Raw genomic sequence first — 276,302 nt, forward strand, 5'->3', positions numbered from 1 at the left:
AGGCCACTGAGGCCGTGGTCAAGGTCACTCTGTGCTGAGGGAACTGAGGGAGCACAGCTGCCGCAGCAATCTGTTCCCAAAACATTGGGGTGTGGGGGGCAGGTAGAGGATCAGGCAGCACCAGCTCCAGCACCTGAGGTCAGGAAGGCTGCTTCCCACCAGTCTCCCCCTGCTGTCCCTCACTGAGTGGCTCAGGCAGCCCACTTCTCTCTGAGCCTCAGTTTCCCCATATATGAAATGCACATCATTGTCACCACCTCAAGTGCCCACACCACCTCCACAACATTCTGCAGGTCCCTAAGTTGCTGAAGTCACAAGTGGAGGCCATAGCAGGGTCACCAAGCTGCTCCTGATCCTGTGTGGCCCGTTGGGGTGGCCTCAGAGCCTCCTGCCAATATCTCATATTCCCTTCCCCCTCTCATAGCTCCAGACCTGCTGTGCCTTTCCCAGAAGGCTCTTGGTTGCCATGGGAACCAGCCATTGCTGCTGTGACCACACACACACACACACTCAGATGTCTGAGCCTCTCCCACTGGACAGGGAGAGGCCCTGCCAGCTCAAGGACAGACATGGACCTTGGACTGGGTCACCCCACCCTTCTCCACACTTAGGGGATGGACGCCCCAGGATATAGGTGAAGGGTCTCCTGGTCCCATACTACCCAGACTGGATGACCTGGTGTCTGGGTCAGTGGCGTGTGTGACCATGGGCAGGCTTCAAACCCTGCTCCTCAGTCACGGGGGAGTGCTCCTGGGACACTTGCAGACACCCAAGGGGCTGGCCCTGACCCCACCACTCTGCCAGGCTGCTCCTGTCCTCCCTTCGCCCTCTACTCCTAACCAAATTGCACCTGACCCTCCACAGACCACCCCGCCCACCAGTCCCCTCCCAGCATCTTGCTGCCTCTGCAGCCACCGTGGTGTTCAGTTGTTGCTGTTTTGTGCTCTATATTTGTTTATGAGGATGTGTGTTGGGGGCATGGAGGCCAGAAGAGGGCATTTAATCTCCTGAGCTGGAGAAACAGACAATCGGTTAGCTCTAAGGCGCAGAGGTCACCCTGCCTGCAGCCTTACACGTTGGTCTCTGCCACAGTATTGTCCCCCAAGGAGCCCCAGCCTCCACTGAATGTCACCTGAATAAACCAGGCCTCACACAGCAGAGCAGAGGCCAGGAGTCCACGCTCAGCCCCAGCAGCCTCCGCTGGGCCAGCTCCACAGGGCACTCTGCCTGCTGCTCTGTAGAGCGGGGAGCAGGCTGGGCCATCTGCACCGGGCCACCTCAGGCCTGTCACCTCCGCAGCCTCTGTTAGATGTGTCACAGCCTCAGCCCCCAGTGACTCCTAACTGAGGATGTCCCTCACAAGGTGTCCCCTCCTCTGAGGAAGGTCCCTTCTGCTCCTTAACTCTTTGGCGTCCTTCTTAATAACTTGGAGAGATGAGCTGACGGGGAATCTACCACAAGAGCCTGCGTGCCCAAGTGTCTGGCCTGGTTCCACTGTGTGTTCTTGGAGAATTGGACTGACTTCTCTGAGTCTCAAAGGATGAGTGGCATCACCTCTCTCAGTCTGGATTCAGAGACACCCTGACTGTGTTCAGGGTGCCTGCAGCCAGAGATCCACTTAGAGTCCCGAGAATAGAATAGCACCGACAAGTGTGTGTAGTTTTATTTTATATTTCTTTGTATATTGAGTCAGAGTCTAACCATGTTGTTGAAGTTATATTGATAAAACTGTATTTGTTTCTCTTAGCTTATTTCTTAACTTGGCTGTCACACAAATAATTGAGACTCGTGTGTGTGTGTGTGTGTGTGTGTGTGTGTGTGTGTGTGTGTGTGTGTATGTGTGTATACATATATATTTTGAGAAAAGCTTTTTACAACGCAATCTTGAGTGGTTTAACTCTCATCTTAACCTTCTATGTTATTTGTCTGACTCCCCCCAAACATCCGAGGGACACTTGCACTTTGTAGCTTTCCTCAGCTCCAGTTCCTTCCTCCTGATCTTTTGTTTGTTTTTTCAGATGGGGTTTCTCTGTGTAGCCTTGGCTGCCCTGGAACTCTCTCTCTCTGTAGACCAGGCTGGCCTCGAACTCACAGAGATCTGCCTGCCTCTGCCTCCCAAGTGTTCCCACAACTGCCTGGCTTTTCCTCCTGATCTTTCCTGCACCTCCCCTCATGGCTGAATCCCCTCCTTCCTCTAGCTCCCCCCCACCCCGTCCACCCCCAACCCCCCCCCCAGGAAGTCCAGCCCTATTCTCTCCCCTGCTCAGCGATTGGAGCGCCAGGGAACAGTGTTTACATAACATTGAAACAGAAATCAGAATTTAAACTGCACAATAACCTTCTGTAGCCCTGTAGCCGGGAACTTACTATGTAGACCAAGATAGCCCAAACCCACAGATCCACCTGCCTCTACCTCCTAAGTGCTGGGATTAAAGGTGTCGGCCAGACTTTTTTTTTTTGAGACAAGGTCTGCCATATAGCAGGGAATGGCCCTGAGCTGCTGATCTCCTGCCTTTGCCTCCCCCACCACACTCTGCCATTAACACCAGAACCATGAACCCCGTTTTCTAGAGGAGACAGACTCACACCCATTGCGAAGACCACACTGCGCCGAGGCCCTGGGACCCCCACCTGGCCCACCCTCTTTTTTGCCAAGTTTGCCTTCCCTAGTCTTGGACAGGTGACACTTTGGCTTTAGTTGCTCTTGGGCCCAGGCCAAGAGTGGACTGAAGACATGCCCCCTGGGATTCTCAGAGGGTGAGGAAACAGGCGAAGGAGAGACACTGTCTTGCCTGGGGCCAGGCGTGCAGAGAGGCTGTGATCCCTGCCAAGTGCTCTCCAACGTGGGGCTACAATGGAGTGTCAGCTACTGCTGCTGCCAAGCTCAGGCACTGGCAGAGACAGCTTAGCGCTGGACCACTGCCTGACCCTTGCCTCAGTTGGCACTGTCGGTAGGGAGCCATGAGGCCTTCCGGGAGCTGGCTTTCTTTCTTTCCTTCTCCCCTCCCTCCCGTCCCAAAGCCTGGCAGGACCACAGTGAGGCTCTCCTTCTCTGGATAGGGACACTGTCCTCTTTGCTCGGCCATCTGACCTTACTATTGCTGGAGCTGTTAGTTGGAACCTGGACTCTGGGAGCCCTAACAAGTCAGGCTGAGCTGCTCACCCCGGTGGTCCAATTAAAGTACAAGTAGTCTCGGGCTGGGGCTCTGTTGGAACAGTGCCCACCTAGCGTGCATGAGGTCCTGGGTTCCATCCCCAGCACTGTATAAACCAGACATAGTGGCATAGACTTGTCATCCCAGTACCCAGGAGGCAGAGGCAGGAGAATCATGAAGTCAAGGTCATCCTTGGCTACAAAGCAAGTTTGAATCTAGTATAGGCTACATGAGACCCTGCATCAAAGATTAAACACAGAAAGCATGGCATGGCAGCACAGGCTTTTATAGCTCAGCACTGGGGAGGCAGAGGCAGGTGAGTCTCTGTGAATTTCTGACAAACCTGGTTTCCATGGTGAGCTCCAGGCCAGCCAGGGCTACTTAGAGACACCCTGACCCATCAAATACTGTGTGAGCTGAGAAAGATGGTTTGTCAGCTAAGGACAGTTTGCTATGCTGTGCAATCTTTTCGTTTGTTTGTTTGTTTTTTGTTTTTCGAGAGAGGGTCTCTTTGTGTAGCCTTGACTGTCCTGGTCTCTCTTTGTAGACCAGGCTGGCCTCAAACTCACAAAGATCCACCTGCCTCTGCCTCCCGAGTGCTAGGATTAAAGGCATGTGTCACTACTGCCTGTCTGCTGTGAAATCTTAAGGCTTGGGTTTTTTGTTTGTTTGTTTTGGTTGTTTTGTTTTTTTAAGGCCGGGTTTCTCTGTGTAGCCCTGGCTGTCGTGGACTCCCTTTATAGACCAGGCTGGCCTCGAACTCACAGAGATCCTCCTGCCTTTGCCTCTCTGAGTATTGGGATTAAAGGCGTGTACCACCATGCCTGGCACAATCATAGGGCGTGGAATCCTAGCTCCAGCACCCACAGGGCAAGCTGAGTATGTGCTGGACAGTGGTGGCTCACGCTTTTAATCCCAGTGCTTGGGAGGCAAAGGCGGGTGGATCTGAGTTCAAGGTCAACCTAGGCAACAGGGCTAGTTCCAAGACAGCCAGGGCTACAGAGAGAAACCCTGTCTTGAGAAAAAGAGAACATGAAAAAGCTGGGCATGGCTGCACATGGTTGGCACCGCAAGGCTTGGTCTGGGTGAGTAGAAATAGGAGGATGGCTGGGGCTTGCAGGCTGTCAGCCCAGCCATGAGATGCAGACTCGGAGGGAGGTGGGGAGCTGAACAGCAGGACATTAGTCATCTCTGGCCTGTACACAGGAGTGCACAGGTTCACAGACAGGCAGTAGTGAAGGGCCACACTATGAAGAAGCAAGAGAAGAGGTCGGGGGTGGGGGGAGTCCCCAAGTCTAGTGTTAGAGTCCTAATACAAAGTTCAGGATTAATTTTTATTACAATTTATTATGAGTATACACCTCACATGTCATAGTTCATATATGGAGATCAGAGGACAACCGTCCGGGAATCAGTTCTCTCCATCCACCATGTGGGGCCCCAAATTGAACTCAGGTTGTCCGTCTTTGGGGCAAGCCCCTTTACCGGCTGAGCTATCTTCTCACAAGATCAAGGCTCATGGTTAAATAGAAGGCAGGAGGTGTGCATAGCTGAGTGGTTCCGGGTCAGGCAATAGTCCTTTGCCTGTCATCGACCCGTAGCTGTTTCAGCTCTAGTCTCTCTTGCAAGGTAGTCTGACGGGATGTGGAACTGTGTGGAGTCTTTGCCAGAGGTGATTAAGTTCCCACTTTGGCTGCACCAGGCTTCAGTCTTCTTGCAGCATGGGGCTCCTGGGGGGAGATTCTAGCGTCTTGGGGTCCCTTGTTTAAATATTCTGATAGGCAAGGGAGGGGCACAAGTGCCTCCCTTATGTGCGCGTGCATGCCCACATGAATGTATGTGCGCCTTGTGTGTGCAGGTGTCTGTGAAGTCCAGAAGAGGGCACCAAATCCCCGGGAATTGGCGTTACCTGGGTGCTGGGAACTGAACCCAGGTCCTCTGCGGGAGTGTAGTGCTCTTAACCTCTGAGTCATCCCTCCAGCCCTACAAGGGGCTCCTTAGAATATTTTCATTCCTGCCAGGAAGGGAACGGTGAGTGACTCTGGGGAGTCCCACGGCTGGGGAGTCCCACGGCTGGGGAGTCCCACGGCAGCCTGCAGATAGCGGCTTCCACACCGTGATCCTGCCCATTTGAACTTTGGCGATGAAGAATTTGGGGCTTTATACATCCCTGAAACTTGAGTCCTTAATACTAAGCTTAGACTGGCTTCCTCCCAAAATCCTCTGGTGCTGAACTCGATCTCCACCAGCCCTGCCCAAACATGTGGGGAAAAAGCGTTTATTTCTGTCTTCTCTATGTCTGGACCATTAAAGAAATGCTATTGAGGTGCAGTGGGGGTGCTCAAGAGATGACTCAGCAGTTAAGAGCACCGACTACTCTTCCAGGGGACCCATGTTCAATTCCCAACACCCACTTGGCAGCTCACAACTGTCTGAAACTCCAAGATCTGACATCTTCACTTAGACGCATGCATATAGGCAAAAACACCAATGCACACAAAATGAAAATAAATATTTTTTAAAAAGAAATGCTATTGGGAAGTCAGAGTGGGCTTACAGATGCTTCTGGGGACAGGGAGCATAGGATGGTATATGTCCCTCAGCTGTGGGCACCTGCAAAGCCTGCTTGTGGTCCTCTGCTTCACCGAGAGGCACGGCCGTGGGCATGTACGTGCCATGGCACAGGTGTGTGGAGATCAAAAGACAACTTTTGGGAATCTGTTCTTTCCACCATATGGGTCAGGAAACTAGATTGAGGTGTTGGGCCTGGTGGCCAGGCCAGAGCCTTTATGAAGAACTAGTCTGCTCCATCTTGGACTTGAAAGCCATTTCAGGCCTGGACAAACTAGGCTCATTCCTGTTTATAATTAAATCTCTATTTCTCAAGGATTGGGCTCTGTCCTATCTGTAATTTTAACTACAAATGCTTCGTTTTGTACTCTGTTCCAGTACACCCATGTCTTTATTTGAAAAGGTTGTTGTGACCACCTTGCCACCTTGACTTTGTTCCAGGAGGGTGTTATGACCAACTTGTTACTTTATGTCCAGCTTTCATAACCCTGACTATTTGCCTGTCAAATTCCCCATCTGGAAACCCTCTTTCACTGAGCTATAAAAAACCTTGTCTTTTAGCCGGGTGTGAGGCCGAGGCAGAGGCAGAGGCAGGTAGGTCTCTGTGTGTTTGAGGCCATCCTGGTCCACATAGTGAGTTCCAGGACAGCCAGTGAGACCCTGTCTTGAAAAAATAAAACAACCTCCCCAAAGCAAAATAACAAAATAAAAAAACCTTATGTTCCCCATGTCCAATACTGATCTCTTAAACCCCGCCTTTAAAGGGATAGACAGCCCATGTGTACACACACACACACAGCTTGATTTAACTAATTGCTTGCTTTAATTAATTTGGCTATGATTTGGGTCGGTGGTCTTTCTCCTCGAATCTGTGGGATTAATATTAACATTTATTAACCACCCAGACAGCTTGCTGGTTCCTTGTTCTGTTTCCATACTGGGGTTGGAGCGGGGGAGGGGGGGGGACGGGGCCTTGGGATTGCTTCGCTCAAGGTTTGAGCAGGCTGAGTAACTCAGGTCACCCCATTTTCCGCTACCTTACTATCCTTCCCGAGGAACTCAGAACTTCACATACAAATTGAACAGCTTGACCTCTCTGTGGTAGTTTCTGTGTTCCCTTTGACCTGTGATTGTATTTACCGTTCAGTTAATTCACCAACCGGTTAGCAGGGACAATTCCCACAGGGATGTCATAAGATTTTGTGAAGAATAAAGCTTGGACTCCCGAGAAGTCATTTTCAGAAAAGCCAGATAGGTCGCGTCTGCAGGATTCCACTTTTGATTTCCACATTTGCACACGAGCTCCAGTTGCGGAGGGAGGAGGGTGAGTGATCTGGAGTTTCTGCCCTTTGTGCAGATGCATGGGAGCAGTGAGGGTGGGAGGGACTGAGAATTAACCAGGAGTCCTTCAACTGTCAAGGTCCAAGTTCAGGAAGGAGTAAGGCTTCTGCGCTCTGCGGGAACCTGAGAAGCCTGTGCTGAGCCTTCCAGACCAACCCGGGCAGAGCAGATGGCTAATGTCTGCACCTGGCGCTCTCCATCCCTGCGGCGGCTGCGATTGGTTACGGCACGTGCACATCTTTGGTGTTGCAGCCAATCATCGTCGCCCTCCGGGCGACACCCACCGTTCCTCGAGCCTCGCCCTCGCCCGGCGCGCCAGCTTATTCAGAGTCCCGACCTCGCTCTTCATAGATTGGCGGAGAACACTGCCCGTTTGATGCCAGGCTTCAGTCCTCGCGCGCCTCCAGGCCCCGCCTCTTCCTTCAACTATTGGTCAAAAGCGTTGCCCATCTTCTGCAGACTCCAATCCTCGCTTCCGTCTCCCTGTGCTGCAAACTCTTCGGAGAACAAGAGCCGCCTCTCCGTGTAGCTCCGCCTATGCCCCTTGGCAATTGGTCAACAGCTCTGCCCGTTTCCTGCGGGTTCCAATTCTCGCACGCTTCCCCGCCGGGCTTCCCGCCTCGCAACCCGGTGTGGAACGCTCCGGAGAACCAGAGCCACCCCTCCGCGTAGCCACGCCCCTTCCATCAGCGATTGGTCAGCAACAACGTCCGTCTGCGGCAGGCACGCCGATTCTCGCCGTCTCGGGCGCTGATTGGCCAGGGCGTGACCAATGGCGGCCCGGCCTGGGCCCCGCCCCGGGCCTCGAGCTTCGGGCCGCGCGAGGCGGGGCTGCGGCGGCTCAGGCGGCTGTGGCGGCGGTGGCGGCGTGTCCGGGCAGGTGAGCGCGACCCGAGGAGCGCAGGCGCCACGGGGCGACGCGGGGTGGCGGGGTTCTCGCGGCCCGATCCGGGAGGAAGCGCGGCACGGGGCCGTTGCGTTGTGACAGCAGTGTCGCGAGCTGGGAGAGGTGACAGATCCCCTCACTCACTGCGTCGCGCGTCCTGGGGGGTCCCCACAGCCAGGCCGAACCCTGATCCCACACCGAGCTGCCCTGCGGGTGACAACCCCTCTGAGGCGGACTTACGCACCCCACACCCGTGCCTCGGTGACCCATCCCCTCGCCGATCTTCCTCAGCCCCGCTGCGTGTCCCTCCTTCGGAACCCGGGTGGAAGCTTTGGGTGCAAGCTTCGGGTGCCACCCGGCTGCGGCTGCCCTCTGCTGCACACGTGCACCTGCGTGCCGCTTCCCATCCCCATCTCGCAACCTTCGCTTCACTCCCCACGCCCGTCCAACTTTTCCCTTATGGCTTAAAAAAATTTTTTTCCCCTCTTCTACCCCTGTGTAGTTGTGTGGGGGTTTTATTTTTGATGACAGGGTTCACTGTGTAGAGCCAGCTGGCCTGGAGAGCGCCCTGCCTCTGCCTAGCCAGCGCTAGGATTAAAGGTGCACACTACCGCACCTGGCTCCGTTATTGCTCTAGTGGTGCTTTTTTAATTTATTTCCACTTTTTTCTTCTATTGTATTTATTTGTTGGTTACTTTTGAAGTTAAGGTCTCCCTCGGCAGCCCAGGCTGGCCTTGAAGTCTTCTTATGAAGCGTGCTTGAGGACAGGTGAGAGGGCTCGGCAATCTGTTTTGGGGGACTGACTCGCAAAAGCTGCCCTCGGACCTGTACATGAGCTCTGGTGTGTGTGTGTGTGTGTGTGTGTGTGTGTGTGTGTGTGTGTGTGTGTGTGTGTGTGTATGTGTGTGTGTACGCATGCACGCGCGGGCGCGCGCGCGCGCACACACACACACACAATTAATATAATACATTTAAAAAAAAAGACTGTTTGGCACAGCATGTTGGTATTTATTTCATCCCAGCATTGGACAGGTAGGAGGATCAGTTCAGAGTTACCATGACTATACACACAGTGAATCTAAGCCAGCTTAGACTCTTTGAGACCTTGTTTCAAAAAAGAAAGGAAGGAAGGAAGGAAGAAAGATGGAGAGAAATGAGCAAACAGTGCATAGTCTCGAGCTGAGTTGGTGGGGTGATTGAAGCCCAGGGTTCCATCCCTAGCACCACAGAAACCAGGTATAGGGGTACACATTTGTCATCTCAGCATTTGGCAGTGAAGTCGGGAGTTCATGTCCAGCCTGGGCTACACGGAGACCTTGTCTCAAAAGACCAACAACAAACAAACAAAAACGCAGGGCTTGACAGCTTTCGAGTCATTTCTGGCATTAGAATAATCCCATCAGTCTGGTGCTCAGAGTGGGTCTCTGCTTTACCAGCCGCGAGTCTGAAGCCTCAGCTGCTGCTGGAGCCCTGTCTGGGAGCCCCCTCCAGTCAATGGCTGGGTGATTGTGTTTATCTCTCTGGAGCTGGAGGAGGGGGTGGGGGAACCCCACCATACTCCACCCAGTTCCCAGGCATTTCTCCCAAGTCGTGACTGATTGGATCCGGAAATGCTTAGCTGGAAGGGACAGCCCCTAGGTGCCTGCCGGAGCTCTCCGGAGCTCTCCGTCCCGTGTGGAGGCGTGCGTGCGGGGGTGGGAGTCGGGTGGGGCTGTTGAACATCTGGGGCTCTGTTGCTTGCGGTCAGACAGGGTCCTCTCCGTGACCTGCCCAAGCGCCCCGCCGCTGTTCAACAGTAAGGAAATAGTTTTCAGAGTTGGGAGGGCTAATGTTTCAACCACTTAAAGCTTCAATGCGAGAAGGTGGGGGCCTGGATCGGGGAAGAAAGATTTTTCTGGAATTTTTTTTTAGTTCCTCTGAGTCCAGTTTACACGTCTGCAGCCTAGAAGGAGGATGGTGTTTTGTTGTGGAAAATCGATAAAGGTCTTATTTCCTGTGAGGCTGGCCCGGTGCTGTCCCTCTCAGTGGCCTCTCCCTTCACTGAGGACCGTGCCAGAACGTTCCTCCTGGTCGTATCACCTTCAGCTTCTCCTGTGGAAACTGTAGCCTTTGGGACTTTCCGTTTGACTTCAGGCAAGGTCATGGGGTACAGCTCAGTAGTAGAATACTTCCTTAGTATTTTCAAGGCCTTGGGTTTCACCCCAGCCTTGAAAAAAAAATGTATATATAAAGTGTGTGTGGTGTATGTGCTTGCGTATGTGGTTATGTTTATATGAGTTGTGTGCATGTCTGTGTTCAAATGTTCTTTTTGTGTATGAGTGTGGTATATGTGAGATGTTTGCACAAAAACACACAAAGATCAGGGGAGCATATCTAGCACTGCTCCCTGCCTAGCTTATTATATGGTGGCTGGGGATTTGAACTTGGGTCGTCACTCTTGTCTTCAGTACTTACCTGTGGAACCATCTGCTCAGCCCCTCTGTACACAGTCTTTTGTACATACATATACAGCATATGTATATAAAATCAAAGTTTGGTGATATAAGTGATATATGTAGTTTAAAATTTTCAGTGCATGCTAGCTTCTGGAAGGCAGAGGCAGGCAGATTTTTGTGAGTTTCAGGCCAGCCTGGTTTCCTTGGTGAGTTTTGAATAGCCAAGGCAACATAGTGAAGCCATTTTCAATAAACCAGGATTGTCAGGCGTGCTGTGCATGCCTATATCCTAGTACCAGGGAGACTGAGGCTGGAGAGTAATGAGTTCAAGGCCAGCCTGTGATACATAGCAAGGCCCTATCTGAACAAAACAACATAAAAAGTTAATGGTGAAGGTTTGTAGTTCCAGCATGAGGGAAGTTGAGACAATACTGAGGTGAGTTTGTTTCAACAAAATAAAACAAAACAAAACAAAAAAAAGTACCCATAACCACCATCACAGCATTTATTTATTTATTTACTTACTTACTTATTTATTTTGGGTTTTCAAGACAGGCTTTCTCTGTGTAGCTTTGGCTGTCCTGGACTCCAGGCTGGCTTTGAACTCATGGAGATCCACCTGCCTCTGCCTCCCGAGTGCTGGGGCTAAGGGAGCCCGCCACCACGCCAGGCTTATCCCAGAATTTATAAGGTAGTATCAGTTCAGGTCATCTTTAGCTGCCAAGTTCAAGGTTTATTTGGATTACTTTGAGACCCTGTGTCAAGCAAAGCAAGAAACCATATATCAAAATAGCTAGAACATAGCTGACTGTGGGATCTACCCTTGCTCACAGGGTCCAGGCAAGCCACAGGTCCCTCCCTGCCTGGTGGAGGGGGCCAGCGGAAACAAGCACGGATGGGTGAGGCCCTGGGCAGCCTCTCAGAGCAACGCCTGTCTTCATGTGAAGGTGCAGCGCCAGCACCAGGCTCAGGGCACTAGCTGGCCACGGAAGGCTTGCTTCCTCCAGTGGCCGTCTGGGACAGGATCCAGGGCTCAGGCCTGCCCCTGTGCAGGTTAGCAGCCGCGCTAGAGAGCCTTTGATCTGTCCCCTTCAACTCTCTGGCTCAGAAAGCAGGTGCCACAACACAGTGAGGTGAAAGGTCAGGGCACCTCACAGTCCCTCTCCGCAGTGTGCCCAGAGCAATGTTGGAATGGAGACAAGGTGACAAGGTATGACCTGTGGTCCTGGGGTAGGCCTGCTGGGGATGTGTTTTTGCTAAGTGCTCTGATCCTGAGCAGCACCCCAACTGGGCTCTTGATACTTTAGGATAGAGTACCCCAAGAAAAACAGTAGCGTGCCTGGGAGGATAACCCATTGTACCTATCTAAGAGAAAAGTCTGGAACTCCAGGGTGGGGAGGTGAGGACCAGGGAATCCCTGGGGTGTGTTGGCGTGCCAGCCTAGCTTGACATGCGGAGCCCCATGCCAGTGAGGGAAACAAGGCTCAAGAAATAACGCTAGAGCAGTGGTTTTCAGTCTTAGCGCTGTGACCCTTTAACACAGTTCCTCCTGTTGTGGTGACCCCCACCCATAAAATTGTTCCATTGTTACTTCCTAACTATAAAATTGCTACTCTTATGAATCATAATGTAAATTTCTGATATGCAAAAAATACCTGATGTGCAGGATATCTGATACGTGACCCCCCCCACAGAGTGGTCCCGCCCCCCCCACCCTGCCCCCCCCCCCCCCCCCCGCGGTAGGGACCTCTGGGTCAGACAGATAGCTGAGCTGTTAAGAGTGCCCGTTGCGGGGCTGGAGAGGTGGCTCAGAGGTTAAGAGCACTGGCTGCTCTTCCAAAGGTCCTGAGTTCAATTCCCAGCAACCACATGGTGGCTCATAACCATTTACAGTGAGATCCGGTGCATGTAGTTGTACATGTAGATAGAGCACTCATCTATAGAAAATAAATAAACCTTTAAAAAATATATTTAAAAAGAGTGCTCGTTGCTCTCCCGGAGGACTCAGATTCAACCCCTAGCATCCAGATGGTGGCTCACAACTCTCTGTAACTCCAGGTCTGTGGCGATCTGGAGCTGTGTCCTGGCCGCCTCAGGTGCCACATACAGGTGCTTACACAAACATACGTTGCATGCAGTGCACCCATACACATAAAACAACAAGATAAATTTAAAAACTAAAGACAGAAAGAGAGATGGGGGTCAGCAAGATGTCTTAGCAGGTACGGGTGCTGGCTGGCAAGCCTGGAGACCTGAGTTCAATCCTGCAAGAACCCACATAGTGGGAAACTGCAAGCTGTCCTCTGCTCCTACCCGCACTGTGTGGCATGCACACACATACAGTAAGTAAGGTGGAGAGTGATGGACAGAGGCACCTGATACGGACACACATGTGTAAATGAATGCGTGTATGCACCCAGACACACCACACAAGCACGTACGCATACTCAAGCACAAGCGCACACACACACACACACACACACACACACACACACACACACACGCTGTTCATTTGTTGTTTTGGTGCGGGAATGAAGGCCAGGGACTGATGTTTTACCAGGGAGCTGTGCTCCCATACCCCATTGTTATGTGTTTGTGAGACAGGGCCTTTCTACATAGCCTTGCCTGGAATGCACTCACCAGTCTAGCCTAGAATTCAGGGAGACCCGCCTGCCTCTGCCTGCCAAGTGCTGGGATGAAAGGTGTGCGCTACCACTGCCTGGCTATCAAATATTCATTTATTTGAAAGCTGGTGAAGTGACTTAGTGATGGAGGCGCCTGCAGCCATCCTGATGACCTCCGTGCCATCCTCAGGACCCACATGGTGCCACAAGTGTCCTCTGACCTTCACATGTTCCCTCCCTAAATAAATGGCATTTTAAAACAATGCATTTGCAGAGGGCTGGAAAGCTGGCTCAGTCGTTAAGAGACCTGGCAGCAGCTGGGTGAGGTAGCACTGTAATCCCAGCACTTGGGAGGCAGAGGCAGGCAGCTCTCTGTGAGTTCCTGGCCTCTAATTCAGAGATCTGCCTGCCTCTGCCTCCCAGGTACTGGGATTAAAGGCTTGCACAATCACCACCTGGTGAAAAATAACCATATTCTTTTGGCTTGGGGCATGGCACGGGTGTAGGGTGACTGCCTACCCCTATGAAGCCATAGTTCATTCTTAGTGTCACATGAAAACATGCATTTTATTTACTTATTTTTCTTTATTGTTTCTGTATGTGAGTGTGCATACACAGTTCACGGTGTATGTCTGGAGGTCAGAGGACACCCTGGCTGTTCCTCTCGGCTCCCACCTACTCTGAGACAGGGCCCCTCGCTCTCAGCTGGGCAGGCCAGGATAACTGTCGCTTGACTTCTAGAACTCTTTTGTCTACACCTCCCATCTCACATCTGGGGTCACAGATGCGCACCTACCATTCTACCTGACTTCCTGTGGGTCCTCAGTGATGAAGCTCAGGCTGTCAGGCTTGCATGGCTAACACTTCCTCCACTGAGCCAGCTCTCCCGCCCCAGAAATGCATTTATGTTTGTAGAGTGGTGGTGGATGTGGATGTACACATGGGCATGCATGCGCCTGCGCGTGGTACACGGCACAGGATGCTAGACCTCTTCTCCCGTCATGTTCCACCCTGTTCCCTTGAGACAGGGTCTCTCACTGAACCTGAAGTGTGCATTTTGACTAGGCTAGCTAGGTGGCCTGCAGGCTCCTGGGCTATTCCCGTCTTTGCGACCTGACATTGGAGCTACATACATACAGGGTCATGCCTAGATTTTCTTGTGGGTGCTTCGGATTTGAACTCAGGTCTTCTTTGAAAAGTCTTAAATTACCTTCATTTATTTATTTATGGGAGGATGGGGTCGATGTGTGAGTGGGGTGCATGCAACACGGAGCAGGTGTTGATGAAGATCAGAGGACTTATGGGAATTGGTTCTTTCCGCCATGTGGGCCCTGGAGGTGGAACTCAGGGGATCAGAGTTGGCAGCAACCCCTCTCCCCTTACCATCTGAGCTCTCTATTTACCTAGAACTCCGGTCATTTTGCTTTTCCAACAAGCACGGTACCCACTGAACCATCTCCCCGGACTCAGAAATGCAGTCAACAGTTTTTTATTATTTTATTTTTATTTTATGTCAATAATTTTTTTTCCTGCTTGTGTTTATACACCACATGTTTGCCCAGTGCTAGAAGAGACCAGAAGAAGATCTCAGCTTCCTTATAACTGGAGTTACAGATGGTTTAGAATAGCCGTGTGAGTGCTGGGAATGGAACCTATGTCCGCTAAAAGAGCAGCCAGTGCTCTTAACTGCTGAGTCAGCTCTCCAGACCCCCAAAATGCATATTTAATTTCAAGTGTTAAATGCCTGTGAGGTAAGAGTCTCTGGTGGTGGTGGTGCTTGCCTGCAATTCCAGAATGCTGTGGCAGGAGGATAGAGCATTCCAGGCCAGCCTGAGAGACACAGGAAGATCCTGTCTCACAAAAACAAAGACCGGGTGTGGTGACGTACACCTTTAATCCCAGCACTCTGGAGGCGGAGGCAGGAGGTTCTCTATAGTTTGAGGCCAGCCTGGTATACTGAGTAAGTTTCAGGACAGCCAGGGCTACACAGAGAAATCTTGTCTCAAATAAATAAATAAATAAGCCGGGCGGTGGTGGCCCACGCCTTTAATCCTAGCACTCGGGAGGCAGAGGCAGGCGGATCGCTGTGAGGTCGAGGCCAGCCTGGTCTACAAAGTGAGTCCAGGACGGCCAAGGCTACACAGAGAAACCCTGTCTCAAAAAACCAAAAAAAATAAATAAATAAAAAATAAAAAATAAATAGGTCTTTTCTCAAAAATAGATAGAAGATAGATAAAATAAAAAGGAAGAACAGTGTCCTGTGGTATGCAAAGTACTTATAAAAAAGTAACAAGAAGTTGGGCGTGGTGGCGCACGCCTTTAATCCCAGCACTCAGGAGGCAGAGGCAGGTGGATCACTATGAGTTCGAGGCCAGCCTGGTCTATGAAGCGAGTCCAGGACAGCCAGGGCTACACAGAGAAACCCTGTCTCGAAAAAACAAAACAAACAAACAAACAAAACAACAACAAACAGCAAGCAACAGGGTGGAGAAGTAGAATGTTGTCCCCTGATTATCTCCTGGTCATTATGCTATTTTTAAACGTGTCTGTTGGACATCTGTTTTCTCACTGAGGCACCTTTTGCTGTGACCATCTTGTCACAGGGGCTTTTGTTCTGTGGAAGGAGCTGGAAAGTACACACAGCTTTTACTTCAGTCCACTGTTTTGTTCTTTCATTATCGGCTTTCGTTAAGCCTCCTGCGAGCCAGTGCTGTGCCACAAGCTAGCACTCAGGAGGCTGAGGCTAGCGGATCCCTGAGTTCAAGTCCAGCCTGAGCTATATATGGAGACCTTGTGTCTAAAGACACAAAGGAAAAGTCTACTTTTGCTGACTTACAAGTGAGAGTTTATGTGCATAAAGGAAAGATGTAAGTGCTGTGGATCTGCATCACCGGCAGGCACCCGCAGGGGCGCAGTGTGTGTCCGGGCATGGCCAGAGCCTCACACCTGGCATCCTCATGAGGAGAGACGGCCTGTGAGGGAAGCTCTGGGAGTGATGGGGCCGCACACCAAAACCCTCCCGGGCTGTTGGCAGCCACCAGAGTCATGGTGGTTCCTGATGGCAGCTACAGGGAGCGAATACAGGAGTTGTGTGGACAGTGCTGCCTGGTGCTGCTTGTTGCAGAGGTGTGGTAGCTGCTCTTCTCACAAGCCGTCCGAAGCACTGGGGGGACACACAAGGAGGGACAAACATCCATGACTCCAGCACTGGGGAGGGGAAGGCAGGAGGAGGCCAGAGATTCCAGGTCAGCTTGTCCCACGTGGCGAGACCCCATTTAAAAACTATCAAAAGCAGCTGGGCACAAGGCTCCGACACTCAGCTTCTCCACGCTAGGATTTACTGTCCTCCTATGGACTTGGCTGGAGGCCAGCCTGGGCTACTTGAGATCCTGTCTCAGAACAAGCAAACGCACAGAGAGAATGAGCTAGTGGCGTCATGCTGAAGGGTTCCAGAATCCCACGCCATCCCTACGTCCTCAGCTCTCTGTCTCTCTCCCTCCTTTCCCCTCTCTCCCTCTGTTCCTTTCTGACAAGGATTCCACCATGTAGACCAGGCTAGCCTTGAATTTGTTATCCTCCTGCCTCAGCCTTCCCAATGCTGGGATCACCGCTGTGTGCCGCCCAGCCTCTCTTCTCAGACATCTTCTGTTTGTTTCTGTGGTTCAAGGGGAGGGACCCAGAGCATGTTAGGCAAGTGCTCCCCCACTTGCCTGAACTGGCTATGAACTAGACCCCAAGCCATTTTTTTGGTAATCTTTTCTTTTGATACAGGGTCTCACACTGTAGCCCGGGCGGCCCTGGAACTCTATTTTTTGTATATGGATGTTCTGCTTACATGCATGTTTGCGTGACCCCCACCCCCCCATGCCTGCTGCCAGCAGAGGTCAGAACATGGCATTAGATCTCCTGGAACCGCAGGTACAGGTGGCTGTTAGGTGCCATGTGGGTGCTGCGAGCCAAACCCCTGACTGCGAAGACAATCAGTGCTCTCAACATCAGCGCTGTCTCTCCAGCCCCTGGCCTTGTGTTCAGTCCTCCTGGCCGAAATCATCTGAGTAGCTGCTATATCAGGCCCCATCTCACTAGGACTAGAGCACAGGTCATCTTAGGTCATTTAGAAGCCAAGCCAGTGTAAGTGCTGTGCGCACAGTCTTAACACGGTATTGTTTAGGGACCTAGGACAAGAAAAACAGCACAGACTGCCACTCATGTTTGCTCAGGTGTGGCTCTCTTTTCTGCAGAGTGGGTGGGTGTAGTTCTCAGCAGCAAGTCTAGACTTGTATTAGGAAACCTACACAGAGGGTCCCTAGATCCTGTGGCCCCTGGCCTGGGAAATGCTCAGCAGCGCAGTGCAGGGGTGGACCACAGAGGCCCCAGCCCTCAACCATGCATCCTCCTCAGCAGTGCAGTGCAGGGGTGGACCACAGAGGCCCCGGCCCTCAGCCATGCATCCTCCTCAGCAGTGCAGTGCAGGGGTGGACCACAGAGGCCCCGGCCCTCAGCCATGCATCCTCCTCAGCAGTGCAGTGCAGGGGTGGACCACAGAGGCCCCAGCCCTCAGCCATGCAGCCTCCTCAGCAGTGCAGTGCAGGGGTGGACCACAGAGGCCCCGGCCCTCAACCATGCATCCTCCTCAGCAGTGCAGTGCAGGGGTGGACCACAGAGGCCCCAGCCCTCAGCCATGCATCCTCCTCAGCAGTGCAGTGCAGGGGTGGACAATAGAGGCCCCGGCCTTCAGCCACTGCATCCTCCTCAGCAGTGCAGTGCAGGGATGGACCACAGAGGCCCCGACCCTCAGCCACTGTATCCTCCTCTGCAGTGTAGGGTCCCCTAGTCCCATCCTGGGGGAAACAGTCCTAGTGCCCAGCTCCCAGCATAGTGGGAAGACTATCTGCTGCCTCCCAGGACTCAGGATGTGGAGGCAGGAGGATGAGGAGTTCAAGGCCATCCTCTTTCTCAAATTTCTCTTTCTCACATACAGAGGTCAGGCTTAGTGGTGCACTCCCTTAGTCCCACTGTTGGGGAGGCAGAGGCGGGAGAATCCCTGAGTTCAAGGCAAGCCAGGGCTACACATATGACCTATCTGACAAACAAACAGGAAGTTGATAGGACCAATGGCCCACGTGGTCCACTGGCTGTAAAGGGTCTGTCAGTGCTGCTGCTTCCTTGGGAAGCACACATCACTCGCCCAGATATATAGTGACAGATGGGATACAGGTATAGATACAGTGTCATCTGCCCCATCTGGGAAGGCTCAGCGTGACGAAGCGCTGCATCAGGCAGCAATGGACACATGCACAAGGGCAGGAACAGAGATGGAAAGGCTAACGCACACCCAGGTGTTGCACATCTGGGCCCTTGCTGGGCCCTGACCTTCCAAGAACCCTAAGTGGGAATCAAGTGGAAAGGGTAGGGGAGCCACTTCGTAAATACTCGGGTAATGCCAGGAACAGTGGGAATGGGAGTTTCAGGATAAGCTTCAGAGCATAAAAATGTGGAGTTCAGCTGGGTGCGGTGGCGCACGCCTTTAACACTAGCACTTGCGAGGCAGAGGCAGGCGATTCACTGTGAGTTCGAGGCCAGCCTGGTCTACAAAGTGAGTCTAAACAGAGAAATCCAGTCTTGAAAAACAAGAAAAAATGTGGAGTTCAAAATGTCTAGGAATTTACCTACCTCGTGGTAAATAGCTGTTGAGTGAGCAGGTGCATAGCGCTGTACTGCTCCTGACATGGAAAGGCCTAGGCTCTTGGAGGTGAGGAGCAACAGCGAAGGGGCCCAGCATCAGGCTGTACCATAGCTGACCCAAAGGCCGCTGTTGCTGGAGTGGGCAAGAGCAGAGGACAGTGAGCTTTTGTGCAAGTGTTTATTTATTGTGGGGGAGGGTGCGTGTGCTACAGCATGTGTGTGGAGGTCAGAGGCCAACTGACAGGAGTCCGTTCTCTCAGCTTACCAAGAGCGTTCCAGAGAGCGACCTGATTATCCAGCAAGGCTCGCGCTGGCCTTTCTTTGACTTTTTCTTTTTTTCCTCTCAGTGCTGGAGATGGGCCCAGAGACAAGCAATGTGAGACAGGCAGCCGCGCACCAAGCGACATGTATCCCCACTTTTCTCATCTTTGAGCAGAGTCTTGCTAGGTTGTCCAGGCTGGCCTGGACCTTGCTGTGTGTCCCTCCAAGGCTGGCCTGGACCTTGCTGTGTGTCCCTCCAGGCTGGCCTGGACCTTGCTGTGTGTCCCTCCAGGCTGGCCTGAAGTTTGTACCTTAGATCCCAAGCGCTGTGTTGGCAGTATCCTGTGGCCAGTGCTGTCTGAGCATTTCAAGACCTGAGTGACTGTGAGGTATGCATAGAGCTCCCAGCCAGGGTGACAGTCACAGTCCCCAGAGCACAGAGTGAGGGGCTCTGTATGTCTTTGAGGCAGACAGGCAGTCAGGGTTAGCAGGCAACAGCCACCATGCCAGATGTACCAAACTCTATGTTCTAGAAAAGAAAAACGCCCTTATCATTGGCAGACAGATGGTAATTGGCTTCTGATGGCCGTCGCCATAGGACCCACTTTACATTTGGAAGCCCTGTCACTGAGAAGGTGCCCCACATGGACGGGGTGGGAGTGGCTGCGCAGGAGGCAGGGTCTCAGGGTGCTGAGGATGGAACGCAGGGCCTGCCATGGGCTAAGTGTGTGCTCCTTACTGGTGCAGCCCCAGCCCTGGTCTTGTGAGTTGGTGCTGCAGCACTCCTCGCCGCCTTGTTTATTTAAGCAATGGATGGATGGCCAGAGTGAAAGGTGGCAAAGAGTGAGGCAGCTAAGAGCTGGAGAGCTTGCTGCATCCATGGGGGCCTGGGTTCCGTCCCCAGTACTGAAGAGAAGTTAGTTTGAGCCAGGTGTGGTGGTGTGGTGCATCCCTGTGACCCCTGCACTCAGGAGGTTACCCAGCATGTTTCTGGCCAACCTCAAGGAATTGCACAAGACCCTGTTTGAAAGAGAGAGAGAAAAAAATGAGTAGAGGAGGGCTGTGTGTACACGTCAGTGATTCAGCAGTTTCCCTGTACCCAGGAAGCTGCGTTCACCTCTCAGGACTGACGAGCAGAATCGGCTTTGAGCCAGGCATGGTGCAGGGTCTGTGCCTCATTGCGGCCAGAGTGGTCATTATTACTATGTAAAGCCCTAGCCTTGAACTTGACCCAGTTCAAGGCATCAGGCTGTTTGGCAGCACAGGAGAGCGAGGCCAGCACGTGGCATAGGCCAGGAATTGCCTCTCCACTAAGTGCCACTGCCTGCCCCAAGATTTTCAAAATCACCCAAGCTTAGTTTCTCATCCTCCCTCAGACATGGTTTCCTCTGGCTTTTTCCAGGCTTGTGAAAGCCAACAGGCTGGGGTAGCCTCGTACCAAGGACAGAGATCCTGGCTGCAGTCCCTCAAGTGTGGTTTCCCCCTTTCCTCTACAGCCTGTGGCATCAGCCCACAGCAAGGGCGCGTTAACTGGTCCTCCGCCTGGTGGTCCAGACATGGACTACTGTCCCCATCCCTGGACATGAGCTGGGCTCTTGTCCAAGTGCTGGAGCCAGCATCCACGGCGCTGAGCTGCTTAAAGCACTGCCTGGGACAGGTTGTGTTCTGTCTGTGTGAGAATTGAAGTCTATCCACGCCCCCCTCCACCCCACAGCTGCTCAGCTGGCATAAGTGAAGGCTTAATTAAGGAACACACGATTTTCTAGGGCAGGGCTGGGCTCCCTAGGCAAGAGATCTTCTGCAGCTTTGGAGTCCTGTACTAGGCTTGGCTGAGCTCTGAAAAGTAAGGGGGGATGCCTCAGTAGCAGGCAAATGAGCAACCATGTACCCCAGGAAACACCTGGAGTCACTGTCATTGTTGTCCTCCCCCTAACAGGCCAAGGCCTCCTCATGTTGAGAACTTTTTTGTAGATTTTAGAGTGCTTGCAGTAGGGTGGGGGAGCCTAGGATGTTACCCCACCCCATACCCCTGCCCTTCACTGGAGAATTCTAGGCAGAGGCTCCACCCCTGAGCCATGACCCCACTCCTGATAGGCGCCTGCTCTATCAGAGTTTTATCCCCAACTCCCCATCTGTAAAACAGACCTGGATGCCTTCAGCTAAGGCAGAGGAGATAAGGGCGGGCCTGGCAGTTGGCAGGCAGCTCTTGCGTCCTGTCTCTGATATATGTCTTGACCCCTGTCCTCACCCTCAGCATGGAGGCCATGGGTAACCTTTCACCAAAGGCCTCACAAACCCAAGTTGACGAGAGGGGTTGGTGAAGGTAAGTGTGCGCCTTGCCAAGAAGGTCTCCTAGGAAACCAGCCAGCACAAAGCCCTGCAGAAGGGTGTCTCCCTCTGTATATACCTGGTCTGCTCATACTGCCCCAAAGACAGGCCTGGCAGCATGCTACAAGAGGAGCCAGGTCACTAGGCCAGATGCTCAGCACCACGACATGACTCGGCCTGTGATGTTTCATCACTTAGCATGGTTTTTTAGCCTTTATTTCTCCCATTCATTTGCATTTTAGTCTCTTTACATCACTCTATGCTGCTTACTTACAGTAATTTTGTTTTTATTTTTACGCCTATGGGTGTTTTGCCTGCATTGGTGTCTATGCGTCACATGTGTGTAGTGTCTGCTGAAGACAGAAATGGGTATCCAGTCCCCTAGAATTGCAGTTAGAGATGTTTGTGAGCCAACATGTGAGCCTAGAAATCAAACCTGGGTCTTCCGCAGGAGCAGCCAGTACTCTCACCTCTGAGCCATCTCTCCAGCCCCTTGGTACAGCTCCCCATCCTCGTGGGACCCCATCTCAGCCCCACCACGGCTCCTCACACAGCCCTCTTTGTATGTTGGTCCACAAGAATGGCTTCCTGTACAAAGCGGGGCTCCCTGGGAGGTAGCTCAGCTCTGTAGTGACTCCAGGAACAAACAGTTGAGCTTAGAGGGCAACTGTTCTGGAATGAGCCCAGGTCACTGTGCTGTGCTGGGCTTGGGCCTGGCCATTCCCGGGGTAAATATTGACAGAAATAGCCTTTTCGCTTGTTTTGTTCTTCTGCTTTTGAGACAGTCTCACCGTGCAGCGCAGGCTTGCCTGGAGCGTGTGATCCCCCTGCCTTGTCCTCTAGAGTGCATCAGAAGTAACTCTTGGGCCGCTGTCACTCCTCCTGGGATGCCCATGGGCTGAGGACAGATACTGGGCCCTGACAGGGAATGCTGGTGTCCTGAGGGGTTTGGGCCCCAGGATGTGCAGACAGATAAGTGCCCAGGCTGCAGGGTGGGTGATGTCACCACCACATGGGGCTGGTAGTGTCGGTGAGACCCAGGTGGGTTTTCAGGACCCTCCTGGCTTTATAAGTGGCATAACTTTCTAACCTATCAGCTATGACAAGTAACATCCTGTAGTGGGCTCATCTGGACTCAGGGGCCTGACTCGGAGCAGAGCTGTCCTTGGGGTGTCAAAGATAGCGCCTGATCTATGTCTGCCACCTGACCCTATTTCCTATCCATCTGTCACCCATCTACTGTTATCATCTATCTACTACCTATAAATCAGTCATCTATCACCTATGTGATGTATTGTCTGTCAATCTATCATTCCTGGGGATGGGGCCTTACACACGAAAGGCTCTGCCGCAGAGTTATCACAATGCACACGTGAAGGTCAGAGGACAACTGGTGATCCAAGGAGCTGCACGCGTTCCCAGGGCTCTGCCAGGAGAGGCCTCTCTCCTCCCCACCGTCCCGCTCATCGTCTGCTCACGTCGGTGTGGGTCCTGGAGACACATGCGCTAGGTCATCACTCAGGACATCCTTATTCCACTTTCCAGCTGCGCCCTGTTTCTGGTCCTGTGGTCCCCCCTTGAACACCTCAGGGTACTGCTTGAGAATTCACGTTCATGTTTCCTGTCCCATCCTCAGGCTTCTTTCTTTCTAATGTTTATTTATTTATATATATAAGCACTATATTGCATGTATGCCTGCATGACAGAAGAGAGCATCAGACAGAAGAGGGCATCAGATCACATTACAGATGGTCGTGAGCCACCGTGTGGTTGCTGGGAATGGGACTCAGGACCTTTGTATGAGCAGCCAGAGCTCTTAACGGCTGAGCCATCTCTGCAGCCCAGCCTGCTTTCTTTCTTTCTTTCGTCTATTTATTTATTTATTTACATACTTCTCTGTCTGTCTGTCTGTCTTTTTTGGTTTGCTCAAGACAGGATGTCACTATGAAGCTCTGGCTGTCCTGGAACTCACTTTGTAGACCACACCGCTCTCTCTCAAATTCACAGAGACACTTTCCTCTACCTCCTGAGTGCTGGGACTCAGGGTGTGCACCACTATGCTGCTTTTGAAGGAGAGATAAACATGTTTTTTTGTTTAGATCACAAGTGGGGGATGAGAAAAAGGCTTGTGAGAGAGCAGGTGATGTTCATCCCTTGAGAACTGGAACCACTGTGTGGGGGAGATTGGTTGTTAACCAGCTGAAAAACATCCTTGAACAAGTTCTGAGAGGAGGTGTAAATGTGAGCCAAAAACAGGAGGCGGGGCCTTTGGAGACTTGGGGTAGTTTTGTCTGTTCATCCCTCCACTTCGAGACCCTCTTAGAGAAAACAGCTCGAGGGAAGGCTTCAGGTCTTCGGGCTCTGGCTCCTGCTGAGGTTTCGGGTTCGGTTGCTCCAGGTTCCAGCAGAAGAAACCCTGCTGATTACGCCAGGAGAATCTTTCCTTGGAACTGATATCCTTACGGTTTCATTATTGTGTTCTTTAATCCTCTTTTCCTATTGTTTAGGTTAGTCAGGTTATAAGTGAGGTGCTCTCGGTTAATAAGTTCATAATAAAATATATTTGTTAAGAAAATTGAGCCTGGGCTGGAGAGATGGCTCAGAGGTTAAGAGTACTGGCTGCTCTCCCAAAGATCCTGAGTTCGATTCCCAGCAACCATATGGTGGATCACAACCATCAGTAATGAGATCTGGTGCCCTCTGCTCACATGCAGGCTGAACACTGTATAAATAAATTAATAAATCTTAAAAAAAGAAAGAAAGAAAGAAAGAAAGAAAATTGAGCCTACATGCTTTCTTCTAACACCCAGGACCACCTGCCCAGGGATGGCTTTCAACAGTGGGCTGAGCTCTCTGTTTGTGCTGGACTCAGGCTAAGTCCCATACGGAGGGCTAAGTAGGAAGCATGCCGCTTAACAGGCAGTGCTGCTGTCCTTACTGCTAAGGTCTGCTCGGCAGCTGCTGCTCATCACACTGTACTGTGTATTGATTTGTCACATTATTTCATTCATTTGTACTTTTATTTGCTGGTCTTGAAATGGCACCCCAGACCTCCTGCTTGCCAGGCACTCACAAGCTCTGTCTCTGAGCCACACCCCCATCCTATTTCATTGGATATTTTGTTTTGTTTTGTTCCACAATGGAGATTAAGCATTGAGCTCTAGGATGCGAGGCCAGTGATGGCCCACTGAGTGATCTAGGCAGAACCGCAGCCCCTCACTGATGGGTCCTAGGCCACTGCCCTCCACCTGAGCCACCCATAGCCTTTTTTTACTTTTCATGGTCACCTAGGCTGACCTTAAGCTCACTGGCCTAGGACTCAGGTCCTCAGCCTCAGCCTCCCACACTGGCAGGCGACAGGCCTGCACCACCAAGTCTGCTGATGGGATCATGCAAAAACCATGAAAAGCAAAGCATCAGAAAACAGTGGTGCACAGTGGCATTTCCTGTCCCTTTGTCCCTGCTCCTCTGAGGTCCTATGGCCTGAGAAGGTGGGGCCTGAGCACAGGTGGCTGTGCTGGGCTCCGTCATCAGGGAGAAGGGAGGGAGCAAGGCTTAACATGACTTCTTTCTACAGAGAACAGGCGGCTGGCATAGGAGAGAAATAGTCACGTTCTCAATGTCACCATGGGATGGAGCCCTTGGGACTGCTGGTGGGGCTGGCGGCACTCGGTGGCTCTGAGCTCTGGGTCCCCTGTCCTGCATTCCCCGCCATGCTGCCATTGCTGTGATAGTCAGAAGCGTGTCCTGTCTTTCTCCACCCTGCTGTGTGACCTCAGCCAGCCTCTTGCCCTCTCTGATCTGTTTGTGATGGTCATGTGCAAGTGACAGAAAAGAAAGATGTTTGTTATGATGGAGCCATCAGGCCAGGGCACAGTGGCCTCAGCATCTTTGCCCTCTTGGGGATGGCACAAACTGAGAGTCAAGTAAGGTAAAGGTCATCAGAGGAGGCCGAGATGAGCCTCCGAGCTGGACGGTCACCGTCTTGCTGTCCAGCTCCTCTCACAGCACTTCTCGTTCCTCAGGACTGAGCCTCCCGCTGTCCAGCACGCCTGGGATGGGTAATGGTGTGCAGGAAGGCTCGGTGCGCCTGCGCGAGGATGCCGAAGCCGTCCTGTCCGGGGCCATCTCCTCACAGGCAAGTAGTGCACTTTCCGGGGACAGTGGTTCTCAGCCTTCTTATCGCTGTGACCCTTTAACACAGCTTCTCTTTGTGGTGACCCCGACCATAACATTACTTCATTTCTACTTCATAACTGTAATTTTACTACTGCTGTGAATTGCAATGTGAATATCTAATTTTTAAAAAAATGTTTATTTATTTATGTATACAGTGATCTGCCTGCTTATACCTTTGCAGGCCAGAAGAAGGCATGAGATCACATTGTAGATGGTTGTGAGCCACCGTGTGGTTGCTGGGAATTGAACTCAGGACCTCTGGAAGAGCAGTCAGTGCCCTTAACCTCTGAGCCATCTCTCCAGCCCTGTAAATATCTGATTTGCAGGATGTCTGATATGTGATCCCATGAAAAAATCATTTGACACCCCCACCCCAGGGTTCACGACCTCCATGTTGAGAGCCGCGGCTGTAGATGATGGCTGGGGTCCCCGCTGGGTCGGCATAATATAGACCAGTCCCTGCTCATGGCAGCCACCCATTCCTGTCACTTCGAGCAAGGGCCATGAGGCAGCACTGCTGCCTGAGGTGTCATCCAAAGCCTACCCAGGCCCAGAATTTGGCAAGAGGCCAAGTCCTCACCTGTAGTTGGGGAAGGCACTTAGAGAGCTCATAAATGCGAAGTGGGGTGGCAGGCCCGCCCCTCGTCCCTCAGGCCCTTGCTGCCTTTGAAGGAGAGAATCCCTCAAAAAGTGAGAGGGGTACATCTGGCCCCTAGCACTCAGGAGTCTGAGGTCAGAGGTCACGAGTTCCAAGCCAGCCTGCAGCACTGTAAACAAGACCTATCTCCAAACTTGAACAACAGCAGGACAGTCAACTAGGCTAGGCTTACCCTTGTTCCCTGTGGACGTCTGCTACCAATGGATGTCCTGCTGGACCCAAAACAGGCTGGTGCAGCCACAGGCCTCCTCAGGGTCTGGCAGGTGCCTCACCACAGTCTCAAAGTCCATGGTGTCAGTGGCTGAGCTGGCAGCACCCTGTGGTCCTCTTGACCTTTTCCTGCGTTACAGGAAGCACCTGGGATAGCCAAGGGGACAAGAGGATGCACTCACTGGGGCCAGCTGGAGGTCACTAATGGTGTTCTTAGGCATAGTCCTTTAGGGGCCTGACAGGGTTCAAAGGATTTGTACACAGCCATCTGCACTCCAGAGGCCCCCCAGGACAGGCCCCCCAGGACAGGCCCCCCGGGACAGAGCCTGCCACTGAAGGCACCACTACCAGTGAACTCCCCCTCAGTCACCACTACCTCCTGCCACTGGGTCCCCCAGCCCCCCATCTTTATCCTTACCCCACCCCTGATGGCCACTGGATCCCCGGCACTGTCTGCTGGCCATTGCTGGTCTGATGCTCTGCCCTATGGTGGCCCCATGGAGGGGACACAGTGTGCACACCTGTGATCTCAGCTCCAAAATCTCAGCCAGCAGTGGTGGCGCACACCTTTAATCCCAGCACTTGGGAGGCAGAGGTAGGTGGATCTTTATGAGTTCAAGGCCAACCTGGTCTCATAGTGAGTTCTAAGACAGCCAGGGCTACACAGAGAAGCCCCTGCCCTCCCAACAAAAAAAAGAAAAAGAAATTTGGCTCCAAAGTGCCACACTGCAGTTATATAAAAAAGGGTAGGGATGGGGAGCCAGGGATTGCACCCAGAGATCATAAAAACCAGGAAGTTGGAAGAAAGGCTCAGGACAAGTTGCAGGGGTAATTGTCACCCTCCCTGCAAGAGGCTACGTGCACAGAGCCAAGCAGGTTTCCAGCAACACTGAGGCTGATAAGAGCACACATGTTGTCTTAGCACTTGGTTGGTTGAGACAGAAGGATTGCAAGATTGAGGACAGTCTGAACTATGTCTCTCAAGGGGGAAATGGTGGTTACATGGCCAGATCCAGCCAGCTGGTCTGCATAAGTAGGTTCCAGGCCAGCCATGATTACACAGAGGGACCCTGTCTCAAAAATAAACAAAAAAGAAGAAAGAGGAGGAGGAAGAGGAGGAGGAAGAAGAAGAAGGGCCAGGGAAATGGTTCCGTCAGTAAAAAGAGTGTTTGTCAAGCATGAGGACCTAGGCTCAGACCCCAGGACCCACATGGAACTGTGAGGGCACATGGCTGTGAGGCCCCGCCAGGGCAGGGAGGCAGGGAGTCGGGATCCCGGAGCCTGTGGGCCCTGCGGTCCAGCTGACGCAGTACACTCCAGGTTCACCAAGAAAAGGAAAATTGTGATAGAGGGGAACGCCTGGTGCACGCGGCTGCATGTGGGAACACAGACGTTAAAGGCTCTCAGTGCTCCTCTGGGACTTGGTCCTCTCGTGAGCAGCCCTCCGCCCCCAGCCTCTTGCGACCTTGACCTGGTGTTCTGTTGCAGAGAGACCACAGGCAAGTGCTCAGCTCCCTGCTGTCCGGAGCCCTGGCTGGTGCGCTCGCCAAGACAGCAGTAGCCCCCCTGGACCGGACCAAGATCATCTTCCAAGGTAACAGCCATGGGCCTGCCCTTGCGCAGTGTGGAGGCTGCGGGCACTGCCTCCCCTTCCTCCCACAGCCCCAGACAGTCTCGTACTATAGCCTAGGCTGGCTTCAGATTCACTTTGTAGTCCAGGTTGGCCTTGAACTGCAGCAATCCTCCTGCCTCAGCCTTCTAGGTGTTGGGATCACTTGCATGGGCTAGCACACCCAGTCCTGTGTTCTTAGAGGCACCAGTCACTGCTCTAGGGTCACCTGCCTCTGTGGCTTTCAGAGACTTGGTTTTTAAACCCAGTCACCTTCCAGAGACCTGGCTGAGGGTAGGGATGTAATTTTGGGGGGACACAGCCCAGAGCTCATGTGTCTCCCTGGGTGCTAAATTGTGTCAGGGCCAGCCAGGCCTGCGCAAGGCTGAGCCTCCTGCTGATGGTCAAATGGTGGCAGCCTCCTTCAGCTGTTGGGAGAGGGGGCTGTCCACCACTGCTGCACCTCAGTGTGCTTTAAAATGAGGGTGCTGATACTATGTCCCCTGCCAGGTCAGTAGATGGCTGGGATGGGCAGAGAATGGGGCAAGCCCTCTGTTTCCCTGTCACCTGCCCTCTGCACGGGTGTGGCACCAGGTCCTAGGTGGCCGTTTCCTCCTGAGGGATGGAGATGTGCTCAGATCTCACACAGGCACTGGGGTGGGGGTGCCCACCAGAGCCTCTCCTCACCCCAAGTCCTCTGGCCCATACAGCTCAGCCCCTGCCCCACATGTGACTGAAGACTGCATGCAGGGTGGAGCGAGGCAGCTGTGTGCCATGGCCGTGAAGCTCCTGTCCCTCTGCTGGGTCAGGGCATGCAGAGCAGAGTGGGCAGCCAGGCAGCCGTGGGATGTGTTCTGAGGTGGTTCAGGGCTGGCATTAGGGCCAGTGAGCGCCCAGTGTGAGCACCTAGGCAGGAGCGCGAGCCAGTGCATTTCTGTCCACCACCCACGGCATCCCCAAGGGACGGTCCAGCCCCGGCCCCGGGTGTGGGGGTGCAGACCTAGGAGCCTGGCAGCCACATCTCATGGCCTCTTGTGCTTTTGTCTCTTCCAGTGTCTTCAAAAAGGTTTTCTGCCAAGGTGAGCTGCTGTGGGGACTCAGTAGGTGGGTAGTCTGGGAGAACAGGCTTCCAAGGAGACGACTGTCGTGCACAGGTCCCGAAGGAGTCTCGGCCACTGTCGTGCCACCTTAACACCCCTCTGGGGTGGGGCATCAAAGCCTATCTTTCTGCGTGCTTTACCTTTGAACAGCCAATGCCACTAGAATGCTTTTGAAAGGGACATTGTCAGACCTAAAGCCATGCAGGATATGCTGGGCCCCCAGCCAACCTTGCAACCCTTGCCTCTGTCAGTCACCCCCATTTGAAGGGGACTGAAAAAGGGGAGGCAGCTTAGGTTGCTACAGAGCAGCAGGCCCAGTGCGGGGTGCCACCACCCGCCCTCTGCGTTTGAGGGCACTGCCTGCATAGTGTGCTCAGGGTCCGTGGTGGCAAAGAGGTGCTGCTGACTCCCTTGTCTCCCTCAGGAGGCTTTCCGGCTCCTCTACTTCACCTACCTCAATGAGGGCTTCCTCAGCCTATGGCGTGGGAACTCGGCCACCATGGTGCGAGTGATTCCTTACGCTGCCATCCAGTTCAGCGCGCACGAGGAATACAAGCGCATCCTGGGCCACTACTATGGCTTCCGTGGAGAGTGAGGCTCACTGGTCCCCTGTCCCCCACCCCACCCCCCCTCCGTGCTCTGCCCCGCCCCCCGCACTCTGCCCCGCCCCCCGCACTCTGCCCCGCCCACCCTCTATCCCCTCCTCCTGGAGGGACCGCAGCCCCCCCCCATCCCTCAGCTCCACTCCTCCCCCTCTGTCACTGCCCTGTGCCATCTTCTCAACTCTCATTCGCTTATCCCTCTGCCGAGATCTGAGGCCCAAGGGTGCAGGGCACCATGTGGCCCCAACCTTGGGGAACTCATGTCACTCATGCAGTCGGGAGGAGACAAGATGTTGCATTGATGCTGGCCTGAGCAGCCCACAAGCTGCTTGGAGCCCTCCTGGGTCTTGCATTCCTCCACGCCCCCAGGCTGAGGGGTGGGCTTCAGCTGCCCCTACCCAGGTCTCAGCTTATTCTGCCTGTCCACAGAGCTCTGCCCCCGTGGCCCCGCCTTCTGGCTGGTGCCCTGGCGGGAACCACCGCAGCTTCCCTCACATACCCCCTGGACCTGGTGAGAGCAAGGATGGCTGTGACACCCAAGGAGATGTGAGTCCTGCCCGGGGTCCATGTTAGTGCTGCTGTGGGTGGCGGTGCTCACCGGGTGCGATTATGCAAGATTCCAGAAAGACCATTTGTTCTAAAAAAAATACCTATGGGTAGCCAGGTGTGGTGGCCCACACCTTTAATCAAAGGCAAAGGCAGAGGGGTCTCTGTCAGCCTGGTGCACTTGGCAGCTCAGGGTAGGACACCTGCCTGGCACATGCATAAGGTCCTGGTCCAGCCAGTGACTGCAGTGTGGGAGGCAGTGCAGGCAGTGCAGTCTCCATGGAGCCCGCCTCTGTCCTAGACAGAAGCCGTGATGGGTGCAGTGCAGGCAGTGCAGTCTCCATGGAGCCCGCCTCTGTCCTAGACAGAAGCCGTGATGGGTGCAGTGCAGGCAGTGCAGTCTCCATGGAGCCCGCCTCTGTCCTAGACAGAAGCCATGATGGGTGCAGGCTCTGAGCTCTGTTACGGGTCCCGGCAGGTACAGCAACATCTTTCACGTCTTCATCCGCATCTCAAGAGAGGAAGGGCTGAAGACCCTCTACTTCGGCTTCACACCCACTGTGCTGGGCGTCATTCCCTACGCGGGACTCAGCTTCTTTACTTATGAGACCCTGAAGAGCCTGCACCGAGGTAAGGAGAGATGGGGAGGAGACGGATCAGGGAGCTGACCCTGTGGACCCCATATCATCCAGAGCCATACAGAGCATCAGGCAGGGACCCGGAGCCCAGGAGTGGGGCTGATAACGTGTCCATTCGTTTTTATTCAGTTATTCACTCTCACTAGGTAACACAGGCTGGCCTCGGGTTTGCCTCCTCCTCCTTCCTCCACTCCGCAGCACTGGTGTCTCAGGCCTGCGTCCTCACACGCTTAGGCGCTGGGGATAACACCCAGGGCTCCTGCGCCGGAGAGAAGCACCTTGCAATCAGGCAGCAGCCCAGATCGTCCCCTCCAGTGTTTTGTTAAATAGTAAATATCTGGGGAAGCTGAGGCTTCTCACTGGGACTGTGGTCTCCACTCTAGAAATGGCTTCAGAATCCAGGAGTGGTGGGGGCACCTGTGATCTGACTGTTCAGGAGAGTGAGGCAGGAGCATTGCTGCAAGCTCAAGGCCCGCCCTGTGCTGCATCACAACACCCTGTGTCAAAACCTCAGTCTGTTAGCCTAGCTGTGGGGATGGTCCACGGACCCTCCAGGACCCCGAGTCCTTGTGCCTGCGTCCGTCCTGTGCAGCAGTACAGTGCTTGCACAGAGTCTGCACCCTTCCCACAGCTCACCCTCGGCAGCGGAGCAGCCCGCCTGGTGCCGAGATGCTGTGCACACAGCTGCCACACTGTTCGGCTGGCAACCAGCACAAATGTTCCGTGTTGAACCCTTTCAGTCTAGCTGGGTGTGGGGCTGCATGCCAGAGGCCGAGGCAGGATGGGCACGAGGTGGAGGCCAGCCTGGGCTATCCAGTGAGACTCTGTCATAGAGCACCAACTGAAAATAGAACCTGTCCACCAGCAGTTACTGTGGTTGTGACCCCTGGCCGCCATGATCTGAGAACCCACAGCAGCATGCTTGTCTGTCCTTTTGTCCTTTTCCTGTGCTGTGGGCTGTGCTAGGCACTGGCTCTTGATGGTGTGGTCAATGCCCCACAGCCCCCTCCCTGCAGGACACTAGGCTGGAGACTACATTCACACAGCTGTCCCTACACATCCACCACCTCAGCCCTCATTAGCTCCCTGAAGTCAGGCAGGGCACGAGGAGGAAGCTGTCTGTAGAGCCCTGTACTCTGCGGGTTCAGCCATCCATGCAGAATCTTGGCACTCACCACCCATATGATGGGGCACTGAGGCTGCAGGAAGGAGGCCTGCACCCCATAGATGAGGGGGAACTACTGCACATGCGGCTTGGGGGACCTTGCAAGTCTCACTTGCAAAATGTGTCTTACATTAGACTGGGGTGTGGCTCAGTGCTCAGAGCAGTGACCTGGCATGCATGAGCCCCTGGGTCCCAATCCCAGCAGCAAAACTAAGAAAGGGTGGCCAGGAAGTGGGGCCCCAGGTCATACAAGTGTGGCACTCATGTGCCCTCTGCCCTGCAGAGTACAGTGGCCGCCCGCAGCCCTACCCCTTTGAGCGCATGGTCTTCGGGGCCTGTGCTGGCCTTATCGGGCAGTCCGCCTCCTACCCTCTGGACGTGGTGCGGAGGCGTATGCAGACAGCAGGTGTCACAGGCCACCAGCACGGCTCCATCCTGAGCACACTGCGCTCCATCGTGCGTGAGGAGGGCGCAGTGCGCGGCCTCTACAAGGGCCTGAGTATGAACTGGCTGAAGGGCCCGATCGCCGTGGGAATCAGCTTCACCACTTTTGACCTCATGCAGATCCTGCTGCGCCGGCTGCAGAGCTAGGCCCCCTCAACAGTGGACGGTGAGCTGGTGGATCAAGGGCATGCAGCCACGGGCTGGCAGCCCTGGTGGTGCCTTGAGGACAGGCAGGAGGGCGGGGCCTGGCTTGGGGCTGCAGGGCCCATAGCAAAGTGCTGGCCCTCAGGGTGTGACCTTGTGAGGGTGGATCTTGGCTGTGCTCCTCCCTTCAGCTCCTTGCTAGTGGCTGGTGAGTCTCCTAGGCTGTTACCCAAAGGCCCCTAAGGGGTCGACTGCACTTCCTGCCCTGTGTCCTCTGACCTGCTGCTGATTCTAGTGCCCACCGGCACACGGGGCTCAGAGCCCATCCCTTCTTGCTGTGGCCATGCCTGGCCTGCAGATGTGGTGGCCTTTCCTTTAAAGCCACACTCTGGAGGGTCACAGCTTGCTTAGTGGTGGCCATGCCTGTGTCCCTCAGTCCTCCACCATGCCTGCCCATCCTCCCCAGGTGACAGATGGCCTCTCTTGCCCACACAGCTGTCTCCCAGAGCACTGTGCCCATCTCATTGCTGAGGGCTGCACCTGCCCTTTGCCAACCACCTGGCCTGTAACCTTTCCAGGAGGCCCTGTGGCCACCAGGCAGGGGCGTCAGGCACAGACCCCACTGGAAATGCCCATGTGGGTGTCACTTACCTGGGGTGCTTCCCAAAGGTTCTCGTGTGCACGACACCCATGGAGGCGGAGCTCAAGCTCCTGAAACTGCCCAGCCAGGTTTTGGGCCTGCTGTGGGCCCTGGTCTGCACCGAGGCTGCCATAGGCCTAAGATGGGTGGCTTTTCCTGTGTGAGTGAGTGCAGAGGTGTCTGTGGCCTGGGAAGTAAGGAAAGGCCAGGGCACTGGGCACGACCAGCAGCCAGCTGACCTCAAGGAGAAGCCCCTGTGCCGCCCTAGGTGTCCCAGGGACCTAATGCCTTTCCTGATGTCTGGAGTGCTTGATTTAGGGTCTTTGAGACAGTCCTAGTCAGAAGCCCTGGCTAGCCTGCTCCTCAGTGTTATCTGGGCTAGCCTCTAACTTGCAGCAGTCCTCCTGCCTCTAGTTTCTAGTTCTCAACTTATCCTGCCCAAGGTCTGCACACACAAAACCCCTACCCTGTGCAATTCGGTTCTGGCTCAGGTGAGCTAAGTGTCAGTTGCACAGCTGGACGGCAGCCATCTCACACGAAGGACCTAAGCAGGGTGGCTTGACCCCCGCAGCTGTCCTCAGCCCTCACTGCAGCCCTTGCTCCTTGTGCCTGTGATGCTCGGCCATCCCCCTGCCTCCTTTGCAGATGGTGACGAGCCATTCCCACCACGTCCCCAGGCATCCCTGCGTCCTGTGGTGGCTGGGAGGGGAGGTACTGTACTGCCCGCTCAGTTCCTTGTCTGCCCCCCTCCTGGGATGGAGAGGCTGTCCACCCCACACCAGGAGGCTGGAGGGGACAGAGGCTCTTGGGCCACCCCAGCAGGATGTGCCATGTAGATGGCTGGGCCGAGCTCTGCTTCAGGCAACTGGCCAGGCAGCAGCGGTGAGGGTGTCGTGGGTCCCTGACCTTGCTTTCCCACCTGCTCCCCGGTAGCTTTGGCCTGGGAGCCTCTCAGCCTGTGGTTGCCCTCTTCCATGGTCACTGTCCAGTCTGGAGTTCTATTTTCATGCCATGAAGACACTTTGTTTATATATAATGTTTATATATTTTAAAGATTTGTGCCAAGAGAGTATATTTAATAAAAATTTAAATAAGGTCTGCTTCTCACTTCTTCAACATTGGCTCCTCCCCACAAGCTGTAACTACTGGCTTGAAACTATTAAGTACTTTTGTTGTTTGTTTTTTGAGGCAGGGTTTCTCTTAAGTGCTGGGATTACAAGTGCACACCACCACTGCCTGGCCACTGTTTGGCACTTTAAAGAATATTTGTGGGAGCCCGGCGTGGTGGCGCACGACTTTGATCCCAGCACTTGGGAGGCAGAGGCGGGAGGATCTCTGTGAGTTCGAGGCTAGCCTGGTCTACAAAGTGAGTCCAGGACAGCCAAGGCTACACAGAGAAACCATGTCTCAAAGAAGGGGGAAAAAAGGATTTTGTGTGTGGGGCTTTGCCTGCATGAATGAGTGCCTGTGAACACCTGGTGCCCGAGGAGGCCAGAAGATGACAACAGATCCTCTGAGCTGGAGGCACAGGTGCTCATGAGGCACCATGTGGGTGCTCAGAACTGAGCCTGGGTTCTCTGCCAGACTAGCCAGTACTCTTCACCGTGGAGCCATGTCTCCAGCCCTTTGGTTATCCTTGTCCAAGCCCTGTGTGCATCTTTCTATTCATAGATGTCAGTGTGACCCAGGCTACCAGGAATGAAACTGATAGCCAAAGATGGAGAGCTGGCCTGGACAGTAGAGCATTTAGACACCCCACCCCACCCCATGAGGGCTGGGGCATGGCCCAGGGGTAGAGCACTTACTTATCACACAAAAGGCCCCAAAAGACAAAGACCCAGGAATAGAGTAACCGTGCAGCTAAATCTGCCAATAACAACATGTCTTGTAGATTTTTTTTTTTTTTTTTTACATATCTGAGACATACGATCCAGGTTGGCTTCTAATTCATGCAAAACGCTGGCCTGCCTCTGGAGTCATTAGCTGTGCCCCACCATGCTCGGCCACAAGCCTAGGAACCTCTGCTTGGAAACAGCCCTGGCCCCAGGCGGCCCTCAGTGGGGTGTCTGGGGTGGGCCCCAGGGGGCAGTTCCAGTCCTGGTGGGCACAGATCAGTGTGTGCCCTACACTCTGGAATCCCAAAGAGCAGGCCTTCATTTCCTGGCACTGTCTGCTCTTCTGTGCCCCTGTGGGCATCATGTTTTTCTTGCCCATCCCTGATTGCCATGGACCATCCATAAGCTCCTACGGCCCCTTGTTAGGGTCAGTTTGGGATGCAGAGAAACTACAGAAAGACCGTCAAGGAAATCTCGTGGATTCATACCACACACACAAGTCAGCCATACCTGTTGTAACAAAGACCTGAGTTCAAGTCTCCAGAGCCCACATAAAGTCTGTAATCCCAGCACTCCTGTGGCAGGTTGGGGCCACAGACTCCCTGAAGCTGTTGGACAGCTAACCTGAGCGACTTGGGGTGAACAAGAGGTGCTGTCTCAAGGCAGAAGGCTAGGACCTGAGTGATGCTGCTCTGTGCACCCGCGCTCACATGCACATAGGCAGTCACACTCGTGGATGGAGACCAGGTGCCTTCTCCCCAGGATGAGACTTGAAGGCTCAAGGCTATGGCTGTTCTCCAGACAGCTGGGGCAGGTCACACAGGTCCCCACAGACAGTGTGGCGAGGCATTACTGGAGCCCTACATTTTTTCATTTATTCTCAGTACACATTTTGCATATGTGAGAGGGTCACACAGCCCATGCAAGTCTCATAAACACACCCATGCACGCACACACTGAGTCACAGCAACAGGACAACCCTGGGGTTGGGGGTGACCCTCAGGTACCAAGGCCTTGAAATACGTGACAGCAGCTATCCTCACAGCTTTGCAGGCACATAGGCAGTCACACTCAAGAGTCATGGTCTTGTTACTAGTCTAGGCTAATCCTCCTGCCTCAGCCTCCCTCCTGGTGAGGGCTGTGTGGGTGCTGGGCTGGCGCCCCACCCCTACCTCTCTCCTCCTCCTCTGACCTCCAACTTCCTACTGCTTCCTAGTACTGCTCTCCCCGGCCACTCTTACCATCCATGTCTCCCCTGCTTATTTCTCCGGCCTCTGGAATATTTCTGTAAAAAGTGCCCCCTCCCTTTTATTGAGAGCAGCCACCCCCCCCATGAAATCCTGCACCCGCGCATGTGCACGCGCATGCACACACACTGGGCCCATGGCCTCCAGGCCCAGGGGAGACTGATTCCAGGAGTCCATGATCTAGGCACTGAGGTGAGAGAGATGGTAGGGAGTTCCAACCCCTACCAGGGTCATCACACAGGGGGCAGTTCCAGTCCTGGTGGGCACGGATCAGATGCCAGCACCCCAGAAAGTGTCATGCTATGAGGCTGCCAGGTGCCGGTGGAAATAGAGGCCGAAGAGGCTGGAGAGCAGCTGGCAGGCAGCAGTCCACCAGATGAGATAGGCCAGCACGCCACGGAGGAAAGGGGGTGTGAGCAGGCCACCCAGGACCTTTGCGACCTGGGCCGCAGTCTGCTGGGCCTCATCTCCTGTGTCTACAGAGATCAAAGTGTCTGAGGGCTGGGATGAGGCCAATGGGGGAGAAGCTGGGCCCAGGGTCCAAGAATAGCCACCTGCAAGGGGGGTGTGAGTGAGACAGAACGGTGGGAGTCAGGAGGCTTTCACACCCGCAGTTACAGTCTGTTGGCCCCGCCCACACTACCTGCTGACCCCGCCTCCAACCTTCCTGTCTCAAGGTCTTGCCTGTAGCCTTCCCCAAACCCTGTCCACACTTCCATCTGCCGGCCCCACCCTTAACAGGCCACGCCCCCACCTCTAACAGCCTGCCTTGCCCTCACTCAGAGACCCCACCCTCAGCTTTTATTGGAAGGTCCCACCCTTACCAGATCTGTCCCCACCCTCTATTTGCTGGCCCCGCCCCCGCCCCGCCTCCTCTCTCCCCCAAGCCCCCCACCCCCGCCAGCCCCGCACCCAGGGTCTTGAGCAGCAGTGTGCAGTGCAGAGTGAGGATGAGCGGCGTCAGGTACTGCAGGCTCACCACCGTGACGTAACAGTAGACCCGGATCACCTGCCGGGGGAGATAACGGAGGCTGCAGAGGGGTGGTCTTCCCAGGGACGGGACCCCCCACGACCAGGCCACCCGGGGTGCAAACCCGCTGCTGGATTTCGCGGGCCTCGATACGGCCCGCCTCCTTGCGCAGCTGCTCCACCCGAGTCTTGACCAGGCACAGGTAGGCCTGCAGGTGGGGCCGGGTCACCGCCAGCCGCAGCAGACACAGCACCACCAGCACCCAGAGGCGCAGGGAGTCGAAGGCCCCTTCTGACGGCCTGCAACAAGAGCCAAGCAGATAGGGAAGCTGGGGGAGCCCTCTTTCCCCAGGCTGCCATCTTCCCAGCTCATGGCCTCAGGCACCCCAGGGCTCTCAGGGTCCCCCAACACGCACAGAGAGAAGGTCACGTTCTTCATGGGAGCCTGATACAAGAAGTCCCGGGCGACGGGCTTCGTCCAGAGCCACAAGGTGCACAGGGGCGACAGGAAGCTGGTGTGCAGGAGCAGCCTGAGGGCGAGCAGCACGGTGGGACCGGGCTCCTGACACCAGCTTCTACCACAACCTCCATCCCACCCCGGGGGCGAGACCCGCCTAACTGCAGCAGCGGCCGGTCCTCAGACAGGGTCAGCGCGTCCTGGTGAGTCTGGGCCAGCCTCAGGCCCGGGAAAATGAGGAAGGCGCCCAGCAAAGAGCCTAGCACTGCCAGGCCAAGGCGGATGGTCAGCTTGACCACAGGGAGTCTGGGGAGGAGAGATGGTGTCAGAAAAGCTCACTGCTGGTCAGCATTCAGCCCGCGGGCAAGAGCGGGCTATGGATGCTCCCCTCCCCGCGCCCACCCCAGGACTCACGCCCAGTCCCAATCCTGCTTCTTCAGAACAGGCTCCAGGGTCTGGGTCACGCTGGCCAGGCCTGAGGGAAGGAGAGAACCAAGTGGTGTCCACTGCTTTGGTTTCTGGAAAGGTAGGCTGCCTTGCCTTCCCGTTTGCAGATCCGCCTGCCTCTGCCTCCCAGTGCTGGACTTCACAGGTGTGGGCAGCCAATTCCTACCGTTTACGTGGGTGCAAACTCAGGCCGCCCTGCTCGCAGAGCTCCGCAGGCCCGACCCCAGGACAGACAGCTACTTTAATTGTACCTCTATTTGCATCCTATGGCGCAAGTGCCCTGCCCCTGAGCTGCATGGAGCCCTGCTGGGATCAGACTCTTCAAAAACAGAACCCAGGCCTAGGGAGAGTGCTCAGAGAAGGCGCTGGCCAAGAGGACGCCATGGTTCCCAAGACCCATGTAGGGATGGTTCACAACCGTCTGTAACTGTTGCTCTGGGGTATCCAGCTTTTAAGTTGTTTAGTTTACCCTCTTTTAGGCTCGAATGGCACCTGCACTCTCGAGCACACACACAAACACACACATACACAGAACAGCAATTTTAAATAAATCTTAAAAACAAAACAAAACCAAAAATACCATGAGGGGCTGGAGAGATGGCTCAACAACTGAAAAAACACTGAGGTCCGGAGTTCAATTCCCAGCATCCACATGGTGGCTCACAGCCATCTGTAGTGGGATCTGATGCCCTCTTCTGGTGTGCATGGAAACACAGCACTCGCATACATAAAATAAATGATTAAATAATAACAAAACCAGACAAAGAAAACAGAGGCCAGGGAGCCGGCTCAGCAGTTAAGAGCTCTGCTGCTCTATCACAGAACCCACATGCATGTCCCAGCACCCACACTACGGCCTGCCAGCCTCTGGAACTCCAGTGCCCTCTTCTGGCCTTGGCAGGTACTGCACAACCTGGCACATAGACACATCATGGCAAAACATCCACACGTATTGAATAAAAATAAATCTTTATAGTAATAACAGCTACATCTTAAAGCCAGCACTCTGTGACAGAGGCAGGAGGATCTCTGTGAGTTCGAGGCCAGCCAGGGGCACACCTACCTGGCTCCAGGCCCAGCTCCAGCGTCTCCTCCCGCACCACCTGAACCAGCATGGCCAGGAGGAGAAAGAGGAAGCCGAAGGCGAGACACACCGAGCGCTCTCCGCCTTCCTTGGCGCTGAAGTACAGCCGGGTCATCATGAGGAACACTTTGCTGGGGATGGGGTTAAGAAAGCCAGGGACAATCTGGGGCCCTTCCTTGACCCCCATCTCAAGGGCACAGACAACACTGCAGGAACTGGCCTTGGGTGCCTGGAGTTTAAACTTGGGGTGTGGGATCAGGGGAGCTGGAGGTGTGTGGCTGGAGGTGGCCTAAGGGCCTGTGGCCAATCAGAAACCACGGTGGCTGCACCTAGGGAGGGACGGGCAGTGAAAAGGCCATGCAGAGGTAGCATTTGAAAAGTCAGAAGCCATTTTTTTTTTAAAGAGAGACAACGCTTGGGATGAGCTGTGCCTGGTGGCACTTGGAAAGCAGTGGCCAGGCAGATCGCTGTGAGTTCAAGGCCAGCCTGGGCTACAAAGTGAGTCCAGGACAGCCAAGGCTAAACAGAGAAAGCCTGTCTCAAAACAAGAACAAAAACAAACAAACAAGAAACCCAAAAACAATACTTGGGATAGAGCCCCGGCCTCTATGTGTGAACCCAGGGGCCTGGAGGGAAAGGAACTCGCCCAGTTGGGGCCAATCCAAGAGAACCAGACTGCGTGACCAGTGCAGTGATGCGCACCTGTCGCCTGGTGATGGAGGGTGAGACCAGGATGTCCTGCATGCCCTGACTCTGAGGCAGGTTTATGGCACAGTGGCTGACTCATGGACAGCAAGCTGGAGAGTCGGGGAAGCTGGGGGCCTGAGATCCATGGGCTGAGACCCACGGGCTGAGGAGCCCCAGGGAAGGATACAAAGAGAAGGCCAGCGTGAGCAGGCACCAGAACACAGCGATGTTGGTCTCCTGGACTGGGCCCAGCACAAAATAGTAGGCCTCCGTGAAGAGGTACACACCAACGGAGTACACAGCGAAGTCCACGAACCACTGGTATTCCAGAAAGAAGCGCAGGACTGTGGGGACAGCAGCTCAGCAGCCTGCTCCAGGCTTGGGGGGCCCCACAGCCCTCCTGGACAGGCTAACCCCAGCATGGGGAAGGGGAGTAGGCACCGAGCTGGGTGTTACCTAGGGCATCCACAGCCGTGAGGGGTCGGGTCTCCAGCTGGAAATGGGCGTCTCGAGGCACTGACAGTGGCTTCTCATCGAGAGGGCCATTTGTCCACCTGAGCACATGGGGACAGTGAGAGGTGAGGGACAGCGATCTCCCTCGGGCCTCCTAGAGAGCTTGGATGGTGCTGGCCCAGAAACACCTCAGTCACTTTAGGTATGAGACTCAGGGCCAGCACACAGCAAACAGCAAGGAATACAAGATGCTAACTGTAGCCACCGTGCCCAGCAGCACCATAAACTGGAGGGCAGGCCATGTCCCCTACTGGAGCTGCCATGTCCTCCGGCAGAGGTGAGGCCTGTCACCGGACGAGAGGGCATAGCCCTGCCTGGGCTCCATGGGGCCACTCACCGATCCTTCCTGCCCCTGGGCCTCGGTTTCCCTGCAAGTGCACGCAGTTCCTCCTCTGAGGGGTGTATGTACCGGAACAGACTGAGGGTAAAAGAAAGTCAGGAAAGTTTGGCCTGGAGTCCCCAGGCAAAGAACTTGATTCTGGTCTTGAGACTTGAGCAGTGGGCTTTGTCTGAGCTGGGGCAGGGGCAGCCCTGCGGGAAGGTGAACCATGGTGCCTGTGTGTGGCCATAGCTAGGGGAATTCTGGGAAGATGGGATGGGGGCCCTGATCCCGCCACAAGGAGCCCAGGAATCTAAGACACCCTTAAATCTGTAAGCTGACTATCTGGGGCCCAGGTATTATTTGGGGGTGGGTGGTGGGGGAGAAATCACTCTTGAGGTATTCTCAGACGGGGCCAGACACCAAAACAGGAAGAACAGTAAAAAGCCAGATTATAAAAGGCCAGAAGAGGAGTAGGGTTGGGGAGGCTCTTTTGTCAAGACAGATCTGAGGTGTGCTTTAAAGACACCAAAGGCCGGCGGCAGCGGCGAGTGCAGGCGTGTGGAGGCAGGTGGATCTCTGTGAGTTCAAGGCCAGCCTGGTCTAGAGAAGTGAGTTCCAAGGCAGCCAGGACTATGTAGAGATGCCATGCCCCAAAGAATAATAAACAAACAAATACTTCAAAGGAGCAAGGAGACGGCACAGCACACAGCAGGTAAGGCACTTTCCACCGACGCCGACTTAAAGTGGAAACAACCAACTTTACAGCCTGGCTCACACGAGGGCCAGGGCAGCACTAAACATTACATGAAATAAGAAGAAGAAGGAGGAGGAGGAGGAGGAGGAAGAGGAGGAGGAGGAGGAGGAGGAGGAGGAGGAAGAAGAAGAAGAAGAAGAAGAAGAAGAAGGAGAAGAAGAAGAAGAAGAAAGTTTTAAAAAGTGTTGGTGGCTGGAAGGTGGCCCAGTGCTTAGTTAAAAAGCTCTTGCTCGGGGCATGGAGAGATGGCTCAGTGGTTAAGAGCACTGCCTGCTCTTCCAAAGGACCCGGGTTCAATTCCCAGCACCCATATGGCAGTTCACAATTGTCTGTAACTCTAAGATCTGACAGCCTCACACCAATGCACATAAATTAAAATTAAATAAAATATTTTTTAAAAAGCTTGAGTTCCTAGCCGGGCGTGGTGGCGTATGCCTTTAATCCCAGCACTTTGGAGGCAGAGGCAGGCGGACTGTTGTGAGTTCGAGGCTAGCCTGGTCTACAAAGAGAGTCCAGGACAGCCAACAGCCAAGGCTACACAGAGAAACCCTGTCTCGCAAAAACATAAACAAACAAACAAACAAAAAACCAAAACAAAACAAAAAAAAGCTTGAGTTCCTGGTTATGGTAATTTGTTATAATCAATAAAAACAAGACTTTGTAAAAAAAAAAAAATTTAAAAAGTTCCTGCTCCTCGCAGATGACCCTAGATTGGCTCCCAGCACCAAGCTATGTGGCCCACACCCATCTATAACTGACAGTTCTCACTTAGGAAAGGCACAATCCGGGCTAGAGCGATGGCTCAGAGGTTAAGAGCACTGACTCCTCTTCCGGAGGTCCTGAGTTCAATTCCCAGCACCCCACATGGTGGCTCACAACCATCTACAACCCAATCTGATGCCCTCTTCTGGCCTGCAGGTGTATATGCAGGCAGAGCACTGTATACACAATAAATAAATAAATCTTTAATTTAAAAAAAAAAAGGAAAGGCAAAAACCACACACAGACATACAGGTGACACACACAATTCAAAAGAAATCTGTCTTTAAAAGGGAGGTTCTGGAAAGATGGCTCGGAGGTTAGGAACACTGTTCTTCCAAAGGTCCTGAGTTCAATTCCCAGCAACCACATGGTGGCTCACAGCCATCTACAATGAGACTGCCCTCTTCTGGCCTGCAGGCTGGAAAGAATACTGTATAAATAAATAAATAAATAAATAAATAAATAAATAAATAAATAAATCTTTAAAAAATAAAGCCAGGCCTGGTGGTGCATGTCTGTAATCCCAGCACTCAGGAGGCAGAGGCAGATAATCCTGCTGTGAGTTTGAGCACAACCTGGTCTACAAAGCGAGTCTAGGATAGCCAGGGCTAGCACAGAGAAACCCTGTCTTGAAAAACCAGATAATAAAATAAAATAAAATAAAATGTGGATGGGAGGCTGAGGTAGAGGGACTGCCACACTTCCACAGGAAGCCTGAGGTAGTCTGAGACTCTGTCTAAAAACAACAAAACTAGCAATTAAGTGCACCTGGGGCTCCTCCAGAGGACCCAGGCTGCGTTCTCAGCCCCACATCAGGCAGCTCACAACTGCCTGTAAGTCCAACCCTGATGCCTCTGGCCTCTCCCAGGGGCCTGCATTCACCACTCACATGCACAACCCCACATGTGGGGACACACACCCACACAGAATCAGGACCTCAGGGGCGGGGGGGGGGGGGGGGGGGAGTGGAACAGCATTGTACCTTCCGTTGCAGAGCAGCCAGCGGGCAAAGGAGCAGTGTGGGGCCAGCCTGTGCATGAGGGTGGCGGCGAACAGCGTCACCACCAGTTGCACTCCGAGGACCGCCTGAGGGAGCAGCTCCAGTCAGAAACTCTCAAGCTCCCTGAAGTAACTCCAGTCCTGACCTCTGCTCCCTTTATAAGAGTCCCCAAACCCTTTCCCTGCACATTTTTTTGGGTGTGGCCCTGGTTGCCCTATGTAAATTAGGCTGGCCTTGAACCTGCAGAAATCTGCCTGCCTCTGGCTCCCCAGTGTTGGGATTAAAGGTCAGACTCACCACATCAAACTATTTTTTTTTAAAGATTTATTTATTATGTATACAGTACTCTGCCTGCTTGTACGCCTGCAGGCCAGAAGAGGGCATCAGGTCACATTATAGATGGTTGTGAGCCACCATGAGGTTGCTGGGAATTGAATTGAGGACCTCTGGAAGAGCAGCCAGTGCTCTTAACCTCTGAGCCATCTCTCTGGTGCTAACTATTTGTTTAAAGGATGTTTCCTGTCAGGCATGACGGTACCTTTAACCCCAGCACTCAGGAGGCAGAGGCAGGCAGATCTCTGAGTCGGAGGCCAGCCTGGTCTAGAGTGAGTTTCAGGACACCCAGGCTACACAGAGAAACCCTGTGTCAACAAACAAACAAACAAGAGGGGGTGTTCTAAAGCCCAGGGTGGTCAGGAACTCAGTGTGCACCTTGAATTGCTGCCCAGCTCTCCACTACACCCTAAGCAACAATTCCACACGCAGCTTCACAAGGCTTTTCAGTCGGCAGCTGAGCCAGGCTCCCTGCTTGACACAGCACTAATTTCTGTAATTATCTAATTACACAAACTATGTGCCATGAGGGCTGTCTGCTAGTGTTCTGGCGTTATAACCAATTAACATGAAATGCAGATTAATATTAAAAACCAACTGGTCATTAAAAATATTCTGTAAGCCAGGTGTGTTGGGGTACACTTTAGTTTTGATTTTTAGAGACAGTGTTTCAGTGTGTAGCCCTGGGATGTCCTGGAACTCAAGAGATACACCTGCCTCTACCTCCTGAGTGCTGAGATTAATGTGGGGACACCATGCCCAGCTCCACCCGTAAGACCCTTTGTAAATAACAATTTTTTTTTAACTGGCAAAAACAAAAATAAAAGGAGGAGGATACTGGGGAGACGGCTCAGTGGTTAAGAGTGCAGGCCACACCATTCCCGGCACCGATCTGGCAGCTCATAACCCTCTCTAACTCCAGTCCCCGGGAGGCTCCATGTCTTCTCTGGCCTCTAAGATCAGCCGACACACACGTGGTGCCCAGACGGCCTTACAAAACATTCACACTTAATAAATAAATATAGTAAAGGAATAAATAAAATACTTAAAGAGAAAACACAAAGCCGTGTATAGTGGTACACACTTGTCACCCCAGCACTCTGGAGGCAGGAGATTCAGAAGCTCGAGGTCACCCTAGGCTACGGCGACGTTCTGGGACAACCTGCGCTACACGAGACGCTGTCAGAAAGCAAAACCTGCTGCAAGCCGGGCTCCCCCATTCCTGACCAGAGAGCCCGGGCTTCACCCGCCACCGCGTCCCGCACCACCGACTGCACCCCACTTCCAGTCGCCCTCCAAGCCTTCGGGGGGTCCCTTTCAGCTCCGCTAGGCCCTCCTCCACCCCCGCGGTCCCTGTGCCTCCCTCCGCCCGGCCGGACCCCGCACGTCTCCCACGAGGGGCCCCACGGGGCCTGCTCACCATGTCCGCGCCTGGGGCTCACCCACGCACAAGGCTGGAGGCGGGAAAGACCGGGAGATCTCGGCCAGTTAGAGTCCGGATCCTGTTGACGAGCATCCTGAGAAGCCAGTCGTCGGGATAAGAGCAGTGGGTGTGCGCAATGCGTGCCGGGAATTGTAGTTCTTAGCGAGAGCAGGCGCTTTTCTGTCAGCTGTCTCTCTTTTCTTCCTTATCTTCCTTTCTTCCCCCTCCCCCGCCACCCCCCCCCCCCGCTTCCCCCGCCTTGCGTGTGTGGGTGTGGTGTGTGGGTGTCGGTGTGTGACTGAGTCCCTATGTAATCTCATCTGGGCTGTCCTGGAACTCCCTATGAAGACTAGGCTGGCCTAAACTCATGGGAGTCGCACGCTACCACATGGGACCCATAAATAAACAAACAAATACGTACTTACTTCCAGCAGATCGCTGTGAGTTCGAGGCCAGCCTGGTCTACAAAGTGAGTCCAGGACAGCCAAGGTTACACAGAGAAATCCTGTCTCGAAAAACAAACAAGCTTCCTTTCATAGCTGGGCCAGGAGGTGGACCTCTGTGAGTTAGAGGCCAGCCTTGTCTACAAAAGGAGTTCAGAGGCAGTGAATGCTACACAGAGAAAAGTGAAAAAGAGGAGGGGGTGGGAAAGGGTTCTTTTGTTGTTTTGTTTGTTTATTTGCCTTTGTTTTTCTTTTGGGGCTTTGGTTTTTCTTTTCTTTTTTGTTTTTGTTTTTTTGAGATAGGGTCTCTCTGTGTAGCCTTGGCTATGCTGTCCTGGACTCTCTCTGTAGACCAGGCTGGCCTCGAACTCACAAAGATGCACTTGCCTCTGCCTCCTGAGTGCTGGAATTAAAGGCATGTGGCACCACGTCCAGCCTTGGTTTTGTGCATTCCTGAGTGTCCTGGAACTCACCCTGTAGACCAAGCTGGCCTTGAACTCAGAGATCTGACTGCCTCTGCCTCCCTAGTGCTGGGAGCACCACAGCTAGTATGGCCCTGTATTGTGTGGGTGTGCGCAGGGGGCGGGGCAAGGGGTGCCAGTCCAGAGGAGAGCCTGATCCTTTGAACCTGAAGGTGCATGTGGTTGCTCTCAGGCTGAGGAGAGGGCTGGGACTGAACCTGGGTCTCTGTGACAGCGGTACTTACTCCTAACCAACCACCTAACTTTCTGCCCTGTTTTGTTTTGCTCGGGGCTGAGGGCTTCTTACTACGTTTATTTATTTGTGAGTGTGTGGAGGACGGAGGACGTCTTTGTCAGTTTTTCCTTCTATCATGTGTCCCCAGGGGATCAAATGCAGGTCCCACAGGAAAGGCCTCAACCCCCTGAACAGGCTTTCTGGCTCTGTTTGCTTTTAGTGGCCTTGAAGTTCTGATCCCCCCAGCCTCCACCTCTAAAATGCTCAAGCGACAGGTATCTGTCACCATGCCTGGTCTGTGTTCTCGTTGCTGGGGATGGAACCCAGATGTGCACAGACAAGCCCTGTACTGTGTGAGCGCCCTCCCCAGCTCACTGCACCACCCGACCACCCCTAGCACCCCATCCAGAACTTAGCCGGGACATCTGTGTATGGCTGACTTTTCTAAAAAGTAGCCACTAGCCAGGCAGGTGTGGTGGATCACATGATTGTCTGCTTCCCCCCCCCCCCCACAAGACAGGGTATCTCTATGTAGCCTTGGCTGTCCTGGACTCACTTTGTAGACCAGGCTGGCCTCGAACTCACAGCGATCCGCCTGCCTCTGCCTCCCGAGTGCTGGGATTAAAGGGGTGTGCCACCACGCTCGGCCGTTCTCAATGTTTTTTATTCTGCGACCCTTGAATACAGCTCTTCATGTTGTGGTGACCCCCTAACCATAAAATTATTTCCCTTGCCACCTCGTAACTGTAATTTTGCTGTTATAAAGAGTAATTGTAAATATCTGTGTTTTTCAATGACCTCAGGCAACCCCTAGGTTGAGAACCACTGACTTATGTGCTTGGGGAAGGAGACATGATGATGCCACACACGGAGGACAACTCGGAGGGTCAGTTTTCTCCTTCTTCAGTGTGAGTTTCCTCCTCGGACTGAACGCAGAGAGGCAAGCGCCTTTTCCCACTGGCGGAGCCCTCTCACCTGCCCTAGGGGACCTCAGCCCCTTAAAAACTAAAAAGTGTTTGGGTATAGTAATAATGTAGGTAAGTGTGTGTGAGGTCCCAGGGATACTTGCTTGTCCCCTCCCAGAAGCCATAAGAGTGTCCCCTTTGAGCCAGGGACTCTGCCTGAACCCGAGGCTGAGTTTTCTAGGCTAGCCTAACAGCCAGCAAACCTCCACTTGAGCTCGGGTTATCAGCATGTGCATAGAGGACCCGAGCTCTACCAGGACGTTGCGGAGAGGGGTGGGGGAGGAACTCTAGTCACCTGATCGTGTAATCATCATCTTGCCCTCTTTAGCCCAAGACGCACTTGAAGGAGGGAGTCCTCGAAAGAGCCCCGCTTTTCTCTTTGTTTTTACATGCTTTATGTCTGCCTACTTGTGGGACAGTGCCAACATAGCCTCGGAGGCCAGAGGGAGGCGGGGGTGGGGGGTGGGGGCAGGTATCTTACTCTCTTCAGACAGGGGCTGTTACTAAAAACCCAGAGCTGGACCACTAAGCCCCAGTGATCCTGTCTCCACCTCACCCCGTGGCACTAGGTTACAGCACCCAGATCACATCTGGCTTCTTATACGGGTGTCGGAGATTTGAACCCAGATCTTACTGCTTGCGCAGCAAGGTCGCCTGCCGTTGACTCTTCTCCCTCCCGCTCACCTTTTATATATTTATTCATTCATTTTGAGAGTGTGTCTGTCGGGGGGGGGGGCGGGGGGTCCCTCCACGCGGAGGTCAATGGATAACTTGCAGACAGGCAGCTGGTTCTTTCCTTCCACCAATAGAACTGGGATGGACAAGGTTGGCAGCGAGTGCCTTTACCCCCTGGGCCATCTTGGGTGGCGTCATGTTTACTTTTATGAAGCCGTGTCATTTCTGTGTCAGACTGGCCTAGAACCTACTGGTCCCCACAGACTGTTACTCCCACTTGCACCACCAATGGTGACATGGCTGTGAGCCACACTCCCAGGAGCAGCTCAGACCTTCTGGCATTCCCTATTGGCTCCTTCTTGATTTAAATCCCCACCCTCCACCTGGCCTTCCTCTCGGAATCTGTTTCTTCGGCGTGTACCCCCAAACCAGTGTAGGCATAAAGGAGGCCTTTGGGGAGACTGGGTGTGACTATCCCGGGCTCGCGGGGTGGGCTGCCCAGCGCCCTCCCGGATCCCTTGGGCTTTATTGATGCAGCGGCCCTTCCAGGAAGGGACAGGGCCTCACAGGTGGTGCACATCGTCTGTCCTCGCCCTCCGGGCTGTGCAAAGAACCCGAAACTGGGGGGTCTCTGTGGAGGAGCCTCCTGGAGCGCTACCGCGACCAGCCGTCAGGGGTCAAGCGGCGCAGGGAGGCCGCGGGCCGCAGTGGCTCTGCCAGGGGCCTGGCAAGGAGCAGCGGGTAGGGAAACGACCTGGAGAAGTCGCCCGAGGCCCCAGTGGCTGGAGACAGACGCTCCGACTTGATGCTCACAGGAGGCGTCGGAGGGGACGCCACTCTGCTGGGGGGACCCTCCTCACATAGGCTGCGGGCACTGCTGGAGAGACGAGGGAAGGAAGGCAGGGAAGGAAGAGATCCACAAGAAAGGTAAGTAGGCTTGCGGGCCTTGGGGTTCTGGGACACCCCCCACCCCTAAATCTCATGGCCCCACCCCACAGCCCGGTCCAGGCGAGGCTCATTTCTGGCCGCCAGGGGGAGCCCAACTCACGCTGGCCGGACGGGATCCACCGCGTCCCTCGTTGGTGGCCAGGGCGAAGGCTGCAACGGAAGCTGAGAGGCGTCTCCCGGGCTGCAATCTGCCGGCAGAGGTTGGCTGAGCCGGCGGGGCTCTTGTCAGTACCCCAACCCTCCCACGCCTGGACCCCAAGGGCAGACAAGTCAGACGGGGTGCGCGCACCTGCGGAGCCTGTTGGCAGGAAGGCAAAGCTACCCAGAGCGGGGCCCGGGGTGGTGCCCGGGCTCTGCAGACCGCTGTACAGGCTCCTCTGCTGGGACAGCAAGGAAGGAAACTGAGGCCTGGGTGTGACCACCTGCCTCCTCCCTTTTCTTTCCTCCCTCCTTCTCCTCTTCCTCCTCCATCCTCCCTTAACTCCCTCCCCCCCCTCACCGAGGTGCCCAGTCCCCCTCGGGCCCCAACCAGGCCCGGGGGCAGGTCTGGCCTCCGCCCGTCAGTCGCTAGGTACAGGGGTGGGGGCGTCTTGCCCGCGAGGTGGCTCGGAGAGAAGATGGGGTGTCCCAGACCTGGGGGGAGAGACCCAGGGAGAGAGAGGTGGTCGTGTCACCCAGCGAGACCAGAGTCCGGGTTCCTTGTGCCCTTCTGCCCACACAACCCTGGCTGCTCCTAAAGCTCACCCGGGGGTCGAAAGTGAGGCTGGCGGCTGTGTGCAGACGGGGCCTCCCCTAGCCCGCCAGGGTCACAGCCCGGAGTGGCGGGTGGGACCCGGTATGACAGCTCTGAGACCGACATCGCAGGGGCCACCGGCTGTGGGCAGAGAGACGGGACAGTCAGTCTCTGAGGGTCACTCTCCACTCAGGCCTAGACTTGGGCTGGAGTTGCCGGGTGGGTTCGGTCTCTGCAAAATAGCGTCTCTCTGCAGATCTGCAGATCATTGGCTGTGGCACGAAGACTAGGTTATTGAACTGTCACTGTCCCTTCGAAGCCCAGGTCATAAGGGGCATTCCTCAGGGACCGGTGCCTCACCCACCTGGGACAAGACTTAGCTTTCCACACAGGCGGCTCCCCCGTCTGGCCCTTTATCAAACTCACTCCTCCCTGAAACTCAGCCTCAAACTCTGGATTGGAAGTGTGTCTGGGGGTGGGGGAATTCGAAGAAGGAACCGGCAAGTCCTCTTACATAGATCCGAGGCAGGGGCGAGGCCGAGCTTCTGTCGCCTCCCAGCGTCCTCAGCAGCTTCTCTCCCGGACCCTCAGGTCCTTCCTCCACTTCCAGCTCAGGCCCATCGAGGCCCACGCCCCTCCTCTTCAGTGTCTGCGGGAACAGCAGATGACAGGGCGGGGGGTCGGGGGGGGCTCCGATCTTACCCGACTCCTGGAACCCGACTTCTGGAACTTGGTTCTCTGGAGTCCCTGGAGGGGAGACCTTCCCTAGCCAGTCTGCCCTGAGGGATGCGGATGGGCGTGGCCTGCTCCAGCTGGACCCCAGGGACTAACACCACAGCGAGTTTCCCACCGCCTTAGAGCAGCGCCCGGGGTCTGCTGGCGGCCTCAGGTACCTGCAGAATATCCGCGTTCGTGCGGCTCTCGTGCGGCTCGCTGTACTCGGTGTATTTGAGCAGCACCCGGTCCATGTCACTGCTCGCGTACTGGAAGAGCCGCTGCGCGCTGTTGAAGATGATGAGCGCGATGTCGCAGTCGCAAAGCACGCTCAGCTCGTAAGCCTTCTTCATCAGCCCGAACTTGCGCTTAGTGAAGGTCACCTGCGCCACAGCCCCGGAGTCAGGGTGAGGAGGGGATGTTAAAGGAGGGACCGCAAGTGAGTTTCTCTGCCTCAGTTTTTATCTGAACCTCGGAAACTTCTCTGAGTGCCCAGTTCCCTTCTAAGGAGAAGACTGGGCCCCAGAAAGACTAAGACTTCCCAAGGTGGCCTCAGGATTCAGACTTCTCTGTGAGGCCAGTTGACTTTGACCTGTGTGCCCCTGGCCGGAGTGCCACTCCCCCTAATGGCGGATGAGGCCACCTGGGAACTCACCTGCCTGTTCCTTTGGTCTAGAATTCGCGAGATCTGGATTTTTTTCCTCCCCATTGTGCACGGCTGTGCAGAGTGGCTGTTCTGTAAGAGAGGGCCGAGGGAGGGGGTAAAAGGAACAAGGCGGACAGTACCCAGCTTCTGTCCTGCCCACTCAGATGACAGGGGGCAGGGAGGCAGCCCACACTGGGGACCAGCCTGGTGTACTACTACATGCTCAATAACGCAGTGCAACGTGGAGGTCCACGCACCTGCCCATCCCTGCACTCAGGAGGCCAGGGCAGGAGGAGGCTGGGACCCAGGCCAGCGTCAGCTCCACGGAGAAGGTGGAGGACAGTCGTACAGCACTTAACTCAAATGGAAAGGACCATTGGGGTGTGCCCTGGGCAGTGGACAGATATGGAGGCTTTTCGCTCACTACTGTGTGCGTGCATGTGTGCATGGGCACAGCCGAGAGCGTAAGTGGAGGCACAGGACAGCCCTCAGGTGCCCTCTGTCCCCACACTGACTGTGCAGAGGGAACCCACACACTCCAGGCTAGGCTTCGCATTCATTCTCTTTTGTTTGTTTGTTTATTTTGTTAAGATAGGATCTCTCAGCCGGGTATGGTGGCGCAGGCCTTTAATCCCAGCACTCGGGAGGCAGAGGCAGGTGGATCGCTGTGAGTTCGAGGCCAGCCTGGTCTACAGAGTGAGTCCAGGACAGCAAAGGCTACACAGAGAAACTCTGTCTTGAAAAACAACAACAATATGTAGCCCTGGCTGTCCTAGAACTTGCTATATAGACCAGGCTGGCCCCAAACTCACAGTGGTGTCCCCCCCATCTCCGCCTACAGAACACTGGAGTCACGCACCACCACGCCTGGATCTTTTCTTTTTCTAATTTAGTGAATTTTGCATAAACATCACTGTTAAAGTGCACAGTTATATGGCATTTGGTGTGGTTTTCTTTCCGGTTGTCGTCATTACCTGGGTCTAACTCCAAGACACTCCCTGGTCTTCAAGGCAGTTGTTGCTCCTGCTCCCTTCCCCCCTCCCCCTTCCCCCTCCTCCTTCCCCCTCCCCCCTTCCCCTCCCCTTTTCCTTCTGTTTCCTGGCTCTGTGGGGTTCCCTGGTCTGGACATTTCCACACATGGGGTCACACACCATATGGGCCTGGGGACTCCCCCACATGTTCCTTATGGGACCTGGATGGACAGTGTTCTGAGACATGGTTGTGCTAAGTAGTCTAGGCTGACCCAGAACTCAAAATTGCCCCGTCTCACCCTCGGGAGTGCCAGCATAACAGGTGTGGACCCCACATCCCCTCAGGAAAAACGCTCTGCTGTAGTTCTGTGTGGGCTTGAGGGAAAGGGCTGGTGTGTGGATCACAGAAAACTCACCCCGGCTTGGCTCAGGCTGGGGGACTGAGGGTCTCCACCAAAGGGTCCACGTGGGGCTTGAGAAGCCCGTGGCCTCCCAGGTCTTGGGTTTCCCTGGTGGGGTTTTAAGGACTTTTTAGGCTAGCCTGGGCTATGGTGAGAACTCATGCCAAACAAAGAAAACAAGATAAAGTTTCTGAGGTGCACATGGGTGACACGGCATAGTGCCAGTACTTGGGGGCTAAGACTGGAGTCTAGGAGCTCTAGGTTAGCCTGGGCTACATTGTGGGATTGTCTCAGGAGCAGGGAGGTTAGGGAGATGGCTCAGCTGTTAAGCAGCTGTGAGGACTGCCGAGAGCACACGCCTGCAGTCTCTGCACTGGGAGGCAGAGTCAGGTAGACGCCCAAGCTCCAGGCCAGCCAGCCTGGCCAGAGGACCAAGCTCCAGGCTGAGTGAAAGCCTCACAATCACGAAGTGGGGTCTAGGGACACGGTTCCAGGGGTAAGAGCGCTGCCTTCACAAGAATGAGCGCCTGAGTTTGAGCCCCACAACCCACGTGAAAATCTGGGTGCTCCTGTCTAACGCCTGAGTGAGAGTAGGGGACACAGGAGGAACTCTAGGGCTTGTTGGCCATCAGCCTAGATCCAGGTTCAGTGAGAGACCCTGTCTGACAAGGAGTAAGGTGCAGCGTGATAGAGCAGGACACCCAGTGTCCTCTGCACACGCACACAGGCACACACACACAGTCATACTCACTGACACACACACAGTACAAACATACACACACACAAACATAGACTCATGCAGACACACTCATACACATAACAATAACACACATACACATACAAACATACACTCACTTACACAGACATACACACACTCAAACGAAACCACACATACACACATACAAACATTCACTCACACAGACACACTCACACACATACAAACATATGCATGGTCTCTCTCTCTCTCTCTCTCTCTCACACACACACACACACACACACACACACACTCACACATACAGATACACAAATAGCACAGACAGCAATGGACAATGACAGCCTACACCAACCTCTGGTGTCCAGACACCCACACACACAGAAAAAGAGAAGAGGGTAGGGGCGCCCAACTGCTGAGGGCACTGCCTGCCGCATGAATGCCTGGGCTCACAGGGACCCAGGCCAGAGAGGCTACAGTTGGGCCTAGGACACAGTTTAGAGAATTAGCTGATGATCTTTCTGTCTGTTTGCCTCTCTTTCTCTCTCTCTCTCATTTTTTGTTTGTTTGTTGTTTTTGTTGTTTTTGTTTTGTTTGGTTTTTTCGAGACAGAGTTTCTCTGTGTAGCCTTGGCTGTCCTGGACTCGCTTTGTAGACCAGGCTGGCCTCGAACTCACAGTGATCCACCTGCCTCTGCCTCCCTAGTGCTGGGATTAAAGGCGTGCGCCACCATGCCTGGCACTCTTTTCATTCTTTAAACTTTATAAGAGACAGGTTCTCCTGTAGCCCAGGCTTGCCCCAAACTCACTGTGTAGCAGAAGCTGGCCCCTGTGTTGGGGATCGAATAGCTCCAGAAGCCTTTCATAACTCAAAGAGTACGAGATGGACACTGAAGCCCTAGCCCTCTTGGGGACAGTTCCCTCAGTCTCTGGAGCCATACGACCTCTCTTGCCTCACAACTGGCTGAGGCTTCCAGTCAGTGGCCCCCTCAGGGCCACACGGGCCTGCCTGCACCCATCTCTGTAGGAGGTGCCTCTTCCTCAGCCACCGCCTGCTGTCTGGAGCACTGGGTAGGTAACATGTCCAGGTAGACATGGAAGTGCCCCAGTGTCACCCCTGGCCAGTAATAAGCCCCTAAGAATGTGAGAGCTGGAGGCCTCAGGCGGTGGCTCACACCAGTGACACTAGCACTCTGGAGGTTGCGACAGGGGGCTTCCTTGAGCTCTGCAGCTCCTGGCCAGCCAGACATACAAGTGGGGCTCTGTCTAAAAACAAAAAACAAAAAACAAAAAAAACAAAAACAAAAACAGATATCGTGACACACACAGCACTAGGGAAGTGAAGGCAGAGGAGCAGGATTCAGGGCCAGCCTCAGCTAAACAGTGAAGCTAGCTTGGACTACATGAGACCCTGTTTCTCTCCGCATACATAAAAGGAAGCAGGAAGCCAGATCCACTGAGCTGGGCCATAGTTGCTTCCTAGTCCCGAACCCAAGTGGCCTGGCTGTGGCTCCCTGCATCTAGGAACCCTGCTTACCCAGCAGTGTGAGATGTTTCAGCTGGCATTGGTGAGATGCTGTGGGCTAGCCTCCACCCTCTCTGAAATGGGGGTCTCTGAGTCAGGGCCATCAGGGCCCCAGCTCCAACTTCCCTTACTAAATTTAACTTGCTCGCTAATTTTAACCCTTAGCCAGAAGCAGGCCTTTCCCAGGCCTGGGGTGAGTTGTCAGAACCCAGGCAGGTCCCTGGAGGCTGAACAGGGACCGGAGGTTCCCCAGCCAAGATGACTCTGGCATTGCCTCCCACTTCGGGTCCCGTGAGAGCCAGGCCAGGCTTGGACCTGAGTCACTGGGTCCTAGAAGACCTTTAAGGGTGGGGTACAGAGAGAAAGGAAGTGGGGCTCTCTAAACCCAGAGCTGAGAGGCAGAGACAGGTAGTACGTTCCTAGCACAAGGAATATCATCAGCCGCCAGGGCCCTGACACGGGAGGGCGGCTGGAGGCCGGCCCTGCTTCAAGCAGATGAGGTAACTTGGGTTTGCCATTGAGGGCAGAGAGAAAGTTGTGGGAAAAGGGTGGCTTCTTATTTTTGTTTTCTGAGAAAGGGTCTGTCATAGCCCTAGCTGTCCTGGAGCTCACTATACAGACAGGCGGGCCCCAAACTCACAGACTGCTCCTACCTCTGCCTCCTGAGCGCTGGAATTGAAGACATGCATCACCGCACCCAGCAACATAGACTTTTTTTTAGGAATTATTTTTGTTTCTTATTTTAGTTTGAGACAGTGTCTCATGCGGCCCAGGCTGGTCTTACGCAGCTGAGGGTACCATTGAACTCATCTTCCTGCCTCCATTTCCTGAGTGTTTTGTGGGGTACCACGCATGGAGCCCAGCTCTTCATGTGTGCCAGCAGGTGCGCTACCAATGGAGCGTTAGCCCCAACCCAACCTCACCTGGCCGGATTTATTTACTTGTTTTCTCTGTGATAAAAATTAACTTATTAGGGCCTTAAGAAATGGCTCAGAGGTTAAGAGCACTGTCTGCTCTTCCAGAGGTCCTGAGCTCAATCCCCAGCAACGACATGGTGGCTCACAACCATCTATAATGGGATGATTCCTTCTTCTGTTATACATGCAAATAGAACACCCAGACAAATAAATACTTAAAAAATTAACTTATTATTTTATGGCATGTGCTTTACCTGCATGTATGTCTGTGTAACATGTGCCTGCCTGCCTGGTGTCCAAGGAGGCCAGATGTTAAACACAGTTACGTGCTGCCACATGGGTGTTGGGAATTGAACCCAAGTCCTCTGGAAAAGCAGCCAGCGCTCTTAACCCTGAGAAATCTCTTCAACTTTATATTTAAATTTTTCATGTGTATGAGTGATTTGGGGGTTTGTTTTGTTTTATGGTTAATAGGGTAACACTATGTAGACCAGGCTGTCTTTGAACTCACAGACATCTGCCTGCCTCTGTCTCCCCAGTGCTGGGATTAAAGATATGTACTGCCAACTAGGTGTGGTGGCACATGCCTTTAATCTCAGCACTCAGGGAGGCAGAGGCAGGGGGATCTCTGGGAGTTTGAGGCTTAGCCTGGTCTAGAGAGTCCAGGACAGCCAAGGCTACACAGAGAAACCCCATCAAAACCAACCAAACCAAACAAAAACCAAAGTCATCACAAGCAGAGAACCTAGGCCCCGGAGGCCCCCTGTTCAGACGTAACGGATAGATAGCTCATTCTGCACGTGTGGAAGTGGGGGAGCAGGGGAGATCAGGGGACTGACTGCCTCTGACACAAACTCTGGTGTCTGCCCCTTCCTTGGTGGAGAGCCTGTGGGAACACAGAGGAAGGGATGCAGGCTGTCCAGGTGACACCTGATAGGCTGTGGTCAGACGGTGGGGGAGAAGGACTCCACCTGTCAGAGGTCATGGGGAGGGAACAGGTGGGAGAGGGAGGGAGGGTGGAACCGGAAGGTAAGAGCGAGGGGGTAAATTATAATAAAAAAGAAGAGCTGTGCGCCACCAAGCCTAGGGTGTGCACGTCTCTGTACTAGGAGCACACGTGTGGCTGTGCTCTCAGGGCTAGAAATGGGAGTCAGAGCCCTTTGAACAGCTGTTACAGATGGTAGTGGGCTGCCAAGTGGGTGCCACGAACGAAGTCTAGAGCCTCCATTAGAACAGCCAGGGTTCTGCCGGGCGCTGGTGGCCCACGCCTTTAATCCCAGCACTCGGGAGGCAGAGGCAGGCAGATCGCTGTGAGTTTGAGGCCAGCCTGGTCTACAACATGAGTCCAGGAAGGCCAAGGCTACACAGAGAAACCCTGTCTCAAAAAAAAATAAAAATAAAATAAAATAAAAAGAGCCAGGGCTCTTAATTGCCCTGTTCTCTCCCTCCAGTCCCTAATGTTTAGAACCTTATTTATTTTGTGGAGCGATTCGTGCACAGAACGTGTTGAGGTCAGAGGTCAACCCGCAGGGGTCGGGTCTCTTTCTACCATGTGGGTCCCAGGGTTTGAACTCAGGTCTTCAGGATGATGACGAACATTTTTACCCACTGAATTATCTCACCAGCCCAACATTAATTAATTCATTTAGTTTTGGGTCAGGATCTCATTAGGTAGCCTTGGCTGGCCTCCAATTCCAAGAGATCAGCCTGCCTCTGTCTCCCCAGTGCTGGGACTAAGGGCACGATCACTGCTCCTGACATTTATTTATTTATTTATAAAGGGTTTAATATAGTCTAGGTTGGCTCGATCTCCTGATGCTCCTGCCTCAGGCTCCAGAGTGCTGGGTGACACTCAAACTTTCATGTGGAGCAGGAGGTTGGGGTCAGGGGGTAGGTGACTAGGGGGGTGGGCAGGAGGCCAGGGCTCAGTCCTTCTGAGTGGCTGACCAAGCATGAGGATCCACGTAATGGGCTGAGCGTGCACCCCATCTTCCCTGGGGAGTCGGTGGTGGAGCTTACCAGCCAGCCAGCCAGGCTGAATGGCGGCACTGCAGATTCAATAGAGTCGGACCTCTAATTCTAGCCCTTGGAAGGCAGAGGCAGGAGGATCTCTGTGAGTCCCAGACTGGACAGGGCTGCCTAGTGAGAGCCTGTCTAAAAAAAAAAAAAGTATGTAGAGACACCCCATGGTGACCTCTGACCTCCACACAACACACATGAAAGAAGGCCGAGGCTCTGACACCCGCCCCCCCCCCCGCCCGCCTCCTCCCCAACTTCCCTGCACACTTCCTCTTAGGCTTCCCCAGCAGACACCCTGCCCAGAAATACACGAGAGAATGCAAATCTCCGCTCACTAAGCACGGGCTGGAGACCTGTGCTGCCCAGGTGTGAGGGGCTGAGAGGTTGCGGAGGCGGCCTCCGCGCCTGCCTCGACCTATTTGTACTTGGATGCAAATCACCCGGCCGCAGACTGGACCCCAGTGCCTCGGCTCCAGATGTAGTGATCGGAATGTGGGGAGGAGGGGGCAGCGTGTTATGACTAGGTCAGACATAAGGAGGAAGCCTTCCACACCCACGTACCCTCCCCGCAGTGCCGTCCAGCCAGGAAGGGAGTGCCCAGCTGGGCACAGTGACAGGCGCCGGTCATCCAATATTGGTGAGGTGGATTATCAGGAGGTCAGGGCAGCCAAGGCTATGTAGGCAGTTGGGAGCCAGCCTGGGCTACAGGAGACCCTGCCTCAAAAATAAAGCCAAACCGGGTGGTGGTGGCACACACCTTTAATCCCAGCACTTGGGAGGCAGAGACAGGCAGATTGTTTTGAGTTTCAGGCCAGCCTGGTTTACAAAGTGAGGCCAGGACAGCCAAGGCTACACTGAAACCCTGTCTCGAAAAAAATAATAAACAAATAAATAAATAAATAAGCCAGACTGTGATGCACACCCATAATCCCAGCACTAGGGGAGGCAGAGGCAGGCAGATCTCTGTGAGTTCAAGGCCAGTCTTGTCTACAAAACAAGTCCATGGGCTGGAGAGTTGGCTCAGTGGTTAAGAGCACTATCTGCTCTTCCAAAGGTCCCAGGTTCAATTCCCACCACCCACATGGCAGCTCACAACTGTCTGTAACTCCAAGATCTGACACCCTCACACCAAATGCACATAAATTAAAATTAAATAAAAATATTTTTAAAAAAGCAAGTCCGAGTCCAGGACAGCCAAGGCTAACACAGAGAGACCCTGTCTTGAAAAACAAAAAAACAAAACAAAACAAAACAAAACAAAAAAAATAAAAAAAAGCAAGTCCATGATAGCCAAGGCTACACAGAGAAACCCTGTTTTGAAAATAATTAATTAAAAAAAGAAATGAAATTTCTTTTAAAAAAAGAAGTGAAATTTAAACTGGGCATGGTGGTGCACGCCTTTAATCCCAGCACTTGGGGGGCAGAGGCAGGCAGATCGCTGTGAGTTCGAGGCCAGCCTGGTCTATAAAGGGGGTCCAGGACAGCCAAGACTAACACAGAGAAAGAGAAACCCTGTCACAAGAAACAAACAAACAAAAAAGGTCTAATATGCTTCTACTGGCTCATGGCTGCCACAGTGACTGTGTCCATCCTGGCCAGAGATGTGACGGAGAGGTGGGGCCGGGCCCTGGAGGTAAGAGGAGGGTCCACAGTGGTACAGAGGAAAACATGGGGTCAACAGGGGTCAGCTGACCCAAGCATTCGCAGGGTGAGGTGCTGGGGAAACCACAGATTGTCTAGGACAGACAGGGCAAGGGGCAGTAGGTCCATCTGCTGTCCCAGAGGAGCCAGGAGGACCCCACTTGCAGGGCAGAGGACTTTGTCACCCTCAACATAGTTAATCAGACAAGAGCAAACCTGTCAGGCTGAGTGTGAGACCCACACGGGGGAAGAACACAGGTTAAATCACAGACTATTAAATTTTTGTTTTAAAGGCAGGGTCTCCCTGTGTAGCTCTTGGGTCTCATTATGTAGACCAGGCTGGTCTAAACCCAGAGATCTACCTGCCTCTGCTTCCTGGGATTAAAGGGGTACGCCACCACCCTGGATATGGATGTAAAGGTTTTTTTGTTTTTGTTTTTTTTTTTGTTTTGTTTTGTTTTGTTTTGTTTGAGACATGGTTTCTCTGTGTAGTTTTTTTTTTTTTTTTTTTTTTTTTGTTATTTCGAGACAGGGTTTCTCTGTGTAGCCTTGGCTGTCCTAGACTCACTTTGTAGACCAGGCTGGCCTCAAACTCACAGCGATCCGCCTGCCTCTGCCTCCTGAGTGCTGGGATTAAAGGCGTGCGCCACCACGCCCGGCTCTCTCTGTGTAGCCTTGGTTGCCCTGGACTTGCTTTGTAGGCCAGGCTGGCCTCGAACTCACAGCAATGCACCTGCCTCTGCCCCCCCCCCCAAGTGCTAGGACTAAAGGCATACACCACCACACTAGGCTGTGAATGTAATTTTTTTTTCATTATAATAAAATAAAACGTGGCCTCTCTGTGAGTTCCAGGCCAGCCTGGTCTACAAAGTGAGTCCAGGACAGGCAAGGCTACACAGAAAAATCCTGTCTTGAAAAAGAAAACAAAGAAACCAAAAAAAGATCTCTCCCTCTTTGCCTGCCCCTCTCTCTCCCTCTCTCTCCCTCTCTCTCTCTCTCTCTCTCTCTCTCTCTCTCTCTCTCTCACACACACACACACACACACACACACACACACACACACTCTTCTGTCAGGTGGGATTTATGGTTAGTAAGTCAACCAACAACCTACAAACTCCCCTGAAGGTCTTACCTGTCCTTGGTGAGGCCCCTACACCCCAGGTGATAGCAATGAGGGTGACCTTTGGCTTCTTACCCCAATGAGGCCCAGGTCACCCCACCTGCAAATGGAAGCTGGTTACAAATGCTGTCTCCCCGGTCCACCCACCCACGACGCCGAGGGCTCTGAATTTGTCTTTCCTTACCAGAAGCCAACTTTGGATCAGGGCGCTGACTGCCAGGCCATGTCCAGCTTTTGACTCCTTCCCCCGCAATGGGGCACCGGGCTGCACAGGGACCCACAGCCCAGCCCAAGCGGAGAAAGCAGAAGTGAGAGGCAGGTGGGGAGCCAGGCCCGCGGGACACGCGGCCTCACGCAACTCGCGCTGCGGTTTCATCACCTGTTCCCAGGACTCCTCATTACGACGACAGGAAGCGCCCCCTGGAAAGCCGGGACCCCTCCTCGCCCTCTCTTGGGGGACCTGAGCCACCAAGAGCGACCCCAGCTGCCGGTCTCCCCGCAGCCGGCGACAGGGCCCTCCGTGCTAGGCGGGACCTGGTGGCAGGGGGCGGGGCCCGGCTGAGCAGGTGCCGGTGCCCAGCTCTCCCCACACCTCCCCCTGCCCCACTCCCCTTAGTGATGAAGCTAGCTACATCATTAAAACCCGATCAATCTGGGGCATCCAGGCTTGTCTGGCTGCCTAATGCTTTCAGCCATGGCTTCGGGAAGGTCACCTCTCCTCAGCCTGGGTAGTCCCATGCTGGGTGCTCGCTGGGTTGCTTGGGGAGCTGGGGAAACAGAGGGAATGTGGACAGAATGGGGGAAGACTGCACCCACACTTGGGGGACACCTCCGTCCACTGGCATATAACATTATGGGTCATCAAACACTCCGGATCCCTGCCTACAAAAGTCTTCAAAGGATTTGGCCTCACGTGACACCTGTCGTCCTGGAGCACAGGAGGATTGCTTTCAGTTCGAAGCCAACTTGGCTAAGTAGTGAGTTCCAGGATAGCCTGGGCTACGGTGAAATCCCATCTCACAAAACAAAAACACAGACATGTCCGTAATCCGCACTGCTCTCCAAACACTAGCCCCAACATGAGACCCACTACAGAATCTCCACGGAGTGACAATCACACAGACTGTCACACCCCGAGCCAGTCCCTAACACAGATAAGGTGACCCCAAACTCTTTTGTATTCTTCAAAGGTACATGGGTCTTCCTTGGCAGCTCTCATCTCCCGAGACACATGCAGACCTCCAGATCTGGGCTGGTCCCCTGACACGCATACACTCCCAGATACCGGGGGTCTTGTCCCCGTGGGGCTCCATTTTCTCTATCGAGGTGAGTATGAAGCATTTAGCATGAGGTGCTGAGAGATCTGAGGGGTGAGGCAAAGCTCATCTCCAGAATTTTAGGGAGGCCCCCAGGGCCCTGCGTACATAGGTTCCTTTGGTATTGCTGAGGAAACAGGCTCATTTGGGAACCCTTTGATGATCCCCCCTGGTCTGCTGAAGGTGGGGACAGATGTTGAATTCAGTGGGACAGACACTGTGTCAGGAGCTATGGTGGCCATTGACTGACTGTCCAGAGCTGGGTGGAAGGCCCATAAGTGCTGTTCCGATTTGCTTTTTTTTTTTTCTTTCTGGGCTGAAGATATGTTGACAGGCAAGGCCTCGTGTGTGTTAGGCGAGCCCTGGGCTGCCAAGTTCCAGGTCTCCTTTTAAGGACCTCACGACATATAACATAAACCTAAGGCCACAGATGGCCTGTGGGCAACAGCGTGGGACCCTGCTCTGGAAGATGCTCTTACCCAGTTAACAGTGTTTGCCTGGCACGCATGAATACGGGCTCCATCCACACTGCCTCATGAAAACAGGCACGGTGTTGCATGCCCTTAATCCTAGCACTGGGGAGCAGGGGCAGGCAGATTTCTGAGTTCAAGGTCAGCCTGGTCTGCATAGTGAGTTCCAGACCAGCGAAGGACACATAGTAAGATCCTGACTCAAAACAACCGCAACAACAAAAATGAAAAAACAAAAAACAAAAAAACAAAAACAAAAACCCCTACACCTAAAATAAAATTCAATTTTAGCAGAGAGAGAAGACAGGGGGGGAGGTTGGAGGTGGGGTAGCTGAGGAGAAGGGTCAGTGGGTGTGGACCTCACTTTGATCCCCAGAAGCCACATACAAGCCAGGCAGATCACGAGGACTTGATGGTTGGCCACTCTTGCAAAAACGGCCAACTCCAGGTTAGTGAGAGACTGTCTCAAAAGATAAGGAGGAGTGCGTGTGAGCCCGTCTGGTCAAGACCACTGCCCCAAAGAGCAGGGACAGACCCATGCTCTGAGCCTGATCCTGCTGCCCCATATCAGGGGCAGGCACCCAAGGCCCTCAAGCCATGCCCCGTGAGCATCCGCAGTGGCTGCAGGGACAGCCCAAGATTTCCCTCTTTGTTCCACAGAAAGATCTACCCGTGGGGAGCTGGTCCTTAGAGGCCCAGGCCTCCCTGCTCGGGAAATTAACACATCTGTCAGCACTGGGCGGAAGGGACTCTACCCATGGCCTCAAAAATCCCAAGACATACAAGATGGAAACCAGAGGTGAAGTGTGGGGCATCCTGTGTCCTCTCCGTACCCCCAGAAGTATCAGGGACGCTCAGACAAGGGGGTGGACAGCGGTCTCCCCTCTGGTCAATGGCAGACATGTCACGGTGTCTGAGGAAGGTCTGTGTGAAAGGAACGGAAATGGCAGCTTGGTCTGGTGGCTCATGCCTGCCAGCCAGCCAGCTGGACGGTGGAGCTGCAGAAGGCCAGCCTCGGCTGCATAGCGAGTTTGAGGGGGGCTCAGAAACAGAGAAAAGAAAAACATCAGAGGATTAAAGCAAGAAAGTGTGAGTGGTTTTGGCAGAGGGCGCAGGGTCCAGGCAAACCTGCCTGAGGAAGGGTCTTGGGGAGAGGAGGACGCCGTCCAGGTAGGGACAAAGGGCAAGCCTGCCTGGTGGACAGCAGAGCCAGTGCAAAGGTCCTGAGGAGCGAGGCCGATGCTGACCCTGACGCTGAGGCGCTGCTGTCTTGCCATCTGCCCTGGGGGAACGCACACTCCCTCAGCCAGGTTGGACAGGGTGAGTGAGGGCAGCAGATAGTGGAGAGCAGGAGCAAGGCACTGTGGGAAGGGTTGTGTTGATTCAGGGTTCTTGGATTTAGCGGCTGTGGTGGGCAGAGAGGCTCTGGGGACAGGGAAGCCAGGACAGCACACGTCAGGAGGAGCTGTGGCCTGGACAGCCAGGGTTGCAGGTTGGGAAAGAAGGTGAGAGCAGCGTGAGTCCACTGCTGTGGGGACGCCGTGTCTTAGCCACCATTACTGCTCCCTTCTTAGGCCTCGTCTTGACCTGGGGGAACTAATACCTAAGGAAGGAAAGAGCGAGTCAGGGACAGGGGGGCCCTCCCCAGCCCCTCCGCCTGGAAACTGCTCACTGTATCTGCTTCAACTGAGCACCTACTGTTTACCCACACCATCAACACACGACCTGCCTCACAGAAACAGCCCAGCTACCAAGAGACAGGGGTCCTCGTATACAGAGGGAGTGGGCTTTGCCCTAGGGCCAGATGGCAAGTCTCCTAGGTTCCCAGTTAGGAAGAGGCGTGGGACCCAGCATCAGCCTGCCATACTCCAAACTTTTTTTTTTTTGAGACAGGGTTTCTCTGTGTAGCCTTGACTGTCCTGGACGCACTATGTAGACCAGGCTGGCCTCGAACTCACAGCGATCCGCCTGCCTCTGCCTCCCAAGTGCTGGGATTAAAGGCGTGCACCACCAGGCCCAGCTACACACTCCAAACTTATTGCTGGTGGCCAGCTGGGCCTGATAGTGTCATCCTGGGATCGCAATCCAGGTCTCAGACTAGGTATGTGAAGACACACAGACAAATAGACAGACACACACACACACACACACGTGTCACATCACTGGCAAACATCTGGGTATGGTGACACATGTCTGTCATCCCTGCTCTGAGAAGCAGAGGGTCCAATAGTTCAAGGTCATCCTCAGCTGCATAGCAACCCTGAGGACAGCCTGAGATACACAAGACCCATCTCAAACCAACAACAACAACAAAAAAACCCAAGGAAGCCAAGGTTAGGCTCACTGTCTGGCTGTGGTCACAAAGGCAGACAGCTCACTCAGAGAAGCAGAAGGCGGGTGGCAGAGGCTACGTCCTTCAGCCATAGCACAGCATCTGTTCTCTCGGGGGCCTGGGAGTGGCCTTCAGCCCCTTCTACAAGGGGGGGGGGCTGGGCGTCCCCACTCATCCTTAGTACAGTCTCCTCTAAAATCCGGTATTGTAAGCCGGGCCTGCTGGTTCACATCTGTCATCCCAGGTGAGGATCAGGAGTTCAAGGCCAGCCTGGGCAACTTGACACCCTGGCTAAAAAAGACAAAATTCTTGGGCTGGAGAGATGATGGCTCAGTGGTCAAGTGTGCTCGCTAATTCTTGCAGAGTTTAGTTCCCAGCACTCACAGTGAGCGGCTCAAAACTTCAGCTCCAGGGAATCCAATCCAACTGTTCATAGGTACCTTTCCCTGACCCATACATATAATTAAAAATAATAAAAAATAAAAAGAGTCGGCACTCTGGAGGCAGAGGCAGGTGGATCTCCATGAGTTTGGGGCCAGCCTGGTCTACAGAACAAGTTCTAGGACAGCCAGGGGCTACACAGAGAAACTCTGTCTTGAAAAACCAAAAATAAAGTCTGGTGCGGTGGCACATGCCTGTAATCCCAGCACTGGGGGAGACAGAGGCAGGCAGATCTGTAAGTCTGAGGCTAGCCTGGTCTACATAGCAAGTCCAGAACAGGCAAGGCAACCTGTCTCAATAAATATATATAAAAACTAAGTAGAGAAAATCCCAAATCAGCTTTCAGATGGTCCCCAGGCCTCAAGTGGCCCAATATTCTGTCCCCTTCAGGACAAGTTTTTCTCTGTTCTTCAGGTAGGGAGGGACAGATCCATCTGGAGGGAGCAAGTCCACCTCTTCAGAGGCCCCTGCAACCTTAGCAACCAAACACTGAGCCTTCTAAATTGAAGTAGGCGCCCCCGCCCTTATCGCCAGTGCCTGGGATGGAACGTGGGAACTTGCACACGTTCATGAGTGCTCTCCCCGGATTCTTTCTGGTGGATTCTAGTCAAGCATTCTCCAAAGCCCCTGCCCACTGACGGCGCCTCTGAACCCAGGTTTGTTCACACAATCAGAATTCCTGTCCCGGGTCCCGTAGGACCACCATCCTTAACTTTGCCCAGTAAGGAGCTCCAGGCAAGCAGGTGGAGGCCTAGGCTGTGTGTGACCTCTGTCTACATCTAGGGCTGGGGCCAGGCAAGGATGGGGGTGCGGGGTGTCACTACATCCACCACTCTGGAGACTGGGGTTGGGGGGAGAGCAGGTCAGGACTATGAAAGGGGTACTGCCTCAGGGGTCTGTAAGTTGTTCTGGGGCAAAGGGTGGCCCCTCCATCCTGTGTTCTGTGCCCATGAAGAAAAACATGGGCAGTAGATGTTAAGTCGTGTGCACCCTAAAGTGGGGGGGGCTCAGTTCAGAGACACACATCTCAGAACCAACCCCCACCAAAACTCCAAACACAGCCTCAAGTAGGGACATATCTGTGATCCCACATGTTGGAAACTGAGGCAGGATTGATGAAAGCTCAATGCCAGCTTGAACTACATATACACAGAGACCCTGTCTCAACCTCTTGGTCCCCCACTAACACCCCCCCCCCCCCGCCAAGGAAACCACAAACAGAGCTACCAGTGGATATACATCTGTGATCTTGGCACTCGGGAGACCAAAGACGGACTACCATGAGTTCTAGGCTAGCCTGAGCTATAGAGCTTTTTGTATTTTTTGTTTTGACAAGGTCTCAGGATACAGCCCTGGCTGGCTTAGGGCTCACTATGTAGACCAGGTTGGCCTGTTAAGATCTGCCTGACTGGGATTAAATGCATGCAGCACCAAGCACGGCCACAAAGACTGCTAGGCCAACCTGGGCTATAGAGTAAGACCTTCTCTCAAATTCCCAAAAGAAATGTCAAACAGTGGAATGTGGTCACACACTTGAGATCCCAGCACTTGAAAGGTGGAGGCAGGAGGGTTTCTGGGAGTCTGAGGCTGGCTTGAACTACATAGTGAAGCCTGTCTCAGACGCCCTCCTCTCAAGACGAAGAAGAAACCTCCAACAGTTAGTTGAGTATGGCCATAGGCTTGTGGTCCCAGCATTCTGGACACTGTGGCTGGACTGAGCTGTATAGTAACTTCCAGAGTAGCTCGGGCTGGACCGAGACTCAGCAAGTACTCCTGAAACTCAGGTCTTCTACCACTCAGACACTGCAGACACACCGCCCTCTGCACCCCATGCACCCCCTCACCTCCTCCAGAGTCCGGTCCCTGCCGGCCGCACCTGCTGTGCACTGCGTGTCCAGGCTCCTTCAAGCTGCGGCTGCACTGAGCTCGGCTCAGGCCTAGCCGCAGGTGCCTGCCCGCGCAGCCACGCCCCCGAGAGCTGATTGGATGGAAGTGAAGCTCATTTGCATAGGGGCGGATACTTGGTAGTGTCCTGGCTCCCAGGCTCTCTCTGTATTTGGTCCAAAGATGATGCTGGGATCCAAAAATATGAGAAGCATAGCTTGGAGGGGCACACTCGGGAGGCTGAGGCAGGAGGACTGGGCGAGACCCTACTCACAAAACAAACAAGCTAAACAGAGCTAGGTGTGGTGACACACTAATCCCACAGGCTGATCGCTGAAGCCAGCCCAGTCTATAGGATATCCAGGATATCCAGGGCTACATAGAGAAACTGTGTCTGGAAAAAGACAACTAAAAGACAAACAAACAAACAAACAAACAAACCATCACTACCACTACCAAAAATCAAAAAGGGGGGGGGGGAAGCTGGGCGTGGTGGTACATGCCTGTGATCAGCACTCAGGCTCTCAGGGAGGCGAAGGCCGGCAGATCTTTGCGTTCGAGGCAACAAGCAAACAAACAAAAAGCAGGGTCGTGCAGCAAAATGGTTCAGTGGGTAAAGGGGCTAAGCATGCTGACCAGAGTTCAATCCTGGTGTGAAAATAGTGGAAGGAGAATCCGAGCCAACAAGTTGTGCAACAGGGGCACAGGTGCTGCTCCCACCTACACACACAAATAAATATGAATTAAAAAAAATACAGGGCTGGAGAGTTGGCTCAGAGGTTAAGAGCACTGACTGCTCTTCCAAAGGTCCTGAGTTCAGTTCCCAGCAACCATATGGTGGCTCAGGACCATCTATTAAAAAAAAAAAAAAATACAGGGCAAGGCCGCATGCAAACAGCCAGATTTTTCTGAGGATTCAGTGCCCCTGGACCTCACCGTGACCCTGACCTTACTTTGGACCTTACATCTTAACAGGGGTGAAGTGCAGTTACCAGCTGCTTTGGCGACACCGCCTGTCCTCCCTGCTACTCCAGCTGGCGGCAATGTGCTAAGTTTCTGGCCAGTCTGAGATTCACAGAGAGTTCAAGGGTATCCTGAGCAATTTTGAAACTGTCTCTAAGTAAATGAACTGGGCCTGGTGGCTCGCGTCTGTAATCCCAGGTCGTCAAGAGGCTGAGACAGGTGATGAACGGTATCCAATAAGGAAATAAAAGAATTCGAACCACCACATGGAGGGCCTCTTTCCCAGCGCCCTCACACGCTTCCACTGGACCCTGCTGAACCTGTGAGCCTACCTGCCCTCCCTCTGCTCTTCCATCAAGTCCCTGTCTCGGTCACGTCTGCCTCCCTTACAAGGAAAGTCGCCATGTAGGGCTCCCATCCACCCCTCAGCCTGGAGTCCCTGCACCATCCCGCACGGAGCGAGAGCGCATGAGGTGAGCATCAAAGCAGAAAGTTACAGGGTAAGACGTTAGGGACAAAGCGGGGCTGTGGTGGAACAAAGCCCCCCTGCCCCCCAGTATTAGGAAAGTGGCATTTCCACGCGTCCCCCTCCCCAGCTCTTGGCAGGAGGTAGTGTTGGGCACGGGGGACAACGGGAGGTCAGATCAGAATTGTGGAGAAGGGCAACCCCAGAGGGACGGGGAAGCGTGTCCCAGGGGGCTTTCCAATCTGAGTAGTTTGCCCCTGGGTGAAGGACTTTGGAGCGCGGGGCAGAAGCACAGGTGACTGGGTGGCCTCTGCCTTGTTCCACACCTGTGTGATTGGAACTCTGTATGTAGTCTCTGCACAACTCCCCGGCCGTCAACCGTGTTTCGCTCTTGTAACCCAGGCTCGGGGCAATCTCCTTGCCTCGCCCTCAGAGCGTTGGAGGACAGCAGAGAACCACTTCCACAGCAACAAACTTTCTCTTCAGACTCAAAAAAAGAAGGTTCGTGCTGCGCTATAGGTAGGTCCCCTGCCCTCGCCCAGTTGCTCACTACACACACACACACACACACACACACACACACACACACACACACACACACACACACACACACAGGTGTCTCCAGGACACAACCAAACAACCAAGATCCGGGCCAAGCCTGGGGGCTTCTGCCTGGGCTCCGAGTTGACGAACGAGGCTCCGGTAGACGAAAGGAGCCTGGGGAGTCCTGGCCCCCCGGGGCCCCGCTGTTTACCTGGCCACCTCCCCCTGGCTCTGATGCAACCCGCAGGCTCCGGTTACGTGAGGGAGGCAGCTGCCACAGGGCCCCCGCGCTGGGGTGGGGGTGGGGGCGGGGGCAGGGATGGGGACTGCATTGACCTTACCTCGCTCAAGAAAAGCCACGGCCCCTGTACCCACGGAGGCCCGTGTGGCTGCCCGTACCCTCTTGATCCCATCACTTTGACTCATGGAGGGACAGTCAGGTGACTCACTACGTCTGGCTATTGAGGCGAGGGCTCTTTCAAGCACTTGTGTGGCTTAGGGGATAGGGGCGTGAAAGGACGTGAGGAGGTCTGAAAGCGAAGGATCTTCGTTTCCTGGGCGTGCGTTCTCTTTTTTTTTGTCCGTATGTACTAATAACAACCCCAAGCCAACCAACACCTTTAATCCCAGCACGCAGGAGGCAGAGGCAGGAGGAGCTCTGAGTTCCAGGCCAGGGTCCTCCATCCCACGCAGTCTCAAACAAAACAAACACAACAAAGAGATACTGAACTTCTGATCCTCCTGCCTCCTCCTCCCATGCGCTGGGCTGTTTGCCAGGCTGTTTTGAGACAGGGTCCCACTCTGCAGGTCTGTTTGGCTTCAAACCTAGCAGCAGTGCTGTGAGGAGGAAGGGCACGAGCCCCCACCTGCAGCAGGGAAGAGTTGAAGGCTTTTCCACGGCCCACCTAGCCTAGCGTTAGAAAAGCCTGCTTTGCTGGGTGTGCTGGGTGACCTCTGTCTGGTCATTTCACCTCTCTGCTGGTGGAAAAAGTAGAGACCAAAGCCACAGGTCCGGGGGACCACTTCTGGTGCCCTCTACACTATTTTTGAGAACCTCCATCCTATACTTGCCCCTCCCCAGTGTTGGGGTGTATACATCAGATCTTCCACTGGGCCTTGGGGAACCAGATTGCTGCCATAGGTCAGAGACAGTCTGCAGAAGGGAGGCAGAGCTGTATCTGGGGCACACAGAGCTCTGTTCTCGGATAAGGAGGGCAGAGAAAGCGGGAAAGCAACAATGGACTTGGGCTAGGGAGGAGAGCAGACACAAAGCCAGAGGGGCTGGAGAGCTGGCTCTGCGCACGTCCCATTCCTGTAGGGGATGTGAGTTCGATACTCAGCTCCAACAATGGGCCGCTCACAACCAACTCTAATTCCGGCTCCAGAGGATCCAGGGCCCTCTTCTGGCCTGTGTGGACGCCTGCATTGACACATACCCACACACATATACCTAACTAAAAATAAAGTGAATCTTTTTAAAAAGTAAAAAAGCCTTATTTGGGCCGGGTACAGTGGTGCTCGCCTGTCATCCCAACACTACGGGAGGCAGAGGCAGGCAGATCTCTGTGAGCCCAGGACAGCCAAGGCTACACAGAGTCTTCCTGACTTGAAGGGAAAACAAAGCTTTATTTGTACTTTAGAGTTGACACCCTGCCCCCACCCCCACAAAGACATGGTTTATCTACATAGCTTCGGCTGGCCTGGACTCGATTTGTAGACCAGGCTGGCCTTGAGTTCATATCAATTCACCTGCCTCTGCCTCCTGAACTTAAGTATATATTTTTTAAAGATTTATTTTTTTATTATGTATACGGTGCTCTGCCTGCATGTATGCCGCCTGACACAGATCATTAGATCACATTATTATAGATGGTTGCGAGCCACCATGTGGTTGCTGGGAATTGAACTCAGGACCTCTGAAAGAGCAGTCAGTGCTCTTAACCTCTGAGCCATCTCTCCAGCCCAAACTTAAGTATTTTTAAAAAGCTGTCAGCGCTTGGCCTGGTGCTGCTGGCTGTGACCAGAGCAGTAAGGCAGCTGAGGCAGAGGATAAGTTCATGGCCAACTTGAGCTATGTAGCCAGAATTTGTCTAAAAGAAAAGAAATTCAAGGTCTATGAGATATCTCAGTGGGTAAGGGTGCTGGCTGCCAAGCCAGATGACCTGACCTTGACTTTGATCTCCATGGTGGCCTCCCCGAGTTGTCCTCTGACCTCCTCTGTGTAGAGGCATCACAATACTAATGTACCTCCCCCCAATAAAAGATTCTAAAAAGCCCTAAGCAAAGGGCACTGACACAGATCTGGAGGGGCCTATGTGTCATTTAGGTGGGCACCAGGCTCCTCCGTGGACGCCCCATGGCATGGGAAGGTCACTGCCTGGCTCCAGGTTACTGAGTTGGGTCGGCAGGGGAGGCTGTGAGCTTTGCCTGGGGGCAGTGTGGGGACAAATGACATTGCCCCTTGGAGGCTCAGGTCATCTCAAAGGACCAGGAGCCTCTGCAGGGTTGGTGCAGGGAGGCAGGACTGCACCGGGACCAAAGCTTTGCTCTTGTGGGGGAATACAAATGAAATGTAAATTAACCATGGGCCTAGGAGGCTTGGACAACAGGTGCTGAGGTTGGAGACAGACTGTTCTGAAACCTCTGAAAAGTGACAGCTGCCAGCTGAGGAGAGCACCCAGGGGCTGTGGGTGTTAGGGGGCCCTGGTAGGACCTTAGGTGCCCCAGGACTGCCCCCTAACGCTCAGAGCACCCAGTTGTTTCAGTGGCTGCTTTTCACATGTACTATTTATGTATTTGTATGTATCACTGTAGACATACTTATGTGGGTGCTGGGGCTACACGCTTTGGCCACCTTGCTTGCTTCTTTTAATGTGGGTTTGGACTCAGGTCGTCACACTAGTGAGGCAAGCACATTGCTGAGCGGGCCGTCTCGCCTGCTGCTAGCATGTCTGACTGGCACAGTCTTCTGTGTGGCAAACACTGGCTCTGGTGGACACCTCCTGTACCCAGGCTTGGCTGGTGGACACCTCCCATACCCAGCTCAGCTGGTGGACACCTCCCGTACCCAGGCTCAGCTGGTGGACACCTCCCGTACCCAGGCTTAGCTGGTGGACACCTCCCGTACCCAGGCTCAGCTGGTGGACACCTCCTGTACCCAGGCTTAGCTGGTGGACACCTCCCGTACCCAGGCTCAGCTGGGTTGTAAGCAGAGCTGTGGTTTGGCTCTCCAGTAGTCAACTGCTCTTAACAGTGGCAACATTTTTGGTTGTTGGAGTTTGATGTGTGTATGCATGTGCACCTGCGCTGGAGATGGAGCCCAGGGCACAGTATAGGCTGCCAGGCAAGCACCCTGCCCCACCATGACCCAGGAGATGGAAGTTAGTGCCCTGGATAAAGTGAGAGACGACTGTCCAGTGGCTCCAATGTGTTCACTGAAACTCAGAGAAGGCCAGCACTAGCCTTGCACCACACATGTCAAAGCCAGGGTCAGGTCTTCAGCTATGTGGCATGATGTAGGTCATGTGACCCCAGCACTGAAGGAGACAAGGTGTGGACATTCGGCGTATATGCACCAGCAGTCATGGGGTGCTACTGGAACCCTAGTTCCCAGCTACAAGGAGCACTTAAGGTTGGGCCAGGAGGCACCAGCCACCCTGCTAGGTGTCCAGTTCTTGCTGAGTTCTCAATGTGGTGTCCAGGCAACTGCTTCTGCCAGGACTGGAAGGGGGGGGGGCGGCTAGGGTCAGAAGGCCAGAATGTGACCCAGGCGCTTGCAGGTGGCAGCAGTGCCTGGGGCTGGCTGTCTTACCACCAAGCCAGTGCCCTCTTATGTAAAATGGGATGGTGCTGAGGGTCTTGGGACTAGACAGTCAAAGAGGATCCCACCCCATGAAGGTCAGTGGTACCTCCGACGAGCGTAGTTTTCAGGGACGGAGGGGTGGCAATCCCAGGGAGGTAAAGAAGTCTGCAGAGAGGAAACAGGAATCGGGAGGAGGCCGGGATCCCACAGGGAGAGCAGTGCAGGAGACAGCCACTGAGGCAGGGGACCCTTGAGGATGTCTCGGTAGGGGCTGGGCTGGGAGCAGCAGTACATACACCTGGGAGCCCTTCTAGCTTAGGGTCCCCCAAGGGAAGTAGGACTCACTCCTATGGTGGGGTGACAAGCAATGAGTGCTCAGAAACCTGCTGAGCTGAGGCCCTCAGTAAAGGTCCACTGGCTGGTGCCCAGTAAGTGCCTGCCACCCAAGGAGCTTGAGGAACACGTACTGTACAAGTGAGGTGCTTAATTAATGCCCGCTGACCCTGCCACCCCATAATCGCTCTCTATACAGTCCAGGGAGTGCACCCTGCCGCCTCTGGGGCTGTGAGCCCGTCTCCACCCAACCCCTGGGCCTCAGCAGCAAAGGATGCTGTGCACCAGCGGAACCCTCTGCTTGCAGGGGTGAGAAGACCCTGCCCCCCCACGTGCCCGCAGGCCACAGCAAGGGGCAAAGCGCAGAGGAAGCAGCACAGGGGGCTGCTCGCTCTACTGTACTGAAAGGCCGTAGGGTTTTGTCTCACACGGATACACAGCCATCACTGAGCACATGGCCTCAGCTGGATGAGCCATGTTTATGTGAGGAAAAAGCTGAAGCCCAGAGCAGTGAGGGTGCAGCCTCGAGGTCACACGGCAGGTGCGTGGTTGGGCACAGTGGGCAGCAGGCCTCAGCCTAGGGGAAGAAGATGAGGCGACAGAGGTCGGAACCACAGCAACTGAGTGAGACCCTGCAAGCCAATCCCTCGGGGAACCATCCCAGAAGAGCAGGGAACCCAACAGTTAGACAGCAGGTCCCTGCAGGGACACAGATGTGGGTTAGTTCAGCAGAGTGGTGGCTTCTGCACTGACCTGGGAAAGCCGGTGGCCCTGGGCCTTCAGGGGTCAGAGTCAGGCCAAGGAAGGAGGGGACGGGTTTTCCTGGCTGGAACAAAACATGCGGACTGCATGAGCCTGATGCCACAGGCTAGGAGGCTGCTCAGCTGAGCTGCCGAGATGTTGGAGTCACAGCCTGGTCACCAGGACCCATGGCCTGAGCTCTTGGGTCTACTGTCAGGGTGAGGCCAGCACTCTCTTCCGAGGCCAGGCCAGACTGCCTGGGTGGGCTGAGGGCTGAGGGGGAGGGGTCTGTAGCACTCTGGACTGCAGTTCCTCCCCTTCCAGCCACAGGCCGCAGTTGGGGAAGCCCAGATCAAAGGCTGGCGGAGGCTCGTACAGGTCAGCTGTGTTTATTGAGTTAAAGCCAACACAAAAGAGGCGGGGACCGCAGGTGCTTTTCAGTGTCCTGGGCCTCAGCCGGAGAAATCCCAGCGGTGCAGGGGAGAGCCCAGCTCCCCACCCAACCTCAGCTTCCCACTAAATCACTCCTCTTGCTCCTCCTACGGGCCAGAGTGCCAGCCTCAGGGCCCTTGCTCTGGTCACACTGACGGGGATGCCAGAAGGCTGCTCCTTGTCACCCACACTTCCTCTGATCTGTGTCTCTCAGTCACTGTCCCTGTGAGCTTGGCACCACTGCGTTCCTATACAGCTGGTGGTGACAAGGGCTGGGGTGAGGGCAGTGGCCAGGGCTACCTGTGGCCCTGGGCGCTGGTGTTCATGTGGTCCCGGATACTGATGGCTTGCTTGAGCAGGCCTTCCACGCTGCGGAAGTACACGCTGCTGTCCACCAGGCTCTTCACAGCACTGAAACAGAAGGGAGCGAGGATCAGCCTCAGGGCGGCCAGCTATGTCCCCACCATGGCCACAGCAGCAGCCTAGGACCCCTCAGTTCGGGGCTGGGGAGGTGCGCTCAGACTTTCAACACTGTAACTACTAATAATTAAAAAGAGGCTTCAAGCCGGGCATGGTGGCGCACGCCTTTAATCCCAGCACTTGGGACGCAAAGGCAGGCGGATCACTGTGAGTTTGAGGCCAGCCTGGTCTACAAAGTGAGTCTAAGATGGCTAAGATAACATAAAGAAACCTTGTCTCAAAAAATAAAAACAAACAAAATTAAAAAAAAAAAAGAGGTTTCATGTCTGTAAAGAAAACAGTCTGTCCAGTCTGTCGCCTGAGAGACACTTCCACCCTGCTCAGGGGAAGCCGGCTCCTGGCCCAGCAGCTGTGTGGTGCTTATGAGGCGGCTGCCTGCGTAGCTGGTTTTCTGGTTTGAAGTATAGCACGGCTGTGCTTGCCTGCTTTCCCAGGACTGGGAGGCGGAAGGAGGGCGGAAGATGCCCGAATCTGGAGCCAGCACGGGTTGTACACTAAGACTCTGACTCAAAATTACACACAGCCCTTCAACAACTACACCAACCACGACATTTATGGAGGGGACGCATCTGCGGCGCTGTCCTGTGGAGGTTGGAGGAGGCTGCAGGATCAGTTCTGGCGAATGTACACAGGCTATCAGGCCCCTTTACCCCACCCCACGCCACTCCATCTTGTAAGCAGCAGAGGCGAGCTGTGTTAAGGGGTTTATTACTCTTATGTCTAGAGCCGCCCCCAGAATTGTGCAAATGAGGGGATCAAATCCTTATTAGAAGCCTGTGAGAGGCTCAGACAATCAAGGGTGTGTGGATTAAAAGCAACCAGCTGTTTGAATCTGCACTTTAAGCAAGACTTAAGTGCTTGAAAAGGCAGGAGATGCCGGGGTGAGTGAGTGTGCCCAGACCAGACAGTAGGGCTGGACATGGGGCTGCGGCTCAGAAGGAGAGCTGACCTTCTGCCTCAGCCTAAGAGTACAGAGAAGAGGCAGGCGTGGGGCACACTCCTTCAACCCCAGCACTTGGGAGGCAGAGGCAAGAGGATCTCTGAGTTTGAGGCCAGCCTGGTAGACAGAGTAAGTTCCATGACAGGCAGGGAGGGCCACATAGTGAGACCCTGTTTCAAAGACAAAGACAAAAACAAAACAAACAAGCAAACAAAAAAGCTCGGCGGAGAGAAAAATGGAGTGCTATGGGCTCCACAGGCTTAGGCTCTGGGACAAAGCCCGATGGGCACAAGGGACGCAAGGCCACACTCACAGAGTCAAATACAGGCTCCCAGGACCTGGACAGAGAAGGACCTCGATGAAGAGAACAGGAGGGGGCAAAGGTGAGGTCAAGGGGCAAAGGTAAGGTCAAGGGGCAAAGGCCACCAAGGCTAGAGGCCTGAGCTCAAAGCCTGGGATTCATACAGTGGAAGGAGAGAACTGATTCTTGTGAGTTGTCATCTGACCTGCACACACGCGCCATGACACGTGTGTGCTTATACACACATTCACACAAACTCACACTCATAAACACTCACAGACACACACACATTCACACATTCTCACACACAGACACATGAACACACACTCACATATACTTTCACACACCCACTCTAACATACCAACACCCTTCCACACACTCACGTTCACACGCACACATACATACACACTCATACACAGTCACAGACACACACACCTCTTGTGTAAGCGAGATCGTGTGAACAATGGTCTCAGCTCCTTGGCAGGTTGAGGCAGGAGCACTGTGTAAGTCTGGGTATTCAAGGTCATCACCTGGGGCACACAGAACTCAGAAACAGCAGAACAGGCAGTGGTTGGCAGGTGCAGCACCCGCTGCCTGGGCTCCGCACTGCAGGGCACAGCCCTAGGCAGCAGGCAGCTCTCACCCTCCTTGGCTGCGCTCTGGCCTAAGGCTCTGTGCCACTGCTCAGCTGAAGCTTTGTATCTATGTGGCGTGTGTGTGAGTACGTGTTCGTGGGTGTTTGCATGTGTGTGGGCACCTGCAAGGCATGTGTGTAGAAGCCAGAGGCCAGCGCTGGGCATGTCCATCAATTGTCACCAGATTGTTCAGGACAGCATTCTATCAGCTGAGCCCTAGCCCCTAATTTGAGACAAGAACTAGGTCCTGACCGATGGGACTAGCTATCCAGGAGAGCTCCAGGCATGCCCCTGCCTCCACCTCCTCAGAGCTGGGACTACAGGTGCACATCAACTGCCAGCATGGGTGCTACAGGTGGATCTGTACAGCAGGCACCTTATCCATCACCGTAGCCAGAGGCAAGCAGTCAAGTCCCCAGGCCCCCAAGGACAACTGCAGGGGACCCAACACGGCTGTCACGGCTGTGCTGCTGTGGGGGGCGGGGACTGGGAGTCTGTGCCACTCTGTCCTGTGTGAGGGCTGTGGTGGGCATCTCACCTGCAGGCGTACTCCACGGTGTATATGGCACCCTGGCTCTGCTCCTCCCACCTTTGCATATCAGCCTGCAGGGTTGTGGGGGGCCGTTAGGAGCGAAGGTCTATGGAAGCCGGCAACATATGACAGATCTCCCCAGTCCCCCCTACCCCCCCACCAGGTTCCCCACCCTCCCCTAGATGTCTTGGTTGGGGCCTCCTTACTCCTTGCTTAGACCACCCCTGCAGCCCTCTCCCTCCCGACCTCTACACTGGCTACTCCTTCTGCCTGGCCCACCCTTCCCTGGGCTCTTCACTCACCTTGCTAGTCACCAACATAAACCATCTGTCTCCTTCAGAAGCCACCTGAGGGCTGTCCCCACAGGCCACCTCACCCGGAGCTCTGCTTTGACGTCAGCCCCTCCACATGCAGCACCCCACTCCTGCTCAGGGGCTGTGAGAAGACCTGGGGGGAGATCCTCCACAGGGCTGGCAGAACTCACCTTGTGCTGGGCCAGCTCTGGCAGCGAGCGGCGCACATGTTCCTGTAGCCGGTACAGGGCCACTGATGGCTCGTTGGCCAGGACATAGACGCTCTCAGTGAACTTGTCTGTGACTGGGTTTGACACGGTGGGGGTGGGGATAAGGGACAAGTATTAGACCCTTATATTTATTTTATTTCAAATTAAGTGCATCAGAGTGTATGTGCAGTGCCAGTGGAGGTCAGAGGAGCCAGAGTTGCAGGAGGCTATGACCTATACAATGCTGACACTGGAACCAAGCTCCATTCATTTGTAAGATCACTAATGGCTCTTAACACTGCGACAGCTCTCTAGGTTTTTTTTTGTTTTTTTGTTTTTTGTTTTAATATTTCTTTTAAAGATAGGGTCTCAGCCAGGTGTGGTGGCGCATGTCTTTAATCCCAGCACTCGGGAGGCAGAGGCAGAGGCAGGTGGATCACCGTGAGTCTGAGGCCAGCCTGGTCTACAAAGCGAGTCCAGGACAGCCAAGGCTACACAGAGAGACCCTGTCTCAAAAAACCAAAAACAAACAAACAAAAAAGATAAGGTCTCATGTAGCCCAGGCCAGGTTTGAGCTTTCTCTAACCAAGGATAACTGTGACCTCTCAATCCTCATGCCTTGCCCTCCTGGGTGCCGGGATTACAGATGTGTGACACCATACCTCATTTATGTGGGGCTGGGCATGTGACCCAGTTTCATGCATGCTAGGCAAGCACTCTGTCACTCAGCCCCAGCCCACACTAGACTCTTGACTGTTCCATCTTTGAGTCCAAGCAGAGGAGAGAAGAGCTGCCAGGGCGCACCCCTGTAACTGTCACCTGTAAGCCCAGGCACAGCTAGAGACAGTAACAGCAGGGCCAATTCAAGGGGACATTAGCACATGCTAAACTCACAGCCTTTTCTCCCCAAACCCACTTTCAGGGGACACTGGTGGGCAGTACTATGGCCAGAGACACTCCCCCTCCACTTCCTTTATAACCTCATACTAGAGACCAGTATGGGACATCACACTAGAACCGAGTAGCTGTGGATTCTCGCTGTAATACACTGTGTAGGCCAAGCTGTCCTTAACTCACAGCCTCCCAGGGCTGGGCATGGAAGCCCACACCACCATGCCCAGCTGACCAGAAGATGACCACAGAGCCCAAAGATGCCTAAAGTCCATGTCCTGTGTGCCCTCTCCTCTGATATGGGAATGGGGTGGCTGTGGTTGGAGCGACTCTGAGGTATACCTCATCACAAGCCCTGTCCTAGCAGGAGGCCTGCAGAGACAGCCCTCTGCAGAATCCACCCACGTTCCTGTTAAGCCCACCGGTTTCCTTTTCCCACAAGTCAATTGCACACAAACTATCATCCCAGGCTGGCCTCAGACCAAAGGCTCTGCCAGTCAATCAAGTCTCCATCCTACCTGGCACATCCATGAAAGATCCTGTTGCTTCCAATGCCCTTTGTCTAACCCTCATGCCTGTACCACACCAGCTCTCTGACTTACAGTCGCAGCTACGGGCGGCAGATGGCGCCAACTCCCAAGGCACAGATGACGTAGGCCCCGCCTTTCTTTACTACCCAAGGCTCCCACCGGCCAAAGAAAATAATCCTACTTTATCGCGTCTTTATTTAGCAGTGTCGAGGGATCAAACCCAAAGCCGTGAACATGCTGGGCAAAGTGATCACGACTGAGCTACAGCCCCAGCCTTTCTCTTAAGACTGATCCTCACTATCTGTGATCCCGCTTCTTGCTTCTTGCGTAGAGAGAATCAGAGCATTGCGCCACCAAGCCGGCACGTTCGTTTACGTGCTCACTCGCAAAACAAAACAAAACAAAAAACCCCAGTAACAATGAGCAGAGTGGGGCGCGCTTTTAATTCCAGCTCTCTGGAAGCAGGGCTACATACTAAGACCTTATCTAAGAGGCCCCGAGAGAGAGAGAGGCTTTCCCTGGCCCGCATCACCTCTACACGGCTGTCACATCACCCCCCACCGGGGGAGACACCGGCCCCCCTTTTCCGCCGAGCCCCCGCAGGCCAGGAGGCGGCTCGTTCTGTCGCGTATCTTCCCGCTCTGCCCTCTCCAGGTCCCGACCCCTGAACGCCTCCCACGGTCCCGCAACACCTTTCTTTCCCTTCAGCTGCAGTTCAGGTTCTTCCATAGCGAAGACGGCCAGAAAAAAAAAAAAAAAAAAAAGAGCCCCAAAACCGGAACAGGAAGTCTAGAGGCTGGGGCGTCTACTTAAACTTTCCGGGTTGAAACAGGCCGTCGCAAGCATCCAGTTCTGGTGTCCGGAGCGCTGTCTCCTCCATCGCGCCGGGTTACATTCAGACAGGAGATGGCGGGGAAGGCGGCAATCCCAGCCACGCGTGTGGGGAGGGTAGAGAGTGCCTGGTGCTCGGGGACTCCCTGCTGATAACCCTCTGGAACCAGGGCGGGAAAATTGTTAAAATAAGGAGGCGCCAATAGTGCTCTGTCCCTTTAAATTCGATAAGCTCCGCCCTCCCACCCGTAAGTGGATCCAATTGGAGGACACAGTGGGGGCGGTGCGCGGGATGGGATGGCGCATGCGCAGTGACATCCTCCGGGCGTCTGCGGCTGTCAGCCCTACGCTGGAGATAGTGTGCGCATGCGCCCCCGCTTTATTGGCCTCCGCGGAAGCCATGCTCCGCCCTCCGGTCTTAAAGGGCTAGAAGCCGCTTCGGATTTTTTGGGGGCCACTTTTGCAGGGGTGCGCAAGCGCAGTGGAGGAGTTCTTGCCGTCGGAGTGTTCGTCGCGTATTAAGTTGCTGCTCTGTGTCCTAGCGGAGGAAGCTAGGGCGCTGAGCGTCCGGTCACCTGCTTTGCTCCTTACCAGATCCACTGGACCAGAAAAGTTTGTGAATAGAGCTTCCCGAGTTTTGGCAAACCCAGGCTTGCAGTGTGGGGGGACGGAGGAAGCTGGAGGGAGGTGAGTGGACCAACCAGTCTCCTCTTTTTGTTGAATCCCCAAGTCATTTTGGGGGACCTCGACCTGACCACAGAGGGACATTGATAAATTCGGTGTTAGCGTCTCGCTTTGCTGTTTCCTGACGTGACCTCTCTGAGGCCTCACATCTTCACCTGATTAAGGAGGAAACAGAGGCTCAGCTTAGTCATAGACCAGGTTTTCAAAGCTTGTAAATGAGGGGGTCGAAACACAGACCGCTGCCCAAACCCCGGTTTTATTACCTGGTGCAAGTCCCTTGGGTTCTGGTGTTAATTTCTTAGCAATGGTAATTATGTGACGCCCCAGCTTTCCCATTTTCATCATAGAAGACTGAGTACCCAGACTATGCCGTGTGTGTGTGTGTGTGTGTGTGTGTGTGTGTGTGTGTGTAAGTCACAGCACAGCGTATAGGGGCCCTCTAACATAGCCTTGGCTGTCCTGGAATTCTCTATGTAGACTAGCCTGGCCTTGAACTCAAAGGGATCTGCCTGCCTGCATCCAAGCACTGGGGCTAAAGGTGTGCACCACTGTGCCCGACCCAGTCAAACCCTGGCCCCTGATCAGAATGCATTTACTCATTTGTTTTGGGGGATGGAACGTGCTGTGCAGCTGGTGTGGAGGTCACCTGGGATCAAACTCAGGCTACCTGGCTTGCTGACAAGCACCTTTACCAGCTGAGCCATCTTGGGAGAGCAAGAGCCTTTGATAATTACTGTCATCTCTTCACTCCAGCTTCCTCCATGGAGCCCACTCAACTTCCAGAGAACCTCATCCCGAGCCAGCAGTCCCCTGCTCCCGGCCCTGAGGATCCTGAGGACCCCAGAGATGACTCCCCAGATAGCTCAGACACTGTCGTCCTCAGTCTGTTCCCCTGCGCCCCCGAGGCTGTGAGTGCTGAAGCAGATGACAGTGCATCCTCACTGCAGGGTGAGGGCCGCTCTGGGCTCTGGTGAGGGAGCCTGGCAAGTTCCGTGTCAAGTCTCTGTCCTCATGGCTCTTCCCCCTTTACATACCTGGGGGCTATTATTACTGTAGCATCTGTGTGTGTGTGTGTGTGTGTGTGTGTGTGTGTGTGTGTGTGATATGCATGTTCCTGAGGGTGTATGTATGTGCTCACACTGGTACATGTGGGTTTCTCATATATACACACACATATATGTACATATATATACACACACACATATATGTATGTGTGTGTGTGTGTGTGTATGTTTTCCAGGCATGGTTGGCATGCACCTTTAATCCCAGTTTTTTGAGAGTACAAGACCAGCCTGATTTATATAGGGAGTTCCAGGACCGCCAAGGCCACAGAGAAACCCTGTCTTTAAGAAGGGTGGTGGTGATGGGGAGGTAAATAGCGTAGCTGTTTAGAGCACTTATTCTTTTCAGAGGACATGGGAATAAACTAAGTCTAAACAAAAAAAAAAAAGTTTGAAAGGATTTAAGCATGCTTTCTGTGCTTGAGTATTCTCGCCTGCCTGCAGGTGCACCATGTGACGCAGTGCCTGAGGGAGCCGGAGGGGGGCGCCGAAGTCTCTGGAAATGGGTTGGGGACTCCCACACTGATGCTGCAGGTCAAGCCAGGGACGTTCAGGCTCTGACAGCCATCCTGGCTTGGCAGCCCCTCATTTTTTATGTTACATTTATTTATCTACCTCACGTGTGTGTGTGTGTGTGTGTGTGTGTGTGTGTGTGTGTGTGTGTGTACGTGCCATGGCGCAGGTGTAGGATTTTCACCTCGTGGGTCCTTGGCAGGACTCAGGTCATCAGGCCAACAGCAGGCACCTTTACCAGCGGACAGTCTGTCTCTGCCTTCTGTCCAAGGCAGGAGCTTTGACGGAACCTGATGCTGATCCAGCTAGGCACACTAGCTCTAGGGCTCTGCCTGGCTCCTCCCTCCAGTGCTGGGGTTGCATAGACAAGCAGCCAGGGGCCATGCGATGGCAACAGAAACAGGCAGGTGTGTGTGTGTGTGTGTGTGTGTGTGTGTACATATAAATACACACACATATATACATATGCTGGAGTTAAAATGATTATAAGCAAATTCTGTGGGTGCTTGGAATCGAACCCATGTCCTCTGAAAAGAAGAAGTGCTCTAACGCCCATCTCTTTACCTAACCACGCACATGTATGTGTGTGTGTGTACATACATATTTGCACATGTAGGTGTGTGTGTGTACATACATATTTGCATATGTGTGTGAATATATCTTTTTCTTTTGAGACAAGGTCTCTGTATTGAGAGTTTTTGGCTGTCCTGGAACTCGCTATGTAGACCAGGCTGGCCTCAGATTCACAGAGATGCGCCTGCCTCCACTTCCCGACTGCTGGGATCAGAGGGTGGCTCAGCCATTTTGCACATTTCTTTACTGTGGCAAAATACCTACAGCGTTTACTATTTGAACACGATTGCAGTACAATTTAGTGAACTCTGGCACACTCACCAGCTTGTGCCAACATGACTTCTGTGTTCTTCCGGAATCCAGCCATCTCTGTAGTATTAAACTCCCAGTCCCCAGGGATACGCTGTCCAGCTGGTCTGCACCCTCTGCCTGCTTTTTTCTTTTTTGTTCTGTGCCAGGGCCTCACTCTGTAACCCAGGCTAGCCTTAAATTTGTGATTTCCCCTCCTGTCTCTGTTTGTTCTATAGCCTTTTTACTTCTTGTTTTTATTTGCTTTAATTAATTGATTTTATTTTTGAGACAGGATTTCTCTGTGTAGCCCTGGAACTTGCTCTATAGACCAGGCCAGCCTTGAACTCAGAGATCTACTTGCTTCTGCCTCCCCATGTGCTGGGATTACAGGCATGCGCCATTGCCGCCTGCCCCAGCAAACACTCTTTTGTTGTTGCTGTTGTTGTTTTCGAGACAAGGGTTTCTCTGTATAACAGCTCTAGCTGTCCTGGAACTCCCTTTGTAGACCAGGCTGGCCTTGAACGCACAAAGATCCGCCTGCCTCTGCCTCTCAAGTGCTGGGATTACAGGCGTGCGCCGCCACCACTACCACCCAGCTCCAGCAAGCGTGCGTGCGCCCACACACACACACACACACACACACACACACACATACACACACACACACACACATTATATAATTTACTGTTATTGCCTGTGTGTTAGGGGACGGTCTAATGTATTTTGATGCTAATTACTGCTTGCTGTCTCTGTGACTCACCTTTTAATTAATAAAAAGCCATCCCACCTGGGCAGGGCAAAGGAGATAGGGGTGCGGCTAAGATTCCCTGGCTTAGGCGAGAGAGAGACCCTGAGGAGAGGAGAGGAGGCCGCCATGGGTTAGCTGGAGGAGAAGCACATGGCAGGCGTGGATGTTGAATCTGGCCCAGATGAAGAACATTAGCAAGTGTTTGGGCTTATGGATGGGAGGTAGCTTGATAGAAGTTATTAGAAGCAGATGGCATGGGGTTGGGGCAGTTGTCACATACCTGCCCCACTATGGGAAATAGTTTAGAAGATTAATATCTGCCCTGCCTTAGGTTAACTGAGGCTATTTTAAAATATAACAAGTGTCAGTGTCTTAATTGATTGCTAGCCGGGCCTGCTAATAATACTGGTAATTTAAAAACAATATCTGTGTGTGAATGTGGGTGTGCAGGTAGGCATCAGAGGGGCGGTCTTAAGCTCAGAGTCTGCAGCGTCTGTCCGGACATCCTGGGGACAAGCACTGACACCAGGGAAATGGCCTTCCTCTCCTTGCAGGAAGCTTCCTGAAGCACTCCACAACCCTCACAAACCGGCAGCGTGGCAATGAGGTCTCAGCTCTGCCAGCCACCCTGGACTGTGAGTAGAACTCAAGTGGGGTGGGGCTAGAGGGTTCCTTATAAGCCTGGCATGGCACCCCATGGCCCTGCACTTGGGAGGTGGAGGTGGGGGGGTGTCAGAAGTTCAAGGTCATCCCTAGCTATTTACTGAGTTGGAGGCCAACCTAGATATAGGAGACCCTATTACAAAGAGAGAGAGGGAGAAACCACAAGGGACTGAGGAATGTAGCTCAGTTGATAGAGTGCTTGTAGCTCAGTTGGTAGAGTACTTGTAGCTCAGTTGGTAGAGTGCCTGTGGCTCAGTTGATAAAGTGCTTGTAGCTCAGTTGGTAGAGTACTTGAGGCTCAGTAGGTAGTGTGCTCACCTAGCATGAACAAAGTCCTGAGTCGTACCTCAAGCTCCTATAAACTGAGAATAGTAGCACACACCTGTTGTCCCAGCACTCAGTAGCATCAGCAGTTGAGGCAATGTTTGCTAATGGAGCAGGTTGCAGATACATGAGATCCCATCTCAAACACAAAACAAAAAAGCCAAGAAAGGGTCAATTTTGAACTGGGTAAACTGAGGCCAGGAGAGGGGATGGAGTGGATGAACACTGTGCCTATCTCTGGTCCCCAGCCCTGTCTATCCACCAGCTTGCAGCCCAAGGGGAGCTGAGCCAACTGAAGGACCATCTGCGGAAGGGTGCGTGTCCTGTGTGTGCTGGCACCCTGTGTGTGCTGGTGTCCTGTCCTGTGTGTGCTGGCGTCCTGTCCTGTGTGTGCTGGCGTCCTGTCCTGTGTGTACTGGTGTCCTGTCCTGTGTGTGCTGGTGTCCTGTCCTGTGTGTGCTGGTGTCCTGTCCTGTGTGTGCTGGCGTCCTGTGTGTGCTGGTGTCCTGTCCTGTGTGTGCTGGCGTCCTGTGTGTGCTGGTGTCCTGTCCTGTGTGTGCTGGTGTCCTGTGTGTGCTGGTGTCCTGTCCTGTGTGTGCTGGTGTCCTGTGTGTGCTGGTGTCCTGTCCTGTGTGTGCTGGTGTCCTGTGTGTGCTGGTGTCCTCTGTGTGCTGGTGTCCTGTGTGTGCTGGCGTCCTGTGTGTGCTGGCGTCCTGTGTGTGCTGGTGTCCTGTGTGTGCTGGTGTCCTGTGTGTGCTGGTGTCCTGTGTGTGCTGGTGTCCTGTCCTGTATGTGCTGGTGTCCTGTGTGTGCTGGTGTCCTGTCCTGTGTGTGCTGGTGTCCTGTGTGTGCTGGTGTCCTGTCCTGTGTGTGCTGGTGTCCTGTCCTGTATGTGCTGGTGTCCTGTGTGTGCTGGTGTCCTGTGTGTGCTGGTATGCAAGTGCCTGTCTGGTACCCCTACTTGTGCATGAAAGTGGCTCGTGTGTGTTGTCTGCTTTGTGTACTGTTCCCCTCCTGTGACCCCAAACCCTGCCCGCCCCACTCATGAGAGCGTCCCCATTCCATATCCCTCCCGTTTGTCAGGAGACAACCTGATCAACAAGCCAGATGAGCGTGGCTTCACCCCCCTCATCTGGGCCTCCGCCTTTGGAGAAATCGAGACAGTTCGCTTCCTGCTAGACTGGGTGCGTTCTGGGGGAGCAAGGACAGGCCGGGGTCTCAGCTTCTGAAGCTGCTGCCCTGGAGGTGGGCTGCCCTACTTGGGGACCCTGGGATATCAGGGGTCCCATCGCTTCTACCTTCTCTGCTCTCCCAGGGTGCTGACCCCCACATCCTGGCCAAGGAGCGGGAGAGCGCCCTGTCGCTTGCCAGCATGGGTGGTTACACGGACATCGTGAGGCTGCTGCTGGAACGCGACGTGGACATTAACATCTACGACTGGGTGAGGCACCGCCACCCTGGATCCGTCGTAGCCTCCTGGTGGATGCAGTCCCTGCAAGGTGCCAGGCCTGCCCTGGGTTCTGGGATCACAACTGTCCCCAGTGTCTAGGAGATAGATACAGAAAGAGAATGGGCAGAGCTGCAGTGACAAGACTTCCAGGCAGCTGAGAAGTCAGGGGGGGCTTCCTGGAAGAAGGGGCATCTACAGAGACACGGGACAGAAGGTGGCCTGTGCGGTAGGAAGGAGGTGTGAGTTGGCAGCCAGAGGGCGGGGACGGGGCGCTGAGACTTAACCATTCATTGGTTTTTCACATGATCTTATCCCACAGAATGGGGGCACGCCGCTGCTCTATGCTGTGCGTGGGAACCATGTGAAGTGTGTGGAGGCCTTACTGGGTGAGTGGAAGCCCACGGGCCCTGTGGGACTCCCGGACTCCGGAGACAGGTGGAGGCAGAGCACTGGGAGGATCTTTGTGTTGGATCCAGTCAGTCACGTTGAACCCCCCACGCCCCAGACTCTAAACCGTGTTCTTTGGGTGGTAGGGTGTTGAGGTGTGGCCACTGCGCAGGGTCACGTGGACGAAGGACAGACCTGGAGCTGTCCCTTCAGCCCTCAGTCCTCAAGCCGTGCTGTGGGCAGATGGAGCACCATGCCCAGCGTCCATTCCTCTCCACAGCCCGGGGCGCTGACCTCACCACAGAGGCTGACTCCGGCTACACCCCGATGGACCTCGCCGTGGCCCTGGGATACCGCAAAGGTGGGCTTGAGATCCTGGAGTGGGTTGAGGGTGGGGTGGCCACAGAGGGGCACACAGGATCTTTCCAGGGGGTGCCAGATGCTAGTAGTGACATGGCCCTTGGTACCCAGGTAGACCCAGGCACCTCCTCATCCTGGCTCTTAGGCTGAGGTAGAGACACTCCGCATGACAAGGATGGAAGCCACTCTGGGGGACACACAGACACGCAGAGATGTATATATCCCCAGCCCCAGGGAGGGTGTGGATCTCAGTCATCCGCTCCAGGGGATGACTTGTCTTAAGGTGCTAGGGGCGGAATACTTCACAGAGGCCACCCCAGCCTTCTATGTTTCTTGTTGCTATAACAGAATACCAGACATAGGGTGGATTATTTACCAAAAAAAAAAAGGTTTTATTTGGACTCCTGGTTTTGAAGGCTGGGGAGCTATGAGGAGGAGGATGAGTAGAAGTGGCAAGTAGAGGGGAGTCAGGCAGGCGTCGCCTTAAAGCAACCAATCTTAGAGTAACCAGCCCAGCCGAGCAAAGGGCCCCGGCCTCCAGGCGAGGGCTGAGCGGCCTCCTGAGCCTCCCTTTATACACTGGAGGCTGAACAGCCTCTCCGGTGTCACTCCCCCCTACACCCCTCCCCTCCTCCCACAGTGCAACACGTGATGGAGAGCCACATCCTCAAACTGTTCCAGAGTACCCTGGGGCCTGCCGACCCCGAGTGAAGACGGCCTGCTGGGAACTCGGGCACTCAGGGACAAACCAGTCAGCCCACAACTGACTTGAAAGGCAGTTGCTGGACAGTGGGGGGGAGGGACAGGGCCCTCCCCAACAGGAACCAATAAATCTGTACAGAACTTGAAGGGCTTCTGGGCGCCTCCCGGGGGGGGGGGGGCACCCTGGAGGAAGTGGCCGCCGCCTGTCCGTCTCACTCGGCCTTCTCACCCAGCACCCGCAGGTGGTAGATGACCACGCGGCCAAAAAAGTCGGTGGTGTCCTCAAAAGTCAACTTAAGCCTGTCCACCTTCACAGGAGGGATTGAGAAGGTGTGACTTTTTACAGTCAAGGAAATGGGTGGTTTCTCACTGACCCATCCGGCCCCACCTTCCTAGTTCAGACGCCACTGCAGACTCCTGGTGCAGCTCACACACAGCAAGAAATCAACAGCACCATCTTGTTTTGTCACAGGATCTCATGTAGCCCAGGCTGACCCCAAACTGTAGTAGAAGGTGACCTTGAACTCCCTCCCGACTGTCCTGTTTCCACCTTCAGAGCACGAAAGCCCGGTGCAATGGCTGCCACTCAGGTGTCGGAGGCCAGAGACAGAGTCTGGTCCTGGGGCAGGGCTGCTCTGGCACTCTAGAGCTTTTTCCCTCAGCCTCCTCAGTGCCTGTTACAATCACTCCCAAAGATCCAACGGCTTTTAGAAAGCCAGGTCCCTCCCACTGCGGGCCAAGCAGGATATCTGAAGGGCATTGGTGTCGTCAGGGTAGAAATCTGCGATCTTGCTGAGGGCCTCTTCACCCTGTGAACCTGCAGCGGACAAAGGCAGACTGAGAATCCAGGGAGCCCTTTACAGACACCCACCTCTCCCAGGCTTCCAGTACCTTCCAGGCAGCTGTGGCGACTAGAAAAGCCACCCTGGAACTGCACCTGCAGCTGTGCGATGTGAACACGTTGAGGAAACTCGAGCGACACCCACTGGGAAGAGCCCTGGAAGCAGATGGGTAAACTAAAGCACCCGGTAATGACAAGGTTAGGGCCCTAACAATGCGTTCTGCTCATCCTTCAAGTCTTGGGAGAGTGTGAGCACGCTGCGCTTTCTCCCCAAGGTTCTCGAAGCACCCCTGCCTGAGTCCGCTTCGCAGTTGGGGCTGAGGGGCGTGGACGCGCCTCACCTGGTCAGAGTTCCAGCACGTCTCTTCATTCTGGTCAAAAAGGTGTTTCTTCCCAAATTGCCGGCTGTTGCGATTGAGCACGGAACTGACCCTGCAGGACCGGACCGGAGTTAGAGGCCTCGGCGCGAGGGACCTCTGACAGGAGCATCTCCTGGCCTTGAGTCATCCTCCAGGTCCGCCAGCCCCACCCCCAAGACCTCTGCCACCTCCAGCCAGGGGACCCGAGGCAGAGGAGCGCCACCGTCAGACCGCGCCCTCCGCCTGGGGAACGCCACCACCTGGCTCCGCCCCTAGGCTGCTCCAGGCAGCAGGTCCAGACCCCAGCTAGCTGCCACCTGGCCTCTCCTCCACTGCTCAGCTCCCAGTTCGTCCGTCCCCGCCGGGCTCACACTCCCGGAGGAGTCTCACCTGCTCACGGTCTCCGGGCAAACCAAAGACTGGGTCATCTCGGCTCTGCGATGCCCCGTCCAGCACGGAGCGCGAGTTCGATGCCTGGCGCTGCTACTTCCCACCTGAGCCCGCCGCCAGCTCCCTGGTCACCCCTATGTGACAAGGCAGGCTATTCGGGGACCCAAGGGAGGCAGAAACAACTTCCTAAACCAGCCTAGCTCCAGCCCGTCCGCAGGCCAGCAGACCCGGAACCGCGTGCGAGCAGCGCACGCGCAGTGCAGCACAGCCCCTCCCATCGCGGCGCCGGGGCGGGGCTTGTGACGCCTCCGCTTCGCCCTTAAAGGACCCTGTGATTTCAGGTTCCGTGGAACTGAAAGGAAGCCGCAGACTGTTCTACGCCGTACAAAATGTTCTCACGGCCTTCCCGTGTTTGCCTGCTGAGGGCTCGTTCGCCCTGGGTGCATCCCGGGAGCTCTGCACCCTACTGCCCTCCTAAGAGGTCAGAAGCTTCGAAGAGGTCGTGCTACTGGGAGCTTCAGTCACCCTTGGCCCGTGTTGTGTATATATTTTTAAAGATTTATTTATTATCTATACACTGTTCTGCCTGCATGCCAGAAGAGAGCACCAGATCTCATTATAGATGGTTGCGAGACACCATGTGGTGTGCACCTCCACATCCCAGTGCTGGGATTAAAATACATTTTTTAATTAAAAAAAAAACCACTTATTTAATGTATAATGAGTCTTTTGCTTGAATGTTTGTATACCGTGCATGTCTGGTACCTGTACCACCAGTGTGGCTGCTGGAAACGTTCCGTAGGGCAGGAGGTTTGGAAGAGCAGGAAATGCTCGCAAGCACACTCCAGACCCATGTGTGTGTGTGTGTGTGTGTGTGTGTGTGTGTGTAAGTCACAGCATAGCGTATAGGAATTGGCTTTCTCCTTCCACCATGGGGCTCTTGGGGATTTCTTAGTCAGGTTGTTTCACCCACTGAGCCTTGTCCTCAGCTAAGGATGCTGTTCGACCGCATCAGCAGGTTGCCCAGGAAGTGCAAGGCGCTGGGTTCCACCACCAGCACCGAGTGAAGGATAAATCAGTCTCTCAGCAACTGCTGCCCTAGCATGTTATGGAAGGCTTGTCAAAGGCATAGAATCAGGTGACAGACTACAGATTTGAATGAGGCCTACAGAGCCACTTGGCGCTGCTCTGGAGCAGCTTTGGGGAGAGGGTGGAACCCCAGCCACCTCTCTGAATGAAGGTTCTCAAGACTGAGCAGGCCCTGGCCCTGGTGTTGAATGGTCTCTGAGGATTCTTCTTTGTATGCAGCCAGAGGCGGAGCTGGCAGGGTAACTGGGTCACCATCGGGAGGGCTGTCCCGCTAGCCTGTAAATGCCAGCATCTCCTTGCCAGGACTTCAGTTACGGGGGCCCCAGCCATGCAGACCCAGCCTAGCTGTTCTCCAAGGGCTATGGAAAGTGTGTGTAGTTAAAAGCCTGGCTGTGTGATCTCAGACACACCTCTGACCTCTGAGCTCAGCTTCCTGTCTGTGAAAAGTAGGCTGTTTGGGTCGATGCCCAGTCACTTGAGACACTTGAGACACTGTGGCTCAGAGGCGAGTTTGTATTCTAGGCGCCGGCTCACCAATACCCTGCCTATGGCTGCCTGCGCCACCTCTATGAACACACACACACACACACACACACACACACACACACACACACAAAACCGTGGCCGTGGTGAAGAAGCTGGACACAATCCCAGCTGCCATCCTTCCTGTATCGCCCCTGGCCCTGGCGTGAGGCTGCCAGGCCCCCTGGGACGCAGCCAGACCCTACCCTCTCCCGCCTCCTCACCCCACTGGCGCCGCGGCGGCATGAAAGAGCCTCCTGTTTCACCAGGGAATTAGTAGCTCTGGGTCGCCAGTGAAGCAGCCAACGTGGTCCGTTCATTGCCCCGGAGTCAGGGAGCCTGAGAGCTGCCTCCTTCCCACCCCTCTCCAGGCGTGAGGGTGCCAGAGGGACCGGATCCATCTACACCCAGGGCCCCCATCTGTCTGTCTTCTTTTTCTTTTTCTTTTCTTTTCTTGAGACAGGGTCTCACTATGTACACCAGGCCGACTTCAAACTCACAGAGATCTGCCTGCCTCTGCCTCTGCCTCTCGAGTGCACCACTGTGCCTGGCTTTCCTTTTTATTTATCTACTGATTTTATGAGATGGGGTTTCATGTAACCCAGGCTGGCCTCAAATTCACTATGCACAGGTGGTTGGCGGCATTGTGAATGGCTGTCTGTATGTGACCTTGGCTATCTTCCTGGACAATTAGGGAGACACTGCCCCTGCCCCCCCCCAGACCTGGCTGTCAGGGAGCTTCCGGCCACCCATCTGGCCTCAGGACCACTCATCTCTCCCTCACCTCATGCACGGACAGCAACCTCAGGGTGCTGGCGACAGAGAGAGAGAGAGCCTTCCAGGCTGGAGGTGGGGACTTCTTAGATCCCTGCGTGAAACTATAAATAACTCTTTGAGCCTTGCAGATTCCCAGGCGAGGTTCCCTCACTCCAGGCCCCAGCAACAGCGGCGCTGGGCCCTGGGCCAGTCCCTCTCTCTTCAGCCCTGGCGGCTGCCCAGGAGCAGGGTTGCTGAGGAGCCAGAGGGTCAGCTTGGCTCTGGGGCTGCAGATCAGGTCTGTGAAACTTCACGCAGGGCAGCCCATCTCCCTGAGCCTCAGTTTACCTGGCAATCTCCAAAATGAGCAACAACAAGATGGGTGGCCCTGCTGGGTGTGGTGACGCATCCTAGCCCTCAGAGGTGGAGTCAGGAGGGTCAGGGAGTAACGGTCATCCTCCGCTGGGCTAGCCTGGGCTGGTACTTGGTCTCAAAAAATACAAAACAGTAAACACACACACACACACACACACACACACACACACACACACACCTCTTGTTTCGTTCTCTGAACAATCCATGGAGACTACTTGGACCCCTCACTTGAGATGAGTAAACTGAGGCACAGAAGGATGAGATAGCCGGCCCAGAGTTGCACTCCTGTGAATGGTAAAGGCAGCACTTCTACCCATCCCCCCCCATTTAGTCATTCAGTGCATGTCTTGTGTTTGTTTTTCGAGACAGGGTTTCTCTGTGCAGCCCGGGGCTGTCCTGGAATTCACTCTGTAGACCAGGCTGGCCTCGCACACAGAGATCCATTCACCTGCCTCTGCCTCCCGAGCGCTGGGATTAAAAGCATGCACTGCGCCCAGCACTCAGGATGCAGAGGCAGGTGGATCGCTGTGAGTTCGAGGCCAGCCTGGTCTACAAAGTGAGTCCAAGACAGCCAAGGCTACACAGAGAAACCCTGTCTTGAAAAACCAAAACCAAACCAAACCAAAACAAACAAACAAACAAACAAAAGCATGCACTGTCATCTGTTTTTTTATTCCTTGCTGTTGTTTGTTTGTTTGGAGTGAGTCTTACTTTAGTTGAGTATAGCCTGGAATTTATCGTGTAATCCAGGCTGTCTTAAAATTGCGACAGCTCCCCTCCCTCAGCCTCTCAGACACTGGGGTGATAGTTGTGAGCTATCATGTTCAGTCCGTTATGGTGATAAAATTCAGAGGATGTGTAATTTTCTCTGGGGGTGGGGAAGGCATTGAGTGGAGAGTGCGGAGCAGAGAGGGGCTGGTTCACCTTGGCAGGCTCTAAACTCACCAAGAAAAAGTTTCCCTAAGGAAGCACACCCTTGCATGTGTGGGGATGTCTAGTTAATTAGCTGGGAGACCCATCCTGAATGTATGTGAGGCACCTTCCATCCGCTCAGAACCTGGGCTGAATAAAGACTGCTGAGCAGCAGCGAGCCTGCCCCCCCCCACCCCGTCTCCCTCTCTCTTCCTCCCTTCCTCTGTCTCTCTCTGTCTCTCTCTCTCCCCCTTTCTCTCTCTCTCTCTCTCTCTGTCTCTGTCTCTCTCTCTCTGTCTCTCTCTCTGCCTCTGCCCTGTAGATGCTCGCTGTGTGGTGGACTGCAGCATAGAATTATGAGCCGCAGCAAACCCTTTTTTGCTCAGGTGGCTTTGTCAGGTGTTCTGTCCCAGCTACCAGACAAGTGCCCAGTGCAATGTGGGATTGTGCAGTGAGGACTGACGGCATCGCGGTGCATGCAAAGCACGTGCTGTACCCCAGGGCCATGTTCGTTGATGGGCAACATGGGTGTTTGTTGGAGGGAGTGCACACATGCCATGGTGTGTGAATGTGGAGGTCAGAGGTCACCGTGCAGGGTCAGCCTCTCCTTCCACCATTAGGGCCCCAACTCAACTCAGCCTCGCTGCCTTTACCTTCCGGAGCATCCTCCCAGTCAAAGTTTACCGCTGTGTTTTATTTTATTTCATTATTATTAATTATTTTATTTTATTTTATTAATTTATTCATATTACATCTCAGTGGTTATCCCATCCCTTGTATCCTCCCATTCCTCCCTCCCTCCCACTTTCCCCTTACTCCCCTCCCCTATGACTGTGACTGAGGGGGACCTCCTCCCCCTGTATATGCTCATAGGGTATCAAGTCTCTTCTTGGTAGTTATTTCATTATTTTAAACATACGCTGTGTGTGTGCGTACACATGAGTGTGAGTGTGTGTGTACAGGTGTTACAGAAGGGCTGCATGTGTGTGTGCGTGCGTGTGTGCTCTCCATGCTCAACCTGTCTCAAGAACAAACCAAACAAAGGCTGGAGGGCTGGGACCAGGACTCCGTGGATACCGCGCTTGCCTCACATGCTCTGAGCCCCGGGTTCTGTCTCAGCACCACATATATACCAGGCGTGACGATGCATGCATGCATCTGCAACCCCAGCATTTGGGAGAGGGAAGCAGGAGGATCAGGAGTTCAAAGTCATCCTCGGCTTCATAGGGAGTTAGAGGCTAGCCTGGGCTACATAGCAAGTTACAGACCAGGCTGGGATATATGTGACCTGCATTGTTTTTTGAAGGAGGAGGCAGCTTCTGAGACACGTGGCTAGACAGTGAAGAGCACTGACTACTCTTGTGGAAGGCTCAAGCCTGGTTCCCGGTGTCCTTGTACCGGGGAATCTGGCTCCTTCTGGCCTCTCTGAGCTGTCACAGGCAGAGATACACACACTCCTACACCTAAATAGGAGGAAATCTTATGAACAACCACAAAACCAACAAAACAATAACAAGGCTGGGTGTGGTGGTACACATCGGAACCCCATTGCTCTGGAAGCAGAGACAGGAGGATCATTTGAAGTTCAAGTCTAGCCTGGGCTACGTCATAGCCAGTCCATAGCAGCCAGGATTATATATTGAGCCCTTGTTCTCAAAGCAAGGATACAACAGAGGCCTGCAGTCAGTACGTTGGTGATCCTGCAGTGAAGCAAGCTTAAGTACTTTTTATATTGTTTTAAAATCGCAACCTTGGGCTGGAGAGATAGCTCAGAGGTTAAGAGCACTGGCTGCTCTTCCAAAGGTCCTGAGTTCAATTCCCAGCAACCACATGGTGGCTCACAACCATCTATAACGAGATCTTCTGTGGTCTGCAGGTGTTCATGCAGGCAAAACACTGTATACATAATAAATAAATAAATCTTTTTTTTTTAATCGCAACCTCTTCTACTTCTAATGCAATCTCGTTCCTTGGGAGAAAGTCCGCTTGTCCACAGCAGTCACTCATGGCCCTGATCTATTTCCTGTCTCTGTGGGTTGGACTGTTCTGGCCATTTTCTGTCTTATAACCATACATTATGGTGCCTTTTGTGCCGGTCTGTCCCTGATAACCTAGCACCATTGTTTCCAGGTTTATCCCTGTTGTACTGCATGTAGAATTTTTCATGGCTAAATAATATTCCACTACAGAGCTCTAGATTTGCTCTGCTTCCTTTGGAGAGACAGTATGTAGTCTAGGCTGTTAACTCAGGGTCCCCTGCCTCAGAATGTTGGTTCCACTGGTGTGTGCCACATTGTGTGGGTGACAGCACATATTCGTGTTGTACATGTGGGAGTGGAGGTCAGAGGTCGACATGGAGGGTGGCCTTCTATCTCCATTTTTGTTGTTGTTGTTGTTGTTGTTGTTGTTTTGAGACAGGGTTTCTCTGTGTGGCTTGGCTGTCTTGGACTCACTTTGTAGACCAAGCTAGCCTCAAACTCACAGTGATCCACCTGCCTCTGCCTCCCAAGTACTGGGATTACAGGCATGCACAACCTCGCCCGGCTTCCAATGTATTTGCTTACCCATTAATTTTGTTTTGAGACATGTTCATCATTTTGGCTAGACCAGCTGGCCAGCAAGACACAGGGTTCTGGGCAGAGGCAGAGGCATGCAGGTTTCTGAGCTTGGAGCCAGCCTGGTCTATAGAGCGAGTTCCAGGACATCCAGGGCTACACAGAGAAACTCTGTCTCAAATAAATAAATAAGGTGTTACAGGTGTGGCTGCTGTGTCACAAGTCTGTCAGTAGGTGGCAGAGAGACTATAGCCTAACATTCCCTGAAAAAAAGTAAACCTGAGAAATCACCAGACCAGCACCCATCAGGCCTGGGATGAGGGGCAGACCATGCCAGAGATGACCCCTGCCCAGTGCCGTAAGGCAGGGGCAGGGCACAGCACTCCTGAGATGACCCCAGGCACTCAGAGACTCCAGGAGCCACTAAGAGCAGCAGGTAAGAGGTGGAGAAATGGGAAACAGAAAGATGTGGGTGCAATGGAGAGACGCAGAGCTGGAAGGGAGTGAGGAGCAGCCTGATGTGAGCAGCTGCTGATGCCACCTGGGGCCACGGTGGGGTCTTGGCCTGTGCTGCCACCAGGGCCATGTCTTGGTCCGTGGCCCTGCAGTAGCAGGGTTCTGTTACCACCAAAGGCCAGGCGGATGTCCCTGGTCTGGCTGCCACCCGGGGACATGTTGGTGTATGAAGGCTGTGCAGAACTGGCCCTGCCCCTCACCTGGGCATCCTGGCAAGGCAGGTGAGCTGGCCCTGAGGAGGTAAGTGTGGAAAAGCTGGCTTCACTGCTCATCTCCCCTGCAGTGGCGTGAATGGGGGAGCGGTTCTTTCCTCCCCTGCCTAGCTTCTCACCACCTGTGGGAGGCAGGAGGCCAGGGCCTGGGGTCAGGAGAGCGGGAGAGCAGCACCTGAGAGAGTGAGCCCTGCACCTCACCTGGTCATTGCAGTAGAGCTAACCCTGGTGGTAGGGGTGCAGGTGAGCTGGCCACGAGGGCGTGGGCATGGAGGAGGTGGCCCCACCACTTGTCTGCTGTGCAGTGACATGAGTGAGTGAGAGATACCCCTCCTCTTGTCCCTAGCCATCTACTGCAGGCAGGAGAGCTGGCCCCGTCCCTCACCTACTGCAGCACTACCGAGATCAGGCCCTAAATGTGGGGGCTGCAGGTGAGCCAACCCCAAGGGTGTGAGAGAGGGACCAGTTTGAAGACCTCTCAGGCCCAGATCCAGGGCTTTGAATTGGCCCACTCCAACATCTACCCATCAACGAACTGCTGGAGTACATGAAGGGGCCCGGTCCTATAAATCCAAAACTACAGGCTCCCTGTGACACAGGCCAACAACAGGATGTCTGAGAGGAGTCCCAGTGAGGTTCCAGTATCGATAGCGTAGCAGAAGCCAGAGGCCTCGCACCAGACCAACAGTCATTGCAATGGACATTGGCAAGCAAAGAAGTGTGGACCAAAGGGGACACTGTGGACACTAAAGCTTCCACAGTGAGATTTTTTCCCCCTCTGTTGTGGGGGGAGGTGGCAAGAGTGGAAGGTAGATATGAGGTGAGGGGGAGATGAGTGGAATTGGGGTGCATGATGTAAAATTCACAAAGAACCAAAACAAACAAACAAACGTAGGCCTCCTCCTGTCTCTGTCCCCATTGGGTTTATATGGATGCCACTGCACAGGACTTCTACACAGGTGCAGGGGTGAGACAACCACGTCACCCATGAGACATTCCTTACCCCACCCCCCACGCACACACACACCCTGCTTTGGAGGCTGGGGTCTCATGTAGCCCAGGCTGGTCTCCAATTTGGTATGTAGCTGAGATGAGCCTTGAACTCCTGATCCTCTTGCCTCTCCTCCCAACTGCTGGGGTTACAGGCTTGCACTACCACACCATACCTCGTGCTGGGGATCAAACTCGGGGTCTCCTGCATGCTGAGCAGGTGCCCTACCCACCTACCAAGCCACATCCCCAGCCCCTAACATCTGGGCTTTTAAAGATTGAGAGAGTGTCAAGACACCACATGCTCTCCTGCCTCGAGTAGGAGTATCCGGGACACGTGGCCCTGGTGTGCACCATGAAATGACAACAGGACAAGGGGAGTGGATGAGTGAACGGTATGAACACAGCTGGGGGCTGGAGAGATGGCTCAGTGGTTAAGAGCACTGCCTGCTCTTCCAAAGGACCAGGGTTCAATTCCCAGCAACTACATGGCAGCTCACAACTGTCTGTAACTCCAAGATTTGACACCCTCACATCAATGCACATAAGTTAAAGTTAAATAAATAAATAAATAAATAAATAAATTAGTTAATTAAAAAAAATGGCCTCAGCCGAGCTGCTGGGGCAGTTCTGCGGTTAGAACATCCACGTCTGTCCCTGAGGATTAAACATTTTCTATCACGTGTATTTTGTGTGGAGTTGTGGAGGTCAGAGAATGTGTGCTCACTTTTCTCCTTCCACCCTATAGGCAGGCCCCGGGAACTGAACTGGTGTCCTGGGGCTTGCCTGCATACCCTTTTTCCTGAGCAAAGAGTATTATTACCTTTATCTCACCTACTCCTGGTGACTCTTGGCAGCCCTGTGACTCAGTGCCTCCTCCGTGCCCATTTCTGTTCTAGGAAGGGTTAATTGTCCTTGGAGCCTTAGAGAGGCAAGTTTGAATCCCTACTCTGCGCTTTCCCACTGAGTGACCTTGGCAAACACTCTTACCTCCCTGAGGCTCAGTTTCCCCATCTGTAAATCAGAGCAGGCAGCGTCTAAGGCATCCTGGGGCCCATTTAATGGGGTTGCCAAGGGGGCAAAGAGAATGAGGGCGGAGTCAGGTGTAGCCACCCCTCTGGCCGTGTTGGGACAGACGTGAAGAGAATTTCAGGCAAGGCAGCCGCCCTCCCAGCGCTGCTGGAGGCCTGGAGCTGCGCATGCGCGTGGCATCCCCGTGGTCCTTTATAAGTGAGGAGGCTGCGCCTGGTGTGCTGAGCGCCAGGCGCTGGGGCTGAGAAAGCACCAAGAGCCGGGTGGCGTGTCCTTTGTGCCAGGAGCCGTGGGGATGCATCCGCGCTAAAGGAGCAGGTGTGGGGGCCCGGCAGAGAAGGGAGGCAACAGGAAACCGCACTTGGGGAGGACTGGCCAGGATGAAGGAGAAGCCCCCCTCCCCGATGGGGATGGGCAGGGAGCTGTGGGGGAGGGGAGCCAAATTTGGGGGGGGGGCTGAACGCATGAGGGGCGGCCTTAGAGGTGTTGGGAATGGGAGGGAGTCTCGAATGAAAAAAACGTTTCCCTCTCCATCGGGGAGGGTCCCTGGCTGCAGGTAGTTCTCTGGATCAAACAGGAGGCTCTGGGACTAAGGGCAGGGGCACCCCGAGTTTGGAGAAAAGACAAGGGCATCCATGGAATCTTAGGACTGAGCACTCCAGTATTTTAGGGGAGATACCCAGGGAATTTGACGTGGGAACCTTCAATTTACACATGAATAAAGGGCTGGGTGGGGAGGGAGCCCCCTAATTCAAGAGTGTGTGCCGCGGAGTCTCATCTCTGGGAAGGGAAGCCAGACAGGTCTCTGTCCTCTTGTTGTATCCTGAGCGAGGAAGGCGGCTCACGCGCCCATCCTAAGGGGCCCCCTGATTTCCTAACAGATGTGAAGTTGAGGTGCAGTCTCTTTCCCCAGTGAGCATGCTTGGTGTCCTGGCTAATGGTAGGTGTGGGTTCTGGTGTGCCCCAAGATGGATATCCTGGACCTGCAGAGAGACAGGGGCCCCCCCAGATGCCGCACATCTCCACATCACCTCAGCTTTCCACACCCGTGCTTCACCCCTAGGCTGCCTATGTGGTGCGTTTTTAAAACTCTGTTCGGGTGACCAGGTGCTAGAAAGGAGAGGGCTCTGCACTGGGGTACAGGAGTGACCCCATGCGCACAGCACAGTGTGGCTTTGTTCATTCTAAGTGTAGCTGGGAAGGAGTCAGGCTGAGGCAAGCCCGGGTGGGCGATGGCCCAAGCTGGGCGTGAGGAGACGTTAGGACGGGATGACTGCATGCACTGAGCCATCCCAGACTCCGGCAGTCTCGGTGGCCCCTGGACATCCCTACAGGGTAACAGGGAAGGTGCTACCCCCCCCCCAGGAAATGGGGGTCTTTGTGTGTCAACAGACTATGAGGAGAGGCTTGTCCGGGGTCTGGGGTCTCCCGTGACTGATAGAACTGCTGTCTTTTGTTACAAAACTGTGCTGGGGGCCACAGTACCAGTGGCCATGCATCGGTCCCCAAGGCCACATGCATCCCAGTCTGTACATCCCAGGGCTGGTGTGGCAGCCCGTGGGAGGAGCCAGACCTGGTGGTTGATTCGTTAGGGGCTTCAGCAGACTGTGGGCGTCTTTGTGTAGAGGTCGCACAGCCTACCCAGTGAATGCTGGCATGGGTTCTCTTTGTTAATGTCCCTGGAAGTCTCTGTGTGCGTCTCTCGTGGGGTGTGTCTTGTGAATAAGAAAAGGGGACCCAGAGCGCGGAGGTGCAAGGCTAAGCAGTGACCGTGGGAGCTACGTGGCTGGGGTGGAGAGCCTCTGCTTGGCTTCCCTTTCCCTCACACTGTTCCACATTCATGCCTGTGTGCACAAATCCAGTGTGCGTCTCAGGGTGTGCAAGTGCAAGTGAGTATACATAAATGTGTGTGGCTTTTGCCCAGGGCCAGAAATCCTTCTTGGGCCGATGTCCCCACACCACGGGATGCAGACATAGGCATATCCTTACCCAGACAGACACAGACAACAGATGCACACCCAGTCACACATCCAGTGACAAGTGCTCAACTCCAACTCAGTGAAGAGATGAGAGCTGGGGCTGGGGGTGGGGGTGGGGGCGGGGGCTGGGAGTGGGACAGGGACACAAACACACACACATAAGCTTGAGAATGTGCCTTCCCTCTCCCCTGCAGGCCCCTCCTCGCATACACATGAGGCTAATGCATCATTCATGAGGGGGCGGGCCCAGACCTCAGCCCAAATGCTGTCACTCACCTCTGGTGGCCCAGGGGAGGAAGTATTTTAAGAGAAGGATGTGGGCGTGTGAGGATGTGAGGGGAAGGGAAGGAGAAGGTGTTTGGGGAGGGAGGATGCTGAGGCTGATATTGTGTCTGCCACTGTGGGCTACCTTAGGGTATTTTTAGGGTGTTCCCGAGGCTTTTTGTACACAGAACTGTTTTTTAAAGGTGACGCATTACAAATCTACCCCCTTCCCTTCCTGATAACTTCAGAGAGTTTGTGCTGGATGAGGCTCATTTTACAGGTAGGGAAACCGAGGCATAGGGTGCAGAGTTGCATGGTGATAAATAGAATGTGACATGGATTCTTTTTATTGGGGAGGGGGGTGCTTTCCAGACAGGCTTTCCCTGTGTAGCCCTGGCTGTCCTGGAACTCACTCCGTAGACCAGGCTGGCCTCAAACTCAGAGATCCAGCTGCCTCTACCTCCTGGGCACTGGGATTAATGGCATGTGCCATCACACCCAACTGGATTATGTATGTATGTATGTATGTATGTATGTATGTATGTATGTATGTATGTATGTATTTTTTGAGACTGGATCCCAGGTTGACTTTAAACTCAAAATGAAGTTCAGGGTGGCCTCAAACCCTGATCCTCCTGCCTCCGTCTCCCAGGTGCTAAGATGACAGTGTTTGGCCACCACATCCAGCCGAACTCAATTATGTGGAGAGGGGTCAGGAGAACGAGAGGATGAGAAGAACGCATTTCCCAGCCTTGATCTCTCCTAAAATGGGGTAATCTCAGCCACTAGGGTACCCTAGAGGGGTTTAGAGTTCCCAGAAGAAATGGGGACGGCCTGGATTGCAGTTTGAGGCTGTGGACGTTTATTTACAAGTTGGCAGCCTGTGCTCTGCTGTGCAACCCAAAGCAAAGGGCAAGCCCTCTCTGGCTGCTGAGGTTGGCCGTGATCGGAGCCACGAGTTACCCGTCGGAGTTCAGCACCAAGGACAGGTCCCCGGCCGTCGTGCGCTTGGTGCTTGTAGGAACAGGGAGAAATTCTGAAGGGAGCTGAGCTCTCTAAGGCCTCTAGAGACCCCACCCACAAGGGCAGGTTTGCAGGCAGCCTCGGATCTCCCCTCTCCTGTCCTTTTTGAGCCCCTGTAAGTCGCCTGAGTTGAGAGAGGGGCAAAGTTTTGTTGTCCTTGGGGAATGAGTGTATTTCAGGCACTCAATAATTGCCTACTGTATAGCAGGTGGATGGGATGGCTCCAGGGCTGAGGAAGCTTCTGTGAGATGGGAGAACTGGGTTTGGGGGAGGGTCTGGGCACCCCCGAAAGGGTGAGAACCCACTGCTTCCCTTAGGACCTCCCAAGCTGATAGTGGAAGCTGACTTGAAAAATAGGGTTTCAGACTGGGCAGTGTGAAGTTTAATGATAATATTAGCCACAGCTGAAATGTTCCTCAAGCCAAGTTGCTCAAAGCATTGTGTACAAGTTGACTCATCCGTCCTAGTCAGCTGTTGTCCTCATCTGACCCACAAGGAAAGGGAGGCAGAGAGAAACCAAGCTACTTGCTTAAAGTCACACAGCAAGACAGGGGCAGGGAGCTTGCTTTGGGCTCAACCTGTGTAGATTCTGTCTCCACCCTTCCAGGGCTAAGACGTGCGATCACAGGTGTGAGCCTCTAGACCCAGCATAGAGGACCGTGCAGGACCGCAGCCTGGGCCTCATATGTGCTCCTTGGGTTTAGGGGTCAAAGGCTAGAACTGGGCCCCACCCCCAGAGGATTGTGGCAAGATCTGGGGACAGACCCCAAGGTCTACGTAAGCCTGGAAGGTGCTGGGGCCAGAACCCAGGGCCCCTTGTGAGCTCAGCGGGTGTCCCACCACTAAGCCATAATTCAGCCTTGATGCTTGGGGGTCCCTGAAGCAAGATGCTCTGGGAGCAAATCCTGCTCGGCCCCGGCTTCCTCTACTCTGTGACCTTCAGTGACATACGGTCTTTCTGAATTCTGGCTCGTAATTCTTCCTGGGGCTGTCTGGCTCCTCCATGTTGAATGTCTGGGGGGTTTGGGGGGGGCTCTGCCATGACTCACCTTCTCTTCCTCTCCTTTGCTCCTAGCTCCAGTATGGGGGCCAAATCTGTGTGGGCCTCAGGCCTCCTGGTGCTGTGGCTGCTGCTCCTAGTGGCTGGGGATCAGGGTGAGTGGGGCTTACAGGGGGCAGGAGGGGGGGACTTTTCACTCTCTAGTCATAGCCACAGGTCAGCGGGATGGGAAGAGGTTTTTTCCCCCCCCCCATTCCAGAACCTTTTCCTGCTGGTCCTCCAGCTGGGTCTACAAAAGAAAAATGAGAATAGCTGAAGCCAGTCTTTGAACAGTCAAAAGGGAACATGATACCTGAGAGGTTATTTTTAGTCATAACCAGCAGAGGCTGGAGGTTCCCGCCTCTCACTGCCTTTCGCTGAAATGATCTGAAAAAGGAAGGTGGGCGAGAGAGAGAGAGACAATAGCACAGGGGTTGATTAGTGATGTCTGACGCGGTGGGACCAGGGGAGGAAGATCTTTTTGCCTTCCCCGGAATCTCCCCAGTGGAGTCGAGATTTTATGAATTCCCTACTTAGTTTCCCGTGGCTGTAGGCAAGAATATTTACTTCTCTGATCTTCAGTTTGCCTGATGTCCCTAAAAGATGACGAGACATTGCCACTGCAGATGGTTATGGGAGTTCAATGACTTGATTGTACTCAGGAGGCATAGTGGTGCACCCCTGTAACCCTAGCAGGTGGGCAGAAGATCAGGGGACCAGAAGTGCAAGGTCACTCTCGGCTGTGTAGTTTGCTGCCAGCCTGTGCTACAGGAGATCCTGTCTTAAAAAAAAAAAAGAAAGAAAGAAAAGAAAAGACAAACAAACAAAAACAAAACAAAAAACGAATGGCCCACACTGTTCCCAGTGTCCACCTCTGGCTGAGCTTTTGAGGATCAGAGAAGGAAAGTGACTATCCCAGGGCCACACAGCGAGCCAGTGATGATGACAGGCATCGTTCAGCCATAAAAGAAGCTGAGCAAGGCAAGAGCGTGAAGGGTTCTGGCCTTGGTCGCTCTGTAAAAATGTGCTAGCGAAGCTGGGTGTGGTGGCGCACACCTTTAATCCCAGCACCCGGGAGAGGCAGAGGCTGGAGGATCTCTGTGAGTTTGAGGCCAGCCTGGCCTAAGTAGTGAGTTCCAGGCCACCCAGGGCTACATAGTGAGACACTGTCTCAAAAAGTGAAACAAAGTGTTAGTGAAAAAAAAAAAAAAAAGGCCGGGCGTGGTGACGCATGTCTGTAATCCTAGCACTAGGGAGGCAGAGGCAGGCGGATCGCTGTGAGTTCGAGGTCAGCCTGGTCTACAAAGCGAGTCCAGGACGCCCAGGGCTACACAGAGAGACCCTGTCTCAAAAAAAAAAAAAAAAAAGAAAAGAAAAACCCACTAAAGCAAGAAATGTCGGTGTCCTGCTGGGCGCTGCCTCTGACTCAGGTCCTGTCTCTTCACCCTAGACACACAGGACACCACCACCACCACGGAAAAGGGGCTTCGCATGCTCAAGTCGGGTCCCGGGCCCGTCCGTGCTGCCCTGGCAGAGCTGGTGGCTCTGCCCTGCCTCTTTACCTTGCAACCACGGCCAGGCACCCCGCGAGACATCCCTCGCATCAAGTGGACCAAGGTTCGGACTGCATCAGGCCAGCGACAGGATTTGCCCATCTTGGTAGCCAAGGACAACGTGGTTCGTGTGGCCAAGGGCTGGCAGGGACGGGTGTCGTTGCCTGCGTACCCCCGGCACAGAGCCAACGCTACGCTTCTGCTGGGGCCGCTGCGGGCCAGCGACTCGGGGCTGTACCGCTGCCAAGTGGTAAAGGGTATTGAGGATGAACAGGACCTGGTGACCCTGGAGGTAACAGGTGAGTTGGGGGCAGGTAGTGGGCGTGGCCAGATATGAAGGGGGAGGGGCCTATGGTGTGGGGGAGAGTTGAGGCTGGGCGGAGGAGCTCAAGGAAGAAAGAGGAAGCTGTCAAGATAGCGTCTGAGGATGGAGGGCAAGGCTCTGGGACAGAAAGGGAGGGATAAAGGGTGAAGGGGGAGAGACCAAAAGTTAAAGGAAGAGGAACCAGGGATGGACCGGAAGGGCGAGTGTGCATGCAGGAAGGAGCAGGAAAGAGTCAAGGATAGATGACGGGCCAAGAAAGACGGGGAGGAGTTAGTAAAATGATTGGCGGGAGAGACTAAGACAGAAGGGGCGGGGCTAAATGGCGGGCGAGCGACTAGTAGGGGGAGGGGCTAAGACAGAAGGGGAGGGGCTAAACGGTAGAGGAGGGGCTAGGACAAAAAGGGAGGGGCCAACCATGAAAGGGGAGAGCCTGATGGTGAAGTGAGCATTGTCGGACTGAAGGGAAGGATGGAATGAAAGAGGCTGGGATTGAAAAGGGAGGAGTTAGAATAAAAAGGGTGGGGCCAAGGTGGAAATAACAAAAACTGAGGCTAGGCCGCCAAGGGCTCAGTGGTTCAGAGGCTTGCTGCTCTTCCAGAGGAAGAATAGGTCAGGTGGCTCCAGGGGCTGTGTCAATTCTGCCTGCAGGCACTGCAATCGAAACACACACACACATATACAAAACCACACACATATACTCACACACACACATATACTCACACACACACACACACACACACACACACACACACACACACTTACACACCAGTACACAGAGTTTAAAATGCAGTGATTTAGGACTGGAGAGAGATGCCTCAGAGGTTAAGAGGACTGGCTGCTCTTCCAGAGGACCATTCCCAGCACCAACATGGCAGCAAACAAACACATGTAATTCCAGTTCTAGGGGATCTAGCACCTTCTATTTACTTATTTTATGTGTACATGTGAGTGTCTGCATGTATGATGCACTAGATACCACATCATACATGCTGGCATTCACATATATACATAAAATAAGCAAATAGCCAGGTGTGGTAGTGCATACGTATAATCCCAGCACTCAGGAGGCAGAGGCAGGCAGATCTCTGTGCGTTCGAGGCCAGCCTGGTCTACAAAGTAAGTTCCAAGACAGCCAGGGCTACACACAGAGAAACCCTGTCTCAAAAAACCAAAACAAAAACAAAAAAACAAAGTCAATGTACACAAAATAAAAATATTTTAAAGAAGAAATAAATCTTTTTTTAAGCCGGGCGTGGTGGCGCACGCCTTTAATCCCAGCACTCGGGAGGCAGAGGTAGGTGGATTGCTGTGAGTTCGAGGCCAGCCTGGTCTACAAAGTGAGTCCAGGACAGCCAAGGCTACACAGAGAAACCCTGTCTCGAAAAACCAAAATTAAAAAAAAAAAATCTTTTTTTAAAAAGATTGTATTTAACTTTTTATTTATTATTATGTATACAGTGTTCTGCTACATATACACCTGTACGCCAGAAGAGGGTGTCAGATCGTGTTACAGATGATTGTGAACCACCATGTGGTTGCTGGGAATTGAACTCAGGACCTTTGGAAGAGCAGGCGGCGCTCTTAACCACTAAGCCATCTCTCCAGCCCAGAAGAAATAAATCTTTAAAAATAACAAATCTTTAGCTGGGAACAGTGGCGCACACCTGTGATCCTAGCACCCAGGGAAGTAAAGGCAGGCAGATCTCTCTGAGTTCAAGGACAGCCTGGTCTACAGAGTGAGTCCAGGATAGCCACAACTACACTGAAAAACTCTTGTCTCAGAAAAAAAAATACAGATATTTAAAAAATATTAAAGTGAGCCTATCTTTAATGTCAGTTAACACACCTTCAGGAGACACTATGTAAGTCTATCTGCTGGATCCTCTGCTAAATTCCACTATAGTTTCTGTTTTTCTTTCTTTCTTTCTTTCTTTCTTTCTTTCTTTCTTTCTTTTTTAAAAAAGATTTATTTATTATTTATACAGTACTCATAGCAGAAGAGGGCCCAGATTGCATTATAGATGGTTATGAACCACCATGTGGTTGCTGGGAATTGAACTCAGGACCTTTGGAAGAACAGACAGTGTTCTTAACCTCTGAGCCATCTCTCCAGCCCCTAGTTTCTGTTTTTCTGATTAAAAAGAAATGAGCTTTGGGGGGGGGGGGTGCAATGGTGGGGAACCGGGGAAGCAGAGGCAGATAGATGGAGCTTTGTGAGTCTGGGCCAGCCTGGGATACATATTGAGATCCTGTCTCAAAAACAGAAATAAAGCCAAACAGTGGTGGTGCACGCCTTTAATCCCAGAGGCAAGCTGATCTCTGAGTTGGAGGCCAGCCTAGCCCACAGAACAAGGTCTGGGACAGCCAGAGCTACTCAGAGAAACTCTGTCTCAAAAAGCCAAACAAACTAACAAACAATAGCAGACAAGAGTTCCGGCTGAGAAGACGGGAGGAGCACAAGGGGAAAGAAAGTCATTCCTCACCACAGATGGAGCTGGAGGCCGCCTAGGCCATGCCAGTTCTCTCTTTCTTTGTCTGTGTGCTTCATTGTTGTCTCTTTTGAGACAAAGTCTCTCTGGGTAGCTCTGGCTCACCTGGAACTCACTCAGTAGACCAGGTTGGCCCTGAGCTCACAGAGATCCGCCTGCCTATGCCTTCCCAGTGCTGGGATTAAAAGCATGTGCCAACCACACCCTATGAGACCTGTCTTTAAAATAATCTGCTCCAAAGCCTTTAATCCCAGCACTCGGGAGGCAGAGGCAGGCGGATGTCTGTGAGTTCGAGGCCAGCCTGGTCTACAGAGAGAGTTCATGACAGCCAAGGCTACACGGGGAAACCTTGTCTCGAAAACAAAACAAAAAGGAAAGAAAAGAAAAAAAAAGTGCTCCAAGGAGGTCCTTTCTCCAAGATCCCGCACCAGCCTCTGTCAGGCCTCCTGTCTCTTACCCCACAGGCGTCGTGTTCCACTACCGGGCGGCCAGGGACCGCTATGCGTTGACCTTTGCTGAGGCCCAGGAGGCCTGTCGCCTGAGCTCTGCCACCATTGCTGCCCCACGACACCTGCAGGCTGCCTTCGAAGACGGCTTTGACAACTGCGACGCAGGCTGGCTCTCAGACCGCACGGTTCGGTGAGGGGGTGCGCAGGGGGCACGGGACTGGGGCTCACTCCCGGAGAAGGGGGCTTCGGGAGCACACCTCTGATCCGCACTCCCCTCGCGCGCGCTCGCGGCCAGGTATCCCATCACCCAGTCGCGTCCTGGTTGCTATGGTGACCGCAGCAGCCTGCCGGGGGTTCGGAGCTATGGGAGACGGGACCCACAGGAACTCTACGACGTCTACTGTTTTGCTCGCGAGCTAGGGGGTAAGGCAAGATGCGGATAAGACTCCGTCGTCACCTGTCCTTGAGTGTAAGGTGCTGTCCCACCTTCCCTAAGCCCACATGAATCTCTCCGGAAGTCTTAGTGCCTTAAGAAATGCACCTGGGACCTGGGCTACCTCTCCCTGAGTGTCAGGTATTTTTCCGGTCCCGAAGCCCTCCTAAGTCAAGTCCCCTCAAAGCTCTATACAGCTAGAGCTATGACTTGGGCCATTCGTTTCCTGAGCTTCCCTATCCGCAGTTCCGAGCATCCCTGCTTCTCTTCCCCCTTCTGACCTCCACCCTGGCCCTCTCCCAGGTGAAGTCTTCTACGTGGGCCCTGCACGCCGACTGACACTAGCGGGCGCGCGGGCGCAATGTCAGCGGCAGGGTGCAGAGCTGGCCTCGGTGGGGCAGTTGCACCTGGCCTGGCACGAGGGCCTGGACCAGTGCGACCCCGGCTGGCTGGCAGATGGCAGCGTGCGCTACCCGATCCAGACTCCGCGGCGGCGTTGCGGAGGCCCCGCCCCTGGTGTGCGCACAGTCTACCGCTTCGCCAACCGCACTGGCTTCCCTGCGCCGGGAGCGCGCTTTGACGCCTACTGCTTCCGAGGTGCGTTAGGACGTGCTCCCGCCGCCACCTACCCACCAGCCCCAGCGGGCCCTGCAGGCCACGCCCCAGAGCCATTGTCCCGGGCCACCCTTTGTGGGTGGGTGTCATCCAGACAGGATCGCAGTCCAGGGTGTCTAACTAAGCTATTGCCTCAAAGAGGGGTCCCTACCTGACCACACACACCCGGATCAGTCTCTCCAGCTGCTCTTTGTGCGTTTGGATGTGTTCCCTTGAGACCGCAGCCTCACCAGGAAAGCTTGGTTATAGCCACGCCCCATGTCACACACACCCTGAAAGTGCGTAGCAAACACCACGCCTCCATGGCAGTCAGGAGTGTGTGAAGGCCACATGCCCTGTAAACGGTGTCCCCTCCAGATCACGTCCTCAGCCAGGATCATTGGTGGAGGCCACATCCCAGGATCACTAATGGTGAACGTGCTTCGTGGGTGTGTCTTCTGTGACCACGCATTTTGTTTTTGTTTTTGTTTTTTGTTTTGCGAGACAGGGATTTTCTGTGCAGCCTTGGCTGTCCTGGACTCACTGCCTCTACCTCCCTGAGTCACCTCCGTTTTTAAAAAGCCCACAGAGAGAAGGGCAGAAACCTTGTGACAAGCCACTCCCTCTGGGGGAGTGTCCACCCCCTGAGAGGGACCTTTCCTTCAATACGGCCACTATTGGGCCACTCTTGTACCATCCAGCATTTGGAAGACTGAGGTAGGAGACTCTCTGTAAGTCTGAAGCAAGCCTTGGCTACATTTTGAGTTCGAGGTTAGCTTGGGCTACAGACAGAGACAGCGCTAGTGGGCGGAGCTCTCTTTCCTGAGATGTCCTAAGCCTGGAAACCCACTCTAGCTGGGGCTTAGGCCCAGCCTGGTGGAGACGGAGCAGGAGCCCCTGCTGTGTGATCTCAGAGTTCCAACAATGAGCCAAGCTGTCTCAGGTGCATAGGTGGCCCTCGGCCCCTGGCCTTAACTATGGGCATTTTCTTTTTCCTTTTTTTTTTTTTTTTTTTTTTTCTTTTTTGAGAGAGGGTTTCCCTGTGTAGCCTTGGCTGTCCTGGACTCACTTTGTAGACCAGGCTGGCCTCGAACTCACAGCGATCCGCCTGCCTCTACCTCCCAAGTACTGGGATTAAAGGCGTGCGCCACCACCGCCCGGCTGACTATGGGCACTTTCTGTGGCAGCAGGAGTGGTTCACATTCTCTTCTCAGGCTGAGGAACCCACCCAGGGAGACAGAGAGATGCCCAGATGAAGCAGGCCAGCATGTGCATAGACGGCATGCAGGACTTTCCCGGCATGCCTGTGCCAACACCTCTTCTGCTTTTTCTATAGCTCATCACCTTACACCACAACATGGAGACTCTGAGACTCCCTCTTCTGGAGATGAGGGGGAGATTGTGTCGGCAGAGGGGCCCCCAGCCCGAGAGCTAGAGACCAGCTTGGGGGAGCGGGAGGTGGTGGCACCCGACTTCCAGGAACCTCTGATGTCGTCCAGTGGAGAAGATGAACCTCTCGACCTGATGTGGACACGAGTGTCTCAGGCGACCCTTGGCTCCACCCCAGTGGTGCCCACGCTGGCTTCGCAGCCCTCTTCTGAAAAGCGGCTGCTCACGGGCGCCACGGGTTCCACAGGTGTCTCCAGCCCCAGTAGCATGGCGGTGAATACGGAGGAGACGACACCCTCGGGCACACAGGCAGCCCCCACTCCCACGACAAGGAGGGGCCGCTTCAAAGGGCTGAACGGTCGACACTTCCAACAACAGAGCCCAGATGGGCAGCTTGAGGCAGCAGAGGCCAGTGCCCAGCCTCCCGCCCTGGAAGTTACTGCTGACTCCACGGGGCCTCCTGCAGCCACAGGGGCCTCAGGCAGTGACCACAGCAGCAGTCCCTGGGCCATTCTGACCAACGAAGTGGGTGTCCCAGGAGCAGGTCAGTGACCTGGGGAGAAAGGAAGGGGGCGTGGCAAAGCCACACGCTGTTCCAGCAGCTCCCTGACCTTGCCTATAGTCTTGCCTACAAATCTCCGTTTTGTTTTGTGTATGCCCTAGTGTGTGTGTGTGTGTGTGTGTGTGTGTGTGCGCTTGCATGTGACTGAGTATGTGTGTGTGTGTGCTTGCATGTGGCTGAGTAAGTGTGTGCTTGTATGTGGCTGAGTAAGTGTGTGTGTGCTTGTATGTGGCTGAGTGTGTGTGTGTGTGCTTGCATGTGACTGAGTGTGTGTGTGTGCTTGCATGTGACTATGTGTGTGTGTGCTTGCATGTGACTGAGTGTGTGTGTGTGCTTGCATGTGACTATGTGTGTGTGTGCTTGCATGTGACTGAGTGTGTGTGTGTGTGTGCTTGCATGTGACTGAGTGTGTGTGTGTGTGCTTGCATGTGGCTGAGTGTGAGTGTGTGTGCTTGCATGTGGCTGAGTGTGTGTGTACGTTCATGTGGCTGAGTGTGTGTGTGTGCTTGCATGTGACTGAGTGTGTGTGTGTGCTTGCATGTGGCTGAGTGTGTGTGTACGTGCATGTGGCTGAGTGTGTGTGTGTGTGCTTGCATGTGACTGAGTGTGTGTGTGTGCTTGCATGTGACTGAGTGTGTGTGTGCTTGCATGTGACTGAGTGTGTGTGTGTGCTTGCATGTGACTGAGTGTGTGTGTGTGTGTGTGTGTGTGTGCCTGCATGTGACTGAGTGTGTGTGTGTGCCTGCATGTGACTGAGTGTGTGTGTGTGCTTGCATGTGACTGAGTGTGTGTGTGTATGTGCCTGCATGTGACTGAATGTGTGTGTGTGTGTGTGTGTGTTCTTGCATACACACAAGCTATCAGAGACCAGATGTTGTCTTCAAGTGTCCTCCTTTTATGTCCCTCCATCTTAGGTTGTTTGTTTGTTTGTTTGTTTTTGAGACAGGGTTTCTCTGTGTAGCCTTGGCTGTCCTGCATTCACTTTGTAGACCAGGCTGGCCTTGAACTCACAGCGATCCTCCTGCCTCTGCCTCCCAGGTGCTGGGATAAAAGGTGTGTGCCACGACGCTCAGCTCATCTTAGTTTTTGAGACATGGTTTCTCACTAAACCTGGTGCTCACTCTGGCTACTCTCCCCGCTCCCTGTTTAAGCCCTGGGCTGCTGCGCCCAGCTTTTGTGTGAGTGTGAGGATCTGAATGCAGATATTTATGCTTTCACAGCAAACACTCCATGCCAGGCCCTGTGCTTTGTGTTTTGAGACAGAGTCTCACTCTACACCTGAAGCTGGCCTGGAACTCATAGCAATCCTCCTGCTTCAGTCTCCCAAGCACTAAGGTGACAGGTGTGTGCTGACATACATGTCTATGTTCCTGGTGCCCATGGAGGGTGTTGGGTCCCCTGGAACAGGAGTTACAGGCTCTGCGAGGTAGTGAGGATCGAACCTGGGTCTCCTGCAAGAGCAGCAAGTGCTCTTTACCACTGAGCCATCTTTCCAGCTCCAACACACTTGGCTTTTATTGCTTGTTTGTTGGAGGGGGTGTTAAGACAGCTTCTTGTGTGTCCCAGGCTGGCCTCTAACTTCCATGTATGTATCCAAGGATGACTTTGAACTCCAGATACTTCCTGACTGCATGGATACCAGGCTTGTCCGGCCGCACGTGACTGAAGAATCCCAAATGTAGGATCGTAGGCATGTGCCGCCAGGCCCTGCTAACCACAGTTTATTTTGATGTCACAGGTTCTCCTGGCAACAGGAGTCCCCCAGAGTCCCTGAAGTGGCCCCAGTCTTGGGTCTCCCCCAGCATTCCAAGCACCGACAGTACCCCTGGCATGGAACACGGGGCAGCCGAGGCCCTCAGCACCAAATCAACCGTCCACCACGTGCCCTGGTCATCCTCGGAGCCCGCTGCTCCTCCCTCCAGTCCCTCCGAGGCCCTAAGTGCTGTCTCCCACGAGGCACCCCGTGACGACAGCTCCCCAGACTTCCCCATTGTGGCCATGCTTCGTGCCCCCAAACTGTGGCTTGTGCCACACTCCACACTCATCCCCAGTGTCACCCCCGTTCCGCCCTCCCCAGCTTCTCCCCTCCCCTCCTGGGGCCTGGAAGAAGAAGATGGTGACGTCACCACTGCCAGGCCTGTCAGCCTTGAACCCCCATCTCAGACCACTATGGCTACCCCAGTCGAAGCCAGCCACGGATCTGCTGCTGCAGATTCTAGAGAGATTGGGGAGATCAGCCCCATCCAGGCTACAAAGCACCCCAGCTCTGGCCCATGGGTGTCCTTGCACTCCAGTAATGTGACAATGAATCATACCCCCTCTGGTGCTGGCATCCCAGGGACTGAGTCTGGGGCTTTAGACTTACCAGGGACTCCCACATCTGGCACTGTGGACAAGGTGCTGGCCACCTGGCTACCGCTGCCCAGCCAAGGACTGGACACTGGCTCCCAGTCCACATCCTTGGGAGGCCATGGAGTCACCGTGAGTGTGGAACCTACAGTGGCTTTGGAGGGAGACACCACTGAGGGCCCTATGGAGGCCACCATGGAGCTGGTCCCCAGCGTTGCTGATGCCACTTGGGGGTCTGAACCCAAAAGTTCCATTTCTAGCACCCATGTGGCTGTGACCAGGCCTGCTGCTCAGACCACGCCCACACTGACCTCTGCAAGCTCCCAAAGCCACCCAGAGCCAGAGGGTCAGATGGTGACCCAGGGGTCACCGGGACCTCTCAGCAGTCTGCCTTCGCATCCCTGGTCATCCCTGGCCTCCAGCATGGACGAAGTGGCCTCGGTTTCCTCAGGGGAGCCCACAGGGCTGTGGGAAGCCCCCAGCACCCTGATACCTGTGTCCCTGGGCTTGGATGAATCAGACCTGAATGTTGTGGCTGGGAGTCCAGGCTTGGAGGGCTTCTGGGAAGAGGTGGCCAGTGGGCAGGAGGGTAAGTTCTAGATTCTCCATCTGTCCTAGTGTGGCTGGGATGTGGGTCCTGGTGGCTGGGGGTTCCTTGAGCAGAGGAAATGCCCTAGGAGGGCTAGGATTTTCTAAAAAGAATGATGCTGGAGGTCAGAGGTCAGAGGTTAGGAGGCACGTTACATTGGCCTTCCTGTGTTGTGTTGTGTTGTGTTGTGTTGCTGTTTGGAAAGGGTTTCTCTGTGTCGCCTTGGCTGTCCTGGAACTTGCTCTGTTGACAAGGCTGACCTTGAACTCACAGAGAATCACCTGCCTGTAGCTCCTGACTGCTGGGTTTAAAAGCATACAGCACTTTGGCTGGCTACATTGGGCACATCCTACACTCTGTGCATGTGGTCATTGGCCAAACCATGGGCCACATGAGGCGTCCAGGGATTGGATTTGGGGAAGTTCTGTTTCAGATGTGCAAATCACTTTGAGAGAGACAGTGTGATGCAGGGGGCTAGCCTTAAATGATTTTGTTGTCTAAGGAGACAGCTGGATCTGGTTGCATCCCAGGCAGGGAAGGATGGACAGACAGATGGACGGACAGGACATAGTTGAAGGAGTATGTAGGATGAACAGGAACCAGCCCTGGACTGGCCTGGTCATGGAGACGGCAGGGGCCGGAGCTGTGGGTGGGAGCAGGCTCAGTGGTCCCTGTGTAACCCAGGACGGCCTTAATCTGGTGGCAATCCTCCTGCCTCAGCCTTCTGAATGCTGGAATAATATGTGTGTATCATCAGGCCTGGTGTCTTTTTAAAATTATTACTATATATACAGTGCTCTGTCTGCATGTACACCTGCAGGCCAGGATATAAGATCACATTGTAGATGGTTATGAGCCACCGTGTGGTTGCTGGGAATTGAACTCAGGACCTCTGGAGAGGCAGTCAGTGCCCCTAACCTCTGAGCCATCTCTCCAGCCCTCATGCCTGGTGTCTTAGTCACTGTTATATTCCTGTGAAGAGACACCATGACCAAAAAACTCATATAAAAGAAACATTTAACTGGGGCTGCTTACAGTGTCTGTGGTTTAATCCACTGTCATCACAGCAGGAAGCATGCAGCAAGCGTGCCGGAGCAGTAGCTGAACGCACAGCCTGATATACACACAGAGGAGAGAGAGAGCTGGGCCTGTCAGGGGCTCTGTAAAACCTCACCGGGCGCACCTCCAGGACCACACTTCCTCCCACAAGGCCACACCTACTAATCCTTCTAATTCTTTCAAAGGGTTCCACAGCCCCAGTCACTAAACAGTTAAATATGGGAGCCTGTGGGGGCCATTCTTATTCAAACCACCACACCTGACTTTTTTTTTAATGCATTGATTCATTTGTATTTACTTACGTGCATGCAGGTGCACATATGAACACATGCATGTACAGTCCATAGGAGCCTATCCTCAGACACTGTCCACCTTGGTTTTTGTTTGGTTGTTTGGTTGGTTTTGGGTTTGGTTGGTTTTTGTTTTTGTTTTGTTTGTTTGTTTTTTGAGACAGCGTTTCTCTGTTTAGCCTTGACTGTCCTAGAGCTCACTCTGTAGCCCAGGCTAGCCCAGAGATCTCACCAACCCCTCTGCCTCAGTCTCCTGAGTGCCAGGTTGGCTCAACTTTGTAACGTCTCACGGGACAACTTCTTGGTATGGTTCTCGATTACTCGTGGGGAGACCGAGGCAAAGGGACATCTGAGCACTTCCTGCAGCGTGGCTGGATGGACATAGGACAGAACAACAAACAAACAAACAAAAGACAGAGCTTGTGAGTCAGGCTTGGTGCATGCCTGTCATCCCAGCTCTGGAGAGGTAAAGGCTGGGGGTCAGAGATCAAAGTCAGCCTCAGCTAAGCAGTGAGTTCAAGGACAGCGCGGGCTACATGAGACTGTAGAGGGGAGGGAAAGAGGGAAGGAATGGAGGGAAGAGGGGAAGAGGGAGCCGGAAAGGAGGGAATAAACAGGAAGAAAGGAGGAGAGGGGGAGGAAGAGGAGCCTCTGTCTTGGCCCGTAAGACGCTGAGTGCAGGATGTGTGGTGCACATGACGGTGGCCTAGACTGTCAGAGGAGGCCCTGAGGAGGTGGATCCACCAAAGTACCGACATCTGGAGGAGAAACAGGAGGATCTGCAGCCAGGGCTCTGGGTGGGGGACCCTGGGTGACAGAAGGTGGCTGTGGTTGGGAGGAGTGACGAGACACCCACAGCACAAATGCTAATAAAGCCAAAAATACCCCAGCTTGGCTGAGTCAGTGCCAGCCGTGGGCAGGTGTCGTGGCGGGGCCACCCGGTGGCTGTCAGGCGTTGCGTGTCACCCTCTGCCCCAGACATGCTTGCACAGGCATATCACACAGACCTGGACCCCGCTGCCTCAGCCAGCCGCCCCCACTGTTCAGTGAGCCAGTGATGACTGTGTGCCTGCTGTGTTCTGCGCCTGGAAAGCTGACATTCCACAGCTACATTGTCTGAGTGGTCAGACTGACATGTGGCTCATAGGGCTGCATGCTTCGTCTCATTTTAATTAATTTAAGAGTGAATGAGGTGTGTGGCTGCCATATGGAATGTCACTGTTCTCGGGAGAGATAGAGACAAAAAAAAAACCCCACTAAGTACAGACAGGAGCCTGGCATGTCTACTGAGAAGCCTCAGTGGGTAAAGGTGCTTGCTGCTAAGCCTGAGGACTGGAGTTCAAGCCCCAAGACCCACATGGTGGCAGAGAGAATTAACTCCTGCGACTTGTCTTATGGTCCCTGTGTAAGCCAGGCTAGTAGTAACGGCCTGGGAGGGGACTTTACCGTGCGCAGGGTGGAGCTGCTGTAGTGCGGTGCTCGGAAGCCGTAAGGCCTTCGTCACAAAGCACATGAGCCAGTGTTCACTGGGGGGAGGTGACAGAGGGGGCTGCACAGACACGGACCGAGTTCTGAATTCCATGGAAAACGAAATGGTGGCCCGTTCATCCTCACACTGCCTGTCCATCCCACAGACCCTACAGACCCCTGCGAGAACAACCCTTGCCTGCACGGGGGCACCTGTCGCACCAATGGCACCATGTATGGCTGCAGCTGTGATCAGGGCTTTGCCGGGGAGAATTGTGAAATTGGTGAGTGTCCCAGCCCAGACTACTGTGCTGTCCCCCGTGAGTCTGGGTCAAAGAACTGAAATTAGCTGAGCCCAGATCAAATAGATGAGCCGCTGTGTCCCGAAGGTTGTAGCTCGGGAGAGCATTAGGAGTTAGGAGGGGACAACCAAAGGATCAGATGCTTCCCAGCTTGCAAAGGGCTCTGGGACAATAGCCTCATCCAGGTGGATAGCAGTGTGGGTACCACTCACATTGCTAGATGTGAGATTCCAACACTAAATATAAATGGTGTAAATAAAAATAAATAAATCTAGTTTGGGCTCATTAAATTCCGGTTGCAGAGGATCCAATGCCTTCTTCTGGCCTCTGCAGGCAATGCACACAAGTAGTGCAACAGACACACAAGCAAACAAAGCGTAGCCACTACGGAGGTGCTGGGAATTAAACCTGGGTTCTCTGGAAGAGCAATCAGTGTTCTTAACCTCTGGGCCATCTCTCAGGCCCCTATGGTGTAATTTCTTCATCATTATGCATCCTTCCTTGACTTCATAACCACACTAGGAATTATAGAGCCCTGACTAAAATTAGAAATGCGGGCCAGGGGAGGTGGCTCAGGCCTTTAATCCCAGCACTCAGGAGGCAGAGGCATGTACTTCTTTTCATAGAGAGTTCCAGAACAGCCAGGGCTACACATAGAAAAATCCTTCCTCAAAACCAAAACAAAACAAACATATACAGCCAGGAGTGGTGGGCCACGCCTTTAACCAAGATAGCATAAAGAAACCCTGTCTCGAAAAACCACAAAATAAATAAACAAATAAACAAAATAAACAAACATGTACACAAAATAAATAAATATCTTTAAAAATATTGTGTTTTAAAAACCCAAGTGAGGGGATGGAGAGATGGCTCAGTGGTTAAGAGCACTGCCTGCTCTTCCGAAGGACCCGGATTCAATTCCTAGCACCCACATGGCAGCTCACAGCTGTCTGTAACTCCAAGATCTGACACCCTCACGCCAATGCACACAGGTTAAAGTTAAATAAAATATTTAAAAAAAATAAGCCAGGAGTGGTGGCGCACACCTTTAATCCTAGCACTCGGGAGGCAGAGGCAGGTGGATCGCTGTGAGTTCAAGGCCAGCCTGGACTACAAAGTGAGTCCAGGATAGTCAAGGCTACACAGAGAAACTCTGTCTCAAAAAACAAATAATAATAATAAAATAAAATAAAAAATAAAAACCCAAGTGAGTAAAAACTGAGTAACAACACCCAAGATTGACCTTTGGCTTCCCATAGATGAACCCATGTGCACACACATACACAGAGTTGGGGGGAGGGCAAAGGAGTTGACTGAGTTGCCTGGTTCTGTTTACAAACACTGCCTGTAGGGTTGTGGGGCCCTTGCGAGTATGCAAAGGAACCGTCTTTTGGGCTGTGGCAGCCCTGAATGCCAGAGTCCCACACTTCTGTCTGGTGATGTGTGCTGTCATTCATGCTCATTAGAGCTCATTATTTGAGGCCCCTCCTCGGGGCTGCAGAGCCATCCTGCCGTCCCCATGGGTATCCAGGGGGATGATTAAAAGGATTTTGATCCATTTTTCTGCCTGTGGGTTGGGATCTGAGTGGAGGCTGACCTCTGACCTCTGACCTCTGACCACCTTATGTCTCCCAGACATCGACGACTGCTTGTGCAGCCCTTGTGAGAACGGAGGCACCTGCATTGACGAGGTGAATGGTTTCGTCTGCCTCTGTCTGCCCAGCTATGGCGGCAGCCTGTGTGAGAAGGGTGAGTCCAGACACATGTGGAAGTCTCCCCTGGGTGGGGCTCAGTCCCACGGGGTGTAAGTCAGTTTTATTATTTAATTTGTATGCTTATTGTTTGTATAATTTATTTAGTTTTATGTGCATTGGTGTGAGGGTATTTAGATGGACCGGAGTTACAGACAGTTGTGAGCTGCCATGTGGGCGCTGGGATTTGAACCTGGGTCCTTTGGAAGAGCAGACAGTGCTCTTAATCCCTGAGCCATCTCTGCAGCCCTTATTTATTTATTATTATTTTTCTTTTTTGGATTCTCAAAACAGGCTCTCTCTGTGTAGCTTTGACTGTCCTGGATTCACTTTTATAGACCAGGGTGGCCTCGAACTCACAGTGATACGCCTGCTTCTGCCTCCCAAGTACTAGGATTAAAGGCGTGCGCCACCATTGCCTGGCTGCAGCCCTTATTTTGTGTAATTACTTTTTTTTTGTTTGTTTGGTTTTTTTTTGTTTTTTTGAGACAGGGTCTCTTTGTGTAGCCTTGGCTGTCCTGGACTCACTTTGTAGACCAGCCTGGCCTTGAACTGGCATCAATCCTCCTGCCTCTGCCTCCCAAGTGCTGGGATTAAAGGTGTGTGCCACCATGCCTGGCTTAATTACATTTCAAAAACATGTATGTTGTGTATGTGCATGGGGGTATTGAGCGTGTCACGGCACATGTGTGCAGATCAGGGGAAAACTTTCAGGACTCAATTTTCTCCTTTCCTGTCTAGTCAGCTGCTCAGGCTTGGTGGCTATCACCCTTACCTACCGAGCTATCTTGCTGGCCCTATTTTATTATTTTTTAAAAATTTAAAACATTCTGCCCGGCGTGGTGGCGCACGCCTTTATTCCCAGCACTCAGGGGGCAGAGGCAGGTGGATAACTGAGTTCAAGGCCAGCCTGGTTTACAAAGCGAGTCCAGAACAGCCAAGGCTACACAGAGAAACCCTGTCTCGAAAAACCAAAAAAAAAAATTTTTTTTTAACTAATTAATTTATTTTATGTGTATGGGTGTTGCGGCTGAATGTATGTCTGGGCACCATGTGTGCTGCAGCCTGGGAGGTAAGCAGCCCCCCTCACGCTTCTCTCCCACCTCCCAGACACGGAAGGTTGCGACCGTGGCTGGCACAAATTCCAGGGCCACTGCTACCGGTACTTTGCCCATCGGCGGGCCTGGGAGGACGCAGAGAGAGACTGCCGGCGCCGGGCTGGACACCTGACAAGTATCCACTCACCAGAGGAGCACAAGTTTATTAACGGTAGGGGCAGAGCGGAGGGCTGGGGTGCAGCTTGTCCTCTGACAGACGTGCGACCCAGGAGTCCTGGAGATAGCCCCTCCCGCGTGGCTCACACGTCTGCGGAGCCCTGTGTCAGCTCACTGCTGCTCCCCAGATACACGCTGCAGACATGTTGTCTTCCCAGCTCCTCGTCAGGCCCTGCGAGCGAGGACGAGAGGCAAATGTGTCAACAGGAAGTGACACTCACAAGGGGCCAAGGAGTTTGGCCATCAGACAGGCCTAAGTGGGCAGATAGTATGTGACCTGCTGCTTGGGTTATTTCCATACTTATTGTATTTTTCCACATTATTTTTCATCACTAGAAGAACCTACGGATAAAACAGAGCCCAGGATGGGACTTGGGAGGCCTCTGGGCCTCTACAGAGTGACATAGTTGGAGGTGACATTCATCACTTTAGTCATGCTTGCTTGCTTTCTGAGACAGGGTTTCTCTGTGTGGCCCTGGCTGTCCTAGACTCACTTTGTAGACCAGGCTGGCCTCGAACTCACAGAGATCCGCCTGCCTCTACCTCCCTGAGTACTAGGGTTACAGGCGTGCGCGATCACACGTTTCTTCACGTGGCACTGCCCCTGTGGTCCTGCCCTTATTCGTTGTGTGGGTCACTGTGTCAACCCCATCTCACCGTCCATGGTCTGACCTGGCATCTGGCTCCTCACTGCTGGGTCCTCCTGGGAGCCCCCATCCCCCACCACACCTTCCCAGAACCACCTGACAGGGCCTCTGGCTGTTCTCTCCTTTGCCACATTTGTCTTCTCTGGCTGCTCGATTCCCTTTTCCTCACATCTGTACCCACAGCCAGACAGGGCCTCCCTCGCCACGCCACGCAAGCCCTGGTTCCGGCAACACTCCATAGCCTGCCTCCAGGCTCGGGAGAGTGGAGTGCGGCCTTCCTTTCCAGAGCGCCCTGGACCAGTGCAAACTGTGTGTGGCTGAGGGTGCGGCTCCCTGTCCCCCATCCTTCCCACTCAGCCCCCAACTTCTGGTCCTTTCTCTGCCATCCCCTCATGCTCAGTCTCCTGACTCCCAGGCCCATGCTTACTGCCCCGCCCGGCCTTACTCGCCGTGTCCACCCTCCCGGCAAGCTGCACCCTGTGCTAGTCTCGCCAGCCTCAGACTTGCCCCTCCCCCAGGCCCCTCTAGGCTGGGAAAGAGGCCGCTGGGCATCACCTCTCCCCTGACCCTGGGGCAGGAACACACTCCCACAAGCCCCTTCTCGCCACAGGGTTTGGACACGAGAATTCCTGGATCGGGCTGAATGACAGGACGGTGGAGAGGGACTTCCAGTGGACAGACAACACGGGACTGGTGAGTGGCAGGTCCCTGTCCTTAGGGCTGCTGAGCCCATGGCAGTCGCTGGTGTACGCCAGTCGTCCTCAGAAGCTCTTGGGTGTGCCTTCGCAGAAGAGACCCACCTAGGATCCCCCTCCCCGCCCGCCCCCCCATCTAGTGAAGGGGCTGCGGGCGTGGCTCAGGGGTGGCGCTCCTGCCTAGGATCCCCCAGTGAGGGGCTGTGGGTGTGCCTCAGGGGTGGCGCTCCTGCCTAGGATCTCCCAGTGAGGGGCTGTGGGTGTGGCTCAGGGGTGGCGCTCCTGCCTAGGATCCCCCAGTGAGGGGCTGTGGGTGTGCCTCAGGGGTGGTGCTCCTGCCTAGGATCTCCCAGTGAGGGGCTGTGGGTGTGGCTCAGGGGTGGCGCTCCTGCCTAGAATCCCCCAGTGAGGGGCTGCGGGCGTGGCTCAGCCTGGCTTACTTGAGGTTTTGAGTTCCATCCCAACACTGTAAAATATAAAGAAACACAGACCACTGAAGTAATGCTGTTATTGTGGTGCTTGCTTGACATCTTAGTACTTGAGGGGCCAAGGCAGGAAGATCACCTCAAGTCTGAGATTTATTCTGTGCTACAAAGTGCTTTGTAGACCAGTCATTGTTATGCAGTGAGACCCTGTCTCAAACAAATCAGTAAGCTGGGGGCTGGACAGATGGCTCAGAGGTTAAGAGCAATGACTGCCCTTCCAGAGGTCCTGAGTTCAACTCACAGCAACCACATGGTGGTTCACAACCATCTATAATGTGATCTGATGCCCTCTTCTGGCCTGCAGATATACATGCAGGCAGAGCACTGTATGCATGATAATAATTTAAAAATCTTTTTGTTTGTTTGTTTGTTTTGTTTTTTCGAGACAGGGTCTCTCTGTGTTAGCCTAGGCTGTCCTGGACTCACTTTGTAGACCAGGCTGGCCTCGAACGCACAGCGATCCGCCCGCCTCTGCCTCCCGAGTGCTGGGATTAAAGGCGTGCGCCACCACGCACGGCTATAATTTAAAAATCTTATTTTTAATTAGTAAGCTGCCGGGCGGTGGTGGTGCACGCCTTTAACCCCAGCACTTGGGAGGCAGAGGCAGGCAGATTGCTGTGAGTTCGAAGCCAGCCTGGTCTACAAAGTGAGTCCAGGACAGTCAAGGCTACACAGAGAACCCTGTCTTGAAAAACCAAAATTAAAAAATTAAAAAATATATATCGGTAAGATAAACAACAGGCTAAAGTCTGCACAGGAGCCAGGCGTGGTGGCACATGCTTTAATTCCAGAGCTTGGGAGGCAGAGGCAGATGGACCGCGGTAAGTCAAGGCCAGTCTGGTCTTCAAAGTGAGTCTAGACCTGCCTTGGCTATTAGACAGAGAAACCGTGTCTCGAAAACCAAAAACAAACAAACAAACAAACAACAACAACAAACAAGGCAGCACAGGAAGCCTACAGGAGAGCCATGGGGTGGAGGTGGGGCCATGGGGTGGGTAGGGTCATGGGGCGGGGAGAGGGGGTGGAGCCACGGCGTGGGGGTGGGGCCAGCCACGAGTGGGTGTTGGGGAATAGGCGGTTTGTACTGGGGGTTGGGCAGGCAGAATGAGGAATTATTTTTTCCTGGGTTGGTGTAGAATTTTGGTTTGTCGTGATGAAAATTTTCTGGAAATAGATACAGTGGTGGTGGTTATACAACGCTAAGAATGGGAGTAGCGCCAAGCACCAGGGCTTTTCAGTTCTGTCCATGCGGGCTGGCGAGCGTAGAGTTTGATCCCTGGGGACCCATATGGTGCGAGAAAAGAACGCATTTACAAAGGTGCGTGCATATGCGTGTCCCCCTCGGAAATAGTTTTTGAGACAAGAGTCTCAGTGTGTAGCCCTGGCTAGCCTGGAACCCACTGTGCAGACCAGGCTGGTCTGTCTCCGCCTCCTGAGGGCTGGAATTTAAAGTGTGTGACTCAAATGAATAAATTTTTTTGTAAAATTTTATTTACTTGTTTATTTAAATGTGTAGGGGTATTTTGCCAGCATGTATGTCTGTACACTATGGACATGCAGTGCCCTCGGAGGCCAGGAAAGAGTGTCAGATCCCGTGCAACTGGAGTTACAGAAAGTTGTGAGCCACTGTATGGGTGCTAAGAGTCACACTCAGGGGGCTGGAGAGGTGGCTCAGCGGTTAAGAGCATTGCCTGCTCTTCCAGGGGTCCTGAGTTCAATTCCCAGCAACCACATGGTGGCTCACAGCCATCTATAACGGGATCTGATCATACTGTATTCATAATAAATAAATCTTCATAAAAAAAAAAAAGAGTCAAACTCAGATCCTCTGAAAGAACAACCCGTGCTCAACTGCTGAGCCATCTCTCCTGCCCAAATCTTCTTTGGTTTGTTTGTTTGTTTTTTGTTTTGTTTTGTTTTTCGAGACAGAGTTTCTCTGTGTAGCCTTGGCTGTCCTGGACTCGCTTTGGAGACCAGGCTGGCCTTGAACTCACAGCGATCTGCCTGCCTCTGCCTCCCGAGTGCTGGGATTGAAGGCGTGCGCCATCACACCCGTGGTCTACAAAGTGAGTCCAGGACAACCGAGGCTACACAGAGAGACCCTGTCTCGAAAAACAAAACAACAACAACAAATGTAATAATATCTTTAAAGGCAAGACTACCACAATTTGTAAGGTACCCATCCCTCTTGCTGCCCACCATCCCGTGCCGCTGAGCCTTTGCCCGCATTGTTCCCTGTGCTTGGAACTCTGTTCCCTGCCGGGGGGGGGGGGGGGGGGGGGAGGGGGGGTGTGGGGGGTGTGGGGGGTGGGGGCTTGGGGGAGCTCTGCTTTCCTGCTTCCTGTGCCTCCTCAGGGAAGCCCTCCTGAACTTCCAAGCTGATGTCAGCATTTGCTCAACTGTTCACCCCTGCTGATAAGCGTGGGAAGCTGGCGAGGTGGGGGTGGGGGAAGTAGTAAAAGAGGGGGCAGGAAGGAGAACAGAGGAGATGGCGTGGCCCCCCAGCTGGCGAAGGGGTGCTCTGCTGATGGTCGGTGCCTATTGTAGAGAACGGAGCACTGGTCCTCCCCTTGGAGGGGGTCTGGCCACAGGAATCACACAGGAAGTGCCCCAGACTGGACTCACAGCGCGGCCCCAGAGTGACCCCAGCTCGCGCTCTCTCTCTCTCTCTCTCTCTCTCTCTCTCTCTCTCTCTCTCTCTCTCTCTCTCTCTCTCTCTCTCTCTTCCCCAAGCAATATGAGAACTGGAGGGAGAAACAGCCGGATAACTTCTTCGCGGGCGGGGAGGACTGTGTGGTGACGGTGGCACACGAGAACGGGCGTTGGAACGATGTCCCCTGCAACTACAACCTCCCTTACGTCTGCAAGAAGGGCACAGGTACCGCCCTCCCCCTCCCTCCTGTCCGTCCAGACACTTGTAGTCGGTTTTCTGTCACTTGGCCATTTCCCCGATTAGCGTCTTGCGGTTCGTGGTTTACTTCTAAAAAGCCTTGCCGTAGGAAGGGATCGTCTGCATGGATTCTGCCCCGTTTTTCTTTGGCGCTTCAATTTGTTCTTGTACCTTGTGCCCTAGGGAGTGGGGCGCGTCCAGAAGGTCCCACCCCTCCCCCTCCCCCCAGGAGCTTAGGTAAAAGGCAAGAGATGTGGGCTGGAGCGATGGCTCAGTGGTTAAGGGCACTGTCCAGAGGTTCTGTAGTTCAATTCCCAGCAACCACATGGTAGCTCACAACCGTCTACGATGAGATCTGGTGCCCTCTTCTGGCCTGCAGGCCTAATGCAGGCAGAGCATTGTATACATAATAAATAAATAAATCTTTTTAAAAAAAAAAAAAAAAAGGCAAGAGATGGGCACCGTCATGTGTAGTGAGCCCGGAGCTGTGCCGAGGGAGGGACCATCCAACAAGACGTGTCACTGGTGTACCCTCCCCCTTAGCCACTTCCTTAACCAGAGACCTTTCTGTCTCCAGTGCTCTGTGGTCCCCCTCCAGCAGTGGAGAATGCCTCCCTCGTCGGTGTGCGCAAAGCCAAGTACAATGTCCATGCCACTGTGCGATACCAGTGTGACGAAGGCTTCTCCCAGCACCACGTGGCCACTATCCGCTGCCGGACCAATGGGAAATGGGACCGGCCCCAGATCGTCTGCACCAAACGTAAGTGCCCAATAATCCGGCCCCAACGAGCTTCCAGCTTCTTGTAGGTCCTGACTGTAATGCCCCATCTCCACTCAGTGTGTGGCCTCTGTAACCCCAGTAACCTGGAGGCCGAGGCAGGAAGGTTACAAGTTCGAGGACAGCCTGAGACCTACAGGAGGAAAAGCTAAGCTGAGGATGTGACTTGGTTAGCTGAGTGCTTGTAGCTCAGTTGGTGGGGTGCTTGTAGTTCGGTTGCTGCAGCCAGGGCATCTATTTCCTTCTTTCTTTCTTTCTTTTTTAAGATTTATTTATTTATTATGTATGCAATGTTGCGTCTGTATGTACAGCTGCAGGCCAGTAGAGGGCACCAGATCTCATTATAGACAGTTGTGAGCCCCCATGTGGGTGCTGGGAATTGAACTCAGGACCTCTGGAAGAGCAGACAGTGCCCCTAACCCTCTGAGCCATCTCTCCAGCCCCCAGGGCATCTGTTTCTAGCATGTGTGGTGACACCTATCATCCTAGCACTCAGGAGGTGGAGGCAGGAGGATCAATGGTTCAAGATCATCCTCTGCTACATGGTGAGTTTGGGGCCAGCCTGGACTCCATGAGGCCCTGTCTCAAAAGAGTCTTCCTGGTAACAGACCAATAAGCAAAACATTACCAGCCCACCTTCTGCTCTTGTTTCTATGTTTATGAGACAGGATCTCATGTAGCCCAGGCTGGCCTCAAAGTTGGGACGGATGTGTCACTAAGGCTTGCTTCCCAGCCTCGCAGTGCTGGGGTGACAGCGGCACACACCCAGCTGGTAGGGGTTGGCCCCATTCCCAGCTGCCCTGAGCCTGGTGCAAAGGTGCTGCAGATCCCAGGCTAGCCTGGGCTACTGAGGAAGACTCACACCACCCACAGATGTGGCTTTTGGGTAAACTGAGACACATTTCCAGCCCCTGCCTGTAAGGAACCAAACTGAAGCCATTTTGAATAAAACTTCCATTTTGAGTAGGGGGCCAAATAAAGTTTAAGTTCCCAAGACCTCCCTGGGTAACTGACATCGTGCTTGGCAGAGAGAGACATGTATGTGGGCAACTGACATCATGGTTGGCAAGTTAAGACATGAATGCTAGGCAAATCGCCCCACCACAGTGGAATAATCCAACCAATGGGATAGGATAAATGTACCACAAAGAGGTGTTCATAAGGAAGGCCCCTATCCCTAAACCCTGATTGGTGGGAAAAATATAACTGTGACTTGGCACACAAGTTTGTGGATTTTAGGCTTAAAAATTCTATAACGCTCTGGCTGGGAGTGGGGGAGGGATGGGTGCAGGTCAGCTCCCGAGTCTGATCTGCTGTCTTTATTGATCAGTAGCGGCCTGAGTACAATACATTTTTATCATCTTTTTTAAAAAACATTTATTTATTTTATGTATATGAGTACACTGTCTTCATGCACACCCGAAGTGGGCATCAGATCACATTACAGATGGTTGTGAGCCACCCTGTGGTTGCTGGGAATTGAACTCAGGACCTCTGGAAGAGCAGCCAGTGCTCTTAACCCCTGAGCCATCTCTCATCTCCTTAAATACTTATTAAGATGAACGTTTGAGGCTGGAGAGATGGCTCAGAGGTTAAGAGCACTGCCTGCTCTTCCAGAGGTCCTAAGTTCAACTCCCAGCAGCCACATGGTGGCTCACAACCATCTATAATGTGACCTGATGACCTCTTCTGGCCTGCAGGTATACATGTAGGCAGAGCACTGTATCTGTAAGAATAAATAAATAAACCTTTTAAAAAAGAAGAGATGAACGTTTGAAGACGCAGTCAGTCCCCAGAATCTGTGCTGTCGTTGCTGACTGGTCAGTTTTTGTTGCCTACTTCAAATAAAGATCTTGTTTTGCTGGATTCTTGTGCCTGCTTGGACTGTTTTGGTTTTTGGACTCTTACATGCCAAGCTAGGTATTGGTTTGGTATGGTTTGGTTTGGTTCTTTAGGGGTTTTGTTTTGTTTTATTTTTTAAAAAGATTTATTTATGTATTTATTATGTATACAGAGCTCTGCCTGCATGTATGCATACAGGCCAGAAGAGGGCGCCAGATCTCATTGTAGATGGTCGTGAGCCACCATGGAGTTGCTGGGAATTGAACTCAGGACCTTTGGGAGAGTAGGCAGTGCTCTTAACCCCTGAGCCATCTCTCCAGCCCCAGGAGGTTTTGTTTTGTTTTGTTTTTGTTTCTGTTTTGAGACAAGGTCTCACCGTGCAGCTCCTGCTAGCCTTGAGGCTCAGGGTTCCTCCTGCCTCTGCCTCCCAAGGTCACCATCCCTGGCCTGCCCAGCGTTCGCGTTCCCCCCCCCCCCCCGCGTTCCCCCCCCGCGTTTCCCCCCCCTCCCGCGTTCCCCCCCCCCCGCGTTCCCCCCCCGCGTTCCCCCCGTGTCCCCCCCCCGCGTTTCCCCCCCCTCCCGCGTTCCCCCCCCCGCGTTCCCCCCCCCGCGTTCCCCCCCCGCGTTCCCCCCCCCCGCGTTTCCCCCCCCCGCGTTTCCCCCCCCCTTCCCATTCCCCTGAGGAGGACAGCCACAGCCCGCTACCCCACCACCCATCTTCACCCCTTTCCTGTCTCTCCCACCCCTGCAGCCAGGCGCTCACATCGGATGCGTAGACACCACCACCATCAGCACCGACATCACAAACCGCACAAGGAGCACAGGAAACACAAGCGACACCCAGCTGAGGACTGGGGGAAGGACGAAGCCGATCTCTGCTGAAGAGCCAGGCTAAGCAAGCACAGGCTCCCGCACCTCCTCACCTCCTCCTGGGGAGCCAGAACCCAGACAGCCACAAGAGAGAGAGAGAGAGAGGGTGGGGGACACCCCTGAGCCCCACACCCTTGCGGTCCTCTGTACAAAGCTCAGATCGCCCCCTCCTTCCCTACTGATGTCCTCCTGGCACGGGTGGCCAGGCCTCAGAGGCCGCTCTGGTCTGGTGAGCCTCTAGGATCAACTCCCAGTCATGGGAAAGAGAGTCCAAAAACCTGCTTACTACGTGTCCACAAGAGGCAACGGTGCGTTCTGGGGGAGTGGCTTTCACACCAGAGATTCAGGCTTAGTAAACAGTGGACCATCCTGAATCTGGGGTGAAGTTTTAGCATTTGCTAGTGGAGGCCCAGCCATGCAAACACAAACTGCTCTGTCTTCACAGGCCCCCAAGGATGGTCTTCCATCTCTCTGGCTCTTTTTTTTTTTTTAATCTTTCTTTCTTCTTCCTCTTCCCCCACCCTCCTCACCCCACCCCACCCCATAGACTAGGCTGGCCTTGAACTCACTGTTGTAGCTAAGGATGATCCTTCTGCCTCTGCATCACCACACCTGCCTGGTTCATCTGGTGCTGGACATGGTACCCAGGGCCTTGTGAGTACTAGGCAAGTGCCCTCTCTACTAACTAAGCCCTGGTCTTTGGTCTTGGTGCATAAATCTAGTGTGGAACTCTCGTGTACTGAACTTTAGTGATGTTTCTTAGAGCCGCTGGCCTCCTTGGCTTCCGAAGGGAGGTGACTTGGAGCAATATGGGGTGGGCAGGGGCTGACTCCCCCCAGGCCTAGTGCAGTGCTGACATGCATGGTGGTTCTGTTTTAGGGATGTTTTTGTCTGGAGACAGGGCCTCACTGCAGCCCTGGCTTGCCTGGAACGTATCAACCTGCCAGCCTCTGTCTCCCGAATGCTGAGGTTACTATGCTCAATCCTCTTTTGTTATATTGACAGAGGTTCTCACTCTATAGCCCAGGCTGCGTTTCAGCCCCCAGCAATCGGCCTGAGTGCTGGGATGACAGGCATGCACCATGAGGGGTGGCAATGCCGTGGATTTGTGATGACAAACCTCTCCTGCCCATGTGTGTAGAAATGAGCAGACAGTGGATGCCACCGCCTCATCCCTCCCCTCCATCTCTCAGGGAGACAGACAACCTCCTGCCTGGACCAAGACGGTGCCACAGTTTCTATCCCAGAGCCTGTCTTTTCTAAACCTTTTCAGCAGACCTCAGTAGACAGACCCCTGCCTCAGGTCCCACCCTGTCCAGCCCATTCCTGGCCCCACTTCCTGCCTGGCCATCTGGTGATGCTTACAACTTGAAAGGGACCCCTCTTCACGGTCCTATTGTAGAGAGAGACAAGCAGTCTTAGAAAAAAAAAAGACATGTGTCTTTTTAGTTTTACATTTGAAAAAATGTGATAGAATCCACCTTTTTCTCCCGTCTTCCCATCTGCACCAGAAAAGACCCCCCAACCAGGGATGGGGTCCTGCACTCAGAAGGTCAGAGATTTGTCTCCCGAGCTGCCGTCCTCTTCAGCCTCTCCACTCTGGGTGGAATCCGTGAATTTCTGTTAAACACACAGTGCACAGAGCACAGCCCTGGAACCCATGTTTTAAAAAAGCAAAGCCAAGTAGGTGGCAAGAACCCACAATCGCAGCGAGAGAGGATGTGGGGATGGGAACATTCGTGAGCCAGCTAGCCTGGAGGATGCCACATGACAGAAACACGTGGAAGGCCAGAGCCAGCTCCTAAAAGTTACCATCTGACCACCACATGTGTCCTGCAGCACAGGCGATCCCCTCAGGCACAGCCCACCCCCACCCATGTATACCCCCCAAACATACTTGCATAAGCACAAAATAAATAATTTAAAAATTAAAAAAACTGTGGGAGCTGGTGGGGCGCGGCAGGTCAGCTCAGGTGTGAGTGCTTAGCCAGACCTGTGCAGGTCCTGGGCTCCACGTCCAGCTCTTCCTAAGCAAATGTATGGCTTACCTAAGGGATCAGTATAGACAGAACAGTGTTTACTGAGCCTGCTTCCCTGACAGGAGGTAATGAAAGCCTGGGGCCATTACTGAGTAGAAGCCACCCCCAGCCTTGTGAAAAGGCCCCCCCAACCCCCCGCCCCCAGTCCTCTCTGAAGTCCAGGTGGCCTATAGTTTCCCATTTTACACTTGGTGATAAGAGAAAGACAAAGTTACAGAGGTACAGTGCTAGAGGAAGGATTTTGTTCTGTGCTTTGTAATCACCTACGGTTGTTCATTTTGTGTTTTAGACAGGGCCTCTTGTATCCCAGGATGGCCTTGAATTCATTGTGTAACTGACGATAACCTTAAACTCCTGATCCTTCTGCCTCGGTTTCCTCTGAGTGCTGGAATGACAGGTGTGCACCACTATAACTGGTGTCTACAGTGCTGAATAGAACCCAGAGCTTTGTGCACACTAGGTAGCTGTTCTACACCTGAGCTCCAAGCACTCTGTCAACTGAGCTCCAAGCACTCTGTCAACTGAGCTCCAAGCACTCTACCAACTGAGCCACAGCACCCTACCAGCTGAGTTCCAAGCACTCTACCAACTGAGCTCCAAGCACTCTGCCAACTGAGCTCCAAGCACTCTACCAACAGCTCCAAGCACTCTACCAACTGAGCTCCAAGCACTCTACCAACAGCTCCAAGCACTCTACCAACTGAGCTCCAAGCACTCCACCAACTGAGCTACAAATACCACCAACTCAGCTCCATTCCCAAACCCTGGTCTTGATTTGTGCTCTAAACTTTGCTTTATGTATGAAGAACAAATTTGAAACCTCTTACTTGCTGCGCGCATGCGCACACACACACACACACACACACACACACACACACACACACACACACGCAGGCATGGGAAATGATTGAGAGGAGCAAACTGGACCCTGATCCCTAATGGTCCCTGCTGCAGACAGCACCGTCAATCCAGCCTCTGGCTGTGGTTGGGGACACAGCTGTCTTCTTAGTAACCTTTTGTGGTTCAGAAGGAACCACAGCAATGCCCTGAGCTTGAAGGCTGGAGGGGGCGTGGCCTGCTGGGCGTAGCCGGCTGGGAGCTCAGTGGCTGCTCCCCAGCCCTACCTGCTCTTTGAAAGGAAGGGCTCTGGGCTCTTCTGGAGTGGTGGCCCCCATCTTCAGCTCTTCATCTCCACGGTGTGTGTGTGTGTGTGTGTGTGTGTGTGTGTGTGTGTGTGTGTGTACACAGCTACAGGTTCTTGCTGAATTTTTTTTTCTGGGAGCTCCGATGTTCCGTGGATCTGTGGTATCTGACACTGTGGACGTTAATGTACTTCTTGGACATTTTAATAAAAATTTTTTAACAGTTCAACTTGCTTGTTGCCTCCTGAGACTGTCCTCTGACCCATTCATTTGCTTGCCTGGATTCACTGAGAACCTGTGTTTCTTCGAAGAGATGACTCATGTAGCCCAGGCTGGCCCAGAATTCTGTGTATATCTGAGGGTGATCTTGAACTCCCGATCTTTTCCTTTTGTTTTGTCTTGGTTTTTGAAGACAGGGTTTCTCTATGTAGACCAGGCTGCCCTCAAACTCAGAGATCTGTATACCTCTGTCTGCTCAGTGCTGGGACTAAAGGCATGAGCTGCCGGGTTTGGTGTATGAGGTTCTGGGAACTCTGAATGCTAGGAGCACAATGCTAACTGGGGTACAGACATGGCACTACTTGAGTCACAGGCACAGCCCCTGAGCATCATCAGGAGCCGTATACTGCAAGGGTGCGGAGGGCAAGGCAGAAGATGGCAGAAGGGATGGAATCTTTTTTTTTCTTTTCTTTTTTCACCTCCTTTTTTTTTGTTTTGTTTTGTTGGTTTTTCAAGACAGGGTTTCTCTGTGTAGCCTTGGCTGTCCTGGACTTGCTGGCCTCGAACTCAGAGATCCACCTGCCTCTGCCTCCCGAGTCTTTTTTTTGTTTTGTTTTTTTTTTAAGACAGGGTTTCTCTGTGTACCCCTGGATGACCTGGAACTCACCCTGTAAACCAGGCTGGCCTCAAACTCAGAGATTCGCTTGCCTCTGCCTCCTGAGTGTCGGGATTAAAGGCGAGTGCCACCACTGCCCCTACCCTGCCCCTCTCTCTCTGTGTGTCTTTTTTTTTTTCTTTAACAGAGTCTCACTACATGTCCCGGGTTGACTTCAAACTCCAGCTCTTCCTGCACCAGCCTCCTAGTTGCTGGGAACCCAGGAGCACACCTGCACGGCAGGCAAGGTGGTTGGGACAGCGGCAAACATGAGCTGGACCAGGAGGGAAATCATGGCAAAGTTTTAAACAGAGAAAAGACTAAAGCCATCCTGAAAAACTGTGAGGGGTTTATTCGAAAACAGCAGCCAGGGGTTGGCAAGATGGCTCTGCCAGTCGAGGTGCTTGCGGCTAAGCCCAGGGGCTTTAATTCAGCCCACGGGGTAGAAGAGATCATGACGGGACCATGAAGTGAGTCCTTTCCCCGCCCCCCAAAAATAAGAAACGTTACACACACAGACAAAGGAGGAATTGAGGCAAACAGCAGACCTCATCATTCTGTTCCTCCCAGTGGGCACAATGTGACCTGTGTGACCTGCCATGGGGACATTGCCAGAGCGACAGACTGTATCCTCAAACTGATGCCTAATAAACTCTCCCTCCCCTAATGTACTCTGCGACATCTGGCCACAGAGAGAAAGGTAACCAAGGCACACACATCTGTAGGTTAGAAACAGCTGTAAGCACACATCATCCTGCCAGCAGTGCAGGGGTGGAGGCAGGGGGATCAGCCGGAGCTACGCCAGCCTGGGTGACCCATCGGAAACAGACAGAAGCAGGGAAGGAAAGCAAACACAACGACACACCTCTGGAGAAGTGCAGGTAAGAACTGCCTGCAGAGCTAGAGGGTTTGCTATTGACTGATTGCCTTAATGTATATAGCCCAGGCTAGCCTCCTGTTCATAGCAATCTTCCTGCCTCAGCCTATTGTGGGACAAGAAATGTGAGCCAAGCGTGGTGGTGGCACACACCTTTAACCTCAGGACTTGGGAGGCAGAGGCAGGTGGATCACTGAGTTCAAGGCCAGCCTGGTCTATAGAGTGAGTTCCAGGACAGCCAGGGCTACACAGAGAAACCTTGTCTTGGAAAACCAAACCAAACAACAGCAAAGAAAGGCCCATAGGAGCCACAGCACAGATGTGGAGGCCAGAGGCAGCTTGTGGGAGTCAGCGTCTCTCCTTCCACACAGGGGGTCCTTCAGATCAAACTCAGGACATCAGGCTTGGTGACAACTGCCTTCATCCACAGAACCACCTTGTCATCAGGACACCAGTGACTGCTGGCAGCTATGTGAGAACCCCTCGTCTGCATGTGGGAGAGAGGCACGGGCTCCCGCTGGGCCTTCGTGGTGGGGACATCACAAAGGGTTTGGTTCGGTTTTGTATGTGGGGTCGGAGTGTCTTATCTTTTGAAACAGGGTCTTAAACGCATGTAGGTCAGTGGTTCTCAACCTTCCTAAAGCTGCCACTTTTTTTTGTTTTAATTTTTATTTATTATGTATATAGTGTTGTCTGCTTGTAGGCCAGAAGAGGGCATCAGGTTACATTTTAGATGGTTGTGAGCCACCATGTGCTTGCTGGGAATTGAACTCAGGACCTTTGGAAGAGCAGGCGGCGCTCCTAACCACTGAGCCATCTCTCCAGCCCCAGCTGCCACCTTTTTAATACAGTGCCTCGTGTTGTGGTGACCCCTCCACTATAGAATCATTTCATTGCTACGTCATAACTGTAGTTTTGCTACTGTTATAAGTTGCAACGTAAATATCTGGTATGCAGGCTATATAATAAAGTGGCCCCCGGTGGGGGTCGAGGCCCACAGGTTGAGAACCACTGCTGTGTAGCAGGCTGGCCTCGAACTCGGAGATCTGCTGCCTCTGCTTCCAGAGTTCTAGAATTAAAGGTGTGCACCACCACCCCCAGCTGATTGCAGAGTGGTATTGGGGAGTTGGGGCAGCATGTATCAGAGCAGGATTAGGCTTCTAGATGAACCTTTTCCCAGCCCTGATGTGGGGTCCAGCTACTGAGTTCTCTTTTGTGTGTAAAGTTTCTTATTTTCATTGGGTGAGAGTGAAAGAGGTGGAGCTACCTCTTCAAGCTCAGCCAAGAATGGTATGGCCAGTTTTCCAGAGTAATCTTGTGTTGTTTGTTTGGTTTTTGTTTGTTGTTTTTAGATTTATTTATTATCTATACACTGTTCTGCCTGCATGTAATGCTGCAGGCCAGCAGAGGGCATCAGATCACATTATAGATGGTTGTGAGCCACAATGTGGTTGCTGGGAATTGAACTCAGAACTTTTAGAAGAGCAGTCAGTGCCCTTAACCTCTGAGCCATCTCTCCAGCCCTTGCTTTGTTTTTGAGACAGGGTTTTTCTGTGTTGCCTTGGCAGTTCTGGACTCGTTTGTAGACCAGGCTGGCCTCAAACTTGCAGAGATCCACCTGCCTCTGCCTTTCAGAGTGCTGGGATTATAGATGTGTGCCACCACGCCTGGCCTTTCAGAGTAATCTTGATTGGTCCAAGACTTCACGGATGCCAACCACTGAGACTCATGTTCTTTCTCTGGCCACGTGTACACATCCCACACTCTAGAATACATTTAAGGGCTGGAGAGAGGGCTCAGGGAGTAAAAGCACTGCCTGTTCCTCCAGAGGACTGGGGTTCAAAGACAGCACCACAACCATCCATGACCCTAGTTTCAGGGGTCCCAATTCCCTCTTCAGGCCTCCAAGGGCACCAGGCACACATGAAGTGCAGACAAAACACACATACACTTAAAAATAAATAAAAATCGGCCAGGTGGTGGTGGTGCATGCCTTTAATTCCAGCACTCAGGAGGCAGAGGCAGGCAGACCTCCGAGTTTGAGACCAGCCTGGTCTACATAAGGAGTTCCAGGACAGCCAGGGCCACACAAAGAAATCTTATCTCAAAGAAACCAGAATAAAGTTTAAAAAATTATAAGCTGGGCCAGGCAAGGTGACGCGCTCATGTAAACCCAGTACTTGGGAGGCAGAGGAGGGCAGATCACTGTGAGTTTGAAGTCAGTTTGGTCTACAAAGTGAGTCCAGGACAGGCAAGGCTACACAGAGAAACCCTGTCTCAAAAAACAAAAACAAAAACAAAAAAATAAAAAATAAAAATAAAAAAACAAGCCAGTCATAGTAGCTCATGGCTTTAATCCCACTACTCTGGGAAGTAGAGGCAGGTGGATCAATGTGAGTTCAAGGCCAGCCTGCTCTACAAAGCAAGTCCAAGACAGCCAAGGATACACAGAGAAACCCTGTCTCAAAAAACAAGAAAAAAAAGAAAAAAGAAAAAGAAAAGCTGGAAAAAGAAAAATACATTGTTACCCCAATTCTACAACTAGATCCTGACTTAACACCTTTTTCAAAAATTACATTATTACATTAAAATTTTATCTCTGCGTATGCACACATACCACAGTGCACATGAGGTCAGACAGTATCTCACAGGGTCCTAATCTTGACACCTGATAAGCCGTTCTGTGTTTCTGTGTTGGAGGGGGCACTGAAAGGAGGTGAGCTGCCTTCCAGTCAGGTCTGAGAAGGCCCGGCACTGACACAGAGGGACCTGGCAGGCGTGTTTCTCATCCATTAGAAGGAACAACGGTTTATTGGACCCTGGGCTGCAGGCTGCACTGATGGGGACCTCAGCACAGTCCCACTCCAGGGAAGAAAACAGCCCGGGCAAGTTCTGCCATTTGGTCGCACACCTTAGAACAAAAAGTGGGGTTTGAGCCCGCAGCCACGTGGCTTCCAGTCTCAAGGGTGGGGCAGGCGGGGTGGTGAGGGCAGGGGCACTAGCAGCATCTCTGAGCTGGGAGCGCCTGCATCCCTATGGCCCTGTGGATGCACAGTCTTTGGGCTGCCTTTGAGCTGGTCTTGACCCTTGAGCACACATGGGCCCTCAGAAACCGGTTGAATCGGTGGTTTTTGGAACATCCCATCCTCTTTCATCTCCAAGGAAGGAAAGCTCCAGCCTTGTGCAGTACCACAGCCTCAGTTTCCTCGTCTGCGGGGGCGGGGAGATAATTAAAATGCTGGAGGGGGGGTTGGTTGCAGCGGTGGCTCGTGCTCAGCTAACTGCCTGGTAGAATTTATCATGCAAAGGGATGGCGTTAGGCAGCTGCTCCGGAAGCGGAGTCCCGCCTGAGCTCGTGTGAAGAAGGAATATTTGTCAGGCGCCTGAGGAACACAGTCAGCAGCTCCAGTCGGAGGTGCTCTGCCAGCAGCAAGAAGTTCCTGAGAACTGCAGGTCAGTTGTCATGGAGACACTGACGGTCTCTATGGCGACAGCTGGGCAGGACAAGACCCTGGAGGGAAAGCCTTGGAGGGACAGGTGTTTCTGTTACCTTGGACACCAGAGTTCGGTCTCCATGGCAACAGTTGTGAGGTCCAAGGGGGTCTGGGGGCGGGACTTGGACAGCCAAGAGGAGTGGGAGGTGCACCTTGGGAAAGCGGCAGCTGTTTCCATGGAGAGGTCTGGAGAACTGAATGCTGGGTGACCCTGAGGACACTCTGTGGGGAAGACGGAGATCCATGGCGGGCGCGGGGGTGAGGGAGGGGGAGATAGCCAGAAATGGAGTGGTAGGTGTCTGGGCTCTAGGCCAGTGAGAAAGGAAACGTGTGGTAGCCATGGTTACAGAGGAAGGTTGGATGCGCTCTTTCAGTGGGTGTTACGGGTGAGAGAACAGGTAAGGCCATATTGGTGGCCCTTGTGACCTTAAAAAGCCGAGCAGCTTGTCTCTATAGCAAGTGACATTTTTGGGAATGATCTCTTTGGTGACAGACCCCAAGAAGCCTGGGGAAGGGACATTCAGGTGAGTCTACTCTCTGGCCAGAGAAATACCTGAGGGGTAGGCATGGCCACTGTCCCTGGGAGCCAGCTGGAGACATTCTCCCATGAAGCAAGAGGTGTTGGGGCTGTCCTCCACAGTGACCTGGGCACAAGGCATGTTACCTTGGAAACTTAAAGAGATTCTCTCTCTGGAAGAGTGGGAACACCCAGCCTGTGGGTAACCTGCCAGCACAGGGCAGCCACCTTGTGTGACCTGTAAGTTTTCTGTTTCTTCACCAGGTGATGGGGAGAAGTCAGAGGACAGCTGACTATCCAAGACCAGTTTTCCAGCTCCCGAGAAACACAGACGGTTTGTGTGGCCAGTCTCCAGTTAATCCTGGGGGTCCAGCCTCCAGGTGACTGAGGGGAATGTCCACTTGTTTTCCAGGAAGCCATAGAAGGGTGGCTCATTTTTAGGAAACCGTGGGGTCCTGCCAGTCTACTGGGATCGTGGGGTTGGGGGAACGAAAGTGGCCCTTCTAGACAAAGTCTGAACCACGGGGCACCCACTATCCAAAGAAGTGGGGTTGGCCACTCTCAGGGAACCTCAAAGGGCGCCATAGTCAGCAACCAAGGACCACAACAGGTGGGTCAGCCTGCAGTTCACCACAGGGGTATGTCACATATCCAGGAAACCTTAGGAGGTGTGTTCAGTGTCCAAAGACCACAAGTAGCTGGGTCAGCCTGCAGCTCACCGCAGGGGTGTGTCATGGGTTCAAGGGATCTCTGAGGCGTGGGCTGTATCCAGGAGTTGCGTATGGGCCACTGGATCAGCCACCAACATCCCCAAAAGATTCTCCCAGGTCTTAGACACGCAGTGGGGTCCAGGCAGCCGGGTCCCTCGACCCTCCAGCCCAGCCTCCTCCGCCCGCCCAGCCCCAGCCCCAGCCGCCTGGAGCCGGGTCTGGGGCACCCGGAGCGCGGTAGCAGTAGACACCGAAGAGGCGTCGGGAGGCATCGGGGAAACCGAGGCTACGCACGCCGGGCCGAGGGCCCCCGCAGCGAGTTCGAGGATTCACGATGGGGTAGCGCGCGCTGCCATCCGCCAGCCAGCCTGCGGTGCAGCGGTCCAACAGCTGCAGCTTCCACGCGGCGAACAGCTGCCCAACCTTGGCCACCGTCGCACCCCGCGCCGCGCACGCACGCGCCGCCCCGGCCAAGGCCACCGGCCTCAGCGGCTTCAGGAAGAACACGCGGCCTGCGGGACCCGGGAGCACGTCAGCACCGGGCCGGGGATGGGCCCGCCGAGCTCCTGCACCCATTCCTGCAATCTGCCCGTGCGCTGCGGGTGCTATGTGGCATTTCACTGCCCCCCTGTGGCAGCCTTGGAAAGCCGCCTTCCTAGCAGCGCCCGGGAAGGAGGAGGGGCGGGGCCTGTTCACTTAGGGGTGGGGCCGATGCTCTTGGAAGCAAAGTCCAAGCACTTCAGGGGAGATATCCGTCCATTGTGCAGGCCTCCTATATTTGGGGCGGGACTTACTTTTTGGAAAGTTTTCGCCAGTGGACCCAGCCTTAGGCGTAGGATCTGTGTTCTTAGGGACCGGGTCTACAGTCTTTTCTTTTCGGGGTGGGGGAGGGGTTCGAGGCAGGGTTTCTCTGTGTAGCCTTGGCTGTCCTGGACTCGCTTTGTAGACCAGGCTGGCCTCGAACTCACAGAGATCCACCTGCCTCCGCCTCCCGAGTTCTGGGATTAAAGGCGTGCGCCACCATGCCTGGCCCGGGTCTATACTCTTGAAACGGACCTCCAACCACGGCGGGGAGGGGGGGTAAGACCCTGTCTATGCTTTCCGGACTGGCCTTCCTCTAGGGGGCGGGGCTATGTACTTGAAATGGCCTCTCTCCTTGGGGCAGAGCCTATCAGGGGTGGGTCTCCCCTCAAGAGAAAGGAGCCTAAGCCCTGAAGGATGGGGCTTAAACTCTTGTCTATGTTTCTGAGGCAGGACCTAGGCGGTTAGGGCCAGTCTTCCTCAAAGGGTCAGAGATAGTGCATTTGGGGTGAGTTTCCCTGTAGGGGGCATATGCGCCTGGGGCGGGCCTCCTCCTAGGTGGCCGGAGCTATGCGCCCAGGGGTGTGGCTACCCCCCATGGGTCAGGGCCGGTGCATAAGAGGCAGGTGTCCCTTCAGGGAGGGGTCTTTTGAATTTGAGGGGTGGGCCTCCTTCCAGGGAAGAGAGAAAAGAGGGAAGGGTTCCCTCATGGGGGGAGCCTATGTATTTAAGGGTGGGAGCTCACTTCAGAGAAGTGGGGCCGCAGCCCTGGGCACCGGTCTCCTTCCAGGGGGCGGGGCTTAAGCGCTAGAGACCCACTTCTTGAGAAAGGGTTTAACTCACCCGGGAGGTTGGACGTGAAGCAGAAGGCATCGTAGCGTTCCTCGGCGTTGTGACGATATCCATAGTTGCGCACGCCCCCGGTGGTGCCGCCAGCAGCTCCAGTGCTCCCAGCCCCGCCACAGGCCTCCCGGGCCTGGCTCACCGGGTACTGCACGGAGCCATCGCGGAGCCATCCGGCATTGCACCAGTCCAGGCCATCGCGCCAGGCCGCGTGCAGCTGCTCGGCGGACGCCAGAATGCCATCTTGTTCGGCGCAAGCGCGCTGTGCTTCCGCGAAAGTCATCTTGTAGCGGCCTCCGCGCGGGTGATAGGGGAAAACCACGCCTAGATGAAAACGAATGGGAATTTGTCAGTCTTCCCCTCCGCCCCGGATACTCACGCACCTTATATGAACCAGAACCTTCCAGTTCATTCTTCTCTCTGGCCCTCAGAACCAGCCGCACCTCAGGCCGGCTCACACCCATTATGGGTACTTTGATTTAAGTTTGGGACTTGTTCCGCCTCATAACATACTTTAATCAAGTCTGCTCCTCTTCTATGGTCATGTTCTTTTTATCCTCCTCCACCAGCCTAGCACTTAAAAAAATTTTTTTTAATTTAATTTTATTTTATGTGCATTGGTGTGGGGGTGTCAGATCCTTTGGAACTGGGATTACAGATAGTTGTGAGCTGCCATGTGGGGGCTAGGAATGGAACCCAGGTCCTTCAGAGGTGCAAACAGTGCTCTTAACCACTGAACCATCTCTCCAGCCCCAAGCCTAACTCATTCATCTTTCAAATCTCAACTTTTTTTTGTTTGTTTATTTTTGTTTCTTCGAGACATTATGTAGCCTTGGCTGTCCTGGACTTGCTCTGTAGACCAAGCTGGCCTCGAACTCACAGATCCACCTGCTTCCGTCTCCTGAGGGCTGCCATTATAGGCCTGCGCCACCACATCAGGCTGTCAAAACTCAACTCTTAATCTTCCTCAGTCTCAACGTTCTGACAACCCGCCAGGATTGAATCCCTTCCCAAAGTGACCTCGGAGCCGGAAATGCCTGTTGTGCGCGCAGGACCCCTCCTGAGAAAATTGGGCACGGTGCTGAGCCCTTTGATATGCCAGTATTATTCAAAGTGCTTTCCGACTTCAGTCTGACATCTCTGAATTTGTTTCTCCCGGCTCTGGAGCGGTTCTGTGCTTAAGGACCAGGCTCGGCCTGAATCTCGGGCTTTCAGCCATCCCAGGACAGGATGCAAATATGATGGACGGACACGGAATCTCGGCCACATCCCTCACTTACAGATGCCCAGGGCAACGTCACAGCTTCCTTGAGACAGCTTCTCTCCAGGTTAATAGCTGTCTACCTTGGGGATTTGGGGAAATTAAATGAGACGCTCTAGAGAGCCCTCAGCTAAGTGCCTGGCAAACAGAAAGCATCGAATGAAGCCAGCTGCTATGATCCGCCATTGTTAAAGTGACCAGGGAGGCCGGGGAAGTGGCTCGGAAGCTAGGGGCATTTGCCACGAACCCTGACAACCAGAGCTCTATTCCAGGACCTACTTGGTGGAAATAGAGAATCCGTCTGCACGTTGTTGGTGACCTCCATAAAAGCACTAGAGCAGGTGTGCATGTGCGTGCGCACCGTGCCCTCCCTCCCCCATCAAGATTTTTTTTCTTTAAAAATCATGAGTTCAAAGGCAACTTGGGCCTCATTAAACTGTGTCTCAATCATAAAAGCTGGGGCTGGAGAGACAGCTCAGCAGCAGAAAAAGAAAGAAAGAAAGAAAGAAAGAAAGAAAGAAAGAAAGAAAAAACAATAGTGGGTTCCAGGACAGCAGGGCTACATAAGGAGACTTTGCCATGAGTGGAAGAAACGTCCAGCCAATGAGAGTTCTGTTCCTCTCGCCGAGACCAGGCAGCTCACGACCACCTGTGACTCCAGCTCCAGGGGATCGGAGGCCTCTACGGCCTCGACCATATGCATACACGTGGCATACACTCACGTACATACGTATAAATACAAGGTATAATAGATACTTTTAAATGAACTATTCCTCTGCCCAACAAAATCTCTACGGCGACAACTTGGTTCGGTTGGTCCCCTTTCTCTCTGCCCATGCTGCGGTCACCTTCCAGATCCAGCTTGACCATGCCAGCGTCATCCTCCAGTTCGTTGGTGACCTCGCACTCATAGCGCCCGTAGTCCTGCAGGGTGACATTTCGGAGGACCAGGGAGGCGTCCCCTGGCCCGTCGTTCTGCAGCTGGGCTCGCCCTCGGTAGGGACCAAAAGCTCGATGCTGAGGACCCAGAGCCACGAAGACGTCGGCGAAAGCCAATGGGTCTACCACCTTCGTCCACTTGAGGCGGACGCCGTCGTGGCCGTGGGCGGCCGCCTCATAGTGGTAACGGCAGGGTAAGACGATGGTGCCACCGCGGTGGCTCACCACCTGCCCGGGCGCCGTCTGCACCACCACGGAGCCGGACTCGCCCTCTGCGGGTGACCAATCAGAGATCAAAGGTGCGGAAGTGGGGGGGGCACCCGGACCCAGAGAGGGGATGTAGGTCTACGATGGGAAAGGAGCTCTGAGGATACTGTGTAGAGGGCCACCGCAATCCGCCACCCGACTCCACCCCCGTCGTTCACTGTTGGCCACTGTGTGTGTGTGTGTGTGTGTGTGTGTGTGTGTGTGTGTGTGTGTGTGTGTGTGTCGGAGGAGGGGGGCGGTGACGGCCAGCGGACAAGACTCACCCAGCACGTGCACGACTTTCTTCCTGCCACGCTGTGCCCCGGCAGGCAGGGGGACCAGGAGCAGGAGTCCCCAAGCGACAGCCCAGAGCGCGCGGGGACCGAGGGCCGCCGGAGCACACGCCTGCGGGCACAGGAGCTGCGTCCAGCTGCACTGCCCTGACCACCCCTGGCTCCGCCTGCCCTCCCCAAAGGGGGCCAGCTGCACAGGGTCGGCGAAGCTGCCTGAGGGTCAGGTGACACCTCTCGCCTTTTCCTAAGTCCCGGCCCCGGCTACGGGAGCTGGAGCGCACGGGAGGGGGAGCAGCAGCGTGCACCCGGGCCGCAAGGTTATCCGCGCGCCAGGAGACTGCAGCAAGCCCGGCAGCCTGAGCGGGGGCTGGGGACAGCGGGACAGGATGGGGGAGGAGGGGGAAACAGCAGGCTACCGATCCAGGCCGGGAGAGCTAGTGGGGGCGAGACATGAAGACCCAGAGAGAGAGACCCCGAAACGGAGACCCCGAGAGGAGACACACAGAGACTCAGAGACAGAGATGGAGACACAGAGACGAGATCAAGAGATGAGACAGAGACGTAGAATCAGAGATGCAGAGAGAAACAGACTTAGTTAGAGGAAGGGGAGACTGGTGTGAAGAGACAGGGAAAAGAAATAAGTGAGCACTCTCCTCCCCCCCCACTGCCCCCCAAAATAAAGGGGGAGACACTGAGGAGCAGAGAAGGGGAAAGTGCCAAAGAAAAAAAGAACAGGCAAGAGGACGAGAAGAGAGGGTAGAGAGAGACAGAGAGGAGAGAGACAGAGACAAATGAGAGATTCGGGAACCCAGTGCAGCATGACACTCACCATCCTGGTCGTGGCCCCCGCCGAGCGACCCGTGCGCTTCCCGACTGCGCACGCGCACAGCGGTCTGGCCAGCAAGTCCCACGGGCAGCGCAATCCTGGCGTCTGCCTGCAAGGGGAGGAGGGCGCTTGGGGCATTAAAGGGACCGCGCGTGCGCGCCGCATGGAGGTTGGGGTGCCGGGTGCAGCCCCGGCACTGCTAAGCTGGGAGCACCGTGGTAGTGGCCCAGGGCAACCTCTCAGCCATAAGGGTTACCTTGGTCAACGGAGGAGTCTCATGAGACTGAGTTGGCGCTCCACGCCTCTAATGATGAACATTCTGCAACCCAGGAGTCCCATATAGCCAACCAGTAAGCAGACGGGTAAACTGAGGCTGGCTAGCCTTGTGACCCAAGAACTCAGGAGGGGGAAGGAGAGAGTCGTCAGTTCAAAGTCACCCTCTGCTACATACTAAGCTCTAGGCCAGCCTGGGATGAGAAGGAATAAAGGCAAGAGGGATTACAGGATTAGAGCCATAGTCTGTAACCCCGGCATTAAAAGCCTGAGGCAAGTAAACAACATGCTTGGGGCTAGCCCGGCCTATGCTTGAGGCTAGCCTGGCCTATACCCAGGCCACGTATCAGCTGGAGGTGGGAGCTGAAGGTTCTCCAGCGCTGCATAAAGCAAGGGTAGTGATGCATACTGGTCCTCTTATCAGCATGGAGGCAGGAGCAGGGTTAGGAGTTCAAAGCCACCTTGGGCCAGTTGTGGTATGCATGCTGGTAAGGCACACTAAAGAGACAAGACGTGGAGGCAGGAGGATCATGAGTTTGAAGCCAGCCTGGATTACACGTTTGGTGCTTGGGTGGTGGCACACACTTCTAATCCCAACACTCGGGAGGCAGAGACAGGCTGATCTCTATGAGTCTGAGCAAGGTCTAGGACAGCCAGGGCTACCTAACAGAGAGAATCCAGCCGGGCGTGGTGGGGCATGCCTTTAGTCCCAGCACTCGGGAGGCAGAGGCAGGTGGATCACTGTGAGTTCGAGGCCAGCCAGGTCTACAAAGTGAGTCCAGGACAGCCAAGGCTACACAGAGAAACCATGTCTCGAAAAACCAAAAGAAAACAAAACAGAGAGAATCCATCTCAAAAAACCAAACTAGGGGAGGTAAGTTACCTTGGGCTACATTGGGAAGGGAAGGCCTGACGCTGTACCAATTTTCTAGAATGATGGGCTGGAGTAAGTCTTCCCCAGCAGAGCGGCTTGGCTATGGGGCTTGCCTGCCAACCTTGGTTTGCCCATCTGCTCACTGGGCAATCACCCTGGAAACCTGGCCTCTAACATAGGGACCCAGAGGGACAGGTCTCAGTTCCACTTGTCCCTTGCTGCCTGTAGCACCCAGGGAAGCCTGCAATCGATCGCTCAGCCTGCATGGGTAGGCAGAGTCTGTGATGACTGTGGTGAACGGTCGGTCCTGGCCAGGAGCGCTGCCCGCCCCCCCCCCATCCTTAAACCGCACTCTTCACACAGTTTCCAGATTAAAATAAAACAGGAAACAGATAATCCTATTCCAGCCCTCTGCTGCCCAGTGAGCCACTGCTGCTCTGGAAAGTGAGCCCAAGTTAGGCTGGAGCCCGGTTCCTAACTTAGCTGTGTCTAGCTGCAACCTTGGGCCAGATCTTCACTTCCTGCAGGTCTTCATCTAGCACGTGGAGGCCCAGGGCAGCAGCCTTCATGGCATCCACCAGATGCCTAACACTGTGGTGGCCTGCGCCTTTAATTCCAGCACTTGGGAGGCAGAGGCAGGCAGATCACTGAGAGTTCGAGGCCAGCCTGGTCTACAAAGCAAGTCCAGGACAGCCAAAGGCTACACAGAGAGACCCTGTCTCGAAAAACCAAACCAAACAGACCCAAAAAACCCAAAACCCAAAAACAAAAAAAAACCCCAAAAACCCAACTTTACTATTTGATTAGGGGTGTTTGTGTGTGTGTGTGTGTGTGTGTGTGTGTGTGTGTGTGTGTGTGTGTATGTTTGCATTGCACCTGTGTGTGAACGTACAGGTGTGTGTAGGTCAATGTTAGGTGTGTTCTTTACTAGCTCTCAGCCTTTACTGTTTGTTTGTTTGTTTGTTTGTTTGTGACAATCCTGGCTAGCCTGGAGCTTAAGATTGGCCTAGAATGTAGAGATCCGCCTGCCTCTGCTTCCTGAGTGCTGAGATTAATGGCGGGCACCACCAAGGCCAGCTTCTACCTGATTTGAGGGCAGGGTATCTTATTGAACCTGGAGCTGGCTGGCTAGTGAGCTCTAGGGATTATGTATCCCACCCTCGCTCCAGTGACAGCTGCTGGCTTTGATGTGGGCGTTGGGGGACTCAATTCTTTACTTTACTGACTGACACATTGCTCCAGGCTGGTCTCCAATTTGCTGTGTGGCCAAACGCCTTTGGCCTGATCCTCCTGCCTCCAACTCCCCAGTGCTCGGATGACAGATGTGCACCATGGCACCCCGTTCATGCGGTGCTGGGAGTGATCAGGGCATAGGAACGCTCGGCCAGCACTCTGTGCGTGACTGGGCCACATCCACAGCCCCTGTTGTGCTGTGGCTTCTTCCCAGTGTGACCTTATGCACGGAGCCTCAGTTTTCCCATCCGGAACATGGAATGCTGTACCCACTGAGAGGCTGGCTTTGAATGTCCTGCCCCACCCCCACCCCTTATTCCCCCCAGACAGCCACAGCCACAGCGGCTATGAGCACCCTGCTCTTTCATCGTGGGGGTGCAAGAAGACGGTCCCTTGCTACAGCTCCCTGAAACAGGAAGTTATGTCCTAGACATAAAAAGGGCTTTTATTAAAGGGATAGGGAGAGGTGATGGGTAAATCACAGGAGAGGGCATTAGAGTCCTTCCGGCCCTTGCCCTGGGTCTCCTATACTCCTTTCTGGCCTGGATTGCAATTTCCCCCAGATGTCCATCCAGCTTTAAAAGGACCAAGCCACCCGTGGAGGGCAAGGCCGGCTGGCCGCACAGGTTGAGTTCCTAGCAGAGAGGTGTGCACGCTCACTGCTGCTTCTTGCCTTGGCCCAGGGGCGCCAAGGGCGGTGTGTGCATGAAGAAGGCTGGTCGCCACAGGCAGCGGAAGGCCAGCAGGTGGGGACCCAGTGCAAACAACAGGTTGCTCAGAAAGAAGGTGGCCCAGGCGTCCTCCGGCACTCGGTAGGTGAAGGGTGTGCGCAGGTGCATGGAGGCGCCCATGTGTGAGAACTGTGCCTGGCACGGACGCGGGAAGTAAAGAACGCAGGTCAGGCTAGCACCCTTGGGCCATGTATTCCTTCCCCAAAGCAACTGTCCAGCTTAAAATATCCCTGCCCCTGACTTGGAGCCCACGCTCACTTCCTCCTCACAACTGTTAGAGGCCTGCAGTGAGTCCTTCCTGGGTCCCCCTGCCTTGGCTGCCTCTAGGCTTTTCCCTTCCTTCCAGGAAACCAGAAACAGTTCCAGGCCCTCTACTGCTCAAACACTTCCTATGGCTCCCTACCTTCCCTCACATGCCTAGAACCCAGAGTTCAAAATTGTTGACTTCTAGCTCCAATTTCTCTCTCCCTCCCCCTGTCTGTCTGTCTGTCTGTCTCTCTTTTGGTTTTTCGAGACAGGGTTTCTTTGTGTAGCCTTGGCTATCCTGAACTCACTTTGTAGACCAGGCTGGCCTTGAACTCACAGCGATCCGCCTGCCTCTGCCTCCCGAGGAGCTGGGATTAAAGGCGTGCGCCACCACGCCAGGCCATGCTCTCTTCCCTCTCTCCAGCAATGCCCTCTTTGCTGTCCCTCTATGCTGGTCCCGTTCCTGGACGGCCTTCCCTGTGGTTATCTTCATGGGCCACAACATTCCACTCCCCGACCCCTTTCAGCCCTTCCTTCCCTCCAGGTGTGTTTGCTAGTCTGTTGTTGTTTTCCCAGTGCTGGGGGACGGAAGCTACAAACCTGCACACGCTAGGCAAGCACTGTCCAACTAACTGACTTATATTGCAATGTGGTTCTCTTGAGCTCTGACTAGGGGCTGAGAGCTACCTGTGGGCTAGGGGCATGGTTATCCTGCCATCTCCCCCAGTGAAGGGAATTCTGAGGCACCGGCACCGGGGTCCCTCATCACTACCCCTACCCTATCCCCACCCCTTACCTGGCCAATGGCTCCGGCGAACACCAAGGCCCAGTCCGGCAGCCAGGAGCAGCCAGGGAAGATGAGGGCGTAGGCACCCAGGCAGTAGAAAGGTAGGGCATAGAACAAATAAATCAGCATCTATGGGAGACCACAGCCTATGAGGACACAGGGTGGGGTGTCTACATAAGGCTCCTCCCTGTCTTCTAGATGAGCCCCACCCCCACCCCCATTACACACACTAAGTCTGCAGTCAGCGGCAGAGTTGGTACAGGGCTCTGGCCTAACAAATTAAATTGACAGGAGCGTGTGATTCAGGCTGGGCTAATCAGAGACTGGATGAGACGAGTTCTTAAATCCTGGGGTGACCAAGGGGCTGGATGAAACCCCGGAGTGCATCTGGGATGTGTCCTTGAACACCTGGATCCTGCCATACCCAAATGGCTGGCAGGGACCACAGCCCCCTCCTCCCACCTGCCCTCTCACCTGCAACTTGGGGTAGGCCACGGGGTCCCGCAGGTACGGCTCATATTGGTAGATATAGATGAAGCAGGCATCTGTGGGGCAGTCAAGTACCACCTAAGACACACAGAAAATCACCATCCATGTCGAACATCTCACAAGGCCCCTTGCCCCCGCTCCAGCTCTCAAGATGAGCCCACAGCGGCCACCCTGGCCCCACTCAGCCCTCCCCGGCTTCCTCCCTTCGGCTAGGGGTCTGCGGTAAGGGGGTAGGCGTTTGCCAAGAAACATTAGGGAGCCGGGCGTGGTGGCGCACGCCTTTAATCCCAGCACTCGGGAGGCAGAGGCAGGCGGATCACTGTGAGTTCGAGGCCAGCCTGGTCTACAAAGTGAGTCCAGGACAGCCAAGGCTACACAGAGAGACCCTGTCTCGAAAAAACCAAAAAAAAAAAAAAAAAAAAAAAAAAAAAGAAACATTAGGGTCAGACTTGGTGAAGAACTTCCTTGGGTGATCAGATAGAAGAGCGCTGCCCTTTCAGCAAGAAGGAAATGGAGAATCAGGCTAAAGAGGAAGACTGGGGGTTGGGGGCTGGCAGGGGCGGGGGGGGGGAAGCCAAGGCAGACTCACCAGGCCCCGGAAGAGGGTGAACAATGCGGCAAGGATGAGGTAGACTATGAGTGCCAGGTCCGCTGGGCGCTGGAGGAGGCCTTTCTTCTGCGCCTCCTGTACCTGCCCCATGTGAGAAAGTCAGAGCTAGCCAGAGAGCTCTGGACTCCAGCAGATGCTCCATGAATGCTCCGCTCATCTTCCTGAGAACCAAGGAGGCTCTTCCAAGTAGACAGTCATTTAGACATGAGTTGAGGAATCAACCAAGGTCTTGTATAGGCTGAGCAGGTGTTCTACCCCTGAACCGTACTCCTAGCCCCTACTGGGGGATTCTAGGCCAGTGTTCTACTGCTGAGCCACATTTGAGTCCATGGAGCTTTGAGACAATCTTACCATGAAACCTATATTGGAGATGAACTCACGACAATCCGGCCTCAGTCTCCCCAGTGCTGGGATAAGAGGCCATACCATACCTCGCTTGACACAAAGCATTTGATCCAAAGCCATTCTCAGACAGGTGTTGGCAGGGGCACTCACCATGTCCGGAGTATAGGAGGTTGGTGCACAGGGCTGGTTGAAGATCCTCACACCCGCCCAGCATGGCACCAGCATGTACAGGATGGCAAGGAAGAAGGCAGGTCTGATCTCTGAACTGTATTTACCTGCCAGTGTGGGGAGGGCACGTGACTCAGGAAGGGGCTCCCAATGGCACCTGGCCCATGCAAGAGCCTCACCTGATCTTTTTTTTCCTCTCAAAGATTTATTTACATATTTATTTATTATGTATACTGTGCTCTGCCTGCATGTACACCTGCAGGCCAGAAGAGGGCATCAGATTAGAGATGGTTATGAGGCACCATGTGGTTGCTGTGAATTGAACTCAGAACCATTGGAAGAGCAGGCAGAGTGCTCTTAACCTCTGAGCCATCTCTCCAGGCCGGAAGGGCCTGATCTTGACTTACACTATCCTTGCTCAAGCTCTCCCACCCCCCAATGGCTCCCCAGCATCCTCCTTCCCCAGCCTGACTAAATTTACCCTCTGAATACGGATGTCTTTGCTCCCCATCTTGGAGGCCTCCTTTGCTCAGCACTTTCTGACCTGTTTCAACCCTGGGACATGTCATCTCCGCCCTACCTCCAAAAGACCTATTTAACAAGACTTCACTACAGCCACCCTGAAACTCCTTTCCTGTGTGAAGAGCATTCTGGGAAATTCCTGGCATCATGGTCCAGTAGCTTGGAGAGGAAGCAAGATTAACGTCATCTCCCCTTTATTTCCACGTGGGAAGGGACAAGAGGGATGTCTTGGCTGCTGGCTAAGGCACAGGGCTATTGGGTCTTCAAACATGTGTGAGGGTGGGGTCTCGGAGTCTGTGTCCTTACCAAGGATGTTGCCCGGGAGGAACACCAGGAGGCTCATGGCGAAGGACCCCAGCCAGTAGAGCCCAAGGTTCCGGTATCTTTTCCTGGGAAGTGAAGGGGGTTAGCTGTGGGCCACTAACCCTCGATCTCAAGGTCCTGCTAGGGCCCAGAGGCCACCTTGCCTCTTTAGCTCTGAGTGGTCCCTCTGGGGCTATTTATTTGCTTTATTTTTGGTAGTTGGGGGTGGAACGTGGGTCCTGAGCATGCTCAGTATGTGCTAGGATGGCACCTCACACAGAGACAATAAGTGCTGGGAATGGAACCAGCGGGTCTCCAGCCAGCCACACCTGTTGACAGTCTCCTAGCCACCCCTAGGTGATCACACCCCATTCTCAAACACTTCTGGCTCCCCAGCGACCTGGGACCCACCCCAGGAATCAGCTTCTTCCTGGGTCCCCAGGCTTCCCGTCTCCCCCTCACCTTTTGCGGATGGCACCGGCCATGGCCAGATAGAGCAAGTAGTGCACAGTACCGTCCCAGTAGCAGATGAAGATGCCGTGTGCCGTGCGGAGGTAGGGCTCGCCCTGTGGGCAGGAGCGGGACTCAGGAGCACGCGTGGTGGGGCAAGGACCACACGCAGCCGCCACCCCACACCTACCTCCTTGGTGTAGAAATCCATAAACCCCATCATGAAGCCGTCTTCTTGGAGTGCTATGATAAGGTCCACCAACGAGGTGAAGGAGAAGATCACGAAGACTGCAGAGAGAGGGTGGGGCCGAGCAGTTGCGTGGGGCTGACATGGGCAGGGTGAGGGCCGAGGATGGGCATGGCTAGACCCAGTCTGGGCCCGGGCAATCTCGGGTTCTGCTCTTTTGATGCAGCGTCGTCAGTCAGTTGCCCAGGCTGCCCTTGAACAAATGGCAATCCTGCTGCTGCAGCTTCCCAAGTGCTGAGATCACAGGCCCGCGGCCACACACCTAGCTTTTTTTTCAGCTTATAACTGGGCTTGAAATGTCAGGTCCAGGACAAAGGTGACCAAGCGAGGTGCCCAGGCCCAGGCCAAACATAATAGCACCTCATCCTACATATGTGATGGAGGAAGGCACAGCTCGGGCCGTAAGTCCCTGGTCTGGAGCTGGACAGGTGCCGCTGTTGTCCTAGCATTCAGCCCTCAGTTAGAGGCAGGAAGATAAGGTGTTCAAGGTCAGCTCAGGCTACATGAGTGCCATGAGTGCTGGGGGGGGGGGGCTTAGTCTGATAGCAGAGGCGTAAGTGCTTCTCTCTCAAGTTCCAACTCTGGTTTTTTTTGTTTTGTTTTTATTTGATTTTTCTTTTTTCTTTTTTTTCTTTTTTCGAAACAGGGTTTCCCTGTGTTGCCTTGGCTGTCCTGGACTCACTTTGTAGACCAGGCTGGCCTCGAACTCACAGCGATCCGCCTGCCTCTGCCTCCCAAGTGCTGGGATTGAAGGCGTGTGCCACCACGCCCTGCTTTTTTTGTTTTTGTTTGTTGCTTTGTTTGTTTGTTTGGGAGTTCCAACTTTGAAAGAGGAGGAGGGGACCTTTGAGGCTTTCCAGTCTAATGGTATTCCGGGCCCTCTGAGTTCCAGCTTAATAGGAACCCATTCAAGAGGAGGTCCTTAGTTGGTCCCAAGTCTAGAATGGAGGCCTTTGCCCAGCCAGCCCTGCTCCCCACCACCTCCCAGTGACTCACCAGCATAGAGAGGGTCATAGGTGATCTCCCCATGAGACAGGCTGTAGACGGCCATGAAGAGCAGACCCAGTATCAGTGCACTCACCAGCACCACACACAGGGGTCTGAGGGGAAAACGCAGGGAGGCCGTGCTTGGAATCCCTCCTGGAGGAGTTATCCAGAAAGCATCAGCAAAGGAGAAGGAAACTTGTCTTCCTTTCCAGTGGCTTCTTGCTTTGGGTTTCTATTCAGCAAACTCCTATTCATCCTTCAAGGGCCATTCATATTGCTCCCCCCTGGAAGCCCTCCTTGATTTCCCTACTCCTTTCTGTTAGTCCCAGTAATTCCATCATTCTCTGATACTCAGTCACTTGGGTTTGCCTGGTCAGCTATGGAGGCTCACCTCTCATGTGGCCGGGCCCTGATGAGAAGGGTCTCCAGTATTCCCTGAGGATACTAAACTAAAGTCCAAATGCTCTACCCTATCCTCGCCCAGATCCACCTCACCGATCTGATAAGGCAGGTAAGCTAGTTGCAGAGACAACGGAAGCCAGGTCTCTGGGCTTCCCTGTAACACAGCTGGACAGACAAAGCAAAACCCAGAGTGGGGAATCTACTTGCCCAGTGCCACGCAACAAGGTTTTGTTCAATTCTCCTACACTTCCCAGGCACACTTTTCATGAATGTTCTTGTTGGTTTTACCTAACTGGCAATGCCAAGAACACTGATCTCGACTCTGCACAGAACTTGTGAGCCTCACCCGTGACTATAGTGGGACCTAGACAGATGAAGGGACCGAGGCTCCCAGAGGGCACTTGGCTCACTCGGATCCCCAGGAGACAGGTCTGGGTATCAGGGCGGCCCTCTCTATTCCACCGTTTGGGTCTGCTGAGCGTTGGAGTGAGGGGCTTGCTGGACTTCCAGGCTCTTTCTAGAGATAGAAGACAGGGTGGCCATTGCATTTAGGGGGAAAGTTACTCTAGGCCTGAGATGGAGGCAATGGAACAGGGCATGCATGCCAGGGGAGCTCAGTAGGGCTTTATCTAGGACAATACTTTGACCCTGGGCGACTTTGGAACCTGTGTGGGGTGCATCCCTGGAATACCGGTAAACGCCCCAACCCACTACGGCTTCACGCTTTCCCCCACAAACCTACCACAAGCATCCTCCTGCCTCAGCGCGGCCTGAGAGGGATTTCTGCTTGCATGGGGCGTTCCTCAGCTCAGACCCTCTCGGGCTCCACCACCCCTCAGCCTCCCTCCAGCCCCGTGGTCCTCACGGATGAAACTCACTGCGTGAACGCCGAGACTTGGTTGAGCGCGTAGGACACTGGCAGGGCGCCGAGCGACATCGCCGCGGTCTTGCCGGCCAGCGGCGGGATGTCCATGGCAGCGACGCCCCGACCCCGGCGCGGCCTCCGAGACACTTGGCTCCGCTACCGCAGCGCGTCTGAGCTCTGGGTTGCCAGGGTCCTGCCCCGCGCAAAGGTCGCCCTACACGGGCCCCGCCGCCACCCTTACAGGTTAGGTTCCCGGTCATTACGCTGGCCCTGTCCCGCCCCGCCCACACGGACTCCACCCACAAGCTCCCTATTCATCAATTGTATGGCCGTAACCACGCCCCTTCCCACCTCTCAGCAGTCGCTCGGCTGTGGCCACGCTCCTTACCTCCAGTTTATAGCCCCGCCCCCATATCCCGTTCACCAGTGCTGCGGGACTGCAGCCCCTCCCCTATATCCCAGAGGCCCCCAGGCCGACCGGGCTCACACTTCAGGACTGCGGTCACATCCTACACGACAGGGCCCACAGACCCTACTCACAACCTCTACACAGCGGCAGCAAGCCCCTTGCCACATTCCTACTGTATTGTCTATGACCAGAGGAGCAAGACTATAAGGAGTCTTCTTTTTTTTTTTTTTTTTTAAGATTTATTATGTATACAGTGTTCTACCTGCATGTGCACCTGCGGGCCAGAAAAAGGCATCAGATCACATTATAGATGGCTGGGCTGTGAGCCACCATGTGGTTTTTGGGACTAGAACTCAGGACCTCTGGAAGAGCAGTCAGTGCTCTTAACCACTGAGCCATCTCTTCAGCTCCCTGTAGGGAGTCTATTACTCTCCTCGTTCTTTTAAAACAAGGTCTCACTGAGCCAGGAGCTGAGGTTAAAGTGTACTTGGAGCACACTTTGTCGTTTGCTGGGACAGGAACCTTATGACTGTCGCAAATGCTCTTACCTACTGAGCCTTCTTTTTGGCCCCAGGAACCCTTCAAAGATTTCTGTATGTAGTGCCAAAGAAGACAGACAAGGCCATCTAACCCCGAGACAGGAGTTAACCGTGGCGAGGGCCCACTGTGGGGGTGCTAGGACCTGGACCTGAGCAGCCAGCTCTCTTAACCACTGAACCATTGCTCAAACGCAGTTTGTTGTTTAATTTTTTTTTTTTGTTTTTGAGAGCGAGTGGCCTGGCTTTCAACTCAAAATCCACCTACCTCTGGCTCCTGAGTGCTGGATTAAGTGAGCACACTACTGCCCTTAGCTAGATTGTTAGAATTAACTCTTTGTTGTGTGCACGAGGTGGGAAGGGCAAGCATGTGCCAATCTTCAGGGTTAGGGTCAGAGGACACTGTAACTACCCGGAGCTGCCAGCCCCGGCAGCTGGCCCCGCCACCCCAAGCCGCCTCACTGGCCCCTGCATGCATGTGCACCTGCGCTGCTGGGGAGCCATCTCCCCAACTAAAAGGGACCCTTTTAAGCCCCTCACATTCCCAGACCACTGTCAGCCACAACATGAGGATCAAGAGAGCATTATGGAAGCTGAGATGATAACACACGCCTTTAATCCAGGCAGGTGGATCTGAGTTCGAGGCCAGCCTGGTGTACAGATTGAGTTCCAGGACAGCCATGGCTGCACACAAACATCCTAATTTGAGCAAGAAGAAAAAAAAAAAAAAAGGAGTATGTGTATGTGGCATCATGGGTGCTAAGGGGAGAGCCATGTCTAATTGGATACAGCATGACCTCACTAAACTTGGGACTTTTTTCTCAAAGTGACCACAGGCAAATTTAAATGCATGCCTGGCTGTGCAGCTTTAGGGTACCATTTCCACATGAGGTCTTGGGGCACAGGAAGTGGGGACACATTTATTGCAGGCTCAGGAAAGGTGCTAGGCAGCAGTAGCGGAAAGGGGGTTGGAGAACTGGGCGTGTTAAGGCAGCTGGGATGAGCACTCTGGCTGGAGAGGTCTAGGCAGGGGCAGAGGCAGCACAAACAGGGACTGCAGAGACACGTCCACCACACCTCCAGATGGGCTCATGCGGAGGCCTTGTGGCTTTGCAACTGAGTACTAGTTCCTGTTTGTCAAAGACCCTTGAGCTGGCTTCTGGCATGAGACAGCCCCTCTCCCAGATGCCGGCCTCCAGACAGGCCCCACCCCCACCCCAGCTGTGCCCAGCACACACCAGCCCATCCACATATCACGAAGTGTTCAGAGGCCCCTTTCCCCTGCCTGGGGTAAAGTCCGCACCAGCTGGCTGGCCTCCAGTCACTGTGAAGTCAATGATGAGCCTCACTGGGACTGGACGAGGGACAAAAGGGGTTTCTGATAATGGCAGGGACAAAATGCTGGGCAGGTGAGCACTGGGACTTTAATACACAGCACAGTTATGACAACGGCATGGGCAGAGATGGATGCCAGAACACTCCACAGTCTGAGGATGGACGATCTGAAAGTAGAGTTTGTTTCCAGAATATTCAGTAGTAGGGCCGTCTGGGGTTGTTCTGTGGAAGGCCAAAAAGATCGAGAGTGATAACGTTAGTGGAAACTGTAGGTTCTCCCTGCAGAACCTTCCAGGTAGCAGAACTCAATCAGGTTAACACGCACCAGGGGGTTGGGCCGGAAGCGGTAGGCCAGCATCATCCTCTTGCGGAAGGCCTCATACTCATCATCCTCCTTGGAGAGCTCAGCCGGCCGGTCGATGCCAAAGCCAGCTCCATCTACTGTGGTGGCACCCCTGTGAGGAGCGAGCAGTCAAGAGTAGGCCAGGGTGGGACACATAAAAAAGGGCTGCAGGGGACTGGGGTGGAAATGGGTGGCATGGCTTAGCAGTCCTGGCAGAGGTCCTAGATTCACCCAGAATGGGGTCAGAGGCCAGCCTCAAGGTCATGCAGCAGTGTGTGGAACAAGGCTTCACACTTGGACAAGTTCTCACTAGTTTCTGAACCTTACAGCTTGGCCCATCTGGGCCCTCCCTGCAAAACCCAGCAGCACTTACTTGTTCACTGGGTTCTTGATGCCCTGGCCCTCAGTGCCCAGCCCCTCGCCCTCCTTCCAGCCCATCTTCATGAGCATCTGATAGCCAATGTTCTCCACGGTCAGCTTGAACTCCTTGTACTCTGAGTAGTCCGGCTCTCGGCCCTCCTACAACAGGAGGAGGACGTTGCCAGCAATGAGGACTGCACCTGTCCCTGGGCCCCACATCTGGCTCCAGTGCCCGCCCCTCCTGCTTTTAGCCTCAGGTCAGACTGGGACCACCCATGTGCCCCACCCTCCAGTTGCAAAGTCTACAGAAACAGACCAAGCCCTTACTCCTTCTGCTCTCTCCAAGGAGCTGAGCTTCCTGGCAAGCAAGTCAAAGGGGGCAAGGTGACCACTGACACAGCTCCTTTGGGATGTTAACAGTTATTGGTAAAGAATAGTGCGTGTCTTAAGCAATTTGTTACAAACACCAGCCTGGGGACAATCTGCCACAAGGAATGCTAAACAGATGTGGTTATGGGATACAAAGAGAACCCAGTTCAGGTCCAGCAGCCCACTGGTGCTTGAGCCTACCACAGTAGGGGCTGCATGCAAGGAGGTGCCTGCCTGTAATTGGGTGACATTGGTAGGATGACAAGAGATCAGGCCAGTCTGGGTTACACAGCAAGTTCCAGACCAGTGAGGACTGTATGGCAAGGCTCTGTCTTAAAAAGAAGAAAGAGGGAAAAAGACAAAGTCCCTCTGCTCTGGAGGTGTGACATCCCTGTGGCTGAGAAACACTACACTAGTTGTTAATTCCCCACCCGTCAGCACCTGCCACAGCACAGAAGGCGGAATGCCCTCCTGCCAGCTTCCCCAGGGCTCACCTTCAGGGCCTTGAAGGTCTCCATGAACTTCTCCAGCTCATCAGGGGGCAGGAAGTCACCAATGAAGTGCTTGCCCCGACCCATCTGTGTTAGCTGCTCTGCCCACTCTGTGGAGAGATGAGTGGTAAGGAAATGAGGTGGAAGGCGGCACCATGGTGTCCTTCCTGGACTTGCAACCTTGCCCACAGTTCATACAAAGACCAGTGGTTGCTCATGAAGGGTCACCCCCTCACTGAGGGCAGGCAGAGGTGGAGCCTCTGGACCGAGTGCCATGGCCAGGCGATACCAGTGAATGGGGTCCATCCACCCCTCACACCCCACACACCCCGTGTCTTGTCCATCTCCATGCGCCGCAACTGGTGTTCCCAGGTGCCCAGCTCGCTGTCCACCTCCTCATCACTGTCATAACCATGCTGGTGTTGCTGCAGCGCCTTCTCCCACAGCAGCTGCATGTCCTGCATGGCTCGCTTGTGCTGCATAATCATGTCATACATCTGCTGCATCTGTGGAGGGGACAGGCATGGACTCAGTGAGGATGTCTTCTTGCCCAGAAAAGCAAAGCAGGACAAGAGCTGCAGCCTGTCGCATCCACATCGCAGCATGGGTGGGGACTCTCAGCCAAAGCACACGGATAGCAGCTGACATGGGCTGTAGGCCTGTGGCAAGGTGGTGCTGGGGGCTCTGGGGCTGTGATCCCACCTGTCCCGCCTAGCTGGCCCCTCACTGAAGAGGTCAGACAACAATGCCCCAGATTACCAGGGTCCCAGAGCATAGACACCTAGACAGTGGAGGTAGCTAGGGAAGGGCAAATGGGAGACGTCTCTGAAGGAACAGTGCACACACCCTGAGCACTGCCCTAACCTGGTTCTGAGGACCTGCCTGTCAGGAAGTCCTCAGGCAGCACTCCCACATGGATACCCATGTGGTCCTGAGCCTCGGGGCAGAGCCGAGTGCTGGCCTGTGGCCTTACCTCCTGCTGCTCCTTCAGCTGCTTCTTCTGCGCATCAGACAGCTCTGTGACACCCACCAGGCCCACAGGTTTCCCCTTCTCATAGCCGAGCCCTTTGAGATCCTGAACTAGAAGGAGAAAACACATGACAGGACAATAAGAAAGTGGCAGTCTTGTGCCAGGGTTTCAGGTACCTGGTGTGAACTATGTCCACAACGCCCCAAGCAGGGTCAACAGCAGCTGTCATGTGCACTGGTTGTTCAACTCTCTAGGAAGAAGTCCTTTCCAGAAAGGCTTTGCAGCCCCTTAGTCACAAATGTGGACACTAGGGACTAGAGAAAGTCCCATATCCCAGTATAGAAACCTGGCCCGAGTCCTCAACACCACACAGCTAATGGCGCCTGACACAGCAACAGAAAAGGAGCTGAGCTCTGTGCATGTCCACGAGCCACACACATGCTATCCGGTGTAGATGCAATAGATTGGCTCTGATATTAGACTGCCATGTGGTTCGTTTGGCTCCCTTGGGGAAGACAGCCAGCTATCCCAACGCTCCTGACATTTAATTTAGCATTATCTTTAGACATTGGCTGAAGCTGTACTGATCCATGGAGATGCTGGCTTGTCCCTCTAGCTGACAGAAGCCACCAAACACCACTGGGAAGGAAAGCCAGGTCTCCACATGCTCATGCACGCAAACTCCTCTAGCAAAGTGGAAAGAGCTGAGTCTACCTAAGTCATCAGGCTAGGGCATCAGAACTGCCCACTAGGGATGGATGAGGCTCAGAGGGCAGTGTCTGGCTAGTGAACGCATGAGAAAGTGTGTGCATGCACACAGGCGCTCTCTCTCCCTCTCTCTCCCTCTCCCTCTCTCTCCCTCTTTCTCTCTCTCTCTCTCCACTTAGCTCCTAGGTTCCCAGTGCATTCCTGATCTTTGCTTGAGGGCTTATAGGAGCACAGAGGGGTGTGGGGATCCATGAGGCTGAGAGGGGACCCCCTTCTTTTCAGTAACAGGCAATGAGTCCTCCCAGGCAGAGACAATACAACACAATACAACACTGGATGTAAACCCCAACCTATAGTTGAACGCCCATGCTGCCACTCTGAACCACAGCTTTGGTGCCTTCACTGTCAGGGCTCTTCCTTTTCTGTGACCAACAAGCACTCAGCTTAAGTGACAGTCTGTTTCTTAGTCCTCCACTGGCTCTATCAAGAGCTCAGGAGTTTTTCTCCTTGACTTAGAAACAGAAGACCCTGGGGGGCTGGAAGGATGGCTCAGAGGTTAAGAGCACTGCCTGCTCTTCCAGAGGTCCTGAGTTCAATTCTCAGCAACCACATGGTGGCTCACAGCCATCTATGATGTGATCTAATGCCCTCTTCTGGTGTGCAGGCGTACACGCAGGGGCAGAGCATTGTATATATAATAAATAAACATTAAAACACATACACACAAAACAAAAAAACAAAAACAAAAACAAAAAACCACAAAGACCCTGGTGCTGGAGATTGGCCCTCAGAACTAGGCAGGATGCCCACCCATAGGAGAGCAGCCTTTCCTGTGAGACTGTAGTAGCTTTATGTCAACTTGACACAAGCTATAGTTATTTGAAAAGATAGAACCTTGACTGAGAAAATGCCTCTGTTAAGATTGGGCTATTTGCAAGCCCGTGGAGAATTTTCTTAATTAGTGATTGATGTGCGAGGGCCCAGTTCATTGTGGGTAGGGCCATTCCTGGACTGACCAGGGTTCTATAAGAAAGCTAGGATGCGCAAGCTATACAGAGCAGTAAGCAGCACCCCCCACACCCCACCCTTGTGGCCTCTGCAGTAGCTCCTGCCTCCAGATTCCTGCTGTAACTTCCTTCACTGATGAACAGTGATGTGGAAGCATAAGGCAAATGAACCCTTTCTCCCCAAGATGCTTTTGGTCATGGTGTTTCATCACAGCAACAGTAACCAGGGGCCATCCTCCTGTTAAGATGAGCAACTGGGAGAGGGGTTGGTGGGTAGGAGGAGCTGCCGGACGGCAGAAGTTCCTCAGCCACTGACTATCAATCAGCTCAGATGATGTAATACCATGCCCATACCCATGTGGGCTCGTGGCAGGAAATAGGAGAAATGCTGGCTGTCCCTCAAACTGCTGTGAGGAGGAAAGGTCAGAGGTAACTATGCAAATTGACTGTGGTTGCTTCTTGTCTTGTGCTTCCTGAACGTTCTATGATGAAAACATAACTGATGTGTTTCAAAGCCTAGGACAGAGAACAGGATCATCTATCTGTGTGACCTTGGACAGAGGCTGACTGCAAATCATGGACACAGACAGACAGGATGGAAACAGACATGGCCCTGGTATGGCACGAGGAGATTGGGTTAAGACCCGCTTAAGTAAAAAAGAGGCCAAGAGACATGCTGAGGAGACACCCCTCACAGAGGAGGGACAGTTACATATGCTCCTCTCCGGAGCCTCCTCACACACGCTGGAGATGGATCAATGGGTGACAGAATCTGTCACCAAGTCCCAACCTCAGGACAAACGTGGTGGAAGAAGAGAGTCAACCCCGCTAGGCTGCCCGCTGACCCTCACTCCTGCCATGGCACACATGGTGGTGCACACCTTTAATCCAGCACTTGGGAGGCAGAGGCAGACTGAAGTCTGAGGCCAGCCGGGTCTACACGTGACTTCCAGGCTGCATAGTGAGACCCTGACTCACTGACTCACAGCAAGTGTACAGCGCTAGAGAGTGCTGGCTGCTCTCCAGAGAACCCAGGGGTCAGTTCCCACCATCTACATGGTGGCTCACAACCACTGGGAACTGCAGTCCCAGGGGATCTGACGCTACCCTCTTCTAGGCTCTGAGAGCACCAGGCATGCACATGGTGCACAGACACACACACACACACACCCTCCAAAAAGCACTAAGCAAAAGCTGACAGCATTGAAGGAGAAAGAGAGCATCCTACTGTAACTTTTAGATAGGGCAATGTGCCATTTTCACACCTGCAGCTGGGAGTGGAACCCAGGACTTGCAATGACTGACAGGCGAGCTCTCACAGCTGGGCCACACCCCAACCCTGAAAGTGGCCTTCCTAACAATGGGCACAGCACCTACACAGAGCACCAATGAGCTGAGGCTAGGGTGGTGGCAGTAGACTTCCCAGCACGCTGGAGAGGACTCAATCCAGAGAACACACAGACATACACAACTAAAGACTGAAGGCTTTCCTGCAAAGCCAAGAAGTGAGACGAATAAGCCTGTTTCTGCCATCTCTCATGTCACATGGGGCATACATACATCACAGGCCCTGACCACAGTGAAGTTTTGGAAGAGAAACAGTTGCAACTGCAGGAGATAGCCTCCCATGGAAACCCAATCCAGCCCCAGCGGCCACACACCACCCCAGCGCTGGGGGGTGGAGGCAAGAGGACCCGAAGTTCACTTAGTCTCAGTCATGGAGTAAAAGCGTGAGACCAGCTTTGGTTCGACTGGAGAGATCGCTCGGTGGTTACGGCACTGGCCGCTCTTCCAGAGGGCCTGGGTTTGATTAACAGCACCCAACCACCTATAACACCAGAACCGGGGACACACATGGTACCTTCTTCTGGCTTCTGTGGGCACTGCATACATGTAGTGCACAGTCACACATGCAGACAAAACACCCAAACATATAAAAGCACACAAATGTGAACAAACAACAGGAACGGAAACTAGTCATGGAGGCTGGGGCTGTGGCTCAGGGCAGCCTAGCATGCTGAGGGTCCCAAGTGTGACACTGCACCAAAAGCTTAAGTGTCACCTGTCCTCTGATGTTGCTGTAGAGCCATCTTCTTCACTATGCACCCCTGGCTGGCTTAGATCTCTCTATGTAGACTTAGCTGCCTTACACTCAAGACATTCACCTGCCTCTGTCTCCTTAGTGGTGGGGATTCAACTGTGTGCCACCATGCCCAGCCCCCTATAGCCCTTAATCCTATTTCCTTGCCCACCACACCCCCTCTGGAGCAAGGCACTACTTACTACACTTTGCACGAATGCTAGCACTTACCATCCCTGCATCTAGGAGGTAGAGCATCAGGGTTCTGGTTATCCTAGCCCCATGGAACTATCTCAAAACACTGTCTCCAAACCAAAGACCACAGGAGACTGTTTCCACCTCCCAGGATGGACATGTGGGCATGTGTAGATAGATGTATGTTTTGAGTCAGGGCTGGCCTGGATCTTGCAATTCCCCTGAGGTAGCTTTCAGGGATAAAGGACTATGCCACCAAACCTGGCTCTGAGTATGTGACTGCATAAAAAGGCCACGGATACTGAGGCGTGGGCATCTGTGTGAGTCCTGGACCCAATCCCCACTGGAAACTGAAGGCCGGTTCCATTTGCATGGATGTCTGTACACAAATAGCCCAGAATACCCAGTCACAGGAGGGAGCAAAATGTGGCCCCTGCTCTGAAATGACCCGTGACCAACAAGAAAGAGTGGCCCACCTGACAGAGGTGAAGGCGAGGCGTCTATGTCCCTCTGTGCCAGTTCAGCAGGTGGCAGTTCCACTTTGTCCTCTTCAGGGCCCCACCGGCTCTTCCGCTTCCTCTTCGCAGTGGCTGTGGTGGTGGGCTTCCCGGGGATGGACGGAGTGGGGTTGACAGCAGGCGCGGGGGCCACTGGAGTGGGGCAGGCAGTGATGGGGGGTACAGCTCCTGACAAGGCTTCAGGGGCAGACTTGCGCCGTAGGCTGGGGTTGGGAGCAGGCAGGGAGCCTGTGGAGCCCGCCTTGGCTTTCCGGAACTCCTCCAGCTTTTGCCGGTAGTATTTGTACCCTTGGCTGTTGGGATCATAGAGAAAACTGCAAAAGAAAGTGGGGGACACCACAGCTGGGTTGAAACCTGGCCCTGCTACTGGGCCTAGAGAAGATCAGGCTGTGAGCACTTAAGGTGGCCAGTCACTGTCCGGTCAGGCTCAGGCAGAGGGACTGCAAGCCCATCCTCCCCAGCCCGGTTGGGGGCCAGGAATGTAACAGGCACCCTCAGAGCCTCCCCAACCCTGCAGCGACCTTCCATCAGGAAACCCCCGAGCTGCTGGGAGACCTTGGGCACCACTCCTTCAAATCCAGCCCTATCTCCAGGGAGCCCCATAGGCCAACAGTGAAGGACACAGGTTTGGGACTCCAGCCCCACTTTGGAGTAAGCAGCTTGGGGACAGAAGCATTTTCACCCTAGAAGCTGTGGGCAGAAAGTGTATTGCCCCTGGCCTGAGCCAGCTGGAACACAGTAGGGCTGAGGTAACAAGACTGCCAGCTCTTCTCCACTGCCTACTTCTCTGACAGGGCAGAGTGGAGTGACCTGGCGCAGTGTTCCCAGTTCATGTAGCAAATACAGTCCTGAGGAGCTGGACCTGCGCACAGGGACCTGGAGGCTGGTCCCAGCAGAGCTGTATCCCAGCACAGCTGCATGGCCTCGGTCCCCCGGGGCTGCCTAAAGGCTGCCGCTGTCTAACTCTCTGTGCTCAGCTGCTCTGTCTCTCCTACCAATGGAGTAGAGTGCAAATAGCACCTATGCACACCTTCCTGAGAGCAAAAAGGAGCTGCAGGACTTGGAACGCCTGAAACATCGGCAGCGGAGCTCCCTGGGCTGTTCAGAGAGTGACTACAGTTGTCACACACTGAGGCAGAGGTGGTTTGCCTTTGGATATTTTCACCATGTGGCTTGCAAAATGCTTGGTGTGGTAACAGAGGACACAGGAGCTGACAGCACAGGGTCAGATACTGTGGATTTCTTTTGCATAAGCAAGAACCACCAACAAATCTCCATCAGCTCAGTCTGTGAGCACATGAGCCCCAGGAGACAGCTGGAAGAAGCCTGCTAACACTCACTGTCTGGAAAGGGCAGGAGACAGTGATGTCTCCTTTGTATCCCTAGGTCATAGTATAAGCATGACCAAGTAGAGGCACTTGTAAAAGAAACAAGGGGGCCTAGGGGGGGTGATGCACACTTCTATTCCCAGCACTTGGGAGGCAGAGGCCAGCCTGATCTACAAGAGTGAGTTCCAGGACAGCCAGGGCTACACAGAGCAACCCTGTCTCAAAACAAGCAAGCAAGCAAACAAACAAAAAACTAGAAACAAAAACAGAAGAGAAACAGACAGACAGACAAGGGGGAACTGGAAGGTGGCTGAGGGGAAGAGCACTAGCTGCTCTAGGGCTTGGAAGCTCACAACGGTCTAGGTCCATGGGATCTGACATAATTTTCTGGCCTCCATCACATGGTGCACCTACGTACATGTAGGGAGAACACTTGTAAAATTAAAAAAAAAAAACAAAAAAAACAAAAACAATCATAGGCTTTGGTGTCTGTGTGAGTCCTTGACCCAAGAAAGAAAACTTATAAAATAAATTTAATTAAAAAAAATTTTTTTAATGTAAGAGACAAAGCTGTGGCCTTTAATCCTTGTACTTGGGCAACAAATGTAGAAGGATTTCTTTCCTTTTTTTTTTTTTTTTAAGATTTATTTGTTTATTTTGTGTATAGAAGTGCTCTATCTACATTTACACCTGCAGGCCAGAAGATGGCATCAGATCCCACTACAGATGGTTGTGAGCCACCATGTGGTTGCTGGGAATTGAACCCAGGACCTCTGGAAGAACAGCCAGTGCTCTTAACTGCTGAGCCATCTCTCCAGCCCTGTAGAAGGATTTCTAAGTTCAAGGCAGTGGTTCTAGAGAAGGTAAAACTGCATAGTCACACACACACACCAAGTATGGTTGCTTATGCCTTTAAACCCAGCACTTGCTTGCGAGGCAGAGGCAGGTGGATCTCTGAGTTTTAGGCCAACCAGCAAGGGCTACACAAAGAAATCCTGTCTTCAAAAATCAAAACAGAAGACTCTCCCCACCCCCATCCTCCTCTTTGGTTCCTGCTCACATCATGGACTGCAGCATAAAGAGCCAATCAAACCTCCTCCTTCTCCTCCAAGCCACCAAGGGTAAGGAACACTCCCAGCATCCAGAGACAGACAAAGACACTATTTCAGTATTTAGGCCAGGCCTCTTGCCTCAGTTTCCTTGTCCCTAAGAACTCAGCATTTTGGGGCTTGGTGGCACACACTTTGGAGTTAGAAGGAGGCCGATCTCTGAGTTCAAGGCCAGCCTGGTCCACAGAGTGAGTTCCAACACAGCCAAGGCTACAGAGAAACCCTGTCTTGAAAACCAAACCAAACCAAACCAACAAAAACACCTGAGCATGCCAGGAACTGGACCACCCCACAAGAGGCTAGCCAAAGGAACGTACCTTTGGCTTCCTGACACATGGCCAGCTACACGGGGCTGTTTTTCCTCTTGCTATGTGTTTGGAATAGGGTCTTGCTATGTGGCCTTAAACTCACAGATCTACTAGCCTCTGCTTGGGGAGTAAAGGTGTGCACCACCACATGCAACCCACAAAGCATTTCTTTTTTCGTTTTTGTTTTTTGAAACAGAGTTTCTCTGTGTTATCGTCGCTGTTCTGGACTCTTGTAGACCTGGCTGTCCTTGAACTCACATCAATCCATCTGCCTCTGCCGCCCAAGTGCTGGGATTAAAGGTGTGTGCCACACAAAGCATTTCTTTTCTTTTCTTCTTTCTTTTTTGTTTGTTATTCGGGACACGGTTTCTCTGTGTAACAGCCCTGGCTGTCCTGGACTCACTCTGTAGACCTGGCTGGCCTCAAACTCACAGAGATCCGCCTGCCTCTGCCTCTTGGGTGCTGTAGAGTCTTGGGCTATATAACAGAACAGGCAAAGTGACCGGAGCACACTCACTCTTTCTGCTCTTGACTGGCTTGAGCAGCTACTGTAAGGACTGCTGCCTTTTCTCCCAATCACAGGCTGTAAGCTGGAGCGAGCACAGTAAACCTTCTCCCTAAGTCACTTCTGTCAGGGAGCTTTTTCCTAGCAGCTCAGCAATGAGACTGGACTGCCCGTTTCATGTGAGCTCACAGGCCTTGAGGGGGCCAGGAAGCGATGCCCCATTCCCTGCCCATCTTATGAGCCATGGGGATGGTGAGTTGGCTCATCTCAGCCATCCCAGGCTAGGTACCTACGGCCAAACCCTTCAGGCAGACAAAGGCTGGGAGGAGGCTCAGAGCCACCGGAGACAACTCTGGATCAGTGAAAGGCTGGGTGGGGCTGGACCTTGACCTCCTGAAAAGGAGGGGTGCAAAGTAAAGTCCCTTCACTCTTCCCAGCTGTCCAGATAGACCTCTATAGCAAATAGAACCCTAAAGCCAGTGAGTTCTGATTTACATGTGCTCAGGCAGAGAACTTTGTAAAAGGCTGCCAGGCTGTGTGTGGTGCACACACCTGTCACAGCAGACTCCAGACTGAGGCAGAAGCAGGAGCTCCGTGCAGGCCTCCCTGAGCAGCTAGACTCTGCTGCCCCTTTTGCCCCACTGACCACCAGATGGGAGCGTGAGTCTGAACCTCAGGAGTGGTGTGCGGTGGGCAGGTGTGATCCTCTCTGAGATCACAGCACAGGATGGGTTCCCACTCCTTCCACCAAGGCTCCTGCTCCCTCCTGCTCCCTCATCGTAAGACTTCCCAAGACCACACAGCAGCAACTGCCACTTCCCACAGGGAACAAAGTGAGCACCAGATTGTCTGTGAAACACATGGGAGAAACAGATCTATCAACCCAGAGTGGCTGCTCAGATACCATTCAGGACACATACCCAGGCTAGCCCTGTGTGGAAGCACTCGCCTTTAATCCCAGCACTCGGGAGGCTGAGGCAGGTGGATCTTTTGAGACTCAGGGCAGCCTGGTCGACAGAGTGAGCTCTAGGACAGGCAGCGTCCTGTCTCAAAATAAAAAAATAGAAAATTTAAAAGGCATAAAAGAAAAAGAGAAGCTCCTAGGATAATACAGCCCCTGTCCTCTCACATGGAGCCCCGTGCAGGCCATGGCTGGGGTGAACCTTTCTTGTTTTCTTTTTCACAACTAACCACCAAGTATGTGTATATGGCACACAGACATACATGTTGACAAAACACTAAAAAACATAAAAGTCTATCTTTGTTTGTTTGTTGAGACAGGGTTTCTCTATGTAGCCCTGGCTGTCCTGGACTCAGTTATAGACCAGGCTGCTCGAACTCACAGCGATTCGCCTGCCTCTGCCTCCCGGATGCTGAGATTAAAGGCATGCACCACCACACCTGCTCCGGAGGTTTATGTTCTGAATAGCTGGTCCCTGTAAGTGGTGACACTCTGGAAGGAGCCACCAGGTGTGCACCAGAGGCTCTTTGGGCCATAGTTTGGCCCCTGATCCAGATGCCCTCTGCTTCCTGGTCACAATGGAGAACAGCCCTGAAACACAGCAAAGCAAGTCTGCTGCCTGGCAGAGCCTTACCTGAAGGCCTGGTTCTCACGGTTGTTCTGGAGGGCGATGGTCTCCACCTCAGGACCCCCGTCTGCTATGAACCTGGCCAACTTTTCTGCAAGGTTCTTGGCCTCTTCGTCCTCTGGGGGTGAAACTTTAAGCAGGCTGTCAGTACTGAGCTCAACTCACCACACCCAACAGCCTAATTCCTGCTAAGAGCCCCTCGGGAGTGAGCGGGGCTTGGCTTAGGAACGGTGCAAAGAGAGACAGGCAAACGGGAATCAGATTACTATAGGGACCAAAGTCAGAGAAATACCACAAGTATACAATCCCACCCCACACCTCCCCTTCTCCTGAGGAGGACAAAGCAGAACTGTGCACTGATTCAGTCATGTTCCACACAGAGACTCCTGTTGCCCACCAGAGCCTCTGACCCATGACAGCCACCTCCCGCTGTCTGTCCCCAGCCCACACACTTGGCATCAGGCAGCACACCTGTCTTGGGCACACACAGAGCTAGAGATAACCATATCTTGTCAGAATGACATGTGAATGCTCTCATGGCCCATTCCCCTGTTCAAATGAGCATCTGGACAGGACCCACAGCCCCACACCCCAGAGCCAAGCCTGCTGCTCAGAATTCAGCTGGGCCCTGGGAGACCTGCTGGTGCACCCACAGGCAACTCCCACTGCCCATGAGGGCACAGGTTTGGCTGCCCACATCCCACAGGCTCTCTGCCCTCCGCTGACCACTTACCTTTCGGGGTGGCTGCCTGTGGCTTTTGGGCTTCCTTCCTGATCTCAGCCACCTTCTTTCTGTAGTACAGGAATTCCCTGCTATTCTTATCATGTAAAAAGCTGGAAAGGAGATTTGGAATATTAAAAATGAGTTCGGGGTATGTGCAGCTGAGGCTCCACTGCAGAGCCCTCATAAGGCATTTAAAATGTAGGCTTGAGGCTCGAGCAGCAGAGTGAGACCCTGCAGTCTACACCAGCACTTCCTTCCAAATATAATGACCTCCTTTGGGGCTGGGGCGCGGCTCAGCGGAACAGCCCTCGCTTAGCACACAAGAGGCCCTGGGTTCCGCACTGAGCTCCAGACAGGTAGCTCCCTGGCCCAGGCTGTGTGTCAGTTCCCACACTTATATGAGTGACCACAACAAACGTGAGCAGCACGGCACTGCCCCGGCGGTACTCACGTGAAGGCCGGGTTATCCTTGTAGTCCTCCATAGCTACTTTCTCTAGCTCTGGGCCTCCTTCCGCCACAAAACGGGCCAGCTTCTCTATCACTCTCCGAGTCTCCGCTCCCTCTGGGGGTGAAACTTTAAGGAGGCTGTCAGTACGGGGCTCCGACTTACACACCCAACAGTCACTAGGTACACTCTATAGGCCGCAACGACAAGGGGAAAGATTGGGAGATGCAGTAGGCTGCCAACAGCCCACACACGGCTCCGTTGAGGGGTGGTCTCCACAGCCGCACGGCTCCGTTGAAGGGTGGTCTCCACAGCCGCACGGCTCCATGGAGGGGTGGTCTCCACAACCAGACAACCAGGCAGTGGACAGGTGTCTGGGTCTCTGGCAGGTGAGACATCATCAGGCTAAAAAGAGCCACTGGGAAGTGTTTATAGTCTCTGTCTCTCTCGTGTGTGTGGTGGGAGGCATTAATTTTTTTTATTAATTTATTTCATGTATGAGTGCTCTATCTGCATGTACACCCAGCAAGCCAGAAGAGGGCATCAGATCACATTATAGATGGTTGTGAGCGGGAACTGAACTCAGGACCTCAGAAGAGCAGACTGTGCTCTTAACCACTGAGCCATCTCTCCAGCCCTAAAGTAGTCTTATTTTGTTTTTCTTTTTTTCTTTCTTCTTTTTGGTTTTTCAAGATAAGGGTTCTTCTCTGTGTAGCCTTGGCTGTCCTGGACTCACTTTGTAGACCAGGCTGGCCTCAAACTCACAGAGACCCACCTGCCTCTGCCTCCTGAGTGCTGGGATCAAAGGCATGTGCCACCATGCCCGGCTTTCATTTTGTCTTTTTAAAATATTTACTTTTCAGGGCATGGTGGCACACACCTTTGATCCCAGCAAAGGCAGGTAGATCTGTTGAGTTCGTCTATAAAAGGAGTCCAGGACAGCCAAGGCTACACAAAAAAACCCTGTCTCGAATAACAAAAACAAACAAAAAGATTTGCTTTATGTTCTGAGTGTTCTGTTAACATGCATGTGTACGTGCCATACACAGTGGTTACAAATCCTCTGAAAGAGCAGCGGTGCCATACACAGTGGTTACAAATCCTCTGAAAGAGCAGCGGTGCTCTCAGCTGCTGAGCCATCTCCTCAACTTCTTTCTTTTCCATTTGAATTTCTGACTCAGAGTCTGTCAAGCACACTGACCTGGCTGGCTAGTGAGCTCGATCTTTCTCTATTCCCCAGCACTGTGATTACAGCACATGTCACCACATCCAGTATTTTCTTTTTCTCTTCAATGAGAGATTTGCAATCATATTAAGGTCCCATGTTAGGATCAACCAAGAGGCAAGTACTTTGCTGACTGAGTCTCCTTGAAAAGTATGACATGCTCTGACCTGAACACTGGGTGGACTTCAGGTAGCTGTCCTGAAGCTGACACAAGCCCAGATGTTTCTGATGGACTCCCTTGTGATCCAGTCATCCAGCATCTAGGACGGTCTGCCATCTCTTGCACCCTCACACACTCACAGCCAGCCACTTAACAAGGGTCTGGGTTTATGCTGGGAAAGTGGGCTGGCAGCCTGCCCTGGGCATGAAGACACCCACTTCTTCATGCTTTTTTTAAAAAAAAGATTTATTTATTTTATTTATTGCATATGTATGCTTTATCTGCAGAAGAGGGCACCATATCACATTATAGATGATTGTGAGTCACCATGTGGTTGCTGGGAATTGAACTCAGGACCTCTGGAAGAGCAGGTGACGCTCTTAACCACTGAGCCATCTCTCCAGCCCCACTTCCGCATGCTTAATTAATCACCACCTCAGAGATACGATGTTAAGGGTTTGTTTTTTGTTGAGGCATGTACCGCAGACTAGTTTAAAGGCTAGCCTTAAATTCTTGATCTTCCTGCTTCAACCTTCTGAGTCTAGGGTGACAGACACGCACCACCTATGCTGTCCTGGGCATGAAACCCAGGGATTTGTATCTGCTAGGCAAGAACTGCACCAACTGAGCCACACCCCAGCCTAAGGTATCTCTTTACAGGTAGATTAGCGGTCTGTACGAGGCATGTAGAACTTGCTTTTATATTTCTCCCCACCTAGTCCTGAGGCTGAGTCTGATCGTCCGTGTGTGGATCATGTCCTTTTGTAAGTGTCACAAGGGAAACAAGTCACTGTCAGCTGCTGTCTGGCCACAGGGGTAGATGCTAAGCCTGCAGCTAATCTTATACTCCTTGTTGCTTGGTTGCCAGAAAGTGCAGGAGTGCGTGGAGGGGAATAAAGGAACATGTGACCTAAATGGAGGTTCCATGGAGTCCTGGGGTATTTTGTACTGCGTTTTCTTTTCTTTCTTTCTTTTTTTTTTTTTTGGTTTTTCGAGACAGGGTTTCTCTGTGGAGCCTTGGCCGTCCTGGACTCACTTTGTAGACCAGGCTGGCCTCGAACTCACAGCGATCCACCTGCCTCTGCCTCCTGAGTGCTGGGATTAAAGGCGTGCGCCACCACGCCCGGTCGTGCTGCGTTTTCTTAAAGATTCACCTTCCTTCCATGTGCACAGCAAGAATCCCACCTGATCACTGTGTACAGAAGCAGGTATTTAAGGCCACATCAATCGATGCCCAAACAGGTGCTAAGGCCTTGAGACGAGCCTAGGCCCTCGTAGAGCATTAGCAAACTATGAGCAAGGACAGAACCTCTTAGAGGGCGTGCCCTCCAACCTACTCTGGTGACCCTCGCTCACAACAGGCTGACATGGCATAGCTAAAGGATCAGTTTGTCCTCTGTCAAAGTGACAGACAGGGTGTGCAGCCAGGTCTCCACAGGATCCTGCTGTCACAGAGCCTTGTTCTGAATGGTGTGAAGACGAGTTTCTAGACGAGTCACTGTCAGCCCGAGCCCAGGTCCCCGAGGTGGAGTGCATTCTCCAATCTTCACACTCCAAACCTCTGACCAAACTGTGGAGACAGGCAAAGCAGCGCCTGCCTCCGCTTACATGAAGTCCTGTCCAAGACAGCTGTCTATGATGGGCTTCTGCGGCAGCCACTGTGCTCAGACCGGGGCTGGTGTCCTTGGCAGGGCTGTTTCAGGACTTCCTAGGGTGGCTCGCTCTGCTCAAACCCCAGAGTCTGACCTCGGCACGCGTGCCAGGCTCTGGCCACACCGGGTGCCGTGGGTGGGAGGAGGCACGGCAGCCCCACAACTTACCTTTGATCTCCAGCCACTGCTCATAGTCCTCCTCCTCCTCGTCGTCGTCGTCAGGAGACTGGAAGACGCTTGGGCGGTGTGCGACAGGCAGCTGCTTGGCATGTGAGTAGTTCTTTACAGGGCCCACTGGGCCGCCCAGCCCCAGGCCTGTCCGCTTGGTCAGCAGGAGGGGTCTCTTTAAGGTGTTGGGTGCGGGCATGCTGGGAGGAGGCCTGGGGGCTGGATCTGGGGTAGAAAAAGAAAGCACACACTGGAGATCTTCGGAAGGCAGTGTTGCTGGCACACCATAGCTGCACATCCTAGACTTCTAAGCATCAGTGCGTGCCACCCCTAGGCCAAGGAAGCCTGGAAGAGGACAAGCCAGGGCTTGGCAGGTACAGCTCTTGCTGGATTTGCCTCTGCACAGCACATGTAGAGTGAAAGCAGGTCAGCTCCTAGGTGAGACTCCAGCCTCTATATCCCAGATCATAGCCTTCCTAAATTGGACCAGAGGCCCTGAGGCCAAAAGACCAACAGTCTGACAAAGGTTGAAATCAGCTTTAAAGTCTCTTTAATAACAATAAGCTCCAACTGGGCTGTGTGGCTTCCCTCTGACTGGATTTCTACCTACTGGGGTGAGCTAAGGGGATGTGCTGGGGTATATACATGGCCCCTCTTCTATGACCCCACATGTGGACAGGGCCTGGGGTTGAAGACCTGTAACCCCAGCTACTCAGGAAACTGGCAGAAGGACTGAGTTCAAGGTCAGCCTGAGCAACTGTCTTGTCTCAAAATGAAAATCCAAAAGTGGGCTCCTCTATGGTAGAGCACTTGTGAGCATATGTGAGAAAGTGCCCAGCAACACACACAGTAACCCCATGAGCACAGTTACGTCCCTGACAAAGCACGGACCAAGCTACCTGGGGAGCAGTGCTGTAGCACAACTGGGCAGCTGGGCCACAGCATTAAAGGCTCCACACTCTAGATTTATTTCCCAAAGCCTCGGTTTCTAGGTGTGAAACAGGAGCTCCTGGACACACAATGCTTTGGAAGCCAGGAATGTGTAGGTACCCTCTGGGTATAAAGAGAATCCCTTTTCATCAGACAGAAAACTGTCCAGTGAGAGGAGGTGTAATCGTCTGTCCCTAACAGCGCCGCCCACACTGTTGAGGACAGCAGCACAACTTAGACACACTCTGTCAGCAGTGGGGTCCTATGAGGTTGGGAGGGGGGCATGCCTCAATTTCCCAGATGTTTTTCATTACTAAATAAAAAGGCCAGGGCGGGAGAGATGGCTCAGCATCTAAGAGCACTCACTCCTCTCAGAGAAGCTGAACCCCAGTCCCTAGGGCTCCCCAGGGCTCCTACAACCACAAGATGCACATGAACTCATACAGGCTCACATACATATGAGTAAGGGTTAAATCTAAAAATCATAATGAGAAATGTCAGGTAGTGCACATACCTGTTATCCCGGCAACTGGGGGCAAAGGCAGGCAGATCTCTGTGAGTTTGAGGCCAGCCTGGGCTACATAGCCAGTTCCAAGACATCCAGGATTACATAAGAAAATCCTTACTTTTTTGTTGTTTCCCTTTTAGATTTTTGTTGTGTATGAGTGTTTTCCCTGCATGTGTAGCTATGCACCATGTGCATGCCTGGTGTTCCCAACATACAAGTATGTAGAAACCAGAACAGAACTGCTGGAACCACAGTGGCTGTGAGTCACTATGTGCTGCTAGGAGCTGACCCTTGTCCTCTGCAAGGACTAGTGCTCTCCGCAGCCACAAAAGACCCTGTCTTTGTTGTTGTTGTTTGTTTGTTGAGACAGGGTTCCTCTGTGTAGCCTTGGCTGTCCTGGACTTGCTTTGTAGACCAGGCTGGCCTCGAACTCACAGTGATCCACCTGCCTCTGCCTCCCAAGTGCTGGGATTAAAGGCGTGCACCACCATGCTCAGCCAAGACCCTGTCTTAAAAGAAACAAAAACCTAGAAGGCCCAGCCCATGCCACAATTGGCACTGTCAGTAGGGAGCCATGAGGCCTTCCAGGAGCTGGCTTTCTTTCTTTCCTTCCCCCCTCCCTCCCGTCCCAAAGCCTGGCAGGACCACAGTGAGGCTCTCCTTCTCTGGATAGGGACACTGTCCTCTTTGCTCGGCCATCTGACCTCACTGTTGCTGGAGCTGTTAGTTGGAGCCTGGGCTCTGGGAGCCCTAACAAGTCAGGCTGAGCTGCTCACCCCAGTGGTCCAATTAAAGTACAAGTAGTCTCGGGCTGGGGCTCTGTTGGAACAGTGCCCACCTAGCGTGCATGAGGTCCTGGGTTCCATCCCCAGCACCGTATAAACCAGACATAGTGACATAGACTTGTCATCCCAGTACCCAGGAGGCAGAGGCAGGAGAATCAGGAAGTCAAGGTCATCCTTGGCTACAAAGCAAGTTTGAATCTAGTATAGGCTACATGAGACCCTGCATCAAAGATTAAACACAGAAAGTATAGCATGGCAGCACAGGCTTTTATAGCTCAGCACTGGGGAGGCAGAGGCAGGTGAGTCTCTGTGAATTTCTGACAAACCTGGTTTCCACGGTGAGCTCTAGGCCAGCCAGGGCCACTTAGAGACACCCTGACCCATCAAATACTGTGTGAGCTGAGAAAGATGGTTTGTCAGCTAAGGACAGTTTGCTATGCTGTGCAATCTTTCTGTTTGTTTGTTCGTTTGTTTTTCGTTTTTCGAGAGAAGGTTTCTCTGTGTAGCCTTGACTGTCCTGGTCTCTCTTTGTAGACCAGGCTGGCCTTGAACTCACAAAGATCCACCTGCCTCTGCCTCCCGAGTGCTAGGATTAAAGGCGTGCGTCACTACTGCCTGTCTGCTGTGAAATCTTAAGGCTTGGTTTTTTTTTGGTTTTTCAAGGCAGGGTTTCTGTGTAGCCCTGGCTGTCGTGGACTCCCTTTATAGACCAGGCTGGCCTCGAACTCACAGAGATCTTCCTGCCTTTGCCTCTCTGAGCACTGAGACTAAAGGCGTGCACCACCACGCCTGGCACAATCATAGGGCTTGGAATCCCAGCTCCAGCACCCACAGGACAAATTGAGTATGTGCTGGACAGTGGTGGCTCACGCTTTTAATCCCAGTGCTTGGGAGGCAAAGGCGGGCGGATCGGAGTTCAAGGTCAGCCTAGTCAACAGGGCTAGTTCCAAGACTGCCAGGGCTACACAGAGAAACCCTGTCTTGAAAAAAACAAAACAAAAAAGTAAAAAAAGATCATAAATAAAAATGATGGGACATGAAGTCTGTGGATTCAGGTACAAAGGATACATGCTCTTTCAACTTTCAAAGGGACATGTGGCACAGGGCTGGTAACGATCCTCTGCCCACAGGCTATATGAAGGGGGATGAAGGAAAGGTCAGGGTAGCCGCCTGTGTGGTGCTGAGTGCTGGACGCACTGCCTAAAGACGGCACTCAATGAACAGCTGATTAGGGGACTTGGTGACCTCCAGGATGGCCCCCTGTCCTGCACCAGCCACAGCATGCCAGAATTGTCACCTTCTGACACTACTTGGGCATCTCAAGCCAGCTTGGTGTTGGAGTACAACACACCTACTGGGAATCCGACAGAGGTGACCCTCCTGGAGGAAGCCTGTCTGTCACGCACAGAACAGCAAGGGCACTTAGCAGGTCCCGTGGTGGGACCTGTCACCTACTGTATTCCAGGGAACCTAGGGACAGAGGTTGGCGTATGAAGGCTGGCTGCACTCACCTGTATTTGTCTGTGCCTTCTGCAACTTCAGAAACTGCTGCAGGAAGCTGCCATCATTGGCAAACTTGTTGGAGATGCAGGAGTTATGTGCATTGGCAATTCTAGAACCAAAGCATGGGTGAGAGTGAGCTGCGGAGGAAGGAGACCCAGACTGCAGCCCCAAAGATGTCAGGGACAATAACTGGTACAGGGAGCAGGCATGTATGCAGGAGGCTGAAAGCACGTCTACCTTGGTGAAAATAACAACGGATATCCGTGGGCTACCTCTGCTTGAGTCCCAGCCTGTGGTCCAAGTGGCCCCATAAACTTTTCCTGCACAGTACTATTTCCTACTGGTTAATTAATGCCCTGGCTACTGTTCACCATGTACCACAGCTTTCTGGAGAGCAGGCTCTATGTGCTTTTGTGGTTTCAGTTAGCTTTTTTAAGACAGGGTCTATGTAGTCCTGGCTGACCTAGAATTCACTATGTAGACCAGGATGGCCTCAAATTCAGAGATCCACCTGCCTCTGCCTCCTGAGTGCTGGGATTAAAGGCCTGTGCTATTATGCTTAGCTTTGTGATCTTACTTTGCTTTTCAGACAGGGTCTCACATAGCCAAGGTTGGCCTTTAATTCCTGGTCTTTTTGACTGTGCCTCCAAGTGTGCAGGTATATGCTACTAAACTTGGAAGTCTCCTTTTTCCCCCTTTAAGACAGTGTTTCACTATCCTGGTTTGCCTAGAACTTGCTACATAGCCCAGGCTGACCATAAATTTACAAAAATCTTTTTCTTGCCTGGCTATTTATACAAGGGTCCCCAGGACTGGCACTAGTGTGTATCCCCAACACCTGAATAGTTTTGGCAGAGCTTCAATATATAACACACTCACAGGGAACACCTATAGCAAGCACCTAGTGAGAACTGAAGGGACCTGCTATAAATTGTGCCGTGGTGGCATGCTTTTTGTTCTTCTCTGTTTTAGAGACAGTGTCTCACTCTGTAGTCTTCCTGTCTCAGTCTCCTAAATGCTGGGATTTCAGGCAGAAATCATCATGCCCGGCCAAAAAAAGAAGAAAAAAAAATGCATTTTCTGTGTCTTCTTTAGGCAGGTGCAGCAGCTGTATCTGTGGTCCCGCTTCTTGGGACACTGAGGCAACAGGACGGCCTGAGCCAAGAAGGAAAAAAGGAGCCACCACCTCAGGATAAAGAGCGCTGGTGCTCGATATGTGCAGGCCTGGGAGTCTATCCCAAGCACCATAAACACAGTAACAGCTGGTTGTTGGGAAAGCATCCCAAAATCCAAGCGGCACTCATCTCTGGCTGACAGGTTGAGCAACCCTGGCTTTTCTTTGTTTCTTTCTCTATTTCTTAGATTCCCAAAAACGCACGTAAGTTACTTTAAAATATTTTTAGGGGGCTAGAGAGTGGCTCAGTGATTACGAACATTTGCTGCTTTTACAGAGAACCTGGCTCACTCCCCAGCACCCACAATGTGGCTCCTATCTATCTGGAACTCTAGTGCCGGGGGAGCTAATGCCATCTTCTGCCCTCTGCAAGCACAGACATGCACACGACGCACAAACATACATGAGGGCAAAACAGTCACAAACATAAAATAAATAGTTTTAAAAAGAAATGAAAACTTCGTTAAATTACATTTACTTACTTATCGTGTGTGTGTGTGTGTGTGTGTGTGTGTGTGTACAGGTCTAGGTACCATTGCACATGTGGAGGAAAGACAACTTGGAGGACTTCCTGCGCCATCCAGTAGGTACCATGGGTTTTACTCAGGTCACAGGCTTAGCAGCAAGTACCTTTACTCACTGGGACACCTTGCTGGGCCACAGGGTCTTTCCAAGTTTAGCAACAAAAAAGTCCTTAGTTACTCCTGGGTTTTGACATCAAAGCAATAAAAGCCAACAAAACAAAAGCAAAGTCAAAGCTTTCTGACACAGCAGGGAAGCCTCTGCTGAGAAACCAGCCTCCTGTTTAGCAGCCGAGTCTCTTGAGGACCCTCAGACCCTGGAACCAGACACTGTTCAGCCTAAGGCAGGACCATGTGGCATTTGAGTGGACACACGATGCTCCCATGTACTGTTATAATCTCTAGATGACTCGAGTGACTACTGCACACAGATGCTGTGCAACCAGTTGTCAGTCTGTGTTGCTTAGCAAATAATGCTGAGAAGATAAACCCAGCTGCTGGGGCTGTGTAATCCTACACTCAGGAGAGTGAGGCAAGAAAACTTTGTCTCAAAAACCAGGAGAGTGTTTGCCATGCAAAAGTGGGGATGGGAGTCCCATCCTCAAAAACCATGTTTTAAAAAGTCAGGTGGAGCTGGTAGTGGTGGCGCATGCCTTTAATGCCAGGCAGAGGCAGGTGGATCACTGTGAGTTCGAGGCCAGCCTGGTCTACAAAGTCCAGGACAGCCGAGGCTACACCGAGAAAGCCTGTCTCAACACCTCCCGCCCCCAAAAAGCCAGGTGGAATGGTGTGTGCAGAGCAAGAGGACCCCTGGGGCTTGTTGGCCACCAACTGGTGGGTTATAGGCCAGTGAGCTTTGTCTCAGAATACAATGTGGCCTGGCATGATGATGCACACCTTTAACCCCAACATTCAGAAGGCAGAGGGAGGTGGATCTCTGTGAGCTTAAGGCTAGCCTGGTCTACATAGCAAGTTTCAGGACAGCCTTGATTGCACAGTGAGACCCTATCTCTAAAAAAAAAAAAAAAAAAGGATGCGGGGTGGTGCACACCTTTGATTCCAGCACTGGGAGGCAGAGGCGACAACAGCCTGGTCTACAAAGCAAGTTCTAGGACAGCCAGAGCTACACAGAGAAACCCTATCTCGAAAACAGAACAAATACACAAAGAAATGTAAACATCTCTAAGGAAAGATACCCAAGGTTGTCCCCTGGTCTCCACGTGTGTGCACACATGTGCATATGAACTAGTATTTAAGATATGTAATGCATATACATGTTCAGTATACACATGATGTTCCCTCCATTTTCCTCCCGTGCCATAGCTGTAACTCAAGGCCTCAAGCAGCCCTGCAAGCAGTCTCCCATAGCCATGATCAGCCTATGCCCTGGTCTATGGACAGACTCAATACTACTGAACTATGGACAGCCACGGGAGGCATGCAGACCTGTGATCCAGGTTCTCAGATAAACCAGGCTGGCCTTGAACTGGATGCTCCTGCCTTTACCTCCTGAGCTCTGGGCTCGCATTTGTAGCAGCACAGCTGAGCCTCTGCACACCACCCACTTCTGCTGTCACCCTGCCCCATGTCCTGTCACACTGAGACTCAGCAGCCCCACACCTCTGAAGCCACTTACTCCCCAGAATGAGGGGGCTGTGGACTGGCTGCGTGACTCTGCTTGGCCTTCTGTTCCATTCTGGCCTCGATTTCCCGCTTCTTCTGAGCGATGAGCTCTTCCTGGTGGAGGATGTTCATGTTCATCTTTCCAGACTTGGGCTGTGCCATCCCGAACCACCGGTTAGCCTTTCCTGGGGAGAGAAGATGGAGAGCAGGGAACATGTTTGCTCCGTCAGCATGCCGAACAGCAACCGTGGGCCAGACAGCTATAGATGCTCAGGACTCAAATGGTTGAAATGCTTACAGAGTACCTGCCACGTGCACAGCGTTGTGCTAGGCTCTCAACAGGAGTAATGAGCACTCCGGCGGGGGCTCACCTCTGACTGAGAAGGGAAGAGACCCATAACACGGAAAGCTGCCTGCAAGGGTAGTGGCACACATCTGGAAGCCCAGCGCGCAACAGGCTGAGGAAGAATGCCAGCCTCATCTACACACTAAGACCCTGCTGCAAAGCGGGACTGCAGTACATGGCTTGCGGAGCCTGGGTTCTAGTCCTAGAAGTGTATAAGCCAGATGTGCTGGTGCATGTCTCTAATGTCACCACACCCGGGAAGTTAAGTTCAAGATCAGGGCTGGAAACATGGCTCAGCAGTTGCGAGCACCAGTTGCTCTCCCAGAGGACCCAGGTTTAGCTCCAGTGACCATATAGAGACCCACAAGCGTGTGCAACTCAAGTTTCAGAGGATCTAACACTCCCTGCTAACCTCTGTGGGCACTGCAAGCAATACACTGTACATACATACACTACACTTAGGCACCCACACAAGACACATAATTTTAATAAGAAGTTCAAGATCATCCTGTGATATATAATGACTTCTAGGAAAGCCTGGTGTACATGAGACTTTGTCTAAAAAAAAAAAAGCTATCCTTGGATTTTCACATGTGCACAGTGGTATACATACCTGTTCTCACACACTTACGCTCACAATCAGAAACTACATTTTATTTTTTTAGTGTGCGGAGTAGGGATGATGGAGAAAGGCTGGGCAAAGGAACCCCTGGGGGAATTCTGCCCACTTCTCAGTATACTCAGTATAGCTATCTGTACCGTATACTCTGGGACACGGGAAATATACACAGGATGCATCTGGGGACCCACTGGGCCTACTGTGAGCTGGGTTTCCGCCAAAACTCCATTAGTCACCTGACCTCCATGATCCAGTCCTTTCCTTCTGCCATGTGGGTCCAGGAATGAAACTGTGGTCATCATGGTTGGCGGCATGGGACTTTATCCACTCAGCCGTTCCCCAGCCCAATAAATTAAAGATTTTAAATTTTTAAATAAAAAGATTTTAAATTATGGTAAGAGCTAAGCTAGAAACAGAAAGAGATAACAGAACAGTGCCTATGCTGGTAAGATAGTCTAAAATAACCACTAGAAGAGAGCACAGTTCAGCTGGAAATGTAGTTCGCAGAAGCCAGGGTCAGGAAAAGCCATGTGAGAGGAACATGGAGAGGAGAAGATGCCGGCTTTGGGTTTTCAAGACAGGGTTTCTAGAACTCACTCTGTAGACCAGGCTGGTCTTGAACTCACAGATCTGCCTGTGGCTTTCTGAGTGCTGGGACTAAAGGTGTGTGCCATCACTGGCCAGTTTCTTCTTCTTCCTCCTCCTCCTCCTCCTCTTCTTTTTCCTTCTTCTCCTACTCCTCCTCTTCTAAGCTGGGCATGGTGGTGCACGCCTTTAATCCCAGCACTTGGGAGGTAGAGGCAGGTGGATCTCTGTGAGTTCAAAGCCAGCTTGGTCTACAAAGAGAGTACAGGACAGCCAAGGCTGTTACACAGAGAAACTCTGTCTCCAAAAACCAAAAAAGAAGAAAGAAAGAAAAAGTCTGTTTGTATAGCCCTGGCTGGCCTAGAACTCAGAGACCCACCTGCCTTATTAGGAGTTGGGATTACAGGCATAGGCTCTCCACCTAATTTTTGGGACAGAGTAGCTCACAGAACGTTGAACTCCCTGTTTCTGCCAGAATGCTGCCAATAAACTCAAGGAATCCACCCGTGTCCAGCCCACAGTGCTGCGGCTTCAGGCACACAACACAACTGGCTTTTTTTTCCATGAGGGCTGGAGATGGGGAGCCAGGCCCTCATTTTTGGGGAGGAAGCACTTTAACTAACTACTGAGACACTTTATCCGTTCTTAAATGTTGAAAGCAAAGCTGATTCCCAAGGCCCTTAATTATCCCCATTCCATCCATGACCATCTCCAAAGGCACAATCACAGTCTACTCAGGGCCTGTGCAGCCTCTGTGGTGACATCGCTGCCTTCCCACAGAGGACAGAGACTCATTTCCAACATCTTGCGCAAAAACAAAGCAAAACAAAACAAACAAACAAAAAACCCAAAACCCAAAAAGAAAACGTTTCCTGAAGCTGAAGAGATGGCTCTGTGGTTAAGAGCCCTGACTGCTCTTCCAGAGGTCCTGAGTTCAGTTCCCAGCAACCATACGGTGGCTCACAGCCATCTATGATGTGATCTGACGCCCTCTTCTGGCCTGCAGGTGCACATGCAGGCAGAACATTGTATACATAAATAATGATGACGACCACAACAATAATAAAGGCGTGCTTGCTACTCTTGCAGAGGACCCAAGTTGGGACTCTGACAAACACCCAGGTGGTTTGCTACCACGTCAGCTCTGGGGAATCTCACCCCGTCTTCCGGCCTCCGTGGACACTTACACCCACCCGCGCATTCACCGACATACAGACAGAAAGAAATACAACTCAACTGTTTTTTAAATTGCTAAAGCCTTCCCTGACCTTCAACATAGCAGCAGCAGACAGCCCAGACCTCACGTCCCCAGAACTAGTCTTTGCAAACGTTCCTCCCAGGTGCACTGACAAACAAGCTTAGCACAGCGCTTGGCACACACGAAGCGTGGATGCATATGGTGAATGGGCGAATGCATCCCATCCTGGGGGCACAGGTGTCAAAGTGGGGTTCGGTAGGCGTGGGAAATTGGGCCCTGGCTGCCCCAGGGCAGTTCTCTTACGCAGATGCCCCCGCCTCCCCCACCCCACCCCACAGCATGACCCAAGCTAAAGGAGAGCTGCCACCTGGAGGGGACCCGGAGGGACAGCAGGGGAGTCCCGGGGTAGCACCGGCCCTGAGCGCAGTTCATTGGGAACGCCCGCGCGGGGTCCCACCCGGTGCCTAGGCTTCTGGGGAAGACTCGGGAGTGCTCCCCAGCCCCGGGCGGGGGCGGCCGGTGCAATCCGAGCCTGGGGTCTGGGGGAGACGAGAGGGGTGCACACGCCGTTACTGTGGGTGGCCGAGGGGCTGAGGCGAGGAGTCCGCGTGTCGGGTCCGCGACAGAAAAAGCGGGTGAAGTGGGGCGGGGGACGGGCAGTAGCGGAGAAGCCAGGAGGGTGCCGGAGGGAAGGCGGGGGGGATGTTACCTGCAACATCCCGGTTGTCCATCTTGAGACTCATCCAATCCCACAATGCTCCGGCGCCACCTGAGAGGAGGGAGGCGCTGTTATAGTGCGCTTGGTCTACCGGGAAATGTAGTCCTCCTCCGCCAATCACGTCCAACCTCTTCTAGGACACCAGGCGTCTTCTCCACAGACACGCCGGCGCCAGTTCGTGAACGTGGGTCACTCTCAGCCGCGATGGTGCAGAGGTGTCGCCCTCTCCTTTAGACTCTTCCTCAGTCACAGCCACTGCGGACACACGCACTGTAAGTCCCAGAAGACATTGCGCCGCAGTTCTCGCGAGAACCGCAAGGAGACTCCCCACCCCCTCCCAGGCCCCGCCCCTCGAGGTGCTTCCGCCTCCCTGTGGAGGCGGCTTGTTGTTGTGCTGGGCCAAGATGGCGGCACAGGCGGCGGCTGCGGCGCAGGCGGCGGCAGCGGCGCAGGCGGCCGCGGCGCAGGCGGCGCAGGCCGAGGCGGCCGAGTCTTGGTACCTGGCTCTCCTGGGTTTCGCCGAGCACTTCCGCACGTCTAGTCCGCCCAAGATCCGCTTGTGCGTTCATTGCCTGCAGGCCGTGTTCCCCTTCAAGCCGCCTCAGCGGATCGAGGCCCGTACGCACCTGCAGCTGGGCTCGGTGCTTTACCACCACACGAAGAACAGCGAGCAGGCGCGCAGCCACTTGGAGAAGGCGGTGAGCGCGGGCGGGCCAGCCGGGCGGGCCTCCGGGGTCGGGGGGCGTCTGGGGACGCGACCCTCCTCGCCTCCATCGGGACTCAGGGCTCCCGAAGGCCTCGCCCTCACCTGTCGTGACAGACGCGGCCCCGCCACGCCCTCTTCCCCCGAGACCCGGGAGAGTTTTGTCCCTTAGCAACAAACAGGGTGTCCCGCATGGGGGGGCGGGGGGGCTGGGGTGGGGGATCCCCGTGCTTCGGGTGGCTTGTGGGGCCATTACTCAGAGCGTCAGCCTGGACGCTATGACTGGAGAGAAATCGAAAAGAGATCCCGGGTCTCGGGAAAGGTGGGAGGTGCCACCCCTGGTCCCTGGACTTGAAATTGGGACACTCGTGGCTAGGGCTTTGAGTCCGCCCCCCACCCACCCCCGTCCGTTGTGACAAGGATACCGGGGAAGGGGAGACCCTGAGCCTGTCGTGGAGCGTTGATGTCCAGGGAGGACGTGAAGCGAAGGATGTACATCCCGGGGCGGTTGCTTCACGGGGGCGCGGGGGGAATCTGAAGGGCGAGCTCACCGTGGGCGGCTCCTGCTCCCACGTAGACTTAATTTGTGACATCTTGGTGCTTTACGACTGTCATTCCGCCCCTCCTTAAACTCTGTGGCTCTAGACTTGTTTCTTACAGCAACTGTATCTCTTTCACACCTCCGCCTCCTTTTTTTTTTTTTTTTTTAATGCCATCTGCCTATGTCAGGGATGGTTGAAGGAACTCCTTGAGTCAACTCAGATGCTGGCTGTACTGACCTGTAGTCGGTCTAAGCAAATTGCCTTCAGGAGGGGATCAAAATCTTTGTTTCCCAGACTCTGCAGAGTTAGACCTTCCAGTCCTCACAGAACCAAATAGCTTAGCAGGTGAAGTGTTTTAACAAAGGCTGCACTAAGGTTTTGGTTTTTTTGGACTGGCCTCAGTTCCCAGCAGCTGTCTTTCCTGGCTACCCAAGTACTGGGGTTACAGGCGTAGCTGTACATGCCTGTGATGTGAGCACTCAAGGTGGAGGCAAGGGGATCATAAGGAACAAGGTTAGCCTAGGCTACACAGCAGGAATGTCTCAAAGATGGAAAGTAGGTCTGGCTAGATGACGCTGGGTAAAGGGTTTCGCAGCACAAGCCTGATAGCCTGAGTTCAAGTTGTCTCCTGACTTCCGCGTGTGCCTGTACACAAATACTAAAGTTGATTTAAAATTTTTTTTTGGTTGGTTGGTTGTTCCCGCGCCCCCCAAGAGGGTTTCTCTGTATAGCCTTGGCTGTCCTGGATTCTCTCTGTAGACCAGGCTGGCCTCCCAAGTTCTGGGATTACAGGCATGAGCCACTGCATCCCACTAAAATAATTTTTTTAATGAGAGAGAGAGAGCGCGTGTGCGCAAGTGGTTGTCTTTAATCCTGCACTCAGGAAACAGGCAGGTGGACCTCTGAGTGCTGTGAAACAGTCAGGACTACATAGAAGATCCTGTCTCAAAAAGAACCAATAGTAATAATACTAATAAAAACTAAGCAGGCCTTTAATCCTAACACTCTGGAGGCAAAGTCAGGCAGATCTCTGAGTTCAAAGCCAGTGTGGTCCACTTTAAGATTTAATTATTTTTAATTATGTGTGTGGATATATGCACATAAATGTTATGCCCACTGAGGTCAGAGGTCTTGAGTCCCCTGGAGCTGGAGTTAAGAGTTGTGTATGAGCTGCCAAGGGAGGTGCTGGGAACAGAACTTGAGTCCTGTACAAAGTAATATGTGCTCTTAACTATTGGGCCATCTTTCCAGCTCCCTCAGTTTAATGATGAACAGTTTCCGTACAGAACAGGATGGCATTATTGTGTTGGTGAGGTTTGTTTTTGTTTTGTTTTCTTTCATTCATCAAGGAGACACTTGTTTCCGTCCCACCGAGTGTCAACCTGTTTTGGATGGTCTGGCTGTAAGCTGACTAGAACGGTTCTCCTCATAGTAGCTTTTTCTTTAGTGAAAACAGCAATCAATAAGTTTATTAGTATAAGAGCTATGGACACTGGACCAGGGGGAAGAGATAGAGCTGATATAGGGCTATTGGGGACAGCAGGGATGAGGGGGTCTCTTTTTTGTATGATGACACTTGATTGGTGTGTGCTAGTGAGCCTGCTGAAGGTTCCAACCAGGAGTTCCTGGGCCAGCGGTGCATTAGAGTCCAGGGCAGTGGTGAGTGAAGCTGACCCTGCCAAGTGCCAGGCTTCAGTGTAGGTGCAGGCTGCAGGCTGCCCAGGCCTGGCTGGCTCTGAAACTCTTTTCTTCCTTGTTCAGGGCAGCTAATCCCACCTCCTCCCTCTCTCCCTTGTTTCCTTGGGTGTCAGTGTGTCCTCCTATTTCATCCACTCAGCCTGTGTGATCATGCCTGTAGCTGCCCTCTTTAAGCCCTTGACTTTGAGACCAGCATTTGAAACCTTTACCCTTGTGAAGGCTTTCCCTTGGTGTGACGGAAACCTGACTCCTGAGAGGCCTCCCACAGACAGAATCACATTGTGCCCTCCACAAGTCACCCCAGCTCAACACCTGGAAAGCCCTCTTAATCACAGCTGCTCCTCCATTCAAAATCTGCCCGCATTTCATTGCAGTGACCCTAGGACCCTGTTTGTAAGCCACTGTCTGCTGCCAAGCTGTAGCCCCAGCCCCTTCATGTGTTCAGTTTGCTCAAAGCACAGCTATGGGCTTTTACTCTCTGCTCGCTTGGTACTCAGTAAAAAAACTGGTACTTGCTACTCAGTAAAAAATCACAGCGTGAGTCAGCACACAAGCCTGCAGTCCCCGCTGCTCAGAGCCCTGAGATCTGGGTTCAGAGAGACAAGAATTCCAGGCTAGCCTGAGCTACACAAGATGCCCATCTCTTAAAAAACTAAAAGCATAGGTAATCTATTGTATATATGTGTAATAATATAAAGGTATATGTATAAAATAAAATAACTTTTTAAAAAGCATGGACAAAATTGTCAAATAATAAACTAATTTTTAAAATAACAACAACAACAAAAACCAAAAAGCATAATTGAGTTCTTTTAGAAAGTGTTGGGGTGAGAGGTGTACACCACCACACCCACTTGGTTCTTAGGTTTGAAACTGTGCATTCTGTTCCCTCCTTCCCTTGCTAGCCTGTGGATGCTGTAGGCGCTGCCACCTGTTAGCCCTCTAATGTTAGTTCCCATTAGCAGGGATCCCGGGTCCCAAGTACAGTATTGTAGTGCTGCATTCAACAGATTTGAAATAGGTGCCTGATGTGAAGTCACAGTCCCTCCTTCACTCACATCATCTCCTCAACACAGCAGATAGTGTAGCAACTCTTACCACAGATAGGGAATTCAGAGCAACAGAGTGGGGTTTTGTTTTGTTTTGTTGGTTTTTCGAGACAGGGTTTCTCTGTGTAGCCTTGGCTGTCCTGGACCCGCTTTGTAGACCAGGCTGGCCTCGAACTCACAGCGATCCAACTGCCTCTGCCTCCCAAGTGCTGGGATTATAGGCATGCACCACCTCGCCCGGCTCAACAGAGTGTTTTGAGATAGCATGTTCCAGTGTTTTGTCAGGATTTGATCAGGTATCTGGGAAAGCTGGGTGGGGCTGTTGGTCTTGACCTGGCTTCTCAGCAGCACTAGGGGCGTCTCAGGAAATCCTGTACATAAGAGAGGGCCAGAAATTCCACCTCCCTTTCTCCTTGCACCCTGTGCACTAGCATGTGTGCCATGGAATGCACAACCTTAGGTGTCCTTCCAACTTGTCTGAGACAGCCAGCCACAGAATATGCTTGACAGCTGGTCTCCTCGAGATTTATTTATTTATTTATTTATTTCTGTTTTTTGAGACAGGGTTTCTCTGTGTAGCCTTGGCTGTCCTAGATTCGCTTTGTACACCAGGCTGACCTCAAACTCACAATGTTCTCTGCCTGCCTCTGCCTCCCGAGTGCTAGGATTAAAGGTGTGTGCCACCACGCCTAGTGGTCCTTGAGTTTTCAAGACCAACCTTCCATCTCTTAGGACTGGTAGTTACAGATGTATGCTCTACTGTGTCCTGCTTTATGTAGGTTCGGGGGATTCAAACTCAGGTCCCCATGCTTGTACAAGTGCCTTACCACTGAGCCACCTCCTCAGCCCTTGATTGCTTCCTATCTGAACGTGTCAGTTTCTGACTCTTCAACTGTGGACTCTGGCTAGAAGCTATAGGAAGGAATGTTCCTTTGCTTTATGAAGTCTCTCAGTGTTGTAAGACTCCTGTGTAAAATCAGCCGTGGAGGGTGCGTCTCTCTCCCTTAGGAGGGGCTTTGAGATCTCAGCCACTGGTCTGCAGTGAGTCCTGTGGGCCTTGCCCTGCTCAGCGTGTTTTGTGATCGGTGGTGGTGGTGGTAGTGGTGGTGGTGGTGTGTGTGAATAGCAGTGTAAAGTCTTCCTCCTTAGAATCTTGGCGGATTATGGGATGTAGACACGTGGGAATTCTTACTGCTCTGAAATGCTCCAGCAAGTGACGGTGGTCTGAGCTCTCATCCTCACAAAAGCCTCGTTCCTGGCGGAGAGCCCACAGCCTGTGCTGCTGCAGGCTAAGGCCACACTTGTCACTCGGATCCACTGTTCCTGTGTGAGTTAGTCTTGCCTTCCAAGCTGCTGCCTCATTTTCACACCCATCCTTCAGACAGGCCCATTTCAGGGTCCGCTCTTCCGCTGTGGGACTGAAATACTGTGGGTTTGGAGACCGGAATGAAAACTGGATCTGGAGCTCGCCAACCGGGTAGGCTGGCTGGCCAGCAGGCCCAGATGTCCTGGAGACATCCGCTTCATAGCCTGTCTCCTGTTTCGGAGCTGGAATTAGAGCCACAGCATGGCCCCCTGCTTGTGTGAGCGGTGGCTGTCAGAACACAGGGAGTACGCTGCTGACTGAGCATCTCTCATCTGTGGTGCTGGGGATTGAACCTAGGCTCTTGCTGCGTGCTTGAGCATGCATTCTACCACATGCGCTGTACCCACAGCCCTGCCAGCCCAAACCTTGTTCTTTTGATCCCATAATCCCTTTTGTTTCTGGGCCTGCAAGGTATGCTACCATTCTTTTTTTTTTTTCTTTTTCTTTTTCTTTTTTCGATATAGGGTCTCTCTGTGTAGCCTTGGCTGTCCTGGACTCACTTTGTAGGCCAGGCTAGCCTCAACTCACAGCGAGTTCTGGGATTAAAGGTGTGGGCCACCACCGCCCAGCTCGCAATTGGAAGCCAGAGAGAAGAAACACACTGTTACCATCTGAATCTACAGTCATTGTTTGGCCTGGCTGAGGACACCATGCTGGTGGAGTGCTTTCTCTGTGTTTTCAAACAGGTCTGCGTTGAAGGTCGGGTTGGCCATGTTGGTTTCAAGCTCCTTGGTTTGAATGACCTTTCTAGGCCTTTAATGGGCTACAGGCGTGAGCTGACCTGCCTCAGCTGCTCTGTGGTGACGGCTTGGCTCTCCTGGCCTAGAAAGGGGCGTCAGCTCCGCTGGCCGGGCACTGGCTGTCTAGGCCTGATGCCTGAGGCTCGGGGCAGCCACTCTTTTTACTGGATTTCCACCTTGTCCTACTAGATTCCGTGCTGTATGGGCCTGGGAGAGAAACCCGTGTCCAGCCTGTGGCCACCGTGCAAGCAGCTCCGTGAGCCACGGCCTGTGCGTCTTCCTGTTTTCCTTCTGCTTTCTCTTCTCTCACTCTCTCCGTCACCCCTGACTTCAGGACTCAGGTCGGCATGGCCTTTCCTTGTGACTCGCTCGTGCTCGCCTCCTTCACATCATCCTGCCTTCAAAATACTGTTCTGTCCTTGTGCTTGTGTGCCAGCCCTGTGTTAAGCACCATCTTGCTAGATTCCCAGGAAACCCCTGAGATCTCCTGGCTTCCTTTCTCTATGTGTGTTACTTATGTGCGTGTGTGTATGCACAGAGCTTGTGTGCAGGGCAGAGGACAACTTGTGGGAGCCTGTTCCCACCTGCTCGGGCTTGTGGCAGTCACCTCTACCCATGAAGCTGCTTTGCCCACCTCTCTCCTGACTTCCTGATGCCCACACTCAGGTGTTGGCTGGAAGCTGTTGCAGAGCCTTGGCTGCCCGTAGCAGGAAGCCAGGGAGGCTCCCTCTGTTTCCATTCAGGGTTGTATGGAATCGATCAGTAGCTATCTCTACTCACGTTGACAGATTAAAAGACCTGTGTCTTTTTTCCTAACTACTTTGTTTTCCATGAATAAGATGCCTATAAAGGGGCTGGAGAGATGGCTCAGAGGTTCAGAGCACTGGCTGTTCTTCCAAAAGTCCTGAGTTCAATTCCCAGCAACCACGTGGTGGCTCACAGCCATCTATAATGAGATCTGGTGCCCTCTTCTGGCCTGCAGGAGTGCTTGCAGACAGAACACTGTGTACACAATAAATAAATCTTTAAAAAGAAGCAGCAGCCTAGAAAGCTGGGTATGCTAACTCATCCTATAATCCCTGCATTTGGAAGCTGAGATATAAAAAATGCTGTTAGTTCAAGGCCATTGTGGCCTTGCCTCACAAATCTAAGTAGCTTGAGGCTGGGAAAATGCTCACTGGATGAGAACTGTTGCTGTCAGAGAATGAGGGCCAGAGTGCAGATCCCGGTCTCCATATGAAAGATCGGGCCTGGCGTGTGCCTGCACAGGACCCAGGGAGTCCAGTGCTGCGGCTGCGGAGGAGCACAAGGGCGGGCTGGCTGCTAGCCTGCCTCCTCAAGGGAGTAAGGGAGACAGAGACCAGACATTACCTCTGACCTCCACATTCCTCTGCATGGGCACACACACCTGCCCATACAAAACAAAGGTTGTCCAGTTGGATAAGATAATACATATAATTGTTTAAAAAGCCAATGCTAGATATGGTGACACACACCTCTAATATCCTGGTTCTGAAATCAGTTCTAGGCTAGCCTAGCCATTGCTATATAGAAAGTCCTTATCTCCAAAAACAAAAAAACAAAAAACAGACAACAAAAACCCAAGCAAACGCCAGGAATGGTGGCACACACCTTTAACCCCAACATTTGGGAGGCAGAGACAGGCAATCCTGCTATGAGTTTGAGGCTAGCCTGATCTACAAAGTGAGTCCAGGATAGCCAGGATAACACAGAGAGACCCTGTCTCAAAAAAATTAAAAAAAAAAAAAAAAGAGTAAAGCCCAAGCAAACATAAAATATTCTCTGCCTGAGCAAGATGAGACACCCGGCTCTGGAATTGTGCAGACCTTGGCCCTTCTGTCTTTAATAGTACCTAGTACCACCCCTACTCCCCAAAACAACAACAAAACCCAAAAAAATCCCAAAGCAACCCCACAGGCTTCTGGGAGAGAGCTAACGTCCGTGCCGTGTTCTCTGTGGGTCTCACGCCAGAGCTCTTGTTCTGACTGCTTTTTCCATCGTGAGGATCTCAGCCTGGCTTCCAGCCTCCCCTGCTTAGTGCTGGGGCTACAAGTGTGTGTGGGGGGGGGTTTAAGTGGGTGCCAAGGGCCCACAGAACTGTGCTAGGCAAGCACGCTACCATCTGAGCTATATCCCCAGCCCAGAACATTTTGGTTTGGGGGCTTGTAGAGCAATGCACAGCGTGTGTTCAGGTCAGAGAACAACTGGAGGGAGTTGGCTGTCTCCACCATAAGGAGTCCAGTTACCAAAGTCTGGTCTTCAGGCTGAGCTACTCGAAACTTCCCACACTCTCCTCATGCCCCTGACATTTACATGACATTTACATGTATCTGGACAAAAGGCTCAGTGGCTAAGAGCACTGCTGCTCTTCCAGAGGACTCAGGGTCAACTCCCAGCACCCAGTGGTGGCTTACAACCATCTGTAACTCCAGTTCCACGGAATCACTCCCTTGGAAGCACCTGGAGCACAAACATCCGTATAAACAATAGATGGACAGGTAAGAGAGTGGGTAAATGAGGAAATAGATGAATGGATGAATGTGACTGGACAGAGTGTTGCCGGCCTGTTGTCCTGGCACTTGCCAAGTGGAGGCAGAAAAATTAGCTCAAGGCCATCCTCAGCTCCACAGTGACTTTGAGGTCAGCCTGGGTTGCGTGAGACCCTGCCTCAAGAAATTTAAGAAAAAATAGCATGGAGATGTAGTTCAGTGGGTAGAGTGCCTGCCTACCATTCACAAAGTCCTGGGTTTTATCATGTTTCCCCAACACACTGTAGGTGAAGGCAAGAGGAGCGAGAGTTCGAGGCCAGCCTGAGCGCTATAGAGGGACCCTCTGTCAGCGGGAAGAAGCAGCTTCAGGGCCATTGCAGCTGAAGATGTCCAGGCGCGGTTCTGAGGCTGGTCTTGTCAGAGAGTGTATAGGAATGGGTGCAGCTGCTGCTCACAGGAGCGATGTTTCCCAAGTACCTGTGGGTGTCACCATGAGGCAGCCTCTGGAGACCCAGCCTTCACAGAGGCTACACACGGGCCTTCCCTAACATCCTCCATCGTGCGTGCTGCCTTTGGTTGCAGAAAGACATTTTGGCAATAACAAACTTCTGGGAGATTATGTCACCTAGTAATGTGGCCGACTTAGTTTGTAAATGCTTTAACTCCCTTTGTCTTTCCTGCTGGTCCAAGAGGCAACCTAGGTGTTCTGGTCACAATCCTCTCCTCTGCCTCTATGCCAGTCTCCGCTCTGCCTATGACAGCTTTCTGTTGTTTCATGGGTTTTTTTAAGAAAGGATCTTGTGAATGTAGGCTAATCTCCTTAAAGTCACACTGTAGCTGAGAATGACCTTGAACTTTGGATCTCCTGCGCACTAGGATTACAGGCATGTAGTACCATGTCCAGTTTGTAAGGTCCTGGGGATGAGACGTAGGGTCTCATACATGCTAAGCAGACATGATGCCAACTGAGTCACATTCCTAGTCTTTTATGTACCTGAGGTTGGCCTTGAACCAACTTCTGCCTCCATCTCTCTCAAGTGCTGTTTAACAGGTAGATACCGCCACACTTGACCTAAGCCAATCCTAAAACCGTGGTATAGAGCCAGCAATATGGCTAAGTGGATAAAGGTGCTTGCTGCCAAACATGACAGCCTGAGTTCAGTACCCAGGACTAATGTGGTAGAAGGAAAGACCTGACTCTCACAAGCTTCCCTCTGACCCCCACCTTCACACCATGGCCTGTTGAATGTAGGAACACATATGTAAATAAACCATATAAATAAATCAGCTGTTTTTTAAAAATTTACCAATCTGGGTAGTAGCTTTGAGTCTTCCCCACTGGGTAGGGCTCCATGCCCAGGGGTGGACTCCCAGACAGCACTGCCAAATGAGCCATAAGCCGCTAGCCTTCCAGCCCAGCCTGTCCCCGGGCCTTGGTTCCTTTCTTGCTAGCTCTTCTGTGTCTGGGGCAGCTCCTGGTTTCCTTTTCCTGCCTTCAGAGCCCAGCACCAAGCACCCCATCCTGTGTGGCCCTTTGACACAGTGGGGTGGGTGAGGGTTCAGGCCACTCTCCACACTTGTCAGGACTCCTTCAGAAGTCAGTTCTTTGCTGACTGTTGGACCCTAGGTTGTCTGGTCGGTGTTACTCATGTACTTAGGAAGTTCCTGAGGATCTAAATAACTGTATACTGCAGGGCATACTAGCTAGGAGCCTCTTGGAACATGTAGCTTGAGACCCAGCGGTTCCCTAGTCAAAACCTGGCTCTCTGAACCCTTTTGTTTATTTGTTTGTTTAATTTATTTTGGAGACAGGGTTTTGCTTTTTAGCCTAGGGTAGCTGTGTAGACCAGGCTGGTCTCAAACTCATAAAGATCCACCTGCCTCTGCCTCCCCAGTGCTGGGATTAAAGGTGTGCACCATCACACCCATTCAGGTTTTTAAATTATGTGTGTGCTTATGTGTATGCATGTACCTGAATAAAGATGCCTTTGGAGGTTAAAGGTATTGAGAAGCTGGAGTTATAAATGGTTGTGAGCTGTCCAGCATGGTGGCTGCTGGGAAACAAACATGGGTTCTCTGCAAGAGCAAGAAACACTTAGGATCACTGAACCATCTCCCCAGGGTTTTGTTTTGAAACAGCATCTCATGAATCTCTTGGTACACATCATCAGGCTGGCCAGCTGCTGTCCACACTAGCGCTCCCCTTCTGAGGCCAGCTCTGCCCACTTCAGGCCTCTTTGACATGCTACTGCCTCAGGAGGGGCTTTTCCCCATACACCAGCCCCGTCCCCAGTTGGAACCCATTCCTCAGGGAAAGCTTTGCTTAATGTCCAAGCTTTCTGCCAGCCCATCATTAGCCCTGCTGAAGTGTAGAGTATGGCCAAGATCACATGGGGTTCCCTCCCTGGAGCAGATGGCAGTGCTAGCTCCTTGTCTGGTATTAGGAAGAGAGGCCTCGTCTTTGTTAGGCGTCCATTCCCACGACCAGATTACAAGGAGAGCAAGTGCTGCATCGCGTCAGGCCCCCACCCCACTGCCCTTGGTAACGGGCATGCCTTGTAGCAGGGCACCATGCATCTATCTCACAATTAATCCTAGCTGGGTTTGGTGGCCACACGCCTTTAACCCCAGCACTCAGGAGGCAGAGGCAGGCAGATCTCTGTGAGTTTGAGGCCAGGCTGGTCTACAAAGCGAGTCTGAGACAGCTAAGGCTACACAGAGAACCCCTGTCTCAACAACCCCCCCCAAAAATTAATTGATTAATCCTTTTTCTTTCTCTTTCAGTGGTTGATATCACAGCAAGTATCCTTTTCTTGTAAACGTGTGTTGGGAGGTGCCCACACCGGGGTGAAACCCAGCTCTGGGGCATGCAAAGCAAATATTCTGCCATGCCCACAGGCCCTGTACTGTGCCCTGGAAACCAGCCACCACTCTCTGGGCAGCAGGGTCCTCATCCAGCCCCTCTCTGCCCCAAGTTGCCCTCCTGGGCTTGCCCTGCAGCATGGGATGGGGGAGGGCTGACTTGGAGCCATCGCCCTTTTTAAAGAGATGCCTTTGCGTTGGACTTCCTTAACAGGACATCTCCAGATCCCACAGTTTGAAGATGTTAAATTTGAGGCAGCAAGCCTGTTGTCAGAGCTGTATTGTCAAGAGGTGAGGACATGCTGCTGGGTAGAAGTTCATGTGTACCATATCCTTGCCAGTTGTCCTCAGAGCCAGAAGAAGGCATGAGATCCCGTGGAACTGGACTGACAGATGCTTGTGGGCTGCCATGTGGGTGTTGGGAACTGAACCCAGGCCTCTGTAAGAGCTTTGTGTGTGTGTGTGTGTGTGTGTGTGTGTGTGTGTGTGTGTGTTGGGGTTCCTGTTGGTTTTGTCGGGGGAGGGGTTGGGTTGGGGTTGTTGTTTTAAGACAGGGTCCCAGTAGCCTTAGTTGGCCTAGACCTGGCTATGTAGACCAGGCTGGCTTCAAATGCACCATGAGGTGCATATATCAGGTTTTTTAAAAGGTGTATTTATGTATCATGTATACAGTGCTCTGCCTGCATGTACGCCTGTAGGCCAGAAGAGGGCACCAGCTCTCATTGTAGATGGCTGTGAGCCACTATGTGGTTGCTGGGAATTGAACTCAGTACCTTTAGAAGAACAGGCAGTGCCCTTAACCTCTGAGCCATGTCTCTAGCCCCCATATATAATTTTAAAAGTGTTTTATGAGGTAGTCTCACCCTGTACCTACCCTTTGCTATCCTAGAATTTGCTGTGTAATGTGGTCTGGCTTCAAATTCATATTTCTTGCCTCAGCTTAGATGCCAAGTGATGTTGCCTACTATACCTGTCTGAATGAGAAGCTTTAGTGTTGTATAGTCTAAATTTTTGATTGTGATTGCATCTCTCTATGTAGACCAGGCTGGCCTCAAACTCATAGAGACCTGCCTGCTCTGCTTCCTGAGAGCTGGGATCAAAGGTGTGCGTCATCACACTTTGCTTTTATTACTCTAAATTTTAAAAACTTTAAAAAATATTTTTTTTTTGAGTAGTGACACCGTGTAGCTCAGGCTAGCCTTAAACTCACAGGCAACCCTGCCTCAGACTCCCAAGCATTGATCAGACAGGTGTGCCACCACACCCAGCAAGCAGTGAGCCATGTAAACTCTTGCCAAGCAGCAAGCGCACTGTAATAGCATTCCTCATCTCACCCTGTGAAGTGACAACTAAGAAATTGTTTGGAGAACAAGATGGGGCTTGGCCTTCTGGCGCTGTGGCTGCTGCTCCAGGGCTCCAGCTTGATGGCCAGCTCGTCTTCTTCCTCCTTGAACGTGACACTGTTTCCTTTCAGAACTCTGTGGACGCAGCAAAGCCACTGCTGCGGAAAGCCATCCAGATCTCACAGCAGACGCCATATTGGCACTGCCGCCTGCTCTTCCAGCTCGCTGTGAGTACAGGAGCAAGACCTTACACAGGCTCCCCTTGGGGGCCTCCTGGCTGTCATAGAGGGACAAGTTGTTCCATTCTGTCAGTCACCTCTTCTTTCCTGTCTGCACCTCTCTTTCTCAGGGGTGCCTGGATGACCCTTGGCTAATGTTGCCTGTCTTTGAGCTGGCCATCAGTCATGTCCCCTGTCTCCTGTGATACGGCCCTATCACCCACATAGCCATCGATACTGGGCTCCAGGGCATTTCCCCCAGGAGATCCCTCCCTTAGGCCCTCATGCTTACGCTGTCTCCTTGCAGCCGCCCATGTGCAGCTGGCAGCTGATGAAGTGGACTGGGCAGCTACATGACCTGCTCAGCTTTCAGAGCTGATAACACTCCTGTGTGCAAGGGAGCTGAGCTCTGTCCAAGGGTCTATATGTGCCCTTCCAGGGACCAAAATCAGCTGTGCTCTCTTTCAGTTTTCCAGGTTTTTTGAGTTTAAAGCCTCCTTACACCTCTGCTCCTGAGGGACCTTTTTCTAGTAACCCACCTGGTATGTGCTGGGTGTGCCTAAGAGCCCAGATTGCTGGTTGTGTGCACCAGTGAGCTAACGTAACAAAACGGGAGGCGTGGCTTCCTCTGTACCCAGAGCATTCATCACTGACGGCTGCTTCGGTGCTTGAGCTCCAAGCCAGCCCTGCAGTGATTGTGCTGATGTAGGAGCCACATTCATTGCTTTTTCTTTTCTTCAGCAACTGCACACACTGGAGAAGGACCTGGTGTCGGCCTGTGACCTCCTGGGCGTGGGGGCTGAGTATGCCCGAGTGGTGGGATCTGAATATACACGGTAGGCTCCGCCCACCCCTTTCCTCTTGCTCTCTAACTTGGAAAGAGCTTGGCTGTCCTGCTACTGACTCTAAGCATAGCACTTTAGTGAGTGGTGGTGGCCTCTGGGGTAGTGAGCCATGCAGAGCCAATCCCAGAGAGTGACCTATCAGTTCATGACATGTGAATGGCTGGCTGGGAAGGCAGGGCCTTGCCTCATTGGTAGAGTTGGTACTGTCATTTTCTCTCTCTGGTATTTTAAGACAGGTTGTCGGTACTGTAGCCAGGGTGGGCCCTGCTACTTGCTTTAATCCTCCTGCCTCAGTTTCCCAAGTTCTGGGATGACAGGTTTGCACTTCCACACACAATGTCTTGAAATAGAAAGCACTTGATCCCAGCACTTGGGAGGCAGAGGCAGGTGGATCTCAGTAAGTTCAAGGCCACCCTGGTCTATAAAGTGAGTCTAGGACAGCCAAGGCTACACAGAGAAACCCTGTCTCAACAAAACAAAACAAACAAAAAGAAAACACTTCATAGGCCAAGTATGGTGGCACACGCCTTTAATACCAGCACTTGGGAGGCAGAGGCAGGTGGATCTCTGTAAGTTCAAGGCCAGCCTGGTCTACAGAGTGAGTCCAGGACAATCAAGGCTACACAGAGAGACTTCGTCTCGACACCTCCCCCTCTCGCCCCCCCAAAAAGAAAGCGTTTGATGGGCTTTGTCCAGCCACAGTTTTATTGCACAGGTGCCTCCTGGACAACTAAATGTGATTCTGTGTCCACTCACCTGGGTGCTGTGCTTGTTGAGAACAAAGTGGGCTGGCATTGTGGTGTGAGAGGCCACCTGTCGTGTTGCTGGGGTTTCTGTCCTCAGTTTCACCATGTACATAGGTCTACATGAAAAGTGCAAGGAACGGGGCCTGAGAGAAGCCAAAGAAGCCCTAGTGCAGGAGGAGAGGGGAGGGCGTTGACGTGCCTCAACCTTGTGAATTCATGCCCTAGGTCCTGAGAGGGACCTGAGGTTGGGCACAGCTCAGCTCACAGGTGAGGTGGTTCCTGCTTCATGCATCCTCAGTGCCAGGCCCACATCTGCTATGCTGGAGCATCAAGGCAACTTGGGTACCATCTTCTACCCTGCCCAGCCTTGGCCCTTTGCCCTTTTGTGATGCTCACAAGTGTGTCTGCATCATGAAATACAGTAGCTACTGAAACCATAGTGTGGTGGCTATACCTGGTAGACGATGGAGGATCCCAAGTTCAAGGTTGAGAGCACGAGGGGTAGATCAGTGGTTAAGAGCACTCTCTCTCCCAGACATCCGAACTCAAAATTGTCTCTCAGCACATACATCAGTAGAGTTATAGCTCTCTGTAACTCCACTTCCTGTACATCTGATGCCCTCGTGGCCTCCTTGGGTGGTACCTGGATGCAAGTGGTGCACTCGTGCATGTAGGTACACACATATAGACATAAAAGGTTTATATAGGTAGGTGGGTGGGTAGGGTGAGGGGGAGATAAGGTCTGTCCATTATGTAGCTCTGGCTGTCCTGAAATTCCATTTGTAAACCAAGCTGGGCTTGAACTCTGAACCTGTCTCTGCCTCTCAAGTGCTGGGATCAAAGGTGCATCACCATGCCTGGCTAATATATATTCTTTAAGTTCAAAGTTAAGTTGGGAGTATAGTGCAGTGGCAGAGTGCTGTCTAGCATGTGAAAGACCTTAGGTTCAATTCCAGCATGACCGCCCCCTGAAAAACATTCATGGTCATCCTTAGCTGCATAGGAGGTTTGAGGCCAACCTAGGTTACATGAGAACCAGCCTCACCCCCCCCCCCCAATGTAAATATAGATCAGAACAAGATGCAGCACTCTAAAGTGTCCTATAAATAAAGCACATCTCCCTGAGGGGCAGCCTTATTTTTCTGGTGCCTTACAAACCAGATGTCTTGTTTCTTTTCCAGGGCACTCTTTCTGCTCAGCAAGGGGATGGTAAGTCAAGGCTGGGTGCAGCCGTGTTGCAGGCACGAGTCGCCTGTAGGGGCTTCTCTTCACAGTATATTCTCAAGAGCAAGGGTTCTGCCCTGGCGGGCTTCATTTGGGGCTCTGAGGTTTCAGGTGGTAGGTGTGCTATTGAGGAAGCCTGCTGTGGAGCCACCCATACCCCAGTTTCTTTGTTGGATCCAGCTCTGATTGATTGTTTGTTTGAGATGAGGTCACTCAATGTAGTGCTGGCTGTCCTGGAACCCTCTGTGTAGACCAGGCTGGCCTCAAACTCACAGAGACCTGCCTGCCTCTGCCTCCCAAGTGCTGCCAGCCAGGCAGATCTCTGCGGGTTTGAGGACAGCCTGGTCTATGGGACAGCCAGGGCTGTTCCACAGAGAAACCCTGTCTCAAAAAAAAAGGGGGGGGGGGACAAGCACTGCCACCCCTGACCTCATTGCACCCAGCTTGCCTTACCTTTTGGGGGTGTCCTCGGCTGTTAGACCGGTGACAATGATTGCCCCTTCCCCCAATCCCTCCAGCTGCTGTTGATGGAGCGCAAACTGCAAGAGGTGCACCCACTGCTCACATTGTGTGGGCAGATTGTGGAGAACTGGCAGGGCAACCCCATCCAGAAGGAGTCACTGCGTGTCTTCTTCCTGGTGCTGCAGGTGACCCACTACCTGGATGCTGGGCAGGTATGTGGTCTTGCGGTGGGGGAGGGGATCACCCATGAAATACAGTCTCATTGTTGCATGTTTGATAAATGCACAAACATGCATGCAGGTGTCCTGCTCCTGCACAGTTGTGGTTCCATCACACTGTATGGCATAGCCCTAAGGGTAGAGGATGCTCAGAGCACAGGTTTTGTCCTAGGCCCTGTCCTCATTTGAGTAAGAATGTGTGGCCTCACATCCATTGAGTGCACATACGGTTGGAGGCCTGTAAGGGAAGCTCATGGAAGCCATGAAAACAAAGCAGGGAGACATTCAGCAGATTCCCCTTCCCCACCTCAACAGCCTTGTGAGGGTCAGTAGGGCCCCTGGTGTGGTTGCACAGCTGTGTGAAGACTTGACAACTGTGGTTACGTGATGGCCTCGGCCTGTGATGAATGGGAGCTGCCTTGCCTGCCTTGGCCTTTTGCTACTTTTATGGCCCCACTGGGTGCATGCCCCTGTGAGGTACGAGGCCAGGGTTGTGGGGAACCAGGAAGTGCTCAGTGAAACTGTTCTTAGTAAGGGCCTTCCTTGTGTCCCCATTGGGCCCAGCTCCTCGTACAGCATGTAAGGACATGGCCACTGTCAGTTGTCCCTGACTGTAGAACCACAGTGTCCTCAGAGGTTCAGGGTGGCAGACAGGAGGATTGGGAGAAGCCGAAGTGCCAACAGGGTTTCTATTTGTGGGGGATAACTACTGGGCCTCGCTGCCTCCTTGAAGCCTGGCTGCTGGGAGGCCAAGACCTGGGGAGGTGGGCACCCTCCTGCAGAGAGGGAGGCCCCATGCAGGAGCTGGGCAGGGTTACCAGGCCTCCTGGGGTGTGGTGCTGAGGCATGAATGCCACAGGTGAAGAGTGTCAAGCCGTGCCTGAAGCAGCTACAGCAGTGCATCCAGACCATCTCCACACTCCACGACGATGAGATCCTGCCCAGCAACCCTGCCGACCTCTTCCACTGGCTGCCCAAGGAGCACATGTGCGTGCTCGTCTACCTGGTGAGTCCTGCCACCCTGGGCCTGGGCTGGGGGAGGGCCCTGTGACCACCACCGTTCTCCTCGCAGGTCACAGTGATGCATTCGATGCAGGCTGGCTACCTAGAGAAGGCACAGAAGTACACAGACAAGGCACTCATGCAGTTGGAGAAGCTTAAGAGTAAGTGATGCCTGGGTGGGGACCCCAAGTGACTCCAGCAGCCCCAAGTTGTCCTTGACATTAGGACATGGCTACACCAGGGTCTCACCTGGGCTACACCTAGCCCTCACCTACCTGCTGTGAACCCTCCAGAGCCTCTGGGTTCTAGGCACACATCTGACTATTTCATGCGTCCTGGGGGTGCATGTGGCCTTCGCATTGCACTAAATCTCTTTGGCCCTGTGCCCTCCTCAGCCACTTCGGAAGGGAATAATATGCTGGGGGACACCAGAGCCAGTGCCTCTCAGCTGCGTTCAACAAGAACTTTTCCCCCACCCAAGGAGATTGGTGCAGGGCCAGGAACTGGCCTGGGTCCTGTCCCACTCAGGCATGCACAGTTAAAGACTTCCTAGAGAACCTACCCAGCAGGTGCTTGACCTCTTAGCAGGGGTGACAGGCAGCTGTGCCAGCATCTGTAGAGATGACCTGCGTGTGGCACAGTGCTCAGCCACAGGGTGGCTTTTGATGCTTAGAATTCAAGCCAGGAGCTGAGCTGTGCTCTCTGAGTCCCTGTTGTACCTGAGCACCACCTCGTGGGGACTTCTCAGCCTTGGGTCACTTCACAATGGCTTTGGCTTGGCCTCCTGTCCTTACCTAGATGGGGAGAGGTTGCAGCAGGGATGTTGTAGGCAGGGCCCTGTGGGACTGTGCCTACATGCTCACCCCTGCCTTCCATCCCCAGTGCTGGACTGCAGCCCCATCCTGTCATCCTTCCAAGTGATCCTGCTGGAGCACATCATCATGTGCCGCCTCGTCACAGGCCACAAGGCCACTGCACTACAGGAGGTAGCAAGCACGCAGAATGGGATGCTGGGACTGGTCTGGGTAATGGCACAGGTGTCCAGAGGGGAGGAGACAGTGACCTCACTGTCAGTTCCTTAGCATGAGCTGTACTATTTAGTGTAAAGCCAATAGTCTGGTTTCCTAAAACTTGCATGCTCAGGGAACATTGGGATGTGATTGGGACCCATATCACCAGAATGCTCACCTTCCTGAGAACACTGGAGAGGCATTTTATAGCCTGTAGCCAGAGTACTCACTTGAAGCTGGAACAAAGGTCAGCACGGGCAAAAGGGAAGGAGATCAGGGTCACCCTCCCTGTGGCAGCTCCTCCTGCCAGGACTTTGACCCTGGTTTGGCAAATGGATGGGAGCGTGCCTCTCAGCCTTGGGGCTGCAGTCCAGTGCCAGGTCCCAGAACAGGTGGTTATCTCTGTTCTCAGATCTCTCAGGTCTGCCAGCTGTGCCAGCAATCCCCTCGGCTCTTCTCCAACCATGCCGCCCAGCTGCACACGCTGCTGGTGAGTATGTCCTGGGTGTTGGGCCTCACTCTTACCAGAATCCAGAACAAACCTAGCAAAGAAGGTGATCCACCCCGAAAGAATCTGGATATCCCGGTCAATAACTTGTGACACTACCTAGGCAGTGTCCAGACATGAGCTCTGTTCTATTTGGGTGGGGGTGGGGTGGGGTGGAGCCCTTTACAGTAGTGTGAACACTCATCCAGAGGCTCAGGCACACATCGTGCTTGTCTGGGGCTGCTGACTGGAGCTGCTCTACATGTATCCCTGTCCTTGCAGGGCCTGTACTGTGTCTCCGTGAACTGCATGGACAATGCTGAAGCCCAGTTCACCACAGCCCTGCGGGTAAGGCTGGGCTAGGTTGGCTGCCTCACAGAGGATAGAGACTGGTGTGGCTTTTGCTGCTAGGGCTCTGGGTTTGAGCCCACATCCACTGCAGTCACCCTGACAGTGACCTGTTAAGGTGGGAGGTGGCTGGGGTGAAGGGTTCCTGGCCTCCCTGGGCAGGTAATGAGGGAAAGGCAGATGTATCAGGGCTACAGGAACACTAGGTGGCCACTCTGACACTCTCAGGCTAGCTCAGTCTGTGGTACTCCTGGAAAAATGATGGGTTCTGGGGTTTGGTAGAGTCGCATTGTGTGGATGAACAGTGACTGGGACATGTCCTTATCCTGCTGAGTCCTGTGATGGGTGCTCAGGGACAGAGGGCAGGTTTTACCTCAGGGAGGCAGCTCCCCATCAAGGCTGCTGACCTCCTGCAGGCTCCTGCTAGTCCCTAAGAGGCTGATCCATTTCTCCCAGAGTGGCCCAGATGCCTCTAGGGACAGCTCATCCCCAGCTCTGCCCACCTGGACCAGTACCAGGGAAGGATGTTCCTACCTTAGCCTCAGTGTCCTTACAGGAAAGAGAGGCTACTGACCAATTCCCCAGGGAGCCCCCAGTACAGATTTTGTAGCGTAGTGTTCTGTTCTATGAGCAAGGGGCCTGGGGCATCCCTCTGACTAAGGTGAGGGTCCCATCCTTGATGGTCTACATGCCTGTGGCAGCACTCCTGCCATTCCTCTGGCTCCACCCCTGTCTCCCTGGACCCCCGGACCCCCCTGCTACAGTGCCAGGAACCCATTGCTTTCTGTTTTTGGTTTGGTTTGGTTTGGTTTTTTGTTTTGTTTTGTTTTTGTGTTTTGAGACAGGCTTTTTCTGTGTAGTCTTGGCTGTCCTGGACTTGCTTTGTAGACCAGGCTGGCCTCGAACTCACAGTGATCCCCTTGCCTCTGCCCCGAGTGCAGGGATCAAAGACTTGTGCCACCACACCCGGCTAAGTAAGTCTTAAAAAAAAAAAAAAAAGATTGTATATCCCAGTTAAGTGCACAGGCAGGCCTTAAATTCTGATCTGGCCTGGCCAGGCATGGTGGTATACACCTTTAACCCCAGCACTCAGGAGGTAGAGACAGGGTTTCTCTGTAGCCTTGGCTGTCCTGGACTCGCTTTGTAGACCAGACTGGCCTCGAACTCACAGCGATCCGCCTGCCTCTGCCTCCTGAGTGCTGGGATTAAAGGTGTGCGCCACCACGCCTGGCTTGCCTCAGTTTCTTTCCCAAGTCCTGGGATGACCAGCCTCTCCCAGCTTTCCTTGAGTAGCTCTGGTGTAGTCAAGCCCCAACAGGGTGTGGTGATGGCCAGCCTAACCTCCTAAATGTGCTGTCTTCCTTTCCAGCTCACCAACCACCAGGAGCTGTGGGCCTTCATTGTGACCAACCTTGCGAGTGTGTATATACGGGAAGGAAATAGACACCAAGAGGTAGTAGGTGACATGCTTCATGTTCGGTATCCTTTCTCCATCTCTTGTGTAGGGGCAGTGGGTGTCCTAGGCACCATGGACCTTAGCACAGATGTTTAGCTTCCTCTGAGGGTACAACATTCGATGGGTCAGGACTGGGACTGGGACAGTGCTTCTGCAGCCATATGGCCTCTGTCACATCCTAAGCTACTCATGCTTTTTTGACCCCACATTGTGTGTTTTTTGGTTTTTTGGTTTTTTAAATATCATTGAGTAGTGGTGGTGCTCGCCTTTAATCTTAGCACTCAAGAGGCAGAGGCAAGTGGATCTCTGGGTTCACAGCGTGAGTTGCACTGTGTTGAGGGCTACACAGAGAATAAACCCTATCTCAAAAAAACAAGACAAAATCTGTGGTGCTGTCATCCAACCTGGGGCCTCTTGCTTGCCTCCAAGCATTCTCCTAAGAGCCACACCATAGCCCCAAATCAAGGGGAAGAAAGTTTTATATGGGTGGGTGGCCATCCTCATAGGGCTGTGCTGAGTCAGGTGCCCTTAGCTGGATTTGCCAGCCAGAGCCACACACCCTAGGCTGCCCTACCCTGGGGGCCCAGAGCAGCCCAGGTTCTCTGCATCTCTACAGCTTTCATTCCAATCCTGGCCATCGTCATCTCTTGTCTGTAAGAACCATCACTAACTTTCCAGCTCTGGGCTGGAAGAAGCAGAGGGCCCAACCTCGGCCACCCTGGCTGTCAGGAAGCCAGTGTGAGACTCTTGGGTCCCAGTGCTCCACTCTGCCCTGTCTCCTACATGGTTTCCTCAGATGGACACCCCATCTTGAGGCAGTTCAGAGCAGGCATGCAGCATGTTGTGAGTGGAGGAAGCTCTGTCCCCTGGAGCATGTTCAGGGCCTGGCCTCCTCTAGTTGGGGCTCAGTAGGTCCTGACTGACTTTTTCTCCACCAGCTGTACAGTTTGCTTGAGAGGATAAACCCAGACCACAGCTTCCCGGTCAGGTGAGCTGCCTGTGCCCAACACAGACATCCCACGCCCCCATTGCTCTTGGGGTGGCATATGCTCCTGTGGGCCCCACACTTTCAGCCATACTCAGCACTGTTTGCACTCCACCCTTCAGACAGGTGGCAGGGCCTCCCTTTGGGAAACGTCTCCCCTGCCAAACTGTGACTCTGCTTTCCCGCAGCTCACACTGCCTCCGAGCAGCTGCCTTCTATGTGCGAGGGCTCTTCTCCTTCTTCCAGGGCCGCTACAATGAAGCCAAGTAAGTTTGGGCCAGGGTCATGGATGATGGCCTCCCCTCCCTCAGTCCACCTCTGCTTCTCTGTGACTGATGAGCCTGAATGGTGCCAGCATCTGTCCCCCTGTGCAGGCGATTTCTTCGAGAAACTCTGAAGATGTCAAATGCAGAGGACCTGAACCGGCTCACAGCCTGCTCCCTTGTGCTGCTGGGTCACATCTTCTATGTGCTGGGAAACCATAGGGTGAGTACCTGCCTGGCCAGGGCACGCCTGAGCATGGCACTTCCTGTCCTGGAATCCAGAGTGTGGAAGGCCTGGGGGCCCTGGAGTCAGGGTAGCCCAGACAGCAGGTTCCCTTCCAGGATGTGTATGTCATGCTCACAAGCCTCAGACCAGAGAGGCACAGATGCTTCCTGCCATGCTCCCATAGGCTTCTCAGCACAGCATCCTTCTGGAAGCCATGACTCCCTGGGACTGCCTCAGGACCTTAGGAGGAGCAACAGTGTCAAAACTGCCTGTGTCCATGGCACCATCAACCACATGACTTCACAAGACTTAACTTTTTACTTCAAATTGTAAAATAAGTGGGGTGGTGGTGGCGCACGCCTTTAATCCCAGCCCTCAGGAGGCAGATGCAGGTGGATCACTGTGAGTTTGAGGCCAGCCTGGTCTACAAAGTGAGTCCAGGACAGCCAAGGCCACACAGAGAAACCCTGTCTCAAATAAATACATACATACATACATACTTACTTGTAAAATGTAGTAGGTAGCGAATAAGGGGAGCTCTAGCCTTGGTGTTCGCAGTGCTGTGGCCTGGTGAGTGGCAGCTGCCTGGGCATTGGGCAGGGCTGTGGTACCCTGTGGGATGCTAGTGATGTGGAGCACTTGGAATAGGAGTTGTGGGCCAGAAACATACTTGTCTAGCAGTGTTTCTCACTCCAAGGCTTACTGTAAAATACCTCCTCTGGCTGAGCGAGGTGGCACACACCTATAATCACAGCCCTTGGGAGGCAGATGCAGGCGGATCTCTGAGTTCAAGGCCAGCTGGTCTACAAAGTGAGTCCAAGACAGCCAGGACCACACAGAAAGACCCTGTTTCGAAAAAAACCCCAAGGGGGCTGGAGAGATGGCTCAGTGGTAAGAGCATTGGTTGCTCTTCCAAAGGTTCTGAGTTCAATTCCTAGCAGCCACATGGTGGCTCATGACCATCTATAATGTGATCTGTGCACTGTATACATAATAAATAATTTTTTTTTTAAAGAAAGAAAGAAGAAAAAAACCAAAACAAAAACCAGAAAAATTCCTCTGCCTGTGTGAGCCTGACTCCAGGAGACAGCTGGGCCTCTCAGGTCAGGGCAAAGTGAGCCTAGGTGTGGAGCAGAGAGATGTCAATGGGCCAGACTCTCATGGGTGAGACAGTCACCCATGGCCAGAGCCACATGGCCTGTAGAAGGCTGACTCGGGGGATGGCATCTGTAGAACCAGCCCATACTTCCAGCCCCCGCCCCTCAGGTCTGGAGTGGCGCAGCTCTTCCTGTCCAGTGTGTTCTGAGATCTGAGAGGGACTCGACTCAGTGTGGCTGTGGCTGTTTGAAGTGGACATCTAACTGTAGTCCAGCTGAGCTGCGTTTGTTTAGGTGTCTTCCCACTAAGCTATGCTGAGTACTGGAATCTGGTTTGAAGCTTTTAAGTTTTTATTATTTATTCCTTTATATTTGAGGCGGGGGTTGTTTTAAGACAAGATTTCTTCTCTGTGTAGCCCTAGCTGTCCTAGAACTCACTCTGTAGACCAGGCTGGCCTCAATTGCAGAGATCCACCTGCCTCTGCCTCCCAAATGCTGGAATCAAAGGTGTGCACCACCATCGCCTGGCTTTATTTATTCATTTTTAGATTTACGTATTTCATGTGTGTGAATGTTTTGCCTGCTTGTGTGCTTAGTGTCCAAGGGTCAAAAGATCCCCTGTATTGAAATTAGACCGTTGTGAGCTGCCATATGGGTGCTAATCTGAACTGGAGCACTCTGCAAGAGCTGCCAGTGCTCTCAACCTCTGAGCCATCTCTCTGGCCCCTGGTTTGAGGTTTTGGTGTCCCTCTGGTGGGAACTGTCACAGGAAGTACCCAAACCCCGGCTTACAGTCTGAGGAGGTAGAACAGTGCAGTGGAACACGGTTTGGACTTCAGAGCCACCTCTCCTCTGTGGCTCCGTGTGGGCTCAGGAACGGAGCTGTGCCCCAGTACTGCGCTTGCCTCATCGTGAGGACCCTGGGCTTCCAGGTCAGCAGCTTGGCACACATAGAGCCTAATTAGAGGCAGTCACAGGTCCAGAGACCCCACACCCCACACAGCTACAAAGCCAGCACAAAGGAGCAAATCTTACCCTTCAGTCCATCGGCCTGTGGACGCCTGCATGAATGCAGCACAGTTGTGGGTCTACAGGTGTCTCGCTCCTGTGGCCCACTCACTGCCTCATGTGCGGAGGAGGGCAAGGAAGCTCGCTTGGTGTTTTCTCGAGGTAGACTCTTGTACTTCAGAAGACCATCTTAGCTAGGCTTTGTCGTTAGAGTAGGAGTTTGTCCAGCAGCAGCAGAACATAAATGGGCAGTTTTATGTTCATAAAGCAGAGAGTCAAAGACACCTTTCCCCAGCCAACTGTTCATTCTTAGCTTTTGATTGGCAGGAGAGTAACAACATGGTGGTACCTGCCATGCAGCTGGCCAGCAAGATCCCAGACATGTCTGTGCAGCTGTGGTCATCTGCACTCCTGAGAGGTGAGAGTGAACAGGCGTGCTGTGGGGCCCTGACATCATCTGAGCAGGGGTGCGTCTCCAGGTTTTTTTTGTTTTTTGTTTTTTGTTATTTCTCGAGACAGGGTTTCTCTGTGTAATATCCCTGACTGTCCTGGAACTCTCCTTGTGGACCAGGCTGATTCGAAGTCACAGATCCACCTGCCTCTGCCTCCCAAGTGCTGGGATTAAAGACGTGCGCCACCACACCCAGCACGGGATTTTTATTTTTGTTTATTGGAAACAGGATCTCCATATGTAACCCTGGCTGGTCTGGAATTCTAAGTGGATGAGGCTGGCCTTGAACTCAGAGAGACTTTAATTTCTTTGCCACAAACCACCATGCCTAGCTTTCCAGGGGATTTTACAGAGCTATGGCAGGTGGGGCCCTGGCTCCTGCTTAATGGGCCTTGTGCATGATTTCTTGGGCCTCAAGATGGGTTTGGATCCCCTAGGGCACTCCTGTCTCCCCTGGGTGGCCAAACCCATACCACCTAGGAAATGAACTAGACAGTGACTCTTCCCCTCCTCAGACCTGAACAAGGCATGCGGGAACGCCATGGATGCCCACGAGGCTGCACAAATGCACCAGAACTTCTCACAGCAGCTGCTGCAGGACCACATTGAGGCCTGCAGCCTCCCAGAGCACAACCTTATCACGGTATACTGTGTGGGGAAGCAGACGTGGGGTGAGGGGCTCTGGCTCCTCAGGTGTTTAGGGGCTCACGCATATGTGTTCTCTCCATAGTGGACAGATGGCCCACCCCCTGTGCAGTTCCAAGCTCAGAATGGACCCAACACCAGCCTGGCCAGCCTTCTGTGAGGCCCCTATGGCCTGTGTCGCCAACTTGGACCCAACACTGGAGCTCTATGGGAACAAAACCACCAGGGTGCCCACCAGCCCCTCACCATTGGCCAGAGCCATCATCTGCCTCTGAGGGTGACAGCCAATCTTACCTGTTGCAGTACTTAGTGCCATCTGCTGGAGGAAACTGATTGATGGTCTAATCTATGTCTGGGTGTCACCTGTGAAGAATGGGGTGACAGTGTGTACAGGGGCATCATCTGACTGTTCAACCAAACCCAAGTGCAACTGCACAAAGCAGCCTCTGGCCCAGGGCAAGCTGAGGGGAGAACGATGGCCCTTACCTTCCTCAACCTGCTGTTCTTCCAGTGTCCCTGCACTCAGGGACTTCTGAGGACCTGGAAGTCAGCCTCTCAGCCTGAGTGTTCCTTGAAGGTGACCTCGGTGTAGGGGAGGAGCTTGGAAGGAGATGTGCACTTGCAGTTAATGAGACTGAGGCCCTGGGTCCCTCCACCGTGCCCTCAAGAAGCTCCTTGCTCATATTCAGCCTGGCCTCTTGGCCCTGCCTGGGCACTAGGACCTGAATGAAGGGGCGTCCTTCCTGGCAGCTATGTGACCTTCCCATGGAGGACAGTGATGGGTCCAGCTCAGTCCTCCTCTTGGCTTAAGGGCTGCCCTGAGGGTGACAGAGATGACAGGGTACAGTGGTTCCTGCCAGCTTGTGGTATCTAGGCAGGTGGTGAAGGTGGTGCTCGGGAGCTATAACCAGGCACTGTGAAGGCCACTTCTCAGGGCTTTGGAATCCATGACTGAAGGGACAAGGCTCCAAGGCTTTCGTGGACATCCTCACTGAGCCATGTGGCAGCCACTGCCCAGGGCCAGGTGCTCCCAACTATTCTGTCTTCCTCAGCCCTTTGGGTCCCAGGGACCTACCCTTAATATCTGCATCACAGCCCTGCCTATTTATTTAAGCTTTTTTTTTTTTCCTTTTTTTTCTATTTTTTTTTCTTTTTTTTGCTTCTAGGGCATTTTGTACATAGAGCAATTCAAACAAGAACCTCTGGACTTGACATCTCTCCTGATGTTAGTGTGCTTCAGTATCCACATCTCAGGCATGGGAGCACCAAGGATGGGGTTATGACAAATGCCATGGTCAATGTTGAGGGGTCCACTAAAGGGGAACCTCCATGACCCCAACACAGTCACCACAATGTCTGATAGGTAAAACTTGAGAGAAAAACTCCAAAGGGTTTTATGCACACAAGGGTATTGTAGCCCAAGAGGTGCCAAGAGCCAGCCGCGAGCCAGGCTGGGGTGTACCCCTGTATGTTGTTGTTATTCGTTGAGCCACAGGTGACACTTGTGAATGAAGGAAGGCGTATTGTAAATGTGTTGGTAAGGTTTTTAAAAATAGGGTGGTGTTGCTTTTTGAGACAGAGACATGGTTTGTCTTACAGTCCTGGCTGTCCTGCACTCACTCTGTAGACCAGGCTGGCCTGGAATTCACAGAGATCTGCCTGTTTCTGCCTCCCAAGTGCTGGGGTTAAAGGTGTGCACTACCATGCCCAGCTAGCAGCCTGTACTTTTAATCAGTTTATCTGTAAGCTGAGAGCTGTGATTAGTCTGTGTTTGCTGGTCTCGTCCTATAGGGCCAGTACTCCTCCAGCCTTTGCGTTTCCCACCCAGCAGCCCCTCTACTGTGGACTGCAGCCCAGAGGCAGAGAGATAGCCCCTTTCTGAACTCAGCCTGGTGGGAAGCTGGTCCACAGCCCCTTTTTCTGTTTGGTTTTAGCTGTGTGATTGGTTTCTTTGTTTTTGCTGCTGCTGCTGTTTTTGTTTTGTTTTGTTTTCCCCTTAACGCTCCACAGACTTGCCTATAGGTCTATCCCCATCCCATCCCGCCCTCTTCGAGACAGGGTTTCTCTGTGTAGCCTTGGCTTTCCTGGACTCACTTTGTAGACCAGGCTAGCCCAGAACTCAGAGATCTGCCTGTCTCTGCCTCTAAAGTGCTAGGATTACAGGTGTTCACCACCACCCCCAGTTGTATAGGCCAATTTTATGGAGCTATTTTCTTTTTATTTATGAGTGCTTTATCTGCATGAACATATGCAGGCCAGAAGAAGGCACCAGGTCTCATTATAGGTGGTTGTGAGCCACCATGTGGTTGCTGGGAAGTGAACTCAGGTCCTCTGGAAGAGCAGCTAGTGCTCCTAACCACTGAGCCATCTCTCCAGCCCTTGTTTTTGCTTCTTTTGAAGGCTCTGTGGCACTGCAGTGGCTAACCTGAGCCTCCCAAGAGCTGGGATCACAAGCAAATCCCACCACGCCTGGCTTTTGGAGTTTGGCTTTGGGCTTTAATTGGAAGGGAGCAGAGCTTTTGTTTTTTGAGACAGTATCTCTTGTTTGTGGATGATCTTGAACTCTGATTTTTCCTGTCTCCACTGGGATGGCAGGCACTTGCCACCGTACAGGCTTTGCCTGGGCTACTAGGTTGGCATTTTAGTTAGCTAAGCCATGGTGTGGTTCTCTGTCTTTGGACCCTTTATGAAGGGCATTCTGCCCTTCAGTTCCAGTACACGAGCCTCTAGACAGGCTTTTTTTTTTTTTCCCTATACGAAGGTAATACCTGCTAGTCCCCATTTCTTTTTTTCATTTTTCTCTTTTTTGTTGTGGTTTTTGTTTTTGTTTTGGTTGTTATTGTTGTTGTTGTTGTTGTTGTTTTTTCCGAGACAAGGTTTCTCTGTGTAGCCTTGGCTATCCTGGACTTGCTTTGTTGACCAGACCAGCCTCAAACTCACAGAAATCCTCCTGCCTCTGTCTCCCAAGTGCTGGGATTAAAGATGTGGTGGCGCGTGCCACCACACCAGGCTAGTCCCCAAATTCTTAAAAGGCAGAGACCACAGGGTGTGGTGGTGTATGCTTGTAATCCCAGCACTCCCGAGGCAGAGGCAGGTGAATCTCTTGAGGTTGAGACCCGCTGGGTCTACAAAGAGAGTCAGACAGCCAGGGCTACACAGAGAAACCCTGCTTCAAAAAACAACAAAGCTAGCCGGGCATGGTGGCACATGCCTTTAATCCCAGCACTTGGGAGGCAGAGGCAGGCCGATCGCTGTGAGTTCGAGGCCAGCCTGGTCTACAAAGTGAGTCCAGGACGGCCAAGGCTACACAGAGAGACCCTGTCTAGAAAAACAAAAAAAGAAAGAAAGAAAGAAAAACAACAACAACAACAACAAAGCTGGGTGTGGTGGCACACACCTGTAATCCCAGCACTTGGGAGGCAGAAGCAGGCAGATAGCTTTGAGTTCGAGGTCAGCCTGGTCTACAAAGTGAGTCCAGGACAGCCAAGGCTACACAGAGAGACCCTGTCTCAGGGAAAAAAGAAAAACAAACAGCTGGATGTGGTGGCTCACACATGTCAACGCAGTGTTTGGGAGGCTGAGGTGGGAGAAGCACTCCAAGTCCGATGCCAGTCAGGGCTACAGCAGTGAAATACAAATAAACCAATAAAAGAATGCCTGGGCCAAACCCTGTGCCCCAGAGTGCGGAATTTGACAGAAAGGTTTAGATTGCTTTGTTTTTGTGGCTTGGTTTCAGGATCTTCATCCTTGAACCTTAAGGAAATTCTTAAGCTTCAACACAAGTTTCTGGGACCGTAGCTGGCACCCCATTGTGCCGTCTCTCCAGGTACCTTTTTGTATTTTTGTGCTTTGCTGAGGTGGAACCAAGGCCTTGTGCTCGGCAAGCACACCTCCCTCACTGAGCTGCACTACAGCTTCTCCCTGGGGCTCACTGTCCGGACCTGTCAAGACCCCAGTGCGCAGAGGACTCCAGGGGAGAGCCTCCACTGTCCTTCCTGAGAGGATTCCAGCTGTGTGTCCCATTGTCCACACCTGGGCACAGCTGCCTTCCCAACTCAGCCTAAGCTGGATTTCAGGTAGATTCTGCACATCCATTGTCAACTTGAAAGCTCTGTCCTCAGAACAGGTCCTATGTCCCCAACCAGCCTCTGGAGGGATGTGCTTGTTGGCATCTCGTGCTGCCCCAGCGTGCGCCTGTGGCAAGTCCACAACAGAACCACTGCCCTGTGACAGCAGATGTCCCCATCTATGTGATGTGATTCTAAGCTGTCTGAGAAGTTACCTCAGAGGTTGAGCATAGGGCTAGTTTCTCATGAGGGTGGCTTTCCATCCCCAATAGCAAAAACACCCTATAGCCAGGCAAAGTGACATATACCTGTGAACCCCGCACTTAAGAGATAGACACAAGAGAGGTTCAAGATTATCCTCAGGCCACTCTGGGCCACACAAGGCCATGTCTTTACAACAAAACGAAAACAGCTGGAGGAGTGGTTCAGCAGTTAGGACCTAAGGTTAGTTCCCAGCACCCTTGTCAGGCAGCTCCAGGGGGTCTGACACCCCCATCTTGTCTCTATAGCTACTCCAACACTGGTAGCGTTTACACATGATTAAAGATAAATCTAAGAAGTAAAAGCCCCTAGATCCAAGTCAAGTCACTCGTTAAATCCCCAGAACCCATATAGACCTCAACTATGACTTGGCAAGATGGCTCAGAGCTGACGTAGCAGAAGGGAAAGTCAACAAGTCAGACATGAGCCCAGCACTTTGGAGGCAGAGGCAGGCGGGGTATCTGTGAGTTCGAGGCCCACCTGGTCTACAAAGTAAGTTCAGGACAGCCAGGGCTATTACACAGAGGAACCCTGTCTTGAAAAAAAAGCAGGGGAGGGGATCAACATTGTGGTTCAAGTTTGTAGTCCCAGCATTGAGGAGGACATGGAGACAGTTGGATCCCTGGCGCTCGTTGACCAGCTGGCCTAAGCAAAGTAGATGGAGCCTAAAAGAGTACGTACACTTTCCCTTTGGCTCTGACATGCTTTTGTACATACAAATACACACACACACACCAAAAAAACCTGAGTGCCTTTAATCCCAGCAAAGGCAGGTGGATCTCTGTGAGTTCTAAGTCAGCCTGGTCTACAAAGCGAGTCCAGGACAGCCAAGCCTACACAGAGAAACCCTGTCTTGAAAAAACAAAACTGAAAGTCAATCAGCTCTAGAGACTACAGTCTTCAGGAAGAATCTGGTAAAGCTAGGTGTTGTATAAACAGAGTTTCGACATCATACATATAAATAGGACATGACTGCTCTAAGGTCTGGTCTGGGGAAGGTTTTTATTGTAGATAGGCAGAGTACAGCCTCTGCATTTGTGCACAGCAGGGAGAGAAAGTAGATGGAACATGGTTAGCAGCCTGGATTTGGCCATGAGAAAGGGGAGGGAGAGCAAGAAGGGAAGGACATGATCAAAATAGAGGGGCCCAAGAGAGGAAGACCGAAGAGGACCAAGAGCACTGATGCTCTAAGTGGCAGGCTAAGGGCATTGGGGGAGGGAAGCCCAGGAGCTGGAGAGGCCTAGGGCAGGGAGAGCCCTGGTTAGATGAAGCTGAGGAGGCCTGGAGGACAGCTGTGTTGATGCACCGATAGGTACCACATACAGCTATTTGTCCTGTTTCTTTTGGGCCTGACAGGCATAATGGCATTTACCTTTAACCTCAGCACTTGAAAGGCAGAGGCAGGCCTGGTCTATACAGTGAGTTCCAGGAGAGCCAGAACTACACAGGGAAACCCTGTCTCCTGAAACAAAAAATTCATTGCTCTGCGTGTCACCCAAGACTAGGTTCCACCTCTGGTGGCAGTTCAGTACAACACACCTGAGTCACTGTATAGTCCTGTTGGTAGAGTTCTTCCCTCATTTCCCTAAAGGGTTAAGTACAAACTGCTCCAACGGGTTGCTGTGAACCCGGAAGTGCATCTTTCACTGTCCTCATCTGCATGTTTACCATGGGGGATGGGACATGCTCCTACACTGGCCACCAGAGGTCAGGACAAACCCAGGAGCCAAAGACAGCTCAGCTTGTTCCTGCCCAGTAGGGACACTGGAGACCTCAGCCTGGATTGAAAGTAGCCAGATTGAAGGGTGGGAAAGCAGGGACAGCGGTGTATTTAAACGCAGTGGGTGGGGGCTGGAGAGATGGCTCAGAGGTTTAAGGTTTAAGAGCGTTTGCTCTTCCCAAGGTCCCAGTTCAATTCCCAGCAACCAGATGGTGACTTACAACCACCTGTAATGAGATTTGATGCCTTCTTGTGGTGGGCAGGCATATGTGTGGACAGAATACTGTGTAAATAATAAATAAATCTTAAAAAAAAAAAAAAAAGGCAGTGGATGAAGGGGCTGGGCATGGTAGTGCACTCCTTTAATCCCACCACTAGGGAGGCAGAGGCAGGTGGATCGAGTTCAAGGCCAGCCTGGTCTACAAAGAGAGTCCAGGACAGCCAAGGCTACACAGAGAAACCCTGTCTCGAAAAACCAAGAGTAAAAAACAAAAATACTGAGTGGCCTGGCGTGACCAGCATTTGGGAGGCAGAGGCAGGCAGATGCCTGTGAGTTTGAGGCCAGCCTGCTCTACAAAGGGAGTCCAGGACAGCCAAGGCTACACAGAGAGACCCTGTCTCGAAAAACCAAAAAATTAAAATTAAAAAATAAAAGCACTGGATGGTCTTCCAGAAAATCTAGGTTCCATACCCAGCACCCACAACATAGCCTCTCATATTCATTTGTAACACCAGTACCCAAGGACCTAGTGTTTTGGTTTCTGTAGGTATGCACGTTGTGCATAGACATACGTGTAGACAAAACACTTACAGAAACATATGTGTATATATGTACACATAATGTTATGATTAATAATTAGATAAGGTAATAAGGTACCAGATGCTAGATACTATGTAGTAGAGAAATTTATAAAATGAGCATGGGTGGGGGCTGGAGAGATGGCTCAGTGGCTAAGAGTGCTGCCTGCTCTTCCAGGGGTCCTGAGCTCACAACCGTGTATAATGTGATCTGATGCCCTCTTCTGTAGATAAAACACTCATATACAATAAATAATTTTTTACAAAATGAGCATGAGGGGAAAAGGAAAACGGTTAGGGGCATCCCAGACAGAGACAGAGACAGAAAGAGTAAGAAGATGGGGGGAGGAGCAGGGGAGGGCCACGTGGGTGGTTTGTCCTTTTATATGGCCCTGGGCAGGGTCACGCCCCTGTGGCAGGTAAGCAATGACATCATAGGTAAGCAGAATGAAGAACTCCAACACAGACACTTATACACACATATACGGGTTTTTCTGTGTAGCCTGGCTGTCTTGGAACTTGCTTTGTATAGCAGGCTGGCCACTCAGAGATCCACTTGCTTCTTCTGCCTGTCCGGTGCTGGAATTAAAGGTGTGCAGCAGCAACAAATTAAAAAAAAAAAAAAAGACAGACGAGAAGAAAGGGGAAGCCTTGGGGACAGGGAAATGAGCCTATCAGTCTGGAATCTGATTGAAGCCTCCAGCCAGTAGGAAAGCAAGAATTTCAGCTCAGTTGCTAAGTTCTTAGTAGCCTCTTGCCCCTTCCCCGCTATCACTTGGAATTTCTGTAGGATCTCATAGGGAAAGGATGTGGACATCTCCTGACGCCCTGTGCAGCCCTGGTGCCCCTGTTTCACATCACCATATCCCATCCAGGGCCTCTGCAGAGCCACCCCACCTCCTCCAGAGAATCGAGAAGAAGCCTGCAAGAGCTCAGTGGGTAAAAGTGGTTACAACCAACTCACCTGAGTTCAATCCCCAGGACCTACATGGTAGAGGCAGGAAACTGATTCCTGCGACTTGTCTTGGTCTTCAAAATGAGTTCCATGACAGCCAGGCCTACACAGAGAAACATTTATTTGTTTGTTTGTTTTTTCGAGACAGGGTTTCTCTGTGTAGCCTTGGCTGTGCTAGACTCGCTTTGTAGACCAGGCTGGCCTCAAACTCACAGCGATCCGCCTGTCTCTGCCTCTGGATTGCTGGGATTAAAGGCGTGCACCACCATGCGTGGCTACGAGAAACCTTTTCTTAAAAAAACAACAAGGGCTGGAAAGATGGCTAAGTGACTGGGAGCACTGATGCTCTGGCAAAGCATCACTCACATGGCAGCTCACAATTGTCTGCAACTCCAGTTTCTGGGGATGCAACACTCTCACACAGATATGCTGGCAAAACACAGTGCACATAAAAATAAATTATTTTATCAGAGAAGTGGTGGCACACACCTTTAATCCCAGCACTTGGGAGGCAGAGGCAGGCAGATTGCTGCAAGTTTAAGGTGAGGCCAGTGTGATCTGCAATGCAAGTACAAGATAGTCAAGGCTACACAGAGAAGCCCTGTCTCAAAAAATAAAATAAATTATTTTAAAACTAGAAAGCCAAGGGCTGGAAAGTGGCTCAGAGGTTAAGAGCACTGACTGCTCTTCCAGAGGTCCTGAGTTCAATTCCCAGCAACCATCTACAATGAGCTTACATAGGTATACATGAAGGCAGAGGACTATATATACATAATAATAAATCTTTAAAAAAATATAAAACCGAGCCAGGCGTGGTGGCACATACCTTTAATCCCAGCACTCAGGAGGCAGAGGCAGGCGGATCGCTGTGAGTTCGAGACCAGTCTAGTCTACAAAGTGAGTCCAGGATGGCCAAGGCTACAGAGAGAAACCCTGTCTCGAAAAAACTAAAAAGAAAGGAAAGAAAAAGAAAGAAAGAAAAAGAAAACCAGGCTGGAGAGATGGCTCAGAGGTTAAGAGAATTGTCTGTTCTTCCAAAGGTCCTGAGTTCAATTCCCAGCACCCACGTGGTGGCTCACAACCGTGTGTAATGTGATCTGATAAAAACATATATTTCAAAGTCTCTTATCTGAAGGAGGTGGCCTGATGTGTGTACAGGGTCCCCGGCCGTTTCTAATGCTCCATGTGACCCTGTGCCCTCTTGTGGACTCAGAGGTCACTGACATACATGTACATACCTATACAAAGATATACATACACACATGCATGACTAATTAATAATAATAAAACTTTAAAAGGTATATTTAAGCCAGGCACAGTGATGCACGCCTGTAATCCAGCATTCAGGGAGGCAGAGACAGGTGGAACTCTGTGAGTTTGAGGCCAGCCTGGTCTACAAAGCAAGTCCAGGACAGCAAAGCCTACACAGAGAAACCTTATCTTGAAAAAAACAAAACAAAAAAAGATATATATTTAACTTTTTTTTGTTATTTATTGTCACATAGTCTATGTAGCCCTAGCTGGCCTAAAACTTGCTCTGTAGACCAGGCTAACTTCAAATTCATAGACATTCCCCTGCCTCGTACCTCTTGAGTCCTTGAATTAATGATGTATGCCAATGTGCCCATTGTAGAAAAAATACATGCCTTTAATAAAATCTCCAACTGAGATTCATAAACTGGCTACTCAGCCAAGAAAAGGCCCGGGGTTTCCAGGTCCAGTGTGACATCCCCTCAGTGACTAGATACACACTCCCAAAGCGACTCTGTGCCAAGGCACTGGGGAAATGGCTGGAGACCCTGTAGCCACAGCAGGCCACCTCCCTCAGGGGACTTTGAAATATCTATGTTGTTATTGAGGAAGTGTGTGTGGCAGAGGTCAGAGGACAGCTCTGTGCAGCCCATTCTCCTTGCATCTTTATGTGGGCTTCAGGGATCAAACTTAGAGTGTCAGACCTGCTCAGCACATCCACCAGCCCCAGAGAGAGGACATAGGTCCAACATATGGGAGATGGGGACAACCAGGGACAAGCAGGGGCAAAGAAGAGATATCTTGGCCAAGGCAGTCGTTCTGGTGTTGCAGGAAGGTCAGGAGTTCTTGGTTATCCTCAGCTATGCAGAGTTCAGGTGAGTCAGGGCTCCATGATACCCTGGCTCAAATACTTAGGAGAGGGATGAGCCAAAGAAATGGCTCTGCCATTAAGAGCATGTGTTGCTTTTGCAGAAGATTGTGCACGCACGCGTGCCCATGCACACACACACACTTTTTTGTTGTTTTATTATTTTTTAATTTTAATTTTTATTTTTTGAGACAGGATCTCTCTGTTAGCCTTGGCTGTCCTGGACTCGCTTTGTAGACCAGGCTGGCCTCGAACTCACAGTGATCTGCCTGCCTTTGCCTCCCGAGTGCTGGGATTAAAGGCATGCGCCACCACGTCTGGCCATATTGTTTTTCTAGACAGGGTTTTTCTGTGTAGCCCTGTCTACCCTAGAACTAACTCTGTAGACCAGGCTGGCCTCCAACTCAAGAGCTCTGCCTGTCTCTGCCTCCCAAGTGCTGGGATTAAAGGTGTGGGCCACCACCACCTGGACCCTTAAATGTTTAACATTTGTTTTTGTTTTATTTTATGTGGATAGGTGTTTGGCTATATGTTTGTCTGCATGCCTGGTACCCACAGAGACCAGGAGAGGGTATGAAACAACGGTGTTCTGCCATATGGGTGCTGGAAAAGAAACCCAGGTCCTCTGGAAAAGCAATGGTTACTTTTAACTGCTGACCCCTTAACATTTTGTTTTGAATTTGTAAAAAGGCAGGGCGTGGGCCTGGCTGGTATTGGTGCTTTTGGTCCCAGCACTCAGGAGTGAGGGGCAGATAGACTAAAGACTGAGTTCTAGGACAGCCAGGGCTGTAGAGAAAAACAAATGAGTGAATAAAATGATGAGCTGGGGAGGTCAAAGCATGAGGTCCCAGAGCTCTGACTCCCAGAACAGTGAGAGCATGTGGGCATGGCGGCCACCTGTAAGCCCAGCCTGTGAGAGCAGGTGGGCATGGCGGCCACCTGTAAGCCCAGCCTGTGAGAGCAGGAGGGCATGGTGGCCACCTATGAGCCCAGCCTGTGAGAGCAGGTGGGTATGGCGGCCACCTATGAGCCCAGCCAGTGAGAGCCCAGCCAGTGAGAGCAGGAGGGCATGGTGGCCACCTGTCAGCCCAGCATTCAGGAAGTAGAATTAGAAAATCCCTAGAGCATAGGGGCCCAGCTAGACTAGCAGACTCAGTCAGCTTCCTGTTCAGGAAGATACCCTGCCTAGATTTATAGGGTAGACACATTGAGGAAGACATGTGACATCAACCTCAGGCCTCTACACATGGATACACACACCTGCACACACGTGTGCACACGGAGAGGACCACTTACATGTGTGTGTGTGTGTGTGTGTGTGTGTGTGTGAGAGAGAGAGAGAGAGAGAGAGAGAGAGAGAGAGAGAGAGAGAGAGAGATGGCTCAGGGCATAAAGGCATTTGACATCAATCCTGATGAGCTGAGTTTGATCTCCAGGGTCAAGGTGGAAGGAGAGAACAGACTTGTGTAACTTGTCCTCTGGACTCCACATGTGTACCTGCACCATAGCCTACAAACACACACATACACAAATAAATGTAATAATAAGCTAGGTGTAGCCAGGCATGGTGGTACACGCCTTTAATCCCAGCACTAGGGAGGCAGAGGCAGGTGGATTGCTGTGAGTTCGAGGCCAGCCTGGTCTACAAAGTGAGTCTAGGACAGCCAAGGCTACACAGAGAAACTCTGTCTCAAACAAAACAAAACAAATAAGCTAGGTGTAGCTTACTATGTAGACCACAGGAGCTCACTGTGTAGACCAAGCAGAGGTAGGCAGATCTCTATGAGTTCCAGGCCAGCCTGGTTTACATAGTGGGGTTAGGACAGCCAAGGCTGCACCGTGAGACTGTTTTTTAAAAAGTGGGGGAGAGGAGATAAAGTAATAAAAATAGGGGCCAGGCGTGGAGGTACATGCCTTTGATCCCAGCACTCAGGAGGCAGAGGCAGAGGCAGGTGGATTGCTGTGAGTTTGAGGCTAGCCTGGCCTATCAAGCGAGTCCAGGACAGCTAAGGCTAGCCAGAGAAACCCTGTCTTGAAAAACCAAAAAAATAAATAAATAAAAATAAAAATAGATAAATAATAAATAAATCATAAAAATAAAAGAAGAAATAAGAAGACATAAATTGTACTTTAAATAGTAAACAAAAGGGGTTGGAGAGATGGCTCAGAGGTTAAGAGCACTGTCCTTCCAAAAGCCCTAAGTTCAATTCCCAGAAAACACATGGTGGCTCACAACCATCTATAATGAGATCTGGTGCCCTCTTTTGGCCTGCAGGCACACATGTGGGCAGAACACTGTATAAATAATAAATAAATAAATCTTTACAAAATAAAGAAAGCTCCCTCTCCTGGCTTTCTGTTCTAGAGGGGACAGCTGGTGGACACAGGCTGCCGACCCTGTTCTTGGTGTTTGTGGCGGTCCCCTGTCACCTTGCACATCACTGACATCTGCAGCGACATCCTGAGAAGACAGAGGGCTGGGATAGGTCAGACGTCCTCCGAAGGGAACAGAAGGATGTGTCCAACATCTGCCTAGAGCCCTCTCCATGCTCTGGTCCCCAGCTCTGGAACCAGACCCTCTAAATGGTGGTGGCATATCGAGGCCACATACAAGGCCTGGAAGGGAACAGGCTGAGTCAATCCTAACCCCTGGAACAACGTGTAACGGCAAAGGTGGGGCCCAGACGCACAGGGATGTGGCCGGAGCAAATGCAAAGGATGCCTCAGGGCTGGGCCCCAACCCAAGTACCCCAGGAACCCCCATTCACTGTTTTCCTTAGTCTTCCCCAGGAAAGCAGACTGCATCTCTCTAGGAAGCTCTGCCTGCCTCCAGAACATTCTCTGGCACTGAGAAAAGGAAGTCCCTGTTGGGCCACACCCAGGCCCCTCATTCACAAGACGGATTTCTCTCACCAAGGAGTCCTTCTTAGACTGAAAACCTAGATGACAAATCGTAATTTCTCAGAGCCCACCCCAGGTCATGTGTCACTTGAGTCTGAGTGGCTTTTGCATACAGTATGACCCAGAGACAGCAGCGTGATCCAGTGAAGCAATTTATGGCCCACTGCCACTTTATCTTTCTAGAATCCTCCAAGATTGTACCATGCTCTCAGCCTTAAACTCCTGGACATAAGAAATCTTATTGTGTCAGCCTCTTGAGCAGCTGGGGTGTGGAAGTGTTGTGGGTTTGTTTGTTTGTTTGTTTGTTTGTTGATTGCTTGAGGGGATGGAATTAAAGGCAACTGTAAGCATCCTTAGCTATGGTGCTTTTTCAGTGACATCTTTGATCCATACACAACAGCAGGGCCCTCTTACACCAGTGCTCAGGAGGCGGGATAGTTCCGGGCCAGCCTGGGCTATATAGGGAGAACCTTTTTTTAAAGGTGGGACAGGGAATCCGAACATTTGGGAGGCATAGGCCAGCAGGAAGATAGCTGTAAGTCCAAGGCTGCCCTGGGCTACAAAGCGAGACCTTGTTTCAAATAAAAACCAACAGAAGCCAGGCCCGGGGTGGCCCAGGCCTTTAATCCCAGCACTCGGGAGGCAGAGGCAGGAGGATCTCTGTAAGTTTGAAGCCAGCCTGGTCTACATAAGCAAGTCCAGGGCAGCCAAGGCTATGCAGAGAAACTCTGTAACTCTGTGAGAAAGAGAGAGAGAGAGAGAGAGAGAGAGAGAGAGAGAGAGAGAGAGAGAGAAACAGAGAGGGAGAGAGAGAGAGAGAGAAACAGAGAGGGAGAGACAGACAGAGACAGAGAGAGAGACAGAGACAGAGAGAAACAGAGAGAGAGAGAGAGGGAGGGAGAGAGAGAGGGAGAGAGAGAGAGACAGAGAGAGACAGAGAGAGAGACAGACAGACAGACAGACACAGACACAGAGAGAGAGTACAGTGTCATTCTAAGCTCCATAGTAAGTTTGAGACCCTGGTCCAGCTGCACCTGTGATCTCAGTGATGAGAGGAAGAGGCAGAAGAGTTCTAGGTCAGCAATAACCCATGGGAAACTTCCCTAGGAGACACTCTGGCCTCACTGCCCTCCTCCAGTGTCTCAGACACTGTGTGGAAGTCCTCAGGACTGAGGGTTTGAGGGGTTGTCCAGTGGGCCACACGTGTCCCTTAAGCGAAGGACATTTCTAAATACAAGATCTGCTATTTCTCAGCATCTTCCTCGAGACTTCCAGACCAGGCTTAGTACTGGGAGCAGCCATCAGCTTCTGACAGGACCAGGCCTATCCTGCAGGCCTTGCAGCTTGGACACAGACATGCTCCTTGCTCACCAAGGCTCTGACTTGCTCATGCTCTGTCTTTCTAAGCATGAGAGAGCATGAAACTTCTCTTTCTCAGTGTCTCTCTCTCTCTTCCTCCCTTCCTCTGTCTCTGTCTGTCTGTCTCTATCTCTCTCTTCCCCGCCCTCGCTCTCTCCTCTCTCAACTTGTTTCTGGGGCTGGAGAGATGACTAACTCAGCAGCTAAGAGCAACGGCTGCTCTTTCAAAGGACTAGGCTTTGACTTCCAGCCCCCAAATTGGAGGCTCACAACAGCCAGGCAGGACTTCAGGTAAACACCCAAAGAGCAGGTGCATGGTGCAAAATGTTCCAGCAGGGGGCAGTGTCCTCCAGACAGCAGAAATCTGAGACACCCCCCCACCCCCACCCTCCCACACCCCCATCCCCCACCCCCACCCCAAGTGATCACTCTTTGGGCTGGGTTCAGCTACCTGTGAGAGTGAGGGACAAGAGGGGATGGGGAAAGAAGAAAGTGAGGACACCACCCACCCCAGGTATCACACACACACACCCATGTGTAGGGAGGCAGAGAGAGATGGCCGCTTCACGTCCACGGCAGAGCCAAGAAATGCGGGAGACAGAGACAGCTTTCTGTGCTTCAGCTCATGTGTAAACAGGTGTGGGGATGCTGTCTTCAAACCCTACAGAAGCTCCAGGTGGCTGTGAGTGAGTTCACTTCCTCCCTACTTCCGGTGCAGCTTTCTCTTTCAGAGACTGAAATCCTCTTCCGTCCCTGTGGCTCACTGGCTAAAGCACTTGTAGATCAGCTGACACACACACGCCTGAGTCCACGTATGGGCGCACATGCCCGTCGTCTCAGCAGCTGGGAGGTGGAGGCGGGAAGATCAGAGGATCAGAGGTTGGTAGCCATCCTTGGCTACTAAGAGAATTTGAGTCGAGGCTAGCCTAGGTTGCATGAAACTAGACAGGGTTTCTCTGTGTAGCCTTGGCTGTCCTGGACTCACTTTGTAGACCAGGCTGGCCTCGAACTCACAGCGATCCGCCTGCCTCTGCCTCTCGAGTGCTGGGACTAAAGGCGTGCGCCACCACCGCCCGGCTACTATTTCTCAAAGAGTGAAATATTTTGGTGCGGGAGAGTGACCCTGAGTTCAGACCCAGCCGCATGTTGGGTGGTGTGCACCGCCCTGGCTTGGTAGGTAACCATTTGACTTTCCCTAGGAAAGAGCGTGCGGGAGGTGCACGGGGCAGCCTGTCGGTGCAGCTGTACCTGATCTTGTTTCCTCTCCCAGTGAGGACCGAGCCTGGGGCAACAGCCCCTCAAAAGGATGTTGCTTTCTGTAGATCTCTCTCTCTCTCTCACATACACACACACACACACACACACACACACACACACACACACACACACACCCCTTGACAAACAGAAATGAATGATGATCCATACCAGGATGCAGGGTGTGTGGCATTTAGCTCTGTGCAGGGCAGTTCTGCCGCTTAGCGACATTGGTATAGCGTTAGCTCAGCTCCCCCCTTTCCTCCCTCCTTATCTCTTTCTTTCCCGCCTCCCTTTTCCCTCTGTCTCCCTCGCTTTCCTTGAAGCCCAGGCTGTTCTGGAGCTCCGTGTGTGATGAAGACAGCCCCTGACTTCCTAATCCCTACATGTGTGGGTTAGCACACACCGCGTTCCCTTCTTTTCCTCATTTTTTTTTCTTTACAAATAAAGATATATTCCATTTCTATTAATGGGTATGTGCTTATCTGTCCACATGTGTCTTGCAGCAGGGTCTCTCTGTGTAGCCTTGGCTGTCCTGGACTCACTTTGTAGACCAGGCTGGCCTCAGACTCACAGCGATCCACCTGCTTCTGCCTCCCAAGTGTTGGGATTAAAGGCATGTGCCACCACACCCGGCTTCTTGCAGGCACTCTTAAAGGACAGACCTTGGAGCTGGACGTCGAGGTATCTGGGTGATCTTCAAGAGCAGCAAGTGCTCTTAAGCCCCCAGGGCATCTTTCAGCAGCTCACTTCCCTTTTCTTTCTCTTCTTCTCTGTTTCCTTTGCGAGCCAGGCTATCCTCACACTCACAGCGATCCTCTTCTGAAGTGTTGGGGTTGCAGGCTTGAGGCAGCACACACCTGCCTTTTGTATTGTTTCTCAAAAGAGGGGGGGGGTCTCCGTTGCTCAGGCTAGAATTCAGGATCCCCCCTACCTAAGCGTCCTGTGTGTTGGGACAGGCCTGGGCCCTCGCGGGGCGGGCGGCTGTAAACCTTCATGCCATGGCGGTCACTGTCAGTACTGGTGGAACCGCTTTCTCTGCGGAGGAGACTTCTGACGAGGAGACCAACAGCGGGTCTCCGGCTGGCAGAGGCCCCGCCTTCCCGACGCCTGTGGGGCCCGACTGGGCCAGTTCCCACTTCCCTATATGGGTGTGAATGTCACTCGGCCGGTTTGCCGACTTGGTTTCCCAGACCCAGGAAGGGCCACGCCTTGGTGAAGAGATAGATGCAATCGCAGCTGCCACTAGGGAAAGGAAACCCATCCTTCGGTCACGTGGCTCGTGCTTCAGTTTTTATTTTCAGAACTAGGTCTATCTATGTAGCCCACGGTGGCTTTGAACTCCCTGAGATCCTCCTACATCACCCTCCCTAGCGTTGGGATGACTGTTGTCTACCACCTCGGCAGCTTATGAGGTCTTTTGGGTGGTTTGGGCCCTGGGAAGCCTGCCACCTTGCGCTTGGTGCTGAGGTTCTGGAAATTTCGCTAGGACATCTGCCCCAAGTCTCTCTGCAAACAGAGTTCATTCCAGAGAAAGAAAAGGTTTAGGAATGACCGTAGGCTTCTGGCTTTCCTGCCTCCTTTTCCTAAATTCTGGGATGGCAGGTGTGCACCAGCAAGCCTAGTTTATGTGGTGTTAAGAATGGAATGCAGGACATTGGGCACACTAAGCAAGCCCTCTACCAACTGTGTTGTATCCCCAGTCTACGCTCAGGAAATTTGATTTAAAAAAATTTTTTTTTTTAAGATAGGGTTTCTTCTGTTTAGCCTTGTCTGTCCTAGACTCACTTTGTAGACCAGGCTGGCCTCGAACTCACAGAGATCTGCCTGCCTCTGCCTCCCAAATGCTGGGATTAAAGGCATGCACCATCATGCCTGGCTGATTTTAAGATTTTTTAAAATAGAGATTTCTTTATTATTTATACAGTGTTCTGCCCGCGTGTATGCCTGCCTGCCACAAGAAGGCACCGGATCTCATTACAGATAGTTGTGAGCCACCATGTGAGTGCTGGGAATTGAACTAGGGACCTTTGGAAGAGCAGACTGTGCTCTTAACCTTTCAGCCATCTCTCCAGCCCATTTTGTTGGGTTCTTCGGCCCCCACCCGGCCCCCGCCCCCCTCCCCCCTGCCTCATCCCCACCCCGCCCCCTCCCCCCTGCCTCATCCCCACCCCGCCCCAGACAGGGTTGCTCTGTTTAGCCCTGGCTGTTCTGGAACTCACTCACTGCTGGTGCCTCCCTGAATGCTGGGATTAAAGGTGTGTGCCACCACCACCAGGCCAAGATTTAAAATTTGTTATGTCTATGAATGCTTTGTCTGTCTGTCTGTCTGTAAGTGTGCCACATGCACATACCAGATCCCCAGGAAGTGGAGTTATGGAGTGGAGTTGTGAGTCATCGTGTGAGTGCTAGGAGTCAAGTCCAGTTTCTCTGCAAGAGCAAGTGTCCATAACTGCTTCTGGATTGAGATTTAAGTAATACAAGCTTCGGCTAAGATGTAGCATGACAGCTGGTGAGGACCAGTTGCAGTCGCCGTGTGTGCCTGCCTCTGGTCTCTCCTGCGTGCAGTGGAGGAGTCAGAGCCCAACCATAATTGCTGACTCAACAATAAATGGTACATGCACAGCACTAATGAAACTGAGGCAAGAGGGCTGTGTGTTCTAGGTCATCCTGGGCTACATAGTCCTAGGCTAGCCTGGGCTACACAGTCAGACTGTCTCTCAAGAAAAACAAGAAAAGTTATGGAGGCTGATTCTTGTGCTTGCAAAGCTCCTCGATGAGTGTCAGGAATTAAAGTAGCATTTGTACCCTGCTGTGTGCCAGGACAAGGCACTTCTCACATGCTCAGCGCAAGCCTTTGAGGTTTCCGGATCTGTTTGAAGCAGGCCCTTTCTATGTATCCCTGGCTGGCCTAGAACTTGAGATGCTCCTGCCTCAGCGTCCCCAGTGCTAGTATGTGCACCATTAGGTCTGGCTCAGGGTTTTCTGATTTTGTACACGTGCCTGGCATCTTCTCTTCATGTTGACCATGACTGCCTTCCTCAGCCAGCCACTCTGTGTTGGCCTTGTCACTTGGGGACAGTTTGAGCTCACTCAAGGAATCATGGTGCTTCACTTCCCCTGCCTCCTATCCTTGTTACTCTTTGAGTTTACTTCTCTTCCAAATATTTCAGCTTACTGGTCAGCTTAAGTCTAGCCCTCTCACACAAGCACAGGGGTCAAGGTTTACACACTCAGAGCACCTGAGTTTGTTCTAATTCTCAACCCATTAACTTTTTTTTTTTAATATTTATTTATTATGTATACAGTATTATGCCTGTATGTACTGCAGGCCAGAAGAGGGCACCAGATCTTATTGTGGATGGTTGTGAGCTACCATGTGGTTGCTGGGAATTGAACTCATGACCTCTGGAAGAGCAGTCAGTGCTCTTAACCGCTGAGCCATCTCTCCAGCCCCTCAACCCATTATCTTATTTGATGGCTTCCTCCTTAACATTAGTACAGCAATTTCTTTGCTCCCAAGTTCTAGGATTTTTTTCACCCCAAGACAGGGTTTCTCTGTGTAGCCTTTGCTGTCCTGGACTCACTTTGTAGACCAGGCTGGGCTTGGACTCACATCAATCTGCGTGCCTCTGCCTCCCGAGTGCCGGGATTACAGATGTGTGCCACCACTCCTGGCTTCCAAATTCTAGGATTACAGGCATGTGCCTCCAGCGACTGAGCCCAGGGCCTCACACCCACAAGCAATGCTCAATCGCTGTCGCCTCCTCTCTCTAGTGACACAGCAATCCCTACATCTCCCAGGCTTGTTTTTTGGGCTAAAGTGGTCCCTGTGCCCCAGCTTCCCAGGTAGCAGGGACAACAGGTGATCAGTGTCACTGTGTCTGCTCTACTTATGGACTAAGGTGTGTGCCATCAGAGCTAGCTCCCCAGATGTAATTTATTTTTCTGTTTTTTTTTTTTCTTTGCAGGGGATGGGGGGGAGGGGCGAGGTTCAAGACAGGGTTTCTCTGTGTATCCTTGGCTGACCTGGAACTCAAGTCTTTCCTCTTCTTCTTCAGATAGACAGACACACAGCCACAGACGACACAGACACACACACTGACAAGGTCTCACTATGTATGTCCTAAAACTCACTAGGTACACTAGGCTTACCTGGAACTCAGAGTTCAGCCTGCCATGGCCTCTCAAGTGCTAGGATTAAAATATGTGTCACCACACCCAGCTACACAGAACCATAATTCCTTGTTTTGTTTTTCTAGACAAGGTTTCCTGTGTAGCCTTAGGTATCCTGGAACTCACTCTGTAGACCAGGCTGGCCTTGAACTCAAAGATCCACCTGCCTCTGCCTTACCAGTGCTGAGTGCTGGGATTAAAGGCGTGAGCCAGCGCCTGGTTTAGTATAGCGATTTCTTTTCTCCCCCCTCCCCCACAAGACAGGGTTTCTCTGTGTAGCCCTGGCTGTCCTAGATTGACTTTGTAGACCAGACTGGCTTCACACTCACAGAGATGGCCTACCTCTGCCTCTCCAGCAATTTCTACTATTGCTTTAATGTAACATTCTGCCTGGTGTAATTGGCCTGTTTCCCTTTATTGTGTTTTTTTTCTTGGCTCATAAATTCCCTCCAGTAACACGTTCACTTTGGTAATCTGTGCACCTGGCCACGCCTGCCTGCTGTACAGAACAAGGGCAAGCACTGGTCACTGCTTGCATCTTGATCTGGAGGTCTTTCTCATCACCGCCTTCTTCATTACCTTCCCTTAATGGGTTATTTAGTTACCTGTTTAGACAAAGCTGGGTTGTAAATCAGGCAAGGGCTCTGGGATTGGGGGCCAGGCATGGTAGTGCACTCCTGTCATTTATTTATTTATTTATTTGGTTTTTTGAGACAGGGTTTCTCTGTGTAGCCCTGGCTGTCCTGGACTCACTTTGTAGACCAGGCTGGCTTCGAACTCACAGTGATCCACCTGCCTCTGCTTCCCGAGCGCTGGGATTAAAGGCTTGGGCCACCACACCTGGCTTCACCCCCTGTCATTTTAGTACAGGAGAGATGGAGGTAGAAAGATTAGGAGAAACAAAAACAAACAAACAAACAAACAAACAAACAAAAAAGGAGCCGGGCGTGGTGGCACACGCCTTTAATCCCAGCACTCCGGAGGCAGAGGCAGGAGGATTGATGTGAGTTCGAGGCCAGCCTGCTCTACAAAGCAAGTCCAGAATAGCCAAGGCTTCACAGAGAAACCCTGACTCGAAAAACAAGAAAAAAAAATAATCAAAATAAAAAAAGAAAGAAAGATTAGGAGTTTAATACTGGGGCAAGAGGAGACACTGCCTAAGAAAACAGAGGGGGCTCTGGATGAAGCGCGTCTAGTTAGGTGCTTGAATAGCACAGCGTTGCAGAAACTGGGTGTGGCGGCTCATACTTGTCATACTTGGAGGATCAGGAATTCAAGGTCTCCCTCTGTTACCCTGACCTTTTAAGGCCAACCTGGGCTACATGAGATCCTGTTTAAAAAGGAGTGGGGGAGGGGTGAGATGATGACTCAGAGGTCAAGGACACGTGGCTGTGGCTGCTCTCCCAGCCCAGGTTCGATTCCTAGGATCTGCAAGGCAGATGACAATTGACCGTGACTCCAGTCCCAGGGGATCTGACACCCTCTTCTAGCCTGGGGGTGGTAGTACACTGTACTTGGTACAAACAGGCAGTCAAGGCAATTGTTCACATAAAATACTTTAAATACGGTAAAGCACAGTGATGTGCTGAGTTCCGGGTGATGGGTTAGTGTCATCTGCAAGTGGCTGGGAAGCGGAAAGGTTCTTGGAAAGTTCCTATTAGCTGATTGTGGAGCTGGAGAGACCAAAGAGGTTAAACAGAGCATCGTGGAATTCAAGGCTATTCTCAGCTACATAGTAGCAAGTCAGGCTAGCCTGGGATACAGGGGACACATCAAAATACATTTTTGCAGGCGTGGTGGCCCATGCCTTCAATTCCAGCACTTGAAAGGCAAAGGAGAGGGATAGCTCTTTAAGTTTGAGAGGAGCCTACTCTACCCAGTTCTCCTGGGCAGCTAGAAGTACATAGTAAGATCCTGCCCCCAACCCCCCCCCCAAAAAAAAAGGCAGAGGCAGGCGGATCTCTGCAAGTTCCAGGGCACAAACAGGGTGGGCGGGATGGCTCGAAGTGTGAAGGTTCGTGCTATCGAGCCTGAGGCCCTGAGTTTGATCTCTGGGACGCCTTCAAGCTGTCCCTCGGCGTCACACGCTTGTTACAGAGGCATCCACACTGACACCCAATAAATAGAATAAAAATGGACGCGCCCATCGTCCTCCCAACCAAACAGAATAAAACCGAAAGAACTCAGAAGGCAGAGAGAGGCAGGCAGCTATTTGTGCAAGTCGTGAGTTCCAGGTCAGCCGGGGGCGGGGGTGGGGGGTGGGTGGGGGTGGGGACGGGGAGGGGGCTACATAGTGAGGCTTTGTCTCAAAGAGGGAGATAAAAAGTTAAAAGGGTGTGGTGGTGCATGCCTTTAATCCCAGCACTCGGCAGGCAGAGGCAGGCGGATCGCTGTGAGCTGTGAGTTCGAGGCCAGACTGGTCTACAAAGCGAGTCTAGGACAGCCAAGTTAAAAGGCCACACCGAGTAAAGGGGTGAGAGGAAATGTAGGGCCGCCCCAGCCCCACATCTGTGCCCCTGGTGTGGCAGCATGTGATCTGCAGACCTAGGGTGGGGCTTCCACTCGGAAGCGCACGCATCCCAGTAGCATTCAGGGGATTCAGTGATGCTGAACCCCCACTTAGTATCCTCATCCAGGCAACTTCTCAGAAAAGCAGGCGAAGGTCGAGCTCGCCGATGGCGTCCTCAGAACGGAACCAGCGGCGAGCGAACCTGAAAGATTCTCCTCCGAACGGGGAGGGGGCCGCGTCCCGGGACTCTTTTCAGAAGGTGGCCGAGACTCCGCTGGGAAGAGCGTCTGAGCTCCAGGCGCCCCAGGTCTAACTCGGAGGCTGCCGTCAAGGCCCCACGGCCTCCGGTGCATTGTGGGTGGGGCGCCCCTGCTGAGCACGGCGGGGGAACCCTCCGCTCAGCCAAGCTGCTGGCCGCCCGGCGGTCCAGCCGAACCGCCCTCCGGGGTCCCAGCCGGCTACGACTTGACGTGTCCTCCAAGACCGCACCCCTCGCGGCATGGCATTCCCGCCCCAAACCTAAAGCCCAACCCCACGGCGACTCGACTGGCCCTGCCACCCGCTGCGATCTTCCATTGGATGCTTACCTGTCAGTCATCCTGTCCCGATCGCCCCCCTCCCTCGGCCCGCCCCATCCACCGGCGCGAGCCGGAGAGCCAGCCGGCCGGCGCGCTCATTGGCTGCTGGGAACTGTCTGTCCGAAGTCTGGCCACACCCTCCGTGGGGTGCGGATCTTGAGCGCCCCGGCTAGACTTCATTGGCCTGCGGCGCCGCCACTCGGAGGGACGTGCCTCAACCCGGAAGTGTGAGAGGCAAAATCTGCCTAGCAACCGGGGAAGCCGGGCTGTGAAGCGGGCAATTTCAGTGTGAGAAGCAGCGGTGAGACCGAGCGGCGGCTCCGAGCGCGCCGCGGCAGCTCCTTCCGCCCGGGGTCAGCGCCCCGGCGCGCGCACGCGCACCCTCGCTGCCTTGAGCGCTCCCCGCGTCGCCCGCGCAGTCGGTCCGTCGGTCCTCTGTCGTCCTGTCGCCGCCGCCGCCGCCGCCTCAGGCGCCACCCGAGGGAGCCGTCGCCGTGGGACGCGACCAGACCAGACCCGAGCTCTCTGCCCGAGTCCGGCCCGGGGGCCCAGCTGCCGATCGCGCGGAGCCGAGCAACTTCAGTGAGTGCGGGGCAGGCGCCGCTGCCGGGGTCCCCGGCTTCCGGTGCCCCGGGCTCCCCCGGCTTCCGCTTGGCCGGGCTGGTGCGGTTTCCCTACAGGACTCTTTAGGGAACCCTGCGTCTGAAGGTCTCCCCGTCTCTGAGAGCTCCCCTTCTCTGTGGAGGAACCCCGCGTGCCTGAGAGTGCCCCTTTTCTGGGGTACTCCTTCTTTGAGGGCACCCCTTTTTTAGGGGACTTAGTGTCTGAAGGTGCCCTTTCTTTATAGGACCTCACCTCTCTCTGAGGGTGCTCCTTCTCTGGAGAACCCCTGCCCTTCCGAGAGAGTACCCCAGAAAGGGGGACCCTGTATTTCTGAGGGGAACATCAACTTTTCTGAGGATGTAACCTGAGGGACCCTTGTTTATCTACATTTCCCCCCACCCCCACCCTTGCCCGTGAATCCCTACATGTGAGGGGGAACCTCTTTTTCCGAGAACCCTCAACTCTCTCAGGGAGTCTCTCAGAGACATCTACCTTCTGGAGTGGACCCCCATTTCAGACCTCCTGAGTTCCCAAGGGGGGGGAAGCCCCTATTTCTGAAACCTTTACCTCTCAGAGGTACCCTGCCTCTGTAAAGGTCTGCAGTCATTCTCTGAGCCTCCCCCTCCCTCCTTTTCGAGGGTCTCTGGCCTCAGCCCCTCGAATCTGTGAAAGGTGGCATTTTTGTCTGATGAGTGCCCCCTCCCTTCCTTTCTGGGATTCCTTGCCTCAGGAAGGTTCCACTTCCCTTAGGAGACACTTACTTCTGAGGACCTCTTTCTTCTATGGAGGATGTCTGTTGAGGAACCCTTCCCCCCAATATTCATTCTTTCTTAATCTCTCTCTCTCTCTCTCTTTCTTTCTTTTCTTTTCTTTTTTTTTTTGAGAAAGGGTTTCTGTGTGTTACCTTGGCTATCCTACACTCGGGTTGTAGACCAGGCTGGCCTCGAAGTCACTGGGATCTGCCTGCATCTCCCTCCCAAGTGCTGGGATTAAAAGTGTGTGCTGGCGCCACCACCACCACCACCACCACCACCACCACCTGCTCCCCCCCCCCCCCATCTTCTGACAGATACTTCTCTGAAATTCTCTCAATGCTTTTCTGCCCTCATTTTGAGTGACTTCTTTCTTTTTCCAAGTTTCCTCAAATAATCTAAAGTGTTCCTTGGAAGTTTCCCCGACTTTTCTGAGCTGTTCCTAATTTTTTGGCAAGCCATATCCCCCCTTTTCTGGTGGTGTTGGGGTCTCACTGTGTAGCTCTCACTGGTGGCCTTGAACTCATAGAGTTTTGGCTGCAGAGACTCTTGTGAACTGGAATTAAAGGCTGGTGTCGTCATGCCTGAGCTCCCCACATTTAAAAACATTCTTTTTTTTTTATATAATTTATTTATTTTTTACTTTTACGTGCACTGGTGTTTCATGGGCATGTGTGTCTGTGTGAGGGTGTTGGATCCTCTGGAATTGGAATTACAGATAGTTATGAGCTACCATCTGGGTGCTGCGAATTGAAGCTGTGCCCTCTGGAAGAACAGCCTGTGCTCTTACCTGTTGAATCATCTCTCCAGCCCTTTATTCATTTATTTATTATGAGATTCAGTCATGTTACTTTATAGTGTAGGCTGTCCTTGAATTAAGATTTTTTTTCCAGCCAGGCATGGTGGTGCACCTCTTTAGTCTCTGCAGCACCTGGGAGGCACAAAAGATTGTCCTGGCTCAGTCTAGTGAGTACTGAGGTTACGAGCACTGTGCCACCATGAGGGCATACTATTTTTATTTTTCTGGGTGATCTCTAGGTCCCCCTCCTTATCTCTCTTTCCTTCTTTCCTTTTTTTCCTCTGTGTAGCCCTGGCTGCCCTGGAACTTGCTCTGTAGACCAGGCTGGCCTCAAACTCACAGCAATCCTCCTGCCTCTGCCTCTCAGGCGCTGGGACTAAATGCGTGCGCCAACGTGACCTGGTCCTTTCTTTTCTGAGACAGAGTCTCTCCCAGGCTCGTCTGGAACTCACTCTGCTCCCAGGGGAGCTACAAATTCATGGTCATCTTCCTGCCTCAGCCTGATGAGTTACAGCAAAACATCTTCTTCCCTTCATGTCTTTCTAAGTCCTGCGATTTGAGGTTTTTCTTTTCTTTCTTTCTTCTTCTTTTATAAATTGGTTTTTCGAGATAGGGTTTCTTTGTGTAACAGAACTCCTTCTGTAGACCAGGCTGGCCTCGAACTCACAAAGATCCACCTGTCTCTGCTAGGATTAAAGGCATTTGCCACCACTGACCAGCTTGCTATTTATTTATTTATTTATTTATTTATTTAGTTATTTATTTATTTATTTTTGGAGACAAGATCTCTATTATGTAGTCCTGGCTGGCCTGGAACTCACAGAGATCTGCCTGATCTGCCTGTCTCAGACTCTGAAGCACTGAGATTAAAGTCATGGGTCACCATACCCAACTTTCTGTCTTGAGACAGGGTCTTGCCATGGACCTTAGACTGACTGCAGACTTTTGGCAGCTCTCCTGCGTCAGTCTTTTGGGTGCTGGCGTCACCATGTACTGTTACATTCTCCTGTGTCAGAAGACTGTGGGCCTGAGAGACAAGGCAGAAACATTGTCTCCCTATTATCACAAGGTCAAGCCTATGGGACGAACCCACTTCCTGCCCTGTCCCTCAGGCCTCTCTACAGAGAGAGAACCTTCCCTTCCTGAAGAAAAGAGAGGAAAGTGCTCCTTTGCTCTTTCAGGGCTTCCTGCTGCCTTGAGCCCTCTGATTCACCCCTTGATCAAAAGAGGAGCCCCAGGTTGTGGCCTTGGTTTGAAAGGACAAAAGCAGGAAATGGGTCATCCTAGATCTGGAAAAGGTGCGAAGGGGACAAGGGACAGATGGCTCAACTACATTTCTGTTAGTTTTAGGTGACTTCGGCCTGGCCCAAGGGAAGGTTTTCCATGGTGTTTACAAATCTCCTATGTACCTTTTTAGTGGCCTACCCTGGATTCCAAGTTCACTGCAGTAGCTAATTTTATCTGCTTTGCCAAAGGTAGCGCTCTCAGGAGCTCTCAGGAGATGAATGCTGGCATTGAGAGATGGTCCACAGGACAGAATTGAACTCAGTTTGAAATCTGAGTAAGTCCTAACAGCCTGGAGTCCACAGGCTGGTTTCAGGCTGGGAACCCAGAGGGCTGGTCTGAGCAGAGCGCTGACGCGGGTGAGCCTGTGGTTTAGCATTCCAACAAGTTGTGTCCCCCTGATGCAGCTCAACCTGGCCTTCTCTTTCTAATTTGACTTAATGCAGTCTCTCCCTGTTCCTTTCCATCCTGGTCTTGCTTAATTTGAGTCCTTTGTGAAGACTCCTGCCGAGGCTATAATTTGAGTTCTAAATCTGTCGGTGGACCATGTGGACACAAGTTTCAACTCGAGCTATTTTCTTCTGTGGAGAAGCACTTGGAGAGTTTCCTGGGTCCTCAGCTCGTGGGATAGTCAAGCCCAGGCAGGAGGCTGCTGCAGACCTGTTGCTTTTCCATTGCTTCTTACTGGCCATCAGTAGGCACTGGCCTTAGTGAGGAGGAGCTTGGGTTTAGGGCATCCTGGGATGACATGTGCATGCATATTTTTATCACTTGAAATCCAGCACATAGAGTTAGAAAATGAAGTGGTGGCTTTGAAGTAAGAATTGTTTGTTATTTGTTACTGTAACAAAATGGCTGAGTCAGGCTACTTTATAAAGAGGTTTATTAGCCAGGGGGTGGTGGTGCATGCCTTTAATCCCAGCACTTGGGAGGCAGAGGCAGGAGGATCACTGTGAGTTTGAGGCCAGCCTGGTCTACAGGGAGAGTTCCAGGACAGCTAGAGCTGTTTACACAGAGAAACCCTGTCTCGAAAAATAAAAACATTTAAAAAAAGATAGAGAGGTTTATTGGCTGCTGAGATGGTATAGAGTATTGCATGGCAAGAGACAAGGAGCAGGCTATTGCTGTGTGTAACTGTACATATGCACACATGTACTCTTTCTTAATTTTTATCTATCATTATTTTTCTTTCTTTTCTGGACTTGCTTTGTAGACCAGATTGTCCTTGAACTCACATCAATCCACCTTGCTTCTGCCTCCCGAGTGCTGGGATTAAAGGCGTGTGCCGATGTTTATGTATGTATGCATTAAGAGGGAGTTGGCTCCTCTGGAACTGTGGGTACTGGGAAATGGACCTGGGTTCTATGTAAGAGCAGTAAGTGCTCCTAACTGCTGGGCCATCTCTCCAGCTTTTCTCTTAAAAGGTTGCCAGATTAACCAAGGGGGCTTTACCCTGAGGATTAATTTTCGCTAATTCCAAAGCCACCCCTCATATTGGTGATTGGACCCAGTCTCTCATACATGCTAAGCAAGTGCTTTTTACCATTGAACTGAACTGTATCTGCAATCTTTAAAATTTTTAAACATTTTTACCTATTTATTTTATGTGTAGTGTGTTTTGCCTGCATGTAAGTCTGTGCACCACATTCATACAGTGTCAAAAGAGGGTGCTGAATTCCTAGAACTGGACTTATAGGTGGTTGTGAGCTAGGAATTGAACCTAGGTCCTCTAAAAGAGCAGCCAGTGTTCTTAACTACTGAGCCATCTCTCTAGCCCTCCCAGCCCAATTTTTTCATTGTGAGCCAATATCTTGAAATGTTGTCTAGTATGACTTTGAACTCACTGTAGCTCAGGAAGGCCTTTTTTTTTTTTTTAAGATTTATTTATTTATTTATTTAGTATACAAAGTGTTCTGCCTGCATGTGAGCCAGAAGGCCAGAAGAGAGCACCAGATCTCATTATAGATGGTTGTGAGCCACCCTGTGGTTGCTGGGAATTGAACTCAGGACCTTTGGAAAAACAGCCAGTACTCTTAAACTCTGAGCTATCTCTCCAGCCCTGCTCAGGAAGGTCTTGATCTTGGAATCTTTGCAACTGATATCACAGGCTTGTACCATTAGCATAGCAGATAGCATGGTTAAATTTCCACCCTCTTTTTTTGTGGGGGAAGGGCATGGTTGAGACAAGGTCTCAGATCGCCTCTGGAGTCACACTTGCTATATAACCAAGACCGGCCTCGAACTGCCAATCCTCTTGCCTCCCATCTTTCCAGTACTAGGATGAGGGACCACCACACTTGGCTTTTAATCTAGTAGTAACAGCACAGCCATGATCTCTGTGGGAGGGTGGGGTACTTAGACCACATCTATACCATTGCACACCAACACCTCCTTTCTGGAGGCTTTCCCTTTGATGCTTTTTTCTTTTTCGAAACAAGGTTTCTCTGTGTAGGTTTGGCTGTCCTGGATTCTCTTTGTAGGTCGGTCTTGGACTCAGAGAGATCCCCCTGCCTCTGCCTCCCTGAGTGCTGGGATTAAAAGGTGTGTGCTACCGCACGGGCCATCCCACTCTAATGGAGGCATTTTCTCAACTGAGCCACCGCACCCAGCTGCCTTTGATACTTTAAGGGAGATGTTTTTCCTAGTTGTGTGGCTTACCAAGTTATAACACAAAACTAGCACGCTACTAAATATTGTACTGCACACTGCTGTGAACAGAGGTGAAGATGCCTGCGCCCAGGAGGTGCTTGGTAACGTGAGGCGAGGAGTGAACTTGAGGTAATGGACGGGATGGTTAGCACAAGTTGCTTATGAGGTTGAGGCCCTGGTCAGGGCTCCCAGACCAGAAGGGGCTTGATATTTTGCCACGGCTAAATATCATCACACAGAAGCAAACGCTGGAAGGTTTTCAGTTTTCTGTGTTCTGTAACCAGGTGTGAGAATGACTTGCTATGTGTTTGCTTTGGCCTTGGCATCTCCCTCCGTCCAATGGGGTGATGTGTGAGTGAAGGGCAAGTAGAGAGATGCATAGCTAATTAGACCGGAGGCGAAATAGAAGATTATCATGAACTTGAAGAATTGTGGGAAGCCAAAAAGTAGGTGAGCTGTAATCTTAAAGCCAAGTATAGGACGCAGAGCAGTTACCTTGTGAGCTTCAGAATCTTGAAAAATGAACCTTTGTCCTGGCAATGGATCAGATTTGGGAACAAAAGACTGGGAAAGTGTAGTACAAAGGCATTTGACTACACACAATAACAGTACTTTGAGAAAGCCAGCGTGTGGCTTAGTGCCACAAGGAGATCGGAATTCACCTGGGCCCCAGGGCCCAACAACTCTAGAGAGTTGTGGGGATGCTAACTCTGCCTCTGGGGCTGAGAGGAGTCTGTGGCAAGGTGGACAGGACACTTGTGTCTTCACCTCTGCTTTTTGGGATAGGTATTTCTATGCAGTTATGGCTGTCCTGGTACTCACTGTGTAGCCTAGACTGGCCTCAGACTCATGGTCTAACTTCTGCCTCGTGAGGGCCAAGATTACAGGCATGTGCCTCCATGCCCACATAGGATACTCTTTATTTTTTCTTAGTAATTAGCGAAAGCCCTATAATCACGGTGGGTGAATAGTGTGGCAACAGATGGATAAAACCCAGGGGGGAGTAATGAGTGGAAATCTGAACCAGGCCTTCCTATGTTGGAAGAAAGTCAGTCTTTTATAGCCCAGGCCGGGTTTAAACTCCACACCTAGCCAAGCATGGCTTTCCTCACTGATCCTTCTGCCTCTACTTCCTTAATGCTGGAATTACAGAAGTCTACCCTGTGTGCTTAGGGACTTTTTTCCCCAGCAATGTCTCACATAAAATTAGGCTTGTCTGTCATCTATCTATTTAAACAAGGCATTAATCTATAGAGCTGGTCGGCCTTGAATTTGCAATAATCAACCTACCTCTGCCTCACAAATGCTGGGATTAAAGATGGTGTTACCATGCCTGGCTTGATTTCTGGCTTTTAAGCTCCTTCCCTCTCGCACACCCTGTTTCTCTTTGTAGCCCTGGCTGTTCTGGAACTCAATCTGTAAACTAGGCTGGCCTTGAGCTCACAGGGATCTGCCTGCCTCTGCCTCCCGACACACTGGGCATCTTTAACCTGGGTTCTGGGGCTACAAGACAGTGATTTATTGTGTCACCCGGGTTGACAACATGTGACAATTCTGACTTAGTTTCTTGAGTGCTGGGACTATAGACATGAGTCAGCTTTGTTGTTGTTTTTGTTTCTTGTTACAGGGTTTCCCTGTGTAGCCTTGGCTGTCTTAGACTTGCTTTGTAGACCAGGCTGGCCTCGAACTCACAGCGATCCACCTGCCTCTGCCTCCTGAGTGCTGGCCTTAAAGGCATGCGCCACCATGCCTGAGCTAGCTTATTATTTTTATTTATTTAATTAAAACATCTTACATTTATTTATTTGTGTGTGTGTGTGTGTGTGTGTGTGTGTGTGTGTGTGTGTATGTGTGTGTATGTGTGTGTATGTGTATAAATAAGCAATTTAGGAGACTGGGATTTACTCTCCCCCTGAAATTACACTATCTCTTGAGTCACAGATGTTGCTGGTGGCTGGTGGCGCCTTCACCACGTCCAAACTCTTTTTTTTCCATTTGAAGGAACTTTACAGCAATAAAAAGCCTTGAGTAGTTAGAAACAGTATTGATCTAGGTACTTTTATACAGCCGTAATGTAACGTGGTTATCAGTTGGTGGGCAGTACTGAAACAAATGTGGGTACAAGCATTGCGCCTGTCCAGCTCTGGCCTAGGAAGTGTTGGTTTATGTAACTGAAATAGCCAGGGAAGTCAGGGTTTCCTTCCTGCTGGAGACAGTACTGGGGCATTTGTTCCCTCTGGGGTGTTGAGGATAAAAAATAAGCAGCCTCTTTGGGAACTGTCTGAATGAATGGAGGCGTTATTTGTACTGTCCAGTGTTCTGGCTTGCTCCTGTTTGCATCCCTACCCTTGGTGTATGGTGGTGTATCACTGAGTGTGGATAAACTTCTGTAAACTGGCCTGTCAAGGGTGTGTGAGTACTTAAGGAAGAGTTCTAGCCATGCATGAACTGAACGCCAATAATCCCAGCACTTGGGAGGCTGAGGCAGGCGGACTGTACACCCAGCCTTGGCGATTCAGTGAGACTTCTCACTCTCTCCCCCCACAGAAGAGCCCTGCTTATGGCGGGTTTTTCTGTGTGGCTATCAGTAACATGGATTTATTTATTTATTTATTTATATTACATACATTTATTTTTGGGAGGGCATGTGGTTAGAGAACATCTTTTCCCGTGACTTACATCCTTCTACCATATGGGTCCCAGGGATTGACCTTAGGTTGTCAAGTGAATAGTGTTGTCATTCATTTGTTGAGGTTCTAAGGATGAGAACCTAGCCTCTCAGTCTCACTAGGCAAGTACTCTTACCACTGAACTACATCTCCAGTACCATTTAAAATATCATTTAAAATTATATTTATTGATTGATTGGTTAATTGATACAGGGTCTCATTGTATAGCCTTAGCTGGCCTGGTACTCACAGAAATCTACCTGTGTCGGCTTCTGGAGTGGTGTGTGCCACCGGGTGTGGTACCACACACTGTTAACCCCAGAACTTGGGAGGCAGAGGTAGGCAGAGCTCTGAGAGGTCAACCTGGTGGTCTATGGAGTGAGCCTCCAAAAAAAAAAAAAAAGCATATAGTACCACACCTGGCCGCTGCTGCTATTCATCCATTTATTTGTTTGTTTTTGTTTTTATGAGATATGGTTTTTCTGTGTAGCCTTGGTTGTCCTGGACTCGCTTTGTAGAACAAGCTGGCTTTGATGCCCCCTGGCCCCCCCCCCCAAAAAAAAAAGCTGGCTTCAAACTCACAGCAATCAGCCTGCCTGTGCTTCCTAGTACTAGGATTAAAGGTGTGTGTCACCACGCCTGGTGGCTGCCTTCTTATTGGTAGTATTGTGGTTCTGGGGATCAAATCTTGGCTTTGTGATGTTTATTAATTATTTAAAATACATTTTATGTGTATGGGTTGTATTAAGGTTCTCTAGAGTAACAAAATATAGAATGAATCTGTCTGTCTGTCTGTCTGTCTATCTATCTCCAGAGAGAGAAAAGGGGTTTATTGGAATGACATAGGCTGCAATGCCTAGCTGTGAGTGGAGAGTCCACGCAGCCAGGAGCTGCTCCGTCTTCAGGCTGACGTCTCAGCTGGAGTCCTGAAGAAGTAGGCTCTCACGTCAGGGAGGACGGACAGGCTAGCAAGGCAGGGGAAGCAGGCAAAGAGCAAAGGCTTCCTCCTTCCGCGTCCACGTACAGATTTCCAGCAGAAGGTGTGGTCCAGATGAAAGGCAGGTCTTCCTGCTTAAAGATCTGGGTCAAAGGCCTGTGTCTTCCATGTTCAAAGGTCCTGACTAGAAGTGGACTCACCCACTTCAAACTGTGGGGGTAGGGGCTGTAGTGGTGAAATCTCTCACAGGTGTGCCCTTCATTTTTGGGTTGTAGTTCATTTCAAATGTAGTCAGGTTGACAGCCAAGAAAAGTCATCACATGGGTGTTTGGCATTTTTGTATGTCTCTGCACCGCATGTGTTTGCGGTGCCTAAGCAGGCCAGAAGAGGGTTGGGGATCCCATAGAAGTAGGATTACAGATGGTTGTGAGCTGCTGTGTGAGTGCTGGGACTTGAACCTCGGTCCTCTGTGACAGTAGCCAATGCTCTTCACCACTGAGCCATCAACTCCCGCCTCATGAATGCATTACCAATTTGTTGCATTTGTTTATTTATGTACTTATTCATTGTGTATATGTGTGGGTGTTCAGCGCAAGCCATGGCATGTGTGGAGGGCAGAAGCTGAAAGTCAGCAGTTGGCCCTTTTCTGCCCTGTGGGCCCAGGGGTTGAGCTCTGAGCATTAGGCTTGGGGCAGCAAGTACCTTTACCCCCTGAGCCATCTTGCCATCCCTTCTGCCTTTAAAAAGTAATTAGAACGGGGCGGTGGTGGCGCACGCCTTTAATCCCAGGCGGATTGCTGTGAGCTCAAGGCCAGCCTGGTCTACAGAGGACAGCCAAGGCTACACAGAGAAACCCTGTCATGAAAAATCAAAAGAAAATAAAAGAAATTGGAAGTTTACTGTTTGATGTAATTTCTCATGCCAGCAAAAAAAACAAAAACAAACAAACAAACAAAAAACCCAAAACAAAACAAAAAAAGACCTCAGCAATGATTGCCTGCCTGAAGCGAGTGCTGGGTCTCTCTGGCCTGGAAGTGAGCAGAACGGCTGCTCTTACTGAGCTGCCTGCCCAGGTCCAGGCGAGGAGACAAGCCTGAACGCCAGGGGCTTCCCTGGAGGATGCCCCTTCTTGCTGCAGCCAGTTTCTGGGAGGTTTCGAAGTGAAACTTCACCACTCCTCTAACTTCCTCACCTAGCTTCTATTTCTTCCCTGGAAACAGAGGCCAGGAGGTTCTGTGGCATTTGAGAGGCTTATGATGGCTGTTGGCAGTAGCTGATCCATGGCCATTGGCCGAAAAACAGGAGAGTCTCGGATGGTCCCTGAGAGCAGAATGCTCAGTTCCTTGAGGCTCTGGCAACCACCATGCTGTGTGTTCTAAGTTTTATGTTTTTGTTTTTGTTTGGTTTTTTGAGACAGGGTTTCTCTGTGTAGCCTTGGCTGTCCTGGACCCGCTTTGTAGATCAGGCTGGCCTTGAACTCACAGCGATCCACCTGCCTCTGCCTCCAGAGTGCTGGGATTATAGGTGTGTGCCACCACGCCCGGCTATTGTTCTAAGTTTTATGGCATGTCTTTTACACAGAGGTAACAGCTTTTTTTGTTTTGTTTTTGTTTTTGTTTTTTCCAGACAGAGTTTCTCTGTGTTAGCTTTGCCTGTCCTGGACTCACTTTGTAGACCAGGCCATCCTTGAACTAACAGCCATCTGCCTGCCTCGGTCTCCTGAGTGCTGGGAATAAAGGCGTGCGCCACCACGCCTGGCTTTGTTATTGTTTTTTTGTTTTTGGTGCTGAATGTGGAAACCAGAGACCAGTTCGTTTTAGGCAAGCCCCCAGATACACAGCTACTTTCCTTTCTGCACTTCCCACTTGCTTTGATAGTTTTTGACAGCCCTTGCTGTTCCAGGCTGCATAGAGCTCCATCTTTCTGTCCCTGCCTACTTTTGGCTACAGAATTTCAAGATCTTCCTTTGTTGCATAGGTTGGTCTCCAGACCCTGGGCTCAAAGATGTCTCCACTGTGTGTTTCTCACGTAGCGGGGACTGTAGGACCAGCTGCTTGTTGTTATGGTTTGTTTGTATCTTCTGAACTCTGGCTGTATAGCCTAGGCCAATTTGGAATCCAGGGACCCTTGAGTGTCCCTGCCATTACAGACAGTACCGCCATCCTGGCTGTCCTCAGTGCTCACAGCCTTTCTCTCTCACCCCTGCTGTTCTGGAATTAGAGTGCTCACCGCCCTACCCAGTTGGATGAAGAAAAGAATTCAGGGCAGGAGAGATGGTCTAGTGCTTAAGATTGCTCCCTGCTCTTCCAGAGGAGTCAAGTTCAGTTCCTACGACTCCCATTGCTTACAACCACCTATAGCCACAGCCCCAGGGGACCCAACACCTCTTCTGGCCCCATTGGGAACCTGCAGACACGGATAGACATCTTACACGTCTTATAAACAAAAATACCTTTTTGTTTTGTTTTGTTTTTTAAGACAGGGCTTTTCTGTGTAGCCCTGGCAAGGCCTCAAATTCAGAGTTTTGCCTACCTCTGCTTCCTGAGTGCTGGGATTACAGGCGTGTACCACTGTCTAGCATAAAAATAAATCTTAAAAAAAATTAGCCGGGCCTGGTGGTGCACGCTTTTAATCCCAGTACTTGGGAGGCAGAGGCAGGCAGATTGATGTGAGTTCAAGGCTAGCCTGGTCTACAAAGCAAGTCTAGGACAGCCAGGCCTACACAGAGAAACCTGTCTCAAAAAGCCAGGAAAAAAAATTCAGACAAAGAAATACTAGGCCTTTCTTTCTTTTTCTTTCATTCTTTCTTGCTCTTTCTCTTTTGACACAGGATCTCTGGCCCAAACTCACTATGGAGTCCAGGGTGACCTTTTTTTTTTTTTTTTTGGTTTTTCGAGACAGGGTTTCTCTGTGTTAGCCTTGGCTGTCCTAGTCTCACTTTGTAGACCAGGCTGGCCTTGAACTCACAGCGATCCGCCCGCCTCTGCCTCCCGACTGCTGGGATTAAAGGCGTGCGCCACCACGCCCGGCTCCCAGGGTGACCTTGAACTCCTGATCTTCTTGCCTGCACCTCAGTGCTGCATGATAGGGATATGATACTTGACCAAGTTTGTGTGTCTTGGATAGAACCCGGAGTGTGTGCACGCTAGTTGAAGGCCCTACAACCTGAGCCCCTTGACTCTTGCGGACTGTAAAGTTAGGAATGCATATGCCCCCCTCTTTTATCTGACTAGGAAGGTGCCATTTTGACATTGCTGTACTGGGGTGAGGCTTGATGTTAATCCTCTCAGGTCAATGATTGGACAAGTGTTTATCCTTAAATATGGGTTGTGTGTCAGGGCTGAGGTCAGAGAGTAGCTGGGTTCTCAGAGAACAGAAGTGGGGTGTGTAAAGGGCGGTAGGAAGAGGGCGCTAAGGAGAGTTCCTGCTACTCCTGTTCCCCTCCCACTCACACACTGAGTTGGGAGGTTGGGGACAGCTTGGAAGTTGCCATAGACGAATAGTGCCACTGTGCTGTGGCTAGCTCTCACCTCTGGGCTCCCGCTGCTCCTGAGAAGTGGTTACTGGCCTCTCCTTATTTTTTGCTCTTGTGCCCCAATTTGAGCACAGAAAACCAGTTCCTGCTCTCCTTTTTTTTAAATCATAAGCTTCTTTGTGAGAGGGCCTGGCTGCTGTACCCACAAACTCAGAGACCCCAAAGGGCAAGGTGGCCAGCCAGAGCACTGGTGTCCTGTTGTACTGTCACCAGGTGACCTTCAGGGACGTGCTTTTGAGGGGCTGCCAGGGAGGTGTGGGGAGAATTAAGAGGCAGACATAGGCAGTGCCTCTCAGAGTGTGGCAGTGTGGAGCTGGTTCCTTCCTTCCTTCCACATGTATGTTCTGGGATAGACCCAGGCCCTTCTGTCTCACTCATGAAGGCATTCGTGCCTTTGTGCTGCATGAACGGACTGTTGGAAGCCATGCTGGAGTGTGGATAGTGCCTTCTGCTACCCTGTGACCTTAGGAAACGTGCCTAATTATAAATGGCCTAGTCTCTGCCACTGTGTTCCAGGCAGATCAGATGGTTTCTGCTTTTTTCAGGCAAGCTGCTCTGCTCTGTTTCTGCAGCTTAGTTCTGCTTACTCTGGCAAGGAGGGTCCTAGAGAATCTGCTCAGTTTCAGGGACTTCCTTGAAGTTGTTTTGAGTTCTTTATTTTCCTGTTTAAGGAGCTTTGCTGCTGGATAGAATGTTTAAATCTCAGAGGAGAGGAGGGGAGGGAACTGAGACAGCATCTGTGCTGGGCTGCAGGCTAGGTGTTTGCCACACGGACTTGCAGAAGCATAATAGGGTGAATGTTGCTGCTGCATGTGCCCTTGGAGAGACTTCACTTCAAGAGTGAGAGCAACCCTGGTCTGACTCGCTGAGGGTCAGGGATGGGGCTGGACCAGAAAGTACAGACAGCGCTGCAGCAGGGAAGGGGAGATGAGAAAGGCCTATGTAGTCAGAGGCTGGGTATTCTAAGAGTGTGGGCAATGAGGTTTTTGACTTCCTTTCAAGTCAGTGATGGAACTCAACATCCTGGCATAGAAAAGCCCAAAGTAGCTGCTGGTGGCGCACACCTTTTATCCCAGCACCCAGGAGGCAGAGGCAGGCAGATCTCTGAGTTCAAGGCCAGCCTGGTCTACAGAGTATGTTCCAGGACAGCCTGGGCATAAGAGTGAGACTCTGTCCCTAAAACAAGTAAAAATAATCAGGAAGTCAAATTAAATAGATTGAATTTAGCCCTGTCAGACATCTAGGTTTCTTGTAAGGATCTGAAATCCTTACAAGGATTTATCCTGGAGTGCTGCTGGACTTTCTAGGGGGTGAGAGTTGAGGTGGGCAGGCTCTTACCCAGTATCCCAAGCTGTCCTGGAATTCATGCCACCAACACCCAGATATTTGACTTCATATTTAAGTCTTTAAATCCTCTGTTGGTGGTTGCTTTCCTTTCTTTTTTTTTCTTTGAGACAGGTCTGGCTGTGAGCTGGGGTTTGCCACAGACTTGTAAATTCAGCCTTCTGAATTCTTGGTTTGTACATGTGTGCCGCCATACCCAGTGAGGGCTCACTCTTGACATACGTGAAGTTATTCCCCCTGCCCCATTGTATTAGAAATGGAATCTGGGGTCTAGTGCATACTAAGCGAAGCACCCTGCCTCTGAACTAGTTCCCAGCTCTCCTTTTACTTGATTGAGTCACCAGGTTCAAGACTGGCCTTGAACTCCTGTAGCCTAGGCAGTCCTGTCTCAGCCACAGAGTCAATGGGGTCCCCGGCCTGTGCCAGTAGGCCTTCTTGTCTCATGCTGGAGCATGCTGCCGTGTGGAGCTGCTTTGCAGGCACGGAGGCATGGTTGTGTAACCGTGAAGGAGAACGTAAGTGTTCCGTGAGTGTGGGGCTTCTCGTCCTAGGAGGGGAGCACTGGGCATGGTGTGTGTTCTCTGTTCTGGGTAAGGTTGAACATCTGCTGTTGAGCAGCTAGGGGAGGGATGTGAACTGATGGGAAGGTTTGGAAACTTGGTTTCCTTAATCTGTTTCCCAGGGATGTTTATTGGCTATCAGGGTCCATCAGGAGACCGAGCCTTCTCTGAGCATGAACATGCTTCCTGAGGTGCTGGTAGCTAGACTAGACCTCTCTCCTTTTTCCCCTTCTTCCTTTCCTCCCTCCCTCCCTTCCTTTTTCTCTCTTCCCAACCTGGGTGTACTTTTTGTTTTGTTTTGTGGGACAGGCTCTCTCTACCTCCAACTGGCCCCAGTTTTAAGTAGTCCTCTTTCCTCTGCCTCCTGAGTGCTGGGGAGTTAGGCCTGCGTCACCACACTTGCCTTCTTTATTCCTTTAGAGATTTTTCTGAAGAAACAAGTGGGGGCCTTGCAGCACTGTTTGATAACAGTAATCTCAAAATTGGTCAAAGCCTACAGAGTCAGTTCTGCTTTGCTTGGGAACCTACATAGACACTTCATTATGCGTTTTTGCTTGTTTGTTTTTTGTGTTTTGTTTTTGAGACAGGGTCTCATTGTAGCCATGACTGTGAGTCCAGTACAACCAAGGCTACACAGATAGACCCTGTCTATAAAAAACAAACAAACAAACAAAAAAACCCCTCAAAAACCAAAACCAAACAAAAACCCTTACTATGGAGATTGGAGAGATGGCTCAGCAGTTAAGAGTCACTGTCTGGAGCCTGGCGTGGTAGCACATGCCTGTAAACTCAGAACTCAGGGAGGCAGAGGCAGGTGCAGTGAGTTCCAGGTTAGCCTGGTCTACAAAGTGAGTCCAGGACAGTCAGGGCTATACAGAGAGACCCTGTCTTGAAGAACCAAAAAAAAAAAAAGTTACTATCTGACAATCTGTAACTCCAGTTTCAGGAGATCCAATACCCTCACACAGACACACATGCAGGCAAACAACAGTGCACATTAAATAAAATAAGATTTAAAAAAAAAAAAAAAGCATTTCCAGAGGATCCAAGTGTGGTTCCTGGAACCACATGACTGCCCACAGTTGTCTGCTCGCAGTTCCAGGGGAGCCCTTGCTGTCTTAGGCAGGGTCACAGTTGCTGTGAGGAAATACCATGACCAAAGCAAGTTGGCGGGGAGGGTTTATTTGGCTTATACTTCCACACACTGTTATCATTGATGGAAGCCAGGACCGGAACTCAAACAGGCAGAAACCTGGAGGAGGAGGGTGCTGCTTACTGGCTTGCTTCTCATGGCTTGCTCAGCATGCTTTCTTCCTTCCTTCCTTCCTTCCTTCCTTCCTTCCTTCCTTCCTTCCTTTTCTTTCTTTCTTTTTTTGAGACAGGGTTTCCCTGTGTAGCCCTGGCTATCCTAGACTTGCTTTGTAGACCAGGCTGGCCTCGAACTCACAGTGATCTGCGTGCTTCTGCCTCCTGAGTGCTGGGATTAAAGGTGAGTGCCACCACGCCCGGCCTTAGCATGCTTTCTTATAGAACCCAGGACGGCCAGCCCAGGGATGGCACCACCACAGTGAGCTGAGGCCTCCTCCTTCAATCTAAGCCCAATCTTACGAAGGCCTTTTCTCAGCCTGAGTTTCCCTCCACTCAGATGAACCCAGCTTGTGTTGCGTTGACATAAAAGTAGGCAGCACATATACCCTCTTTTGGCTCCTACACATGTGACGCCCTTTTATACATGCCAGCAAATCCTCATACACATAAAATAAGAAATGAAAAGTTCCAGGATTATGGGTGTGTGTTACTACACCCAGCTAGCCTCAGACTCCTGAGTTTATTTATTATGCTGGGGTTGGACACCCTGAGTTCTATCTCCTCCCTTCAGACTCCTGAGTTTAAATGATCTCCCCTCCTCTTGAGCAGCTGGGTCTGCACTCATGTACTGTCACGCCTGCTGTCAGTCTTGTGTTCATTGTGTTGGTCCTAGGGATAGAACCCAGTTCTTCATCCATGCCCAGCGTGAGTTCTACTCTACTAATGAGCAACAGCAACAGCCTGCCCCCTCCCCCACACAGAGGAGCCCTTTTTTCTCCTACCATGTGGGGTCCTGGGTTTGAACCCAGCTTGTTAGTAAGCATCTTTACTCACTGAGGGCCCGCCCCCCCCCCCCCCCCCCAGCTTGAAGCTGACTGTCTCATCCCTTTCCCAGGTGTTTTGTTACAGCTGGCTCCAACCTGCCGCTCTGCTTTCTGGGTGCCTGGAGTGCTCTCCATGATTCCTCTGTTAGGAGCTTCCTCAAGCGTCACATCCTGAGAGAGGGGCTTAGCTCTTCTTCTGGGACCCCTCAACCTGCCTGCCTTTCATTTCGTTCTCCTTTCTCTTCCTTTCTCCTTCCCTCCCCTCATACCATGATGCCACATCCTGCATGCCTTGGTTCTGAAAACCTGAGTGGGGCGGTGAGAGAATGAGGAAAGAACAGACACTCGTGTGGAGGAGCTGGGATCAGGTGGGCTGTGCTTGCTCTGACAGAGGCCGTCTGCCATACAGCAACCTGGCGCCTCAGGGTGTTGATTATGCACGGCACAGGGGTGGAGTCAGCTGCTCTGGGTAGGAGGTTCTGTAGGGGAGCAGTCTCCTATTGCATCCTGGAGGAGGAAGCTGTGGTGACCAGTTTTTTTTTTGCACACACTGCCAACATTTGAACTGGATCCAGAGGAAGGCTTTGCCATGCCTCCGAACCTCACCCTGGGAAAAGGCTTTGCCGATTCCTATGGGTCTGAGGCACTGGGTCCTTCATGTGCCCACCCCACAACACACATTCACTGAGGGCTTCATCCACTGCTTACCCACTCACCCAGGACTTCCTCAGCTCACTGGGAACAGGGCCCCGGGCTTCCACGTGAACAGCAACCCCTCTAGCACTAGCCTAGCTTTAGCTTTCTTTTCACTTTGAAACAGTCTGTTTAAATGCCAGACTTTTGGGAAAAGGAATTTCTTGGGGAACCTGACACTGTCTAAGTTCCCCAAACTGGCCTTGAACTCACTTGGTAGGCTAGACGGCCTCAGCCTCTCTGGTATCAGGTTGGCTGGCTTGTGTCCCCAGGCTGGGTGGCTCTTTGGTTTTTCTTTTCTGCTGCTTGGAACCAAGCGCCGTGAGCTTGCTAGTCACTGCTGATCTCTTGAGCTGCAGCTGAGTCTAGAGTCTTCCCTTTCTTTCTTCCTCTTTTCGGTTTTTTGAGAGTGGATCTCATGCAATTCAAGGTGGTCATGGACTCCTGATCCTAACGCCTCTGCTTCCTGCGTGCTGCATGGATGATGTGTCTGTCCGGCTGACTTCGGTGTTTCCTGTTCTGTGAACTCAGGTCGTTATGTCTTTCTGTCTCACTCTCTGTCGGCTTCTAGAGTATGTGCCTGCTGCCTCACCTGTCATGCTCTTGGGACTGGTGTTCTTCTAGATTTTGCCCAACAGTTAGGAATGCATTTTAAGTTTTGTTCACCAGAAACTTGAAAGGAACTTTCGAATAGAGAAGTGCCGTGTCCAGCGGGGCACACTGCACAGCTCCGGCGCTCTGCATTCGCTGAAGGTCCTGGGACCAACCCCAGCCTCTGCTGTAAAAGGAGACCCAACATGGAATTTAGCCCTAACTTTTTTTTTTTTGCTTCTCTTCTTCAGTACCTTCAGTGTGTAGGAACAGGCTCAGATGTTAGTTTACTTAATAGTGCGTTTAAAAGATAATTAGACTATTTTTTACAGAGGTTGGTGTGTAAGGAGGCCTGACTATTATTAGCAAGGGTCTTTTCCCCTCTCCTCTCCCCCCCCCCCCCTCTCTCTTTGTCTTCCTCTTCCCTGGGGTTTTGGGCATGCTGGGCAAGGACTCCACTGTTGAGCTACAGCCCCTGCTAGAGAAGTGTTTTGAAAGTGTTTCAGTAACAGCTTGTTCTTAGAGCAGAGGAAAACACAACATGGCTGGTAATTAGGGTGTCTGCAGCATGGACAGTGGTGTGAGCAGCGGATTGCCTCATGTTTCATAAAAGCCAGCCCAAGGCATCGGGGCAGGGCGGGTTCCACCGAAGCAGCTGACCAAAGGCCTGCACCTACTGTCACTTCATCATTTGTGCCCCTGGCTCCGTTCCTGTCACAGTAGGAAACCCTGTAGTGGTTCACCTTTGCTCTCCACCCAGTACTTTCTCAGCTGGAAAAGTTGACACTGCCCTCTGCAGCAGCCCACCTGTCACCAGGCCACATGGCTGTGTCATTAGTATGACACAGCTGATGCCTCCTTCTTTAAGCAGGACTGTTTGTCACCTTGGTGACTCACAAAGGGCTCAACAGCTCAGACTCTGAAATTCTTACCTTGGCCTGGAGTTTCAAGGTTCCCACTTGACCACAATTGGTACTGTTCATGGCTAATTAAGTTGGCATTAATAGGAACCAGGTGAGGTACGTGAGGTAACATTTTGCTTGTTTTGCTGTAATGCACACCATCTGATTAATCACTGTGGTACCAGCCGCTCTTAGAGAGCAACAGTGCTGTGTGCAGCAGAGGCCCTGGATACTGCCTACCCATCCTCGCACAGAGATGGAGCAGGAGGTCTCTGAGCTACAGCTGGTCAAGTTTGAGAGATTATTATTATTATTATTATTATTATTATTATTATTATTATTATTATTATTATTATTGTTTTGTTGAGACAGGGTTTCTCAGTGTAGCCACCACTGCTGGGCCTGAGAGATTTTTGTTTCAGCTGAAGTATTTGCATTTCTTTGCCAGGTCCCCCACCCATTAGTATTTTGTATATTTTTGAGCTTGAAGAATGCTTCTCTCCTGAGGTTCTGCAAGATGCTGCTTTAAACTTGGAAGGCTTAAGTGAGGGGAAGAGTCAGTGAAAAGCTGCCAGCCCGTATGTGGTGTGTGGAAGGACCCACAGAGAACGCGCAAGGGCTTCAGGAAGGCAGTGCTGGGGGCGAGGGTCTTTTTGTTTTTTCAAGACAGGGTCTTTCAGTGTAGCCTTGGCTGTCCTGGACTCACTTTGTAGACCAGGCTGGCCTCGAACTCACAGGATCCACCTGCCTCTGCTTCCTAAGTGCTGGGATTAAAGGTATGTGCCACTACGCCCAGTGAGGGTGAGGATTTTGTGAAGCTGTGCCACAGGAAATATTTTTCAAATTTGGAATGAGACGCACTCATGGGTGGAAGTTTTCCCAACTAACACAACAGAAGTCATCAGATTACGTTACAGTTGTGCACTGACACCTGTTTCAGTTACGTGTGTTACGGAAAAGCCACTTCAGTAGTTTTCAGGAGTCCAGGTATCTGTTTCATCACCATTTTAAGGCTGGAATAGGAACATTGCGGGAGTCCATTTTGGTGATTCTGATACTGACAACTGCTTTGTGACACTAGGCTTTCTTTTTTCTTTTTTGATTTCTCCCCTGCCCCTCCCCCTTAAGACAGAATTTCTCTGTATAGCCTTGGCTGTCCTGGAACTCAGCGACTCACCTACCTGAAGGCCTTTTTTTTTTTTTTTTTTAAGATTTATTTATTTATTATTGTATACAATTTTCTGCCTGCACTCCAGAAGTGGGCACCAGATCTCATTATAGATGGTTATAAGCCACCATGTGGTTTCTAGGATTTGAACTCAGAACCCCTGGGAGAGCAGACAGTACTCTTAACCTCTGAGCGATCTCTCCAGCCCCTGCAAGGTTTTCTTTTATTTTTTTTAATGTATTTTTATAGATTAAAAAAATGATGTGTATGTGTTTTGCTTGCATCGGCGTCTGTGTACATGTGCTTGGGGACCAAGGAGGTGGAGAGGCTCTATGTAGGTGCTGGGAATAAAACTCAGGTCTACCACCACAAGAAGTGCCCTTAACCTTTGAGCCAACTCTCTAGCCCTGGTTTTGTTTGTTTGTTTGTTTGTTTGTGATGTCTGCTGGTGTTTTGCCTGCATGTATGTCTGTGTGAAGGTGCCAGATCCCCCTGGACCTGGAACTGGAGTTATAGAGTTGAAAACAGCCATGTTGATACTGGGAACTGAACCTGGGTCCTCTGGAAGAGCAGCTTGTGCTCCTACCTGTTGAGCCGTCTCTCCAGCCTGGCTTTCTGTTATTCTCTCTCTGTCTCTGTCTCTGTCTCCTCTTCTCGACAAAGTTTCTCTGTGTAGTCTTGTCTGTCCTGGACTCGCTTTGTAGACCAGGATGGCCTCGAACTCAGAGATCTGCCTCCCGGAGTGCTGGATTATAGATGTGTGTCACAGCGCCCTGCTTGGCTTTATTTTCTAGAGGTTTCTTTATGTGTATGAGTGTCTTGTCTGCATGCAGGTCTGCTTGTGCACTAGATATGTGACTGAGGTCAGTAGGCACAGATCCCCTAGAGCTGGAGCTATGGACGGGTGTAAGCCACTGTGTGGGTGCTGGGGTTTTCTGCAAGAGCAGCCAGTACCCTTAACTGCTGGGCTCCAGATGCATGTGTTTTCGAATTAACACATTTCACTTATTTATGAGCATGTGTTTGTGCGGATGGAACTCAGGTAGTTAGGTTTAGTCGCGAGCTTCTTTAGCCCACTGAGCCATGTCGCTGGCCCGAAATAGGTTTTCTATGAACTTTGTACTTTATTTGTTGAATTGTAATTGGCTTTAGGTGCTTCACAACCTCCCAAACTCGCTTTCTTTCTGGTTATATAGTCTCCTCGGTGCTACTGTAGAGGGCTGGGTGCAGGTTTGTGTGTTTCTTTTTCTTTTTTTGCGGATTCAGCCTTCTCCAGAGTCACAGGCCAGATGTGGGTGACTGGAGGGGGACAGTCGCCCACCTCCGTGTCTAGGAGTGGGTAGGTTGAACTGTCCGTAGCTCGAGGGAGGAAACCGCTCAGCCAATCGCACCCTCTCACAGGAGGTCAACACCAAAGTTCCTGAGGACCTCGGGAGGCTCAGGGCGCAAGTCTAAGATTTGCCAGAGGTGGCCGCGCTGGGCCTGGGCGAGGTCAACGTGAGTCAGCCCTGGGCGCGGCCGAGCAGCGCGCGCTAAACTGGCTATGGCCTGCGGGGCGCGCAGCAACCGGTGTAGGAAACCCTGCCGCCTAACTCAGAGTCGCGGGTCTGCAGGGCCGGGAGGGCGGCGCTTCTGGGGAGCCCCGCCCACAACAGGACACGCCCACGAGAGTCCCTTCCCCACCGGGCCCCGCCCATCCGGGCGCGGACGGGCGGCGTCGCCTTTAAGAGCTCCCCGGTGTTTTGGGGGCCGCGGGCCGGGCGCGCTGACCTGGTGCGCATGTCCCGGGCGGTGACGCCGGCGCCGGGCTCCATGTGTGCGGCCGAGGGGCGCATTATCTGGCCGGCGGCGCGGGCGGGCGGAGCGGCGAAGCGAGCGCCGCGGGCCCGGGCGGCCCCTCAGGCGCAGCGAGCACGCGCGGCCGGCGCCCCCCGCCCCCCGCCCTGTGGACACGCACGCTGCCCCCGGTCCCGGTCGGCGCGCGGCCCGGTAAGTTCCTAGCAAACTTGGCAAGGCGGGGCAGGGGCGCGGGAAAGTGGGAGCGCGGTCGCATTCGGCGAGCTGCGCTCCGGTTCTCTCTGCCCGCGCCGCAGGAAAGTTCCCCGCCGCCCGCGCACGTGGGGCTGGGGGCCGGGGTCCCGGAAAGTGACCGAGCCGCTTCGCTACCTCTTGAGCTTTTCGGGCTGGGAGGCCGCCCCGATGGGGGCGGCCGGCGCACAGCACGTGGGCGAGTGGCGTGGGGTGAGGGTCCACGCGAGGGTCGGGGGTCCCGGCCCGGCGGCGGCGTTGAATCCAGCAGCGGCGGCTGCGGCGGCGGCGGAGGATCCCGTGTCAGAATAAGAGTCCCCGCGCGCCCACGCCTGCAGGGCCGGCCCTCCCCCCGTCCTGCTTGTGCTCGCGCCCTTCCTGCTTGACCCCGGGGAGCCACGGGACCCTTCCCCCTCTCTTGGTTCCTGGCTTCCTCGTGGCCCTCCACTTTAAATTTGTCTCTCGGTCTACGAGGTAGCTCCATTAATTTCTTTTTTTTTTTTTTTTCCTTCCACCTGGAACGGGTTGGCATCAGTGACTAGACAGCAGCAGCTGGCCTTTTAAAGGGATTAATGCCAAGAATCGGAATTGATCACTTCAACAAGGAAAGGCTTCTGGGCAGGCCTCAGCCGCAGCCGGACACTGATACTGGTCTGCGCTCTCTGGGACCCAGAAATGAATGGGAATCCCTCATTAGGACCTGTGTGGCAGCCTGGGGTGCGTGTTTCCTCCTTGCCCCTGCAGTTTAGCAGAGGCCGCAAGTTCTACCTACCTGACCCATTGCAGGTAGTTCACCCTTATCTTGAGGCTTTGGATTCTTTAGGACAAAGTCCGGGTGAGTCTCTTGAGTCTTAATTGTTTTCCTTCATGGCATTTACTTCTTTTTGCCTTCTCAGTACACAACACTCCCACTTTCTCTCTCTCTCTCTCTCTCTCTCTCTCTCTCCCCCCCCCTCTCCTCCCCCTCCCCCCTCCGTGTGTGTGCCCGTGTGTCCGTGTACAAAGCGACACCTGGTTGTGGACTTGTTCTGGTCTCTTTCTGCTTTTCTGTGATTACAACTTTTCTTTAAAGCAGCATTACACCACAGCACTGTGTGTGAATACCCTTCAGTCTGTGGCTTAGACCCGGCTCTCAGTATGAGAACCTACTGTGCGTGTGCCAAGTTTTTTTTTTTTGCAGTTATAGCAAGTATCAAAAATGATCCCTCAGTTATAGGGTGTGTAATGCCTACTTTCCAGTTGGGTTGCAGCTTCCGAGGTCCTGCTGTCTCCTGGAGCTGCTTAGTGGAGGGGCAGAGGTGGACTCGGGGTTCCCTCTCTGCGTTAGAGCTGGGGAACGCGGCTGTTTTCAGCCTGCCTCTGCGAATTCCCCCAGCTCCAGAATATGAGGCAAGCTCCTTGTACCTCTGCATGGAGGCGTAATCTGGTGACAGAACAGCATGCCAGCCTTGCTGTGTCCCCAGAGAACAGAATCCAGCTGGTCTTTGAGGGGCGCAGCCTTTGAAGGGCTGCTCCTTCTGACTCAGGAGTTCTCTAGAGGAAGCAGTAAGTGTGGGAATTTTGAGAGCAGTTCCCTAGGTTTTCTTCACTCAAGACCCACTGCTCATTCTTCATTTGCTCCCTAAAATAATGAAACATTAAAAATAATGTTTCTTTTGTGAGTTAGTTTGTGCTCACAGCACGTGTGGAGTCAGAGGACAACTTTCAGGAGTTGCTTCTTCCACCATGTAGGTTCTAGAGAAAGAGCTTAGGTGCTGAGGCTCGGGGGTAAGCCTGAGCATCCTGCCACAGCCCTCTTTAATTCCAGGGTTGCCTTTCTTTTTGGAAGCAGTGTAGGGCAGGAAATGGAGTGTTTGCCTGTTACTGATTGATCGCCATGCCTTGTTAGTTCCACTTTGATGACATTTCTTTAGTGTCATATCATCTCTATTAATGAGTCGTTTGGCAGGTCCTGTGATGAAGCATATTGTGATGGTGAGGATCTGTACAGTGTGGGTTCGATCCTCCTGGGGAAGCTTTCTGGAAGCTGTGTGTCTTATGTGCTGCCCCACCCCACCCCCACCCCCCACCCCCCACCCCCCACCCCCACCCCCCACCCCCCACCAAGGAGCTATTTTGTGTTGGTTTGGTTTTGTTTCCTTTTGAGAGGGGATGTCACTCTAGCCACGCCAGTCTTAGAACTTACTCCGTAGCCCAGGCTGGCCTCTAACTTGGTACAGTCTTCAGCCTTTATTTGAGTAATAAAGCACGTTGTGTTAAGACTTAGATGCTCAATTCTCCAGTAGCTGTCTGACTTGTTCTGCATCATTTATTCTGTGAATTTCTGGTATTGCAAGTAGTGATTTGCAGATTGATTTATTCAGTGCATGTCAGTATGTATACTATGCCTCTGGCTCTACACTGGGAAGCCCTGCTTCGGAGAGGGGCAGGGAGGTTAGTGGGCCAAGAAAACTGAGAGGGGAGAAGGGCTGAGTAACCCTGTGGCCTCGGGATGGGACTTCTTCCATTTGGAGTCATATAATAAGTAGGGGTTGAGTACATCAAGAGAAAAAAAAGAGTTTTTGGACAGAGTGCTTGAGCTGAAGGCAGACTTGAATTGTTCAACGTGTGTGTGTGTGTCTGTGTGTGTGTGTGTGTCTGTGTGTCTCCCCGTCCGTCCGTCAGTCCGCCCATGATGCGGTGGGGGCGGCCCATCCCCAACAGGCTTGGCAGGCTGGCAGCTGGGATTTCCCCTGAGAACAGTGGGACTCATCAGAGGGGGCCAGACAGCCCAGGCCAGGACCTCGCTAGGTCTGAAGAGACAACTGAAGGGAAAGCAGCCGGGCACTCCGCAGTGGCACTGTTTAAGGTCTGGAGCCTTGGTGTTCAGCCCTTCCTGAGAAAGGGGGCTTAAGAGCAGCCCCAGCACAGCAGCTTACTGCCTGGACTCCGGTGTTTCTGTCCCTCTCAGGGAGTGGCAGGGCCATTTTCTCTGCCCTTGTAAGTGAAGTAATTTATGCTCAGTGTAGAGAGCTGGGAAGATTATGAAATAGGCTGGTAGGTGCAGTTTTAGAGGAGCACAGCTGGGGTTCCTCCTGAGAACCAGAAGAACAAGTTGTCAGTGCTGGAGACTGAGTGAAGGCATGACCAGCGTGGAGGCTGAGTGTGGGCGTGGCCAGCGTGGAGGCTGAGTGTGGGCGTGGCCAGCGTGGAGGCTGAGTGTGGGCATGACCAGCGTGGAGGTCAGGTACTGCTTGGACGAGGTGGCCTTTGGGTTGAACTAGGAAGGCAGTGGTTGAACTGGTCACAGCAAAGTAGGCATCCCTGTTCTGCCTGGCACCAGAAGACTCCTGCCAGCGTGGTCCAGGGCTTTTCAGCCAGGAGAATATTAGGCCTGATTCCCCGTTCCTCCTCTCCCCAGCTTTCCAGGCTGTGTTTGTGACCTCTTTTTGTCTGATGAAAATGTAGGTTACTCTTTTAGAAGACAGAGGAATTTATTCTAATAGAATACCTGTAGGTAGCCTCCGTGTGGGGCTGGGAGACCTCAGGTTGCCTAGCCAGGGCCTCTTGTCACCCTGTGGGCTGCACTGGTCTTTTCACTTCATCCTTGTTTCCCAGGCGAGATCTTTAGGGATTTACATTCCATATTCTGTTCTAGTTTCAGTTCTGGGGGTCTTCATATGAAAGGGCGGGTGACATCTCTGTCAGAGCCTAGAGCACCCATCTAGACTTGGGGGTGCGGAGGGGAGAGGAGCTCCTAGCAGATGGAGGTGGGAATTGTGGTGGTTTGAAGTTGTAGCACTGGAGGCTGCTTTCCTCAAGGATAGTGAGGTACCTACCAGGTGGAGCTGCGGCTGGGAGAGAGTAAAGGCCACTTGTTTGAGGGATTTTCTAGCAACTCCTCTAGCAGTTCTTTGCCGCTCTGAGCATGGCCCCACCTGGCTGGTTTGCTCTTTCTGTTCCTACAGCCTGCCTGAGGTGGTGCCTGTGAGTGCTTTAGACTGCTGCATGGCCTGACCGAGCCTGCTCTGTCAGCCCTTGAGCCCCGCCTGCCATTGCTAGTGACTGGCCGCTGCTGAACCGCCCTTTGCTCTCCTTTTCTGGAAAGGGGTGGTGCTTTCTATCTGCTTGGGGAAGCTGTGTTGAGAGTTAGTGAGATAAAGAATGCTCACAATCTCTTCATGCCTGGGGTGTGGACATGGGCTTCACAGTGGAGTGCTGTGAGGGATCAAGCCATAGTGCATCCTGCATAGAGCATCTTCACTCTGGAACTGATCGGCCATGTCTGTGTGCCCTGTGGAACGTCACCTCAGCCTTGTGCTTGGCCTCATGTTCCATCCAGATGAAGGAGGCAAAGTCCGATACCATGAGGAGGTGCTTGAGAGTGTCACCTTCTGGGCTGTTCTCTGAAGAACACATCCCCCACCTCCCCCTCTTTTCCCGTCTCTCCCTCTCGCCTCAGGCCTCTCTGGCAACACCAAATGGCCAGGTTGGCTCTGTCCTTCGTAAAGAGCCCAGCACCTTGCTTCAGAGAGCCTTAGCTATTACTAGGCAGACCTATCATGGCCCTGGAAGCTTTGTATCCTACTTAACTGTCTCTGTCAGGGTGTAGCTGCTGGTGGGTTGTGGGGTGGTGCACACAGTGGCCCCTGGGCACTCTAGGGTCCTTGATTTTTCTAGAGTCTCTTCTAGAGAATTGCTTTCAAGGTAGCTCTTCAGCTAGCGTGAGTAGGCAGAGCTCTCTGTCATTGCTCAGTTTAACCTTGTTTTCCCCTTGGGTGGGCCACCTGGCCACATAGCCTCAGCTTGTTCATAAGTTGGCAAGTGATTTCTGATTTCCTAGCATGGCTGTAAAGAAAGTGGGAAGTGTCAACAGTGAGTGTTTCCATCCTCTGTAAAGCCTCCCCAGTGAAGTACTCAGATTCAGCAACTGGGCCGGCCTTCCTTCCTTCCTTTCTTTTTCTTTGTTTGGGAGTGGATAGGGTTTTTCTGTGTTAACAGCCCTGGCTGTCCTGGAACTCACTTTGTAGACCAGGCTGGCCTCCTCAGAGATCCTCCTGCCTCTGCCTTCCAAGTGCTGGGATTAAAGGTGTGTGCCACTACTGCCTGGCTAGGATATTTCTTTTTCTTTTCTTTAAATTTTTTACTTTTGAGACTGGTTACCACTGTGTAGCCCTTGGCTGCCCTGGAACTTGGTATGTAGACCAGTCTGGCCTCTTAATTCACAAAGATCTGCCTCCCACGGAGTGCACTGTGTGACTGGCTTCTCTTTATGGTGGAGTCCCACCACAAGCCAAAGGTGTGTAGGTTCGCTTGTTTGTTTGTTTGTTTTTTTAGATGTATTTATTTTATTTTGTGTATGAATGTTTTACCTGCATGTATGTCTCTACCAGGTGTGTGCTTAGTGCCTGTGGAGGTCAGAAGGGGGCAGCAGATCCCCTGGGACTGGAGTTACGGGTGGTTGTGAGCCACCTTGTGGATGCTAGGAACAGAACCTGGGTCCTCTGCAAAAGCAGCCTTTGCTCTTAATTGCTGAGGCATCCCTCCAGCCCTGAATGTGGAGGGTTTGGGAGCAGGACTCTCATCTACATGTTGCTCAGACTCTCCTGAAAGAGAGAAGAGCACCTGTGTGACAAATCTGCTTTCTGCCCTACCCCAACACCGTTGCAGACACAGCTCACCGTAGCTGGCCGCTCACTTCAGCTGGTGAGCTGAATTCAGGTCTACATTTCTGCTCCTTTGAGTTTCTAGGTATGGGTTTTGTAGAGATACAGAGCTGTAGCTTCTTGTGTGCCCATCCTTATTCGTGGTCACAAATGGAACAGTTTTTCCCAGCTGCTTTTGGAAGTATGACTAGGGAAACAAATCAGCAAAAAGCACGCGCGTGTGTGCATTGCTGCTGCACATGCTCCACCATGTTCTTTGAGACACTTTCTCCCTGGGCCCGGAACTCACTTATTCTTAGCTTGGCTGGCATCTAGCAAGGCCCAGCAATCTTGATATCTCTGCCCCACCACAGCACTGGGGTAGGCAAGGAGCTGTGCTCCAGTTGTTCCGTGGTGCTGGAAACTGAGCTCAGGCTCTTGTGCTTGAACAGCAAGCAGATCCTTTACCTTCTAAGCCATTTACTTAGCCCCCTGCTTCCTGTTTCTTGACAGTAGCTCAGGCTGTACTTGAACTTGTGGTGTTCTGCCTCTGCTTCCTGAAGGCTGGAATCACAGGCATGCACCGTAAGTGCTTGCTCAGACCAAACTGAGAGCTGGATTGCATTGGTTGAGTCACTTAGCCTGTGGCATACTTGGCTTGGGTGCAACTGACTGGATGCCTGCACTTCCTCAGATGTCTCATTTGGGGCTCTATCTTGTGAGTAGGTCAGCTCTTACAAGTGGTGGGGTTTATTCAGGGGATTTTTTTTGTAAAGCATTTATTTACTTATTTGTTTGTTTTTATTTATGCATGCACTATCTGTATGTACACCTGCATGCCAGAAGAGGGCATCAGATCCCAGCATAGATAGTTACGAGTCACCATGTGGTTGCTAGGAATTGAACTCAGGACTCTGGAAGAGCCATCTCTCCAGTCCTCTCCTCAGAAGATTATTTTTTGCTTTTTCTGAGACAGGGTTTCTCTGTGTATCCCTGGCTGTCCTGGACTCACTTTGTAGACCAGGCTGTCCTCGACCCCACAGTGATCCACCTGCCTCTGCCTCCTGAGTGCTGGGATTACAGGTGTGCGTGCGCTACCACTGCTCTGCTTATTATATAATTTTTTGAGACGAGGCCTCACCATGGAGCTCACTGACCTGGCTTCATGAGCCAGCTCCATCCTGGGGCCTCTCTCATCCTCATTGATTGGAGCACAGTTATGGTGTGCTTGCAGTTCCCTTTTTCTTCTTTAAATTTATTTTTTATTTTTATGTGTATGAATATTTTACCTGCATATATGTATGTGTGCAGTATGCTTGCCTGACACCAGAGGAAGCCAGAAGAGTACCAGATCTTCTAGAACTAGCGTTACAGATGCTCGTGAGCTGCCATGTGGATGCTAGGACTAGCACTCCGGTCCTTATAGGAGCAGCCAGAGTTCTTAACCAGACTTGCAGTCCTGCCTGCCTTTTTCTTAACTTACTTGGTAGATGAACTTTTCACTCTAGGAAAGTTTGCTTGTTTGTTTGAGACAAGGTCTTACCGTGGTGTAGCTCTGTCAGCCTAGAAATTGGTATGTTGACCAGGTTGCTCTCAGACTCACAGAGATCTACCTGCCTCTGTCTCCTGAGTAATGGAATTAAAGGGATGTGTCACCATGCTCAAAAGGGATTATTCTTTTTTCTTTTTAAAGATTTACTTATTTAGATGTATACAGTTCTCTGTCTGCATGTATACCTGCTCACCAGAAGAGGGCATCAGATCTCATTATAGATGGTTGTGAGCCACCATGTGGTTACTGGGAATTGAACTCAGGACCTCTAGAAAAGCAGTTAGTGCTCTTAACCTCTGAGCCATCTCTCCAGCCCCAAGATTTCCTTCCTTCCTTCCTTCCTTCCTTCCTTCCTTCTTTCTTTCTTTTTTCTTTTTTTTCTATGTTTGTTTGCATGACTATGTATGGGTATTGTATGCCTGGTGCCCATAGAGACCAGAACAGGGTGTGGGATTGGAGTTATAGATGGCTGGGAGCCACCATGTGGGCTCACATCTGGGAACTGAACCAGAGTCCTGTGCAAGTGCAGCCAGATCTCTTAACCACTGAGCTACCTCCAACCGTGTGTGTGTGTGTGTGTGTGTGTGTGTGTGTGTGTGTTTGTTTGTTTGTTTTTGCAGTAAAATTTTGCATAATCTTTTCTCCTGTCCACCTGTAGAAGTTACAGTTCCTGGTTCTGAATCCTGGGGATGAGGTGAGCGCTTGACATCAGTAATGAGTGGTATTGCCTGGCCTGCTCACTCGCTTCCCTCCCTCCCTCCCTCCCTCCCTCCCTCCCTCCTTTCTTTCTTTCTTTTTCTTTCTTTCTTGTTTTTTTGAGACAGGGTTTCTCTGTGTAGCCTTGGCTGTCCTGGACTCACTTTGTAGACCAGCCTGGCCTCGAACTCACTGCGATCCACCTGCCTCTACCTCCCAAGTGCTGGGATTAAAGGTGTGCGCCACCACGCCCTGCTTTGATGTTTTCTTGGTATTGTCAGGCCATTGCATTAGAAATGGAACTGTTAGGCCAAGGGTGCTGCTTAATGATACTAGCATGCTTAAGGCCCTGGGCTTTGTGCCACCATAAAATAAAGAGCACCTTTTTGGGGCTAAGGAGCTAGCCCAGTGGATAATGCAGGTGTGAGGACCTGAGTTTGGATACCTAGAACCCCAAATAAAGCTGGACACAGAGCATGCACCTGGAATCCTAATGCTCCTACAGAGATGGAAGAGAATACAGGAGAATCCTGGGATGCTCAAGGGGTTAGCCACCCTATTGTAAGTAGCAGTGAACACTTGGAAAGGACATTCTGTATCTAAGTGAAACCTGAGGTTGTCTCCTTCCCCCTGCATAGGAGCTTTGACATGCATGCACCTGGATTGGTACACAGGAACGAACACAACACACACACACACACACACACACACACACACACACACACACACACACACGGGAGATTTTAATAAGAAGCTTTTTAGGTAGCAGACTGATGTAGCATCCCTGGTGGGCTTTCCTCTGTGCTCTGCTGAACCTCATACTTCAGGGTGAGCCAGGAAACTCTCCATGGTATAAACTGGAAATTAGGGCCCCCAAAGGAGAGAGACTTCCCACTACTGAGTTGCAGAAGGAAGGTGCCTGGCAGCTGGTCCCTCCTAGAGTATCCCTGGTCAGACTCTCTGACCTGTCGTTTATTTTAGATTTGCTCAGTTTTTTAATGTAGGTCCACTGGCCAGTTTCCTCCCTCCTGGCCTTGTCTGCTTTTGAGCCTGAGGTCATTGTCGGTGTCTGCTGAGGAGAGGACAGGATGTGGGAAGGAAGTGATGTAGGGCTGCTTCAGGAATCTCAGGGCTTCCTGCCCCAGAAATCCAGTGGGTGATGGTTTAAAGCTTAAGCAGCCCTTCCCTGTCTCATTAAGAAAGTAAATCAGCTAACTGTAGGTGCACTTGAGGCCCGGAGTTGGCCCTGGCAATGGGAGCAGCAAGCAGAGCACCTGTCAGCCTCACAGCAGCGTTAGCAATGCCGGAGCTAGTCCAGGGGGGGCAAGATTGGCACGTCCTGCTAAGGGTGATATTGGCACAGCGCTCAGTGTCTTGCACAGTCCCTTAATCGGTACTGGAGTTAGAACCCCAGGCCCTTTGCACGCTGCCCTTCTTGCATGGTTTTTATGTAAGGAGGGGTCCAGTATGGTTACTGGGGTGCTTCTCACAGTGTCACAAGAGAGGGAGCTGAGGGGCCTCCAGCTCCCTAGGTGAGCCAGGCTCTTGGCTTGGGATTGAGTAGGTGACTTTTCTCATGTTAGAGATTTTAGGGAGTGCAGAGGGGGCTTTCTCTTTCTAGAGATAGAGACAGCAACAAGGACAGGTGGCCCCAGGGACAGAACTTGTGGAATGAGTGGCCAGAGGCTGCTTCTTGCTGGCAATGGTGGGAGCTCCCTGTATGTTGTCCTGACTTTCTGCAGAAGTAGGAAGGAGACTGAGCTGCTCGTGGTCATCAGTGAGATTCTTGAGTCTGAAAGCCACTGTTGGCTGCTTTAAAAGTTACTTATCTTTTTAATGGGGTGTGCGTGTGTGGAGCCCAAGGGCTTGTGTGTGTTAGGCAAGAGCATTACCACTGAACGAGCTCCCTCCCCTTTTGAGTTATTTTAAAAGTTTATCCAGAGGCTGGGGATAGAGCACTAACCTAGCACACCTGAGATTCAACACCACAAAAAACAAAAACAAAACCAAAAACAATCCATGGACATATAAGAGCCTGAGCTACCATTGTGGTCCTGGAGTACAGTGCAGCTCAGGCTTTTTATTCCCACTGTGAAAGTGACTGGACAGAGGGGTGAGTCTCTGAACAGACAGCTGCTCAAGGCAGGCCGGGATGGATGATAGAAACACAAGGGCGGCCAAGTGGCCCCAGTCCCTGCCCAGGCTGTGAGGAGCCTCTGCTCACTCTAGGGTTCAGTAGGGCATCTCTGGGCCACCCTCTCCTACTATTCTGGGCAGGGATATGGTTTCTTAGGAGCAGTGGAGCAGCCCTTTCACCTCTGGACCTGGGGTTTATGGACAGTGTAATGGGCAGTTGTTGGGAAGCACAGGCTGTTAGTCACTGTTGAGCACAGGAGCCCCTGAAGTGTACCTGTACAGGACGGTGTGAGCTTCTGTGCAGGGAAGCCCTGGGGAGGAAAAGGCCATTTGCCAAGGCAGATTGGCACTCCCACAACCATGGGTTTGCCTTCCTGAATAAAAGAGGATAGGTGTCAGAGACAGAGTGGACCGGTTGGTGGTCGTCAGCTGGAGTCAGAGACTAGGGAAGTTGGTCCATTTGCCTGACAGCTGTTGGGAGTTTCTTCAGGCTCTGCCCCTGCTGAGCCCTGGGATCCTGTGATAGGAAAGGTGGTCCTGACTTGACTCTTGAGGGCACTGAGCTGGGGACAGGGAGGAGGCATGACAGAGTGCCCTGAGACAGGAAGGACAGTGGCGTGTTCGGGATGGCAGTTGAGTAGGGACTGGAGGGTAATCTAGTCCAAGATTGGCCCTGAGTTTTAGGGGTGCATAATTGGTAGTTAGGCAGAGAGGGAGAGACCTGGGTCCTGGAGAGGCGAGGAGCGAGTGAGGTAGCCCGAAGCTCTGGGTGGCCTTTCTGTTTGTTGCCTTGAATGGAGATGCGGTGAGCCCGAGTGACTGTCTGCTCTTGTAAGCTCAGGGAGTGAGGCTGACCCTGGAAGAGGTGTGTTTGCCTGTATCTATCACTTCCCGACCAAACAGTAATACTTGTGCAAGGTGAGAGTGTGGGGAGGGTTAAGATAAAGGCAGGGTTCTTGCATATGCAGGAACAGCCTGCTCTTTTTTCCTGTCAAAGAAATAATAAGAGGGGCAGGTGAATGCTTACCTTAGCTGGAAAGTGCTTTCCAGCAAGTCCAGGGTTTAGGAGGGTCTGACCCTAGAGCCCTGAGAGCTGGTTGGGAGTTCATGTGTTCTATATTCTGAGGCTATTCAAATTTGGAAGATTTTAAGTTGTTACTTACGTAATTACTTTTTTGAGACAGGTCTGTGTAGCCTAGACTGATCTGGCACTTACTGTGTAGTCAAGGCTGGCCTTGACCTCCAGGTCCCCTGCTTCCGTATCTAAGGTGTTGGGGTGACAGCTGTGGGTCACTATATCTGACCTGGCTTTTTATTTTGAGACAGGCTCTCATTGTAGCCCAGGCCGGGCTCAGATTCAGTGTGGTCTTGTTTTAGCCCTCCCAAGCGTGAGCCATTGTACCTGGTGTCTAAGACTTTTCCAGAAAGACCCAAGGAAGTGGCTAGGATGATGACTTGACAGGTAAAGATGTTTGCTGCCAAACCTGGCAGCCTGAGTTCTGTGCCTGGGACCTGTATGATGGAAGGAGAGAACTGACTGACTCTGCTCTGCCCATGTGAAGTGTGACATGCACATGCACATCTCACTGACAGACAGGGTAGGGTGGGTGGGTGGGGGCTAAAGAGATGGCTCAGCAGTTAAGAGCACTTGCTTTTCTTCCAGTGCACACACATAAGACTCAGGGCACATAAGACAATCTGGGGACTGGAATGACGAATCAGTGGTTGAAGTGCTTGCTATTCAAGCATGAGGACCTGAGTTTGGATCCTCAGCAAGAACTATGTCTGTAATGCTAGCCTTCACTGTGGGATGATGAGCTGGAAACAGGAAACACTCCTGGTTTTCAAAGCCAGCCATAAGCAGCAGTAACAGGCGTTGCCTTAAAGCGGAAGGCCATCTTTGACATTCACGTGCTTACACACATGTATATACAGTAGTGACTGTTGTGACGGTGTGCGCTGCTCAGGCGATTTGAGTTTTGACTCTTCTGGTATTCTTGAGAGGAGAGATGGGTGTTCCTCTGAGGACACTGGCTTGAAAGTGGGGAGGGGTGTGGTTGTAGGTAGGAGACTTGGGTCAAAATGACTTTATTTATTTATTTATTTATTTATTTATTTATTTATTTATTTAGACAGGGTCTCTCTGTGTTAGCCTTGGCTGTCCTGGACTCACTTTGTAGACCAGCCTGGCCTCGAACTCACAGCGATCCACCTGCCTCTGCCTCCCGAGTGCTGGGATTAAAGGCGTGCGCCACCACGCCCTGCTTTGATGTTTTCTTGGTATAAGGTCCTGCGTATGAGTTATAGTGTGACTATATTTGTCAGGCCATTGCATTAGAAATGGAACTGTTAGGCCAAGGGTGCTGCTTAATGATACTAGCATGCTTAAGGCCCTGGGCTTTGTGCCACCATAAAATAAAGAGCACCTTTTTGGGGCTAAGGAGCTAGCCCAGTGGATAATGCAGGTGTGAGGACCTGAGTTTGGATACCTAGAACCCCAAATAAAGCTGGACACAGAGCATGTACCTGGAATCCTAATGCTCCTACAGAGATGGAAGAGAATACAGGAGAATCCTGGGATGCTCAAGGGGTTAGCCACCCTATTGTAAGTAGCAGTGAACACTTGGAAAGGACATTCTGTATCTAAGTGAAACCTGAGGTTGTCTCCTTCCCCCTGCATAGGAGCTTTGACATGCATGCACCTGGATTGGTACACAGGAACGAACACAACACACACACACACACACACAGGGGAGATTTTAATAAGAAGCTTTTTAGGTAGCAGACTGATGTAGCATCCCTGGTGGGCTTTCCTCTGTGCTCTGCTGAACCTCATACTTCAGGGTGAGCCAGGAAACTCTCCATGGTATAAACTGGAAATTAGGGCCCCCAAAGGAGAGAGACTTCCCACTACTGAGTTGCAGAAGGAAGGTGCCTGGCAGCTGGTCCCTCCTAGATTATCCCTGGTCAGACTCTCTGACCTGTCGTTTATTTTAGATTTGCTCAGTTTTTTAATATAGGTCCATTGGCCCGGCTTCAAAATGATTTTAACATATAAGTGATCACTAGGTTTCTGTCAGGGTCCTGCCTGGAGGTTGGGTGGGAACCAGACAGTGCTGTACTCTGGTGAGAGAAGTCCTCTGCACACAGCTTTCCCCCTCTTGAGGGTCTCCCTGTGTAGTTCAGACTGGTCTTAAGCTTTGGATTCTCCTGCTTCAGTTTCCTTCACTCTGGCTGCCGACATAATTCGTGTGACTCTAATTAGCTCCTGTGTTGTCTGTTCTGTGTGTGTGTGTGTGTGTATTGGCTTATGGAACCAGCCTGGGCTTTGTTTTTGGTTTTCCAGACCCCTCTTCTCTGCTCACAGGTTGGCAGGCAGGCACTCTGAAGTTCGTGTCTTGTCAGCAGGGGCTGGTGGCTGTGTTGGGTATGCTCCTGGGCTCACCAAGGCTTCTAAAAGAAGAGGTGAGGATTGATCTGCAGCAGCCCCTGAGTCTGCCTGGAGCTCCCCAGGTCATGCAGGTGTACACAGGGTACCACTGGGAGTCCTAGGAAGGTTAGTAAAGGGTTAAGTCAGTGTGTATATTTAGGAGGGGACTCTGGTCCCATACTGGAATGTTTTCCCAGCCATGGGGCAGTCTACAAGTCTGATTGTCTCTGGTGCTGAAGTGGTTCAGAGCTCTGCCTGGGCCTGGTCCATGGAGAGCCCAAGGCTAGGGTCCCGTCAGAGTCGGTAGTAGAACCCAGGCCGTCAAAGCAGAGCAGTCTGAACACCGTCCACACCTGAGAGGCCTCTCATCTGCCAAATGGGATGTCAAGGGAAGTGCCGCGTATGAAAGGGCATTATGGGTGGATGTTGGTGCTATATCTCTTGAGGGTGGCTCTGGTGATGGGGATTAAAGGATATTTATTGGGCATAGATAATAAGGGCAAGAAGACTAACCCTTAAAAAGCTACCGGCATGTAGACTATAGTTACTTGTTCACCATCTTGGATTGCCAGCTTGGTACGGACTTGAGCTTGGAACTAGCAGAGATTCCTGAGGGTGTGTAGTTCTGTCTGGTGCTCATAGGCACCAAGTCCTGTCATCTGGGAATGTGGAGGTGCTAAGGTTATAAGGTCATTCCTGCAGAGCTGGGGCTAAAGGGGAACAGTCTTACTCTAGACTGCAGATCTCCCTGTGGCCGTTTCTTTAGTTAGACATGCTTCCTCCCCACTCCCTTCCTAAGACACTTTTGTAGGACAGTGAGGTGGCTCAGAAGGTAAAAGTGCTTGAGTTCCATCCCTGGGTCCCACATGGTGAAAGGAGAGAGCCAACTCCACAAGGTTGTTGTGTGGCCTCCTCATGCATGCTCCTAGACTGAGATTTAGTGAAGGGGTCCCAGGCAGCTAGAGAGGTGGCTCAGTGATTATGGGCACTGACTAATCTTACAGAACACCTGGGTTTGGTTTCCAGCACCTACTTGGTGGCTCACAATCATCTGTAACTCTACTTCCTGATGTTACTTTATCCATATGGCCTAATAATGTTTATTATTTGGCCTATAATTATTATGGCAGTATTTTCTAACCCACTAGCAATCAGTGAAGACACAGACACTTGTTATATTTTAAAATAGCTTTAGTTAACCTGGGGGAGGGCAGATATTAATCCCCTAAACTACCTCCCATATACTTCTCAGGTATCCCATGCCTGCCCCAACCCCATGCCATCTGGTTCTAATAACTTCTATCAAGCTCCCTCCCATCCATAACCCCAAATACTTGCTAATGTTCTTCCTCTGGGCCAAGTCTCCATCCATACCGGCCATGTGCTTCTCCTCCACATAACCCTTGGCACAGCCTTCTTCCTCCTCTCCTTCGGTCTCTCTTCCTCCCAAGATTCTCTCTGTTTTCCCAAGCCCTGGAACTTTAGCCACACCTGTCCCATTTGCCCTGCCCAGGTATGATAGCTGTTTATTAGTCAAACAGGTTAGGCTCTTAGTCAGGGTGGATCACAGAGACAGCACGCAGTACTTAGCATCGAAATATACTAGACCAGCCTCTAACAACTTCCATGAGATTTGATGCCCTTTCTAGCATCTATGTGCACCAGACACGCACGGGGTACACTGAAATGCAGGCAAAACACTCATACACAAAATAAGTATCACTGAGGCAGACCGGCAGATCTTTGTGAGTTTGATGCCAGTCTCATCTATTAATATCAGGCTAGCAAGGGATAGACACACAGACAGACAGACATACCCTCTGTTGTGTTTTGCACATGCCCTCCATGCTGGACTCTGCCTGTGGGATAGGCTGCCTTGGTGCTCAGGGTTCCAGGCTGTGGATGGGCATGATGGTGCTCCTGTGTTCCCTCTCCCTGGCATCGTTTGGTGGGGAATCTGTTTGTTTTGCCCCCCTTACATGGAGTTGGATGTGCTGGGGCCTGCTGGGTTTCTGACCAGCACAACGTTTTGCACACAGGCTTCCAGGAGATTTGGGGCGCTCAGGTTTCTATGTAAAGGGAGAGCATGGCCAAGATGAAGTGGTCCTCTCTATTCTCCTGGCTTGTATCCTGGGCTTCTCTTGCTTGTGCTGTGAGGTGAGGTTGGGATAGGTGTGTCCCCAGGGAACTGGCACGCTGTAATAGGCCAGGGCTGGCAGGGAAGGCAAGGTCTAAGGTACTTGGGCGCTGCTCTTTGTTTTTGTTGTTTGTTTTTTTGTTTTGGGGGGCGCTGCTCTTAGATCACCAGTCACAGACTTTCCTGTGCATTTGGGACGTTGCAGGGATTGGTTGATGCTGGGGCTTGTCTGGGTGTGGTAGAAAGCAGGTCCTAGGCCCCCTTTGCACTGTGACATCCCTGTGCATGCAGGGCCCTGGAGGGTTCAGTGGCACAAGTAGTTTAATCTTGAAATCACATAGCATGGCTTAGATCCCCAAGAGCACATGTGTGAGTCACACCCAAGAGCTCCCTGGAATAACGCTGTCCTTGCCAGAGACTCCGGCAGGGACAAGTAGTAGGTATGGAGTTTCACTTTTACAAGTTCTCTAAACTACAGTAGTGTCTCTACTTTTAATTTTATGTTTCATTCCTTACTGTGTAGGCATGGGAAGGATTCAGAGGACATCTTTCAGGAGTCATGGAAATTGACTTCAGGTTTTCAAGCTTGGTAACCTTAGTCTGCTGAGCCATCTCACTGGCCATGTAAACTTTTTGGGTGGTTGTGTTTAGAGGCAGGGTTTCTCTAGCCCTGGCTGTCCCGAGGCTCACTCTGTAGACCAGGTTGTCCCGGGGCTCGCTCTGTAGACCAGGCTGTCCCGGGGCTCGCTCTGTAGACCAGGCTGTCCCGGGGCTCGCTCTGTAGACCAGGCTGGCCTTGCACTCCCAGTCCTCTCACAGCCTCTGCCTCCTGAGTACTGGGATTGAAGGGTGTGTTGCTACCACCAGGCCCCCATGTAACATTTTTAATGATGCTGAACCGCACACTTAAAAAGGGTCACAATAAGCCTGGCGTGGTGGGGCACGCCTTTATTTAATCCCAGCACTCAGGAGGCAGAGGCAATCAAATCACTGAGTTCGAGGCCAGCCTGGTCTACAAAGTGAGTCCTGGGCAGCCAGGGCTACACAGAGAGACCCTGTCTCAAAAGACCAAAATGGCCACAATAACCTAGGAGGTGGTAGTGCACTCCTTTAACCCTAGCACCTGAGAGGTACAGATAGGTGTGTCTCCATGAGCTTGAGGCTAGCTTGGTCTACAAAGTGAGTTCTAGGGCTACACAGAGAAACCTTGTCTTAAACAAACAGAGTCACAGTAAGCAAGGCTGGCTTGGTTGCAAGGTGAAGCAGGACGAGCTCCGTGCTGTGGCGGGGGCAGTCTGGCTGGGGTGAGACCCTGTCTCCAAAGGGGGAGTTAGGAACTTTACCTTACATGCATTTACTGCACAAAACATGACCTCAAAATAATCTATAGCTATGAGAACATGGACCTGAGCTCCAGTGCTTGTTTGGAGGAGACCAAGGCCTGCACACTGAAGGCCTGACTCACTTCAGCTGCTAGGGGATTTAAAGAAATGCGTGTGGCTCTAGAAGGTTCATTGTGACATCATCTCGGGTGTAGAGTATTGGAGCACAGAAATTCCTTGGTCTGTTTTTAGCTCCTGTAGGGGCAGGACCTGGATGTGCTTCCTCCAGCTTGGCGAGGTTGACCCTTGAGCCCCGGAAACCACCAGGAGACACTGCCCTGCTTTGGGGGGGGGGTTGCAGGTATTCATCGTTTTTGTTTTTGTTTTTTTCCTGTAGCTGTTTGTCAGTGTGTCTGGTAGTTGGAAGTATGACACATACTGATGTGTCTCTGCAGAGGGCAGCTAGGGGAAACTGTCCCTACATTTCAGCCTGAGTCCTCAGTGACCTCAACAAGTGGCCCTTGAGCAGCACACACCAGCAGGACATCCTGTAATTCAGCCTCCTGCCCACAACAGCTCCTTGGAGGCAGTGTTACTTCCCACAGGGCCAAGGCTTATTCTCAAGGCTGCTCCCCTCTTTGTAGCCCAATGGGACCCTCCCGGGTTTCTGATGTCTGTTTATCAGTCTAGGTTCCCAGGCCCCTCCTCCAGCAGCTTGTAGAACTCAGGAAGACATGTTCCTCGCCATTATGGGTGTTGCAGTGTTGAGAAGGAGCTTCTGTGCTCACCAGGATCTTCCTGTGTCCTGTTGTCTGGATGCTTCCAGAGCCCCTGGGCCTGTGGGTGCTTCCGGAGCCTGTGACAGAGGCACAATTGTTGGTACTTTTGGTACTGGGGACCCACTAGCCTTTAGCCATTCTCTTTCCTTTTCCTCCCGGGGACTGAGCAGGCAGCTGACTTATCACTAGCCAGCATGTGAGCCTCCTCCATGACATGGGTGCTTTGGAGGTCCTAAGGACTTTGAGGACTTCATGCCAGGAAAGGGATGGGGGAAAAAGGAGTCCTCACAGGGGAGCCGTCCCAGATTCCCAGCAGAGAAGCTGTTTCCTCTTTTTCTTGTCACGCTTCCTTCAGGTGTCTGACAAGCTTTTCACATACCAAGCATCTCAGTGCTGAGCACTTCAGACCTTTCTGAGGCCCAGCAACCCTGGTCTCTCTATCTCAGCACGCAGGTTTCTGCACTTCCCACCTGCTGCTTGGACTTTGGGAGGAGTGTCCATGTCCAGATAGGAGCTGAGACAGTCTTAAGGAATGGCTTCAATCACAGTAGCCAAAGTAAGAAGTAGTGATTTCCTGAGGAGGTCCTGCCTGGAGCCGGGGCCTCTGGGAGGGAAGTGGCTTTCTCAGAGGGCTGTGGATCATCAAGTGCCAAAGCTGGCCAGAAGCACTCTCAACAGGGAAGGGAGAGTGATGAAGGCTCCAGCTTTCTGATCCACGAGACGTTCCAGATACATCCATGAGTGGGCTCAGGGTGGGATACTGTACCTCTGCAGTAAGAAGGGATGGGTTGGTTAGGGGCTGAGTAAGGACCACTTACTTGCCTACAATGCAAAGCAGAGGTCCTAGGGTCCATTTTAGCATTTCAGAGGGGGGAAAGAAAGAGAAGAAATGGGGATGTGTACAGAGGATCAATCTCCAGTATCAAGGCAGCAGTGAGTTTCCAGCAGTCACAGGGAGGAGGCCTTTCTAGACTCAAGGCTGGGCCTTTGGGACCTTCAGCTCTGAGAGAGGCTGAAGCAACAGCTGCTCTCTGGGAGGCCCAGGCTCCTGCTGGGGGTGGGGCCCACATGACTGCCACCTAGCCTTGGACTCTTTTTTTTTTTAAGCTGAGACTTTTTATTATTGTTTTTAAAATTTTATTAATTTATTCATATTACATCTCAATGATTATCCCCTCCCTTGTGTCCTCCCATTCCTCCTTCCCTCCCATTTTCCCCTTACTCCCCTCCCCTATGACTGTGACTGAGGGAGACTTCCTCCCCCTGTATATGCTCATAGAGTGTCAAGTCTCTTCTTGGTTAGCCTTGGACTCTTTTTTTTCCAAGACAGGGTCTCTCTGTGTAGCCTTGACTGTCCTGGACTCACTTTGTAGACCAGGCTGGCCTCGAACTCACAGCAATCCTCCCGCCTCTGCCTCCCAAGTGCTGGGATTAAAGGCGTGCGCCACCATGCCCGGCTAGCCTTGGACTCTTAATGGAGGATGGAGTTTGTATTTATGACTGGTTTTGCTCCAAGTGTGTGATGGAAACAGTGTAGGGGCCCAGAACAGGGTCCCACCTGTGCTGCACATCCCAATCTACTTCATCGGCTGGATGCACTGACTGGGAAATGCTTGTTTGAATGACAGGACTTGCACCAAAAATGGCAAGAGTGAGGGAGTGGGCTGCTTTGCATGTCAGTAGCCTGGGCGAAGGCTGCAGTGTAGACAGGTAGGCAGGTCTGAGGAGTTGGGGGAAAGACAGGAGTACTGGAGTCATGATGTTTGTGAGTTTGTGCATGTCCACGTGTGAACCACCAAAAGGTGCTATGAAAGAGCTCTGTGTCTGTGTGTGTGTCTGTTCTGTCTTTAGGGATGCTGGGAAGGCAGTGTTGGCTCATTGTAAGAGGAGATGCTCCATGGCCTGTGGGTGCCAGGACTTGAGATGGTGGGCAGGACTCTACCATTCTCATCCCTTAGTGCCAGCTTGGGTTGCCAGGGGATGGGCTGTATGGGCAGTTTCCCTGTTGGCTCCTTTGTTCTCTTGGGATTGTCTCTCTAAGTCTCTAGTCTGCTTAGTCTGACATACCCCTGCTTCTGGGGACATGGTTAACAAGGCTTTGTGCCCTAGGGAGAGCAGGTACCGCTCAGGTTCCCTAGGGGTGACTGGAGCGGGAGCCCAAGCTATTCCCTGTGCTGGGGTCCCTCTGCCCCTTTCCTGAGCAACTCTGCAGTGCTCAGTGCTAGCTAGCCCTTAGAGGTGAGATTTCCTCTTTACCATTTGAAACTCTGTCATGTGTCAGCCAGTGCTCAGCTCTGTCATGTAGGCAGGCACAGCCAGAGGGAGCATTGGCGGTGGCTGTGTCCCAGGAAAACTATTTGCTTAAATATGTGTAGCAGGCAATAATAGGGTGCTGACCCCCAAGTTGGAACTGAACTGGTCTGGAGCAGAATTCAGCAACAGAGCACATAGTGTGCATATTGCCAGCACTCGTCCAGGCCACTTGGGTACCTGAAACCTCAGGAGGCAGAGGCATACACCTTTAACCCCAGCCCTCAGGAGGCAGAGGCAGGCGAATTTCTGAGTTAAGGCCAGCCTGGTCTTCAGAGTGAGTTCCAGATCACCTAAGGCCACACAGAGAAACCCTGTCTAGAAACAAAAAACAAGGAATTATGGTTCTGTGTAGCTGGGTGTGGTGGCACATATTTGAATCCTAGCACTTGAGAGGCCATGGCAGCCTGAACTCTGAGTTCCAGGTGAGCCTAGTAGTTCTAGGACATACACAGTGTGACTTGTCAGTGGTGTGTGTGTGTGTCTGAAAAGGAAAGACCGAGTCTTTGGTTTGAGCTAATCCTTCTCCACCTGCCAGTACTCTGGTACCTACTGTCGTGCTCCACTAGTGCCTGCTTTGGTATTTCTCTTTCTGGTGTTATGAGTTGTACTCCTTGATGATTTGGTGGTATGGCTGCTAGGACCATTAGCAGAGGGGGTCCTGGTGAGCTTTTTGAAGGGGTGGGTGCTTGGTTTGTGCAGGGCAGGTGGACTCTGGGTCTGGGATGGGCAGAGGCAGGATCAGTGAGAAGTGCTGGCTGGGTTCTTGGGTCTGTCAGGATGGCTTGGGAGTCAAGGTGACAAATGTTTGAGTGCAGACCGCACAGGTGGTGGGCAGAGAGCAGAGGGGTAGTACACTCAGGCCCTTAAGTGCCAGTGCCTTCAGAGACACCTCCTGTGTTGCCTCTTGAATTGGCTATGAGTAACCTAGGGGACTCCTGCCCCTGCCTTTACCCTGGAGTTAAAGGAGCATTCTCCAGGCCTTGCCCTAAAGGATCAAATGACAACAAAAGATGGGTAGCCACAGGGCCAAGGCTTGATTTCATGTGCATGGCCATGGCTCCCATGGCTGTCTTCCTATTAGAGTGTGGTTTCTCTCCAATTAGGACATGAGGTTAGGGTGGGTTATAGGAAAGTTTGTGTGTGAAAGTGGAGGACTCAGGTGCAGGGTCAAAGCCAAACCATAATGATTTGCCTGGGGAGGTAAAGAGTCTCCCATGAGCTGGTAATTGTGCACTTAAGGGTTACTTGATATTTTAAATGTATGAGTTTGACATAAAAACAGCAAAGCTTTCTGAACCCAGTTAGTGAGGCACAATGGTGATTGTATGATTCCTTTTAGTTTTAAGAAATGCTCCTTATTGTGGGAATACAAAGTGGGCTCTGCTCGGTTTCCTTGCTCCTTGTGAGAGTCACATTGATTGATTGGTGGGGCTGCTGCACTGGGCTCTCCAGAACAGTGCCTCCACCCCAGCCCTCCTACTCAGCTACAAGCTCTCGTAGCGCTAGCTGTGTGTCAGTCTAGGTTCTGGACTTGAAGCTAGGCAGAGCCTGACTGCACTGCCTGAGCCACACTGGGTGGGGGTGGCCTGGAGGCCACTAGTGGGTACAGCAGGTGGCAGCAGAGCAGGCAGCTATTGAGTTCAACACTTGTCCAGGATAGAAACGTCCGGAGTGTGGCGAGGCTACGTGGATTAAGCATTTACTAGATGTTTTAAGTGTTAAAGTGGCCTGGTAGTTTATTTTAGGTCTTTTTCAGTATAGAGTGGAGATGAGAGAACTGGTGTTTATTTCTATTATTTTGGAGCTAGTATATTGTTTTGTTGCCCAGGCTGCTGGCTCAAACAATATTAATATTGCCTCAGCCTCTTGTGTAGCCGTGACTACAGGTGCAGGCACACCTCTCCTGATGACCTGGATTTGAGATTCTATCTTTGCAGAGGTTTTATTTCAACTGTGAAATGGCCACAGTGGGAGGGTGCTTGGTGTATAAGGCTGGCCAAAAACGAGGTTCATTTGTGTGGCTAGGCGGGCACTGAGCTGGTCTCTCGGGTATGTAGACGATGATGCTTCAAGTCCAGTTTGTATGTGCACCAGCTTGTGTGTATGCAGGCATGTATGTATGTAGTACATGTGTGTGGTTCAGCTTGTGACATTTGGCTTCTTACCATGTGGCTTTCAAGGATTGAACTCAGGTTGTCAGGCTTGCTGGTCAGTGCCTCTACCTGTTGAGCCTTCTTGCTTGTCCAGGGGTTTCTTGAAATAAGGAAACATTTGTCACCCTAGTAGAGAGGACATTGTGGCCACTTGCAAGAAGTAGCTGAGATTCCAGACATAGTTAATGTCAGGACCAGCAGGATTGAGGTAGGCTGGGTATTGTACACCTCTGATCCCAACACACAGAGGCATGAAGATAGCAGAGAGTTTAAGGGCAGCTCTGGGCTATGCAGAGAGATATTTTAGGTTAACCCAGAAATGAGGTGATCCTCCTGCCTCTGTCCCCGACTCTGAGGTTGTAAGAGAATGCCTCTCTGCCTAGCCAGTCCTCACCTTTGTGTGATAAGCACTTAAGGCCCAACCCTGTGCAGCCTCTGCTGGGTTCCTGATGGTGGAGTCATTGTATTTGTAGGTTAGTTGGGGAGAGAATTCGTACCTCCTTGCCTGGGTAAGGGACCCCCCCCCCCCCCCCCCGCCTTCTATCTAACTTTTGTGATGTTGGAGATGGAACCCAGGCCTGGTATATCAGACATACATCCTAGCTTGCGCGCTATCCTCCCCGCCCCCCCCCCCCCCCCCTTTTGAGACAGTCTCTGTCTTGTTCTAGAGTCAAACCATTCTCCTGCCTCAGTCTCAGGTGAGTCCCAGGACTTCAACATGACTGCAGTTTCTTTTTTATTTTTGTACATCACATTTTTATGCTGTTGTAAACAGATTGTGTTGTGGCTTTAACTTCTGACCGGCTGATGTGCCTCTGTGGAAACACATCTTTCTTTGTGTACTAATGGCCTGTGACTCACCATGGTCAGGGTCCTGCTAACTCAGACCATCACAGATTGAGAACATGCAAACAGGAGTCAGCCAGTTAAGTGTGTTTATGACCATCTGACCACTTAACCTGAATTGGGTCTCTAGAAACAACATGGTGGAAGGGAGGAAGCAGCTTTGTGAAGTTGTCCTCTGACCTCTGCAGTTTCACTGTTTTCTCTCCTGGGCGTGGGGCTGTAAGCTAGAGGTGTGGGCATGGCCACCAACCAGGAGACATGATCAGGTCGCATATTGCTAGCCTAGGAACAAGTTGAGACTTGAGCTGAGAGGTGGCTTCTGCAGAATCTGTTGCTTTTGATCCATGGTAAAGTTGAAATCATGACAGGGTGAGGTCTATCTCCTGGCCTTGATTCTGCAGAGACAAGTGCTTGGGCACCTATACGAGGGTTTCCTGCCCTGGCAGAGAAGCCTTAACCTGGTGGGATAGGCAAGTGAGGGTTAAAAGCATTCATTGAATTTCACTGTCTGCGCTGAACTGAAAAGTCAGGCTGGAAGGCCCTGGGAGTGTCTCTGGCAAGGGCCTTACATGTGCCGGGCCTTGTGTGCCTTAATATCCAAAGGCCTCTCTGGCAGTCACACTGGTATTACTAGGTAAGTTTTCACACCCATGAGCCACAAATTAATGACCTGAGTTTTAAAATAAATGTTTCTTGTTGGGCGCTGTGGTGTACACTTTTAATCTCAGCACATAGAAAGCAGAAACAAGCCGACTTCTGAGTCCCAAATCAGCCAGAGTAACATGATGAAACCTTGTCTTATAAACTGAAAGCTAAATAGAAAAGGTTTCTTTTTAAGAATGCCTATGAGTGAGCGTCTTACCTCCATGTATGTTTGTGTACCGTGTGTGTGTGTGTGTGTGTGTGTGTGTGTGTGTGTGTGTTACCCGACTAGAGTTAAAGAAGGGTGTGAGCTGTCATGTGGGTGCTGGAAACCAAACTCTGGTTCTCTACAAGAATAGCCAGTGCTTGCAACTGCTGAGCCAGTCCTTTAAAAATAAGAAAAGCAGCAAAATCCAGTTGCTTATTAGTACATCCTCCTGGCAGTCATAGGAACCCAAAGAGAACAGAGATGATATTGATGCTGGGTGAACCACGTGCATAATATCCTGAAAGTGGGACCCAGCCTGACACCACGGACCCTGGGGCCTGACATGGAGCTACTCTGCCCATGACCTGGGACTTCCTGGGCCACATGCCTTATCTATCTATATGTAGGCAATCTCTTCTTCCCTGGGCACTTGTGTCCTCCTCTTTCTCAGAGACAAGCCTGTACTTCTGCAGTAGTGATGGATCAGAGAGGGGACCTGGCTGATCACCGCACTGGGCAGGTTTCCTGAGTATCAGATGCATCAACTCCCTGGTTTATAAAATGGGGTCTGCGCTAAGGCTATCCCCACGTTAGGTCAGCACCATGCCGGTGTGGTTTTACCTTCTGTTACTCGGGCTTGCTGTGAGGATGAGCCCTTGAAGTACTTATTGTGTGTTCTGGTGATAAGTGGGGACTATCTGGACTTGGCCTGGTACTCACTGTTGGCATGCTTTTATTGAGAGTTTAGAAAACAAGTTTAGGGTGCTGTTCACAGGTTACCCCATGTCCACTGGGCCTTAGAAATCGATCCTTGTGTGGTCTCTGTTGTGGAGGGCAGCCACGGCACATTTCACTATTCCTGTGGCTGGAGGCCTTTTCCTCTATTGTGGGTTCTGGAGACCGACTAGGGTCTTGCTCACAGTGGCAGGCTTTATCACAGCC

At 52.4% G+C, this 276,302-nt stretch overlaps 12 protein-coding genes across 31 annotated transcripts in view; 5 read left to right on the forward strand and 7 right to left on the reverse strand.

Moving 5' to 3' along the window:
- The first annotated feature begins 7,823 nt into the window (after positions 1–7,823).
- On the forward strand, positions 7,824–34,317 carry SLC25A42 (solute carrier family 25 member 42). The gene is made up of 8 exons (XM_084758115.1): positions 7,824–7,947; positions 25,312–25,428; positions 27,826–27,927; positions 28,996–29,021; positions 29,467–29,633; positions 30,074–30,190; positions 30,669–30,820; positions 32,277–34,317. The coding sequence occupies exons 2-8, from the start codon at positions 25,344–25,346 to the stop codon at positions 32,582–32,584; spliced, it is 957 nt and encodes a 318-aa protein (XP_084614241.1). The 5' UTR covers positions 7,824–7,947; positions 25,312–25,343; the 3' UTR covers positions 32,585–34,317.
- A 1,592-nt stretch (positions 34,318–35,909) lies between these two features.
- On the reverse strand, positions 35,910–45,042 carry TMEM161A (transmembrane protein 161A). Of its 2 annotated transcripts, none has more exons than XM_084758109.1 (12): positions 44,828–45,042; positions 43,281–43,384; positions 40,798–40,878; positions 40,404–40,501; positions 40,135–40,291; positions 39,240–39,391; positions 38,144–38,204; positions 37,892–38,035; positions 37,689–37,802; positions 37,398–37,572; positions 37,216–37,312; positions 35,910–36,857 (listed from the first exon to the last, which is right to left on the reverse strand). In XM_084758109.1, the coding sequence occupies exons 1-12, from the start codon at positions 44,849–44,851 to the stop codon at positions 36,604–36,606; spliced, it is 1,461 nt and encodes a 486-aa protein (XP_084614235.1). In that variant the 5' UTR covers positions 44,852–45,042; the 3' UTR covers positions 35,910–36,603. The 2 variants fall into 2 exon arrangements, with proteins under 2 accessions (XP_084614235.1, XP_084614236.1); XM_084758110.1 differs by lacking the exon at positions 44,828–45,042 and adding an exon at positions 44,716–44,795.
- Positions 45,043–48,299: 3,257 nt separating this feature from the next.
- On the reverse strand, positions 48,300–71,814 carry MEF2B (myocyte enhancer factor 2B). Of its 3 annotated transcripts, XM_084759063.1 has the most exons (12): positions 71,773–71,814; positions 71,653–71,742; positions 68,936–71,593; positions 52,262–52,354; positions 50,884–50,964; positions 50,408–50,611; positions 50,029–50,163; positions 49,526–49,655; positions 49,281–49,414; positions 49,071–49,161; positions 48,882–48,969; positions 48,300–48,710 (listed from the first exon to the last, which is right to left on the reverse strand). In XM_084759063.1, the coding sequence occupies exons 3-12, from the start codon at positions 69,005–69,007 to the stop codon at positions 48,488–48,490; spliced, it is 1,251 nt and encodes a 416-aa protein (XP_084615189.1). In that variant the 5' UTR covers positions 69,008–71,593; positions 71,653–71,742; positions 71,773–71,814; the 3' UTR covers positions 48,300–48,487. The 3 variants fall into 3 exon arrangements, with proteins under 3 accessions (XP_084615189.1, XP_084615190.1, XP_084615191.1); XM_084759064.1 differs by lacking the exons at positions 52,262–52,354; positions 71,653–71,742; positions 71,773–71,814 and having other exon boundaries at positions 66,583–70,217; XM_084759065.1 differs by lacking the exons at positions 52,262–52,354; positions 68,936–71,593; positions 71,653–71,742; positions 71,773–71,814 and adding an exon at positions 60,559–61,956.
- A 1,375-nt stretch (positions 71,815–73,189) lies between these two features.
- Positions 73,190–79,744, reverse strand: BORCS8 (BLOC-1 related complex subunit 8). 3 transcript variants are annotated; one of them, XM_084759073.1, is made up of 6 exons: positions 79,406–79,744; positions 77,275–77,387; positions 76,797–76,861; positions 74,203–74,313; positions 73,483–73,555; positions 73,190–73,306 (listed from the first exon to the last, which is right to left on the reverse strand). In XM_084759073.1, exons 1-5 carry the CDS (start codon positions 79,440–79,442, stop codon positions 73,522–73,524), a joined length of 360 nt encoding a protein of 119 aa, XP_084615199.1. In that variant the 5' UTR covers positions 79,443–79,744; the 3' UTR covers positions 73,190–73,306; positions 73,483–73,521. The 3 variants fall into 3 exon arrangements, with proteins under 3 accessions (XP_084615199.1, XP_084615198.1, XP_084615200.1); XM_084759072.1 differs by lacking the exon at positions 79,406–79,744 and adding an exon at positions 78,702–79,250; XM_084759074.1 differs by lacking the exons at positions 73,190–73,306; positions 73,483–73,555 and having other exon boundaries at positions 73,844–74,313; positions 79,406–79,740.
- Positions 79,745–79,927: 183 nt separating this feature from the next.
- Positions 79,928–88,260, forward strand: RFXANK (regulatory factor X associated ankyrin containing protein). Of its 4 annotated transcripts, none has more exons than XR_014774946.1 (9): positions 79,928–80,231; positions 80,982–81,176; positions 83,969–84,049; positions 84,650–84,715; positions 85,485–85,585; positions 85,717–85,900; positions 86,171–86,237; positions 86,519–86,599; positions 88,124–88,155. XR_014774946.1 is itself a non-coding variant. In XM_084759067.1 (9 exons), exons 2-9 carry the CDS (start codon positions 80,990–80,992, stop codon positions 88,213–88,215), a joined length of 801 nt encoding a protein of 266 aa, XP_084615193.1. In that variant the 5' UTR covers positions 79,929–80,231; positions 80,982–80,989; the 3' UTR covers positions 88,216–88,260. The 4 variants fall into 4 exon arrangements, 2 of the variants coding, with proteins under 2 accessions (XP_084615193.1, XP_084615194.1); XR_014774947.1 differs by lacking the exon at positions 88,124–88,155 and adding an exon at positions 87,239–87,443 and having other exon boundaries at positions 79,929–80,231; XM_084759067.1 differs by having other exon boundaries at positions 79,929–80,231; positions 85,717–85,842; positions 88,124–88,260.
- NR2C2AP (nuclear receptor 2C2 associated protein) lies at positions 86,963–89,584 on the reverse strand. Of its 3 annotated transcripts, none has more exons than XM_084759071.1 (5): positions 88,891–89,584; positions 88,483–88,573; positions 88,238–88,297; positions 88,050–88,117; positions 86,963–87,630 (listed from the first exon to the last, which is right to left on the reverse strand). In XM_084759071.1, the coding sequence occupies exons 1-5, from the start codon at positions 88,926–88,928 to the stop codon at positions 87,513–87,515; spliced, it is 375 nt and encodes a 124-aa protein (XP_084615197.1). In that variant the 5' UTR covers positions 88,929–89,584; the 3' UTR covers positions 86,963–87,512. The 3 variants fall into 3 exon arrangements, with proteins under 3 accessions (XP_084615197.1, XP_084615195.1, XP_084615196.1); XM_084759069.1 differs by having other exon boundaries at positions 88,050–88,137; positions 88,192–88,297; positions 88,891–89,583; XM_084759070.1 differs by having other exon boundaries at positions 86,963–87,631; positions 88,049–88,117; positions 88,192–88,297; positions 88,891–89,577.
- An 8,439-nt stretch (positions 89,585–98,023) lies between these two features.
- NCAN (neurocan) lies at positions 98,024–130,646 on the forward strand. Of its 2 annotated transcripts, XM_084759047.1 has the most exons (16): positions 98,038–98,167; positions 100,745–100,864; positions 102,191–102,270; positions 103,605–104,006; positions 106,986–107,160; positions 107,266–107,393; positions 107,707–108,000; positions 109,334–109,930; positions 111,687–112,886; positions 115,870–115,986; positions 117,640–117,753; positions 118,866–119,024; positions 120,287–120,369; positions 123,590–123,734; positions 124,324–124,506; positions 127,118–130,646. In XM_084759047.1, exons 2-16 carry the CDS (start codon positions 100,821–100,823, stop codon positions 127,246–127,248), a joined length of 3,852 nt encoding a protein of 1,283 aa, XP_084615173.1. In that variant the 5' UTR covers positions 98,038–98,167; positions 100,745–100,820; the 3' UTR covers positions 127,249–130,646. The 2 variants fall into 2 exon arrangements, with proteins under 2 accessions (XP_084615174.1, XP_084615173.1); XM_084759048.1 differs by lacking the exon at positions 100,745–100,864 and having other exon boundaries at positions 98,024–98,167.
- A 974-nt stretch (positions 130,647–131,620) lies between these two features.
- On the reverse strand, positions 131,621–142,214 carry HAPLN4 (hyaluronan and proteoglycan link protein 4). The gene is made up of 5 exons (XM_084759066.1): positions 142,102–142,214; positions 141,264–141,384; positions 140,643–141,005; positions 138,534–138,857; positions 131,621–137,401 (listed from the first exon to the last, which is right to left on the reverse strand). The coding sequence occupies exons 1-5, from the start codon at positions 142,102–142,104 to the stop codon at positions 137,010–137,012; spliced, it is 1,203 nt and encodes a 400-aa protein (XP_084615192.1). The 5' UTR covers positions 142,105–142,214; the 3' UTR covers positions 131,621–137,009.
- A 2,694-nt stretch (positions 142,215–144,908) lies between these two features.
- Positions 144,909–151,887, reverse strand: TM6SF2 (transmembrane 6 superfamily member 2). Its single transcript, XM_084758629.1, has 10 exons — positions 151,644–151,887; positions 150,373–150,476; positions 149,320–149,417; positions 149,142–149,245; positions 148,683–148,765; positions 147,837–147,961; positions 147,321–147,422; positions 146,717–146,809; positions 146,252–146,371; positions 144,909–145,344 (listed from the first exon to the last, which is right to left on the reverse strand). The coding sequence occupies exons 1-10, from the start codon at positions 151,736–151,738 to the stop codon at positions 145,135–145,137; spliced, it is 1,134 nt and encodes a 377-aa protein (XP_084614755.1). The 5' UTR covers positions 151,739–151,887; the 3' UTR covers positions 144,909–145,134.
- Positions 151,888–153,475: 1,588 nt separating this feature from the next.
- SUGP1 (SURP and G-patch domain containing 1) lies at positions 153,476–181,310 on the reverse strand. Of its 2 annotated transcripts, none has more exons than XM_084759050.1 (16): positions 181,176–181,310; positions 180,804–180,930; positions 180,667–180,726; positions 177,223–177,394; positions 173,900–174,000; positions 170,166–170,390; positions 166,966–167,089; positions 166,524–166,624; positions 165,797–165,920; positions 160,910–161,265; positions 156,447–156,553; positions 155,802–155,979; positions 155,477–155,583; positions 154,627–154,772; positions 154,236–154,365; positions 153,476–154,132 (listed from the first exon to the last, which is right to left on the reverse strand). In XM_084759050.1, exons 3-16 carry the CDS (start codon positions 180,698–180,700, stop codon positions 154,106–154,108), a joined length of 1,932 nt encoding a protein of 643 aa, XP_084615176.1. In that variant the 5' UTR covers positions 180,701–180,726; positions 180,804–180,930; positions 181,176–181,310; the 3' UTR covers positions 153,476–154,105. The 2 variants fall into 2 exon arrangements, with proteins under 2 accessions (XP_084615176.1, XP_084615175.1); XM_084759049.1 differs by adding an exon at positions 178,809–179,010 and having other exon boundaries at positions 180,667–180,930.
- Positions 181,052–207,391, forward strand: MAU2 (MAU2 sister chromatid cohesion factor). 3 transcript variants are annotated; one of them, XM_084759060.1, is made up of 19 exons: positions 181,052–181,373; positions 192,068–192,085; positions 192,371–192,436; positions 193,620–193,715; positions 194,448–194,542; positions 196,479–196,506; positions 197,040–197,195; positions 198,061–198,207; positions 198,274–198,364; positions 199,086–199,189; positions 199,626–199,703; positions 199,983–200,048; positions 201,418–201,504; positions 202,443–202,492; positions 202,678–202,755; positions 202,864–202,975; positions 205,411–205,501; positions 206,050–206,177; positions 206,265–207,391. In XM_084759060.1, the coding sequence occupies exons 1-19, from the start codon at positions 181,080–181,082 to the stop codon at positions 206,337–206,339; spliced, it is 1,860 nt and encodes a 619-aa protein (XP_084615186.1). In that variant the 5' UTR covers positions 181,052–181,079; the 3' UTR covers positions 206,340–207,391. The 3 variants fall into 3 exon arrangements, with proteins under 3 accessions (XP_084615186.1, XP_084615188.1, XP_084615187.1); XM_084759062.1 differs by having other exon boundaries at positions 206,272–207,391; XM_084759061.1 differs by having other exon boundaries at positions 201,418–201,501.
- A 20,612-nt stretch (positions 207,392–228,003) lies between these two features.
- The window catches only part of GATAD2A (GATA zinc finger domain containing 2A), a 92,000-nt gene continuing 43,701 nt past the window's right edge, over positions 228,004–276,302 (forward strand). Inside the window, exon 1 of one of the 6 annotated variants that reach the window (XM_084759054.1) lies at positions 228,004–228,023. The gene's annotated coding sequence lies outside the window, so the exon portion shown is untranslated. Of the gene's footprint in view, positions 228,024–229,065; positions 229,459–251,238; positions 251,484–252,117; positions 252,358–276,302 lie in introns of those variants that run through there. The other 5 variants (XM_084759058.1, XM_084759055.1, XM_084759059.1 and 2 more) reach the window with 5 other exon arrangements.

The sequence above is a fragment of the Acomys minous genome (assembly GCF_964271855.1).
Source record: "Acomys minous genome assembly, chromosome: 15".
Lineage (NCBI taxonomy): Eukaryota > Metazoa > Chordata > Mammalia > Rodentia > Muridae > Acomys > Acomys minous.

Excerpts from the sequence above, each read along its gene's own strand:
- SLC25A42 (XM_084758115.1), top strand. The coding sequence starts at position 25,344 with ATGGGTAATGGTGTGCAGGAAGGCTCGGTGCGCCTGCGCGAGGATGCC. Across the intron at positions 25,429-27,825 it reads GGCCATCTCCTCACAGGCAA|ACCACAGGCAAGTGCTCAGC; the intron begins GTAGTGCACTTT and ends TGTTGCAGAGAG. Across the intron at positions 29,022-29,466 it reads CAAAAAGGTTTTCTGCCAAG|GAGGCTTTCCGGCTCCTCTA; the intron begins GTGAGCTGCTGT and ends TGTCTCCCTCAG.
- TMEM161A (XM_084758109.1), bottom strand. The coding sequence starts at position 44,851 with ATGGGGGAGCCCGGCTTGCAGCAG. Across the intron at positions 38,036-38,143 it reads AAGCAGGATTGGGACTGGGC|ACTCCCTGTGGTCAAGCTGA; the intron begins GTGAGTCCTGGG and ends TCTCCTCCCCAG. Across the intron at positions 36,858-37,215 it reads ACTGCTGCTCAAGACCCTGG|GTGGCTATTCTTGGACCCTG; the intron begins GTGCGGGGCTGG and ends CCCCCCTTGCAG.
- MEF2B (XM_084759063.1), bottom strand. The coding sequence starts at position 69,007 with ATGGGATCAAGAGGGTACGGGCAGCCACACGGGCCTCCGTGGGTACAG. Across the intron at positions 52,355-68,935 it reads CGTGGCTTTTCTTGAGCGAG|GGAAACCCAAGACCTGGGAG; the intron begins GTAAGGTCAATG and ends AAACCCCACCAG. Across the intron at positions 49,162-49,280 it reads GAGGGGGACTGGGCACCTCG|CAGAGGAGCCTGTACAGCGG; the intron begins GTGAGGGGGGGG and ends TTGCTGTCCCAG.
- BORCS8 (XM_084759072.1), bottom strand. The coding sequence starts at position 78,756 with ATGAGGGTTAGACAAAGGGCATTGGAAGCAACAGGATCTTTCATGGAT. Across the intron at positions 77,388-78,701 it reads ATCTTTCATGGATGTGCCAG|TCACAGACAAGTTCACTGAG; the intron begins GTAGGATGGAGA and ends TGTCAAACCCAG. Across the intron at positions 76,862-77,274 it reads CAGAGCTGGCCCAGCACAAG|GCTGATATGCAAAGGTGGGA; the intron begins GTGAGTTCTGCC and ends ACAACCCTGCAG.
- RFXANK (XM_084759067.1), top strand. The coding sequence starts at position 80,990 with ATGGAGCCCACTCAACTTCCAGAGAACCTCATCCCGAGCCAGCAGTCC. Across the intron at positions 84,050-84,649 it reads TCTGCCAGCCACCCTGGACT|CCCTGTCTATCCACCAGCTT; the intron begins GTGAGTAGAACT and ends TCTGGTCCCCAG. Across the intron at positions 85,586-85,716 it reads TTCGCTTCCTGCTAGACTGG|GGTGCTGACCCCCACATCCT; the intron begins GTGCGTTCTGGG and ends CTGCTCTCCCAG.
- NR2C2AP (XM_084759069.1), bottom strand. The coding sequence starts at position 88,928 with ATGACCCAGTCTTTGGTTTGCCCGGAGACCGTGAGCAG. Across the intron at positions 88,298-88,482 it reads CGTGCTGGAACTCTGACCAG|GGCTCTTCCCAGTGGGTGTC; the intron begins GTGAGGCGCGTC and ends ATCTGCTTCCAG. Across the intron at positions 87,631-88,049 it reads ACGACACCAATGCCCTTCAG|CTTCTCAATCCCTCCTGTGA; the intron begins ATATCCTGCTTG and ends AAAAAGTCACAC.
- NCAN (XM_084759047.1), top strand. The coding sequence starts at position 100,821 with ATGAGAAGAACGCATTTCCCAGCCTTGATCTCTCCTAAAATGGG. Across the intron at positions 100,865-102,190 it reads TTGATCTCTCCTAAAATGGG|CTCCAGTATGGGGGCCAAAT; the intron begins GTAATCTCAGCC and ends CTTTGCTCCTAG. Across the intron at positions 124,507-127,117 it reads CCAGATCGTCTGCACCAAAC|CCAGGCGCTCACATCGGATG; the intron begins GTAAGTGCCCAA and ends CCACCCCTGCAG.
- HAPLN4 (XM_084759066.1), bottom strand. Across the intron at positions 138,858-140,642 it reads GGTCAAGCTGGATCTGGAAG|GCGTGGTTTTCCCCTATCAC; the intron begins GTGACCGCAGCA and ends GTTTTCATCTAG. Across the intron at positions 137,402-138,533 it reads CTTCACGTCCAACCTCCCGG|GCCGCGTGTTCTTCCTGAAG; the intron begins GTGAGTTAAACC and ends CGGGTCCCGCAG.
- TM6SF2 (XM_084758629.1), bottom strand. The coding sequence starts at position 151,738 with ATGGACATCCCGCCGCTGGCCGGCAAGACCGCGGCGATGTCGCTCGGC. Across the intron at positions 150,477-151,643 it reads CAAGTCTCGGCGTTCACGCA|ACCCCTGTGTGTGGTGCTGG; the intron begins GTGAGTTTCATC and ends TTTTCCCCTCAG. Across the intron at positions 147,423-147,836 it reads CCTCCTATACTCCGGACATG|GTACAGGAGGCGCAGAAGAA; the intron begins GTGAGTGCCCCT and ends CACATGGGGCAG.
- SUGP1 (XM_084759049.1), bottom strand. Across the intron at positions 161,266-165,796 it reads CGTGAGAACCAGGCCTTCAG|TTTTCTCTATGATCCCAACA; the intron begins GTAAGGCTCTGC and ends TTTCTTTTGCAG. Across the intron at positions 155,980-156,446 it reads AGCTGAAGGAGCAGCAGGAG|ATGCAGCAGATGTATGACAT; the intron begins GTAAGGCCACAG and ends TCCCCTCCACAG.
- MAU2 (XM_084759062.1), top strand. The coding sequence starts at position 181,080 with ATGGCGGCACAGGCGGCGGCTGCGGCGCAGGCGGCGGCAGCGGCGCAG. Across the intron at positions 199,190-199,625 it reads AGGCCACTGCACTACAGGAG|ATCTCTCAGGTCTGCCAGCT; the intron begins GTAGCAAGCACG and ends CTCTGTTCTCAG. Across the intron at positions 201,505-202,442 it reads GAAATAGACACCAAGAGGTA|CTGTACAGTTTGCTTGAGAG; the intron begins GTAGGTGACATG and ends TTTCTCCACCAG.